Here is a 250,601-nt window from a genome sequence, read left to right on the forward strand (position 1 = left end):
TGAATAATTCAACAGAAACTGCGTAAGTACTTCAGAAAATAAGGCATAATCAATAGGGACTGTCATGAGTTCATCTAGAAATATTTGTGCCTGGCCAGCCAGATTTTCTTCGTGGGGACAGTAAACATTTTAGAAAACTGCCAGGAACTTTTTATTTCTGCAAGGCATTGAACAAGAGCTAATATATTATGTTTGTTGACAATGTCTTGCATGTAAGTGGTACCTAATAAAAGGAGATTGGGCCAATGCTTTCTAGGGGTATTGAGGAGTTCTTTCCATCAAATCCCAGGCAACATGGCAGCTGGAGATCATCGATCACTTTTCCCTCAGAAAATACTCAGGTTAAGGGAAGCAATGAAGTAGATGCTAGAGGGTCAAGATGGATTGACAGCTTTGTCTTTTCCTGGATTTTTCTTTCAGAATCAAACCAAAATTGTATTCCCATTACCCTTTTACTACCCTGGTTATCTACATAAAAAGGATATTAATAGGATAAGTTTATTATACTTACATATAGAGGATTGAATGCTGTATCACCATGGAATTTTTCACCATGGGACTTTTAAAGGAAGATGACAGAGGTCAATTGTTTACGTGTAGTAACTGACAAAGGCATAGACAACAATATGCATTCACAAAACTCAAGCACACTTCCTCCTGCTCTGATACACATGGATGCTCTGGAAACAAGTCTATACCAACATGTGCCTGTGTGCACACACACACACCACTCACACTGCTAAAGTTAATGAATTCCTTCTCCACTGGGTATATGTTTTTGAATAGAAAAACATGCTAAAGGAAGTTAGGAGGCTTGAGTTCTTGTTTTCTATCTTCTAACTAGCCAAATTGTGTACCCTGAGCAACTCACTTGCCTCCCTAAACTCTTGTAAATGGAAAGGTATTTAGTACAGTACCTCTAGTCTGTATAAAGCTGTTAGAAGGGCTGAAGAAGTGGGCTCTTAGGCCAGTCTGTTGAAATGTCTCCAGAACAACACAGAACATTCTGCCTAAGGCCACCAGTAAGTCACGCTGCAACTTCTAAGGCCACCAATAGCATCATGCAGGCTTGTGTCTGGAGCTGTCCACTCACCACTCACTACACTGCAGTCTATCAGTATTGCCACACAGGAGAACAGGCACCCAGATCACCAATGCCGAGATTAGAGTCAGGTCAAGAAGTGGTCCCTATGGTTAACTATGGACAGCCAGAAGACTGGCAAGTGAATACCGGAATATGGGGGGGGGAAAAGCACATCTTGGTTGGCTATCTTACAACCAGGAGCCACAGTTAAGAGGTCTCACCCTCAAGTGAGACCTTCAAGTTTCTATCCCTTCAAGTTTCATGCAAATACACCTTATCAGTAAGATTTAAGTCCAGATCCTTAACTGTAAGTAAATTTGGGGAATACGATTTTTACCTTTCTAGTTTCTGTGAGACAAATGAGCACATAGAGACCAAGACTGAATGTGGAAGGTGGAGCAAGAATATCCAGCACTGTTACGTTCTGAAAAGGCAAGAAGGTGTTTCAGAAGCCAGTGAGTTCCTACTACTGGAGGTGTACAAACAGGAACCAGATGAACGTTTGCTAGGAATGCCATAAAGATGGATTTTGACCAATAAATTTGCACATCTTGCTACCTATTTTAATCCACTGGCCCCATTTCCAAATATCCAGGCTCAGTGGGGTCTATGGTTGATCCCAGGGTTTGTTTTGTTTTGTTTTGTTTTGGGGGGGGGGAGGTTTTTTTTTTACTTCCTCCCAAGTGATTGTGGGGCATGACTGGATTTACAAGCCACTTGACTACAACATTCAAGACCATTTGCAGTCCTGTATACTTTCACATCCTTGAATCTAGACCTTTAGGTTTTTAGGTCTAGACCTTTAGACCTCACATATACCATCCATTTTTAGTACAAGTCAAATGTTACCTTCAGGGATTTGAATACAGATCTTTGAGAAACCAGAGGCTGTCAACTGGGATATTACTCTATTTGGTATGTGATTTGAAGGGATCTGCTTATCAACTGTTTTGTTGTAATAAAAATGAGTCCCAAGGACACACTAACTTAAGGCATTCTTTCACACAAAGAATACGTTACTATAGAACAGGGAGAAGAACGCTGAGCTGTTGCTCTGTCAACAGCATTTGAAGCTGGGGAGACACACACACACACAGACTAGCAGCCCACATTGGCAGCTGGGGATTTATCCTCTGCACAAATACCAAACCCAGTGCTTTTGTATACTTGGCCTTGAAGGGTTAGGAAATGTTTGAGCAGAAGCACAAATACAAACCAGTTTTACCACTAGTATTATAATCAGTGACTCAAAAATGATTATTCCATCCAATATGCAGTTGAAATCCAGACTTGTCACAGTCAGTAAGCACCAGGAATTTTGCTGCGACTGCAGGTCCTGGTGTAGAGGACGCATGTACCTTGTAAGGCCTGGGGTACTTTCTGTCCACCAGCGAGATTGCTCTAAAACTTTTAAAAAAACCTGTTGTTTGGCCCCATGCTACAAGGACATGAGCTAGGAGGTCAGAGCCACCCAGACATAGAACAGTTGGCATTGACCCCCCAACAGCATTCATACTGAACTTGGACACAGAAGGGAAACAGGCATGCAGCTGCACTTTTGTAGCTCAGCTCACTGTGCTGGTCTTCATCGTTAATGTGCCTGAACCAAAAATCCGTGCTCCCAAAATAAAAATCCACTACAACCAAAGAAAGCCTCGGTGCATTGTTTGATACTGGTGAATATCAAGTTCTACACACTGAAATTTATGAGCACACCTGAGTCTACTCATCAGGCTACCGACTTTTTTATGCTAAGAAGGTATTCTAATAATGACTACCTCATTACCCTACCTGTTCTTTTACAATTTTTTTGTAGTCTATAAACTCAGTACTCCTTTTCATGCCCATTTTTAGGTGGTAATTACCAAAATATTAAGAAAATAAGTTAGAAGGAAAAGAGTTTTTCCAATGTGGTGAGAAGAACAGCCCCCAAATATGCCCACACACTTGTCCCTGAAACCTTAGAAGGGTCTCATGATATAATTAAGGGTGTGGGCCTGAGATGGGGAAATAAATGATCCTGAATAATCTGATGGGCCCATGTCTTCACAGGAGTCCTGAAAATACCCAACTTCTCCCCCAGCTGAACTGATCAGCACAAAGTTCTAGGAGTTCTTCAACTGGCCCCTGCTAGCCAGGGAGGAAAGGCCCCAAGTCAACAATGCAGACCACCCTTTAATAAACTGTGAAGGCGAGGATGGGGGAGTCTTCCTTAGAGCTTTCAGAAAGGCAGGCAGCCTAGCCAGCATCTTGATTTTAGTTGAGGGAGATCTGTGTTGGATTTCTGTCCTGCAGAACAGTGTGATCATGACTTTATTTAGGTCACCAAGGCCATTCAATTTGTTATAGCTACAGTAGCAAACTACAACATCCTGTATGTTTCCTGTAGATTGTTCCCATCTCATCACAAAAGGGCAGAGGCTGATAATTTCCCAGTAATAGTCAACATAGTTTGGAATTGAAGGCAGGTCTCAACCAACAATGTGACCCTGAGAAAAATGTCAATCTTTCTGACATCTAATATTATCTTTTATATACAGAGAATTATAATCCTTGCTTTTGGTGGTTTTTTTTTGAAGAGTTGAAAATAGATTTAAAAAGGGACATGTGTGTGCCTGGGTGGCTCAGTCAATTACGTGTCCAACACTTGATATCGGCTCAGGTCATAATCTCACAGTTTGGGAGTTCAAGCCCCAAATGGGGCTTTGCACTGACAGTGCAGACCCTGCGTGGAATTCTCTCTGCCCCTCCTGTGCATTCTCAAGATTACAAACTTTTTTGTATCATACTCTGTCAAGAACCATACTAATTTCTTTTCCTCCAAGGAGAAATACATTTGTATTATAGCATTTGTCAAACTTACAGCAAAAGTAGTTGTCTCCTAAATATCCATTCCTCTTTTCTGCTCTTGTAAAACCATCTCCTCAATTCTAGTTGGGAATATGGCCATTGATCCCTTGCCGCCAGGCATGGATGTTTGACTATGTTCTCAACAATGGGGCATGAGTGACAACTTAAGTATGCAAATCCTAGATGATCCTTAAAGAAAACAAGGATGTTTCCCTGTCTTGTGTTCCCATAGACTGACATCACTGGAGTAACAGAGATTCCCAAGTAAGAGCATTATGCTGGAGCAGGGTGGTCAACAATTAGAACATGCCTATTCATTCATAGATCATAGCAACAGCAAAGGTGAGGAATTCCAATTTAAAAAAAGAAAAACAAACGTGACCTTAAAGGTATTTATCATGAGCCCTTTACAGATACCTAGGGCAGGGGCCAGTAAACTGTATAAGTTCAGCAATATAGATAGAAACTGGGTCTTGGAACAACCTCCCAGAGCAGAGATGCTCTTAGCCCTCTGACTGCCTACCAGCTTGGAGGTTTAGGCTAGCCGAAAATAAACCTATGTTGTCGAATCCACTATTGTTTTATCAGTATATTTTATTAGTCATAAACTAGACCTAGTAATAGCAAACAATGATGAAGCTAAGAGGGTTGTGAACACATATGGTGCTTCCTACGTTCTAGGACCCTTCCAGATATGTTATACATATGCACACATTTAATGCTTATGTAGTATTTTCTATTCCTCCTTGACAGTTGGGGAAACTGAGGGCCAGCAGTTCAGCAACTTCAAGATCATACCAGAAAACTGACAGAATCAGGTTTTGGACTCCAGTCACTGGACACCAGCATCTCTGCTCTTAACCATACATTAAGTTGCCTCTTAGTAGGTCCCCGCTATTTCATTCTGACAGAGCAAGCCTTCTAGTCCAACCTCCTGAAATTAATTTTAACAAGAGACCTATTAGAAACAGCTTAATCAAAAACTGATATATTTATCTCAAGTGGGGAGTTAGGGCTGGGAATACAAACAGCAATTTATTTTCTTTTAAGTAAAATGTCCTTATTATATATCCCATCTTCAGACTCAGAGATAGCCTAAATTAAAGATTTTTAATTAAGTTTAGCAATCTTGTTTGAATTGGGTAATCTCTTTGGAAATAAGGTAAAAGTTCAGAGGCAGAAAATAAAGGAGGGTAAGAGAGGGAAAATAAGTGAGCAAACAAATCCTGATGTCCTTACCAGGCACTAAGAAACAAGGCAGAATACTTGACTTCCTAACTGCCTACAGGAGTTTATATTGAAAACAGATTCAGGAAAATTGAGCTAGTTGCTCAAGGTCACAGAAATAGTCAATGAACCCCAGATCTTTGTTACCACAAGCCAAGCTTCTTTATGCTACAGTGTCTTTAAAAAAAAAAACAAAAACAAAAAAAAACCCACCGATTTCAGGAAAGAAAAAGTTGTATGAGACTGGTGCTTATTTCGAGCTTTTACGAATGATCAGACAGGGATTTCAGAAGGCCATGAAGCACAGGACTGACCCAAGGTTGATCAGTGTCTATAGGGAAAAAGAAAATTCCCCAGTGCTGATGTAAGGAACAAAGTAAAGTCAGTTAAAGGTCAGAGCCACCCTCCCCCCACCTTGTAACAAGTACCAGGTCATGAAAAAGAGGTTCCATCTGTGAGGAAATTGAGCATTAAAGATATGTGGCTGGCCTATTTTCACTTCCATAGAGGAGATTAGTTACTGATAAGCTATTTATTATTGATTTCTCTGAGCCTTGAAGTTCCCCTAAAGATGGAGGCTATGATTAGGAGGAGCTCCATTACAACTGCGAGGTTAAATTCAAGGCATTGTGGTTGCCTCAATCGATTCATTAGAAAGAAAGGACCTGTAGAATTAACTCACTGTGTAATATTATCCCTCCGTTCCATACTGCCTAGAATTGAGAAATGAAACCTTTCTCAAAATGAATTTGAATCATGGACTCAGAGTTGCAAAGTCCTTTTGGAAATTATTCATTTTATAGGTGAGAAACCAAAATTTTCAGCAAAGACATAGGTCACATTGTGCTTTTTTGGTCCTAAAGCATGAAATCATCTGCTGCCAAACACATCCAAAACTTGTGAATGCTACCGTGTTCTGTCTGGAGCTGTAACAAAAACCAATCACAAAAATGATCTTTGCCTAAGTGAACAGAGATATCTGCCTGGTATGGTCAAAACCGGGAATTGATGTAGAGGATGTGGGGCAAGATGTGGCTGGAAAGATCAGCTATGACCCAGCTGCTTTGTAGACCACAATTGGAAGGTTGGGTTTTTTTTTGCTGTTTGGGTTTTTTGAAGCGCAATTTGGGTTATTAGATGTGTTTTGGCAAGAACAGGACATGGCTATTTTTGACCACTCATCTGCTTCTTCCTTTTATAATCAAGATAGTTCTGGGCTCTGGGAAACCAGTAAGATGTTGATACATTCTGCCCACAAGATTCTTAGTCTACTGGAAAAGACAGGGCTGTAAAATAGAATACAAGGTAACAACAAGGGAGCAACAAAGAATAGAGACTGAGGCAGGCGACAGTCTGAGACAGAAATGGTTCGGTATGTTCTCTAGCCAAACAATGAAGTCTTTAGTTGTCAATTTCATATAGGGACTCACTTGATCCTTACAGTAGAACTGGGCTATACAGGTCTATCCTCACCATTTAGGAGACAGATACTCAAGGAAGCTGCTAGACTGCGGGAGACCATACCTCAAGGATGACAGAGTCTAGGGTCAAACCTAGACTTACAGCCACTTCTGGTTACATATGGAGAATTGTATTATGCATTATGGAAACCCGGTAGGAAAGAATTTAGTAGTTTATTAGGATGTCTAGAACAGAATGATGGCACATTTCTACTTTTTACTACCAAGGAGAAAAAGAACACCAAGGACTGACTTCTGGTTAGAACACCTCCACAGAGCATTCAGAGCTCCATCAACTACTTCGAATTTTCATGATCTTTTCAGAAATAAACACGATTTTACCTTCTATTTGAATGGCAGATCATGGCAGCACTTCAATTCAGCTTCTGAATCAAGAAATGTCCTTTGTCACTACTATTCTTTCTTGCTTTAGTATTTATTTTGATTTCGCTTCTGAAGATTCATAAACAATTAACTGAATTAGCGATAAAACTGTCTCATGGCATTGTACTAAGGAGTAAGCAAGAAAACACTCTCCCGTATCTTAGGGAGGTGGAGTTGGTGGATTCTGGGAATTCTGGCCACTTGGAGAGTCCTATTTTTCCCAGGGTAACTCCAATGACTTGCTTGTCCTGAGGCAGCCAGCTGGAGTGGGAATGGAGTACGGCTTGCAGGAGATGAGCAAGGTCTAGGACCCAGACAGACCTGTATGCATCTCTTCCACCTGTGCGCTGCAGGAGAGCCTGAAGAGATACCTGGGGTAATTGTCAGGAGCTTCCTGAAAAAAACGTGTCCTACTAACTCCAAGGACTCTACAGAGAAAGGGCAGAGCTGGCCCACTTTGACATTCTGTGAGGAAATCTGGTGTTGGCAGCCCTTCAAAGCACACAGGAGATCAATCCTTGAATCTCTTAGATCCATACCACTGGGAGATTTCAGGCCTTCACAGCTGATGAGAAGGAAAGGAAAGGAGCATATAATGTATGCCCTGTGGGGAGATAGAACAGAACGCTTGCTAGTATGGCTGGGATCTTCTAAGCAGGCAGTCAGGCCCGAGGTGCAGATTCTTCAGGGCTTAGGAAGCATCATTAATTAGTGTGACTGACAGAACTGTTTTCACCTGAGCTTCAAATGGGTGACACAAAAAAGTGATCCAACTCAGGATCCCCACTTGAGAGTAGAAAAGAGACCATTTAGAACTCCTTGAAAAATACAGCTACTCATATGGGTAACAGCTAGTTAAAACAAATTTGAGGACAATCACAGCATGAACACCTTTTGAACTTACAGGATTTTTCATTATCAAAGTTTCATAGAGGAAACTGAAGAACGAGTTTATAGTATTTTCAGATAGTGATAAAACCAGCATTTCCCCATGTATGTAAAATTGTGGGTGTATGTACCCAAGAAAAAAAAAGTTCTCATCAACATGTTAATGGTAATTATCTCAAGGTGATTCACAAAGATTTTATGCTTCCTTTAGATTTGTGTACCATACAAGTTGTATCAAGCAATAATCAGAAAAGCTATGTAATCAAAGATTTTAGTTTTTTGTAATGTTTAGTGGGAGAGTGGCAGAGAGAGAGGGAGACACAGCTAGCACAGAGCCCGACATGGGGCCTGAACCCACAAACCGAGACATGACCTGAGCTTAAGTCTGATGCCTGACTGAGCTACCAAGGCCCCCAGATCCTATTTTTAACGAGAAGACCAGTATTATTAAATTACAAGCATTCTGTAGCCCACAGGATAAAAGACCTGAACAGATAAGCAGTAAGATAGTTGGGCTTCACTGGGAAATTAATCTTATCTCAAGGATTGGATCTTCTATCACTCACTGATGAGCAGCTGAACACGAAGGCTAGGGAAGCAACAGGTAAGGTAGCATCACTGATAGGATCCCCCCCTAGTGTGAGCAACAGGTCTCAACCCTCCACTGCAACATGAGCATGTCCTCACTGTCACAGGTATTGTGGACACATTCTTCAGTCATCTTAAAAGAGAAGCCGCTGTCTTTCTAAATTAAGAATCACTGCATAGATCGTTAGAGGAATTTTCTTTTTTAGTAAACGTTTTTAAAACATACCACTTGTTAATGTGTATCACTGAATTCTGGACTAGGAAGGAGTAGGACCAATCAAACTAGCAATGCCCTCACTTTGCACAGCTCATACACGGGGAGCCTTGTTTACAATGCTCAGAATTGGGAGACTCAAGTCTGGTGGTACTTAACAAGGCACTTTATAAGCAACAGAAATCAAGTGAAAAAGTGAATTTCCAGTAATTACTGTGACTAATACTAATTAAAAATATCCCTAAATGGAGACATGACAAGGACAGAAAATTTGAAGATTATGCAAAAAGCCAACCCAGTGAAGTTGAGAAGATCACAGTTGCCTCGGGTCACTTGTTGGCCAAGAGGCCACTGGTCCTCTGACTGCAGAGGGGTCCCTCCTCTGCCTTCAATCAACCACCTGAGAAACCTGGGCAGCCCGCATGCTGCACCCCTCCCCCCCAAGTAGAGAGAGAAGAAGGGCCAGTCCCAATCATTGTGGGCTGTTTGTTCTGCCAAGCACTGTAGAGGAGAGATACCCTTCTCAGCTTCAATGCAGAGACATACTTAGGGAGCTCAACATTGCTGAAAATATTAATGAAGATATAGGTATTTATAATTTGAACTTTAATTACAGACCCAGGTGCCAAACTGAGTATTTAAGAGCCTAGATATGAAGGCTATACCAGCACAGAACATCATCAGACATGAAGAATTGTGTAGGTTTACAGATGCCCGTGTTTTTGATCTAGCACGACTTTCTACCTCCTCATCCTAAGAGATTTCCACTTGGGTGTGGGAAACCCTTGCCCCGTGGTTTGGGTAGGGGTGATTTTGCCTGCCACCTTTCCACAGTAATGCTCATTAGCCCCAGCTTGGCCAAGAAAAGCACTTCACAGATCTGACCAGTGATTGGATCGCTGGGGCCCAGTCAGATCATCTCTAAGGCTTGAGAGGTAAGTGAAGAAGAGCACAGTCTTATTCTAGAGTCAAGAGCACAAAGTACCATCTGCGCCTTGAGTTTGGGTCACTAGCATTCCTGCCACGAAGGGAAAAAGAGCTCATGAAAACCAAGTCCTTTTTGAGGGTAAGAGTAAAGATATGAAGGGGGAGGAGAGAGAGAGATGAAGGCAGACACGTGGAGGAAGAGCAGAAGAATTGTTGGGACAACCTTATCCGACCACTCTGATCCAGCGATGCCTGAGTGTGGTTTATTCACGTACTTCCCAGGTGCGTGAAAATTTGAGAATTTAGTTTAAGATCTATTATTTGAGATGGAAACGAACTGATCTGAATTACACAGCAGTATCTGAATAGCAACAGGGGGGAAAGTACTATTCACATCAGGAAAGTTCATTTGCCCGGGGATTTTACCTATTGTTTACATTAATGTAAATTATCACTCAGCATTTTACCCTTTACAACAAGAGACCTGAAGTCAGTCTAGAACTATTTATAGTCATGCTTTTTTATATAATTATAGCTAATAGAACTGTATAGAATGCTAGATAAAGCCCCGTAGCTCTTCTCATAGATTGAATTTCTAATCTTACAGGAATCCTCAATTTGCTTGTAATACAAAAGCATCAAATGTACAGTGGCTATTCAAGACAGGGGTGGATGAAACATCACAAGTGACTTCAACCCCCACAAAACCTCTAGTTGCTAGACATGTTGTGCTTATAAGCTAGGCTCTCCCCAAATGCAAGAAATTCCTGCTATTCCACTACCATCTTTTACTCAGCTCTAACAAAATAGACACCCAAACTCCAAGTATCTACATATTGTTTCCGAGAATTATACCAGGCTCCCTTTGTTCTGAATTCAGCATCCTCAAGCTATGCCCTCGTCTGAACCCAGAAATTGGAATCCTCCTCCAAATGTCCATGATTAATATCTCTGCCTTCAGATTTCCAGCATTCTGGAAAGCTCATTCACCCCCACCTCTATTCATGTCTTGACTGATTTAATACCCTTTTAATACAGAGTTTGGTCCAAAGGTGAAAGTCACAAATCAATTTCCCCAATGTTTTAAATCCAAAATGCAGGTTTCCATCACTCTAAATCAATTTTCTATGCCTGTATTTTGAAGTCTCAAATTAGAGAATTGCTTCAGATATTTTTAAAGGTGGAAATTTGAGTTGGACATACTTCAAGTCATAGTTTCAATTAAGTTTTTGGTTCCCAAAAAAGCCAGACTATTTTGAAAACACTCCGTATAAATACGGTCTTTAATGCAATTGTCAAGAGGTGTCATAACCACAAAATAGAGTTATAGATTTGTAAATTTGGTATGAAAGCAGATGAAAAGGATTTATTTGGCTTGCTTGGAGAAATTAAGTTACCAGAATCTTTATCCTTGAAATGTTTATTGAATGTTTATAAACACTTTTATGTAGGTATTATCCTTACATTCATCTTCTAGATAAGAATGTTCCAAGCCATTTTAGAATCTATTTCCTCATACCAACACCTAGAAATCTTGGACAAGATACAAGAATGTAAGAAGTGAAAACAAGATTGACAGGGTGCCTGGGGCATCTGCTGAAAAAACTATTTGGTTTTAACAGTGGAAGAATCATCTTAGACCCTCACAAGTTGGAGAATTAGATGGCAACTTCTGCAGATGTCCAGGACTAGCTGAGGAGGAGATGCAAAATTAATCCCAACCTCTGCTTGGGCTTGATGGGCAGCAGGGTGGGGTGAGTCTCCCAGATAATTTGTAATCACAAACTACCTGTCTTGGTTTATTGCTTCACAATTTCCATTTATTTTGTGGCTTAACACAAATTTCTTCTCCTAGCACTCTGGAAGTTTGAAGTACCAAATGGGTTTCAGGAGACTAAAACCAAAGTAAGAGTAGGGATGGGTTTCTTCCGGAGGCTCCAGGGGACAACCCACTCTTTGCTACTTCTAGCTTCCAGATGCTGGTCATGTCCACTCCCTCCACCTTTCAGGACAGCTTCAAAGCATCTTTTCTCTATGGCCACCTGCCTCACTCTTTTGAGATTTCTGATTTACAGCTGACAACCAGATAATCCAGGATTCTCTCCCCAACTCAAGATCCATAATCACATGTGCCTGATCAAATTTGCCATCTAAGGAGCATACTCCCAAGTTCTAGGCACTGGGATGTGGACATATTTGGAGGCCATTATGCAACCAGCATAGTAGCCCTAACTTGAATCTGGGGCTTGAATTTAGACTGGCCCAGGGAACACGGGCCAAGTGACACAAATTCTCTGGAAGAACCCACCTTCAGCTTAAGTCCCTTGATACACAGAGTAAGCTTTAGTATCAGGTAAACATGAGCTCACCATCGGGGTGCCTGGGTGGCTCAGTCGGTTAAATGTCTGGCTTCGACTCAGGTCATGATCTCATGGTCCATGAGTTCGAGCCCCACGTCGGGCTCTGGGCTGATGGCTCAGAGCCTGGAGCCTGCTTCCGATTCTGTGTCTCTCTCTCTCTCTCTGCCCCTCCACCGTTCATGCTCTGTCTCAAAAATACGTAAAACATTAAAAAAAAATTAAAAAAAAACAAAACATGAGCTCACCATCAAGTTTACCCCTTCCAAGAGAAAACAAGAAATCAGTAGCAGTGAGCTGGAGTAACAATGAAACCTCTAAGAACTTCAACTAATGAAATTATTGGGTACAGCACAACAAAGTAGTAATTGTTGAAATATTCAGAGAAAATAAAGGAACTAAGAATCTGGAGTCTATAATCACCAGATAAATTTGATAAAGATCATGTAAATATTCCAATTAGAAGCTCAATCGGTAGAAATAACTTGCAGTTGACCAGGGTGGTCTGTGTAAACAAAACTGTTGTGTATACTTTTAAAAACCATTAAAGGGATTAGCAGCTGCTAACAGATTGGGACAAAGGAGTAAACATTCTGGAAAAGGGACAGATGAGTGCCAACATCATTTTTATTGAGGTTATTGATGGTATTGTACATACTATGTAAAACTGGCTAAGCTTAGTACAAGGCAAACAGGAAGAGCTTTCAGCAGTTTGAAGGTCCCTGGAGACAGAACTCCTGCTTCAGGTACAGCTGATTTTGCCCTCCAGACGTCTGTCCAATTCTTAAGATGGGGAAGGGAAGTTTTCACCAGAAGAAGCCCCTAGCATCAACACCATTTCAGGATTTGAAAACACTGGATTATTATACCCCAAGGATGGGAGATGAAACAAACAGACTGATCCTGTCAAAACTCCAATCCAGGGTCAACTCAATCCAGACTTTGATAGTACTGAGGTACTCTGTCACCATTCTAACTAAACACAGAGTGAACTCTTTACAGAGCTTACCCAAAGAAAGCTTTACCCAAGAAAATTATCCCACAGGGAAACCTGCATATGTATCAAAGTATGAAAAGCAACAGTATCAATGAGTTAACAACTTAGTACAGTCCTTACATAATCTCTTGTGTGGTTTAAATAGAATTAGAGCAATTACAATACACCAACACAAGAATTCAGAAGAGGGGGGAGATAATTCTGTTTACTCATAATAAAGGACTTTGAAAATGCGTAGAAAAGAATATACAAATACAGTGTTAGATTTCAACACCTTTGTCTAATATAGAAAGTAAGGACATAGATTTGGTAACAATTTGACCCAAATGACAATTCTACAACACTTAGTCTTTTTTTTTTTTCCCCAGTTATATCTGGCACATTTACCAAGATATACCACCAAAAAAAAAAAAAAAAAAAAAAAAAAAACACAAAACCACTCTGGATTAACTTTAAGAGATTTAAGTCATAGACAGTGTTTTATATACCTATAACTCATTAAGTTAGCTAACATACAGTGTATACAGTGTGTTCTTGGTTTTGGGGGTAGATTCCCATGATCTGTCACTTACATACAACACACAGTGCTTATCCCCAACAAGTGCCCTCCTCAATACCCATCATCCATTTCCCCCATCCCCCACGCCATACATCAACCCTCAGTTTCTTCTCTATGGAGTCTTAGAGGGAGGCAAACCCTATGTTTGAAACTGTATTTCCCCTTTCCTTCCCCCATGGTCTTCTGTTAAGTTTCTCAAGTTCCACGAGTGAAAACCTATGATGTCTTTTCTCTGACTTATTTCACTTAGCATAATACCCTCCAGTTCCATCCATGTTGTTGCAAATGGCAGGATTTATTTCTTTGATTGCCAAGTAGTATTCCATTGTATATATAAACCACATCTTTTTCCATTAAATCAGTTGATGGACATTTGGTCTCTTCCCATAATTTAGCTGTTTAAAGAGAGGCTATAAACACAAGAGTACATGTGCCCCTATGCATCATCAGCACTCCTGTATCCTTTGGATAAATTCCTAGTAGGGCTATTACTAGGTCATAGGGCAGTCCTATTTTTGATTGAGGAACCTCCATACTGTTTTCCAGAGAGGCTGCACCAGTTTGCATTCCCACCAGCAGAGCAAAAGAAATCCCCTTTCTCCACATCCTCGCCAGTATCTGTTGTTTCCTGAGTTGCTAACATTAGCCACTCTGACCAGTGTTAGGTAGTAGCTCAATGTGGTTTTGATTTCCCTGATGAGTGATGTTGAGCATCTTTTTATGTGTCTGTTGGCCATCTGAATGTCTTCTTTGGAAAAGTGTATATTCCTGTCTTCTGCCCCTTTCTTCACATTTGCCACAATGAAACAAGATTTGAAATAGGTAACTGAAAGGTATCTGGAAAAGTTACAAGTATTGGGAATTTGGGACAGTTTAATAACCCGTAAGCCAAAGAATTAAAAAGGGAACTCGGAAGTCACATCAGGCAGTGGAATTGGAATTTCCCATGATTGTGTCCCCTCCCAGACCTATCAGTTTGAACACCTGTCTGCACACAAAGAGGTCTTCTCAAGAAGGATTCCAAGTGAGGGATGACAGCGCCTGGGTGGAGCACAGAAATCAGACACATTGAAGACCGTAGGAAAGACAGTTCACATTACCCTGTCACACCTCCCCCAAATCCAGGCAGCCCAGTGCAGAGAGACACCCTCCTCATGGAGGGGAGACACGGAATGAGCACAGACTTTCCCCTCAAACCCAGGCACATACCAGCCCAAGGGACTCCAAGAGCTCCAGGCTCCCAGGTCACACCAGTACTAGCTGGTTCCCGTGGTCCCCGACTCCCAGCTGACTCCAGTTAACTGAGACTTCAGGTGGACTCCCACAAACCCAAGCCCCCTAACTCCAGCCTCCCAGGCTCCTGAACCACCCAATGCCATACTGGCTCCTATAATCCCTGGCCCATACCTGCCCCAATAACCCTAAGATCCCAGCCTGCTCTAGTGCCAGGCCAGTCTCCAGGAACCTACACTCCAAACAGGCCCTCATGGGCCCAGAATCTGGTTCTGCCCCAGCACCAGACTGGCAATGTTACAACTCCCTTTTAGATTGGATTCTTCAGACATAGGCTCCTGGCTTGCCACAGTGCCAGGCCAATCCCAGTCAGTAGTGCCAGCCTCCAGACCAGCTCCCATGGACTCAGGCTCCCAATCTTCCCCAAGACTGGGCCAGTAACCAATGGGTCCAGATTCCAAGCCCACCCCAATGGTCCCTAGAGCCTGGTTAGCCCACTCAGACCCATGTTCCAGGCCCCATCCAGCAGACCCAAGCACCAGGTTGGCCCTGATGAGCCCAAACCACAGGTCTGTGTACCTTATCATTTAAGTACCAGACCCATCTGCCCAAGGACTTCAGCAGCAAGTCTACCTAGGGACACCACCAGAGAGCCCACCTAGAATCTCTGCACTGGAGGACTAGTGAAGGGCTCTCATGACCAAGCAAAGCTAAGAGGTGCCTACTTCCTCGAAGGGTACAGACACCAATGCAAGGGACAACCTGCAGTATATATACACAGGCAAAGGGAAGGGAATGAAAGTATACCACTAGGCAAAAATCAGTAATTCATAGAAGCAAGCACCAGGAGACCTAGAAAGGAACAAGGAACTACCAAACAGCCAGAAAACTGGTAAGATGGCATTAGGAAGTCATTATCAATAATTACTTTTATATATAAATGGATTATAAGTGGATTAAGTATAAATGGATTAAGTTCTTCAATCAAAGGTATAGGTCGGCTAAATGGATTTAAAACAATAAATACTCCATGTGACCTACAGAAGACTCACTTTAGCTTTGGGGACACATGTTGGCTCAAAGGGAATTAGAAATGGATGGAAACATATTCCATGTGAATGGAAGATCAAAGAAAATAGAGTTTACACAAAATAGACATCAAGTGAAAGTCCTGACAAGAAAGAGTCATTTAATGATAAAATGTTACAATGTTTTGTAACATTACATTTTACTGGCATAAAAATGGAAAAGAATCAAGAGCCCAGAAATAAACCCATACATCTATGGTCAGTTAGCAGGCAAAGGATAGTCACTTCAATCAATGCTGGGTAAACTAGTTTTGTTCTTTTAAAAGTTTATTCTGAGAGAGACAGAGGGACACAGAGAAAACAGGAACAGGGTAGAGGCAGAGAGAGGGAGAGAGAATCCCAAGCAGGCTCCACACTGATAGCACAGAGCCCGAAATGGGCTTGAACTCACAAACCAGGAGATAGATCATGGCCTTAGCCAAAACCATGATTTCACACTTAACTGAGCCTCCCAGGCTTCTCGGGGAAAAATAATGTTCATATGCAAAATGAAAAGTCTTACACCATACATACAAATTAGCTAAAGTTAAAGATTTAAATTTAAGACCTGAAACTGTAAAACTCCTTGAACATAGAAAAAGCTTTAGGACATTGATCTTGGCAATAATTTTTTGGATAGGACACAAAGCCCAAGAAAAAAGCAATACTTGAGGCTCAAACTAAAAAGCTTCTATAGAGCAAAGGAAGTCAAAATTAAAATGCAGCCTTTTTTATTTGGAGAATGGCTAAGAAATATTTGTGAGCCAAGTTCAGTAAGGGGTTAATATCCAAAATATATAGAGGATCTCCTACAAATCAAGAGCAAAAACAAAAACCCAAAATGTCTGATTAGTAAGTGGGCAGAGAACCTGAGCAACATTTTTCCAAAAACCAAAGTGATCAATAAGTACATTAAAAGATACTAAACACCACTAACCAGAGATATGCAAATCAAAACCACACTAAGGTATCACTCAATACCCTGGTAGGATGGCCCTTATTTAAAAAAAAAAAAAAAAAAAAAAAAAAAAAGTTACTGGTTTGCAACCAGCCTCTGTACACAGAGGGCAAGGAGAAAGCAAATACTCCAGATTGATAGGTGGTGGTTTTAAAAGGGAACTTACAAACAAGGCTGGTCTTGGGTGGCTGAAAGACATCCTGCCAGAATCTTGAAAGATTTTAGCTGCCTTGAGTCTAGTCACACATTAGTCCAGATGGTCTCCACAACACCTTACTCTAAAGGCTATGCCCTCGAGACATCTCCCAGCATGGGAATGGTAGATGGAATGTACATTCCAATGATAGTGAAGGGGTACAGTGCTCTACCTGGGTGCAGCTCTTCAGTCAACTGGCAGTCATATCCTCTACAGGACCTCTTCCAACACTCCACACCTCCTAACTTGCTCTTACGATCTTACGCAGCCCCCTCTTCAGCAACATGCCCCGAATGGATACCAATGGGTTTTGTTAGCATGAAGAGAGCTTGTTTGGCAAATAGCTGCCTGCACTACAGGCAGATATCACAGTAGCAAGACAAGTACATGCAAGAGAAAACACCTGAGGATAATGATACCCCCAAAAAGCATTTTTTTCATCCCATCAAGAGCCCCATGATCCAAACCATTGATTTACTAAGATCCCTAGGGTTGTGGTCAGATCAGTAAGGTGTTCACCATGCCTTCATGTGATTTCATAAGGAGAACATGTTAAGCAGGTTCATCAGGTATAAATACAACATTCTGTTTGGATAGTGGCATAGGTACTTCCTTGCAGGGCAGCAATAACATCCGAGGGTATTCTATTTTGGACAATAGTATCTCTCCTTAGAGACTTTTAATTTTTTTTTTTTATTTAATTTTTTTTTTTTTAAATTTTTTTTTTCAACGTTTTTTATTTATTTTTGGGACAGAGAGAGACAGAGCATGAACGGGGGAGGGGCAGAGAGAGAGGGAGACACAGAATCGGAAACAGGCTCCAGGCTCCGAGCCATCAGCCCAGAGCCTGACGCGGGGCTCGAACTCACGGACCGCGAGATCGTGACCTGGCTGGAGTCAGACGCTTAACCGACTGCGCCACCCAGGCGCCCCGAGACTTTTAATTTTTATTGTTAAGCAAGAACATGCAAGCAGGAGAGGGTCCGAGAGAGTGAGCACATGCGAAAGAGAATCTGAAGGGGGCTCTGGGCTCCAAGCTGTCAGCACAGAGCCTAACACAGGGCTCTAACTCAGTAAATGTGAGATCATGACCCAAGCTCAAGTTGGATGCTTAACCGAGCCACCCAGGCACCCCTCTCATTAGAGACATTTTAGTGTTAAGTAAGGACGACAGACTTTGTTAGCTATCCCTTAAGCTTTGCTGGGTGAATGTAGTAAGGGCTCCTATGCAGGGTTTGTTTCTTAGACTAAGTTTTTTAATGAAAGGACAAAAGACAAAGAATAGCTCTTTTTAGTATTTTTGAAGGAGGGAGACAAAGCATCAGTGGAGGAGGGGCAGAGATGGAGGGAGGGAGGGAGGGAGACAGAATCCAAAGCAGTGTCCAGGCTCAGAGCTGTCAGCACAAGAGCCCAATATGGGACTTGAACTCAGCAGCTGTGAGATCATGACCTGAGCTGAAGTTGGACGTTTAACCAACTGAGCCACTGAGGCACCCCAAAACAATGGTTTGTTTTTTTTTTAATTTTTTTTTTTAACGTTTATTTATTTTGGGGACAGAAAGAGACAGAGCATGAACAGGGGAGGGGCAGAGAGAGAGGGAGACACAGAATCAGAAGCAGGATCCAGGCTCTGAGCCATCAGCCCAGAGCCCGACACGGGGCTCGAACTCACGGACCGCGAGATCGTGACCTGAGCCGAAGCCGGAGGCTTAACCGACTGAGCCACCCAGGCACCCCCACAATGGTTTTTTAAGAACAACGTGAACATTGCTTAAAAGTTGTAGCAATTAAGAAAAAAATTAATGTGACAGTAAGAAGCTCTTGAAGCATGTATACAAAGTTTGTAACAAATCTAACATTTCAGGTCACTGGTAAATAGAAAACTAGTGTGCACTTGATTAGAATTATCACCTCGATGCACAGAAATCAGTTCCAGATGTATTGAATAATTGTATATAGCCGATTAACACTTAGGAAAAATCTAGGAGAGTCTTTATAGCCTGGAGTTGAAGGATTTCTAGATCAAGATTCAAATAACCAACATTGAGAAATATGGATTTATCTATTTGGCAGATTCTATTTACCAAAGATAGCCACAGCAATATTCCCCATTCCACGTGCTCTGCTTCTAATAGGTTGAGTGTCAAAGTCACACAAGGAGTGGGCTTTTGTGACTGTTTTGCCCAAAAAATACAACAGAATTGACACTACAAAATTCCAAGGCTATAAGTCCTTACAGGCTATGCAGCTTCCATCTTGCTTGTGAAACACACACACTGGTGTCTTCAACTTCCAAGTAAGTGGCTCAACTACCCCATGTGGCCATGCTGTGAAGGAAGTCAAGTAAGACCTTTCAGAGACATCATACAGCAAAGTTCTGACAGTACATGAACAGAGAGAAATGCCCAGTCAGCTTTCCACTGTTCCAGTTCCAACCACCATCCTACTGGACCCACCCGGGAGACCCTGAGTCAGAAGCATTCCACTGAGCCCTTCCCCAATTCTGACCCAAATAAACCATGGCATAAAATAATTTAACGGTTATTGTTACAAGCCACTAAGTTACAGGTTGCTCTTTACACAGCACTTAACACTGGATCTGGCCACATTAACACCAGAACACTTCTATTCAAAAATACCACGAAGAATGGAAAGATTACCCACAGATAACAATAGAATACTTGCAACCATACAACAAATGAAGCCTATGCAGTGCATGCAAAGAACTTCTCCAGTCAATAAGATGACCAACAACCAAATAGGATAAGCAAACAGAAGCAGCCAATTCCAACACCACTTCGATAGCCAATAGTCTAAAAAGTTGCCTAAGGTAGCCAAGGAATGGGAAAATCTATCTAAAAATAAAAATGGTATAATTTCATTTCATCCTAACAGAAACTTGAGTCCAACGACCACAAACAATGTTAGACTATGGAGACTGGGGAACTTTCCTACATTGCTGATAGCTGGGTAAATTGATGTGATTGGTTTAAAAAAAGTTAGTTACAGACACACAGAAATTCTACTCCTACATGTAAATCCTAGAAAATTTCACCCACCTTTACAGTATGACAGGTGTATGCAAATTTTCATAGCAATATTTATAAAAGGGAAAAAAAACATTAACAGCATGTCCAACACAGGCAAGTTACTAAGGAAGTAACAATAAAGGAATTGTTACCCAACAGGTGAACTGGAATTACATGCTTCAACACAGATGAATCCCAGAAATACGTTGAATATATACAAAGCTTTTCGTGTGAAATACAAAACTGTTCAAAGCAACACAATGCATTGGTCCGTTATGTAAATATGCATTCAGTATTAATGTATGAGAAAACAAGAACCCAAATTCAGGATAACAGTTACCACTGGGTAGCACGCCCATAGGAGGATCAGACAGGGCTATGTAAGGGGAATTTTAAGTTGTTACTATCTTATTTTTAAGGAATAGTAGATATGCTAGTGTTAGCCATATTTTAGACTTTGGTGTGTCTTAAATATTGTACCATCCTTTTGATATTTTCAAGACGTAAGCAGGACATAACAGAGGGAGAAAAGTTAGCATTCAGAAGGATGCTCTGGCACAGAAGCATGTCTGCCTGGAAGCTTTATCCACAGCTTGTATCCACCAAGACTACAGGGTTTGAGGAGACTGCCAGTCAATGGGCAAAATCAAATGACTGTTTCCTCATAGTCTTACATGGATCCCCTTCCAAGCTGCCATTATCTAAGCAACAGTTGCAACAACATGGGCTCTCACTCTCTTTGGAGGGCAAGTTTTTGTCAAATGTTCACCCCTATCTGCTGCTTCCCATCCTCTGCCAGTTAAAAGTCTCACCCACAAGATTCCAGAAAGGTGATCATGTGTCTCATTCTTATACAAAGATTGACAAGATCACCAAGTCTGAAGTACTTTTCATATGCTCTCACTTCTCTCATAAGGAAAACAAAAAGCAAACCCTGACATCCAAGCACTGGTCTGAAGTTTGCAGACAGAGTGTTCTATGAAGTTGGCCTGGCACTTCTGAGAGGCCGGGTTATTCTCTTGTTGGACATAAACATTCTCACAGAATAGCAGATGTACTTACTCTGGGCCCATGATAATGGGCAGCAAACAAGGCTACTCCCTAACTTTGTGTAAACATAAAAAGAAAAAAAAAAAAAAAATCACCATTTAACCCACAGAAGACCTAACATGCCCCTCTCCTGGCTACTATGAGTGACTGCTCTTTACCAATTACAGAATTAGCCTTGCTCGGTTCTGCCCTTAAAAGTAGATACACCCAATCATCGAATTGTTCTGCTTTAGACAGCACCAGATACACAGCAAATCTTTACTTACTTAGACCGGCCTAAAAACCACCTCACCAAAGCCCATATCTTTTAAGTTTGAACACCCGTCTTACTGTGAAATCCCACCATTCCCTATGTGTGCTCACTCTCACTGTCATGTGTAGTAAACCCAACTTCAAGTACAGACAGGCTCCTGATGATATTTGGCTGGGGGGCATGGACATTTGCTATCCCGTGTCTACAAGGAACACCAATTATAATTGACCTGTTGGACTGAAATTACATTGCTCAAGTAGTTCAAATAGTTGTGCCAGCCACTTTACAGTATGGAAATATTGATTGGAATGCAAAATACTCCATACTAACTCACATCAAAACTAATGATCTCCAATGTCCCACAATTTTCTCTTCCATGACTGTGTACATGTGTAATCATCTACTTGATTTTTTTTTTCACCTGAGCATAACTCAAGAATTTTTCACGTGGTCAACAGGTAGGAACAGTTCAACTAGAAGACAGCCCATGTGAAAACATGAAGAGACTATATCCCTAGGCTCTTGTCATGACAAGTGTTTAAGTGTGGCTCAAGAGTAAGCTTGGTGGAAACGGGGCTCCTGGGTGGGTAAGCATCTCACCTTTGGCTCAGGTCATGTTCTCACAATTTGTGAGTTAGAGCCCTGCATGGGGCTCTTTGCCAACAGCTCAGAGCCTGGAGCCTGCTTCAGATTGGGTCTCCCTCTCTCTGCCTCTCCCCTGCTTGTGTTCTTTCTGAAAAATATACAAAGATTTTAAAAACAGAAAAGAAAAAAAGGTTGACGGAGAGATTTCACAGTGAGGGCATATGTGAAAGAAATGGTTTGGGAAGTTTAGGCAAGGTCACACGTAGTAACTTTGGATTCTATTTTGTAGTTGGCATTTTAAGCCATGGGTGGAGGCAAAGTTGTATGAGGACCAGGACTAGGTTTTTAAGCATTAGCTGAACAGAGCAAAAGATGGAATCAAAAGGAGAAAGAATTGGCAGCCAACAAAGCCCATTTTATCAAACCGGTCTCAACATTACCAAATATAGATTGTTCTCCATTTAAGTATCTCCACATCCAGGTGGGACAGCTTTGCTATTATTTCAACACCCATGGGTTTTAAACAACTGCAGCAAGCATTTCATGGAACTCAGAGAACATTAATGCCATTCATAAATTATGAGTTCTAATTAGGGTTTCATTAGAAATAGAAAGCAGCTTAGTTAGAATGTGGCCTCCTATAGGTAGCTACACAGTTTCATTTCCATCTCTGGTATGAATTTTTAAGATTCTATGTGCTATGTTAACGAAGATGGTGATTATGACTGTATTCTGCAAAAATCGTGGGTTCCATGAATCACTACTAGGGAATATTGGAAAGAATGTCAGAGTGCCCCCAAATTCATATTCATGCTTCTCAAGCCCTGTTTAAAACCTTCACCCAAAAGACCAAGGTGATGAGTAACAGAATTTCATCTTGATTGAACACTGATCAAATGACAGGAAGAATGGGACTCTGAGTGAGTCTCGACTCAACAGTACTGGTGAAGATGCTCATAGAGGAGCTCCAAGAGGCTGAGTGACTGAACCCCTGGAAATGGTCTCTCCAAGCAGAAAACACAGCAATCAGAACAGGGGTGCAACTTAGCCTTGCATACACTTCCCACAGTATCTTAAAATTGTTTTCTGTACTTCCTTATAGATCTCCCCACCGCAGTGTGTCAGAAGCATCTACATTGCCTCTCAAAGAATTAAATTCCTCAGAGCAATAAAAGGGAAACAGTATGGGTTTTTACTTTTAAAAAAATTTAAGCTATTAACAGAAGCCATCATTCTGAAAGCCACAAGTTTTGAATTGCAGGAGATGGACTTTGGTAAATGATGAAGAGGCTCTTGAGAATCAAAGGGAAAAAAAGAGATTGGGACTCAGTAGATTGGAAGGCCAGGAGAAGATATACAATCACCCAGAGCAAGGGAGGGTGACATGGGCTGAAAGAGGGGAGTGTAGAAGAGATTGGTTGGGGCAACAAAGACAGTGGCCTCTTGGAGAGGAGCAAATGTAGCAGCCCATTGGCTTGGCAAGAAATGTCAATTGCCCAAGAGTAATTGTCCTATTAATATATGCATAAAATTTAGTCCTCAAAAAGTTCATGTTGATTTCCATTGTTTATGTGTTTGAAAACATGTTGCACACTATGTAAAATTTAAATGTACGTAGACCATGTTTTAGAGTATGCCAGAATCACAATGATAGAGGAAGACACAAAAGAGGTAAGGCAGAAGGGTCTGTTCTGAATTCTGTCTTAACAGCCACCTGAGCAACCAACGCAGCTGATGATTAACCATGTAAGCAGAGATTCACAGCACCCCTCCAGCTTGCCCTTCCCATCCCCACTTACATGGCATCTGCACTCCTATTATGAGTTTTGGGGAGGAACATAATAGGGGAGTAAAATCCTAAGGGAGGAAGATTAGCTGGTCAGAGAGAAGCCCCAAGACTGTGTGCCAACATCATTCTGGACACAGTTGCCTGTCATTACTCCCTCTGGCATGGTCACAAAATGAGTATGTATGAATTCACGGCATTCCTGGTCTGCCTACTGGCTCCACTGCTTAAAAAGAAAATCTAGAGCTTAGGTCATACTTCATAGTTATCATCATTACAATGATTTTTTCAAAAACATTTCTGCATACCACAAGGTAATTCTTTAAAACTTAGTTTTATTAAAAGCTTACTATACATGTATTCGACTGATTTTCTACCTTTGGCCTCTAAGGAAAATGTGGTCCTCTATTTTGTGCAAAGGTGTTTTGGGGACTACCTTCAAGATACAACTATAGTAAAGTGAGGAAGGCAAGACTGAGCAGATGAAGTGGACTATGAAGGCTGTTGCAACTGAACTTTTTTCAATCCTACAAGGAGCTCTGAGCCTCAAACGGCCTCGGAGTTATCCCAAAATGATCCTTGGAGCTGAGACTTGCTGTCTTGTCTCAGTTATAGACCATAAACTATCTCCTCTAGGAGGGGTCACCATGGATTGGGAAGTTCATTGAAGCTGAGGGCAACATTAGTGAAGGGTGTAGCTGTGATCCACTGGAAAACAGTATTTCCTAAGTGGGTCAGCCCTGACAAGACAGCAAAGAATCTCAACATTCATACAAGTTTCCACATGAAACATGATCAGCCTAAGTATTATCAGAAACTATCATTTAATTCTTCCATCCTCCCCCTTTGCAAAGACTCAAACACAGGCAAAGTGTCCCATTACCATTCCAGTAGCCTACCAGCTTTCACTTGTCACCTGTAGTCCTCGACTATTAACTACTGGAGAAATATGGAATTTAGGTCTGCCTGAAAAGTGATGACTGACCACATTTCTTGGATACCAGCAAATCTTGAGACCAAGGGTTTTGGGGGGGGTGGGGGAGCAAAAGATTATAGAAATGCCATTTTTTCTTTTCCTCTAGGATTTTACATGCAATTAAAGATCAAGCCACTCTGATGTATTGTAAGTCAGCCTTGACAACTGTCACATGTGGCATGAACACTAAGGGGCTGCCTGGTGTCCCTGTGAATCAAAGCAGCAGGAATGTTGGAACCCAGCAGTGCTGGTGCATGCTGATGGGCACTTCCTTCCCATTTTGCATTCTTTTCACAGTCAATATAAATCAATCTGTTGGCCTCCAGTGACTTTCCTCAGTGCAACTCCAAACTTAGTGGGATAGACACACAAGGATAGAAAAAGCTACCAAAGAAAAAAAAGAATTTGAGTAAGGTTAAATATATAGGTTTTAAATGCTTTTTAAAATCTAGGATATCTAGGGGCTCCTGGGTGGCTCAGTCAGTTAAGCATCTGACTTTGGCTCAGGTCATGATCCAGTTTGTGGGCTCAAGGCCCACATTGGGTTCTGTGCTAACAGCTCAGAATCTGGAGCCTGCTTGGATTCTGCCTCCCTCTCTGCCCCTCCCTCCACTCATGCTCTTTGTCTCTGAAAAATGAACATTAAGAAAATTTTTCAATCTGAAACATCTAGATGTGTACTCATGCGTGCATGTATATATTTGACTCATTGTGTAGTTTGATTTTTTTTTTGCTTTAAAGTGAAGTCTCCCTCACTCAAACTCACAACCCCAAGATCCCGAGTCACAGAGTCTACCAACTCAACCAGTCAGGGACCTATCTATCTGTTCTTTAACCTGAACAGGATCCTTTCAGGAAGTCAGAGATCTTCTGATGACCTGTTAATGTTAAGTTTAGGATTTCCATTTTGCTTTCCCTCCTTTAGTTTACAAGGTAAATTCAGTGCTCTTAAGTAGTCTATATAAACTAATGCCACTTTTAAGTTGCTTTCTAGTCTTTGAGTTCAGAGAGACATCTTGAGAGATGTTCAATTTTTAAGGACATACTTCTGTTGGAATTTGTTTTTCCTTTCCCATTTTTTCTGTTTGCCTTTTTATTAAGCATGTATTTTTACACATCAGTAACCCAAATGGCTAATATTACAATTTAAGAAAAAGCATAGAGCTTCAAACCTTATTTCAGTAGAAACAGATCATCTCCTTATTCCCGTTTAAGCACTTCAACCTCAAGGTGAAGTGAAAACCACACTCAGAGGGGCCCCTGTCTTGAGAGTGAGAAAGGTCTGAAGCATGGTATCAGGAAGGAGGCTGCTGTTTAATTCCACTTAATTTGTGGATTTCCTCAAAAATCAGCCTCTTGGATGGAAAAGGGAGTAAGGAGAGGAAGACAACCTGAATCAAATGAGCCCCCTACTGGGGTCACACATGAAGTTTCAGATTAAGTAGAGCAAATGAGGAAGTTTTAATGAATAGGTAAGGGTCAACTTCTTTCATGTTTCTCGCTCTTTTTGGAGGAGTTCTGTCTTTACAAAGAATTAAACAAGGCAACATTTTACGGACAGGAGAACATACATACAAGGAAGAGTAAAGATCATTTGTAATTTCATTTCCCAACAGCAGCCACCATTAACATTTTAATTACAGGGTTTCTCTTAGGCATTCTGGTTGGCCCTGGAGCTCAAAGTAAGAGAAGACCAATATAAGCATTTCTACCTAACAGGATACTGGAAAGTTTCTTATAAACTTTTATATTATGCAAATACATCATCCTTATAGGAGACATTAGAAAACATGTATAAAAATCATCCTACCACCTAAATAGAAGAATTTTTGTTACACCAACTGCCCAAAATTTTTATAGGTTAAAATTAAGATCTTCTGGATAGTTTCTCTTACATAGATGATAGGTCATAAACATTCTAGGTGCCTCTAATTTTTTGCTATTAAACAACTAAGATTCAGATGTTTTAAGGTATATCCTATTTTACACTTGTCCAATTTTCTAAGAAAAGTCTAGAGATGAAGTTGCTGAGGCAAATGGTAGCATTTGTAACATTATTTCTAAGACTTTGGAAGGTTGTGCTAATGTGTAGTTTTACCAGAAGGGTCTATGAATGTACATTTCCTATTTTGGATATTACAAGTTTAGCCTTCTAATCCAATAGAAAAAACAAACCATTTTTAAAGATTTTAATATTTGATAGAGCATGAGCAGTGTAGGAGTGCAAAGGGGGAGCCAGCATCTGAAGCAGGCCCCAGGCTCTGAGTTGTAAGAGTCTGAAGCAGGGCTCACACGCACAAACCACAAGATCATGACCTGAGCCAAAGTTTAACACTTAGCCAACTGAGCCACCCAGGTGCCCCGAAAACAAGTCCTCTTAATTTGTGTTCTTTGGAATTAGTATCAAGAGTAAGAAATTTCATAAGATTACTAGGGTCTTCTATTTTTAGACTTTCCTCATCTTTTAATTGACCTGTTTTTCTGCTCTTCGTGTTTTTTTTAGTTACAATATTAACACCTTTATCACCTGTTCAATATGTTCATAAGTTTTCTTAGATGATTAAGATGGCTACAATTAGAGTGAAGTTAAATACCTGATAACAGAACCTTTGTTATCTTGGTTTTGAGAATAAATCTGGTCTTCCAAAACATTAAGCTTATCTGTTCATTTGAGATTGACACCGGAAGATTTTTCTAATGCTAATGTACTCAACTTTTTTTTTTTGGCTAGAGCACAAGTGGGGAAGGTGCAGAGAGGAGGACAAAGGATCTGTGCTGACAGCAGAGAGCCTGACATGGAGCTCAAAAGTCAGGAACTACAAGATCATGATCTGAGCCAAAGTCAGACGCTTAACCAAGTGAGCCACCCAAGTGCCCTCAACTTATGTTGAAAAGAATGTTTCTAATTTCATCACATGCATTTTAGCACCAATATCTTTTTTTTTTTTTTAATCTGATAAGGGATATCTCATTTTTTCTAATGGTGAACTTTGCATTCTTAGAATTCATTCTCCTTGGCATTCAACATTTGGATCTGTTCCATCCATTCTCGTTTTCAACAATACCAGTTATGTATTAGACCTCCTTTATTGACTTTAAAAAGGAATAAAGTCATTCTGTAAGTCTTACTACTGTTATAGATTTTTTTGCAAGCCATCCACCCAATCTTTGCTCGAATTTTCGTTACTTTGTTTCTACTTTATTATTTTCATTATGTTGAGGTTTCATTTCCATTTCTGAGCTTTTCCAACATTTTTTCGCTAATCTTGAGATTTTTACAAGTATTACCTGGAGTTTTTGTGAGAATATAGGGAAGTATTGAACTGAGCCCTTCCTAGGTCCCTCTACACAGTTCCTTTTATGATGTATGACGTTCATTTTAAGACTTTTCCTTATCTTTGAAGGATTCAGCTGTCAGATTCTAGATGAACATTCTATAGGGGAAGGGGGGCATGAGCTGGTCATCTGCAGCCTCCTCTTTATCATCTCCTTTACCTTCTCACTAAATCTTTTAGGGTCCCAGAAACAATGGGGGGACTGGCAGAAGCCCAGAGGATCATAGCTAAACACAGGCTCTGAAGTCACCTACTTGTTCTTCCAATGCTGCTACTTACTAGTTCAAGGTCAGACAACTAGCATTTTTTAGTATATATAATTAGGGTAGTAATAATTCCTGTGTGCATGTTAAGTATTTAATCTTGAACATTTCCTGCAATATATTAATTCCAGCATGCAGGTAATATTTGCCCTGTGTCCTTTGTTGCCATCTGCAACTGCTACCTTCCTTTTCCTTCTGTCACTCTACCTCAAGTATCTACCTCAATTATGAGAGCTGGTTAGAGACAAGACAGAGGACAGAACACAAGGTATACCATTCAGTTATAGTTCCTGGACTTCCTGTGGTTTTGAAGAATCCATAGGGACATCCCCTATGTCCCATGATGATCCCCCTTCCTCTAGCTCAAAGCACAATTCCAGTGGATCTCCCCCCAACCCTTTTAGTACTACATCACTAAAGTGCACAGACATCTGGATCTTGCAGAAGGTCAAGAGCACCTCTCAGCAAAAGCACTTTTCAGTAGAAAACCTGTATTTGGCCAGTGCTTTATAGTTTCAGGTTGCACTAGACATCGTTTTTTATCATTGCAGACAATGGTTTACTCTTTCCTACCATTTCTGGTAGATTTTAAGTAGGTGTGGAAGTATGCCTTGGACCTTTCTACCAGAAATCTGGAATGGTTTCAATAGCTTAATAGTGTGATAGAACTCACCTGTAAAGTACTCCAGGCTAAAGTTCATTAATGGTGAATCCTTGATAAATTATGAAATTAAACATGGCCAGGGGCACCTGGATGGTTCAGTCAGCTGAACACCCAATTCTTGATTTTTGGCTTAGGTTGCGATCTTGCAGTTGTTGAGATTGAGCCCTTGTGTGGGGCTCTGCACAACCTTAAGCCTGCTTGGAATTTTCTCTCCTCTCTCTGCCCCTCCCCCTGCCTTGTTCTCTCAAAAAGTAAACCTAAGAAAAAAATCCAGCCGTCATTACTTACATTTCCTACTTCTGAAGATTTGTTATTAGTTGATGTTTTCCCATTTTTACTAATATTTCCTGTTTTTCTCATTTTTTTAAATAGCTTTAATGTTTCTAATTACAACATCTTTCTCACTTCAGATACTACATGTCTTCTCTTCCATTCCCAGGAATTTGTCCATTTCTTGGTCTCTCCCAAAAAACCATTTATCATTTTATTTTTGTTTTTATCCTTTGATTTCATCTTCTATTTTCCTCAGCTTAGTATTGTTTTTGTTTTGTTTTTTGTTTTGTTTTTTTGTTTTTTTTTACACATTTTGAGAGCACACATGCTGGAGAGCAAGTGCATAAAGGTCAAGCAGAGAAAAGCCCAAGCAGGCTCCACACTGCCAGCACAGAGGCCACTGTGGAACTTGATCCCACCCACCACGACATTGCAACCTGAGCCAAACTCAAGAGTCTGGTGCTCAACCCAGGCGACCCTCCTTAGTTTTTAACTTTAAGATTCTTTAATAGAATGCATCATTTTATTCTTTGTTAATAAATTATTTGTAGTGAATTATTTTGCTCTGAATATATCAGTGATGCTTCAGTGTAATTTTTGTTTGCACAAAGATTTTTATGATCATGCAATAGTCTATGGTCAAAGACTACAACCATATTCAGCTACTCATCTTCTGCTTGTTCAATTGTGTGGGTAATTAACAGTTCTGTAAAATTTTGTTAAAACTACTTTTTCTGCATATAATACAGGTTACAAAAATGAAAGCTCAAAAGCTGCAACAAGGCTTTCCAGACTTCTGTGGAGTTAAACCTACTACACTGTTCTGAAAATCATTTATCAACTGCCAAAGAAAAACATCACCACCTGCTTATGTAGATGACTGACATTGTCCATCAGGGGCTAATGTTAATACTTTTGTTTATTGCCCCGAGACTGTCTTGGGTTTCCTTTGGCAGCAAGAGTGTCTTCTGTCATCTTTTCAAATCATGTTCGTTTCACTGGTAGGTTAGGCAAAGATGTACTTGACACTATGTATCATTGTAAGCAAAGAATTCAACCATGTTCTCCATAAAACTGGGGGAGGGAGAAATGGTGAAATGGTAGGGAGAAGGTTCTGACAAAGAACAAGTAGTCACTGGAAATACCCAGTGTCAACAGAGGGTGTGGTAAGGAATCAAGGCCTTCCACGCAGAGTGCTAGGCACTTGATCGCTGAGTGATAGAAGTAATGGAGTTTTAAGAAATACTGAAGGATATGGAGAATGGAAGGTGAGTGTTCAACGTACGTCTATAACAATTCCTATAACATTTGAATTAAGAGCAATTTCTAAGGAGGCAATGGCTGTAAAGTTTCCACAATTTAAGCACTTGAAATATGACTGAATAAGCAGAAGTCCTGAGCCAAGTATCTTCTACCTCTGGAAATAGCAGAATATCCGATACTAAAAACAAAGGTTTTTAAGTCACAGGAAGAGATTACCCAGAAAGAGGGGGGGGAAAAAAACTGATAGCACAGTTCTAAGTAACAGAATAGAGATCAGAAATAAGTGGAAACTGAGGCACAGCCGTCACATATACTCCATAATGAGTGGTTACCAGTGGTGGTACAGTCACCTTGACTAAGGTGGTCTCACTCTAAAAGCTCACATTCAACACTACAGTGCCCCTTCTTGGACAATATGCTGGACCATTTCTCATTAGAACTTTTGAACAAAGAACCTATTTCTCTCAATTCAGTAACAAATTGAGACAAGAACCATATGTGCCTTTGAATATGAAACCGATTTTTTTTAACGTTATTTTTGAGACAGAGAGCATGAACAGGGGAGGAGCAGAGAGAGAGGGAGGCACAGAATCTGAGCTCCAGGCTCTGAGGTGTCAGCACAGAGCCTGACGCAGGGCTCGAACTCAGACCGTGAGATCATGACCTGAGCCCAAGTCAGACGTTTAACTGACTGAGCCACCCAGGCACCCCGAATATGGAATCTATTTAACTAGTAATTATGTTTATAAAAATTGAGGGTTTGGAAGACTCATCCTAAGTGGTAGTATGGGTTGTAGATTTCTACACCGAGTCCTTTTTTTTTTTTTTTTTTTTTAAACACATGCCTGAAGGTGAAATGCTCTCAACAAGGTCATCCAAAATGGAAACTGGGGGGAGTTTTAATGGATAAAAATATTTCCAATTTTTAATTAGGCATGCCATATGTAATAATGGAGAAACTTTAATCAACAGATCTCTATTTCCCCCATCATCCTTAAAGCATATGACCTTGAATATAAGTGAGCTGGGCAACATATCTTTAGTGAATGTTACACATGTATTAGGATTTTCAGTAATAGAAATTATTTAAGATTGATTTACTTTCATAGCTTAACTAGTTCTGAAAATATTCCCAAATTGAGGGGCCAAAGAGGATCGAAGTAGATGACCTTCCATAGCGAATACTTTAAAGGACAATGTTTTTAGCATATATACACATTAATTCACAGCTCAAGAAGTGTGAAAGACATTGAATTCTTGAAGTATTTCTACATTTCCCTGTTCAACCAATGTTTCAGGATTGCACAGTACAAAGGAAAAATGTTCATTTACCAGGCAAGTCCCAGAAAATTGCTATTCTGAAATTACCAACACTTTATTTCCTTTATTGACAAAAGCTATTAAATTATGGACCACAGAACAAAGGACTGGGGTAGGCTCAATAGTCTAGTATTAAAGAAGTTATTTTCATGTAATACTGCAAACTCACTTTCTAATAAATAACAGGCCTACTGGAAGGTGAGTAGTATAGCTGGAGCTCAGAAAATTTGATTTAAATCCTTATCTTCTAACCTTGGAAAAGTTACTCTTCTTTCAATGTGGATGAAAGAATACTTTCAGGCTTTCAGTGAAGATTAAACAACATAGGTATAAAATAGGGACTCTACAACTGGGAGTCATCTTTATCTCCAATTAAATTGTGCCAGTATACGGCAGGAGGAGCTGTCTGGGAACTCCTGGGTTCTGGCCCTATGATAAAAGACAGTCACACATACCTGATATGTGTGGTACCTGGGTACCCCTAGAAAGGCAATCTCAAGAGTCAATTCTGATCCCAAATTCCCCAGTCCCACCCTACAGTCAATGGAGACTACCACAAAGACCCAAACCTTCATAGCAGAGATCCAGCATATCCAGTGTTCATGGCAATTCCTGCCAGGTCATTAGATATTACTCAACAAAGTCACTTGAAACAAAAGGCACAAGTGTCATAGGAATGGATTGGGATGGGGAGCAGGAGTTAATCTGTTCTACTCCATTTCATAACTTGTTGATGGGACAGCACTTCCCCAACAAGGGGCCCAATGTCAGCTCAGTAGCCTTTGATATTTCCATGCTACTCCAAAGGAGGTTCAACCTTTGGCACATGCCTAGTAGGCTAGTCACTTGGGCTCTATCAAGAACACACCCAAAACAAACCCTGACCTCTTCCAGGTAGCACAGTCCCAGCTCTTACTGATCAGGAAACCAACTGGCCTGGGATGCCACCTTGGTCCCCTGTGCCAGTCATGAACTTCCTACAATAGACGTCTAGTCTCTAAGAGCATCCACCAAATTCAATGAGGTCATGAAGCATTCACCTAATAGTCCTGAGTGCTGTGCATTCAGCAGCAGTGCTAAATACTCTAAGCATATTCTTATTTAAGATCCCCAACAACTTCATAACCTACATAGGTTTCCCATTTCATTTCTAAAGCAACTAAGGCACAGAAGTTAACCTGACCAAGATTCTATTTGAAGCATGGTCTGGCTTATGACCATTCTAAGCCTGAAAGGGCCCGGTGGGGGGTGTAGGAGGAGTAATCAATGCTCTGTCCTCTAGGAACTTAGAATCCAGTAGGGTCAACACATGCACAACTCAACAAGATTAGCGGACAAGTGCTCTAAAGTCCATGCAAACAGTTTTCTAAAGAGTCTCTCAAAGCAATGTCAGCTATGGACACTTGATACAGCAACAGATTCATAATCCACATGAAACATATCAAACAAGTCTGCAGTAATTCTGCAGCAGTAGCTCTCCACCTTGACCACCTTCAGAAACTGAAGCCTTTTGTTAGGACGTTTGTACCCGCCTTACTAAAGGAATGCCTGATCACGATGAAGACCACCACCAAGTTCTGCAGTAGCCTGGGTACTTCAGTCGGTTAAGCATCTAACTCTTGGTTTCAGCTTAGGTTATCTCAGTTTGAGATCGAGCCCCAAGTTGGGGTCTGTGCAGACAGCACAGAGCCTGCTTAGGATCCTCTCTCTGACCCTCCCCCGCTCTGTGAAAGTAACTGAATTTTTTAAGGACACACTCACAGAATTTACCTCAGTCTGAGAGGAGGAATACAGGAAATGCTCTTCCCTTGCAGGTCGGAAATCTCTAAGGCAGCCTACAGAGCAAGGTTAATAAAACCTTCTGTGGGCCCCAAGCTTCACGGTTAGGGGATATCACAAGTCTCACGGTAACAAGTCTTAACAGAGTCTCTTGCTGCCCTGGCTTTGATAGGCAACAAATAACAACCCGGAGGCCTGAAGATTATGGCCACAGATCAAGAGAAACAGCCTTGGGTCTACATCCTAATTTAGCATGCAGTCTTTGTCAGAGATAAACTTCCTCTCCCCCTGCCTCTACAACTCAAAGATTACGCATTTATGCAATACATAAAAGGAGCCATAAAGGGAGTCAATAGCCAAAGGGAGAAAAGAGCAAGAAATCAGGAAATGGACCTTGAACAGACATCAACATTAAGTTGGAGAGTCTCCTTTAAAGGTGACATTCCTTGCCAGTTCCCCTATCGATCCAGGACTTTTGGTTCTCATCTCTAAGAAACGAACACTCCAAGCTCTGTTCCCCTAATGCATTTCTTAACCCTTTAGAGCCTTTCTTTCACCTTCCTCTGGTCACATGTCTTCTCCCATTGGATTAAGAGCTCCATGAGTGCAGTAAACATTTGACATGTATCTTAGTAATCTCAGCTTCCCACATACAGGACACAGCAATGCGTAAGAGCAGACACAGATTCCCAGTTACACCCACCTAGAGAGGACACCCCTCAATGAAACGATCAAATAGACCAGAATGAAGGAAGAAGGTACAGAATGCGTGTACACAGGTTTACACCTCTTGACCATTCCCAGGGTCATGGCCAACTCCAAGCACACAGATGAGAGTGCTGGCTCAGTGAGAATGAGTGACCAGACCCAGAGAACCCCTCAACATCAAATTCACAAGCACTACTTCTAGTCTACCTTCAAAACAGGTGTAATTTATCCACTCCTCACCACTCAAGTCCACCAACATGCTTCACCTGGTTTTCTGTGGCAGCCTCCTAGTAAAGAGTCTACCTCCATGGCCTCCACCCCATAGTCTTATCAGTACAGCTGACAGAGCCTTAAAAAAAAAAAAAAAAAAAAAAAAAAAAAAAAAAAAAAAAAAAAAAAAAAAAAACAGTACATCACATCCCAGTTCAAAACCATTCAATAGATTCCCACCACACTTAAAATCCCAAGCTTCTACTGAGTTCCAAATGCCTTATAGGGTTGTGTCTACTTCTCCCACATACCATTCCCATCTTGATTGTATTCCCCCCTCACCCACCCCAACACTTGCTATTATGTGAGCACCTCTAGTATGTTTATACCTCAGGGCCTTTGCACTGCCCATTTCCTCTGGCAGTTTCATTCTTCATATCCTTGAGATTCACTGCTCATATTATTCACATTTAACCTCACATGCAACCTTTTGAGAGATCTCTCCTAGCCTCTCCATCTAACCTAGAATCCCCATTATCAGTGATTCTCATTTTCTGCTTTATGCTAGCAGAATTATCACAGAGATGTTACTTCATTAGAACACAGACTTGGTCTTTGTTTACTGCTCAATCCACAGTACAATGCTTGAATAGATATGCAGTAAGATTGTTATTAAAGGACTTGTTAGAAGAATACCATTAAATGGGCCAGGGAACTGCAGCCTCCAGGAGCAGACAGTCTCAAGGGCACCTTATAGTCCAATGGTCAGTGAACAAGCCCTTAGAAGAGAACTTGGGTAGTAGCTCCAGAGCCCCCCCATTCTTGTCATGCCATGTACAACCCAAACCCGAAGACCAATCATTCAGGTTTCCACCCCCCCCCCCCCCCCCCACCTTCCCACCCTGTTCTGAGCTCCATCACACAGGGGCCATTTGGAAACGTACTCCACATATTCATTGGCACTAGCTGGCTGATCAGCAGAGTCTTTAACATTTTCATTAATACTCCTAAGGAGAATGCTCTATTTGGTTTCTTGAATGTTTCATAGTGGCTCCTCCTATGGGGCCTTTGTACCCATCTTCCCAGTGCTGGAACTCCCTCTTTGCCTCATTAATGCCTCCTAGAAGTACCACAGGTACTCTTATGATAGAGACCTTACAATTAGAGGACTGTTCACAAGCCAGAATTTTCTCATCTTCTAGATGAAGAGACTGGATTTCAGAAAGGTCAATGACTTGCTACATGTCACACCACTGAAGGACCAAGCTGGGCCCAAATGCTGAGTCTTCCATTTCAATTCCCAGCATTTTCCAAGACATCAATGAGCTTACCTAAAGGGCTAAAAAATGGCTTCAACCCAGTATGAGTAAGATCATTGTTGGCAGTTCATTTCCCTCAAGAGTAAAAGACCATCATTCTCAACAAGGTAAGTATGTGCACTGATTACTGAGGTGCTCTTCAAAATTTAAATTCGTTGTTACACCAACTCGACTTACTGCATTACATGAAGAATCCTAGCAAGAAACAGGAAGGGGTGGGATACAAGGAGAAACAAGGAATGATGAAGGAAAGTCAACAGCAAGACACGCCTCGCTCTGTTTAAAGAGGTTCCCCCCCCCCCCCCCATGACACAAGTGCCATCTAGGTGGCCAGAAGCTCCTGTAACCACAGGAGGGGAACAAAGGGCTGGTGCCACAGTGCCCAGTGTCTTATCACTTACAACATGTGATCTAACCTCTAAGGTTGAGCCTTGAGGTCTATAAGGATAGTAATCCTACTACATTGTATTTTATGGTACACTGAAGTTAGTTTTACATAGAGCCCTTAAAACACCATCTAAGTGATTTCAAATCCCCAAGTTAGTGACCTTTACTGTTATTCGTGCTAGATAGCAATCCTGTAGTGAGGATTCTTTCCCCTTTTATGCCTCATCTCTCTGACCTTAGGCAGGTCAGTCAACCTCATTGGAGCTCCAGGTTCCTCTTCTCTAGACAGAGTATCATAGCAGACCTACCCACTTCACTAAGTCCTTAAGAGAGTCAGATGGGAGAGAGTAGTTTAGAATATTCTGTCAATAGCTTTTGATCACCATCTTCATACTCTAGCCAGGTAACACATTAAAATGTGAACTGAACCACTGAAGACTTCAAGCAGGGAAATGGCGGAATCCTCTTTAGTCCAGATGGATAAAATAATGTTTATGTAAGGATAATACCCCACTCCCCCATCCTATCACTTATTCCTTCATTTCTGTACTTACAAGTACTTATGGATTACCTGATACATGCTTGTCCCTTGAATTGTGATGGCAATACAGCATGGACAAAGCAGGCGGACACTCTGCCCTAGCACTGCCCACTTGTAGCAGTTAGAAACCGTATGCAGGTAAGAGACTCAAATACAGAGAACAAACAGGATTACTGGAGGGGGTACGGGAGGGGGGTGGGCTGAATAGGTAAGAGGCATAAGGAATCTACTCCTGAAATCCTTGTTGCACTATATGCTATTTTGGATGTAGATTAAAAAGTTCTTCCATATTCTGAACCAAAACCTGCATCTCCCATAAATTGCACCCACTTCTAAAAGTGTGTGCAGAAAGGCAGGATTCACCACTGCAGGATTCAAGCTCATTTGGGGAGAAACAGGAAACTCATGTAATATTTGGGGATACAAATGAAATTAGTGAAGCCAAGGGGAGGGCATCCTAGAAGTGGGAAAATTGGTCCAAAGGCCCCAAAAGAACTAATATGAAACAGTGTGAAAGGGACCAAGAAAGTGAGGGGGATGAGAGCCAGTAAGGGGGGCAGGCACCCAGAGGTTTTTTTTGTTTTTTTTTTTTTTTTTTTTTTTTTAAGAACCACCACCACCACTACCCCCACTATTAAAATAAAAGTTAACATTTTGAGATCACACATCGGGAAGAATGAGTGGGAGGGACATGCACACTGCAGGAAAAGCAGGGAGAGGCAGGGCTACCGCAATGGTCCAGACAGGTTATCATGGCCATTAATGAGTACAACAGAGAAGACAGAAGTAGACAGGAAATACTGGTGAGCAGAGAGCCCCAGACATCACTGCCTGATCAGCTACAGGATCAGAGAGGGAGATGCCACGGTGGACCCCTCCATTTCTGCTAGGAGCAGTTAGGCAGACAATGGAGTTAGTCTGACACCAAGAAAGTGACAAGAATGTGTAGTCAACTCTGAGGCATCCAGCTGGAACTATCAAGCAAGCAGTAGGATGCAGAGAACACAGAGAACCTTGAAGCCCATCTAAGCTAGATCTACTTTAGGTTAAAATGTGTAGAACTCAGGGAAAGTGTTCCCTTCTGATGTAGAGCAAGGGATAACCAACAGGAAATGGGTTTCTCTCCGCTTCCAAAGTCAGACATGCCCAGGACAAGGTCACCACCATTCGTTAACCTTCTGCTCTGACAATGTTGCCCTTCATCTGGCAGCATCTGTTTTCATAAATGGGGTCTATGGAGCTTTCAGAGCTCTTTACAATAAGATTTCCTTATGCGGACAACAAGGATTGATATCTGACAGAGCAGGGAAAACAGCTAGAATTAAAGCACTGGGGCTTCCTCATTTGCTCTAGCATGTTTGGCTTTTTCTTACAAGCAAAGCTGGCTGACCCATCATGTCCTCAGAATCTGCAGCACTGGGATAGCCTGTGGACCATCTCACTTCCCCAGGACCTCTCCCGGCCTGGGCCAACCTGGGGTAACCACTGCCTTTCTCTCTTCCAGTCATTTCCTCTTGCCCAACCTCTTTGAGCCATGACCTAATGATACCAGGGGATCAGCTAATGTGCCAACGGGTAGCTCAGTAAAGCTTAAGAAACTTATGATCCAAGCTTTTCTTGTCCTTAGCACTTCAACAAAGCATTCATGTTTGATGTCTGGTTTTGCTATTTGCTAGTCTGTTTTGGGACAAGTAATCTTATCTCCTTCACTTGAGTTGCTTTAACTGTATAATGGGATACTGAGCCTTTCCTCCTAGGATCGTCAGGAGGAGGACACAAAATGGTCTGGATGAACAATGGATGCACAGAAAGATGCTACTTTAGAGAATTTTCAGAGGGTTGATGGGTTTATAGAAAACCCGATTCTAAGAACTCCCCCCACCCCATGAGATACACAGTCCCAAGGTGTATAGTCCAAGACCACATTCTACAGAGTCTTTTCTGCCTGCATGCTGGAAACACTGAGAAGTGTGAAGACTTTTGGTCCTAGATCAGGGTTTCTCTTCAACTTTACCTATTTCCTAATACCAATGTTCAAGTCCTTTACCCACACTAGTAAAATCAGAACCCCTGAGCATGGGGCCCAGGAATCAGTATTTCAAGTACCACCAGGTGATTCTGTACTGTAGCCAGAGAGAAGAACCACTGGTTTGTTTTGCTAAGCTACTAGGGAATTCTAGTATTCGATTAAAATTTCATTAGTATCTAGCTACCCATCTCCCTTCTTTCCCTAACAGTCAGCCTCCTTCCATCTTAGATGCTGGTGTTCTCTGGTACTAGTAACTTAACCTAGAAACATCTAGCCTCTCCTGGAAGAGACACATCCAGTATTTACCGGTTACCAGCACTGCCTTGTTAGCATTCCCTTGCTTAGAAAGGCAGCAGGGGCCAGGCCACTAGGAGGCAGGGCTGGAGACTGGAGTTGAGAAACAGTCTGAACCGCACAACCCCAGAAGACAGACTCTCCTCTCTGATGACCAAGCAGATGGATGGGATGGCCCTGAGGGGCAGCTGGGCATGTAAACAGAAGCTCATTACCTTAAGAGGAGCAGCTATAGCACAGGCTTCATTAGTGACCCAGTTTAGTATAGTCTATTAAACTGTTCACTTCCAATCTCCTGAAATAAAGTACACAAAAATAGTTCATTGCTAGGGGAGAAAAAGCTAAAATTTTAGACAGACCTCATTGGCATATGAAAGGCAGAAAAAGGGAGGTAGCTAACAACTTGAAATACAGAGACTTGAAAGTTCTATGGTTTTCTATTAAATGGCAACAGGGCGGGGCAGGTTGTTGGAGAGGCTGGGTGGGGACTAAGACTTTTAGCTTTAATATAAGTTTCTAGGCTTTTGGGAAGTAGGATTTATATGGATGGGGAAAGCAGAGACCTTCATGAACTTGGAGAAGCAGGCAGAAGAAGATGACAGGGACATCGAGAGTACCTAAGGAAGCATGAAGTGGATACTTTTGGAAGACCTATTTTATATGCTCACCTTAGCATTATCATACTGCAGCTTCGTTCATCTCTGATCAAAACAAAAACTAGTTCAGCAGTAAGTGTTCAGGAATCTGAAGAGGTATATAGTCCATGCATCTTAAGCACTTCCCTTAAGATCTGATACCTGATCTATAATCTTGCCTCCTGGCACCTGCCATCACTCTTCCTCCTTTGCAAGATGTTCTTGCTCACTGGGAGGTTTGCTTTTGACAACCACATGCCTCTTTTGTCCCTGCTTCAGGTACTAAAATATGTTGCAACTACAATTTTCTGTTTATGACAAACCTGGCCCAAGCTTTGTAGCCAACAGTCTGTCTAAAGAGTTTCTCATTTCCAACTATACGATAGTGCCCCACAAATTCCTCATGCAAGATCAATGGTTGGGGAATGGATACATTCACTTTGCCCAATAGGGCCTCACCTTCTGATGCATCTTGTGTGTGTTGTAAGGGTGGGTAACAGACCAAGTGGCAGAAGAGAGCATCCCAAGACAACGAAGACAAGTACAAGAACTAAAGTATCACCTTGGTTACAGTTTACATAGGTTTTTTTTTTTTAATCTTATACTAATAATCCCCTTTTCACTCATGAAAGGAAGTAGGAAAACCCAGCTCAGATGGGCTAAGAGGATGAAATTAAAAATATATCACATTGGGTTTTTTTAGAGGAAAAACCTAACAGGGAACTCTCTAGCCCTTTCAACAGCTGACAAACCAGAACATCCACTTCTTTCCTCGAGTCCCAAGGCAAAACCCTAGAGGAAGCCAACACTAAACAAGCAAATTGAGAAGACAGTTTTGGCGAAATTGGAATAGGACAAGAATGGTGACTTCCCTGAGGGCATGAACAATACTTTTCTGAATTTAACGTGCAATGTCTATAGACCCCTAAATGAAGCACAAGGATTCTAAAATAAGTTGTTTGAAAGGCACTTCATAAACATAGGTAGAGATGGGAATATTCTGATTAAGATTCACCAACCTGAATTCAGAAGGGCAGGGGGGACATGCACTGCTTTAGTACCTGCTGCAGTTTTTGAAGCAGTCTTTGTTCATTTGACCATCAGTGAGAGCAACATACTCCTGTTTTTCTAAAACCTTTTGACACAGTTCAGCTTGTGGAGATAATGACTAAAGCAAGTATCAAATAAAAGAAACCTAAGTCTTCTGTAGCAAAGTCCTCAGGCCAGGAGATTAAAGAAAGTCCCAGGCAACTCCAGGGCTCACCTAACATGTGTGGCCAAGTCTACTGTCCCCAGGGTCAGGAAAAAAACTCCCATTCAAGCCCTTTAAGAAACAAGTATTTCTGAAAAGATGCCAATCCCAACCAAACCATCTTCAAATGTATTCTCCTGGTCACAGAGGACAAGAAAGGATGAAAAGGGATACACAGGGCAATCTAAATCCACATCCTTGCTTAGACTAGTAAAGGAATCCAGGCCAGAAACTGCTACCAGTTCATAGTATAGTAATATATTCCAGGCAAATTAGAGGTTAAACCATACATGTTCTTACTGCAGAGAAGTAAAAGGGTACAAAGAAACTTTGAGGTGATAGGTTTACGGCCCAGTTTGCAACAATGATTCCATGGGTACATGCTTGTCTGTAAACTCAAAGTTGTAGATGTTAAGTGGGTTGTTTTTTGTTTTGTTTTTTTGTTTTTTTGGTTTTTTTTTTTTTTTTTTTTTTTTTTTTTGCATTTCAAGCATATCTCAATAAGGTTTAAAAACAAAAATAACCTGGGGGTGCCTGGGTGGCTCAGTCAGTTGAGCGTCCAACTTTGGCTCAGGTCATGATCTCAGTTCATGAGTTTGAGCCCAGTGTTGGGGTCTGTGCTGACATCTCAGGGCCTGGAGCCTGCTTTGGATTCTGTCTCCCCCTCTCTGACCCTCCCCTGCTCACACTTTGTCTCTCAAAAATAGATAAAAAAATAACCTCAATTCTTCAAGTTTTTCACCATCAGCCTTTTTCTAGTTTTTTACTCCTGGAAGTCTACCAAGGGAACAGTTAACTCTTATAAAAGCCAGTGATCACTGAGAACCTATGTTCAATTATCCATTTTTCTCTAGTCCCTCTCAGGTCCTGCTCCCTCTCCCCTGATCAAGTTTCCATCCACTGACTGAAAGGACAGCTTTAGAAGTAGATGCCCAGGCCTTGAGATCCTTACACTGCTCCCACTAGAAGCCCACCCAGAAGAACAGACTTTTAAGAGGGGTTTGTTATAGAAGCCAGATCTCAAATCCTTTGTAATTGGTCCAGTCATAGATGAAAGTTCTAGTGCCAGGCAGTCTCTGCTGTGGTTTGAATGATTAAGAACTATCCATCCATCACCATGGGACAGTCCTATTCTTCCACGTAGGCAAAGCAACAGAGAAAGCAGATGAGCAAACAATGAAAAAACCATGTACAAAGAAGGCTGAAGAGGAAACTGACCATTCAGGCCATTGCTGTTCAAATATCCCAGTTTTGGTTGGGTTTTTTTTTGTGATGTTTGCTACAACTGTGGTCCCCTTCTTGTAAGTCCCTTCCCTTGACTCCATGTGTTCCCCTTTTCCCCCCTTCCCTCACCATGGACCCTTTTATCTCCTATGCCCCCAAACTGCTAATTAGGCAGTATCCTATCATTGGCCCTAGAATGCGCTGGTATTTTGTCATTTAGAGACTGAAGGTGAAAGCGATCTATTGGTTTCCAAGTTCCTAGTGAGCCCTGAGGTATCTTAGTTCTTGGAGAGATGAACCGTAGCAAACATTTTTGAGGTGCCCTTAGGCAAAGTCACCTTATTTACCAGTCCTGCTCTACCTGAAAGGACCTAGAAGCTACAGAGAAGGTGCAGGCAGACAGGCAGTACTCAAATACTGAGGTCTTCCATAATCCATTACAGGTGTTCTAGGAAGTGTATAATCTGTTTTGGCCAAACACTCCAAAGTCCTACCTCCCTGGCAGTCTGCTGAATCCAGACATGGTTCGCAGAACGCTTCTAGACCCCCCCACCCCAGGAAGAAAGGTAGGGACAGGTCGATTCTAGAATACTAGAAAACTTTACAGATGTCCAGGCTATGTGTCATGTATACAGATCCCTGTAAAAATAAGTTAGGATTTTATTAGTAGATACCACAGAAGAGACCAAGGATTCTGTTTTCCCCAGCAGAAAGTGTTTCACCTGAGCTTAGCCCCTCATGGAGCTAGGAGCTTCCCTCCCAGAAGAGCCTACTGTCATCTCCCCAGGGCTAAGAGGTCCTCAGAAACTGATCACCGGGGTCTCCCAGCAAACTCCTTTAAATAGCTGGCACCCCAACCCAAATTGCCCAGTGGAAAAATGATCTGATTATTCCCCCCCCTAAAGAACTGCTCTCAATTTCGCCCTCTTAAAAAGGGGAAGTGTTATCAATTTGTGTCCCAAGATTTCTATTAGCCCCCTCAACCCATGAGATTAGGAGATTGGGCTTAAGGTAGTTAAGATTAGATGAGGTCATGAAAGGGACAAATGTCATTACAGGAGTCATGAGAAAGCTTGCCTCCTCTCCATTCTTCACCATGTGAGGGCAACAGGAAGTCAGTAGTCCACAAGGTAGGCAGGGACTCTGACAAGAACTGGACTATGCTGGTGTCCTGAGGTCAGATTCCTGGTCTCCAGAATTCTAAGAAGTTTGTTGTTTGTAAGCCACTCAAGTCTAGGATATTGTAGGGGCAGGAAAAAGCTCCCCTCAACCTTCCTAGGGTCCCAGATGGGGCCTCAAAATTAAGCTGATCAAGAGGTTAACATGAAAATATTAAGGTAAATACACCCGTGGCTAGTGTTTTTGAGAGCAAGAGCACCAGCACAAGCCACTTCCCCAAGTGGGGGACCACAGAAACAGAGGGAGACAACCTGAAGCAGGCTCCAAGCTCTGAGCTGCCAGCACAGAGCCTGATAGGGGACTCAAACTCATAAACTGTGAGGTCATGACCTGAGCCCAAGTTGGATGCTCAACTAAGCCACCCCAGTACCCCAACTGTAAGTTTTAGGACACAAGGGGCACCTGGGTGGCTCAGTTGAGCATCCAACTTAGGCCCAGGTCATGATCTCACGATTTGTGAGTTTGAGCCCCCCATCCAGTTCTGTGCTCACAGCTCAGAGCCTGGAGCCTGCTTCAGGTTCTGTCCCTCTCCTCTCTGCCCCTCCCCCACTTGCAATCTGCCCCAGTCTCTTAAATGTAAAAATAAAGTTTCTTGAGACACAGGAGCCTTCTTAAGGAAATAAAGATCAAGAAATGGTTAAGCTCGGTTTTCTATGTTAGGTTTGATTAGTAGACAGTTATGGAGAAATACAATAGGGCAAAACAAAAGGGAAGTTTGGTAAACTAAGGAAAACTTAGTACGGCCTATTTATCTTCAGAATCCCTTTTCTTTGGAGGTCAGGTTTCTTTCAGAGGAAAGCAGTCTTCACATAAGGGTTTTAGGACCTACCTCAGGGAAGAGGGGGCAGGTGTGGGGAGTGGGGGGGGGGGGGGGGAAGAGGGGAGACAGGGAGAGCAACTGTCCTGCTTCTGCCATTTTCTCAAACTTCTTCAGCTTAAGGTATTTGCCAAGATGTCCTATCCTGGGGTACTGTGTCCTTAACTGCATCAATACTTTGTTACATATTGCTCAGCCTTCATTAGCGTGGGCTGCTGGAATTGCAAAGAGCTCCTCTCCTGAAGCATAGACCTGTGTGTTTAGCAGTCCCCTGGCTCGACCACACTTGGTATAATGACTTAGGCTTTCTCTCACTATACCCTGGTCTTGGTTTTCCCTTCTCCCTAATAAGGCTTGTTTCTTAATCCAGGCTGTAGGACATAACTCTTTCCAACACTGGTGCCCACCCTATGAAGGCTTGGAAGGGACCCACCGTGAGGTCAGTTGGTGATTGGTCAGCCCCATACAAGGGGAGAGAAAAATATAAACGACCAATTGATAGGTACTATTGAGGTGGTATAGAGGATCCCATGATATAATAAACGTGGAGACCAACTTAGGGAAAGTTTTAAGGGAAGGCATAACTAAGGAGGGAAAGAAGAAGCGACTCTTGATCAGTGAAAGGGCCAGCCAGCCACATGAGGAGCTGAGGGCAGCATGCTCCAGATAGAGGGCAGGGTGCAGGGCATGTCCCTGGGCAAAGAGAGAACTTGTGGACTGAAGCAGCAAGAGGAGCTAGATCAAAGATGCTCAAGTAACAACATGGTTCAAGACACAGCTGAGGAGGAAGCACTAACCAGAGCCCAACCCCGATCCCAAGTGCACATACTGCTCTGGTTTGGCCCCTGGAAGGGAGAATAACGATCCTTCTGAGCCATTTCAACATTACTCCAAGGCAGTGCTACCAGAATTCCCCAGCTTCCTAGTCCAAGAGGTACTTTCATGGAGCAGTCTCCCAAGTTGGAAGCACCCCCTCCTCTATATACTTCCTAGGACACAAAGCATGGATTCAAGAAAACCCTTTTCTCACCATGATCTTGTTGGCATGCCAGACTCACATCCAGAGAGTGGTGGTAATAGCCAACCTCCGTTGTATCTATGAAACACCAAGATCTAGGGGAAATCTTCTACAGATACAGGATTTCATCCTCAAGCATGTATACTTGTCAGAGCCAGGGGTCTTAAGAGAAGATCTGGGAGAGACCGGTCATGAAATGGTCTTTCCAGACCATTTGTCAGTGGCAGGATAAACTGGGTGCCAAAACAGGTTTAGGTTACAGAATCATTGCTTTCAGAAACAGGGATGTTTAGGCAGGTCCTTGAATTCAGCTTGGGAACACAATTCACAAAGCTAACAGGCTACCTTCCAGCATGCACCAAGTAAGAACCTTAGAGTATGGCAGCTGATAGAAATTGTCTAATAAAGTAGCTAGGGCTCTCTTAAAGGGAAGCTCTTAGGGTCCTTAAGTCTGGAAGGCAGAGGAAAAAGCAGTTGCATTTTCTTCCCTGCAAGGATTATGTAGGAGGGAGGTCCACTTTAGATACTTACACAGTCTTGTGCTCATCCCATCTATTTTCTGTGCTGCAGTCAGGGGATTTTTTCAGTTTTTAAATTTTTCTTCATTTCTTTGAAGATATGAGCCTTCACTGGCTTTATTCTCAGGCATTTTTAATTTGTTGTCAAATTCGTTTCCATACCAACACCCAGTGCTCATCCCAACAAGTGCCCTCCTCCCTGCCATCACCCACTTTTCCCCTCTCCCTCACCCCCCCCCCCCCATCTACCCTTAGTTTGTTCTCAGTACTTCAGAGTCTCTTGCTTGCACCCCCCCACCATCGTCTTTTACGTTTCTCAAGATCCACCTATGAGTGAGAAGATATCGTATCGGTCTTTCATCTGCCTGGTTTATTTCACTTAGCATAATACCCTCCAGTTCCATCCCTATTGCTGCCAACAGCCGGACTGAATTCTTTACACCCAAGCCTTAGATTTAGACAGTGCAATTTCAATCCACTAGAGACAGATCTTCTGGAAGCATCCCCGGTGCCTGCACAGACCCTCAGAACTTACATGTCTTTAGGCAGAGTTCCCTCAGAATTACCCTTTATGATTATCAGTACTGCTAATAGTTGGGCAAGTTTACTCTTAACTTGCACACTGGCCCCCTGTACTTTTGCTCTAACCTCATTTTCTTCCCCTTCCCATCTCACACCTTGTTGTCCATTTTCCAAGTATAGTGGGCATCGGCCAAAGACCTTTTTCCTTAGATGTTCTGATGTCAGTCTATTCTTCATTAGGGCTGCCAGAAGAATCCTAGGTCCCTAAAGACCATGATCAGCCTAGACTAGGTGTGGGACTCTGAACACATCACTCAGACCACGGGAATGTAGGGTCATGATTGGGGAGACCTGTGTCATGGTGTATAACACCCACAAAGTCCTGGCCACAAGGCTCAATTCCCACAAAATATCAAGTAGCCTATTCATCAGAACAACCCAGATCCCTGTAGAGTTTAAATTCCAGTGTGTTTTTTATTTAAGGTCTCTAAAGAAACAGTGTAGAGAGACCTTCCTCAGCTACGGTCCACGAACCCCAGCCAGATGGAGTGGTCATCTCCGTTTGTTGACCTACCTGTTGCTTTTCAACGTTGTCATTTGTTCATGCACACAGGGAAGTGTCCCACCACAGACAGCACAACTTTTCTCACTTCTTGTTAGCTCTTCATTACTCTGGGCAGGAGTGCAATCTACTTGCAACAGAAAAGGCCTGTTGCCTCAATCACTGAGCACAAAAACTAATGCTAACTTTCTGTTCTGGTCAATCTTCAGGTCTTGGAAGGATAGAGCCTATGGTCTGGGCAAAAATTTAACACGCAGAAGGCAATACAAAGGACCCAAAGCAATCTCACTTCTAACTATGTATTTCATTACAAGTAACTTTTAAGGATTTTCCATCTAGGAAGTAACTCCCCATTTTCCACTACTTCAATAATTGGCTTTGTTTTTCAATAAGCAGTCCTGTAGGTCATAAGATCAGGGTTTACCCCTGGATAAACTTCTAGATCATGTGGCTCAAAACCGGGTCTTTGAAGAGCTCAGGTAGCATGGTTCACCAAGCACCCTCTGCTTCCTAGAAGCACATTTAACTGCACAGGATTCAAATATATGGCCTGTGTAGTACACATGAAGTTTCTGCAGCTGATATCTTACCCCTGGGAACATGCTCCCCAGTTTTCCAGCTGTCAAAATACAGCATTAGACAAGGATGAGAAATAGATTTCTTAGAATAACGCTGAGTACAGAGCCCTGGACTCCAACTCAAGACTGGTTTAAGTCAAAAACAAACAGGAAAGCAAAAGGTGTTAAGACTATTAGTTTTATTTTTTTAAGAAAAAACATCCAAGGCAAACCACCAGGGGCCTTTTCCTCATCGAAAGGGAAAAAGTTCATCAGTAGATAACATTGTTTACCCTAAGGAGGCAGGCATCACAATGGGAAAGAAAGCCTGGCTCCACTTACCAACTCAGACTTCCAGTAAGTGACTTAATCCTCTTGACTTTTTTTTTTTTTTATGAGGGGAATGCAGAACCTCAGGATACAGAAAGGTTTGAGTAAACAAAATATACAGCTTGGGTGGGGGTTTGGGAAAGGCTGCCAATAACCAGTTTAAAAAGTACCATGCCAAACAAGAAGGTACTGATCAGGATTTAGCCACTTTGCCACAGAACTATCCTTTGGGAATTGGAGAAGCTGCCTACCTAGATCGAGATTTGCAATCCAGTTGTTTTACTAACATGTTCTTTTGATGTTCCTCGAATCCTAAGAAACTCCAGTTCAGATCAGCCTCCATACCTACTTGTCTCCAACCTTGTATTGTCCCTCATTTCTCACCACTTCCTCTCCCTTTCAGTTCACCATATCCCGTCGTCCCCCTCAGGAGCTCTGGTCTCAAGAGACATGGCTATAGTGGAAGAAATACTCTCAGGTCAAGTCCTAGCTTAAAAAAAACACAACCACCTTTTCTCTAACTCAGATTTCAGTTGTATTATTTCTATTAAACAGGATTTGGTAAAAACGCCAAAATAAGATAGGGGATGCTACGACAATTAAGGGAGTTAATCCATGGAAAGCATGTAAGTATTTGCAACTTATATGCAGGATTTGAGTACTGTGTCCCATTCCTAAGTTTACGTTTTGCTAGAATTAAAGACTATTCATTAAATTGTGTATTCCTGAGAAATAGTTAACTTACAAGGAAACCGAAGTCATTTTGATCACAATCCCATTCTGGTTAATAGCTGGGGAGACCTTAAACCATCAACTCACTTACCCAAAGCAGTCTGTCCAGTTCTCTGGTCCTTTCACAGATCCTCATTGAGATGCTCCTATTCCAGGCTGGGGACTAGCCATTTACAGAACACACATGGATCAGGTTGATCTAGGTTCAAAAACTGATCCTACTTTTTGTTACCTATAAAAAACACCTTCTGTTCCTTCAACTCTTTAAACACGAGGTCAGATAGGAGGTTACCGGCATTCAAACCTCAGCTTCCCCTTTTAACTTTATCCTTTGCTGGTTATGTAACTACTCAGATATTGACTTTTTTCCATCCAAAATGGAGACAGTACCTATTTCAAAATGCTACCAGGGCATCAGGGAGACTCCACATAAACACCTCAGTGTCTGGCACATGGGAAATAGGAAATTGTAGTTGGGACAAATCACTAACAATGCATAAATGCCTGGACATATATGCCTCAGTTACAGAGAGTCAGATAACATTACTTTATCATTGCCCCACTGCCACCACTCCATTTTTGCCTTTGGCTCCCCCCCCCCCCCTTGAAGTTCACTTTCTCTGGGGTACAAATTCCTATTGCTCTTCCAAGAGCACCTTAGAGATAAAACCCTTTAAGAAAAGTCTCCCAAACTACTTATAAGACTTTCTTGTACACTACTGTAGTTTTTTTGGTATAGCTTTTATAAAATCTTGTGTCCCCAGTGGGTAAGCTTCCAGAAAATAGAAAAGCCCATTTTACTTCTCCACATCCAATACAGTACCAGAAATTGTATTCATGCTAACAGACAAGCCGAGTCCGATTTCCAAAAATAGCCTCCATTGGCACATTGCATTTGCCTTCTCTCAGAACTCCTTAAAGGGAGGTAGGGTAATGTTAGATGAATGGATTTGGGGGCCGGTCATTCAACTAGAGGTTTTACATCTGTCTATCTAGCAGATAAAATTCATGAGGTGATCATCACCATTCCCGATATAAGAGCAGACATTTGGGTTTATGGAATCCACTTCAGAAGCTCTAACAATGTGCTGGAATCAGACCAAACTCAGACTCAGGTATGTAATTCTAACTGAAGGTTCTTCCACCGTATTTTATTGCCTCCTGAAACAAAGCAAACTCCAGCTCCATTTGCCCACTCTACTTTCCAGCTTGGGTGAAGAGAGGGGATCTTGCCCAATTTCCCTTCCTTGGCTTCGGAGATACTCGCTTTAACACTACAGAGCCTGCAATCAATCCAGTCCCACTCTTTGTCCTGTTTCTCTGACAGTTTAACAGGCTGTCTAAAGTCAGAAAGCAGACATACATCTCAACACCTAGCTTTCATCAGAGGAACAAGGCTGTTTATGAAGCATACTTTTTAGTATTTATGTCAAAGCATTCTGTATCAACATATTGCAGAATTAAGAATGTTAACTCAGGGCACCTGGGTGGCTCAGTCGGTTGAGCGTCCGACTTCAGCTCAGGTCATGATCTCACAGCTTGTGAGTTCGAGTCCCACATTGGGCTCTGTGCTGACAGCTCAGCCTGGAGCCTGCTTCGGATTCTGTGTCTCCTTCTCACTATCTCCCCCAACCTACTCACGTTCTCTCTCAAAAATAAGTAAACATTAAAAAATTAAAAAACAAGTATAGTAACTCATGTTTTATACATGATAAACTACCATTTTCCAATGTAGGAATTAGGACTCTGGTCATGAGTGTAACAAGTTTAAAGGCCTTGTTCTGTTAAATTTTCTGAAGGCCTACAAAGAAAAGTCAATTGTTGGACAACATAGGGTAATATTCCCATCTAGTAAGGGGACTAGGCTAGTCTCTACACTGGCCAGACCGACCACATGTGAGGTGTCAGTTTGGGGAACCATGCTTTAGAAGAGACTGTAAAGCTGAGAAGATTCTAGAGTGGAGCACTGAAGATGCTGGATGCTTTATAACTGCCCTATTACTAACAGATGACACAGGAACTTAGAGGCCTTAGAAGGAACAGATTCCTTGTCCCTAGATACCAGATGGTCAGGAGAAACCAGGCACACTTCTTGAGCTCTACCTTGTAGAGTAACAAGGCAACAATTCTCTGAAGATCTGGAAGGATCTTAAAGTAAGAATTCTGTAGTTCATGGGAGAATTCTAACCATCAAGCCCAAACCCAAACCACTGAGGTACCAGTCACTGCTCACACCCTCTAGAATTTTGAGCTCATGGTCCTGAGGTCCCTTCCAGCTGGGTATGCTCGAATGACTGGTCCAACCATGCTTACAGCCCTTTACCCCACTTGGCCTTTAAGTTGGTCACAAAAGCAAAGAGGCAGCTGATCTAGAGAAGGAGGCCCAGCTGAGGCAGAGCCTCAAAGCACCCTGTAGTGGGTCTTGAGAGAAGTTCCCCAAGCCTTTGTCATTTCCAAATGCTGTTATCAAGGCAACTTCTTGCTCAGGACTCCACGAGTAGACAGCTCCTATGTGAAATTATGGCCACTTTGTTCTAAGAACAAAATGATTTGAATGATCAGAGCTCAGAGCTTTTTATGTAAAAGGAGATGCCAGTTAAGGGTTTCCTCCCACAGGGGGAGGCAAGAGTGGGTTTATCATTCCTCCAGCTTGGAGCTCCACCATTAGAAATGTATTCCATAGGGCAATGGAAACATTAGGCATAGACCACTGGCAAAGACAAGAAGTTACAAACACCAATGGGACTGAGTTGATCACCCCTTTTCTAAGAAAAAATAAATAAATAAAAAGGTTAACAGGTGTGTGGACTTTCTAGTAAGATTCCATTTTAAATCTGGGCTTTGCCACTTATTAGCTGTGAGCCCTTCCTTACCTTCAGGTTATTGAACCTCTCCATCAGATTCATTATAAAGATAATACCCACCTCTGAGTTGCTGGATAAGGGATTTACAACACAAAGTACTCAGAACAGTCTTAGCATATGGTAAGCTATTGTTGTAATGGTGGAAGTGATACTGATAAGGAGTAGGACCAGGGAGTAGTAGAGGTGGGTTGCCAGAACCCTGAGGATTTTTGCCTGCATAGGAAAGGGAGTCAAAGAGCAAGGAATTAAGGGCATATGGGTTGCTCAATTGGTTAAGCATAGGACTCTTGGTTTCAGCTCAGATTAGGATCTCAGTTTCTTGAGTTCAAGCCCCATGATGGGTTCCACACTGACAGTGCAGAGCCTGCTTGGGATTCTGTTTGCCTTACTTTGTACCCCTACCCCCCTTGTGCCAGCTCTCAAAATAAACCTAAGGAGAAAAGGAATGGCCATTTCCTAAGTACTTATGTGCCCAGTAATAAGCCTTTAGAGCCTCGATTTCCTAGAGGAGGCAAGTTTGTTTTGAGGACAAAAATCTTGCAAAGTGTTCTGAACCTCATGACTTCTACCAATACATAAAGGATCAAAGGCATATACAACCTAGCTCCAAAAATGGAGGTTATTCAGGCTGCTCAACAAGACACACAGAACCACGTTCTCCTAGAACTAGGTTTTACTATTCCTGTTCAGTTGTACCTTCCAATTTATCAAGCCCATATAATGATGGGAGGAGGGTGGGGACATCAGCCTCCTGGATACACTACCCTCCGTTTTTCTCCTTTATAGGTACTGATCTGGTACTGGCAAAGAATCTGGGCTAAGTATCTTGGTGCATGCAACATATCCAACCAGACCAATAGAACCAAGGATATATTCTGACCTGCAGGTAGAAACTGTATCAGCCATGAGAGTCCTATCTCATGACTATTTGAAGAAAAAGAAAATGCAGGAGACAGATGCTTGGGTGGCTCAGTCAGTTGAGCACCCCAAGAGTCACCCCAGTGACTCTTGATTTCAGCTCAGGTCATAGGGAACCTTGCATCAGGCTCCCCTCTCTCCACCTTCCCCACCTCTGCTCTAGAGTTCTCAAAAATAAACGTTAAAGGGAAAAATAAAAAGCATGAGAAGAGCTATTGCACTACTTTGGTCCTAGAGCAACTTGGATTTCCAAATTCAGTGGCTGAACAAAGATGCCCTCAGATTCTCGGGCTTCTTAGAAGTTCTCCACTCCCCTCAAGTAACATCCAGACTCAAGGCCACCAGGTTTCCCCATGTTGGTCACCTCCTCAGCCCTCCCCAAACTGGAAGACAAATATGGTGTCTTATACCAACAAGACAGAGTCCCCATCTGTCCCAACCCAAACTACATAGAAGACCAACCTATCAAGCATGCTAGTCTCCAATGGTTCCCTCCACAGTAGGGCACCTGAGTGGCTGCTTCCCCAGGTCACGTAAGGGAGTAGGAACAAAGAACACGGACATGGAGATTTTACTCTGCACAATGAAGGTCCCCTGAAGTCAAGGTAAAGTAACTCCTCCCTTCCTTCACCTGCATAGAAACCTGTATATAGGCCTTACCTATGAACTTTTTAAACCTGTTTTACTTTTTAAAGGAGTATTTCTCTGAGAATGTGAGCCTTTGGGGAAAAGGCAGGTTTTATTCAGTATTTACCTCCCTGTTTAACACCTAGTACATCCTCAATAAGTTTGGTTTTTAGATTAGGTTAATTCCAGCAAAGACTGATAAGATGTAGTCCTCACTAGTTAGAAGACAGATACAAGATGAGTTTTCCTCATGAAGAAAGGGGTCAAGGTTTTCCCAAGAACCAGTAGTATTATTTAGGAGATTAGAAGACATCTATTCAGGCTGACCAGTCTCCAGACCAGCCAAGCCAATGTTTTAATCACAGTTTGAATGCCCCCCCATGCCTGAGCCCCAGGAAGTACTAATGTTTCAGGTTGAATCCAGATGTAGAAAAAGCTTACATCCTAGTTCAAGAATTCCCTTACTGAATGTTCAAGGTGGGTTCAGCCTTGTGTTCTCTTCAGACCTTAACCTGATTTCCGTGAGTGGCCCCCACCTAAATCCCTTTACTCAGTCCACTGATTTAAGTTTATTTTGATAGGGATAGGGAGGGAGGTGGGGGGAGGAAGAGAGCAGAAGAGAGAATCCCAAGCAGGCTCTGTATGGTCAGACATGGGGCTCAAACTCAACCATGGGAGAGTGGAACCAAAACCAACGGTTAGATGCTTAACCAACTGAGCCACCCTGCCCCCCCCCCCCAAAATCCATCCGTAATGTATGTTCAACTCACCCCAGGAGTGCCAGAAGCCAAGCTATCCAACCAGCCTGATGGCAGGGCCCAGGTTGTGGACAGATCGGGACTGCAGGGCAGCCCACAGACAGGGAACCTTCTTGAATTGCTGCTTTTATGTAATTTGGCCTTAATAGAAGAACCTGGGGAATCATCTGTTGGGCAATTGCCCTCGACAGGCCCCCTGGGAAAAGCACCATTCGTGAAAGAAAGAAGGCTCCGCAAGGGAATTGTGTGGCCCTACATTTAGCCCTTGCCACCCCCTTTAAAGACTCCTCTACCTAAAAGAATGGCCTCCTATTTCCCAGCCAAGGAAGGAACGAATGGATTTGAAAGCCCCACTCCAGTGACTAAGGACTATATCTATGGGCACAAGTTACTCCAACCCCTAGGCCCACTTGGCCCCCAGGAGGCATTCCAGATGACTGAACCTAGTCAGTTAAGGTACAGAATGGTTCATTAGCACCTAGGTGCATGGTCTCTCCAAAAATGTATAAGGCATGGGTTTCCTAAGGCCCTCTTGGCCCCCTCCTGGAACCTCGACTGAGGCAAACACTTTTGTTCTTCAAACCACCAATGGTTCAGGGAAACAAGAGGTCATGTCCCTGTAACTGTTCCACTTGAGGTGTGGAGATAAAGCAACTTTCATGAAAGCACAAGAGCATCCTCAACCAAAATGACCTTTAACCAACTATGTTGGCACCCTCGGCCCAGCCAAAAGGACACTTAATCTTCTTACATGAAAGTCCAAATTGAAGAATTCTAAGCAGTAGGGATATTCCACCACCTAGCCCAAGTTGAATAAATCTAGGAGCCGTACAGATATTCTACCACCAAGTATCCACTCCATGCCAGGAATTCTAGGGTTCTCCCCCTTCCAGGTCTCAGCCCTCCCAAGGTCAAACATGGCTCCCTGAGAGGGTGGGGACACCTGGGGGGTAGCACAGGGGAGCCAGGCCTGCACACGAAGAACCTAGAAACGACCAGAATGAAAATGCTCCAGTCCAACCACCACGCAGGCCTCAAAACTTGGGTGTTATTTTCTAGACATGACTGCCAGTGAGAAATACTTCCCCTCTTAGGAAAAAAAAAAAATGAAGGCTCACTTCTTTTAAAGATCACCTCGGCAGCTTAAAGAAATACTTATGTCTGAGCCATAGTTAGATTACAACATCTGGAGGTGGAGCCAAGACAGTCTTTCAAAGCTCCCCCAATGATTCTGATGTGTAGCCAGGGTGGAGAATAACTGATTTATACAATCCTGCTCTCCACATTACAGGTTAGGCTTGTGATCCTGGTTACCCAGCTGCTCACCTGTCTGCACTGCTCTATTACTAAGCCTTCTTGCTGTGGCAAGAGAACACGAAGGAGGAGAAACATTTGTTGGTGAATACCTGGTTCTATTAAGATGTCCAATTGGTCAGTGAATAATCTGCCCAGCACCGCCATGGACTAGCTGTGGTTTAGAGTCAGTAGCTCGTGCATTAGCCTCTTGCTGGAACCATTCCCTCTTGACCAGGTCCTTCCTTGGTCTGGAGGCGGCTGCTGGGTTCCCTTCCACCCCACAAGAAAGCCAAATCCCCACATCTAATTGCCTGTTGCTTTCACCTGAGCATCAATTTTCCAAATAGGTAACACGCCCCTTACTTATACTGCAGTAACATCGCAGACCCCTCACGGTAAAAAGCAATAGGTTTTCTGCTTGTGGTCAGGTGAAAACAGGTACAAAAGGCTGATTTATGCCTAACAGGTTACCACAAAAACACGGGGATGGAGTACCTAGAACTTTCCTGACCCCTATGGGGACAGACTCTAGTACACGTGCTGCTTCAAGTGCCAGGAAAAGGCTTTACAGAGGAGGACAGCCACACACAAAGCCTTCCCCTCTTCTTGGCTCCTACAACGAAGGAGTTCACTTCTGAGGGTCTCAAGACTTGCAAAGGTAGGGTAGCTGAGGTTAGGAAAACAGGCAAGGCAAAAAACCTGGGTTTGAATTTTGACTGGTCACTTACCACTTGTATGACTTTGGGCAAGTTATTTAACCTTAGATTTGTTTTCCTCCTAGGAAAGGATCTCTTAAGAGTACTTACTTGTTCAGGGGCACCTGGGTGGCGCAGTCAGTTAAGCGTCCGGCTTCAGCCGGGTCACGATCTCGCAGTCCATGAGTTCGAGCCCCACATCAGGCTCTGGGCTGATGGCTCAGAGCCTGGAGCCTGCTTCCGATTCTGTGTCTCCCTCTCTCTCTGACCCTCCCCTGTTCATGCTCTGTCTCTCTGTCCCAAAAATAAAGACTACTTACCTGTTCAATTGTTGTAGGACATAAAGCAAAGAGGGCTAACACCATGCAGTGCTAAAGTAAGCGTCATTTTTAATGTAAATGTACCTCCTAGAAATCTATGCATTTTAAAGCTATACCAGTCACTGAAGAATTCTCAGGTCCCAGCAGAGTCTAGCTGCCTGTCACGGGTACTTGTTAGATTAGTCACACCACACTCTGGACAAGGGCCAAGTCTACTGGTGACCCGAGTTTTCTCCTGAGGTGGTTCCTAATAGAAGATACTGTGGAAATTAAGCAGTGATCCCCGGTGAACAGAAAGCTTAATTCCATCCAACACTGTAAGTACTCACACACAGTACGGGATTTTTGTCTGCGTTGACAGCTTCCTAGTCATTTGATTCTTTAATAAAAACTAAGGCACAATGTGATCTTCTGCTTGGGGATTAATACAATCCTAAAAATTACCTCCCACACAGAGCATATCACACAGGTTTTGTCACATGCAAAACAGAGCCGGATACACATTTCACTCCTGGGAAAATAGGGTGTTTCCAAATAAGTGTTCTTACAGAATCCTTTCCTTCCAACCTCAAGATTATGCTTTCCACCTGGTTGATGGGTTACCAGGGATTTCTTATTTTCTCAATCCTCTAAGCCTACCCAGAACAGATCAGGCCTGGCCCAAACATGAGCAAAACCAAACACTGGTGTACCATATTCAAGTCCATTGCAGTTTTAACCAGCCAGTCAGTGGATGGTATTTATCGAGTAGGTAGCAGTTACTATGTAGTAGAAACCATAGTAAGCATTTCACATGTATTGTTTTATATGGTCTTTATAACATCCCTGCACTCCCTATTTTACATAGATGCAATTCAAAGCTTCGCCAAGTTGATACCTAAAGATACGAACTGCACAGAGGCAGAGCCAGGATTCAAACGTACGGATTTCTAACGCTCAGAAGTAAAAGGTTAACCACAAAGCAGACCGAGGAAGACGTACCCATAACGAGGGCAACAAAAGCCAGAAAAATGAAGTACAATTCCCTTACAGCCTACAGCCCAATGATAACAGACCTGCAGCGTGTAACGCTCCTTAAAATGTTTACGGCTGCCGTAGCGTTTACACTTCCTTAAAACTTACAGCAATCTTACCTTGACAACAGCTAAATCTTCAGGGTCCTTCCCGTGAGGCACTGCTTCCGGCATCCAGAAATTCCTTGGTGAGTCACGTTACCTATACCCCCCCCCCCCCCAGCTGGTAAGTATATAACCAGCCACTCCTCACAACCCCAATGCAGCTTTTCCTGCCCACCCGTCCTGTCCACGTGCTTTAATGAAAACCACCTGGTTGCACCCAAGACATCTCAATTCTTTTTAGCCGTTTGCTCCCCAACCTCCTGTCAAATTTCATCACCCATGCAGCGTTCCGTGCCAGATGGGGGTGGGACCCAGCCAACTCCTACGAAGTCCAAGTTTACTCCTAGCCTTTACAGGTTGGTTATTTCATTCTAAACACTCACCAGATTGATAACGCCACCAGGCAAGATAATAGATAAGACAAGGCAAAAGTGAAAACGCACAGTATTTATTTTTAGGGAAAACTCGCGGAGCACCCGCAATATAACCTTTTCATACTAAAAACGCAATTAGGTAAAATTTGAAAGTGACTAGCGCAATATCTACGTAACCGCAGTTTTCTTGTTGCTGCTCCAAAAAATTAAGTGGGAGCCCCCTCCCCCTCAAGAAATGGGGGTAAAAACACTAAGACCAGGGAAGGCAACCCAGGTATGTGCGCGTGCCCGACGTGGCTGACGACTCTGGCACACAGACGGCCCTTTCAGACTGGAGGTTGCGGGACAGGAGAGATAAAGAGACAAGAAATTGTGGAAAAGGCAACCTCCCCACGCCGCTATCTCTGGGCCTCAGCCTTTCGGGTCTTAGCCCCCAGAATGCACGCTAGCCACGCATAAAGCTGCTTCCTGGGAGGAAAAGCCTCCACGTCCCGACCCGGCGCTACCGTACCACAACCTTAGCGGGTTAAAACGACACAAACTCGTTCTCTTACGGTTCTGGAGGGAAGAGATCCAAAATCAGTCTCTCTGGGCTAAAATCACGATGCTGGCACGGCTGGTTCCTCCTAGAAGCTCTCCGGAAGGACGTTTCTTCGACTTTTCGGCTTCTAAAGGTCTCCCGTGTTCCGCGGCTCGAGGCGGCTTCCTCGCAAAGCTCCAACCCACGCACCGGCTTCCGGCTTCCTGCTCCCACTCTTATAAGGATCCTTGTGATTACATTAGGCCCACCTGGATAACCCAAAACCATCTTCCCAGCTCAAGACCCTTAACTTAATTTCACAGGTAAAGTCGTGTGTGTGTGTGTGTGTGTGTGTGTGTGTGTGTGTGTGTGTGTGTGTGGCCAAATAAAGTAATGTATGCACTGGTTCTGGGGGTTAGGACATGAACATCCCTGGGGGCCGTACCGGTTACCAACATGTACATTTTCTTGAGTAAGACAAAATTTTAAAATTAATTAGGAAGCATGCGAACCTCTTTGTAAACACCTGTGTCCAATTTCCAATTAATTTGTTGTTTTCAGGTGCTGACTTCCAGGGCTAAGTAATGATGTTTTTTTGTTTTTTTTGTTTTTTCTTTTGGATGGAAACTTTCTAGAGCACGTGGGTGTGGTGACTGTGGTATTGTCTGGGTTACTGAGCAGCTTGGATGAGCATCTGTGTAGGAATCGCTGTGGTAGGTTATATTTAAAAACTGTTTCTTCCAAATGTTCAAAACAGGACCAGGTCTCTACTAAGAAGCGGCATTAAATCTGTACAGGAAACAAAAGGTAGAGATTATAAAACGCAGAGGGTGGTTAAATCACTTTGTTTAATATTAGCAGCTCACTCATAACCGGTGAGGAAGCAAAGAGGATTAGAGGAGAGGGGAAAAACCTGCAGCTTCTTGACTGATCATTGAACCAGTTAATCACATTCTGATTAGAAGAGGGTGGAGAAAGAAAAACACGGGCACCATATTCTTATGAGTTTTCTCTTCCAGGCATATGGAAAAGAGGAAGCATAGTGCTAAGATGCCCTTGGACTGGGGCTGGAGACCAAAAAAACAAACAAACAACAAAGACAAAAACAAAAGACCTCAGTAAAATCTGGGTAGGGTGAGCCCATGCTGAAATGTACTTGCTTTAATTTTGTTTCTTCTTTGAACTGGTAGTTGCAGAACATCCGCCCCCCCTTAATGCCCCGAGGAGAGTTGTACAGTCTTCTGATCTCCCAGTCTGATGAGAAAAGCCCCCTATAACCGGTTGCTACACAGAGCTCTGGGTTTGGAAAGTTCGAGTTGCCGCTTCTAAAAGAATCAAGTGAAATGGAAAGCACATTTGTAAAGAGATTAACACAGCTCTTATAGGAGGAAGCTCGATCTTTACCTAAATGGTCCCCCTTTTTTCTGGCTTGCTTCTCATAACATTGCAATGTGTATTTTTGTCTCCTGGGAGGGCATTAACTAATACATAATGTTACTTTATGAAAAAATTATTGATGAGGGGCGCCTGGGTGGCTCAGTCGGTTAAGCGTCCGACTTCAGCTCAGGTCACGATCTCACGGTCAGAGAGTTCGAGCCCCGCGTCAGGCTCTGGGGCTGAAGGCTCAGAGCCTGGAGCCTGCTTCCGATTCTGTGTCCTCCCTCTCTCTCTGCCCCTCCCCCATTCATGCTCTGTCTCTCTCTGTCTCAAAAATAAATAAAAAACATTAGAAAAAATAAAAAGAAAAATTGTTGATGAGGGAGCATAAGGCAAGCTGACAGGACGCAACTCCCCCCAGCCCCACCAGGTGGGATATGCGTGATATTCCTTGGCACTCCTGGCTGCCCAAGAACAAAGAAAAAGGAAAAACAAATGGTTAACTGATAGAGATCATAGTCCTGCAGGACCTAAGTCTCCATCACCCCTCCATACTGATGTGGGAAACAAAGGCAGGAGGAAATGGTGGATAGAACTAAATTTCCTCATAATCTGCAGCCCACTGACAAATCCTTGACTCTGTCAGAGTAAACCGTTTCTCCAGGAACTCCTTGTCTTAATGCTTTGCTAGAGGGAAAAACCACCTTAGCTTGACAATAGCAAGGCCTCCACTATCCTGGGAGTCTTTTTTAGCATATGAAAATCTCACTGGAAACTTCCCCTGGGCTTTAGCTCCCCCAACCCCACAGTATATAACCAGTCGCTCCTCATGGTCCCAGGGCAGCTCTTCCTGCCCACGGGTCCTGTCCCTGTGCTTTAATAAAACCACATTTTTGCACTAAAGACGTCTGCAAGAATTCTTTCTTGGTTGTCTGCTCTAGACCCCACAAACCCCATGATCCCCCCAAAACCTCATCAATTATAACTTATTTTTTTAAACAATCAAATGTAAAAATATAAGATGCTTTAAAATAACTACCTATATCTAACAAAATATTCTCATTATCCTATTTAGAGTTCCCTTCATATCAGTGAGGAGTGAGAGTGAACTTTTAGGCTAGTAGTTCCTAAAATTTGCTGCAATACTTCCCGGTCTTTAATGTGCACACAAAACACCTAAGGATGTAGTTAAAATGCAAATTCTGACTCAGTGGGGGGAGGGGAGAAGAAGAGGGTCATGGATTCTCTATTTTTTACAGCCTCTGAAGTGATATGGTTGTTATTCTTCCCCCTTTGAGTAGTGATGTCATAGAGAACTCAATAACATTACAGATTCCCAAGTACCCCCAAGACGTCCCCACAGATCTGTAATTTTCACCAGCCCCTCTGATTGTTCCTGTACCACCAGCCTTACACTGGTTCACTGAGTGGAAATGGCACAGCACTTACAACTCAAATGCTTGCTAGGGGTATGTGGTTACCTAAAGGCTCAGATTGCATTTATTTTAAAGTCGGTGACAAGCTGGCTGCTTTGGGACTAAACCTCAGACCAGCCTTCATCACAGGCCTCTTCACATGCTCTGCAGCCACAATGCAATGACAAGCAAATCCACAAGCCAACTGTTTGTAACTTCTGAGCCGCGAGTTGGCAGTCTGAGTGTTTTGAAGGCCATGACTCCTGTGAGAATTTGATATCAATTATGGGACATCCACCCCCGAAAAAATCCACAAACACATGCACACATTTCATAAACAATTCAGGAAGTTGCATATTTCCTAGTTTATCCATAGATTCCTCAGGAGTTCATGACCTTGGACCAAGAATCCCTAGTGGGGCCACTATAGCTTGCAAGCACCATCTGTCTCAGCAACAGACAAGGTACCAGTTCTAAATCTCATCTTGTTATCGTTTTGACTTCTCTAGGCCAGCCCCAGAACCTTCCCCCCAACCAATCCACTGCACCTGCCTTAGGGCTTCTCCCTCTGAATCCCCAGGTGCTCTCCATGATCCTGGCCTCAGAACTTGACTTCAGGCTGCACTGTCTGTCTCTGTTTCCCATCCTGTTTCGGTTTGCTTCCTGACTGAGCCGTTTGCAATTATCCCTTTCGAGACCAAGCGTCTGTTTTATAGGTCCTCTTTGCCAATCTCCCCACTTTGAGGCTGCTACCTATAATCAGGAGTTATTACTTAAAAGACATCACTTAGTATTTTACCTTCTTCCAAGAATCCTCTTTACCATGCCAGGAAAGGTCTTAACGTTTCTTCCCTTGTAGTTTTAGCAATCTTAAAAGCCCTCTGCTTAAAGGGACTTTCTTTCTCACTCTTTTGGGGGGGGGGGGGGAAGCTTTTAAAATGCAAATATATTTTGAACAGAACACAATTGTACTTCAGAAGATGTGCAAATATAAGGATTTTAGCATTAACATGAAGAAATGAAATCTTCCTTTTGGATCTGGATTGCTAATGCACCTCTGCACACACAAACACGTTACAGAGCTTTGGCATTGTGTGGTTATTCAGTTTAATTATTTTATCATTTATTCCTGTAAATTTTCTTATGAATTTATGTTTCATACTATTTCTTATACTCCATGAAGCATACCTAGTGAGTTGTAATATATAACATTACACACTGGAAGTTTTTGTTGTCATTTTTCCTCACTTAAAGATGTTGCAAGTAATTATAAAGGCAAAACTAAGAAATATCAGCAAAGTTTAGTTTTTCTCTTGCTGTGAAATTTATTACATTGTAACAACAAAAAATTAGAGGGTAGGGGGTGATCTAAAGATTTATCCAAATAAACATTTACTGCTGCCTTATCCTCCATGATCATCGGGCAGCTGTTAGGTAAGTTTTCTGTTTTACATGATCGAGGAGTGATATTATAATTCAAGAAGTGATTTGTTTGGAGATGAACCTCTTTCCTGATAAGTAGACTTGGTGTTTAGAGTCCAGGATGAGGCTCTGACATATCACTTGGTAATAATGGGAATTAGTTTGATCTCTGAGAATGAAATCGATCCAAGTATGCAAAAATCAAGCCTACAAAATAGAGTTGGTCTCATAAAAATGCAGCATATCTGAGGCCTACATGAATGTAATAAATATCCACAGTAAGATTGTGACAATTATGAATGAATAGGTCAGTCAACATAGCATTTAAAAGACTTTAGAAAGTCAGGGGCACCTGGGTGGCCCACTTGGTTAAGTGTCCAACTGTTGATCTGAGCTCAGGTCTTGATCTCAGGGTCATCAAATCATAGTGCACACCCACACCTCATGAAGTTCTGTTCACTAGACTTTATTCATTCCTATTGTTATGTGGAGAAATCAAACCATTTTAGGCTAATTCCATTAACTACTTGACTCCTCTGACCCTTTTTCTTGATCCCATGTGTACTGGTTTTCTATCACTGATATAACAAATTTCCACAAACTAAGTAATTTACAACAACACAAGTTTATTCTCTTATAATTCTGGAGCTCAGAGGTCTGAAATGAAGCTAAAATCAAAGCATCAGCTGGGCTAGTTTCTTCTGGAGCCTCCCAGCAGGGGAGTCCCTACTTTTCCTCTTCCAGCTTCTGATGGGTGTCAGATGCCTTGGCTTGTGACCACACCACTCTGGTCTTTGTTTCTATTGTCACAATACCTTCTTCTACCCAATCTCCTGCCTCCATTTTATAAGGACCCATGGAATTACATCAGGCCCACCTGGATCATTTATGCCTGCAAACCTCTCCATCTCGAGATCTTTAATGTAGCCACATCTGAAAGTCCCTTTTGCCATATAAAGTAATATAGGTTTAGGAATTAGAACTTTGGCACATTAGGGGCTATTATTCAGCCTCTCCTATAATAATTACTAAGCAACCTTCCAATTATGACTTGGTTTCCCCTGTGCACTTTCTGGTTAAGAAATAAAGAGCTATCCATGTAGGTTTTAGTATTTCAGTACTTACCTATTATATTTTCAAAATAAATTAATGAAATGACAGTCTGGTCTTATACATCAGCCTTATGAGTTTGTAAGTCTGACCTAAGCAATGGATCCATGTTCAGTGTATGCTTACTGTCAGATTTTTGAAGTCTGAGGGAGGAAAATCCAGACCCCACTAAGGTGAATTCTTCAAATCCATGAACAGTATCTTTCCAGAAGATGCCCTGCATTAATTAATAATTTCATGATCTCAGTGGCTTGCAACAATTAGCACTAATTACAGTTGTGGGTCAACTATGGCTTTGTTCCTCTTCTGCTCTTTTTGGTATTAGGCTTAAGGAGTAGACTATATTTGAGACATGTGGTTCTTGGGGCAAGGAAAAAGAGAGTAGTCAGGCAAAAAAACAGAAAAACAAAAACAAACAAAAAAAACCCCTAAAACCTAAACTAACTAAAATCACTTACCTAAGTACCTTAAAAAGTAAACAAAAGAAGGTAAATTGTGGACAGGAGCCCAAACTGGAAGAAGTGACCTATGCAAAGGTGAATTTTCCTTTTTTTCCTTTTCTTTCATGGCTGTTCACTCAAGACAGAATGAAATCACTAAACTGCTTTGTACATGAGTGGCATTGGTGGAAAAATCTCTGATAGAAATTCTGTCCTTTCTAGCCACCAGAAATAGGAATGTAGTAGGCTGGAGAGGGTGGGGTAGTCCTGGAGAGGAGAGAGCTAACAGGAGATTCCCTAACTCTGCAGTATGAACCTGTCCCAAACTTGGACTCAACCATAAATTATGCATTCGTAGGGCAGATCAAAGCAGCATAGCAAAGGCTTTGAGAACTGAAATTAGAAACACATCCCACAGAAGGAAAGACACTTCTGGTCTGAACCCAAACGGTTCCAAAATTACTGACTAACTAAAGGACAATACAAAATGTGACTAATTCTCATTGGAAGATTCTCAGTAAATGCCAACCACAAGATGGCCCAGATGTTAGAATCACCAAAGATGTAAAACCAGCTATTATAACTAGCAGAAATGTGTGGAAATGACTGAAAAGATAACAGTTTTCAAAAAGCAAAGAAATAGAAACTATAAAAAAAAAAACCCACAGGAGAATTTTAGAAGTGGAAACTATATCTGAAACTAAAAATTCACTAGATCATCCAATAGCTGAATGGAGATGAAAGACAAAAAAAGTCAGTGAGCCTGAATATAGAGAAATAGAAATTATGGAATCTGAACAACAGAGAAAAAAGATTTAAAAAATTAACAGAACAGATTTAAAAAATTTTATGGCACAATATCTTCGGGTCTGACACATATATCACTGGAGTCCTAGAGAGAGAGGAAAAAAGATCCAGGTAGAAAAAATATTTTAATAACTAATGTCCCCAAACATGCCAAATTTGGTGAAAGGAATAAATTCACAGATTAAAAAAGTTCATTGAACCCCATGTAGAATAAACTCAAAGAAAATTGCAATTGAACACATCAAAATTAAACAGCAGAACACCATACACACGAAAATCTTATAATAGCTAGCAAAAGAGCAATCCACTATAGGTGGAAGGGCCATTTGAATGACTACAGAACTCTTATCAGAGGCCAGAAGACAGTAGAAGTCACCTTTGAAGTGCTGAAAGAAAAGAGCTCAGTCCAGAATTTTCTATCTAGTGAAAATACCATTCAGGAAGGAAGGCGAAACTAAATGTTATCAGATGGAGGGAAACACAGAATATTTGTCGCCAACAGACCCACTCTGAAATAATTGCTAGAGGATGATCAGGTTGAAGGGAAATGATGCCAAAGGAAGGACAAGTTAAACCTTCAGGAATGAAGGAAGAGCAAGAGAATATAAATATCTGTGCATATGTAAAAACCTACTTTACCTCTTAAGCTCTTTAAAATATGTATAACCAATGAAAGCAAAAATTATAACATTATCTCAAGAGATGTCAATAATTGTAGGGGCGCCTAGGTGGCTTAGTCGGTTAAGTGTCTGACTTGGGCTCAGGTCATGCTCTCACCCTTGGTGGGTTCGAGCCCTGTATCAAGCTCTGTGCTGACAGCTCAGAGCCTGGAGCCTGCTTTGGATTCTGTCTCTCTCTCTCTCTGCCCCTCCCCTGCTGGTGCTCTGTCTGTCTCTCTCAAAAATAAGTAAACATTAAACAATTAAAAAAAAAAAGAGAGATGTCAATAATTGTAAAAGAAATTCATATGACACCTCTAACATAAAGGGTAATGAGAGGAAGCACATTTACATGTACAGTTGCAAGAATTCTACATTTTACCTGAAGTGGTATGGTATTAAATCTAAACAGACAGTGAGAAATTGGATCTGTATAGTGTAATCTTTAGAGCAACCACTACAAAGAATATAGCCAAACAGGCAATAGGTAAATTAAAATGGAATGCTAAAAAATATCCAAAAATCTAAAAAAGGCAGGAAAGAAAGAAAAAAGGAACAAAAACCAAAGTTAAACAGAAGTTAAATAAAATGGTAGTCTTAAATCTAACCATATCAATAATTACATTAAATGTTATAGGCCTAAAGAAAACACTCTAATTAAAAGGCAAAAATTAATAGTGTAGATTTTTAAAAAGCAAGACCCAACCATAGGCTGCCTTAAAGTGATAAATTTTACATATAAAGGCAAAGATAGTTTCAAAGGAAATGGGAGGGAAAGAGGACAAAGATATACCATGCAAACAAGAAGCATTAGAATGAATTCCAGAAGCACTGGAATGACTATCATTTAATATTTTTATATCAGAAGAAAAGGTTTCGATTATAAAAATTAATGAACTTTAAGACAAAAAGGACATTTCGTAATGATGAACAGTGAGATGGACAATCATAATGATGAAGAGATCATTTCATCAAGAAGACATAATAACTTAAAGTGTATATTTACCTGGGCCACCTGGGTGGCTCAGTAGATTAAGCATCTGACTTCAGCTCAGGCCATGATCTCAGGGCTCCTGAGTGCAAGCCCCACATTAGGCTCTGCACTCTCAACACCGAGCCTGCTTTGGATCCTCTGTCTCCCTCTCTCTCTGCCCCCCCCCCCCCCCACTGCTCTCTCTCTCTCTTTCTCTCTCTCTCTCTCAAAAATAAATAAACATTTAGAAATAAAATAAAATAATAAAATAAAATGTATATTCACCTAATGATGGCACCTCAAACTATAAGAATCAAAAGTTGAAGAATTAAAGGAAGAGAGAGACCTCTGTATGATTAGAGTAGAAGATTTTAACATCCATTTTTCAATAACTGCTAGACCAGCTAGCCTTAAAATGTTAGCAGGGGCATAGAGACCTGAACAATACCTTTAAACACTTCAGTTTAATTGACATTCATAGAACATGACACCCAACAAGTGTGGAATATATATTTTTTCAAGTTCACATGGTACTTTCACCAAGAGAGACCACACACTGAGTCATCAAGCAAGTCACAATCATTTTATAGTACTGAAATCATACAAAGGGTATCCTCTGATCACAATAGAATTTGATTTAAAAATCAATAAAATAATATATCTAGGAAAACTCTACATAGAGTTTAACCAATATATTTCTTTTTTTTTCCCCTGGGGCCAATATATTTCTAAGTAATTTGTGAGTGAAAGACGAAATCACAGGGAAATTTTAAAGTATGTTGTAGGGCAGGCCAACAGGTTAGAGATTCGAGGTAAGAGTTGACGTTGCAGTCTTTTGAGTCTGAAATCTGCAAGCAGGGCAGCCAGCTAGAAATTCAGTCAGGGTAGTCTTCAGGAAGAATTCCTTCTTTGAGAAACCTCGGCTTTTGCTGTGAAGGCTTTCCACTAACTGGGTGAAACCCACTCAAAAGGTAATTTGCTTTCCTTAAGTCTGCTGATTACAAATGTTAACTATATCCATCTACAAATACCTTCACAGTAACAACTAGTCTAGCATTTGACCAAACAACTGTACTCTGAAGTCAAGCCAAGCTGATATGTAAAATTAGCCATCACATACAATACATCAAAATGTGAAAGATGAAGTTAGAGTGGTGCTTACAGGGCAATTTATAGCTCTAAGCGCCTGAATTTGAAAAGACAAAATATCTAAATACCATGACATAATGTTCTACCTTAAAAATAAGCTAGAAAAAGAGCAAAGTAATCCCAAAGTAAGTAGAAGAAAGGAGAAAATCAAGCAGAATTTAATGAAAAAAAAATGGATAGCTAACAGAAAACATTTACAAGTCAAAGGTTGCCTTTTTGAAAATATCAGTAATATGGAGAAACCCCTAACTAGACTGATCAAGAAATAAAAGAGAGAACAGAGGGGCACCTGGATAGCTCAGTCATTTAAGTGTCCAACTCTTGATTTCAGCTCAGGTCATGATCTCAAGGATAGTGGGTTCGAGCCCCAGGTCTGGCTCTGCACTGATGACATGGAGCCTGCTTAGGATTCTCTCTCCCTCTCCCTTTCAATCTCTCTCTCTCTCCCTCTCTCTCTCTCTCTCTATTCCTCTTCCTCTTGAGCTTGCCATCTCTCTCTCTCAAAATAAATAAATAAATAAACTTAAAAAAAAAAAAACAGAGAACAGAAATCACCCATAGTGGGAACAAAAAGAAGGTTATTACCTAAATTTGCCATTTGTTAAAATGTTACATGTATACCTACCATAATATCCAACCATTCCACTTCCAGGAATTGATCCAAGAAAAGCATATGTATGTATGTTCCTATATAGGCTTGCACAGAACATATTCATCATAGCTTAATTATAATAGCCAAAACCTGGAAACAACCCAAAAGTTTGTCAACAAATGAATGGGAAAACAAATCATGATGATTCATATACAATGGAATATTAAAAGGAAAGAATTACTGATAGATGCAACAATTTGGATGAACCTCAGAATCATTATGTTGAAGAAAAGGAACTAGGTGATAAAAAATCTGTATTATTCCATCATTTAAAGCAGAAAAACTGACAAAACCAATTGTGCTGTTAGAAAACAATATGGTGGTACTTTTGAGGAGCGGTAGTGCCTAGGAGGGGATGAGAGAGGCTTCAGTGGTCCTTGTAATACTTTTCATTTCTTGATGTAAGTACTAATTGTGTAATTGTGTTCATGCAAAGAAACTTTATCAAACTGAATATTAATGATCTATGCACATTCTGTGTATGTACTGTAATTAAAAGAACACGATTACAGACTCTGCATTTTCTACTTCTTTGAGCAATTAATGGAACTATTCATATTTGTATTTGTCATGCCCTCTGCAATCTGTCACATGGCATCAGGGGGTCACACTCTATTCTTGAACTCGAAAGCTAGTAGCCCCCTCATCATCATCATTGACTAACACCAGAACCTGTACTATCGGCAATGGTAGCCACATGAACATCACAGACCTCTTGGCTGACATCTGATGAGAAGAAGCCACTGTTCTGGTTAGAGAACATTTTCAGGACATTCTAAATTTATTTTTCACACATACCACCACCACCACCTCTACCATGGCTAAACAAAGGACAAAAATTATATCGTAGTATTGAAAGTAGTATTCTATACCATATGTTTGCCTATGTTCCCCTCTTCTGAAGATCATGAGGGAGAATAATGATCAGTCTGTCATTATTTTGGGCAATAATTGCCTTTTTATACAATCGTAACTGACAAATGCATTTGCAAATTTAGGCCATGTGCAGATGGTCATGATTCTATGAATAAAGAGGAGGACTTTTATTCCAAATCTGAAACAAATATTTGCCTCTCCAGGTCAAGTTCTGACAGGACTCTCTGATAGAAACTTTGTCTCAACCCCAGGAATTCTGCTTGGGGGGAAAATTGACTGAGGGAAACCTGGTGGCCTACATGTGTCAGTCACCATCATACTGCTGGAAACCCTGAATTCTCTCCCAGGGAAGACAAAAATATTGTCTGTAGGACACATCAGAGCCCGCTGACAGATACTAAGACATCTGAAGTTATGAAAAGTTGATTTAAAAAATAGTCCCAATTATATTCCTTATTGTACCCATGCTTTTTGAAAATGCAACTTTGAAGCTCATCCTATCAAAATGATGAACCTCTTTTTTCACCCCCTTGAATCTGGGCCAGTCCCGTGACTTGCTTGGGCTAATAGAATATGGAGAAAGTGACGTTGTGCTAGTCCTGAGACTGAGTCTCAAGAGGTATGTGTGCCTTCCCCTCTCTTTCCTGGAACCCTGCCACCACCAGATTAACGAACCGTAGCTAAGGAGAGTTCAGTTGTACTAGCCAAGACTGTCCTAGACATGCCTACAACCAGCAGATCCACACACATGTTAAAAGCCTGTTCAAGATCAGCAGAGATGCTTGTCCATCCCACAGCTCATCATACACACGAAATGAGCCCATAGGAGTCCAGACCTGCCTTGCTGACCCGCAGACTCCCAAACTAGATCTATTTGTATTTTTAAGCCACTAAGATTTGGGATGGTTTGCTATCCAAATATTAAGGCAACAACAAACTGAAACGGAAATTTGAGGCTATCTATATTGCCATGATTAGAGATGTAGATCTTTGAGGAGAATCTTTGGTCTAATTTTCTCACTTTATGAATATATGTAAAGGTAAACATAAAGGACATGAACTAAGGGTCAGAAGTACCAACCCTCTTCTTTACTATATTTAGCTAATATTACAAAATTTCTTTGAACAGCTTCATTATAATAGCCGTATTAATAGAGAGCACTTAGGCACTTGATGTAGACAGAAGTATGCTAAACGTTTTACGTCAATTTTTTCCCTATAATCTGAGGACATAAAGGATTGCTCAGAATCCTAGTATATGAATGTAAATCTTTCTGACACCAGAGCCCATGTCCTGAAGCTTTTCATATTCAACTGCCTCCACTGTGGTAAGGCGTGGAACTGCACCTTACATGGGGCTGAAATTCTTAAGTCAGTACATTAAGCAAATAATAGCTACAGTCCAAATTATTCTTGAAAATGTCTTTGTCTATAAATTGTAACACCAGCTGTCAGGAAGTCCACCAGAGTCAGTTTTATCCACCAATATTGTACAGACAGCTACAGTTAGGGAGGGAGAGAAGTCAGTCTAAATAGGTGGACTGTGTTTCAGAGTCCATGTGGAATAAAAAAAGACATACATACATGGCCATGTATTTTATACATGGTTAGATGCTCACACTATGGGAGATGCATGGGACATGAAACCTACTGAATGATCATCATACTCACCCATCTCATTTCTCGTTTGGCCCATAATCCAGACTGACAGATGGAACCACTTGAGATATTGAAATTTGCTCTTTCTCTATTCCTGTCTCCTCTCTTTGCCAAGTGTTCAAACACTTAAATTCACAAAAGTTAAATGCGTATCTGGTGCAACTCCACTCCACTGTTTTGGGAAAGGATAACATGGCATCAGTTCCAGAGTAATCAAGTAGGTAAGAGCTATGTGGAGAACTGGAAAGGGTGCTACCCCAAGAGTCAGGAAGCCCTGGGCTTGATCCCTGATCTGGCACTAACTTGCTCTGTGACCTCGTAAGTGTCAACATTCATTTGACATCCCTGAAGCTCTGTTTCCTTGCCTGTACATTTTTTTTTTTTTTTTTTTTTTTAACAATGTTTCTGTAAAACAAGGCTGAACCTTTTCAGGTAAAATTTGACTGCTTCCAGGAAATCAAAGAGGGTGGGGGAGGGGCAGGATTGATGTTAAGCTGTTCCTTGCAGAGCATCTGGCTTCCCTGCAACTCTCCTGGATGCTTCTGGAGACCCAGCTTCCAGTGCCTTCCGTGGGCTGCACCCTGCACTCATGGACCCTACAATGTCACAGATTCAGGATCTGACAATCCTGAGCCCCAACCTTAGCTCTTTCCCTTATTACCAGCATAAACCTTGACGGTGTACCTAAGTTCTAATTTTAATTTCTTTATGCATGCAACAGAACTAATAATGTAACCTAACCTACATATATAATAATAGATAGTGTTTTGTTAAATATATAAGACAATGTATATTAGGCCCATTTATTTTGTGTTCCTTGGTATCATTTAAATATCCCATAAGCAATAAAAACAGAAAACTAACTTAAGCAAAAAATAAAAAATAAAAAAAATAATACATTGGAATGATACTGAGTGAGCTCAAAAAACTAAAGAGACAAAACCAAAACCAAAGCCTTGGCCCAGGGCAGATTTGGGTACTTCCACAGTAGAGTGAGCATTCTTACCTGGGTCTCTGTGTTCCGGATGTAAATTGCTGGGAGAGATACCCCAATTGGCCTCATTTAGATCATCTGACTACATCTGATCAAAGGCAAAGAGCCCTGTGGTGGAAAACCCCATTCGGGCCACATGAAGTGAGAAGGGTGAGCTCCCTAAAGGAGGGAAACACTACTTCTAGAACAACGGAAGGGATGGTAGGCAGACAGAAAATAAGCTCCATGCCCAGTCCTGAGAGTTATCAGGACTTTGTCACACAAAGTTTAGATCCCAAAGTCATTGTTGTTGTTGTCATTGTTTCAAATCTCTTTAAAGTTTATTTATTTATTTCGTGTGAGAGAAAGAGTGCAAGTGCATGAGCCAGGGAGGGGCAGAGAGAGAGGAAGACAGAGGATCCAAAGCAGGCTCTGTGTTGACAGCAGCGAGCCCAGTGGGGCTTGAACTCACAAACTGTGAGATCATGACCTCAGCTGAGATCAAGAGTTGGACGCTTAATCGACTGAGTCCCTCAGGTGCCCCTGTTTTTGTTGTTTTTAAATGGCCTATCCAATGATATTATCCCCTAGCTATGTCCTTGCCATGACCTTTCCGGCTACCTTACCTCCCTTCCTATTGGCCCTTCTGGGTTCCAGACAGTTTCCAGTTGAGAGCCTTGCTGAGTTTAATTACCTTAAGGGACAAAGCTCTTTATGCTGTTGAACTAGGCCTAAAACAGCATCAATACAATGAGCAGGCCTAGGTTCCCCCTAACACAAGACATTTTTTTTTCACTTATAAAACTGTACAAACCCCACATAATTGATGAATCAGTAAATTTAAAATCTTTGATCTTCACCCAGAGACAACACAAACTCGGCAACCAGAGTAGGAACATAGTGTATCCTTCATGAAAGAACTCCTCCCTCTGTGAACTCACTCATGCTATTTCAACAGCTGTCATAGGCTTGGTCTGATCTCCTGAGCCCTCCATGACTTTGGGTCAGACAGTAACATCTACACTATGTTTATCCATGAGGAAATTAGGAGATGAGGGAAATCAAGGTCAAAAACAGACCAATGAATACTGCAAGCTGTTCTTTGTAATTTTTCTTAGCAAAACAAGGAGATGCTTGGTCTATATATTTAGGCTCAAGAGCTCCAGATCCTAATGTGAACTTTCTGGCTAGTGTCTTGTGATTCATTTAATCTGTCTGCAGCCTTTTCAGAAAGAGCTCAAAATACCTGGATGGAAATTCACACCTGCAATCCATAGGTGGGGAACTATAATTCAGTCTAATTTAGTTTTCAGTGTGGTAGAATCACTAGAAGTCAGGATACTTGGGCTCTTATTGAACTGCCAACCACTTCCTAACTTAAGGGGAATTGCTTCCCTTTGGTGGGTCTTGGTTTTCTCCTCCTTCATGTGAGGATACTGAGCAACTTGTTTCTAAGTTGCCTTCCTTCCTGTGTTGATGTTTAGTGAAGCTAGGGTCAGAGGGATTCCTAAGAATAAGTGCTTCCAAACTTCTCCTAGGGAGGAAAATTAAGAGCCCCACTTGCTCACCTTGACTTAGCTGGGAGTGAAGAGCTGAAAAGGGCACCAGCTGACGTTATTCAAGAACTCCAGAATATCATTCTTTGTGGGCACTGGTTCTATAATATTTGGGACGACAATAAAAGTTGGAGGCAGCAAACATTTTCTGTAAAATGTCAGATAATAAATATTTTAGACCAGCCTAGGCTCTGTTGCAACCACTCAACTCCACCATTGTAGTGTGAAAGCAGACACAGATAATCCCAAAACACAGGAGCAGATTGTGTTCCATTACAAAACAGGCAGTGGGGACTTAACCCATGGGCTACAGTTGGCTGACCCCAGATTGAAATGACAGCCTTTGGAAGATCACTGAAATAGGAGCCACAAGATGTAGGTCAAAGCCAAAGTCCACCATTTAACAAACTGGCAAATTGTTTAGCTTCCGCAAATCTAAGTTCCTTCATTTTAGAATGAAAAAAAGAAAGAAAAGGAAATGGTATTCACTGTGCCTCAAAGGAATAAGAATACTAATAGTTAATATTTGAATCTTATAAACATTTTTTAATAATTTTTTAATGTGTATTTATTTATTTTGAGAGCAAGTGAACAGGGGAGGGGCAGAGAGAGGGAGAGAGAGGGATCCCAAGCAGGCTCCATGTTGTCAGCGCAGAGCCTGAAACAGGGCCCCATCTCACCATCCATGAGATCATGACCTGAGCTGAGCGCCCTGAATATTACAAAATTTAAAATACTCCTTTCACATTTATCATCACCTTTAATTCTAAAAAACAAAAATCCTTATTATGTACCTAAACCAGTAGTTGTTATCTAACTCCCAACATTCCAACGTAGGTATCATTAATCCCATTTTATGCAAGACACTGAAAGTTATGTGAGGAGGAAAAGCGAGGTGAAAACTGTATGGTGCTACATTAGCACAAGCTGCCATAATTATTCAAGATGAGGAAAATAAGGTCTCCCAATTCTTCCCTTCAAAAAGAAGGAATCTACTTAAAGTAGTGGATTTTCATCCTAGCATTTAAAATCCAATTGAACATACATGTTCTAACACCCACGGTTGTGTGTAATCAACTTCTGCCCTCAAGGAGTTCCTGATCCCCATGGAGAGCCCTAATGTACCCCTAAGGAGAGCCTGGAGAATCCCTCCTATGTCTTTGTCCTCCCTCAGAGCATATCCGGGAAAAGAGAGTTGCTGCTATGTGCATGGACATGGTAGTTACATGGTGACAGAGGTGTGTTTCCTACCTGTGCCAATAAGATGTATGGAGGAATGCGGAGGGGGCAATGCTTGGAGAAATCAGGCATCTTCCAAGGGCCTACAGCCCAGCAGGTGCAAAGGCTGCGAGGGTTATCCTTTGCCTGAGGCTATGTAAAGGCAAGGGTGATAGGTACAGAGTGGCCCCTATCTCAGGCTTGAAGCAGGAGGATCAGGACTAAAAGACACACGTTGCAGATCATCACTTTCAAGGGTTGGAAATCATCCCAGACACAACCTTTCAACATTTTACAATTTCAAAGAGCAAAGATCACAATTGTTGAATTCCATTTGTAGATCACCTGACACAGTATAATTTGACAAGTACATGACTTTTTTTGGCTATTTATGACACATTTTTCTGCTACTAAAGGAAGCACTGTCCTATATAGAAAACTAGGAAACCATAGAAAAAAAATAATTGATGAAGTAAGAGTAATCCGTAATTCCATAAGGCAAAATAGCTGTTAACGTGACAGATTGTTTTCAAAGCTGGACATAGCCCTCCCTCCCTTTGTGCATGCCCTTTTGCAATTGACTTTGCCACTCCCTTCATCTAGAAGTGGAGTTTGATTTTGCCTTCCACTGAGTTAAGGCAGACACTGCAGGTGGTTTTCCCAATAGAATGTTGCAGAGTAACATAGTGCAAATAATGATGCTAGGCTTTTTTTTAATGTTTACTTATTTTTGAAAGAGCGAGTGAGAGAGAGAGGGAAACAGAATCGCAAGCAGGCTCCACGCTGTCAACACAGAGCCCAATGTGGGCTTGAACTCACAAACTGTGAGATCATGACCTGAGCCGAAAACAAAAGTTGGACACTCAACTGACTGAGCCACCCAAGTGCCCCTAATGGTGTTAGGCTTTAAGAGGACTTACAGCTTTTGTTTTTCCCTGCTTGGAGCCCTGAGGCTCCATATTAAAAAAACAAAACAAAAACAAAACAAAACAAAACAAAAACCTTCTAAAAACGAACTATTTAAATAAGATCCAGGGGTGCCTGGGTGGCTCAGTCAGTTAAGCATCCAACTCTTAATTTTGGCTCAGATCATGATCTCAGGGTCATGAGATCGAGCTCTTCTCAGGCTCCATGCTGGAGGTGGAACCTACTTAAGATGCTCTCCCTCTTCCTCTCCCTCTGTCCCTCCTCTGTTTGTGCACATAAATACATACATACATATATGCATAAATAAGTAAATAAATAAGCAAGTAAATATCCAGTCTTATAACACTACACAAGTCCAAATTTCAACGGAAAATCAGTCCGTTGAACAGAGAAGATCTCAAATCAAACAAGAAAAGAAAAACAACACGTTCCAATGCCAAAATGACACAAATGTTGGAATTATCTGCCAAGGACTTTAAAGCACCCATCATAAAAGTGCTTCAATGAGCCTAGGAACATGCTTGAAGCAAATGAAAATATAGGAAGTAACAGAAAAGAAACAGAAGGTCTAAAGAAGAACCAAATGAAAATTTTAGAACTCAAACACATCCTAAATAAAATAAAAAACTCAGCGGATGGGCTTAATAGCAGAATAGAGAGGACAGAGGAAGAATCGGGAAAGTTGAAAATGAAACAATAGAAATTACCCAATCTGAAGTGACAGAGAAAATAGAAAAAAAAATGATTAGAGCCTCTGTGACATGAAAGACTGTAGCAAAAGATTAACATTCATGTCTCTGAAGTCTAGAAAAAGAGGAGAAAGAGAGCAGGCTGAAAAAGTACTTCAAGAAATCATGGCTGAACATTTCCCAAATTTGGCAAGACATAAGCCTACAGATACAAGAAGCTGAGAGAAACCCAAACAGTATGAACCCAAAGAAATCTATGTGAAGGCATACCACGGTTACACTTCTGAAATCCAAAGACAAAGAAAAAAGTCTTGAAAGTAGCCTGTTTTTGCTTGTAGGGAAAAAAACAATTCAAAGGAGTCAGACTTCTCATCAGAATCCATGAAGGCCAGAAGGAAGCGGCACCACATTTTTCAAATGCTGAATGACTATAAGAGTCAATCCAGAAATTTGTCATTAGCAAAAACAACCTTCATGAATGAAGGAGAAATGAAGATATTCTCAGAGGTAGAGCAACTATCTGTGTTTCCAGCAAAGCAACTATATAAAAATGACTAAAGGAGACTCTCTAACCAGAAAGAAAATAAGGGAAGGAATCTTTGAAAATCCGGATGAAGGAAAGAATGCAGGAAAATAAAAATTATGGGCAAATACAGTAATATTTCCTTCTTAAATTTTCTAGATTATGTTTGAGGGTTGAAGCAAAAATTATTACAATGTGTGCTATGGTTCTCAATGTATATAAAGGAATTTAAGACAAGTGTAGTGGGAGAGAGTAAAGGGAGGTAAGGCTTCTACGCTTCAGTCAAACTGGTGAATGTTGACACCAACAGACTGTGGTGTCTTTTATACTAAGTTCCCTGAATGTTGGATAGCTTGGACAATAGCTAGAGCGATCACTATAAAAACTGTACGAAAGGAAGCACTCAAAAACACTATCTATGAATCAAAATTGAATTTAAGTAATTCACAAGAAGGCAAGAAAAAAAAAGACAGAAAAATGAAAACAAAAACAAAAAAACAGAATACAAAATTCTTCAAAAACACAATTATAGGGGCCTCCAAGCATTCAGGTGCAAAGCAGTGAAAGCTGGTCCCAAGATGGCCTGGGGGGCTAAAATCCTGGCTCCATCCTATGGGATGAATTTCCTAAACCACCCATGCCTCAGGCACGAAATCTGTAAACTGGTGATAATAATATCCACTTTACAGGATTTTGTTGAGGTTTAAACAAGCTAATATTTTTTACAACTATGTCTGATGAATGGTAAATATGATACACCTATTTTCCAATTAAATAAAAAAATTAAATTGATTTCCCAACATTCAATTGTTCCTCTTTTTTTACCCTCATAAATTAACCGTCTGAAAAACATCCTTATACTTTAATCTTATTCCATGTTTCTGACTATTTTTAAGATACAGTAGTCCTCTGAAATGTTTAGATGTTCATGTGCAGCCCCACTCCTTTTTCCCGACAGGAGAGACTTCACAAACTTCTAGAAGAACTTGAATAACTAGAGCAGCTGCAGTTTTCACCAAATTTGTTTTGCCAGCACACAAAATAGAGTGGAGGAGGTCTTTATGGAAGATGATTTAAGGAAATCCTCAAAGTTTATGATTTTATGCCAATAAATGTGCTAAGGCAGCCTAGTATCTTGGTTAAGAGCATGGGCTCTGAAGTTTGATTGCCTGGCTTCAAATTCCAGCTCTATCATTTATTAGCTGTGCAGCCTCAGGCACATTGCTTAACCTGTCTGTGCCTCAGTTTCTTCATCTATAAAAAGGGGGAAATAATAGTATCACAGCGATGTTACGAGGATGAAAAGAGTTAATACACCTGAAGTGTTCAGAGTAGTGCCTGCCATTAAGCCAAAAAGAAAAGTGAAGTGAAGCCCCCTTCCTGATGGCCTAAAACCATCCTGCAAGCAGGCAGATAAGAAAATGATCATGAACATCCAGGTGAAATGGTGAGGAAGACAGGGAAAATACCTTCCTGGTCATTATTTAGCAATGTTAGCTACCAAGAGTGGTGTGACAGAGCTACTGGTTATGGGGCCCCATACCATAGCCTACAGAATATCGCCTCCCCAATCAATCATCTCTAAAGGATGAGTGAAACAAGTAATTTCCATAATATTTTTTCATCTGCGCCGATTCTGGCTGCCTGCACATGTGGGAGCTTAGCACATTAATTTGATGACAAACAGATTGGCCTGTTTCATAGGGATATCTGAAAGGCTCATTGCATGGTTTGAAATCTTTGTAATTCTTGGTCTAAAGGAATTCTGTGACTTAGAATATTCTTAGATTTCTTATGGCTATAAATCAAAGTACAAGATCATGCTTTGGGAGATGCTGTTTATTGTGTTTTTAAATGGAGTTAAAAATAAACTGTTAATATCTCTCTTAAACTCTGGGCTCAGAGTAGATTCTATTCTGAGGTATTATTACTCAGTATATAAACAAACTCTACAAAGATAAATTGTACAAACTACCGTAATTCCTTGCTACCAAAGAATAACAGCTGGTTGCTAAAAAAAAAAATTCAGCTTCCTATCTTTACTTTCTCCTTTCCTCATTTTTAACGGCTAATTTCACTCTGAAATACAGACAAGGGACAGACTATAGAAGCATTAATCCATCCATTTTATTCAGCCTTGAAGCAGGATATTCCAGACCCAAAGGAATTACTCTCAGATTTTATGCATCATAGAAAATAGAGATGCTTGAGGCTCATCCATATGTCCTCAACTCATACCTAACTAGAATGTTGGCCATAGATCCTGATTTCCTATCACAGTTCCAGTGTTAAATACTCTGGCCTATTCTTAGCAGAAATTATAAAATTATCCCAAAATTCCAATATCTAGGAACTTTCTTATTACATCTCCTCTATGACCCTGAGGAGCCATGTGTCCTATTTTAAGGACCATGAGCCCAGGCAGTTCTTCCTATTCATAACAGCTGAGTACCCTCTGCCCATTTCCAAGGTATGGTGTTGGGGTCTGGACTCCATAACTTGGGGAACTTGATCAGTGCTCCCAAGAAAGCTTCAAAAGAGAGGCCTCTTACGATTTCTTAAGAATTTCTGTGCAGACCTCACAGATTTAAAGGAAAATTTGGTATAAACAAGGAGATGCTGCTGGAGGATTGCCAGCTGGGGACTATTTGCATATTGAACCCTGTAGTCCTAGGGGATCAGTTCAACACAGCAAGGCCAAGGTAACTGGAACAGAAGCCAAAGAGGCACTCCAGCCTCTTATTGCCTTAAGAGTGTGCATTCTGGAATCAAACACCATGGATCTGAATCTGGTCTCCACCACGTATTACCAGTGTGACCCTAGATGAGCTAAACAAATTCTCTTTGGTGATAATAGTGTCATCCTGACAGGATCGTGTGATGACGACTTGAGCTAAAACACATTGAACAGTGCTTCTAAGACCACATTGCCTATTTCAGTGTTCTTATTGTTGAAGTTACTAGCATTGTTACACTCATACTGAGAGAGATTTACGGTGGTTGCTTAGAAAATCAGAACCAATAAAATGTATTAAGCAACTACCATTTTTACTCAGTCCTGAGCTGAGCACTCAGCATTCATGATATAAGAACAGTTGGGCAAATGGGGGAGAAGAGACAAATCTGCCGTGCAGAAGCGTTCCAAATAGATCCTCAGCAGAACCTCCTCCTCGAGTGTGGGTTGCACACGGCAACTCTTCCCGAAGAGCGTAGTATGGAAAGGGCTGGAAGGCTGGCAACTTTACAGTGAAGAAACCTGACAAACACTAACTCCGCCAAATAATCAAGCTCTCCGTAACAGTGATAAATCGTGTTGATTATATGCACCCTGACACCAGTCAACTCATGAGAAAAACCTGAAACAAATCACAACTGAGGGACGTTCAACAAAATACCTGACCAGTACTCCTCAAAACTGCCCAGGTCATCAGAAACAAGGGACGTCTGAGAAACCGTCACAGCCAAGAGGAGCCTAAGGAGACAACGAGTAATGTGGTTGGTCCTAGAGCAAACAAAAGGACATTAGGTAAAAACCAAAGAAATCTTAATATATGGATCTAGTTAAGAGTGTATCATGGTGGTTCAACCATTATAATGAGTGTACTTTACCTAATGTAAGATGTTAGCAAAAGGAGAAAACAGCTGCTGGGGATATATGGGAAGTCTCTGTACTGTCTTTGCAATTTTTCTGTAAACCCAAAACTGTTGTAAAAATTAAAGTTTATTTAAAATAAAAAAGATAAAGGCATCTGGGCATCTCAATCCGTTAAGCTTCCAACTTCAGCTCAGGTCATGATCTCACACAGTTCATGGGTTCGAGCCCCGCATCAGGCTCTGTGCTGACAGCCTGGAGCCTGCTTCAGATTCTGTGTCTCCCCCTCTCCCCTCTCCTCTGCCCCTCTCCTGCTCACACTCTGTCTCTCTCTCTCTCTCAAAAATAAATAAAAAACACTAAAAAAATAAAAAATTAAATTAAATTTAAAAAAAACCATATGGGTTTGGTTCATAAGGAAGTCCCAGAGTAAAGGGAGACATGTGATTAAATCATAAATTATAAGGCAGTGTGGTACATGTGACAATGGAAGCATATAAAATGTGCTGCACATAGCACAGAGAGATCAACTCCAATGTTGAGGGTGGTTAAGCAAGGTGTTAGGAGGGAGGCATTGTCTGAGCTGCAGTTTTCAGGAATGAATCAGAAGGTCAGCAGGGCAGGCTTCCTAAGCAGAGGGAATGCCTGAGTAAAGACTTGGAAACTATTGAGGCTCTTGGTGTCGTCAAGGCATCATGAGTGAAAGCGAGGAGTCACAAAACGGGAAAGCCACAAGGAAAGAGGCAAATCAGAAAGAACCTGGCAGTTAGACTAAGGACTGGACCTCACTGGCCAAAGGGGGACCAGCCCAACAAAACCATTCCAAAAGTGGATGGTCGGAAAAGAAAAGCAGCAGGAAACACTGCTGAGAGGCAGTGTGAATACAATCTCTTTAAATTAAAATGGCCATCGTCCCTCCACTGCCAGAAATCACAGCTGCAAAATACTGGACCTGATCTATGTTAATTCCATTTGTCATTGGGTTCAATTTATTGATGGCTAAAAAGCTCTTTCTAGAAAAAGATTCATGACTTGAGAGAAAGAACTTACCGTTATGAGTCAGAAGACTTCTCCTGGAATGGACAGAATAAATAGCCAATAAAGCTTGGCCTGGATGACAAGTTTGGCTGTCTCCAGCCTGTGTAGTGGTCCATGTGAACAAGCACCAAGGCAGTGTGGGCAGGAAGGTGGCAGACACTGGGCTGGGGGTGGAGGTCGGGGTGAGAGTGGAAATGCCCTTATAAATTGAAGGAAATCCCCTAAGGATTAGACTCCAACCTGAACACAGACTAGCAGCCTAGAAAGGCTGTTAAAATAAGAATACAGTTCTTCATCACTTTTTGCAGAAGTACAAGCATACTACCACGTTATTAGGAACAGCATTGTGGGTTATGGGTTCAAGGGTGCAGATTAAATTTCTAACTGATGAAATCCACGAAGAGCAGAATTCATCCACTCAGCAGTTTTGGTTGTGCTGATGATGGGAAGCCACAAAAATTCTAGCTGTCTCACAACATTTGGGACAAACAACTGTCCTCCATTCCATGTGCTTTATACATGTCACTCCAGAGAGCCATGAGGAACAAAACCTATGTATAATTATCAGAGCCAAGAACATAACCGTGCGATACATATAAACACAAAGTATCTTTTGCAAGGTACTAAGTTTGCAGAAACCCAACCACCATATAAATCAAAGAAAGGGTTTCCATTGTTTGAAACTTTCAAGAGTTGTTCATCATTTTGGACAGTACCATGACTTACAGCAGCACAAATGGTAGTACTAGCCTCTGTGCGCCTGTTTTTCACAGTCTCAGCATTCACAGCGGTTCCAAATACAAATGCAAGTAGGTCTTCTACTGTGGCTATGGTTGAAAATTTTCATATTGAAACACACCTCATTTTAGAAATTTCTTTCTTTTTATTTTTCCTTTATATTATTGCTAAGATATTAATGTTTTAAAAAGTTTTAATGTTTATTTATTTTTTGAGAGAGAGGGACAGAACATGAGCGAGGGAAGGGCAGACAGAGAGGGACACACAAGAATCTGAAGCAGGCTCCAGGCTCCAAGCTGTCAGCACAGAGCCCGACTTGGGGCTCGAACTCACGACCTGCGAGATCATGCCCTGAGGTAGAAGTCAGATGCTTAACCGACTGAGCCACCCAGATGCCCCTCTATTAACGTTTTAATTGTGTGAATAGGTATTTCATTTTAGGATAGTAAAGAGATTACAAAATATTTGCTATAATTAGGTGTCGGATCTGATAGAGTTAAGATTCACAGTATTAGATACAAGGGGGCTAAGAAACAGGGAGAAAGTTCCCAGCAGTTGCCCCTTCATTATCTCTAACAGGAGGAAGTTAAATGGCTCTGGTGGGCTCTCAGGGAGCTCCTGGACTGAAACCACAAGGGACTTTGTTACGGAAACTCCTGGGGGCAGAAGCAAAAGTGAGTTCCAGGAGTGGCTCGGGAGTTTGGAGCTACTCTGAGACCCAATTAAATGCAATTAAATTACACTCTGAAAATGCTGCAGAAATGTCAGGGGAAGTCGAGTCTTCTTACATTCTGAGATCAAGCCATGAATGGGTTCTGATTTAAAAAAAATTTTTTTAATCTTCATTTACTTTTGAGAAAGAGACAGAGTGCAAGCGGGGGAGGAACAGAGAGAGAGGAAGACACAAAATTCGATGCAGGCTCCAGACTGTCAGCACAGGGCCCATTGCAGGGCTCAAACCCATGAACCATGAGATCATGACCTGAGCTAATGTCAGTGGCTTAACCAACTGAGCCACCCAGGTGCCCCTGGGTTCTGCTTTTTAAAAGAATAATATCTCACACACAGAGACAGAAGGAAGCCCCGTTAAACTGTTTTCTATGAGAGGGCAGGGTGACCACTTACCAGCTTCTCTTCCATTGGGCACCAGCATTAGCTGAAATCATTAACTTGATTTCCTTCAGTCCAACAAGGTTTTGTATTGTTTTGTTTTCACCTGTGGGAGGATTTGGTGAAGATGATGATGATGGTAAAGACAAATGTGCTTGCTATGAGGTAAGTTGGCATACAGTGGAAAGAAAGACCCTTTGGGTTCTGATGTCAGTCTCCAGTTCCCCATCACCAGGCAACACAGAGACAGCCTTTAACCAGCGTAGCCAGGGCACTTGTTCTGACCCAGCCATGCTCCTTTGCACATCCCATATTATTCTTGATCCCACCCCTTACTGGGGTCTCTGTTCTGAACAGACATTCACATCAACGGTGTCTACCACAGTGCCCCACCAGAGACGCATGAACAAGCTTCCTCAGTGTGCAGTGCCTATTTTGGAAGGTTCTAGACATTAACGCTGGATGGGAATTGGAGCCCTAAATAGCACTTCTCAGGGTACTCATGATGTTACTAAGTTGCCAGCAACAATAGTATCCTTTCTCATCTCCCAGGGGTTTATCTGACTCAAATCCTGTTGTCTCCACTTCCCTTGGTGAAAATATCAAAAGGTCAGTGCTTGACCTAGCTGAGGAAAATCGTGTTGTACCCAAAGAGTAGCATACTAAACCCAATCTGAGGGAGAACTTTTAATTGAAGTGCTTCTACCGAACCCATATGGCTTATACTATCAGCACCAAAAGTCATTTACAGAAAGCTGTAGGTCAGGTGTTGATCCCTTTAAGAATTTGGAACTTTTGTGGCAGTTTTGGAGGAATTTTCCTCTGAAGGCATTACAAGTAATAGCAAAAATAACAAAAACACCAACACCAATAAAATGGTATTTATTGGGCCCTAACCACACTTCAGGCGTCATGCTAATGGCAGGTGGCCTCCACCATTTCATTCCTCACAACTACTCCATGATAGAAGTATTATCATCTCCAATTTCTAGACCAGCAAACTGAAGTCTGTGTATGCTAATTAGCTTTTCCAAGCAGCTTGGAAGTAGATTTGAGTCCAGGACTGAATCCAATGCCCTTGTTTTCACCACTGCCCCATGAGAGGTAGCATGGACCATGGACAGAGTATGAACTCCAGCGTAAAACATGTTCCTGCTCACTGGCTGTGGGACCTGGAATAAAAATCTCAACACTGGGCTTCCGTTTCTCCAAAATTCCACAGGCTGTATAAGCTGATCGGTCAGAGGAGACCATAGATGGGTGCAGACAGTTGCCTGAGGTTGGGCTGGCTTGTTTATTCTCTGGATTGGCCCCAGGAGACAGCTGAAAGGTCATGCAGAGGATGCTCCCAGGTGCACACTGACTGCAAGAGCATGAGATGCACATTTGAAGCAGAATGGTTGCAACTGATTTATAGATTTACATTTGTAAGGCCAGCGCTCTTGAAGCTGTTAATTTGCTGGCCGGTCCCTTTGTGCAAGGTGATTTGTGGAGACAGCTGTCCTCAGTTTTCTGCTGTCTTGAGTGTTTTTTTTTTTAAACGTTTTTATTCATTTTTGAGACAGAGAGAGACAGAGCATGAATGGAGGAGGGGCAGAGAGAGAGGGAGACACAGAATCGGAAGCAGGCTCCAGGCTCCGAGCCATCAGCCCAGAGCCTGACGCGGGGCTCGAACTCACAGACCGTGAGATCGCGACCTAAGCCGAAGTCGGACGCTCAACCGACTGAGCCACCCAGGCGCCCCTGTCTTGAGTGTTTTTAATCATTGCTATCTGAATACAGCTGAGATTTCCTCACCCTTCTGGATTTTGCTGCTATTGGGTGTTAGAGACTGCTGAGAACCAAATCTAAAGAAAAAAAATATATAGTTATATAATATATTATGTTCTATAATATAGTCTTACATATTATACAACATATATATTATATAACTAATAATAAATAATATATATCTGATATTATATGTGTGTATATATATATCAGAGCCCAATTACCAGCTGCATGTACACAAAAGTTAAAACTATTTATATATCAAATCAAATATGCCGTACCATGACTGAATTAATCCATAAAATGGTTATAAAACTCTCCAAAGCATAAATTGAAAAGGAATATAGATTTTATCTAATCACAGTTCTTGAGAGGAGATACGGTAACAAGAACTAGGTCCTTCTCCATCTCTGCTGCTAGCTAGCTCTGTGAACTCTGTAAGACACAGTGAGGTCTATAACAGCATGCGGGTCAGACAATTTAACTTATGGTGTGGCAAGGCATTGATTTGCACAGTACAACAATACAATTCAGATGTGGAATAATGACAAAACAAACAAAAGTCCTGTTTGTCCCTCACCTACACACATCGTCGTGAGGCTCTCATTTCCATGGCGGAAATACCTTAGGGGAAAATGAAATACTTAAATTCCACAAGTCAAAGGGATTTAGTCTCGAGTTTTGTGAAAAAGTCTCCTTCAGTGCAATAATTTCATTTGAACAAATAGTTAATTCAAACTCCCTTTCTCTTTAGTGTCAACATTCTCCTTTTTCTTCCCTCTTCACAGTATAGTATCTGAGTAGAGGAGACGTCTATTACCTATCTGCTGCTTGGCAGGATGAGCCATCTGGTCTACCTGCTTTCCTTCCCTCACTGCTCTATAGCGTCCATGTCATTGGTGCAGAAAGGCTCCTAGGCACCTTCTACCAGTGTCTGTGGAGACACAGCTAAGCCTGGTTAATTTAGGGTATTGTGCTGGCCCCTGCTCCTTAACCTACTGATTCTAGTGGTCAAAACAAATCAAGAAGTAAATGTCTGAGAAAGTATGGGAGAGACGATTTTATTCCAACTACACCCACGACATCAATAATCATCTACAGTAGATGACTCAACACGTTTTATCTCCAGTCCTATTCCTTGAGCAGCTGACATATGTAGCCAACTACCACTTCCTATCTCCATCTGGTGTCTGAAAGACACCTTAACTTGAAAATCTTCGACCAAATTCATCATCTGTAATCCCCCACATCTGGCCTTATTTCAGTTTTCCTTAAAACAGAAAGTACATCTACCATCTAGGAGCTATTCAAGCTAGAAGTTTAGAGTTCATTCTTCAAAGCCTCTACCTCAGCCTCTATATATAACCCATTATCAGGTCCTGTTGCTTTGCGTTCTGATTACCTCACAGATCTTTCCCCTTCTCTCTGTCTTCACTGCCACCTGCTACTCAAAGCCACCATTGTCTTTCAACGGGACTTTTTCAAGGGCCTCCGTCCGACTTCTTTACCTGTATCCACTCTGGCCTTCTAATCTACTTTCCACCTCAAGCAGAGTAATGTTTGCTAAGTAAACACAGTGCCGTCAGCACATGCATACACACACACACACACACACACACACACTTCTTAAAACTCTAGCTGGCATTCTATTATTCTAAGATAAAGACCAAAATATATTTTTTAATTTTTTTTAACATTTATTTATTTTTGAGAGACAGAGAGAGACAGAGTATGAGCAGGGGAGGGGCAGAGAGAGAAGGAGACACATAATTCGAAGCAGGCTGCAGGCTCCCAGCTGTCAGCACAGAGCCCCACGCGGGGCTCGAACTCACAAACTGCAAGATCATGACCTGAGCCAACGTCGGACGCTTAACCGACCGAGCCACCCAGGCGCCCCAAGACCAAAATATTTAACATGTCTCTCAGAATCCTGCATCATTTGGTCCCCACTTTTCTCTGCAGCTCCCCTCACACATTTTCCTTCAGTCTCTGAGTTCCAATGACACTGGTCTGATTTCAATCTTTCACTCTGAAAGGCTTCTTCCTGACACAGGGCCTTTGTCTCTGCCTTTCCCTCTGTCTCAAAGGCTCCTCTCCCCACTTAGCCCTTCTTTGCCTGACTAACAGAAACTCTTCCTTCTGACCTCACCTTATCATTGTTTCCCCAGGAAGCCTTTCTAACCTTCCTAACAACATAAAATCCCCTTGTCAATTGTACTTTTTCTCAGCTCTCAGTTTACACATATGTATATGATTCTTTGATTAATGGACATCTCTCTCACTAGATTGAAAGCTTCCTGAGAGCAGGAAATATATCTGCTTTTGCTCACCATTTTATCCTCGGCACTCAGAAGCACGCATGGCACATAGTAAGGTGCGTGTATGTATTTTTTTTTATTTCTACTCATTGAATACATAACTAACTGAATAAAATCCATCCAGAAACTGTTTGATTACATTTTTTAAAAATATAGTTCTTGATATTTGTGGTATTGACGGTCAACAGGAGAAAAGTTTTTAGCTCGGAGATTTTGACAGCAGCCTATGCTACCTATTAGTTCTGTAAAGTTTGCAAAATCATTTAACTCAGCAGCTGTTAAAATAATAATACCTGCTTTCAATCACAGAGCTACAGATAAACTGTCAAGTATTATACAGATAGAAGGCATTATGATTTTATTAGCAAAGTTTTAAAAGTTTTCTATGCAAAAGTCACAAAAAAGCATAAGAACATATAAGTAATGTTGAAAAAAAGCCTTAAATTCCCCCCCCCACACAGACTTTAACTTTATATTATTTAATATGGATATTTAGTCAAATATTTATGGAATATTCTTTAGGTTCCTAGTACCTTGCAAAAAATATCTATTTATTTCCTATCATGTAATTATTAGTATAGTTCAGTTAAGTGGGGGGTAGCAGGTTCTTTACCACAGATAAGGAAACTAAGTTTTAAGCAAGTAATTGCCTTGTCCGAGGTCATGAGCTGGTAAGGGGTGAGTGAGGATTCCAACACCTGGTCTCTGTGACTTCAAAACCTATCCACCCTTCTTGAAATTTGTGTTAATTTAAAGGACAAATTTTATCAAACAAAAGTACAATGTTACTTTTCTTCGGGGGGGGGGGCAAGGAAGATCATTATTGTAAACCCCAAATTAGTAGTCTAGAAAATGGCCAGCAAGAAATAGATCAAAGACCTGAGAAAAAAGAATATATAGAAATCATGAAGGAAAAGCTTAGAGATTTAAAGCTTGTATTTCCAGAAGACCTAACAAATTAATAATAAATATTTTAGAAGTTTAAAGGGAGACAGATAATAGGAGGTAGTAGTTAGACACATAAACAGAGAAAATGTTCCTGAGATAATAACAAAAAACTTAAATCTGCACGATTGAAAGGGCTCTCTGATTTCAAGCCTGGAAGATTCTTAGGCATGCCTTAATAAAATTTCTGATCTCTTAAGGATAAAGAGAAAAAATCTGACACACCACCAAGAGAAAAAAAAAAGCTGCCTACACAGGAAGAAAAAAAAAATCAGACTGGCACCTACAACCTTGGAAGTTAAGCAGTAAGGTTAAATCCACAGCTATGAGCAAAGGCTGAAGCTGAATTCTGTACCCTGTGAAGATATGATCACCCTTCCATGGAGGATGTCTAAGACTTCAGAGAGTGAATTATGCATATAGTCTGTCTTAGGACAGTACTCAGCAATATGAATTAAATAATAAGTGAAACCAAAAAGAAATCACAAGATGAAAAAAGAGAAAAATTAAAAATCAGTGAAAAGTAAATCTGATTGATTTGTATATAAATATGGGTGCAGACACACATAAAGCTGAAGATATGAAAATGATGATAAACTATCTGATTTTGCTCAAACAGAGGGTTAAAGAAGGACGCTTGAAATAGCAGAGGAGGAAAACACTAATAGAGACTGACTCCCAGCAAAATCTAGGAATTGAGAGTGAGGAAGAATGAAAGCATTCCAAAAGTTTAATGGTACAAAGAGGAGAAAGAAAGGAAAAGTATTTTAAAGTTTGTTTATTTATTTATTTATTTATTTATTTAGAGAGAGGGAGAGCAGGGAGGGGCAGAGAGAGAGGGAGAGAGAGAGAATCCCAAGCAGGCTCCACGCTGTCAGCACAGAGCCCTAGGTGGGGTTTGAGCTTACAAACCATGAGATCATGACCTGAGCAGAAGTCAGATGCTTAAGCAGCTGAGTCACCCAGGTGCCCCAAGTATTTTAATAGTTTCACCCTCTAGGGCAGGGGGAACTCGAGAAATAGAACACCAAACATTGAAAGCACCCCAAATGAGGGAAATAGTCAGTTTAGTCATCTTCTGGAAGACAGTCATTAAGAAAAGGGAAAAATACACTACCACTTCCAAATTAACAAGGGGACAGACATAGAATGAACATCAACTTAAACCAGCTAGGTTAAGAAAAGGGAAACAAAGCAAGTAATGAAATGCAGAGACTGAAGAAATACAGTCATTATATCAAATTTGAATATGCTGAGGTATCCTATTAAAATACAAAGACTGTCAGACTAAATTTTATATAGATATAGATATAGATATAGATATAGATATAGATATATAGATATATAGATATACATATATATATCTGTTTGCAGAAAACACATTTCAGTAATAAAGAATGATGGAAAATGAAAAGATAAGCAAGGAGATACCAGACAAATGCAAACAAAAAGAAAACAGATGTGGCAATATTAATACCAGATAAGGTGAAATTTAAAGTTAAAATGGTATATAGGATTGAAAGAATCATTATGTACTCATAAAAAGCACAGTTTAGGAATTTAGCTAAATCATTATAAACTATATATACTAAAAAAAAAAAACAAAAAACACGGGAGTTAAATATATGGAACAAAAACTACTATGTATACAAGGAAAACTTGAAGAAAATGAGATTGTATTAGGAGCCTTTAATCCAGTTGTCTCCGAACCTAGTCCTCAAAGGTAAATAATGATAGGGGCGCCTAAGTGGCTCAGTCAGTTAGGCAACTGACTCTTGATTTTGGCTCAGGTTTGTGAGATAGAGCACCCGGTAGGGCTTTGCACTGACAGCCTCATGTAGGTCTCCATGCTGACAGCGTGAAGTCTGCTTGGGATTCTTTCTGTCTCCCTCTCCTTCTGCCCCTCCCGCTCCCCCATGCGTGCACACACATGCACTCTCTGTCTCTCTCTCTCTCTCGAAATAAATAAACTTAAAAAAAAAAAAAGGTGAGTAAGAATAGAAGAATTTAATAATACTGTCAATAAACTTGATTTAATAGTATATGTAGTGGGGCACAGAAGTTGGTTTGTACCAGCTTTGGAGAGTCAATTGTGAGTATCTCTACCCATTTCCATATTGAGTGATGTCGTGTTGGTAGCTAGAAACAGGCCATGGTGGTCATATATACACCATGGAAATGGCAAATGCCACAGATGCTACAAATCATCATATCCAGAGAGTTTGCTGTTACCAGCACACCACTGGGTCTGCACATGAAAATTTACACTTAAATAGAGAATACAGTTTTTCTCATATACACAGGGAGCATTTTGAAAAATTAATCATGCACTTGATCCAAAACTTTAACAGATTCTAAAACTGGAGGTTTTTACAAACTATATTTTTTTGATCACATATGCCAATGAAAGTTGAAATAAGTAATAAAAAAGCGCCGTGAATTACTACCGAAAATTTAGAAACACGTTTCTAATAAGTATTAGATCAAAAAGCACAATGAAAGGACTCAGAATCATCTAGAAAGCAAGGAAAGGGAGAACCATTCATTCAGAGTCTATGGGACAAAGCTCTACTCCAAAGAAATTTTATAGCCTTAAATGCATTGATTATTAAAGAAAGAGTAAGAAAGAGTTGCACGAAGAGCAGAAGAACTCATCTTAAGAAATTAGAAAGAATCACAAAAGGAACCAAATAGCAATGAAAAGAGAACTAATAACAATAAAAATGAAACTAATAAAATAGAAAACACAGAACATAAAAGATTAAAAAAAAAAATTTAAATGGACTCTTTGAAGGGAAAAAATAAGGTTTTCATCAGGATCTTGAATTAAAAAAAACAAGACAGCAAAAATAGAACAATATTAGAATTAAGAAAAGAAATATAGCCACAGATGTGGGAGAAATTAAGATAATCTATAACACAATGAAACTAAGGAAACATATTTGAAAATGCTTTTCTTGTAAAACACTTATTCTTTAAACTGATCTAAGAAGAAAAGGAAAATTCGAATATTCCAATCACCCTCAAATTGGAAAAGAGATGAAAATTCCACCATTTAAAAAAGTACAAGACCATCTGGGTTTATAACTATGTTTTAGCCACCTTTTAAAGAATAGATACATATTTATTTAATATATTCCATTCCTGGGAAGAACATGAAAATGTCTCCAGTTAACTTTTGGAAGATAAAATTATTCTAATACCAAACCTGATAACTAAAATTTTAAAAAAAGAAGAGAGGAATAGAAAGAAAACTTTTTTCTAGATGTTAGCTCCATAAGGACAGAGATGTTTACACTTAAATACTGTAACCTCACCACCCAGACTAACGCATGACATAAAGCAGGTGTTCACTAAACATCTTTTGAATGAATAATAGACCAGTTTTCCTCACAGATAAAGATGCCCAAACTAAAAACAAGTGTTAGCAAACAGACTCTGACAACAAATCAAAATATTTATAGCATACTAACAGATGCTGAAAAGACATTTGATACCCTAATGTCATAAAGCATTTTAATTAAAATCAGACATTACAGAAGAAATGATATATAATACCAAGATTCTTAATTATTATCATGAAAGCTCTAGCCAATTCAGCAAGTAAAAAAAGTAAAATAAGTATTGAAAAAGAAAAACAGAATAATATATTACTGTTGATGCATGCACCTATACCTAGAAAACCTAATGATCGTAGAGAAATTTCCATAGGCATCACTGAGTGAAAAAATCAAAATGTACTAACGTGGAAATAATATCTCATTTTTCTAAAACAAAAGCAAAAAAAATATTCAAAAAGGAGAGAGATAGTTAAACATGGAAAGATATATAGAATATTATTTTGGATTATCATGTATCAAAGAACTGAGTCAAGGAAGAAGAGCAGGAAGGAAAAGCCAGGTAACATTCAAATGCAAAAAAATTTTCATATGTATACACATATACACACTTATGCAAAATTATGTGTGTATATGAATGTCTGCAAAATTATATATACGTGCATATATAAAACATACATAAAGAAATTAAACTTTCAATTTTATTAGCAGAATAGTTTTTAAACAACTCACTTTTTTAGTTTTAAGCAATTGTGCTGCTTCCAAGGAAGGTACAGAATGAAATAATTAAGAGGTTATCCTTCCCAACTGCAACTCAAGGGGGTGAGAGGCAGATTGAGAGCACAGAGCGTGAACTCCCAACACCATCTCCTTCTAGGGCCCTAGCACCCCCCCCCCCCCCCCACACACACACCTGCTTTGAGGCACCGTCTTTCCAACTTGCCATAGGGAATGCCCTCCCACTGCCTGGTGATTTATTAGCCACAAGAGAAAATTAGCTAACCACAAATGTGCTGGATACAGTTTCTCCACCAATGGGCCCCGTTAGAGGGTTGGTTCCACTGCTTTATGTTCCTGTTCAGTCAAATAACTGCATGGTTAAAATTTCTAATTGTCTCTTTTCCCGAAGCTTCTAATCCCTCTGTTTCACACTTATAAAACCAGGAGTAGGTGAGACCATCTTGAAGAGCCTTCATTCTAAAGCAGCAACCTTCCATCCCATTCATTTGACCCCGGCTTTCTGAAAAGGGTAGCTCAACAAACATTCAGATGGGTACCCATGATGTGTACTCCATACTTGAATGAATGGTTCAAATGTATTCAGCAATGCTAGAAAGGCTCAGTATATTTTACCTTATAAAGTAACAAAAATATGAGAGAACTTAAATCAACTTAATTAATTAAGATCAAAATAATATATTTAATCTTACATTTTTCTTACAAACTCTTGATATAAAATATGTTCATACAAGAAGTGAATTTTGTAGTCTTTATTACCTATCCTCTGATATTAGGTATATTTTGGATTCCACTGCAGTACCAAGATTATTCCTACATTTGTTTTCACCGTGGCATTATTTAAAAATCCCTGTTCACACAAGTCCATGGCAACAAAAGATAGAAGCACATCCATTTTATGTCTTGAGATATTTGGATATTCCTAAGTTGGACTAATTGAAAAGTATTAATTGTTTCATTATGAACAATCTTCTTTTTAGAGAAACTAAGGGCTTCAATTGTTCATCTCCAAGTTTGCAATAGTTCTTTGTCTTTTTAAAATTAATACATAACTTTGAAAACCACAAAATTATGCCCTTTTGATTAAAACTCTTTAAGCTATACTGGATTGATGACAGACTAATTTGTTTAGTAAAAATATTTAATTAACAATTAACATTCCATAGCACAATAACATCTGTCACCCTTAAGCAGCCTCCTGGAATCAAGAGAGGCCTATATGTAGATTACTGAGAAACTGAGTAGATCTGGAACCATTTGTTGGTAGTTAGCACATTACAGCAAAATAAAACTTACCACTGGCAGGCAAAATGTCTTTCTAGAGACAAATATAGCTGTATACTTACTTTTTAAGTTTAATTTCTCCTATTAATCTGAATCTGGCCCAATTCCTTGCAAAATAATATCCAAGTTGTTTCACAATAAAGATACATTTGTCCTTCCTCATATTAACAACCATCTAGTTGCACACTGAAATCACTCTTTCTAGTCCTCAAATTTCCTCTTTATCCCCCAAAGGGGAAACAGACATCTCAGTCCATCCTGACACAACACATTATTGTTAATATTTGATGAATACCCAGCTTTCCCCCGCTAGAGTATAAACTCTATGAAGTCAGAATCCTTGTAGGATCACCAATGTCATTGTTTCTTGAGCTTTGTATTGTTCCTGGAACATGGTAGGAAGTCAGCATTTGTGGGAACAAGAAGAGGGAGAATGGGAAGGGGAAGGAAGGAAAGAAGGAAGTCAGGAAGCAAGCAGGCATATAATAATAAATGATAGTTTATTGTTCAATAAGTGGTCATGATTATGATTGCTGTCACTATTCATATTTTATAGATGGAGTTGTAAGTCCATTTGCTTGCATTTACGAAGACTTCATTAGTCCTTCAGACATTTTGTTGGGGCTTAGCTACAATATAATCATATTTCCAGGCTAACATCTCTGAAAGAAATTTACTGTGGCTTTTGTTTTATTTCTAAGCTAAGTATAGGGTATTGACATTTTAAAACAAAGCAACAACAAAAAAGTCTTCCTGAAGATATTTGCACCAAGAACAGCAAGTTATAGTTTCATGAGGAAATGGATTTTCTATGAAATGCCAAATTCCATTAAATGGCTATTTCATAGAGTTCAGCAAAATAGTGTTTTTTTTTTAAGTTTACATGTTTAAATTTAGATCACTGAAAGTCCATTTCAAGAATGTTTTCTGAACACAGAAAGAGCATCTTCACTCAGTTGTGAAGAAGGCCAATTTTCTTCTACTTTACACTTTCACTCACCATTTTGCTCTTCTGAGCTAGAAAAGCAAACGATGACACTCTGTTAGCCTCTAAAGTCTCTATTAGTGTCCACATAATCATCCCTAGAGTACTATTTTAGCACTTTCCAGAGAAGTTATCAGATTCAAAAAACATGGCTATTTGTCAGTTTCCTCTTTTCTCTGTATCAAGTTGAATTTCCCCCTCCCCTGTCTTTCTCACCTGGAATGTGTTCTCAGTGTTTGAAATCATTTTAAACTAAAAAAGTAATTCTCCATCTTTGTTAGTTCTATCCGAAAAAAAGGAAACGAGGTGTCATTAACGTCCACACTGTCCTATCCCTCACCCATGGCAGACATCAATAATTGATTACAGCAAACCCAGAGCCTAGATTTGAACACAGAGTTCATATCAACATGGGCTTCCAGGCAGTCACCCGCAATTAATTAGACGATTTATGTGAGAAAAAGCTTGTTCTGCCGTCACTGGTCTAGAAACTACCTGAAAGCAGTTAGGGCAATTAGATACCCTGACATCCATTTCAGTTCTATTATTCATTCTCACCTACAAATCATTTTACCCCCCAAATTTAGGAGAGACAACACAAGCAATCTTTCATACTCTAGAACAGTAAAATTTCAACATTTGCCATTCTGTTTGTCAACAATCAAGTAAGAGAGTAGCAACTAGGTGTAAGTTTAAGTTGTAGTAGTTGTGTGTCCTAGGGAAAGACACCCCCATGTATCCTCTGTAAAGTTGAAATCAAACTCCATGATTGAATTACACTATCATTCCCCAACTGGCCTTTTAGTGGTCAAGATTGCAGTGGTCTCTATAGATCTATAAATCAAGAAAAAGTAAGTACATGAGAAGTCTGTAAGATGGATGTTATTGGAAATGTGGAGTAAAGTTGGTCTTGGGTGAAAAGGAATAGAAAGGAGATCTCAGGAAGAGAGGGAGAGAATATGGAACTAACCCTGCCCATTCAGGTTGACAAAACGTGAGACAAGAAAGGTATTAATGCTCTTGCAGAATGGAAGTCCCAGACTGTGAAAGAAGGTATGGCCACAGTCATCTAGTCAGAACCCACCATATTTTACCTCAAAAAGTGTGGTGTCTGTGGAACTTGGCATCTGGGTATTTTGTGCTATAGTCCATCTGAGTCACCCAAATTTTCATTTAATGGTACAGCATGTTTTTATAATTGAAGCTATGGAAGAGGGATATGTCCTGATTATGAAGTAAACTGGAGGAGGGATTGGGTAATTATCCGGGTCGATAATCTTCAGAGCCCAAACTCAAGAAATAATCACACATTGCCACCATTTTCCATGTGGAAGTGGCAAGAATGTACCTTTGGTTAATAGGTTAATATTTTTCATCAGGCAAAATGTTACCAAGTTAATATGTTTAAAATGATTACGTGCTCTTTAAAAAAATGATCTTTATACAATAGAATATTTGGGTAGCAGAAACTAACTTCTATGTACATCTTTCTTTTATTCAATCCCCCCCCCCCGCCCAAAATCCATGATCAAAGCTGTTCTAAGAGTTGTAATACTAAAGTAAGGCATTGTTTTTCTTGTACAGGGGGATGGTCTTCCCAACCCAGTATCTATAGAAGGCATTATGTGAGTACTTTCCACAGCAATGGGAATAAGTCTGTCCACACCACTCACCTGGACCCCATTACAAGTATACCTGTTAGGTAGTATAATTTGAGGTCCCAGTCTTGTTTTTTTTTTTTTTTTGCAAAACTGGGAATTAAACATGTGAACTTGGTCTCAAATAAATGTCATTTGTTGGAATTCAATTGAGATACACTGTCTCTCCTATCCCTGTGGAAATAATAATCCAGCTTCCAGCTACTTTAATATTATGTAAAGTCCTAGTTAAATAACAAAAACAAAAACAAACAAACAAACAACAACAAAAACCACCTGCCCTGAGATCCACCCTGACTCCTCTCATGCAGGACCCTAGCTAATGCTAAAAGCGTAATATGATTTTTATGAAGAGGGGGATGTTCCTTGACATGAAATAAAACACGCTGTTATTAGAAGGAAACCAGAGGAGCTTATGAAGGTTCAAAATCTTCCCCATATTTTTCTGGTTTGCTAAATAGAGAACTGATGAATCACATGAATGGGTGTGCTCATGTTCCTCTCCCCAGCTCCAAGCTCCTCTCCTTTTGGGAGGGGGCGGCTTGAAATGTAGAGCACTCTCTCAGCCTGCTTTCAACCCTCTGGTCTCCCTTCAAAGCAGTAGAAGTCTAGAAACTGTTACGAATTTTCCCCTGATCTGACTGGAGACACAGTTTCAGGAGAGAAGAATCAAACAGCCTACATCAGTCAGAATTCCCCAGAGAAGAAGAATCACATATATGTAGGGATATATATACAGATAAGAGATAAGAGAGAGACAATAGGGTATATTTTATTTTTGTAAAATATAATATGTATTTAAATATTATATATTTAAATATTATATATTTTTAAATATATTTCCATATATATATTTTATAAATAAAGACATTTGTTTCAAGAAATTGGCTCATGCAATTGTGGGAGCTGGTAAGCCCAAAACTCCTAAGGCAGGCCAGTATGCTAGAAATTCAGGCAAGAGTTGCAGTCTTGAGTCCAAAATCTATAGGGAAGACGAGCAGGCTGGAAAGCACAGGCAGGATTTTTATGTTACAGTCTCAAGGCAAAATTCTTTCTTCTCCCCCACACCTTAGTTTCTATACTTAAGATCTTCAACTGATTATGTGAGTACCACTCACATTATCAAGGGCTATCGCTTTCATCTCAAGTCAACTGTAATTGTAAATGTTAATAACATCTACAAAATACCTTCCTGACAATATCTAGACCAGTGTTTGATCCAACAACTAGGCACAATAGCCTAGCCACGTTGACAATTGAAATTAAGCATCATGCATCAGTCCTACTGGTGTGTCAAATTGTTGATCTTCCAGAAATTAATTCTTTACATATCATTCTACCAGGTTAATAAATATGTGATTTTTCTTGTTCTAAAATAAATTCAAGAAACGTCAAAATGATTGCTTCATAAATAGCACAGACCCTTTAGAGGAGAAAATTGTGTTGCAAGCTTCAGAGTTGTTTAAAGATAAAAGAAAATCTCTAAAGCATTGCAAGGTCCTTAAATATAGGAATAAATTATAGGACTAAATGTAGAAATAAATTGGAATTTGAAAACATTCTAAGGGTAGATGTCTGATACTGTTATCACTGCAGAAGTATACGACTTCTGGAATTGAAGCAACACAGCTAAAGCCAACACACACACAAGACATGCTATACCAGCAGGTTTTTCCCTTTTACAGGAAAGAGAAGTACAACCTTTTAAAGAAGTTTACATTCTCTGTGATTGCTTTGGCTTCAGTAAATAAGATCGAGAAGAAAATGAAGGTGTTTCATAGTCGCCAAAAATTCAACAATAGACAAAATGTGGAACTGATTTATTTTATGACACCATAAATTCAACATCCTATTGTTCTAAAAGTGCCTTTCATTTGTTCGTGAGTGTTGTTATTCAACATGATCACATGCCTGCTATGTCCCAGGTTCTCTGCTGGTTACTGGCGATGCAGTGTTTCCAGCATCGTGGCAGTGATACACAGAAGGAATTGCTTGTGTTTATAAAATACATGTGAGGCAGAGAGATAATATTTTTTTTTGTGCATAAATACATAAACATTGCCTGAATGGCTATACCATCACCTTCCAGATAGGTGCGTTGGCCAAGCTGGGTCAACAACATTTGTGTATGCTTAGTAACGTCCCTCTTTGAAGTATGTCTACCTCCCAACACACCCACCATGCTCCCGGATCCATCATTTTTCTTTCTTTCCTGGTCGCTTTGAGTTTTTCCTCAAAGTAGCACAGATCATCCCTTATTTGTTTGTATCTGTTTCTTGTTCATCATTATATCCCCTGTTCTTGGCACAATGCCTAGAAAAGGAAAGGAGATGAATAGTTATTTGTTGAGTGAATGAACGAATGATAATTCACAGTTGTATGAAATCCAAAACCTGCCCTGAGTCAGGGGATGAGGAAAATATACCTTACTCCCTGACCAAACAGTCATCCCCAACCATAGGCTATCTACATTACTATCTTTGAAAAAGATACATCTTTGAGAGTAGAAAACCCATAAATGGACCCAAAACTATATAGTCAACTAATTTTTGACAAAGCAGGAAAGCATATCCAATGGAAAAAAAAGTCTCTTCAACAAATGGTGCTGGGAAAACTGGACAACAACATGCAAAAGAATGAAACTGGAACACTTTCTTACACCATACACAAAAACAAATTCAGAATGGATTAAAGACCTACATGTGAGACAGGAAACCATCAAAATCCTAGAGGAGAACACAGGCAGCAACCTCTTTGACACCAGCCATAGCAACTTCTTACTAGACATGTCTCTGGAGGCAAGGGAAACAAAAGCAAAAATAAACTATTGGAACTTCATCAAGATAAAAAGCTTCTGCACAGTGAAGGAAACAACTAAAAGGAAGCCTTAGGAATGACAGAAGATATTTGCAAATGACATATCTGATAAAGAGTTAGTATCCAAAATCTATAAAGACCTTATCAAACTTGACACCCAAGAAATAAATAATCCAGTTAAAAAATGGGCAAAAGACATGAATAGACACTTTTCCAAAGAAGACATCCAGATGGCCAACAGACATATGAAAAGATGCTCAACATCATTCATTATCAGGGAAATACAAATCAAAACCACAATGAGATACCACCTCACACCAGTCAGAATAGCTAAAATTACCAACCCAGGAAACAATAGATTTTGGCAAGGATGAAGAGAAAGGGGAACCCTCTTACACTACTGGTGGGAATGCAAACTGGTGCAGCTACTCTGGAAAACAATATGAAGTTTTCTCAAAAAGTTAAAAATAGAACTACCCTCTAATCCAGCAATTGCACTACTAGGTATTTTCCCAAAGGATACACAAATACTGTATCAAAGGGGCACATGCACCCCAAGGTTTATAGCAGCACTATCAACAATGGAAAATTATGTTAAGAGCCCAAATGTCCATTGACTGCTGAATGGATAAAGAAGATGTGGTATATATACACAATGGAATATTACTGAGCCACAAAAAAGAATGAAATCTTGCCATTTGCAATGATGTGGATGGAGCAAGACTAAGTGAAGGAGGTCAGAGAAAGACAAATACCATATGATTTCACTCATATGTGGAATTTAATAAACAAAACAGTTGAACATAGGGGAAAGAAAGAGAGAGAGAGAGAGAGGCAAACCATAAGAGAGACTCTTAACTATAGAGAACAAATGGAGGTTTGCTGGGGGGGGAGGAACGTGGAGGGGGTGATGGGCTAAATGGGTGATATGTATTAAGGAAGGCATTTGTTGTGATGTGCACTGGGTGCTATGAATCACTAAATCCGACTCCCGAAACTAATATTACACTATATGTCAACTAACTAGAATTCAAATAAAAACTTGAAATACTAAAAAAAAAAAAAAAAAGAGAGACATCCACGAAGTACAAGAACAATGGGGACCCTCTCTTCACCTGAGAGAATTAAGCTCTAATGGCCTGAAGCATCTACTATGTCAGAAATTAACTTCTCTCTTATGCATCTAGAATGTTCTATGTCATCTTTAGGAAAACTGTGAAAATAGTCACCCAAATCATTTTCTGTGGTCAGTTGGGAAAGGCTGAGTGGAGGTATCCCCATGCCTGAGCGGCAAGCCTTCTATGCTGTGTAATTGCAATTATGCTGAGTCACTATAGATAATTACTCTTCATTATTGGCTAATTTCTTCTATTTCCTGGTATTCTGTTTAACCCTGCCCAGCTTAATTCTATATTGGTGGCAGGAACCTATACTTTAAGCCTGCCGTTTTAACTCCTCGCTATTAGGGAACACTTCCTTTCTCAAGTCCTCTTTGTCCGTTTCAGTACTGCATACTATGGGGAGCTAGGCATGGGGGGTTCCATGCTTCTGGTCCGGGTCATCATGCAGTTTCTGATATTTCTCGGTAGGCCACAGAACACAGTCAGTGCCAAGAATTTCAGGAGATTGGGGCGGGGAGCCTAGAACCCCACGGTGAAGTCTGTTGCAGAGCATACAGCACTAGGAGCTAATCCAGGGACAGCCAGAACACCAGGTGGAGGAGGGAGCGAGCAGGACTGAGCGTTCCCGTGCAGTGGAGGCCTGCTGGCCGGCTGACTCACCATCATTCTCCTGAGAAAAACAGGACTCCCTCTCCCTCTGCTTTGCTGCTCTTGGGAGGAGCCCAAACCCCAAGGCAGCTGGGACAAGAAGGTGAAAACAAGGCTTTTTGATCACTTTATATGAAGCCTTGATATAAGGAGACGAGAGCCTATTTCCTTCTATTTCCCTCAAACAAAATATGGCTCAGCAGTTTGCTTAATCAGAATACATCCTGGCTATTTTCTCGGCTATTTTACCACTTTAAGTCCGCCAACCACTCTTTTAAGACAGATGTGACAGGAACAGTACAACCTGTATGTCTCTTCAGGAACAATAAGTACGGAATTATTATAGATACAGGAGATGCACGCCTTTCATATATCCTTATTTTGCTGCTGAATTTCTAAAGTTCAGATCCTTATCTAAAATTTCCAGTAGTATATATAACAGCCTAGGGGCACCTGAGTCGCTCTGTTGGTTAAGCGTCTGCCTCTTGATTTCAGCTCAGGTCACTATCAATCTCATGGTCATGAGATCGAGCCCACCAGGGGGCCCCATGCACAGAACCTGTTTGGGGTTCTCTCCCTCTGCCCCTCCCTGACTCATGTGCGCTCTCTCTCTCTCTCTCTCAAAATAAAGAAATAAACATTTAAAAAATAAAATAAAATAAAGCAAAATTGTTCTCTAATACCACTTGGGGGCTAAGTGATACTGGTAAATAAAATAAGTCATTCAATTAGGTTTTTCTTTGTGTCTGAAAGATGTTTGCTATCATTTAATAGGTTTAGAAATAAAAGATCAGCCCTACACAGACTGCTCCCCTCCTCAGAGATCTAAGTCAGCTGTGGATGTGTTGACCAAACCAAGAAGGTCCCCATTTGGGGTAAGTCACTGAGGAAAATGAGATGAAGCATACTTCCATGCTTCTTGATGGTTTTTTCTCTTCAGAGAAACTGTTGGAATAATAGTCTATGTGGTCATCCAAACACTGTACTTATGAAACATGAATATATAACAGCAATAAAAGCAAATACAGTTGATCTTTGAACAGCATGGGTTTGAACTGCACAGACCCACTTAAGTGTGGATTCTTTGACTAAAAATGGATTTCTCTTCCAAATGGTTTCCTTAATAACGATTTCTTTTCTCTAGATTACTTTATTGTAATAATATAGTATAGAATACCTTCAACCTACAAAATATGTGTTTGTTGACTGTTGATATTATCAGTAAGGCTTCCTGTCACAGTAGGCTATTAGTAGTTACGTTTTGGGGGAGTTAAGGTTATACATGAATTTCTGGCTGCATGGGGCTCCGAACGCTCATGTTGTTCAAGGGTCAGTCTACCAGACCACTTACTGTGAGCAAGCAGGTACCATAAACCTTTTACATATATCATATCATGGAGTTCTGATAAAAACCCCATGGAAGGGATGCCCCTATTCATCTCATTTCACATATTAGGAAACTAAGGCACTGAGAGATAAGTAAGCTTCAGTCACACAATAAGTACGTTGGAAAGATATTGGAATAAAAAGAGTTGGGAGAGAATACTACCTATGGTCACCAAATTTTGTTTCCATCACCACTTAATTAAAATTTGGCTCAGGAAAGTGTTCATATTCTCAACAAAAGAAGAAAACCAAAAACCTCCTTGCCTTAGGCCAGGCCTGCCCTCCTAGCTATTAGCAGCTTGCATGTTACAATAGACATGCATCCTCCTGCTGACAAAGTTAAACTGAGGTTCGTTCTCACTAAATATTCATGCTGTGGGTAAAGAGAACTGCTCTCTGTGTATGTGGACTGTGTTATCAGGGGCGATTTCATATTCTTTCTCTTTCTGCATCAGAAGCAGAATAATGGAGACTTCTAAAATCCCCAAGTCCCCAGAATGGTCATTCTAGCCATTATCATCTCCCTGCCCAAAAACTTAGTAAGAGACCAGGTCTCTGGTTTATTCAAACAACCAGAGAGTTCCTTGGTATAGCGCTTCATGCTCTGGCTACCCTGTGCTTAGAAAGGATGCTTCCTTACTGGGACCTCGTCCCTATACATTTAAAAAGGACAACTTATTATTCCTTTTTTAATGTTTATTTTATTTTTCAGAGACAGAGAGAGAGAACAAGCAGGGGAGGGGCAAAGAGAGAGGGAGACAGAGGATCCGAAGCAGGCTCTGCGCTGACTGCAGAGAACCTGATGCAGGGTTCAAACTCGTGAACCCTGAGATCATGACCTGAGTCAAAGTTGGTCGCTTAACTGACTGAGCAACCCAGGCACCCCTAAGAAGGGCAATTTATTTTTTGTTTTTTAAATAGTTCTTTTTTTTAACATTTATTTATTTTTGAGACAGAGAGAGACAGAGCATGAACAGGGGAGGGGCAGAGAGAGAGGGAGACACAGAATCTGAAACAGGCTCCGGGCACTGAGCTGTCAGCACAGAGCTCGACGCGGGGCTCGAACTCACGGACCGTGAGATCATGACCTGAGCCGAAGTCGGACGCTCAACCAACTGAGCCACCCAGGCGCCCCAAGAAGAGCAATTTAGAAAGAGCAGTAGTTTTATTTTTATTTAAAAAAATTTTTTTAATGTTCTTTTTGAGAGAAAGAGACAGAGCGTGAGGGATAGGGACAGAGAGAGAGGGAGACACAGAATCAGAAGCAGGCTCCAGGCTCTGAGCCGTCAGCACAGAGCCCAATGTGGGGCTCAAACTCACGAACCTTGAGATCATGACCTGAGCTGCAGTTGAATGCTCAACTGACTGAGCCACCCAGGCGCCCCTAGAAAAAGCAGTAGTTTTATTTTATTTTATTTTATTTTATTTTATTTTATTTTATTTTATTTTTTTAATTTTTTTAACGTTTATTTATTTTTGAGACAGAGAGAGAGCATGAACGGGGGAGGGTCAGAGAGAGAGGGAGACACAGAATCTGAAACAGGCTCCAGGCTCTGAGCTGTCAGCACAGAGCCCGACGCGGGGCTCAAACTCACGGACTGCGAGATCATGACCTGAGCTGAAGTCGGCCACCTAACCGACTGAGCCACCCAGGCGCCCCAAAAGCAGTTTTAAAATATAGTTACTGCTGCCCTCACTAGTACTTGTGCATCTATCTTGTACATTTTAAGTGAGCCTTTTTTAACCTAAACCAATTATACAGACCATGGTCTCCAAAATAATATTTGCCACATTTGGGACGCCTAGATGGCTCAATTGGTTAAGCAACTCGCTGTCGAGAGTTTGAGCCCTGCATCCAGCTCTGTTCTGACAGCCCAGAGCCTGGAGCCTGCTTTGGATCCTGTGTCTCCCTCTCTTTCTGGCCCTCCCCTACTCACGCTCTCTCTCTCTCTCTTTCTCTCAAAAATGAAATAAACATAAAAAAATTTTAAATTCAAAATATTTGCCATATTTTAAATACTAGGCAAATTCAAGGTAACAAATGGCCTCAGGTTCCACTAGGTACAACAAGGAAATTTTATAGCTCCTTAGCTTGTGTTTTAGTTCCTGATGTTGCTCCCCAAATGATGAAGCTAATTTAATTAAGGATCTGTTAAAGTAACGACCCATTTAGTGCTGGAAATGGGAAACAACACACATCATTTCTCCCCCTCCCCCCATCCCTATCTGCCCTTGAACCTAGGGGATATGACCATCTCATAGACAATGCCCTGTGGGCTTAAGAAATAGAACAGGTCAGAGAATTCTCAGACTAATCTTAAGTACATGGTTTATTATAGGGACCCACAGGTATAAGTCTGAGTGGACACATTACAGAGAAAAGTCAGGATGATTAGAGGCTTCACAATGCAATAAAACCTATAATCAATGACAGCTAACTTTGAATACTCATCTTGTGCCAGGCTCCTTTCTAAATGCTGTGTATGTTTTTGTTCATTTAGTCTTCATAGGCAAATGATGGAATTGGTACTATTCTTATCATCCACATTTTACATATGAGAACACTGACGGACAGAAAAGTTAAGTAACTTTCCAAGGTCACACAGCTAGTTGGAGGCAGAGTCAAACATTTGGATCCAAGCATTCCAGCCTCAGGATCCCTGAACTTAGCCACTATATTTCAACTTCTTGTCAGAATAGAAGTTTAACGTTGACTGTCCTCTTCTTTGTGACCTCAGAGATGTAAAGAAAGGAATGATCAAATCACCTGAGGGTTCATCGAGAGGGTGAATTTCAGAAAACCCTGTGTTTGAGTTTTCATTTGTTTTTGAAGGGAGACATCATTTTTTGATACTGGAAAAAAAGACTCCTTATCATAATTATCATAATGTTTGCCTAGCAGAGAACCTGTAGACACATATATGTGACCTCCCAGGGCAGGAGTAAACAACGGTTAAGGCCCCATTTGTACTTATAGCTATGACAATTGAAGAAGCCAGTGAACTCCAAAAGCACCAACATAGGTCACAAATGATAGAAGCAGAGCAGCATACCTGGAGGGTGATGGGTTTCTGAGTCCATTTTATGCCACTACATCCAATCGGTATGGATTTGTTGATAGAACCATTCAGTTCCAACCTTTCAGTATTCCTGACATTTACTTAGACCCAAGGAGCAAAGAGGAAATTTCACTGTAGTCTACAAAGGCAATCAAGTCATTGGACCATCTCCATTGCAGAGTTTCAAACTAGCACATGCCATTTTTCTTTGGAGAGCTAGGATGATTCTGGAACTTTTAGAGCCTAGAATATAAACCGGAATATAAGGAGAGACTGAGCCTTATTTATCTTGCTCACTTACGTGTCACAGGTGCCTAGAAGCACGCCCAGCAGATAGCCGGCACTGAATGCACTGAGTGAAAGTTGGTCAGTGAATGAGTTGGGACAACAGACTTCTCTGAGTCTGGTTCCATTCCTGGTTTAAGGGAAATGGGTAGCACCCTTACACAAATTTATTCTAGAATTCCTTCTGTAGGATTTGCAACTTGAAAACATGACAGAGAAGGGAAGTCTTTGCTCAAATGTATATACCCCTAAGACTATTTCAGCAGTCCCAGGATTGTAGAGTATAATACTGACATTTGATCACTGGTTGAAAGTAAAGACATCCACCCATCTTATATGAGAAAACATATGGGAGAGGTTAGCAGAGTGCCTGACTATAAGGAAGTGCCTAATAAATGGTTAGAAAGGGTCCAGTGGAAACATGCTGAATACTCCTTCATTCTGAGGTTCATTCTCATGTAATATTTCTACCATTAAAAGCACATGGACTAGTTGATTACCAATTTTTCTCTTAAACAGTCTGTTTGTGTCCCCTGCAGGTCATTGAAACTCTCAGAAAAGAATTCTGATATCTTCTAGCAACGTGCCAAGGGAGCCCTGGCAAGACTAGGACACATCACCACAGCACTGGGAGGTCGGTTGTGTTATGCTCATAAGGAGAATATGTTTCACTAAATGAAAGAATGTATGTGGTTTCCAGAAATACTTAGCTTGTTTCTAAGCCAGGGGTCCTCATTTCTGTTATTCTCAGGCTGCCTTTCCAAACAACTCTAATGAAAAGAGCTCTTGACTTTTCCATACCATGAGGATTCTGATCTAACGTGTTACTCTAATATCAACACATTCAGGAGCCTCTTGGTCTCTCCATCCCACTCAGGAATTTTGTTTCCTGTACTGAGAGAATCTGACTTAGTCACAGAAAATATCTGTGCTTATTTGGTGATTTGAGTCATAAAATATAAAAGACATGTGTTACAGATAAAAACATTTAATTAGCTTAAAACGATTATTGCGCACACTAGCAATGTGATCCTAGGAGGTAGACTGTTGGATTTCAGGAGTAAAGGAAGGGAAATGAGGCAAATATTTTTAAATTAATACAATGTACCAGAAGCTAGGTGCACTTCACTACTGGCTTTTGCTGAGCTTAACAGGTGCCAAGCTCTATGCTACACCTTTATGCCCATGCTCTCTCATATAATCATCACACCTATTCTTTGATGTTGGTTAAATAGATCCCTCTTTTCCAAGTGGGGAAACCACAGTAGGAAAGGGATAACTTGCCCAAGGTTCCTTATCTAAGAAGTGGTGAATTCAGAACTTAAACCCTAAGATCTGGGTCCGAAATCTAAGATTTCCCATGCTACAATTTCACGTGCCCTACTATTGACTTAAGCAGATGGTAAAATCTTGACCCTTATAATTGGAAAGAGTAGGGGTAGAGGATACAAGTTTTACAACAACAGATACTATCACATAGGAGGACAACCGCATGGCCTCTCTCTACCCCTGAGATGGAAGACGCAGCCCCAATTCTCTGTCAAATGAGAAATAAGCTAGATCTTGACCTTGCTTGAACCAGAGATCAACAGGTTCTAACAGAACTCTGAAATCCCAGAGTCCCCGCTGACAATGATTTTGTTGTGTTTGTATCATGGTCCAATTTCAGCTCAACGGGTCACATAAAGCAAGTTTTCCTCACTCACTCACCATCTTCTCCTAGCTCGTGGCTTTTCCTCCAAAACCTTCTCTGGGTATTTTCATAAATAGGTTTCATAATCAGAAATATAAGGAGAATCACAGCAATGCCAATTCCACCCCCAGGACTGGTTCCTGAAGGCATGCTTTAGACCCTTCACTTGTTTTTCACAAGAGTAGAAATAACTGGGCTGTGCTAGGTCTATTTTTATGAAATTATTCTGAAGAACAGTCATTATGTTGGGAAGATTCTACCTTCTCCATCTCCATGGACTGTGGCTAAATGAGGACAGCGGTTTGTGAAAAAGCAGTCGTAAGCCTTTAGAACCACCGCATCGCATACAGTAGTTGGTTTCTTAACATGTTTCAGCGGGCATGGCCTGGAAGCCCAAACTAAAAAGAAAAATATCCATTGTTAGCTCTAATTTAATAACAATTCTTCTCTATAATTTCCGGGACTATGTGACGTGCTAAGGGAAAAAAAAAATTCTTATAAACATAAATTTGCATCACAAAAGCAAATGTCATGATTATTAAAGATGGGATAGTCTGCCAGTTGCTGGAATTTTTTTAAGTTTATTTATTTATTTTGAGAGGGGGGTGGAGAAGGTAGAGAGAGAGGGAGGGAGAGGGAAAGGGAGAGGGAGAGAGAGAGAGACAGAGAGACAGAGAGACAGAGAGAATCCTCAGCAGGTTCCATGCTGTCAGTGCAGAGCCTGACACGGGGCTCAGACTCACAAACTGTCAGATCATGACCTGAGTCGAGATCAAGAGTCAGACGCTTAACCGACTGAGCCACTCAGGCTCTGCGGGATATTTGTTTATATGATGGGTCCCAGAGCACAGGGAGTGGGGGCTGCGGGGGGTCGGGGGTGGACTTGTGCGGTGCATGGTTTCCCCATTGAGATCTTCTGTCTAATCCTGCTCCTGCTGGTAGAATTCACTTCGTTTACATAAATGTCATCTCCAAACTGTGTGGATGAGACCAAGTGGTTTGTAAGGTTCTCCAGGAGCCTCAAACTCCAGAGGCTCCTTCTAATCCCTCTACCCCATTCACACCCAGGCTTCTTCACCTCTTCCCCTTCCCACTGCAAACACCACCGGAAGCAGCAGTGATTGTGTGAACTGGTCTGGTCGTCTGACTCCAGGATGCTGATGGGGCCACTTACACCACAGGGCAGGGTCATCATGCAGGGGAATGCACACTCAGGAGCAGAATGCACTTGGAAGTGGCTTTCCTTTCCTGCTCTCAGGCTTGCAGCTGGAGGGGGAAGAGGACCCAGGGCTTGCTCTCTGCACTGCTCCGCCCCCTCTTCTCTGTCAACAGCCAAGCCGGAACCCACGCCTCCAGATGAAGCTTAGGCCATCTCAGGCACTGGGTTGGAAACAATCGCATTTTTTCCCGTAGTCTCTCTCTCTTCTCTCTCTCCACTGTGTTCGATTCCCCTGCAGCTGGCAGGTGAAGGATTGGGTAACTAGCTGGGGGAAAATGAAACATTGCGCTCATACGGTCCAGTTGGCTTTACTAGAGTTCCGTGGACTGAGACCTCAAGCTCAAAACCAACTGCCAAACATGTGGTTTTGGCCATTTACTTTCCATGTGTTCCATTTGGGGTGTGCCTTCCCAGAGAATATTCTAGGGAGGACAGGACATGGGCTGGATAGGTGGGAGGCAGATGTTCTGAATTCCTTGGCTCTAACACTACTGTCACCAAGAATGGTGCAATTACCAATAAGATGATTTGGAGAAGACTCTTTAATTTGAGAAGCAGATATAAGCAATTTTATCAAAAGTTAGCCTACACCCTAATTAACAGAGTTTGCATAAAATGTAAGCTCTTTTTATTTTTATGTTTTTCATGTTTATTTTTTTGAGAGAGAGAGAGAGAGAGAGAGAGAATGAGTGGGGGAAGGGTAGGGAGAGAGGGAGACACAGAATCTGAAGCAGGCTTCAGGCTCTGAGCTGTCAGCACAGAGCCCAACATGGGAACATGGGACTCAAACTCACGAACCATGAGATCATGACCTGAGCTGAAGTCGGAGGCCTAACCGACTGAGCCACCCAGGTGTCCCTATAAGCTCTTACGTGACAAATATATGACAACAATTCATTTGTCTGAATTAGTTCACGTATAGCCTAAACCTCTCTCTTTCTCAAAGTATCTCTAGCTCTATCACTTTCTTTCCCCATCTGTCTCTCTCTCTGTCTCTCTCTCTCTGTCTCTCACCCACACACACACACACACGCACACACACGCATGTGCATGCACACACATATATACTCTACCACGTGACCATGCAGGTACATCACAGCATCACACTGAGAGGGACTGAGAGTCTACTCCTCCTGAACAAGCCATCTGAAGCAGGAAGCCTCCAGAACCAGAGCCCGAAGAAGAAATGATATAATTGGTCTCAGTTTTTCCTGTCTGAAGCCCACATACATGCCCACACTGCAACACACAGCCTCTGGCTTACACACCTGACATTTCCCTACCCACTGGGAGCTCCGTACCTCAAATAAGTCACTGTAACTATGGAGAGTGACTTCTCAGGCATATATCCCAGACTGAAAAAAATGTGTAGGCCAGAGGCAGCTACCCTCTCTGCCCAGGGAGCTCAGAGCGCCCCCCTCACCAGCAAAGTCAAACAACTGCCAACCAGCTTTTCCTGGAGGGCACTGACTTATCCATAATGAAACTTTCCAGGTCCTTAGCCTCCCATCCTGTCATGAGAATCCTGTCATTTCCACACCATTGACTGGAGCTTAAATGCTGCTTTGGGTATAGAAGAAAAGGAAGTAAAGCTGGAAGAATATTCAGCAGCCATCTCCTCAGGCAGTTATGAACACTCAGCTATAAGGATGCTGTCTGGCTTCCCAGAGAAGAAAGGGGAAAGAGGAAAGACAAAAACATTCAAGACTTGTCAAACTCCAGAGTTCCTTCAGTAAGAACTTTCTTTCCACAGTGACAACAAATGCAGGCTACATCAAAGACTTTTCATTTTTCCTAATATGCCCTGAGCAGTTCTCAAGCTGTTGCCATTGAGCGACTCAAATGTTTTCTAATGCACAAGCACATTTATAGTAATTAGACGTGGGGTAGTTCTTTCCGTTCCAGAACCTTCATGCTGGAGCCTAGTAGATGAAGTCTGGCAGAGTCTTCTCAGTTACAATGGCTACTCTCTTGTGCCATCTCTTTTTTCAAGAGGGAGGTAAGATGGGGGTACAGTGACAGGCTAGTACCAAACCCAGGGTGGGGGCCCTCTGAAGCCCAGAGAGGGAGAGCGGTGCCAGGGACCACCCTCTGCTCAGCACCACAGCAGGGCAGAGCTGCAGAAAGGGAAAGGGAAAGAGAAGAGGAAAGATGGACAGAAGGTTCCTTGGAGACTTTCCTGTTTCACCTCAGGGTTGCCCAAAGGTGATCTGCCACACCGGATTCCTTAGCAAGGCAAGAGGTAGAGAAGCCGTTTGTGAAGTGATCACATGTGCTCCTAACCCCATGTGGCTTCCTCAACCTTGAGGCAAACACAGATACCTACACCTCCTATATATAATTTGCTGTCCTAGCCAAGACTATTCCCAAAGATTAAATTTGACATATATCATAAAAATAGTACATATTCAGAGTAAAATCTTCAATTATGCAGAATGGTACACGGTGAAAAGTAAAATCCCTCTCCCTATTCCTCAGTGAATGTGGCCACAGGCAACCACACTCCATGGTTTACTTTATATCCTTCAAGAAATAATTTCTGCACATACATGTGGGGCACCCGGGTGGCTCAGTCTGTTACGCCAAATGGGGTCAAGACTGAGTCTTGATTTTGGCTCACAGTTGGTGAATTTGAGCCCCATGTCGGGCTCTGCACTGACAGTGCAGCTTGGGATTCTCTCTCTCCCTCTCTCTCTGCCCCTCCCCTGCTTGCACACACTCTCTCTGTCAATAAATAAATAAATAAATAAATAAAAATAGAAAGAAAGAAAGAAAGAAAGAAAGAAAGAAAGAAAGAAAGAAAGAAAAAGAGAGAGAGAGAAAGAAAGAAAGAAAGAAAGAGAAAAAGAAAAGAAATGAATGGGGTGCCTAGGTGGCTCAGTCCAGTTGGTTAAGTCTGACTTCAGGTCAGGTCATGATCTCATAGTTAGTGAGTTCGGGCCCGCACCTGGCTCTGTGCTGACAGCTCAGAGCCTGGAGCCTGCTTCAGATTCTGTGTCTCCCTCCTTCTCTGCCCCTCCTCCACCCGCACTCTGTCTCTCTCTCTCTCTCTCTCTCTCTCTCTCTCTCTCTTTCTCTCTCTCTCAAAAATAAATAAACATTAAAAAAAGAAATGATTTATATCCATGTAATTGAATTGTATATAATACTTTTTTAAATATTCAAATGGGAATCACACAAAGCATACTGTTCCATCGCTTGCTTTTTAAACTCAATATACGTGGACATTTTTCCATGTCAGTATACTCGGATCTAATTCATTCTTCTTAAGAACTGAATATTGTTTGAGCAGACTATAATTTAATGAGCCCTCTCATTCGTTGCCATTAGGTAACTTCCAGTCGTTTGTTATTACAAGCCATGTTGAGGTTAAATTATTTGTACCTATATCTTTGTGTACCTGTGGCAGCATATCTTTAGAAGTGGAATCTTTGGCTCAAAAAGGATGCACATTGCAAATTTAGATAGATGAAGTCATATTGCTCTCAACAATAATAATTGAAAGCAAAATGTTGGCTTTTCCACGTCCTTGCCAGCATGCAGTATTTGCCAGTAGGTGAAAATTGTATTTTTTTACTTTTCATTTCTTTAATTATGAATGAAATTAAGAACACCCCCACTCACAAATCCTAAGTGTGCATTTATAACGCCCTGGTTGTACGCACACAGATACATACCCAGAAACACATTTCCTTCATGAACTACCTATTTGTATCTTTTCCTCATTTTCTCTTGGATTGCTCATTACTCTTCTTGTAAGAATATACACATGTATTTATGAAATTACTCTATCTTTATCATATACATTCACAATTTTTCCTACTTCAGCCTTTGAACTGTTTGTACTTTTTTGCAGTATTGTTACAACACTGAAGTTTTCACATCCTTAAAAACATAACCCAATTTATTAACCTTGTGCTTTATAACTTCTGGGTTTCATATCAGACCCCAAGAGGTTCCCCACTCCAAATTATTTTTTAAATTATGGGTATTTTCTTCCAGCACTATTATTACTCAATTCTTTAAAAAAAATTTTTAATGTTTATTTATTTTTGAGAGAGAGAGCAAGAGTGAGAGAAAGAGAGTGAAAGCAGGAAGGGGCAGAGAGAGAGGAAGACACAGAATCTGAAGCAGGCTCCAGGCTCTGAACTGTCAGCACAGAGCCCGATGCAGGGCTCAAACCCATGGACCGTGAGATTATGACCTGAGCTAAAGTTGGATGCCATCCAGGCGCCCCATTACTCAATTCTTTAAGTGTGTTTTAATCATTTGCAATTTACACTGGTGTAGGACATAAAGTAAGGAACCAACTGTATACTGTTCTTAAATTTGCAGTTGTTCAAATGTAATTTATTATAAAATCTAATTTTGGCTTATTAATTCCAAATACTATCCTACATGTCAAATTCAAAACATATGCAGGTTATTTCTAGACTCAGTAATCTGTTTCATTGATTTGCTACTTGTACATTGATTATAAGCTGATTTAATTACTCCAACTTTATTGTGCCTTTCAATATCTGGTAGGGCTAGTCTTTCTTCATAACTCTTCTTTCGTATGTTTTATTTTCAAGCTGGAAAAGTTGCAAGCAGACTGGCTCTTCAAGGGCGGTGGGTTGGGTTTGCTTTGCGGGGTGAGCGCTCTTCTCTTCCATGAAAAGCCACCTGAGTAGGTCCTAAGGTTATGCAGTACCCACCCGTAGCCCTAAACATGTACCTAAACACCTAAAATGCAAACGCAGATGTACTCTGTTCCATCGCAAGCCAAAAGCTCTGTTTAGAAATGTCAAGTGGGCAGATTTTTAAAAAACAGATGTAGCTTTCTACAGTTTATATAGCCAACAGAGAAATGTTTCTTCTCTGAGTGTGGAATTTTAATGTCCTATTCGTACACACGAGTGCATGTGGTACATGAATGCATGTGGCCAAGTAATGTGTCTCTCTCGGCTGCAGAGATGGGATGGAAGAGCCAGCATCCAAGAGAGGTCTGTCTGGAGTCCTGATGCTCTCCTCACCCTACAGCGCCACCAAGAATGTCAAAAAAAGAACAGGCTGGGACTGGTGCAGCCCATCCCGGGCCTCGGCTCTTTATCTCATAATTGGCGTCATGGACAATGAAACACCCTGAATTAGGAAAATGTATCATTGTTAAGCTTCAGAGTTCTGATTCATTCCAGAGCTTTCTGAGAAAACTGTAGAGGCTGCTTTTAGGCAACACGCTTGAGCAACGGAAACTTGAGCAATGCAAAAAGGCCCATGGCGACCACCGACCACTGAACTGAACGCAAACGGTCTCGTTAAGTGGCCACCTGGAAACAACCATAGGCCCTAAGAGACCAGTTACAACCAGGCACAGTTCCTAAGATTACCAAAAAGGGAAAATTCTATCCCCATCCTCCCTCCCTCCATCCTATAACTGTGGCCCCTCACCACTCCCTCATGGCAGACAGTCTCTCCTTTGCTGTCCTGCCTGTGGCTCCCTGGTGGTGTACTCATTCAGTCAACTTCTGTCTCTTTTGTTCTGCCTTGGGTGAATTCTTTCACTGCCAGTACCTCCAGCTTCCACCCAATCGGGTCACCCCACCTTTGGGGGCCCCATCTGATTAGGAAAGATGGCACAAAAACCTTATTCCTGTGGCCTCTTCCCTTCAGTGAATGAATATTGCCAGTCATCCTTGAAAGGCGTGGGGAAACATGGATGCTTGGGGACCTTTAGTGTTTGGGGGCCTAGACTCCAGTTAAGAGAGATGTGCTAGAGGGCACTGCCCTGGGGGTGGCTAAGCAGCAGGCTGGGGGCTACACTGGAGGGGGAGTTGGGGAAAGAGGTACACCTTGTATTTGACCTCATGAAGGGGCTTTGAAGGCCGCCGTAACTAACATTCTTTTTGTATCCTCTTTGCTGTTATTTTCTTCTGAAACCTTCATAAAACCTTCAAGTCTTAAAGCCTTACAAGCCTTCATAAAGCTTTGGACCATCTAATAGGTGATTATGGGGGATTAAGGGACCTGACTGTGCCCACCTGGGGGAAAATAGTCAAGAGGCATCCAGCTAGAGGGGATGAGATCTATGGAAGCAGTGGGTTCAGATGAGTTGGCAGAAAATACACTGACAGAGGACAGAGAGCAGCAACTAGATGGTTGAAGTGGCAAAAACTGTGTCCAGTTTCTGCCCTATAAGCATCTTGCAGGGAATCCCAGATATACCTACATAGGGAACCGTGGAATACACTGGAATTTCTACAGACAAATTTGGTTACTAAGGGAGACCTATCACCTCACATCTATTAAAGAAGGGCCAATTTCTACAATGAATGTTTAACTTTTTGTAAACTCTGGTTTTCATGCTTAAGGTGGAGGCATCCTTTTACCCATTAAACTAAATTTTTCACATAGGCCAGCTTGTGTCTAGGCCTCACCCAACTGACACAGTTTTCAAATAGTCCAGTACATCCTATCAAGGCAGGAAGATTCTTTATCCTAAACAAACAAAAATTGAAATCCAGCTTATCAAGGTAGTTACCCCAATCCTACTCTTAGCAGATTGAGGACTCTTGGTAGCAACCTTGGCTGGTGAGCAGGGAGAGGCCCCAGTGATGGACAGCTCTGGCATTTCCTCGTGGATACATATGGCCTGTGGAGAAGGACTTGGCTCTTCCAGATGTTGCTAAGTAAAAATAATCACAGAATTGAGGTTCCTATGAGCTCACATTATCCTCTCCCTCTAATTCCCACAACCTAGTTCAGTAGGTCTAACCTCCGAGCCATCCATGCTGCCCTTAGACCGGTTCTTGAGTCCTTGTTTTAATACAAGCTTCCTTTGATAGTCCTTCGAAATCAATTTAAACCGGATATAAATTTGGATTTTTTTTAATGTTTATTTATTTGAGATGGAGGTGGGGGGAGGGACAGAGAGAGAGACACACACACACAGAATCCAAAGTTGGCTCCAGGCTCCAAGCTGTCAGCACAAAGCCCGACACAAGGCTTGGACTCAAGAACCATGAGATTATGACCTGAGCCAAAGTCAGGCGCTCAACCAACTGAGTTACCCAGGTATCCCGTGAAAAACCATCTTTTGACTCAGGTGTCTCTAATCCCATGAGTTCACTGATCCATTTAATACACATTTAGTGAGCATGTGTCTAGTGTATTCACAACTCTATACCACAGCTAATAGAGATAATGATACTATTAGCTCTCGTTTTAATAAAATTTTTATTTTTTAAATAATTTCCAAATGCATTACTCATCTAATCCTAAGTAGAAGAAATGCCTGTGCCTTAAAAGAAATGTGGACACCTGGGGAAACTATATATTCCATGTCAATGTAAAAATACAGTAAATTTTATAATTTCCGTTATGTTTTATAAAATAAGAAAATCAACATGAGGTCAGCTTAACCTCAGATTCTTAGAGGGGCCTAACTCAGAGTAGTTCTTTTGTTTTTTTTTTTTTTAATCTTGGGATAAACCTGACTGAATTTTTTAAAAGTTTTTTTTTTCATAGAATCACAGTATGGAAATTTTGGAAGATGAAAAATAAAACACCCCTGTTCTAACCGATATTATTAGCACACATAAGAAAAAAAAATAATGAAATGGAATATATACTGGAGTGTTTCCTTCCATTAATTTTTTAAGATATGCCATATATATATATATATAAAACAATACATATAGTTTTAACTATATATATATATAACCATACAAAGCTATATCTATAGTTTTTTTTAATATTTTTAATGTTTATTTAATTTTTTAATGTTTATTTATTTTAGAGACAGAGAGACAGAGCACAAGTGGGGGAGGGGCAGAGAGAGCTGAAGACAGAATCTGAAGCAGGCTGCAGGCTCTGAGCTGTCAGCACAGAGCCCGACGCGGGGCTCGAACCCACAAACCATGACATCATGATCTGAGCTGAAGTCAGACACTCAACCGACTGAGCCACCCAGGTGCCCCTGTTTATTTATTTTTGAGAGAGAGAAAGAGTGACAGCAGGGGAGGAGCAGAGAGAGAGGGAGACACAGAGAGAAGCCGGTTCCAGGCTCTGAGCTGTCAGCTGTCAGCACAGAGCCTGACACAGGGCTCGAACTCACAAATTGGGAGATCATGACCTGAGCCGAAGTTAGATGCTTAACCAACTGAGTCACCCAGGCACCTTTATAGTTTTAACTAACGTTAGGGCATAAATATTTATATGCTGCTACAGAGTGTTTATAACCATCATTTTAATATTTTTATCCCGTTACAGTGGGTGGATATATGACAATGTATCATATAACCGCTGCTCTGTTACTAGACATACAAAGTTTTCTAACTTTTCAACTATTCTGAGCAAAGTAGTCTTCCCATATTATTGTTTCTTTAAGGTAGTTCTCTATAGGAAACTTATTTAATTTTTTTAATATGAAATTTATTGTCAAATTGGTTTCCATACAACACCCAGTGCTCATCCCAACAGGTGCCCTCCTCAGTGTCCATCACCCACTTTCCCCTCCCTTCTACCCCCCATCAACCCTCAGTTTATTCTTAGTTCTTAAGAGTCTCTTATGGTTTGGCTCTCACCCTCTCTTTTTTTTTCCTTCCCCTCCCCCATGGTCTTCTGTTAAGTTTCTCAGGATCCACATAAGAGTGAAAACATACGGTATCTGTCTTTCTCTGTAGGACTTATTTCAGTTAGCATATCACTCTCCAGTTCCATCCACATTGCTACAAAAGGCCATACTTCATTCTTTCTCATTGCCAAGTAGTATTCCACTGTGTATATAAACCACAATTTCTTTATCCATTCATCAGTTGATGGACATTTAGGCTCTTTCCATAATTTGGCTATTGTTGAGAGTGCTGCTATAAACATTGGGGTACAAGTGCCCCTATGCGTCAGCACTCCTGTATCCCTTGGGTAAATTACTAGCAGTGCTATTGCTGGGTCATAGGGTAGATCTATTTTTAATTTTTTGAGGAACCTCCACACTGTTTTCCAGAGCGGCTGTATCAGTTTGCATTCCCAACAGTGCAAGAGGGTTCCGGTTTCTCCACATCCTCTCCAGCATCTATAGTCTCCTGATTTGTTCGTTTTAGCCACCCTGACTGGCATGAGGTGGTATCTGAGTGTGGTTTTGATTTGTATTTCCCTGATGAGGAGCAACGTTGAGCATCTTTACATGTGCCTATTGGCCATCTGGATGTCTTCTTTAGAGACGTGTCTATTCATGTCTTCTGCCCATTTCTTCACTGGATTATTTGTTTTTTGGGTGTAGGAAACTTATTTTAAATTATCTATCTTCTCTTAAGTTTGGGCTTTCTTGCTGAAACTATGGTATATTCTTGCCAATTAAGATGATTAAAATCTTAAAGACTTTTGTTGCAACTATTACTTAAATCTACATTCTTTCTTGAGTGACTGACACTTCTCTACAATTTTTTCTGACTGCTTTGTTCCTCTCAAGGTAAACAACATATTTTTCTGTCAATTTTTGTTACACAAATGTGGAACCATGAACATCACTGAGACACTCGAAAATAAAAGTTGTACTTTCTTTAAGAATTAAACATTAAAAAAATGGATCAGTAGTGATACCAGTGTTTTCTCTGGGCTTGAATGAAAGAACAAAACATATTGGACCTGTGGAATCACTTCAGCCCTGTGAAGACAGATTTAGGAACACATTTTCTTAAGTAATAAAGTGGATTTGCTTCAGCTTCTATTTGTTTCGTCTGCCCCCACCTCCCAGCCTCAAGCCTGTTTGCATGAAAACAAGAAATGTTTCTGATTTCCCATGTGCCTTACACCATTCTGCTATTCTTTTCATTAATCAGTCCTCTTGAAGTTACCTTGTCCATTCCTCCCACATTGTTCTAATTCTATCCACAGATCCCGTAGTTGAGCTCTTCACAGTGCTTGCTAGCATCCCATTGGTGGTAGATTTTACAAGAGAAAGCAAATCGAGGCTTCTGTCACATTTATGTAATCTCTTCACCCAGCATGTGGCTTGAACTCACAGCCCCAAGACCAAGAGTCCAATGCTCCATGGACAGAGCCAACCAGGCGCTCCTACCTACTTCCGTTACAGGTAAAGTTTCATTTTATGCTTCCTGTGGGTTCTCTGCAGTAACTCCTAGACACTTTCTTCTTGCAGGGAATTTTGGTGCAGATCATTTGAAAAGTGGTAACATGTGCAATTATGGCAGAAACAAAAGCTGCAGGACCAAATCCCTCTAGCCAAAAAGAAGAAAAGGTCCACAGGATGTATACATTTTAAAATGCCTCAGTATACATTGAGGAGGGCACTTGTTGGGATGAGCACTGCGTGTTGTATGTAAGCGATGAACCACAGGAATCTACCCCCAAACCAAGAGCACACTCGACACGCTGTATGTTAGCCAACTTGACAATAAATTATATTTTGAAAAAAATTAATAAAAAAATGCCTCAGTATAAATTTCAGCATGTCAAATATAACCAGGAGTACTTCATAAGACTGGTTAGCTATTTAAGCTCTATATACAAAGAATGTTGGAAAAATTACAAATATGTTAAGGTCTTTTGTGTTCGATGTTGTTACAAAAGAAATACATGTTCACACACAAAAAATTCAAAATTCACAGAAAAGCACAAAGAAAAAAAATAAAATCCACCAGTAATAATTTAATCCTTTTTGTCAAGAGAACCACACTGTTCAAATGATAGGTATTTAAATAAAACTGGAATAATGCTCCACATCATGATCTCCAATCATGCTTTTTTCAATTAACAGTATCCTGGGAATAATTTTCTGTGTTATTGTATTCTAAAACATGACTTTGGTCTTATTCTATATATGAATATACCACAGGTTAGCTAATTCCTGTTTTTTAGCAGTTGTGGGTTTTTTTTTCTATTATAAGTAACTGTAATTGTGACTTTACATAATTTTTTGCACATTTGTTATTATTTCCTCAGGAGACATTTTTGAAAAAACTCCTATTTTCACTAACCAGAATATAAAAATAATTTTAGGGCCACCCAAGTGGCTCAGTTGGTTGGGCGTCCAACTTCGGCTCAAGTCACGATCTCCCGGTTCATGAGTTCAAGCCCTGCGTTCGGCTCTGTGCTGACAGTTCGGAGCCTGGAGACTGCTTTGGATTCTGTGTCTCCCTCTCTCTCTGCCCTGCTCCTGCTCATACTCTGTCTCAAAATTAAATAAAACATTAAAAAATGTTTTTAAATAATTTTAGAGATTTTTAAATCTCTAATGTAAATGTTAGGAAATATTGCTGAGTTGCCCATAGAGGACTTTTCCTTCTTTTATTAAAAAAAAATTTTTTTTAACATTTATTTATTTTTGAGACAGAGAGAGACAGAGCACGAACGGGGGGAGAGTCAGAGAGAGAGGGAGACACAGAATCGGAAGCAGGCTCCAGGCTCTGAGCTGTCAGCACAGAGCCCGATGTAGGGCTTGAACTCGTGAACCACCAGATCATGACCTGAGCCGAAGTCGGACACTTAACTGACTGAGCCACCCAGGCGCCCCGGACTTTTCCTTCTTTTAATCTGTGAAAATGCACTACATATATTCCTTCCTACATTTAAATTTTTTAAAATTCAAGTGTGATATTGTTTACCAATTTCTAAAATGATCTAAGTGTGCCTATGTATCCATCCGTCAGTCCCTTTACACATTTAATCTTCTTATTTCTGTAAAAGTTTTTACTAGAAAGATGGCATTTCGTCCCAACATGCTAACACGTGGAAGATGGCCACAGTTCATGTCAATCTTAATCCTTAACCCCTTCACTCAAAGCTCTCCCAGAAAGGCACTCTTAGATTACAATGGAAAATTACTACTTCTGATTGAAAAAAATAATCATAAAGACTTTTAGACTCTATGGTGGTCACCTAATAGTTTAGCTGCCCAGCATCCCGTCCTCTCTTGCTCTATTTAATATTTTTGGTGGGGGGCAGGGCTAACAACACCTCCCTCATTTCATCTGATGATAGTGCAGCTGCCAGTCAGCATCCTGTTCCTGTCACAGTGATTCATTTGTCCCTTCAGCAATTATTAAGCACCTACTTTGTGCCATGTACTATTCTAGGCTCTTAAAACTCAGCAGTGAGCAAAAGTAAAAATGTTCCTGCTTTCTTAGAGCTTAGATCTGTTCCAGGGAGAAGCTTAGCATGTCTGACTCCATATTGTTTCTATCTCCCTGGGTGCTGTGACCTACAGCTTAGAAACTTCTGATGGGCCCTCCACATAGGCATGTTAATCACTGAAGGAATTTTGCTTACAGCTAAGATTTGTGAAAACTGCTTCCCTCCCCCCACACCCCGAAACCTACCTCTCTTGGGGAAATAAGGAAGTACATGCAGAAATGACTATGCTATGTCTACGATTTACAGGAACAACATGACCAGATGTCTGTACACAAAGATCAATTGACCAAGGACAAAGAAGTTACATGACTTTCCTCAGATGTCTACAGATATTAATCACCCATTGACTCAACCCTCTCCCGCTTCCCCCTTTTGGTGACATAAAAGAAGGTTAAATTTCATTGTTAGAGGACATGGTTGTTTGGGACAGTAGTCTGCCATTTCCTTGGTATGCTGGCTTTCCACATAAAGTTGCTTTCCTTGCCCCAACATCTTGCCTCTTGACTTACTGGTCTGTCATATGGCGAGCAGAGGAGCTTGGACTGGTTAGAGACCGTAGTTGGAAGAGTTGGCCAAGTTAGACCAAATGGAGTTACTTTCCAGCATTTTATATGCAGACAGTGAGAAAAATGTTCTTTCCAACTGAGAGCTATAAAGGTACTATTTACTTACTGACTTACTCACTTATTTTAAGCTCTACACCCAACATGGGGCTTGAACTCACAACCCCAGGATCAAGAGTCACATGTTTGACTGACTGAGCCAGCCAGGTACCCCTAAAGATACTATTTTAGAGCTCGCAGCAGCTATGTCCTCTCTGCCATGTGAGGGCACCAGAAGAATGAAGCCAAGAAGTACCGTAGAAGCAGAGAACAAACTGCTGGAGAGCCAGGGTCCTTGAGCTGTTTTGCATCCCCAGACCCAAGCCTGTGTTTCTCGGTTACAAGACACAGTTTGGTGCCCCTTGCCTTTTTGTCCTTAACCTATTTATCTAACACAGACTCTGGTCACACGTCTCAGAATGTGGGATCTGGGAGTGCTAAGAAGCCGGCAGCAGGAGAGGAGATGCTAAGCTTATGTTTACATTTTTCTTCTTTCTTTGCTCTGGCAGTACTTTACTTCAGTATTTTACCTCCCCACACATTTGATTCATCCAACAAACATTTATTCAGCAATTGCTGTGCATCAGATAGTCTTCAAGGTGCTAAGGACACAGCACATAAACAAAACACATAAAAATCCCTATCCTTAGAGAGCTCAATTTCTAGCTAAACAAATCGAACTAACAGAGTGGTGATACAAAAAAACAAGCAGGAAATGAGACTAGGATGTTGAGAAAGGGGAGATAAGGGATTGTTAGGTTATGAAGAAGAGCCTGGGAAGGCCTTATTTTTAAGGAGTAGAGGGTTAAGTGGGAATAAACCTTGGGAAAGTTGAGGGACTGTGATTAGGAAATAGAGGGGAACAGTCCAGGAACACTGTGACACTGCACAGATAAGTCAGCTCTTAGTGTCCAGTCCCTGGAAAGATTTAATTTTAAATAAGAAGGAAAGTGAGGGAAAAGGAAAAAGGTGTTAAAGGCTATCACAGACTTAGTTTACCCTGTTCTTTTAATACAGAGATAAAATGTTATAAGAGTGGAACGTCAAAAATTATCTTTTTAGCATACTTAATAAGGGATTCCCATCTAAGTCTCCATTGGTTTCCAATCCACCTTCCCCACCAGTGTCCTTACCTGACGAGTCACTGAGGGATCAGAGAGAGTCCAGATTCCATTGGATTGAAATCTAAAGTGAGGTGTCCTCCACTGAGATGCCAGGAGACACTAATGCCATAAAATCAGGAAACATCCACAACTTCAGGGACAGACAGACACTGTTAGCATATATATACATATACATATACATATACATATACATATACATATACATACACATACACATATACATATAATATACATATAACATACACCTAGTATACATATATATACATACATATACTACACACATACACACACACACACACACACACACACACACACACACACACTCATTATCACTAAGACGCAGGCTAAACTGAAATGAAGCTCCTTCTCTGCCAAGGAGAAATGATTCCACTATTACTAAAACCCTAACCTCCTCTCTTCAAAAGAAGTAAGCCATGACTGTGGCCAGGAATGCTGCCCTTCAAAATCAAAGGCCCTCCCCTTCTCATAGATATCTCTACATCTCCTGTTGTGAAACAAACAGGAGATCAAATGAAAGTGCTCAGAAAGCTGTTAGGAGATCACCTGGATTTAAAACCCCAGAGAATCTTACAATCAGCCTGTCCGGTGATGTGTCAGTATCTTAGGGGCCTATGGACCCCATGGAGGCAAGCCTGGGAGGCTGGTTAATCAGAGAATCATAAATGCCTTGAAATGTAACCCATTTTCTTTCTTCCTATCCAGAGCCCCCTGGATTCATACGTACCCAGTATACTCTTATTGTAGCCTCTCATGTTTGGCCTTCATTTCCTCACTTGAAAATTATAAAAGTTATTTCAGATTTTCATTACGGTCCTCTCCGGGTAAATTCATCCAGCCTTTGGTGTTATCGAACCAAATGATCACCCCTGCAAGGAAAAACCACACCACTAAGACTCACTAAGACACGTGCTCAGTGTTGATCCCAAGGGGACAAGATGAGTAGTATCAAATCCTGCCCCTAAGGGGCTCCCTCTAGTCTATAAATAGTGCTTTCAAGAACGTTTTCTACTTAATTTGAAAGTTTTATATAGTTAGAAGAAAACAGTCCAGTCTCCTTAAAACAAAACAAAACCTTTAGTTAGAAGAAAGAGGAACCGTGGAACCATTTTTTTCACAGTGTTGGGAAATTCTGTAGAAGGTTATAAAACCTGTGCCAAGGATTAAGATGCCACTCCCTTCTGTTATGCACTTTGTGGACAAAATGCCAGGAAATCGAGGGACAAGCTACAAATAGCCCAAACCACAGAGGCTTGGAAAGTGGCCAACAACTGTTCCCCATACTGTGACTAACTGGGACTGGCTCTGAGTGAAAGTCCAAGAGCCATGCATGACAGCGGGGCCCTGTGGTAGACGGAGAATTGATGAACCCTGAGTGCACATCGCCCCCACACATTTGTCTGTTATTCCTCTTATATCCACTGATGGCAGTTACTGTTTCTAAGTAGAGGGTAGATTTCAAGAGCCTAATTCTGTTCTTTTTAAAAATAAATAACATTTTTAAAGAAGTTTTTATTTATTTATGCATCTTGAGAAAGACAGAGACAGTGAGACCGAGAATCCCAAGTAGGCTCCACACTGTCAGCACAAAGCCCAACACAGGGCTTGAACTCACGAGACCGTGAGATCATCAACTAAGCCGAAAACAAGAGTTGGACGCTTAACTAACTGAGCCACCCAGGGGCCCCAGAAATAAGTAACATTTTATATAAGAAGCATATATAAGGCAGCAGATTACATCCCTGCCCCTCTCAAATATTTAGCTTTCATACAAGCCTAACTGGCAGACCTAGGTTACCCAACAGACACAAATCCCCTGAGAAAGGAACTATCTTCACTCTAATGAGCTTAGCCTTTCATCTCTGTCCTGCATCTGAATGCCCCAGGGGATGGCATAAGATGCAGACTCCCAAGTCCACAGAGACCTAGTAACTCTAGGGCTCTAGAAGGCAGGGCCCAGGAATCTACACCACAGCCATTATGCCAGGCCATCCTACACACGTAGAACTGAGAATGACCTCTTTAACCGGCAGCAGAATCACGGCATAGGAAGCATCAGAACTGAAGGCCAAGACCCCCGGGTTCCAGCCCACTGTGTGGTCTTAGGGAAACAACTTTTTTTTTTCTTTTTCTTTTTTTTCTTTTGAAAGAAAGAGAGAGAGCGAGCAGGGAAGGGGCAGAGAGAGAGGGAGAGAATCCCAAGCAGGCTCCATGCCATCAGCGCAGAGCCCAGTGTGGGACTCAAACCCACAGAACTGTGAGATCATTACCTGAGCTGAAATCAAGAGTCGAACGCTTACCTGACTGAGCCACCCAGGTGCCCCTAGGGAAATAACTTTTTCAAAGAAGCCTCTGCATCAGTTTTCTTTTCTTTTTTGTTTTTAATTTTTTTTTAATGTTTATTTATTTTTGAGAGAGAGACAGACAGAGCACAAGTGGGGGAGGGGCAGAGAGAGGGAGACACAGAATCCAAACCAGGCTCCAGGCTCTGAGCTGTCCACATGAAGCCCGATGTGGGGCTTGAACTCACAAGCTGTGAGTTCATGACCTGAGCCACAGTCGGACGCTCAACCAACTGAGCCACCCAGGTGCCCCTGGTTCAGTTTTCGAAAGAATGGATTTAAACATCGTTATGACCACTTACACTTTCGTTGTATTTGACATTGGAAGCCAAAATCTTAATGGGACAAGGACTATCACCGGGAAATATTGTATTTGCAGCACAGTTGCAGGCATGTAGAGAAGGAGAAGAGGGAAGCTGCTTGTCCCTGAATCCTATCACATGGGCAGCCGCTCTGCACAAGCAGGCAGGAGCTGAGCCAGCTGTCAGGCCGGCACTGCCGCATCATCCTTGACTTTCCAAACCTTCTGGAATCAGTGCAGCACCTGGGTGTGCAGTAGGGTTATCCCTGACAGAGGATTAAAGTAACTTCTCTGGGATACCATGGTACCTTCAGACAATGGCATGTGGTTTCTTTTGGCTACACAAAGGGTACTTGAGTGAAAAACATGGCTATAGAGGAGGGAAGAGTCAACATCTAGAAAGTGTTCTGAGCTAAACTAGTTAAAATTATAAGACAACAGCGCAAGAGTCAAAATAAGGAGCATCATGATTAGAATCATCTTTTATAACAATCCCACTCAGATAGCACCATGAAGAGTAAGTGTGGGTGGGGACCAAAATGGAGGCAGAGAGACCAGTAAGAAAGTTGATGGACTGATGTATTTGAGAAGTGCACAAGCCTGGACGAGGCAACGATAGTGGGATCACAGAGAGAGAAAGGGAGACACATGATGAAATGGTGGGCCATACAGGGCTTCTGACAGGTTGGATATGGCAGTTGAAAAAGAAAAGCCCCACTTGTACCCCAATGTTTATAGCAGCACTCTCAACAATAGCTAAATTATGGAAAGAGCCTAAATGTCCATCAACTGATGAATGGATAAAGAAATTGTGGTTTATATACACAATGGAGTACTACATGGCAATGAGAAAGAACGAAATATGGCCCTTTGTAGCAACATGGATGGAACTGGAGAGTGTGATGCTAAGTGAAATAAGCCATACAGAGAAAGACAGATACCATATGGTTTCACTCTTATGTGGATTCTGAGAAACTTAACAGAAACCCATGGAGGAGGGGAAGGAAAAAAAAAAAAAAAAGAGGTTAGAGTGGGAGAGAGCCAAAGCATAAGAGACTCTTAAAAATTGAGAACAAACTGAGGGTTGATGGGGGGTGGGAGGGAGGGGAGGGTGGGTGATGGGTATTGAGGAGGGCACCTTTTGGGATGAGCACTGGGTGTTGTATGGAAACCAATTTGACAATAAATTTCATATATTGAAAAAAAAAAAAAAAAAAGAAAAGCCCCCAAATACAACAATAAAATTCAGTGAAACTAGAAACTTTAGGTCCAAACATGCTAAATCAACAGTCTGACGAATCTCAGAATGCTGTCTTCTATTGCCATTCTGAATCTCTCTACTGGACAATTTCTAAGTTAATATTTCAGGAAGCTGGTCTACACTTGGACAGGAGCCTGCATGTCAAAACTGGGAGAGTGCTTAGAAAAGTAGCTTATAGTCTTCATACAAGTGAAAGAAAAGCTCTCAAACACTCACATCACTCTGCTGAGGTTTCTTCAAGAAATGCTCTTTGTCACTTCATGGCGCTCTGGTATATTGACCACCTCCATCCACTGTCAATCAAAAATGGGATAAAAAAAGGAGACATGAAACATGAGGAATTTTCCAGCAAACTCTGTACCTTGAGAAGCAAGGAAACAAGATTAACTTGATTAATAACAGGAAAAGACAAAGATAAAACTCTCAAAGCATCACACTTCTCACTTTTCCAATCCCTCCCTTTATTGTACTCACCAAATGCTTTCTGATAAAAGTTTTTTTATGTGGTTGATTTTATTTTGTTTTATTCCAAAATAATTGATGCTTACAATATTGGTTGAGAACACAGAGGTCATCACAGAAGAGTCCTCAGGAAACTCATAACATGAGAGTGTCAGGGAATCATGTCCCAGAACATGTCAAGGGCATGTGGACAGGATCCATCCTCTGTTTTGTTTGGACTCTTCTCCCGCAGCAACAAGAGTCCTGCCAAATGACCAGATTGGAATGGGGACAGGTCACTCTGCGGAGAATCAAGACATTTGAAATTCAGTCTCAGCTGTGCCGTGCAATCTCTCTAAGCCTTGGTTTCCTTGTTTGTGACAGGAGGAAATTATAATCATGGCCTCGTCAACCTCAAGGGGCTCGTGGGAGAATCTGAATAAGGTAAATAAAAACCTCTTTGTAAATTATAAAACACTACAGCAACATCAGCTTGTTGAATTATTATTCCTCTTATTATTGTCATCAGATGAGGTGTTGGGCTAGCTCAACTGGTGGGGTGTAGGTATTATGGACCAAATCTATCTTTATTCCTGAAGTCAATCCCCAAACCCTAACCACCCTCTTCAGGTGAATTATTGTTGTGTGTCATTTTCACATAAGGTTATTTGTGGACACCAACGAGAGCTTAGAACAATAACAAATTGTTTCTAGTGCTCATTGTGCCTTGTTGACTTCAGAGAGACATTACGGAACATGTTTCAATTTGATTTCAACTTGTAGAACAATGGAACAATAAATGCAATGGCCCCTCTACTGTAAACTTGGCACATCTCTTTATTTAGAAACTGTCTGAAGAAAATTCGAGGAAGAAGCTTGGTTTATTCATAAGAACTAATATGTTTGCTTCTATTTTTCTCCTAGTTTGTGGTACTTCTCAATACATTGGTAAATCATCTGATTAAAACTCCTTGTGGGTAAAATGGGATTAATAAATTATAACCGAAATGGCTCAGTGAACTCCCTAACAATTGTAAATTACTCTTTGGTTTCCAAGTTTTTTCCTAATGCTCCAAAATAAACATTTCAGTAGTGTATCAGTGTAACTGGTGGTACTAATGCCTTCTGCTAGGTCATCCCATCCTCAAGAGAATATGCCAAGAAGGGAATTGATTATAATCAGAATTATATGCCACCACAGCTTAACTGTACTCTTATACTAACCTCTAGTTCTAAAATAATGCCTCCTATTTTTAAAATGCAGTTGGTATTTTTAAACAAAAGATAGAGCAGCAGTGAGAGGACAAGATGAGCCAAAACCAAAATGGATGAGTTATTTTTAAATCTAAAACAAAAGTGGCAAGTCAGGACATAAAAACCGTTGTGTCTAAACAACATGGCACATCTAAATGATGACGTATCTAATAATTATCTAAATGTTTGATGTTAATAATGTACTGAAATTCCAGATTAATGGCTGAATTTCCCCTTCTTTTACTCAAAATCTAGTGGACTCGTGTAGACCTAGGTACATGCAGATAGGGAACGGCTGGTGTGTAACAAATGTAATCATAATATAATAGTCACTAATCAAGTCATCTTAGAATCACAAATTATAGAATGACAAGGGGGAGACTTCTGCCAGCAACATGGCGGACTAGACTTTTATAGAAACTGCTCCTGTAACAGCCCTAAAACTTAAAATTCTGCATGAAATCTTTTTAAATTCTTTTTAATTCACGGCTGAGTTGGTAGGGAAAGAACTGTGTAAGAGCCAAAAGCAGACATTAGCCTACCATTACTCCAGGAGGTGTAGAGCCTAGGATTTCACAGGCCTAAGGAAGACTGGAAACAAATCTGTGAAAACAAGGTAAGATGGAAGAGACTCGAATTTAATCTGAAACTCCTCCCCCTACCAAGGATTTTCACCCTTGGGAAATAGGAATACATGACTCTCTTGACCTTGGCTGTGGAAGATGTTGGGAAAAAGGGTCCCTTAGAATTCCAAGATATAGAAGCAATCAAAGTGTCCATCAATAGATGAATGGATAAAGATGTGGTGTGTGTGCGTGTGTGTGTGTATGTATATATATATATATATATATATATAATGGAACATTATGTATGTATGTGTGTATATATATATATATATATATATATATATATATAATGGAACATTATTCAGCCATAAGAAAGAATGAGATCTTGCCATTTATGACGACATGGATGAACCTAGAGGGTATTATACTAAGTGAAATAAGCCAGACAGAGAAAGACAAATACCATATGATTTTACTTACATGTGGACTCTAAAAACTAGACAGGCCACCTGGGTGGGTCAGTCAGTTAAGCTTCTGACTCTGGGTTTCCGCTCAGGTCATGATCTCACGGTTTCGTGGGTTTGGGCCCCAAATCGCGCTCTGAGCTGGCAGCACAGAGTCTGCAGGATTCTCCGTCTCCCTTTCTCTCTGCCCCTCCCCACTCACACTGTCTCTGCGTCTCTCAAAATAAATAAATAAATTTAAATAAATAAATAAACAAACAAACAAACAAACAAAACAGAAACAGACCCATAACCGGGTGGAACAAGAGAACAAACTAATGGCTGCAAGAGGGCAGGGGTGTGAGAGGATGGACCAAATGTTCAAAGGGGAGTGGGAGGTAAGGCTTCTGGTCATGGAATGTAAGATACAGCCTAGGGATTACAGTCAACGGTATAGTGTTGTAAGGTGCCACATTGTAGCTACACTTGTGCCGAACACAGCATCATGCATAAACTTGTCTAATCACTTGTTGTACACCTGAAACTAATGTATCATTATGTGTCAACTATACTTCAATGAACAAAAAATGGCATGTCAAAACTCATAGAACACAACTGGAGACAGATTTGTAACTTCAGAGTAAGTATCAGAAAAGAAGACTATAAATCAGTGAGATAAACATCCATCTCAAGAAAGTATAAAAACATAGCGAATAAAAATAAAGCAGAAGGGCACCTGGGTGGCTTTGTCGGTTAAGCAACTGACTCTTGATTTTGGCTCAGGTCATGATCTCATGGTTCGTGAGCTCAAGCCCTGCCCCATCAGGCTCTGTGCTGACAGTGTAGAGCCTGCTTGAGATTTTCTCTCTCCTTCTCTCTCTCTCTCTCTCTCTCTGCCCCACCCCTGCTCACACTTGCTCTCTCTCCCTCTCAAAACAAACTTTAAAAATAAATAAAATAAAGCAGAAAATGTAAGATAATGAAAAGAAGAAATTAACATACCAGAAATAATACTTACAGTAGAAAATATTAACTAAGCCAAAACTTGTGTGCTGAAAAAAAGCTAATAAAACTTATCAATTCCTAGAGATATTAGCCAAAGAAAAAAGAAGAGATGAAATAGATAAATTCCTAGAAAAATAAATCTTATAAAAACTGATATAGAAGAAATAATAAATCTGAACAGTCTACAACAATTTGAAAGTCTGAGTCTGTAATTAAAAACCTATACCAAAAAAAAATCATAGTTTCAAGAAAGTTGACTTTACAGGACAATATTACCAAAGGATATACTAAGAGTGAACACTATCCAACATGGTTTATGACCATGTTGTTATGTTATGACCATATTACCAACGTAATAACTTTGTTATCAAAGCTTGATAAAAACATTGCAAGAAAAGAAAGTTACAAGAACCTCACTCATGAACATAAATGCAAGAAACTTTACACAATGTATTAGCGAAACAAATCTAGTAATTTATTTGAAAAGGCGGGGGGCGGGGTGGGAGTTACAAAAGAAACAAGGGAAAAGATTTTATTAATAAAGGTTAAAAACTACATTAGATTGCGCACAATAAGAAAACAAACAACACAATTAAAAAATGGGCCAAAGACCTTAACAGACACCTTGTCGAAGAAGACATACAAATGACAAACAAGCATATGAAATGATGCCCCACATCATATGTCATTAGGGAAAAACAAATTAAAACAACAATGAGGTATCACTACACACCTGTTAGAGTGGCCAAAATCCAGAACACTGACAACACCAAATGCTGGCAAGGATGTGGGGCAACAGGTACTCTCATTCATTGCTAGTGGTAATGCAAAATGATGCAGTCACTTTGGAAGACAATTTAGCTGTTTCTTACAAAACTAAAAACATCCCTATAAATGATTCAGCAATTGCACACTTTGGTATTTACCCAAAGGAATGGAAAACTTTTGTGTGGTTCTGTTCACACAAAAACTTGCACATGGATGTTTATAGCAGCTTTATTCATAACTGCTCAAACCTAGAAGCAACCAAGATGTCCTTCCATAGGTGAAAGGATAAACTGTGGTCCATCCAGACAGTGGAATATTATTCAGTGCTAAAAATAAATGAGCTATCAAGCCCTGTAAAGACATGGAAGATCCTTACGTGCATGTTGTTAAGTGAAAAAAGCCAGTCTCAAAGGCTGCATACTGCATGATTCCAGCTATATGACATTCTGGTGAAGGCAAAACGATGGAGACAGCAAAGTGATCAGTGGCTTCCCGGGGCCTGGGGAGGGAGGGGTGAACAGGTGGAGCACTGAGAATTTTTAGAGCAGCGAAACTATTCTGTAGGACACTGAATTGGTGGATACATGTCATTACACATTTGTCAAACCCATAGAATGTATAACACATAGAGTGAACTCTCATGTAAACTATGGACTTGGGTTAATAATAATTTATCAATTTCGGTTCAGATGTAACAAATGTACCGCTCTAATGAGAGATGTAGTCATCTATAGTCACGTGACAAGAAAGATCTGATGAACCTGAAAAAAGTCCTCTGAATTGGTCAAGGTCTGATGCAATGGGACATGGCAGCCTGCATCCTGGGAGCTGAGAGGAAGTCTGGGCTTTATTATCTAAGAAGCAGCCTTTGACTTGCTCCTGCCCACTTCTAGGTACATGGCCTTGGGCAGTTATGCAATTACTCCCAGCCTCCACCATCTTCAGCAAAAGAAAAGATTCCTTAGAATAACATCTTATGAGTATTTAAATTATAACACAAGATCCCCTCTGTCAATGGGAATCACAAATCTGAGACCAAATGAACCAATAAAAATGTTGTTCACGGTTCTTTTTCTGAGATCTGTATAGCATATCTAATGACACTTTCGTAGGGAGACTTCTCTGAAATCAACTGAGGAAATGAGCTAGAAACAGATTGCCAATAACATTCAATTGGTAAAATACTTCAATTAGTTGAATTTTCATGTTTTTATCCTTATCTTTTTATCTCTTAAAGTAACTATTTCTAAATTGATGGTACTATAGACACCATGAAGTTATTCATCTTCAGAGTTTCTGTCTGGCAATTTGATACAGTGTCAAGACCATTTCAGTTTCTTAATTTCCTTCGTATAGCAATCACTTAAATAATTGAAACAAATTTTAAAAGTCATATCCTTCCCTATTTATTCATAATTATCCAATCAATTGAAGTACTTTCCTGTAACTTCAACCATAATATAATAAGTGCTATAATCAGATAAGTTTAAAGTTTAATCAACCCAGACTTCTATGTCTATGGAAATGTTTTAGTAATCTAAATTAAAATCACCTACGATAATTCACTCGCTCCTCTCAATGGTATTTGGTGGTTCAAGGAGGCGTACATGTCATGGGGTTAGCATTCAATGGCTTTGTATTGTATTAGGCAAAGTCACTTTCTTTAAGCATAATGTAAATTGCATTTTAATGCCTCTATAGATTTCTACACTGGCAAGAGGAAAGCATAGCAAAATTTCTACATAAATTTGAACAGAACTGTTCAGTGCTATTCATCGTTACATCTCCATATTTTAAGGATATGAATTTGCTTACTTAAAAGCCATCTGATGAAATTCTAGTGCTTGTAGTTTGAAGGGCAAATAAGCTTGATCTCATTAGAGTCCATGGTGACATAGTCAAAGAAAGCATATGCACGCGAATTGTTTGTGCTTTGGGAATACTCCACTCTTGTAAAAATCCAATTAGATTTTATACATATATTTATATATATATACATAAATATATATATAAAATATAAAATATATATATTTATATAAATATTTATATTATATTATTATATATGTATATATATAAAATATATATGTAATGTATTATATACATATATATGTATATAATACATTATATTATATACATTACATATATAATACATTATATATATATATGCACGCGAAAGCATATGCATGCGAATTGTTTGTGCTTTGGGAATACTCCACTCTTGTAAAAATCCAATTAGATATATATATATATATATATATATATATATATATATATAATATAATGTATCATATACATATATATGTATGTATGATACATTATATATATATACATTACATATATGATACATTATATATAATCTAATTGGATATAGAATGCATTATATATATAATATATATTATATAATATATTATAATTGTTATAATTAATAATATAATATAATATAATATAATATAATATAATATATATAATACACAATAGATTACAGACACACACACTGAGAGATATATTATTCAGGTCTATAGAGCTACTGGAGGCCAAAGTCTACTAAATCAGGAAGCCACTTCTGTATCTCAGTACACAGTCGTATCAAATACTGTGAATTGATTGCTGCTTTTTTCCACTTATATGTTTTATGAACATTTGGAAAACATAGGCAATGATAAGGAGAGAACAACAATAATTTGTAAACCCATTTACTATTAAAATATACTTATCTTTAACATTTTGAACATACAGAAGAGTATAAAAAAAGGCAACAAGAATCGCCTGTAATAATATCCAGAGATAATCACTTTTAACAGTTTGATATAAACACATATATATGTACATACACATATGTATGCAAGGACTTACGTATATCAGTTTTTTAAATTGGGATTTTATTACTATATATGCAGCTTCTTACCTGGAGTTTTCCACTCAAAATTATACCATGAGTTTTCTTGTCACATTATTAAATTTATTTCCAAAACATGTTTGTTGCTGATGGCTATAAAATATTTCTATTAGACTATAAACTTCATGAACAAAGGGACTATATCTTGTTCATACAGCCAGTACCACATATGCCATAATTTATTTAACCATTTTCCAATTGTTTCATGTTTAGGTCATTTCCAAATTTTCACTGCCATAAGTATTACATTGTTAATGCATGAATTTTCCCACTATTTCCCCTTTGCTGACAGCTTTTTTAGTCTCTATCTCCCACCCTCAGAGGGAGTCCGGCTTTGCCTAATGATGCTTGGAGATTTTGTGATGTAGATTTGGAAGGAAAGAGGTGAAGTTGAAGTTGAAGAGTAAGAGGTGTGTGGTCTAGGACCGGAAGAAGAATCTTCTGAGAATTTGAGGATAAGATGTGGGAGTAGCTGTGGAAGAGGAACAGATGGGAGACAAGAGGAACCACAGTGGTCTCCATAATGTCCTCCCTGTGCTTTTCAAATGCCAAGTGTGAAAACTGAAGTGGAATCAGTTTTTTGTATTCTTTTGTTCCTTTTGCCTGCCCAGCATTCATTTTAGTCTTAATCTGTTAATCTTTAAAAAAAATTTTCTAATGTTTATTTATTTTTGAGAGAGAGAGAAAGGAAGGGCCAGAGAGAGAGGGAGACACAGAATCCGAAGCAGGCTCCAGGCTCCGAGCTGCCAGCACGGAGCCCGATGCGGGGCTCGAACTCATGAACCGCGAGATCATGACGTGAGCCGAAGTCAGGCATTTAACCAACTGAGCCACCCAGGCGCCCCTTAATCTGCTTAATCTTCAGCATCTAACTTCAGCTCAGGTCATGATCTTGTGGTTCATGGATTTGAGCCCTACACTGGGCTCTGCTGTCAGCACAGAGCCCACTTGAGATTCTCTGTCCCTCTCTCTCTCTCTCTGCCTCTCCCCTGCTTGTGCTCTCTCTTCATCAAAAATAAATAAACATTAAAAATTTTTTTTAAAATAATTTCCCTAAGGAGGAAAAGTTTTTTTTGAGCCTGGCATACATAGGGCAATTCTTAGACAATAATATTCAACTGTGACATTAGAGTAACTGTCATCGGTTAAAATTTAACTCAGGTATGGCCAACTCAGCCAAATATTTGTTGTTGTTGTTGTTGTTGTTGCGAGACTTGTTGAGCTGCTTGAAAAATACATTCTTTACCAAAATATTCATAAAATATTTAATTAGTATTTAACCCAAAATATGATATCTATTTCAAGAAGAACAAGCACAAAATTAACTATAGATAGAACTTTTTAACAGGTAATACAAAAGTGTGACCAAACACTTTTAATAACATTAAATTGGAAAGTCCTTCTTACCTTGAAACCGAAGTCAGAAGAAAATGAAAAAGCTTTTTTTTTTTTTTTTTTAAGTCACCTGGTATAATCATGTGAGCAAATCTTTAAAAACTAGATGGAATAAACTTCTCTACTGAGCCCTGAAACAGTTTAAAGAAAAAAGATACATTCCAAATACGTGTTAGAAGCAACATGGCATTATTGTCAAACCTTAACAAGAAGAAAGCTACTAACCAAACTCACTTGTGTTGATCAAAGCCATCCTAGACAAAACATTAGGAGATAGAACTGAATGAAATACTGAAAGGATAACAGATCATGAAGTAAGTGCAATTCATTCTAGACTGCAAGAGCCATTTGACATTACTAAATAAACTCCCATATTATTCTTGCTTAGCTACCCAAAACATGTCAGATTCCAAATCTATTTAAGATTTTTTTGAAAAGCTGGATGTAGGATTAAATGGATATTGACTGAATGTTAAAAAAAACAATACAGCCTGGGGCGCCTGGGTGGCTCAGTCAGTTGAATGTCCGACTTTGGCTCAGGTCACGATCTCACAGTTCGTGGGTTCCAGCCCCGCATCGGGCTCTGTGCTGACAGCTAGAAGTCTGGAGCCTGTTTCGGATTCTGTGTCTCCCTCTCTCTCTGCCCCTCCCCTGCTCACACTCTGTCTCTGTCTCTGTCTCTCTCTCTCTCTCTCAAAAATAAACATTTAAAAAACAAACAAACAAAAAACCCAATACACAATGTAACTCTAAAGCCAGCGTTATGCTTAGTGGCTAAATAATGGGAAGTATTTCCTTTAAAGTCAGAAATAAGGTAAGAATATCTTAGATCAGTACAATTATTTAATACTGTTCTCAACATCGAAGAAAATGCAATTAATCAAGCAAATGAAGTGAAGCATGCATATCTGAAGGGAGAATGCAAAAGTATTAGTATTTTATACGTGTGACTCCTGGAAAACAAATTGCAAAATTTTTGGAACTGTTAAGAGAATCAGGAAGATAGCTAGTTTCAAAATAAAGATACAAAGATGCAATTGCTCTTTTCACATACCAACCATAACAAGTGAGAAAACTACCACATTTAAAATAGCAGCTCACAACAAAAACTCAAATTGAAAAAAATTAAGGAGATATATGCATGCCCATTGTATTCAGCAGTAATAGTAGTAACCGCCACAAGAACAACATGGATGGTCCTGATATAGGAAAAGACACACTGCCAAGGAGCAGGACAGAAAATTCCAGAAACACTCAAGTATTATGAGAATTCAGAGTAAAATAAATGTGGCATTTCAAGTCACAAGGGAAAGATTTGTTATTCACTAAATAATTTGGGACAACTGGCCAGCCACTTTAAGGAAAAGTCAAATTTCACACATTAAATTCCAGTTAGATAAAATGCATTCATAAATGTAAAAAATGTAAAAAAAAATTATGAGAAAACACTTCTGATATAAGGGTGGAACATGACTTTCTTAACTTGACACCAAAGCCAGAAACTATAGGAAAAAAATTTACATCGAAGTTAAATATTTCCTGGCAGCAAAAACAAAAACAAAATACCACAATTATGGAAGTTTGAGAGAGTTAGGAAAAACTATTTAGTAACACACATGATGGACAAAGAATTACTACCACTGTATGAAGAGCTCTTACAAATCAATTATAAAAATAAAAATGGTCAAAGACTATAAAATAGTCAACTTACAAAAAAATAAGTTAGACTGGGCCAAAAAAAAGACCTGTTCAGTTTCATTATTTTCTAAAATGCAAATAAAAACAAGAAACACATTTTTATGGTAAGCTCCCCCTCCCATTTCTTTTATTGAGGTATAACTGACATACAACATTACATTAGTTTCAGGTATACAACTTGGTGATTTGATATTTGTATATACTGTGAAATGAGCGCCACAATAAGTCCAGTTGACATCCTTCACCGTACATAGTTACAGAATTCTTTTTTCTTATGATGAGACCTTTTAAGATTTACTCACTTAGCAACTTTCAAATATGCAATACAGTATTATTAACCATAGTTACCATGCTATACATTACATCTCAATGACTTATTCATTTATAAGTGAAAGTTTGTACCTTTTGCCTTCACCTATTTCACTCACAATGAAACACCCACCCTGGAAACCACCAAGCTTTTCTCCGCATCTGTGAGCTTCTTTTTTGTTTATTTGTTTGCTTGTTTTTTGGTTTTTTTTTTTGTATTTATATTGTGCATATAAGTAGATTATATAGTATTTGTCTTTCTCTCTCTGACCTAATTCACTTAGCCTAATGCCCTCAAGGTCCACCCATGTTGTTGCAAATGGCAAGATTTCGTTCCTTTTCATGGCAGAATAATATTCCGTTGTGTATATATTCCACATTTTCTTTATTCATTCATCTGTCAGTGAATGTTTAGGTTGTTTCCATATCTTGTCTATTGCAAATAATGTTACAATAAACATGGGGTGCGTATAACTTTTTGAGTAAGTATTTTTGTTTCTTGCAGATAAATACCTAGAAATGGGATTGCTGGATCACATGATAATTCTATTTTTAATTTCTTAAGGAACTCTGTACTATGTTCCACAAAAACTGTTATCAATTTACATTCTCACTTAATAGTACACAAAGGTTCCCTTTCCTCCGCATCCTTGCCAATACGCATTGTTTCTTACCTTTTTTGACAATAGCCATTCTAATAGGTGTGAGGTGATAACTCATTGTGGTTTTTGATTTGCATTTCCCTGACAATGAGTAATCATCGTTTTTTCACATATCTTTGGTCATCTATATGTCTTCTTTGTAAAAATGTCTTCAGATCTTCTGCTTATTTTTAAATCATATTTTTTCTATTGAGTTGTGTGAGTTCTTTATATATTTTGGATACTAACCCCTTACCATACACATGATTTGCAAATACTTTCTCCCATTCAATAGTTGGCCTTTACATTTTGTTGATGGTTTCCTTTTCTACTTGGGTTTGTTTGTGTTTTTTGTTTGTTTTGTTTTTGTTTTGCTTTTGTTGCTTTTAATTTTGGTGTCAAATTCAAAATCATCTCCAAGACTTATGTCAAGGAGCTTATCGCCTATACTTTCTTCTAGGAGTTTTATAGTTTCATGTCTTACCTTCAAGTCTTTAGTCCATTTTGAGTTAATTTTTGTGTATTTTTGTCCCATTTCCTTTCGTGTTTGTGGCTGTCCAGTTTTCCCAACACCATTTATTTAAGAAATTGTCCTTTCCCCACTGTATATTCTTGACTCCTTTGTCATAAATTAATCACATGGGTTTATTTCTGGGCACTCTATCGTACTCCATTGATCTATGTGTATTTTTATGCCAAAACCATGCTGTTTTGGTTATGATAGCTTTGTGATATAGTTTGAAATTTGGGAAAGCAATGCCTTCAGCTTTATTCTTGTTTCTCAAGATTGCTTTTGCTATTATGGGTCTTTTGTGGTTCTCTACAAATTTTAGTATTGTTTTCTCTATCTCTGTGAAAAATGCCATTGGAATTTTGACAGGGATTGCACTGAATCTGAAGATTACTTTGGGTAGTATATAATTTTAACGATATTAATTCTTCCAATCCATGAGCACAGAATATCTCTCCACTTATTTGTATCTTCTTCAATTTTTTTCATTAATGTCTTATAATTTTCAGTATACGGGTCTCTCACTTCCTCGGTTAAATTTATTCCTAGGCATTTTGTTCTTTTGGATTCAACTATAAATGGGATTGGTTTCTTAATTTCCGTTCATGACAGTTCATTATTAATGTAGAGAAACACAATGGATTTTTGTACTTGATTTTGTATCCTGCAATTTTTTTAAAAGAAATCTTTAAAAACCATAATATTGGCATTAGATGAATGACTAAAACCAGATGTTGGTGTAGAGGAGGCAAATTTTTACCACCCCTCTTAGGGTTTCTCAGCTGACAGAAGACAGATTAACAGGAGAAACACACACACATTTATATTATTTTACATGACAGAAGAGTCCTCATAGGGATTGAGACCAAAAGAACTGGTAAAGTTCCTCTGAACTTTACCAAAAGAACTGATAAAGAACCTCTATAGTAGGTTGAACAATAAGAGGCAATTGTAGCAAAGTAACTATATGGAGCGGCCAAAGGAAGATAAGATGTATTTGAACAAGGTCTGCTGGAACAGATTTCTTTCTGCTTCAGTTCCTTGTCACTGGTGATAAAAATGTTCTCCTTTCTCCCGGTACAGGGTGGACACCTTTCACATGGGAGGTTTATCTCCTGCCTTCAGAAATAAAAAGGAGGGTCAGAATGCCCTCTTGTATCTGCCATTTCTCAAGTGCCTTTAATTCAAAATAATCAACATACCAAAGCAGCACACTTTGGGGTGATATGTTCTCCATTCCTTTGGCAAAGGAGACAGAAAATAGGCATTTTCAAAAGCTGTTGCTAGAAGTCTGAATGGATACAACTTTTCTGGGAGGCATTTTTATCAGTCCATACCACAGTTCTATTTGGGGAAATCTATTCAATCCAATAATCTTGTATCTAGAAATTCTCCACAAAGAGGTAGTTATACAATAGGAAAAACATATGTGCATAAATACGCCTGATGTTTTAATAATCATAAAAGCAAAACCAAAATGATAAAGCTAAACAAAATGTCCCATCATTTAAATGACTGGCTAAGTAAATAAGATATTCTGCTATCATTAAAAAATTAGGTAGTGTTTTATCTGCTGAGGTACAAACATGAAACCAACATGTTTTCAACTGAGGGGAAAAAAAAGGCTGCAACGTAGGATGAACTTATTTATAAAGCATGCATATGCCCACATTTCTATACGTGTTGTCTATGTACATTTAGAAATCTGGAAGTTTATCTCTGGATGATGACATTTTGGTGATTTTATTGGTTTTTTTTTTTTGCAATTTATGTTTTATTTTATTTTTATGTTTTTGATAATGTGCATGTATCATCTTAATGACCAAATATTAAGCTTTTTCAAAATAAGTCACCTTACCTACCAGTTCCTTAACTCTTTTTGTTGTCTTTGTCCCTCCTTTGCACCAATTTGACCACATTTTTTTCAATGCTAAATTGCATACGTTTTTTTCCTACTGCCATGCATCTCAAAATAGATGGCATTTCACAATTGCTGTTGGCCAGGGGACCAACATGACATGGGTGTCATTGCCTGTGTATGTGCAAACTTGGTCATGGTTATTCATATTGCCATGACTTCCAGTACAACCTCTGTTGAGTTTAATTGACATTTAAAATTGATTTGGTTAACACTGCTGTTTAACTCATCACCTCAGAACTCGGAGGCTTAAAACAACAACAATCCCTTTATTATTTCTCACAGTTTCTGTGGGCCATGAATTCAGGAAGGGCTTGGCTGGGTGGTTTTGGTTAAGCAATCACTCATGAGATTGCAGCCCTTTAGAAGCCGTAACCAAAAGAGCAGAGGTTGGGGAAGCAGGATCAGCTGGCAACTGGCAAAGCATCTTTCTCTCTTCATGTAGTCTCCGGGATTTTCCACGTGATCCCTCTGGAGGCGGGGGGGTTTGGGCTTCCTCACAGCATGGCAGCCACAGACCACTGAGGCTGTTAACACGGAGGCTCTGGGCTCCAGAGCAAATATTCCAGCCAGCCAAGTGGCATCCGTATCACCTTTTCAGACCTAGCTTCAGAAGTCATGCAGAACTGGTGCTTTCTATGGGTTACAGGCAAGTCACAAACTAGCTTAGATACAAGCAGGAAGAAATTAGGCTTTCCCTCTTGATGTGGAAGTAGTTAAGGTTCTAGAAGCACATGTGGGACAAGAACTATTATCGTGGCCCCTGGGAAAAAAAATATCTGGTACAAAACGTTTTCAAAGAATTACACTATTATTTAGCATTGAAGCATAAAGTTTTTATTTATTTATTTATTTATTTATTTATTTATTTATTTATTTATGTATTTATTTATTTATATTTTTGAGAGAAAGAGAGAGTGGGAGGGGGGTGGGTAGAGGGAGGGAGGGAGAGAGAATCCCAAGTAGTCTCCATGCTCAGCAGGGAGCCTGACATGGGACTTGATCCCAAGACCCTGGGATATGACCGGAGCAAAAATCAAGAGTTGGATGCTTAACCGACTAAGTCACCCAGGCGCCCCAGAATAATGCTACATCTTACAACTAATGGCATATTAGAACAGATTATGTAATGAAGCACAGCTTTAGAACTGATTTTCCTTTACTTTACATGTCAGCAAGATGAACGAAGTCTAGCCTGTCCAAGGCCTTCCCACCGTGGGGAGGGGCTGGTGGAGCTGGGAGCTAAAATATGACATCAGGAATATTCCATGTTGTAGACGGGCATGGGCGCTGGACTGTGGGGGCAGTGACCCACTGTCATATTTTCTATGTCGTAATTCTCTTGTGCTATAGACATACATTCAATGTTTGCTCCTTGTAACAGCCTGATCTTATCTCTGAAATAAGCAAGGCCCAAACCTACCTGTGTCGTGTAGCAGAAATAGAAGAGCAGTGAGAGGGAGAAAATGGTTACCAAACAGCAAGAAGTGACCTAAGAAGGGTGGACAGTTGATGGAAGTGATGAGGAACGTTCTACACGGGGTAAGGAGGGGCACGGGTGATTTCTTACTTTGGGCACACTGAAGACCTATTGGCCACCTACAGTTTTTTGCACATGTACTCCATAAAGTAACTACGCAGCCACTCGAAGATTTCTCAGATACCTAGGGAGGGAAAGATAATGAGGACAGGACTTCCTGCTGCCACATGTGACTCAGGGTGTCAAAGGAAAGGACAGATCCCTGAAGACTGGGGACACCTGGGCTTCATATAGTTTTGAACCTAATTAGGTGAACCTATTTCTTGAACACTTTTATGTAGGAGTCCAATCTTAGCACTTCCCTGAATGCTAGTGGTGGGAATCTTAGCACATCCCAGCATGCCAGTGATGGGAAGCAAGCCAAACTTCCCAAATCATCTTGGAATCTGCTTAACAATTTTAGCAACTTCAATTCTGCCAGATATACCACAGGTACATTGCACTGAAAACCAGGCATATTCTTTTCAAGTAGGAATGGTTAAGGGACACGTTTGTGCTTTTGTCTGATCAGTTACGGATTCTTCTGAAAGTTACCAAAAAGGAGTGTGCAGACTCTAGTTGGTTGTGGAAAGCCACTTTATAAAAATTCAGTAAAACCTTTTTGGAACAAAAATATTATTTCAAAAGATGACCACCAAGTGAATTTCAATAAAAATAAATCCTATTTTTTCCAATAATTCTAATTATTGAAATGTGTCAAGAAGGGGAAAAAAGGAGATTATATTACCAAAAATAAAAGTGATTAAAAAGGATCTCAAGGAGAGTCAGAGCTTTGCACTCCCTGTACTGTTTATACTGGCAAATCTCTTGCAATTCTCTCCTCTCTCTACCTCCCATCCTTTTCTCCAGATTATAACAACTGCTCTACATGCAAAGATCTCTGTTTCCAGGACTGTAGTAGTTGTTACTTAACTCTCTTTCACCTGAGTATCTGTCATGTCTCCTACAGACTGGCCGGGATGTTGCATTTTGTCAAAGGTGCCCACCTCCCTCAAACACACACTTCTCCAGATAATTCTTTAATATTCCAAAGTTACAAATAAGATGTATTTAAAATGAGAATTATCTGGAAAATAACCCCATTCTGAGGGTTTTTTGCTTTCATTTGTTAATGGATTAATCAACATTGTTAGGGCAAATAGGAACATAGGCTCATCTGTATATTATTTGCATCCCCCACCGAGCCTAACATCATTCAAATCTAACAAACTCCACCTACCTGCAACAGCAACCGTGGACAAATATTCCCAGGAATTCCAGTCGTCCATATATGAAACATCTGATGCACACATTTCATATTGTAACTAGTAGGGGTACAGAAGCATAAAGTGCTTTCCCCAAAACAAGCTGCAAAAGTCAACATGTAAAAACAAGTTCCCTGCATCACAAATACGTACCTTAACAATTGGCAAACAGGCTAAGATATGAGGGAGACAACCCGCAGAAGAGGAAACGACAGCTGGTCAAACCGTGCATGAAAAAGAAGTTCAATCCCACCAATAATCGAGACAGTGTAAACCTAAAAGTACAAAGTGATAGCATTTTACACCCTTCAGTCGGGCAAACCCTTAAAAGTTGACAATGTTAAGTGTTTGAGAAAATGTAAAAGTAGGAGAACTCTCAGATACCATTGGGGGAGTGTAAAATGGGGCAACGACTCAGAATTTGGCAAAATCTAGTTAAGGATATACCTGCCTCCTATGCAGCAGTCAGGCACACGGTAGGGCTATCGCATTCCTGCGTTTTTTTTAAGCGTGTACTCCATAAGATAATTGTGAAAAACTGTGCAGCCACTTGCAAATTTTAGACATGTAAATTTTCAAATCATAAATGTAAATAGTTGCAGAAGATATAATTTGGCAACTGTTATAAATACTGACATTAAAAAAAATAAAGCGGTGATGTCATTCTTTTACATCTATTCAAAAGTGGTGTCAGATAACAAATACTATTTTTAAAACTACACAGGGCCGCCTGGGTGGCTCAGTCGTTTAAGTGCCTGGCTCAAGTGATGATCTTACAGCTTGTGGGTTTGAGGCCCCACATCAACCTGGAGCCTGCTTCGGATCTGTGTCTCCTCTCTCTCTGCCCCTCCCAAGCTTGCACTCTGTCTCTCTGTCTCTCAAAAATAAACATAAAAAAAAAAAAAAAAAAAAAAAAAACCCTACACAAACTGCTCTTGTTTAACATTTGGAAATTTTATCTTTTTTTTTTAACTTGTATTTCCATTCCACATTACACTGAAGTTTATTTTAACGTAACATGTTATTATGTTTGAACATCTTTTTTTGATCAACCTATCACCTGTTACGCAAATGTGTATATAATGATAAATTGCAAAAAAAAAAGTGCATTTAAGACTCTGAAGTCTAAACATTTTTTTCTTGATTTAAAAAATTATCACTAAATAACTATTTTAGGTGGTAATTTACATTACTAATTCTTATTAAATCTCATCACTATTAAATGAACTACTAAATTACTATTGGCCAAAACCAAAATGTATTGCACATACTGATAAGTATTAACTGTAAAAATGTAAGTTTTGGTTGGAAATGCTTTTAATGAAATGAAGGGAGAGGTTTTTTTTCATCTAGTTCATGTATCCAGATATGAATATTGCTTATTGCTAAAATGAAAACAGGTACTTATTGCTTATTGCTAAAATGAAAACAAAATAAAAGGAATGAAGCCACCAGCAGTATGAATTTACCAACAGTATATTCATGATTAAGTGGATTTTCTTACAATAAATTCTACTAAATATACCTAAGTTATATAAATATAATAAGTACATGGCCAAAATGAACAAATGAGCTGAGAATTGGTTGATGGGCAACACTGAGCAGGAAATTTAAGTCCAAAGGAAGAGTGTATATGGATTTATAATGTCCGATAATCTTTTTACAAAGGTAATGCAAATATTTCTTCTACAAATCTGATGAAGTGTTTGAGAAAATATAAAACACTAACTTACTTGGAACGTGAGTTTCTTTTACTCAAAGGTGTAATGTCGACCTCTAGGAGATACACACAAAAGTGTTTACCTCCTCCTTCCTTAAATCATGCAAACAATGCAGGTGAGTCAAGACCAAGCCCTGTGAGTAATCAGTCTCTAAACTTTCTCCCTTTTAAGAATGAGAAATGGAAGGGTGCCTGGATTGCTGAGTCGGTTTAGCATCTGACTGTTGATTTCGACTCAGGTCATGATCTCACAGTTCATGAGATTGAGCCCCACATCGGGCTCTGTGCTAACAGCACAGAGCCTGCTTGGGATTCTCTCTCTCTCCCTCTCTAAATAAATAAACAAACAAACAAACATTTTTTAAAAAAGAATGAGAACTACAGGCCGCGCTTCTCATAGACTGGTGTTTTCCCAGCATTCTTTTTACAACTCCTGAATATTCTTAGTTTAACACAGATGGATAAAGACCAAGGAGTTGCCATGAGTTCAGTGTCCCAGTGAAAGAAGACACAAAATTCTCTAATTTCTTACCTGTTTTGCTCACACAACTCCTCTTCGGGAGCGATGTGTTCTTTGACAATCAGGAGAAAGAACAGGAGAAATCATTAAACAAAAAATGTCCTGACACCCGCTTGACATTATATCTGAATCCAGATCATCCCATGGATGAAAGTACCAACTCTAACTCCACTAGGGTTGCCAAATTTAGCAAACTTTCTATCTGCCTCTCTCTCTCTCTCATGCATACACACATAGGATGCCCAGTTAAATTTGAATTTCAGTAAACAACAATTTTTTAATATAAATGTTCCCACAGCTCATATTGAGACATACTAGATCAGGATATATTTATACTAAAGTAATACAAAACTACCTGTGGTTTACCTGAAATTCAAATTTAACTAGACATCCTGTATTTTATCTGAATTTTAAATTCTACCCAAGTTTTTGCCTTTAACAGAATATGTGCAAGGAAAGTCAGGAGGCCCTATAGCAGATTTATAGGCCCTCAATTAAAGAAGACCATGTGGATCCCAGTATTTTGAATTGTCCCTTTGAGACATTATATTAAGATCTTAGGTGGGTAAGAGACCTTTCTTTTAGAAAATGGGAGAAAAAGATAGTGAATGATGAGGTGGAAACTGCATGTGGCCCTCAGGCAGGTCAAGTTTAGGATGTGGAAATCAACTACTTTAGCAACCATCCATATTGGGAAAACGTGTGTGTGTGCGTAAATATATATACGCACACACGCACAAGTGCGCGCGTCTATGTGTGTGTAGGCAGTGGAGTGGGGATGGAAATTGGTGCAGTGCATATACCCTAATTTGAAGACCAGTATTCTGGGCAGAGTTTCCCAACAGGTCTGCACTAAACAGGTCAGTGGGCAGTGGTCATGACACAAGATGCTGACCTCTTCAGCTCTCGGGGCAGCCTTGGATTAGAGGCACAGTGACATCTGGCAGAGTGACCCAAGTGAAAAGGGCTGGGAAACCCCATATATTACAAATGCTCCCTAATATGTGTAGGGTGACACATCCATAAATGCTCACAACAGCATTTTTTTCTAGTTACAAAAATCTAGATGAAAGCTAAATGTCCATAAGAGCAAAAACGGAGGAATGAGTCACTGTATATTCAGCTAACCAAGTATTATAGTCCAATTAAAATGGAAAAACATGACCTATAACTCTCAATATGAAAAGATGTCAAAAACCTAGCACTGAGAAAAAAGCAGGCCACAGAAGGATGGTACACACACTATGACAATACGTGTAAAATTTACATAGTTAGGGAAACTAAAAAAAATACAACTGTCATGTATTAAAAGCAAACAAGCACTGATTAGAAGGAGGTACCATAACTTCAAGGAAAATGCCTGCTTCTGGCAGAAGAATGGGATTGAGGACAATCTCATACGAAGTCACACTAGCCATCATCCCTCCGATCAGAACTACTAATAAATGGATCCTTCACACCAGCCACATCAATTACCATCCAAGAACACATATGAATAGTTTTCCCCACATGGCCCTCAGCCATGATATGGTTCATGTCAACATTAGCAGAAACCAATCAAGCTCCCTTTGACCTAACAGAAGGAGAATCAGAACTCGTTTCTGGATTCAACATTGAATACACAGCAGGTCCCCTCACCCTATTTTTCCTAGCAGAATATGCCAATATTATCATACTAAATATCCTCACTACAATCTTATTCTTTGGAGCATTCCACAGCCCATATATACCAGAACTCTATACAGTCAACTTCACTGTCAAAACCTTACTCTTAACAAAATTACCTTTCTAGGAATTCGAGCATCTTACCCACAGGTAGGATTGCATAAGAGCTATCACAGAGGACGCCATTTGGGCATCAGTGGGTCAGGCTCTGTTCTTCATTCTTTACACTGTTATTCATTGTACACACTGTCAACAACCCCATGAGGTGCTGGATAGTGTTATCCCCATTTTACAGATGAAGTGACTGATGTACAGAAACACAGAGATTAGGGGATTTGCCCAAGGTCACACACCTCTATAAAGGATACAAAGGGTCCTTAAGTGTATATTAAATCTTCTTTTATTAAAAAGGACTTGAAATATGACAAAATGACAATATAATAGATGAATGGCTATTTATGATACCTCATTCTTTTTCTTGCTTTTTTGAAATATCAAATTTAAAAGTTCTGTTTTATTCTTTCAGAAGCTCAAACTTGCCTAATAAGATCATTCTAAAACTCTGGTTATGAGTTTTTTTTCATGAAAACATGGATTTTTATCTCAACTGCCCTCACCAACAGTAGATAAATTACATAAATGAGTGTTCTTTTTATTTTTGTGTGATGAGATAGAAGTGGAGACATTTTATCTCAGTCTGTATTACACAAGTATGGCCGTAAACTTCCGTGCCCCACTACAATTTATGGTATAATATTTAGGGATGGTTTTCATCCATAAAATCTATGCTCTGCATGATCCAAATGGATGAATGGGAATTGGGCCCCATCTTCCCTCAATTGATTTAATTAACTAAATCTTTTATTTTTTATTTATTCATTTTTTTTTTTGTAGATAAGTTAAAAGCCAATATTTAAAAGCTTGCTGCAATTAAATTTCTAAGAGCCAGGAGAATAAGCAGTATAAAGAGTAGTCTTTGATTCATGCATCCAGAATAGTTTCAGGTCTTCATTTTATCTCCACTTCCAAAATCTATTCTAACATTTCATCCCAAGCCGTTGATGAGGAAGTTGATGGAATAATGGAGAGGACAGTCAACATTCTTCACCGGGATTGCTCTCTTACGCCGGAAGGGCAGCCGAAACTGTCTCACAGAAGCACGTCTCCACAGAGACTAGGATGCCGGCAACTGGCCAAACCTCCCTGACAAATCTCACTTGTTACTGACTCACCCTCACTCGTTTTTGCTTTCGAAAGCTAGTTGTTGGCTCCATCGTGAGCAGGAGAAAGATCCGGCCCAAGTCACACAGATGGGTCTGGATAACAGCACGCTTTCAGCTGCACAGGCCCCTGGGAGTCTGTAAGTAACTAAACGGCTGTAGGATTCGCAGAATCCTAGACGATGAGGGAAACACACGGGTATGATTTGAACTGCTCTGGCCACCACCAACTTGTCACACTGTCTGAAATTCCTATCAACACTTTCTCAGGTTCAGACCTTGATCTAAGGGATTGCTGGTCTCAGTGTAACTATGTGCCTTGTAGGAAGGGGATATTGCCCCTGAATAATGGATTAGTGTATGTGATTAATTGGCTGCCAGTTTAGAGACAGCAGAAGATAAGAAAGTGGGACACAGAAGATATAAGTTTTAATGAGGAGAATCTAAAAAAGCACACATTATAACGCAATAGCAATGAGGGCAGTGTGTGTGTGTGTGTGTGTGTGTGTGTGTGTACACCAATATTCTATTGATAGAGTTATATATATATATCCTTGAAATCTATATAGAAAATTTTATATACAGAGAGATTCATTAAAGAATTGCTCATGTGATTATGGAGGCTGAGAAGTCCCACAATGTGCTGTCTGCAAGCTGGAGACCCAAGCTGGAGACCCTGCAAGCTGGTGGTATAGTTCAGTCCAAGTCCAAAGGTCTGGGAACCAGAAGGTTGGTGGTCCCAGGCCAAGGGCAGGAGAAAACCAATGTTCCAGCTCAGCCAGTCAGGCAGAGTTAATTCTCCCACTCTCCAATTTTTGTTCTATTCAGACCCTCAAGGGATTGGATAGATTCCACCCACACTGGGGAGAGGATCTGCTTTACTTAGTCTATGGATTCAAATGCTAATTTCATCCAGAAACACCCTCACAAATTCACCTAGAAATAATGTGGAGCCTAATCTCTGGGCACACTGTGATCCAGTCAAATTAACACATAAAATTAACCATTACAGGCAGGCTGCAATAGAAATGCAAACCAGGAGAAAACACTGAGGTGCTAAGTGCGCAGATCTGGAGGAATCCAAGAGTAGGATTAGGGACTAGGAATCACAACCTTTGCCCCCTTCACATTATCTGGGCTTTAACCTTGAACAAGCATTTTGAGGAATTCAGTGACCCAAGAGTCCTCTCAGGGTTCAGACGCATATTTCCAGGCCCACAAAACCAGTCGGTACCACTGAGATGCATTTTGTGGAATGGAACGGAGGATGTAAGAGAAAGTACAAATCAGCTGGAGGGCTGTTCTGCTATTTACAAGTTAATGTCCTTGAGTTCTATAAATGTCAGGTCCCTCATAAAATGGAGACAACACCCCCCCCCTTTTAGGGTTGTTTTACTAACAGAATGACTAACGAGTGATAAACATTCAACCTATGTGAGCTGTTTTAATCACTGCCATAATACACACACACACACACACACACACACACACACACACACGTAAAAGCATGGACCTTGGCCAAAGTCAACATCTCATTCTCATTGGCTAATATTCAGTACCTATGTTCAAAGATCTAGTCTTTGCTTTGTTGACAAACATTTGATCAGCTGCTTAGCATGGGGACAGAAAGGTGATGCATTGATTCTCAGCTGACCTTGTGCTAGCACCAATATGAATTAGTTAATGCCAGGAGTTACTCAGTAATGTAGGAATTAACCAGGACTGCACTTAAAACCAAACTCCATGTGTCTTTAAATAAAGTTGAGGGGCGCCTGGGTGGCTCAGTCGGTTAAGCGTCCGACTTCGGCTCAGGTCATGATCTCACGGTCCGTGAGTTCGAGCCCCGCGTCGGGCTCTGTGCTGATGGCTCAGAGCCTGGAGCCCGTTTCAGATTCTGTGTCTCCCTCTCTCTCTGACCCTCCCCTGCTCATGCTCTCTCTCTGTCTCAAAAATAAATAAACGTTAAAAAAATTAAATAAAGTTGAAAACAACCTAAGGTGATCTGTGGATTATGTTCTTCCACAAATTGCTGGATTTTTTTGGTGCCAACAGCAGGTACTGAATATTTAAGGGTATGTAAGAGAACCTGTGAGCATTTTGTGTATTTCTCTAACAATTGCCGTAACTATATACAAATGATTTAGATGTTATTATTTCATATTAGTTGTGCTTTTCCACACAAACTGCACACAGTATCAGCCACATGATTCAGTTTGCCAACATGTTTGGGAATAGTAACTCTCAACTCGTGGCACCCAGCTCAGCTGGAGCAGAATCACCTGGTAGGTTGGCTAAAGACATTCTTCACCCTGTGCTACACCCCACAACATAATGAATCAGAATTTCTGAAAATGGGGCCCAGGAGTTTTCATGTTTAACAAGCTCCTTAGGGGCGCCCGGCTGGCTCCATCAGTAAAGTATGCGATGCTTGATTCTGGCTTGTGACTTCAAGCCCCATGTTGGGCATAGAGCTTACCTTAACCTAACCAAAAAAACAAGCTCCCTAGATAATTCTTACTCAGAGTGAAGTTTAGAACATATTGAGTGTAAGGCAGAAGGCAGAGTGGTCACTTGATATTACCCTTAGCCTCTCCTTTACCACAATCTTTTGCCTTTAAACTATTATTGACCCTGTCAAAATTTAGTCTCTTTCTTTGCCCTATTTAAGAACAATGTGGGGGGCACCTGGGTGGCTCATTTGGTTGAGTGTTCGACTTCAGCTCAGGTCATGATCTCACAGTTTGTGGGTTGGAGCCCCGCCTCGGGCTCTGTGCTGACAGCTCAGAGCCTGGATGGAGCCTGTTTCGATCCTGTGTCTCCCTCTCTCTCTGCCCCACCCCTGCTTGTGCTCTCTCAAAAATGAATAAACATTAAAAAATTTTTTTTCAAAAAAGAACCATTTGATTAATATAATCATTCTAAAAATTAAATACCTTTCAGTGCCTTCAGGTCAGCATTCTGGATTCAATTTAATTGTAGATAATGAAAGAGGAGAAACACAGGGGAAAAGTTGAGTCATTTGAGTTGAGTTACTGGAAGGCTCTGATTCGCGAGCGGAGGTCACTTCTCTGCATTACTCCTACCCCAAGCGTAGTTCTTAGAAGGAAGCTGCTCCGTGTAGTCCCCCCACCCACACCCCCTACAGCCTCCCTGCACCACGCTCACCACCACATGCTGTGGACAGGCCTTGCACACAGTGTCCTGCACACGTCATGATTATGCTCGTCGTTTCTCAGTCCGGGAACCGTCCGGCTGTCCCTAACCGTACGCTTTCGGGGGACGACGGCCAGGGTTGACTTTTTTTTCTTGTTCTCCATGTTATGTTTGTTCTGACCGTATTTCCTGAGCTGCACTTTTAGGTCTACTGATCCTAATATGAAAAAAACTGAACTTATATTTTATATTTTCTTCTCACTTTTCTTGTAATTCATTTTTATTGTAGTTTGCAAACGCACAGCTGTGCAACACATTTTTTTAAATAATGCTTCCCGAAAGATAGCTTGCAAAGCACTGCCGTCCACCATGTTCCTTTAAACAAATTCAGACAAAACACAGCTCTACTCCAGCATGTTCTCACCTGCTAAACAGTAGGGGGTTGTCCTAGGTCACCCATGAGCTTCCTCTAGCTCTGCAGTTCTCTGTGGATACAGTTATATCTCATTTTCCTACAGGTGACAAACTTTTATGTTCCAAGTGGACTTCCTGCTGTCCGGTCGCTCCTCTACACCATCTCTCCCACTGTGAGACTGTGTGGGTTTAAGGAATAAAGAGCATTTTAATAATAGCGCAATCAAAATGTAATTAACAAAGGTAATTTGGCACCCAAAATATTATGTAATACACATCAAAGATAAAAATCTAGATATTTTTACCATCTGCTACTTTGGATTCTCACTTCTCTCCTCCACTGAGATTTAAATGTTCGTATCCATATATTGAAGTATGCATTTCTTTCTGGATCTCCTTGTATTTGCCTCATCATCACATGTCTCGCACTGGATTTTAATCATTTGTGTCACATGAGGCTTCCTTGCTAGATTTTTAGCTTCACAAGAATGGAGATCATCTTTGTCTTAACCACTAGGTCCTAGGGTTCGGTCTCTGACATATTAATAAGAATGTATGGGGGCGCCTGAGTGGCTCAGTCAGTTAAGTGTCCGACTTCAACTTAGGTCATGATCTCGTGGTTCGTGGGTTTGGGACCCGTGTCGGGTTCTGTGCTGCCAGCTCAGGGCCAGGAGCCTGCTTCGGATTCTGTGTCTCTCTCTCTCCCAAAAAATGAATAAATATTAAAAAAATTAAAATAACTAAATAAATATGTATTGGAATAAGGGAGTGAATGGAAGAATGAATGAATTTCTTAGTGGTAGAACCATGGATTAGGCTTTCATTTCTTTATAGTCTTTATATTTCTTGCCCATTACTTTTTTTTTTTTTGGTTCTATAATCTCTGAGCATAAATTTTATAGTTTGAATAGAATCTAAGATTTCAGGTGTGTTCAGAGAGCCACGGTTACAATACCTCTTAATTCCCTCAACTCAGCATTTTTTTAATGCCGAATCCCCAATACAATTGTCTGCAAGTCCTATTCTGATGGCTGTCAACCTCTCACTTCCTGCTTCATATTAGCTCCGTGAATTTTCCTTTTACATTTTTTATTGATGGTTGTATCACATCCCTGCCGCTTGTACTGCATAAGCATTTTTTTAAAAAAATTTTTATTTAGCCAGCAGGGGCTTAAAAAGCAAAGTATCTTAAGAAATTATTTTCTGCTCCAGAGAAAATGTGGACAAAGTAAGTCTAAAGAGAGATCCAGTTACGTCAACTTCTGTCTCTGAGAATTGGATCCCCGGAATTGGTTCTCCAGGTCTCCCTGCTTCACACTGAATGTCTGACCAGGTTTTCCTTTTTGGATCTATACCACTTGGATTAAGTGAGGGATGACCTCACAACATGTATTTCTTCCAGTGCTTCCTCAGCACGCTGACCCCCTGAAAGTTGTGGAATGTCTTCTTTGTGTGCTGGTAGGGACCATCTGGCTAGCTGTACATAAACAAGTTTCAACATATGGGCCATAACACATACGTGGCTCTGCACTACTCGTGCAGAAAATTAAGAAAAGGTTGCTCTCTTGACACGAGAAGTTCATGTAAAAGAAGCAGCACCGTGCAGTGGAGCGCCTGCCCTACGCTGCACACGGGAGACCTTACTTCCAGCCCCTTCTGTCCCACTCACGGAGCATGTCACTTGATCGCACCAACTTTCCTTGACTGTCTCCTCCGAAAATTAAAAAGGAAGCCAAGGGAACTCTGGCCTTCCACTCTCCCTGTCCTTTCTCTCCCTCCTTTCTGTCCTTCTTTCCTTCCTATTAAGAACATTTATTACACGCCTCCTATATATGTTGCAAGCACAATGCTAAGTGCTGGGCATATTGGTGAGGAAAACAGACACGGTCCCTGCCCTTGAAGAATTACTAAACCATGATGGAGACATACATTAAATAAATCTTTGAAAACAGAAGTATTCTGAGTAGAGGGGGAAAGCGTGTGTGAAGGTCCTGGGATGGGAAGCCTAGACTGTTTAAAAACTGCAGGATTTACGGGGTGCCTGGGTGGCTGATTCGGTTAGGCATTCCACTCTTGGCTTTGGCTCAGGTCATGATCTCCCAGCTCGTGAGTTCGCGCTCCAGGTCGGGCTCTGTGCTGACAGTAAGGAGCCTGCTGGGGAGTCTCTCTCTCTCTTCTTCTCTCTCTGTCCCTCCCCTGTTCACGTGCTCTCTCTGTCTCCCTCTCAAAATAAAAAAATAAACTTGAAACATAAATAAGTATAAATAAATAATGCAGGATTTGTAAACATTTCTATCCATTAAGTCGAGGACTCAGTTGACAGTCAAAATGCCGCAAGGAAAATTCCTACCACGGCCAGATGGGAATTCAAACAATCATTACATTAGCATAAACTATCTATAAAATGGCCTGAATTTTCTATTCATATTGTTGATATCATGCCTGTAATCAATGAATCTAATAAAACTCCATGAAAATATGATCATCGAAAACATACACACGCATCTCAAGCACATGAAACTGTGGTAAAGGCTTTAAGAATTATGAAACAGTTTCCAGAAAACCTAGGAACTCTATGAGTACCCCTGTTTAATATTTACATAACTAAACTAAACACGAGGTAAGAGACATTCAGTGACAGCTTTCGAGCACTCTCCTTCCCGAGCACCATTTTGCAATACCCGGCCTTGCAGGGTGACAGCTGACACTCTTGAGTGAGTCGAGAGATAAGTCCTAACAGTCATTCTCGCTGAACAGTCATAAAATATGTGTACAGTGCTTATCTCAGTGATTCTCCCAATTCTTGGTTAAAACAAAAGCTGTGCCTTTGGCACAAACGTTGTCCTGTGTGGAATAGTATAAATTGTTTGATATTTCTGTCATTCTCTCTCGGCTTCTACCTTTCCCTTTCAATTGGCCGCCATGCGTGCAAAAGCACGTGTGGCCAGAGAGTTCAATCACCAGGCATTCAAGTCAGGCATGATAAAGAGCCAATGTGAATGTCAGAATTTCAAAAATTAAACCCATTTGAGAACCTGAATCAATCCAGTTAACCATAATGCCTTGTCTTGTGCTACAGGAAGGAAACCGGTCCTTCCTTCCAAACTGCCATGGCCCTCCCTAAATGATATGGTGACCATCTGGGGAACGTCTCCCTTCAACCTGATGGCACACTCCTTAAAAGTAAGGACTTGCACTATCCATCTTTGATCCCTCTATGTCCACAACGCTGAATGTCGCAGGGGCCCAATAAATGTCCATTAATCAAATCAAGGACCCAACAGTCATTCGTAAAAAAAAAAAAAAGTGACAAGTGACATGAATTACAGACTGTCTTAACTACCTGTTAGGATTTCAGCAGAACCTACAAAGCTTGCCCTTTTGCGAGTCTACAGACAGCAATATTTATGACAGCAGACCTTCAATTAAAAATCATTACTTAAGTTGCTTTATTACAGCTACAAATAAACTTTATTTGATGTAATGTAATAAAACATTTTCAAATTTAACAACATTTATCTGACCAGAATTAATAATTTAAATTATGAATGTAAGTATATACAGTCACTTTAGCAAATCTGCGGTTCAGGAATTTGTACAAGCTTTGTCTGAAGCCCACCTCCCCTTCCAGACCCTTCTTTGTGTCTGGTGAGAGGCAACGTCAGTGAGAGCGGAAGAAATCCATAATCCACGTTACCCACGTTGCCCACAATCCAAATCCATAATTCCACATTTTCCAGTGAGAGAACGGCCACATTTCTTGTAGGAAAATAATTTTCTCTGTCAGTTCTCTTTTATCAAATGAAGGTTTGTGTTCGCTCTTTCCCCTCGGAGGTACCCTTCTGGTCAGCCATCTTCCTGTCTCATTACGTATTACATAGTACCGTTAAAAAAAAAAAAAAAATACCATCCACAAAGGGCCTCTTCTGTTTCCTGACCTGCCCTTAACATCTACCACCTTGGGGAGAGAGAGGAAAGAAGAACAGAATTGGCCAGGCACACATTTGTTTTAGGATACAGAGAACACAAAAAACAAATCCTCCTGAAGGAACGGAATGGTATTCGGAGTGTTTCCCAGCAGCGGCCCCAGCGACGTCCAACTCGCACCACTCACTTTAATACAGCGCTGCCCGAGAAGAATTAACATACTGATGCTCTGTCTCTGAAAGCATCAGAACCTTTCATGGAAACCCCATTATTCCCACACTTCCTCCCCAGAAGAACACAGTTATGGACCAGCCCGGGAGCCCACTGCATCGGTGAGAACCCGAGGGCCAAAAGTTCTGTGCCAGTAACCGTGCTTGTATACAGTACAGTTAGGTAGCACTCCCTCTTCGTCCAGGTACACATCCTTCCTCTCAGAAGGAATCCCCTTCATCTCTTAGGACCCTTCAGAAGAAGTGTGAGTGCAAGAAAAAGCTTTATTCAGGTTTTAGGATTCTCTCCATCCTGAGATCTGTTCCTGAGTTAAACCGTGACAATCAATGAGTTAACAAAGAAAAGTACATTGGTGGAGAAGTGACGAACCCTGCAAAAAAAGCGAAAACTATTTGACAGAAGCTTTAAACCAGACACTGCTCTGGGAAATCATTTATATTAGCTGATGACGGGATTCTGTTTTCTAACACAGACATGCAACATATTCAACACTACGCTTACCACAGTTTGCTTGGAAATACACCCTTCTGTCCTACCACAAAATACATTCTGTCTCGTGAGTGATTCCTGAATATTCACCACAATGCCTAGACTCGGAAGCATGGGAAGTGAGCATTGGAACTTTCTTCTGTTTGTATGGACTTGGACACACGCACAGCACCAGAAACTGTTTCCTTTCTGAGACTCAACTCTGTTTGTATGCTTTAGTGCTGAGCCGATCTGGCTGTCTTGAACTGAGCACTATTTTCATTGGCACACAAGAGCACTGATCCACAGAAAAAGAGGAGAGGTCACCATCTCCCTCCTAATATGCTTTGTACAACAGATCACCCTGCTTGTCACGTGTCAGCCATCCCAGGAAAGGACAAAGCCACGCTCCATTCCGCAGTCTCAGCAAAGGATTGCATTGTTTCCACCTCTGTCTTGCCTGGTTTATTTCGTCTCCGCTATTCCGCTTTTGATCATGAATCATGACTTTTTTTTCTACAGTAGTCAGAGTTTTGTCTATAAAGAGAAAGAGACAGAGAGAGAGAGAGAGAAGACAAGAAAATGATTTAGCAGAACCGTAAATGTGAGGTTTCGTTTTGTGGTGGGTGGATTCACTTTTTACAGCATTCAGTAATTTGAATCAGTTATGGCTTTTAAGGGGTTATAGGAGCTTTTCTAAAAGGGAAGAAAGGGTGCTGTGGCTCTTTTCATAAATTTTATAACTTCTATAAGTTGCCGGGGCCTTAATATATTTGCAAATCAGCCCCGGATAACCCATTTAGAAATTCACTTTGATAATACAGCTGTAGGCAAAGATGCCTCCACTCTCGAAAATCCCTGCAAAATACTATTGTACGTGCCCCGCGTGAAAAGGATAATGATGACCGCTTATGAGAAGTGTTCCTCCCTTCGAGCCTAGGGGGGTGCTTCATAGAAAGACAAGTGTACAAAGGCCAGGAAACCCCATCTCCCTCACCTCCTTCCTCCCGGATTCACGGAACTGGCATGAGTCACGGAGGAGTCTTGGCCAACAGCTGAGGACAAGACTCTTTCTCCTTGGTGTAGAGCCACATTCCCTCCAGGTCCACACTCCCCTAACTCTTTACCTTCAAAGGACTCAACTTACTGAACACCACATGTGAGCTTGAGACCTAAGTCTATCGGGGTTGTGGGGACCGGCCCTGCACCCCTGGGCTTTGCCTCCCCATCTCATCGACAGTGCTACTCTCACTTGGTTCTCAAAACTGGGCAGATGGGTTTGCCTGGTGACAGGCTCAGTTTCTCCAGAAGACACCGTCTCTTGCTTTGTCCGTCACCTCACGGAATGGTGCCTAAAGAGAAGCGCCACACTTCAGCTCAAACCCGCAGCCCTAGGCTCCTGGGTTTGTGGGGACAGGCACCGGAGACAGGCCGTGTCCCTGATGATGCTCTACGCCTATTCTTGGCCTGGGGCCTCGGCTGGTTCTCCGCACAGAGGGCAGACTGCACTTCTTTGCAGCTCAGCGCAGCTCGGCTCACATCGGTTCGGGAAACGGACCGAATCCCTCCAGTCCTCAAGCCGTAGCACCATCTCCCAGGCCCCCCTTCCCTTGCCACCCGCCTACCAGCCAACTACCAAATGTTCAGACATCCTTGGCCTCTTTCCTGTGTCAATACCCCCCTTCTCATGTAGGCCCTTGTGGCAGGAGACCTCACGTTCATATTGGTCTCTTAACCCATCTCCCGTCCCCTATTGTGAAGCCCCATCTACACTGCAGTCCTGCTCTCACTCCTGTTCAAAAGCCTTCATCTCACCTCCTACCCGCCTGGACCTCCGTGCTGACTCTACCCAGCTTCCAGGTAGTGCTGAAGACCTGCCCCAGTTTCCTTATCTACCTCCCTCCACATCTGTGCCCCTGTGTCTACACTGTCCCGTCTGCTATGAGTAGACTCAGCCCTACTTCCACCCCTGCCATTCCTTCTTGTTAAATTCCTGCTCTTTATTCAAGGCCCACTCCAACTACCACCTCTTTCAGGATTTCTCTCTAAAACATTCCCCCAAGGCTTATTTTTCTTGTATACCCATCTGTACCGTTTGATGTTATTTGGTGCAGTATGTATCTACTCAGAAAACAAAACAGTATGTTAGAAAAAGCATGAGAGGCCAATTGCCCGCCTTTCCTATTTTAATTTTTTTTAAATGCTTGTTTCTTTTTTGAGAGAGAGAGAGAAAGACCGAGCACGAGCGGGGGAGGGGCAGAGAGAGGGAGACACAGAATTTGAAGCAGGCTCCAGGCTCTGCGCTGTCAGCACAGAGCCCAAAGCGGGACTCGAACCCACAGACCTGAGCCGAGATCATGGCCTGAGCCGGAGTCGGATGCTTAACCGACTAAGCCACCCAGGCACCCCATTGCCTTTCCTATTTTAAAGAGATATTGCAAAGTTAAAATGCAGGTAGCTGCCAAAGCATGACACAAACAAACTGTTATTATTACTAACTGATGATTTAATAAAGAGCCAAATTATAGTTAGTTAATGATGAGGAAACTACTACCATGGGGGTGGGGAGGGAATCCCCGAAACAGCAAACTTTTTGTTCATTTCTGCCATTAAGGCAACGTCCCACCACAGAAACCCAGAATTTCAGGGCCTTCTAGTTTCCACTAGGATCCATTTTGTTGTTTTGTTGTTGTTTGGTTTTTGTTTTTGTTTTTATCACTGGTTTCCATAAAGAAAAAGCAGAATCACCCTGAACTCCAAAGCCACAGCGCTAAGCGTGGGGCAGCAGAGACAGAATTCGTAACAGGAACCCAAGATTATTCTGCTATCGCTCACCGCTGAAATCAACAGGATTATAAAAGTCTGTTTTGAAGAGAAAGACACTCTGATCACCAAGGAGAAGAAGGGAGAGGGGAAGGAAGAGCTACGTCAGCACAACTCCGTGAAATTCCTTTATATGGAAGTATTTCATACATTGCTTTTCCATATAGTTCACCATAATGGTGTCCAAGAACCAAAGCTGTCACAACGTGACACGTAAAAATAATCGATGGTGATTCAAAGCAAATCCATAGATAAGGTTGTCAAATTAAAAAGAAAAACAAAAGGATCCCTGCTTGTGTCACAGTATCACACTTGGTTTTGTATAACCAGATTCGAACACTTGTGAAAAGGGGACAAAGGTTATAATTTAGAAGTGAATTAAAATTACCAGTGAGACACACAGAGCTTTTCTCTCTATCCACTCCCTCCATCAAGGAAGATTCCTTACTGCCTGTTGGACTCCTGAGTCTTTCGTTACACTGATCAAGAAAACGGGAAGAAATGGGTAGATATCTGGAAAGAACAATACACAATCTAGTAGACTGTTTACACCGAGAAGGAAGAAAACTATTATGTAGGGGGAAAAAAAAGAGCCAAGAAGGCAGAGTTAGAACGAGAGTAGAACCCAAGCAGCCAGAGAAGGAGGAAAGGGCTGGAGAGACTGGAGGGAGGACCCTTGAGTCTACAGGCTGGCCAACAAGTGTAGGTGCTGAATAGAAAGGCAGGGGGTGGAGACAGGATCCTGAGAAGGTTTGCTGTGAGCTATGGATTTGACACTAATCATTGTTCCAGAAACTCCAGGAGAGTTATGAGTTGTTTGGGTCATCCAGCTAGTGTGTGCCTGAGCGCAAGCATGCAGTGTGGACTGCACGCGTTACTGGTCTCTTACTGGTTACTAGTTACTAGTCTCTGGTTACTAGTCTCTTACTAAACACCACCGCCACATCTCCTGCCACCCTGGCCCACCGGACTATGAGCTTCCAGAAGCAAGGCCCGCTCACTTCCTCATCTTTCCATCCCCCGACGTGCCTGGCGTCATGCCTTGCACAGAACAGGCCTCAAATGTTTCTGGAGAAAACCAGCCACTGGAGAGACTTTACTTCCAGCCTCCACCTTCTGACTCATCTCACCTTGTGTCCCTGGATCAGTCTGTCACTTTGATGATTCCCATTCTCCTATTTACAGAGATTCAGTCAAGAGCTCACGGCTGTCCACACTAGGGCTTTGCAACGTCAGCATTACAGAATCGACGGTGGGGTAATTCTTTGCTGAGGGAGGCTGCCCTTGCATTCCAGGATGTTTAGCAGCATCCCACTAGAGGCCGGTAGGCCCTCCTCTCCCCCAACTGTGACAACCAAAAATGTCTCTAGACACTGTCAAGTGTCCCTTGGGGGCAAAACCAACTCTGGTTGAGAACCACTTGTCTACACTAAGACCCCAAATTCCTGGGGCCAGAATGGAAGAGGCTTCATAATTTCATCTCATGCTACCTTTGAGTTGTCATCTCCAAATCTTGCCCCACCCCAGTGCTCAGCATCAGCCAGACTGTCCTTTGCATAAGGTCCCACACTGCTGCCTTTACATTTCTACTCTCCTTTAGCTATAAATGCTTGATTACTTTCAGAGACATACATGAGACCACATCCTCCAAGGTCTTCCCTGGTCAGGGTTAGGGTGAGCTCTGAGTTATGTTCCTCTGCTTTGAATCCCATAGCTTTTCCTGTTGCCACCTTTCTTTCATTCTTACTACGAACAGGATGAGTGTGCATATGTGTATGTTTATGTTTGGTCTGTCCAATAGAAATATACGCAGGATGGGAAAGATCATGCACTTTCTACATCCTTCTCAATGTATGGCAGAGTTGTAAGCAAGAACTTAAAAAGGAGCCTTCACACATTGGGTGGACTAGAAAGCTGCCTGGTATAGATTCTTTCAATCAGCAGCTATTCCAACTCTCTTATTAGACATTTCCTGAAGTTGGGGCACCTGGGTGACTCGGTCAGTTGAGTGTCCAACACTTGATTTTGGGTCAGGTCACGATCTCATAGTTAGTGAGATCGAGCCCCACATCGGGCTGAGCACTGATAGTGCGGGGCCTGCTTGGGATTCTCTCTCTCCCTCTCTCTCTCTGCCCCACTTCCCTCTCAAAATAAATAAATAAACTTAAAAAAGAAAAAAGTCCTGAAGTTAACGGATATTTAGGCCAATTATTCCAAATGATTTTCAGATTCTATAATTATAAATAAAATCAATAACACCAAATCAAACAGAGAGAGATGTAATGAGAGGATAGTGATTTTTCTTAGACCAGGGGACAGCAAACTATGACCTGTGGGCCAAATTCACCTGGCTGCCTGTTTTTGTAAATAAAGTTTTACTGGTACAGGACCGTGCTCATTTGGTTACTTATGTCTATGACTGCTCTCTCACAACAAAGGCAGAGATGAGTAGTTTCAAGAGACCTACAGCTGGCAAAGCCTGACCTACTTACCATCTTTTTCACAGTAAAAGTTCACTGACCCCTGTCTTAGACTAACAGGAAAATAATATCCAAGCCTCCATAAAAAGCTATGGACCCAGAGGCAAGTATGTTCTGTTGGTGAAGTCAGAGAACAGTGGAGCTCCTAGAAGTTTTTAGTCATTGGTGGTGGAGTTGGCGGTAGGTGGCGGGGGGCAGTGTGGGGCGGGGGTGTATGCTAGGTTTGGAGCCTCTGGCACTTTGGTGTCCTCCTGGAGCGGGGCTGCTCCCCTGAGACAGCTGGGAGCAGGAAGGTATCCTTTGCCATGGTTGTTACACATGCTCATATGTGTATATGTTGTCACACGTATTACATAAAGGAATGTAATATATGAAGAGTTAATGGAAGTCAGATTAAGATGATGCACTAGCTCACTGGGGGGCCACCTTAGTCTCCAGCTCTGTTACCTCGTCTGCCAAATGAAGGGCGTGGACAAGATGGCCACGGCGGCCCACGGTTCTCTGGCTGCTCCCTCCCTCCAGGTCGGGTGAAAAGTAGCACCTCCTACTCTCCTGTCCAACACTGCTCTGCTCTCTCTCTCTCACCAGCACCTTCCGTCCTCTCATCCCAATTTCTTCGCCCCCCCAAACAGCTTTCCCACAGGAGGACGTGGCCACTGCCTCAAATTTAAAGCAAAATCGGGTGTGGCCAGCTGAGCGCCCTAAAGAACTCTCCTGTCTCCTTCCTGCTTTACGATGCCAAACCCACCAGGTGCGGGCTGCACAGGGAACACCCACCTCCTTGTCACCGCTGGCCCTGTGCAAATCCCCTTTCAGATCCCAGCACCTACTGCAATCGCTCCTGGGAAGGTCACCGAGGCCTCCTAGACAGACTCAGCAACATTATGGGTTCTCTCCTCCCCCGAAAGGTGGGCAACGCTTCCTAAAAGCTCTTCAGGCTTTCAAGACTCGGCCTCATCCTGGCACGTCCCCATGCTGACCGCTCTCCTTTGTCCCGGGCTGCTTCCTTTTAGCCTGTATGAATTTGCTCCCTTTCTCAAACGACTTTATCAGCCAAGGATGAGGTCATCAAAACAGCTTTACTGGATGGAAGAGGAACAGCAGTGAAAGCAATAGTGTTTCAAGGATGGGAGATCCGGGACACGATCTGGATGTCGTTGATGGGAAAAGGATGGGACACAGCACCTTCCTTGTCCCATCACACCGCCTGCAATTCGTCAACAGATCAGTCCTGTCCTCCAGTCCCGCAAAGTACCCGACTTTGGCTTTGGGGATTGGGAATTCTGTTGGGCGGAGGACTGGAGTTCACGGCATTCGCAATCCTGACCCGATCTGCTTGGTAGAACATCAGCTAGCCCTCTGGGATACGCTTCAAGAAGTTCCATGAAAGGGGTTGGGGGGGTGGGGGGGGGGGGTGGGGGGGGAGAAAAGGAAAACAGTGATAAACGACCTTACAGCACAAACTCGGGTCTCTCCGGCCTCTCGGCGAGCTTCAGGGCCTCATGCATGCCTGCGGCCGAGAGCTTGCGGTTGATATTCCGGTACTGGCACTGGAGCAGGCTGCGGTAGGTGGTCCTCAGGTCCCGGTTGAAGAAGGCATATATAAAAGGGTTAATGAGGGAGTTTGCATAGCCCAGCCACAGAAATGTCCTCTCCACCCACAGCGGGATGCAGCTGCAGGCGGTGCCGCAGATGAAGGGTCTGGCCGTCGAGAGGAGGAAAAAGGGCAGCCAGCACACGGTGAAAGCCCCGACGATGATCCCCAAGGTGGTGGCCGCTTTCTGCTCCCTCTTAAAGATGGAGATGTTTTTCCTCTCGTGTTTGAGGAGTCTCGAAAGGTTGGCACACTCCTCCACCTCCTTCTGGAGCTTCACCATGCCGTTCAGGGAGATGATGCTGTCGGGCTCCTCGGGGCGAGGGAAGCCGGGGAACTTGTGCTTGGCGGCGCTCTTGCGGGCGGCCTTGTAAATCCGGTAGTACATGAACAGCATGACCGACATGGGGATATAAAATGCCACTGCCGTGGAGTAGATGGTGTAGCCGAAGTCCTGGCTGATCAAGCACACCTTGTCATCGTTGACGTTCTTAGCCCATCCGAAGAGCGGCGGTAACGTGATGGAGGCAGAAAGAAGCCAGACGGAGAGAATCATTTTGGCCATGCACTTCCCATTCTGCCTCACCGGGTACGTGAGCGGCCTCGTGATCCCAAGGTACCTAGGTGAGAAATGGAAAGCGGACATGTGACCCTGGGATCCCACCTGAGCAGCGAGAAGCACGACTGGCCAGGTGTTAGGCTTTACACCCGGCAGTCCATTCCTCGGGACAGCCCTTCGAGGCAGGCACCATTATTCCCATTTTACAGAGAGGCAAACTAAGGCTCCGAGATGTTACCTACTTCTTTCCAGGTCACAATTAGCCCGAGGTACTGCCAGGGGTCAGCGTGGGAGCCCTCTATGATGCCAGGCCATGCTCTCCTTATCCTTTGCAGCCTACTCCACACAGTCAATGAACTAAAGATTAAACATCTGCCCTCCCCCCGCCCCACCGCCACCAAAATCAGCTGGGAACAAAATGTCAAGTCTGACGTGGGATGTTGTGACACATCCTCACAAATTAACCAAGGTCTACCACACTCTGATAGTATACACCCACTGATCTCCTGGGTTGTCTTAATTCACACAGGCTTTTAATTCATTTTAAGTTCCCCTTTGCACTGTAGCAAAAGCATTTCCTAAGGATCACAGAGATTTGTGAGATATTAAGGAAATCCTAGGGTTTTGGAATGCAAAGCAGCAACTGATCATTTTTTATGCCCAGAAAATTCTCACACAAGAGTAATTTCAGAAGAACAATCTATAAAATAAAAACAGCCTACCTCGTCTCTCCTCTCCTGAGAAGGATCACAAAAAAGGGGCACAATTCTGAAAAATATGAGGTAAAGCCAACGTTTTTTCTGTGCTTAGTTCTAGATAGAGAATAAATATTTCTCCGTCTCCGTTATCAAGGATTTCCAATGCAAAAGAGACTCAGCAAACAGAAAACATACACAGCAAGATGTTTTACCAAATGTTTAATGGTTTTCAGCTTTCCAAATTCGTTTTCTTCTCTGTATTTAATGGTCTTAGCTTCTATTTGGAGGAGGATGCCAAGAGCCCGTAAGAAGCCAAGACAGGTAAAAGCTGATCATTTTGTTGGTTTTTTATTTCATGGATGTATGTTAAAGATGCACTCTTCACACATGAAAAGGAAGGGTACAGAGTCCCCCAACTTACCAACAGGTTATTTTCTGAAAGTCTCTCAGTTGGTAGGTTGAAATTTTAAAAATAATTGTTTTGTGCTAGACATAGCCTCATGTGTTTTGCTTACATTACCCCACAAAAGTCGAAATCATGCTTTCCCAATGAAAATTAGCATCACTGCAGCACTTATAACAAGTTAAAACGGAAACATCAGTAAAGAGGAATCGGCCATATTTGCTTATTTGTCGAGAGTATTTATTCACTCCTTCCACAAATATCAATCGAGCTCTTTCCATATGCCAGGTGCTGTCTTCAAAGTTGGGGATACGGCAGTGAATAAAAGAGACAAAAATCTTGAATGCACTTGGGGAAATAATGTTGGGTTGAACAGGAGGACTGAGCTTCATGGTAATATTGAAGGGACCTCCTGATTCTTTCCAAGGATTCGGGTGTTACTGGCATGGCTTCTTCATTTCACAACCTCTAGGTCCCTTTCCCTGATAAAGCTAACCCACAAGCAGTATCCCTAGGCTTATCAGGCAATGTTAGGACTAAGTTTTGGCTCTCAAACAGAATGAAGGACGAGAAAGATGGAGGTTTTCCTGAGAATGCAAGAATTAGAGCTGCAAAGGAGGGAAAGAGAAAATGAGGCAGGAAGTAGGCAGCAAGGGAGGAAGAGGGGAAAGAGAGAGCAAGGAAGGGAAATGTGGAGTAGACTGTGCCATTTTGGAATTATCTGAAATTATCTGAGTTTTAAGCTGTGGAGAAAAACTTTAAGACGATAAAAAATAAAAATAAAAAAAGGTAGATGAGGAAACCCCTGAAGAAAGGTGTTGGAACCAATTTCTCTGGTTCAGGTTTTTCCTGCTGCAACTGCTTTGCAGACCTCTGTTTTCATATCTCATATTTGCTCTCTAACAACTCCTGTGGATGTAGCCTTTTGGCTTCTTCCTGGTTTCCCCACTGCCCCGGCAAGCCTTTGCCAGGACTTGGATTTTGATTTGATTATCTTCTCTCTTTGCCTGTAGCCACAGGCAGAAGCTGCTTGTTTCCAAGCCTGGATCTAGCCAACCCAGGCAGGAGGTGCAACAGGAGACCAGTTCCTACAGTTCCCCAGGTGGCCACCAGATGGCACTGTCAGACCATCTTACACCTACTTATGGGGGGGGAGGGGAGGGGGTTGGGATGTGGGTAGTTAGGGCAGGTAGGTGTCTACCAGAAGGAGGAAGTAGGATCACTCTCAACAAGAAAAGTTATATTTTATTTGTGGGGTCATATAAAATATTAGCAAGCCTGGAATTCACAGCCTCGTAGACTCCTATTCTTGAAGAAGTTGGTTCAGTTTTCCCTTCCATTCTTCCCATAGTCCTTACTTAAACAGGGAATTCTATCTTCAGGCTTAATTAAATCCACCCTTTCTTCTGCTCACATAAATAATATGGAATTCACAAAGATTATACCTGAGAGATTGAGTACCAAGGACATCTCACAATATTAAATAATCTCATAAGCACAGCATGCTTATTCATTCTAATACACTTAGTTTGACTTATACTGCATTTCCATGATGGGGGTCAGCCCACATTTGGTCCTTCCTGGAGGTACAAATTATATTGCATAAATTCCTATTTTAGAGTCCATTCTCAAGTCATGTCCTACACTAAGGCAATTATATTTACTTTTTGAGTCTCCTGGGTACCACCTGGTGAGACTTTTGAAGGCTAAAATCCACCAAAAGATGATTTAAAAATATGTATGAGTGCTCATTAAAGTGTCTGGAAATAAAATAAATAAACAAAAGTCAGTACTTTTTAAAAAATCAATTAATAATTAGAAATATTATGAGAGGAAATAACTCTATTCAAGACAACAGTCAACTAAAATATCTAGTTAAATGTTTTAAATGCCAGAGCCTATATGAAGAACACATAAAATGCTACTGAAAGACCTAACTAAAACTAAAATTCAGTATTATAAAACTAAAAACTAAAACTCAGTATTATAAAAGTGCCAATATTCCCTCAATTCTACAACTATATATAATTTTACAAAAATATGTTTACAAAGAGTATACACACACACACACACACACACACAAATACGATTATACATTAATATTGGACCACCCTACTTGAAATTTCCAGCAGGGCTTTTCTTAATTTGACCAAATGATTTTTAAGTTCATCAAGTAAACATGGAAAAAACAAAATCTGAAAAAGAAGAAAACTGAAGGGATACTTATTCCATAAAAAAAAAAAAAAAAAAAAAAAAAAAGTATAAAGCCGGGGCACCTGGGTGGCTCAGTCTGCCTTTGGCTCAGGTCATGATCTCAGGGTTTGTGGGTTAGAGCCCTACAATGGGCTCACTGCTGTCAGCACAGAGCCCACTTTGCATCCTCTGTCCTTCTCTCACTCTGCCCCTCCACCGTTCATGCTCTCTCTCAAAAATAAATAAAATAAGAAAGAAAATAGTGTAAAGCCACAGAAACAAAACACAGTAATAGTTATTCAGAAATAGGTCAACTGAATAGAACAGAGCCGAGAAATAGATTCAAATATATAAGGGAATAATATAAGAAAATGAGTCACTTTAAATCAGCAGTAAATTGGGTATGTATTCTTGAAGTCTGACAACTGACTAGCAATTGGGGGTAAGTAAAAATAAAACTGGCTTATCTTTCTCCTTACTCAAAAATAAATCCCAGATGGATCAAAGATTATCATGTAAAAAAATTAAACTCTAAGGCTACTATGAGGAAATATGGGTATTTCTGCAATCCTGGAAGGAAAATCATCATTCTTAACTACGATACCAAAGCTTAAAACTACTAAGTGACACAGTAATAAATTTTGGACAAAAATTTTATATACAGAATAAGAACAAATAAGTGACATTTAGTTTAAATTAAAAATCACTGTGTGCGGAGTTAAAAGTCAAACGACAAACTTGGAGTCCAAATAAGAAAAACTCAATATTCACAGATCTCTTACAGGTCAATGAGAAACAGGCAAAACTATCCCAATAAAAATACTGAAGGGGTTTAAACAAAGAAGAAATAGGGATATCCAACAAGCACTTGGAAATATGTACAATTTCATTCAGAATCAAAGAGATGCACATTTTGAAACGATGACAGAATTTTTGGCCATTTGTCAATTTTTAAGAAAGACAAAATCCAATATTGAGAAAGTGTGAAAAAAAACCACGCACTCTATCATTTTTCTAGGAGGAGTTGCGACTGAGATAACCATTCTGGAGGGCTGTCTGGGAATTGACATACATCGGCATTTACCTCTCGGCTCAGCAATCAGGCTTCCAGGAATTTAAGAATATAACTGTACAAGTGCAAAGTGATAAATGTGCAAGAATGTGAACTAAACACATAACAGAGAGGGAGAAGCTGCAGTATAAATGTCTATCAATAGGAGGTTAAATTAGGGAGTATATGCATGTATATATAGATACATGGATATATATGGATACATATATATGGATAGATATGGATAGATATGGATATATAATGTAACCACTAAAAATTATCAGGTACTATTGACTGACATGAAAGCACACAAAAGTGGATAGAAAACAATGTCTAGCCCTAAAAGACAAGTAACAAGTATTAATTTTTTTATGTAAAACTAGATGTGTGTATGAGTGAGTGTGTGTCAGTATGTGTGTGTATACTGAGATGCCTAGAAGAAAATCTACCAACTATAAATGGCACTTTTATCTGAGTTATAGAAATTTGAGTAGTTTTAAATTTTTTCTTTTTCCTTTTTTTTTTTTTTTTGGAAAGAGAGAGAGTGTGTGCACATGTGAGCAGGAGAGGGGCAGGGAGGGGGAGAGAGAGAGGAAGAGAATCTCAAGCAGGCTCCACACCCAGCACAGAGACCAAAACAGGGTTCGATCCCACCACTGTGAGATCATGGCCTGAGCAGAAATCAAGAGCAGCTGAGCCACCCAGGCGCCCCTCTTTGTACATTTCTATGCTAAATGTTTGTTAACCGTATGTAAAAGAAAGGAAGGAAGGAAGGAAGGAAGGAAGGAAGGAAGGAAGGAAGGAAAGAAAGAAAAAAAGAAAGAAAGAAAGAAAGAAAGAAAAGAAGGAAAGAAAGAAAAGAAAGGAAGAAGAAAGAAAGAAAGAAAGAAAGAAAGAAAGAAAGAAAGAAAAGGAAAGAAAGAAAGAAAGAAAGAAAGAAAGAAAGAAAGAAAGAAAGAAGAAAAACCATTTTGATTCTGAGAATACAACAAAACATTAAGGAGGATTCTGTGATTCCTAAGTCACCTAAGTGATTTTGACAATACAGATGACCTGGTTCATAAAATCTTTAAAAAGCTGATAATTAAATCTTAGATTGTGTTATTTGATTAACTTTCCACAAGTGTTTTATTACATTCATAAATTCACACAAAGGAAACAGAACTCACCAGCATTCGAAATCCCATAATTAGTATATAAAGTAATACTGGCATTCAAGGAAGTGTTTGTCCAAATTATACATTCATTCTCCCAAATCTTGTATAGTGTAAGTCTTACTTTTGGGATGGGGGGGGGGGGGGGGCGGTGAATGAGGCAATCTAGATTGATTCTGAATATTCCCTAATATGCATAGTTAATATCTGTCATACTACCTTTTATGAACATTTATGCTCACTGTTAATTAGAAAGCAGGGTGCTTATAAAGCCTTCAGAATTTAACTTTAAAATGCATACAAATGTGAAAATACATTAAATCTCAGAGACAAAGTCACCAAAATATTATATAATTGAGAAATGCATGCAACTCACAATAGGGGCTCTACTAAAGAAGGGGTTTGTAGAAAAAGAGGGTTAGGGAGTTCTAATCTAGGGAGGGGGATTAGAAAGCAAATTAACTCTGCTGCCTGTCTTCCATTCTAACTGTATAGAAATTATAGATAATGGTTCTTCAATTAAACGGCTTCTGAGTTTTGCTGCTATAGAATAATAATTTAGGGGGTAAAAGAAACAGGATAGAATTACACGTCAGGGAATGTTAGGCTTAAAAAAGTTTTGCACATTGAGGACACCATTTGCATGAGAACTCTCCTCCTTACAGGTGAAATCCATAGCCTGTCTCAGTGGTTCCCAAAGTTGTCAGGATATCAGAATCACTGAGAAGTTTTTGAAACATACAGATTCCCAGATCGCCATCCATAAACTCTTTGTTTTTAATTTTTTAAAAGTTTATTTATTTTTTTGGCAGGGGGAGGGGCAGGGAGATAGAGGAAAACACAGAATCTGAAACAGGCTCCAGACTCTGAGCTGTCAGCACAGAGCCTGACCTGGGGCTCAGACTCTGAAAGGGGAGATCATGACCTGAGCGGAAGTCAAACACTTAACCGACTGAGCCACCCAGGTGCCCAACACAGATTCTCTTTCAAGAAGGTCTGGAGGCCCAAGGCTTTTTTGTATTTAGGGCTGTTCTGTTCTTTATCCCCCCTACTGCTCTCAGAGTAGCCTACCCTTGTTCAAGTACAGACTTCACTCTTGTATGAAGGACTTTACTTTCGCTTTACATATTTCACCTTAATGGTTTGCTTCCAGTTTGGCCCAGCAAGACATCATGGATCACATCTCCATTATCCCAGCTGTTACTTCTGTCTCCCAGTTGTGTGCTACATGCAAGTGAGATAAGCATGGTTTTTATGTCTTAATGAACTTGTAGATTTTTTCAAATGCACAGTATATAGCAGGGTTTTGTAAACCTTTCTGACAATAAGAAATAAGAACAAATATTTCTTATAAGAAATATATTTTCCACAGTCACTCAGTACACAGAGACTTATGTATACAAATAAGAAATTGAGGCATACATATGTATACATACGTAGGTATGCAGACATAGACCTGCATATGTTTGTATATGAAATTTGAAACAAAAATTTCACAATAGCAACTTACCATTATAATTTGCAATTCACTCTCTTCCATGCTATTCTACTTCAGATTTTTCCAATGTTGGTCTTAATGCACTCAACTGATTTCATGACCCAATAATAGATTAATGACCCAAAGTTTAGTAATTACTGGCCTTTGATAGACATACGGAAAGGCGTTAAATATCACAAGTCATCAGGGGAAATGGAAATTAAAACTCACTGAGATACCACCAGCACCCATCAGAATGGTGACAATTAAAAATGATGATGACAATGATGGTAAAAATTGCAGCGCTAAGAGTTTTGTGAAGACAGGAAGCAACTGTCATTCTCCTACATTGCTGGTGGGCATATAAATTGATGCAGTAACTTTGGGAAGCTATTTTTTTAACATGTATTAAAGCTGATTTTAATCAAACATAAATATATATATATATATATACACGCTATATACACATATATATGTATATACAGGTTATACATAAAGCTTATATATATATATATATATGTGTGTGTGATATATATAATCTCCAGCAATTCTTCTAAGTATACTATGAACATTCATCAAAACACCAAAATACCTGCATAAGAATGTTCATAGCAGCACTAATGATAAGAGCCCCAAATGAAACCAACCCATTCCACAGGAATAAAATAAGTACAATTCTACAATAGTACAATGGGTATGTAAATTGTGGTATATTTATGCAATAAATTCTATAAAACAACAAGAGTGAACCAACCAACTACTGCTTAATGCACCAACATGAATGCTTCTCACAAACATAATATAGAGCTAAAACAGCGAGAAAAAAAAAAAAGAACACACATTTCAAAAAAAAGGCAAAACTCACATATAGTACTAGACACGAGAATAGTGGTTACCTTGAGGGGACAGGGGATGTTAATGAGTAAAAGGGAGCCTAAGGAAAATTTAGAGTTCTGGAAATGTTCTACTTCTTTATCTGGGTGTGTTACGTAAATACATCCACTCTGTAGAAATTAAGTGAGCTGTGTATCATGATTCTGCAGTGTTGGGAATATAAATAAATAAGGTTAACATTAAAAATTAAAAGTAAAATTTTAAGATCACATCAAACTTACCATTTGCCATTAACCTACATGTTGACCTGTTTTCTAAACTGCTGTTATAATGGGGTTCCACTACACTTTTAAACCATTTTCATCAGTGTTTCCAGGCTGTAATTACAGTCAGGACCAGTAAACATTCTAGATCCTAGATTCCCCATTGTGGCCTCAGTATTGAGGAAGAAAACTGGGCGGAGGGGGCGGGGAGTGGGGGGAGGAAAAAATACCAAAAACACCAATAAAATTTGGAAACAGAATAACAAAAGCTTTTTCTTTGAAAAAGTAAATTATAAGAAATGATAGTTCCCTGTAGGGAGAAAATTAGGCTTAATTAAAGCAAATCACTTAAAGCTAAAAGTACTTTTTAAAAATTCATCTATTGTATTGGTTTGCTGTCGTTACATAATTCATTACCACAAGTGAGTGGCTTAAAATAACACCAAATCAGCAGGTGTTCTCATAATTCTGTAGGTCAAAAGACTGGACACAGCTCCACTGGGTTCTCTACTCAGGGTCTCATGAGGCTGAACTCAAGGTGTCGGCTGGGGCTGAGGTGTCACGTGAAGAGAACTCTTGCAAGCGTTCATGGTCGGCAGAATTCACTTCCTGGATGCTGCAGAACGCATAAAGGTTGCATCTTCAAGGCCAGCAGGAGAGCACCTGCTACATGTCTCAGTCTCTCTGATCTTTAAATCCTCTTTGCAAAGGGCTCACCTGATTAGGTCAGACCCGCTGATATTGAAGGGGAAGGAATTATACAGGGCATACACACAAGGAAAAGAGAATCTCGGGGCCATGTTACAATTCTGCCCCCCACCGATACTCACTGATAACAGAAGCTAAGGATACAGAAAAATTTCCACCCAGTGAGCTCAACAGAGATCTATTTACTCCTTACTCAAGCTGACACAAACCTTCCACTGAGACTAATCTTGTCTGTACTCTATTGTAAGGCAATTGTTTCCTGCTGAATTTTCCATCATTCAATGCAAAACAAAAAACAAAAAAAAAAAACAAAAAAAACACCCCAAACATAAGTTTTCTCTTACCATCAACTCAATTTTTAGCTACCTAATATGTAACACTCTTTGTCTATCAAAAACTACCTAACGATTTTTTTATAATTACATAAAGTCATGAAAATAAATAACGCAAGAGATTAATAGTGACCCCTGAATTATGCTTGGTGTTTAATCACTTCAGTTGTGTCTGAACTTACACTAAAGTCTGAATTTTCCCACTGAAGAATCTTATTCCTCAGAAAAAGAGAGAAATGGAAAGGTAAAGAGTGAGCCAAAATGTTACCAACAACAATAAAACAAAGGAATGGCAAAAAACTTTAGTTAAAACTTCAAAACAGTACAGGCAGGGAAAAAATATGTATTTTGTTTTATGATAGTACTTAGTGGCTTCTAAGTGCACACTGCCCCACAGAAGCAGTATTGAAGAAAAAGGGTAAGTGAATAAAATCCTTAAATGTCTGACCAGGATTTATTTGAAGTAAATTGAGGTGACGAGGAGCCACTGTAAGGTAAAGCCATGAAAAATCATCAACAAGGGGAGCCCCGACATATCGTTTTAGCAAAGGTGAGAAGGGGCACAAAAATTTGTTATCTTTCAAGGCACTGAGGTTGAAATGGGAAATACACCAAGGTCCATAAGGCGGGTAAATCCTTAGCAGGCATAGTGGAATGTGCTCTGATCGGGACCTTTAATGAGGATGCAGAATAAAGAACAGTCCTCCACTGAGGCCTTTCCACTCAGCTGCAGTGAAGTCCAGTCCCTCTCCCTCCCCCAACCCTACACCCTCAGGCTACAGAAAAGTAGATACGATGAATAGCTTAAAGCTTAAAGCGAGGAAAATAACTGCTATTGAATGAGACAGAACATCAAGGTGAATTCAACTACATGATGTCAGAACAAACATTAAGATTTAAATAACTCACATTAAGAATGAGCCAAATGGGGAAAAAAATGTTACAGCATCTATACAAACATACTACAATAATAGCAGTGAAAGAAGAAAGCAAGAGAACACACAAAACTGTTGAAAAGCCAAATGAAAAAGAGAGCATACCCTTATATTAGAAGCAGTCTTCTTACAAACACTTTTCATTGTAAAGGACCTCAGTACAGCTGACCAAGTACAGCTGACCTTCGAACAATTCAGGGGGTAGGGGTGCTGTCCCTCCATGCCATCGAAAAGCCATATTAACTTTTGACTCTCCCAAAACTTAATTACTAATAGCCTACTGTTGACCGGAAGGCTTCCGGATAACGTAAAGAGTTGATCAGCACATATTTTTTTACGTAATATGTATTATATACTGTACTCTTATAAAGTAAGCTAGAGAAAATAAAATGTTAGGAGAATCTCATAAGACAGAGAAAATACATTTACAGTATGTACTGTCTTAATTTTTAAAAACCCATGTATAAGCGGACCCATGCAGTTCAAACCAGTGTTGGTCACATATATACGTAATCACTAAAGCAGAGGCTCAAAGATGAGAGGTTGAAAACAGCAGAATGAGACAGAAAAAGAGACTGTCATTAAGGAAATAAGTTGAGGTCAAAACACCACCAGTTCAGGTCTAACAGATAAATCAGAAGCAGCTAGGAATAGAATAAACACACTTGAAAAGCATATCACTGGCATGAAATGAAGGCTGAAGGTAAAATAAAACAATGCAGAGGGAAAAATGTATTCATGGAATTAGAGGGAAGGTGATAGACAAGGAGGACACACAAAGATAATACAACAGAAGGATAACTGGTGCTCCCAAAAAACAAAAGAACCCAACAAACAAAATGACAACAACAAAATATAAGTAGAGGTGCAAAATGTAAAAAGTACACAGGGATACAGCATAGGATATTTTCCTTAAATCCATGAAAGAGGTTAACGTCATGATCAGAGGGAGACACAACACAGCTGGAAAAAAATGGCATAGAATTATCATCAACAAGACCTAGCCAGGTAAAGTTATTGAACTTCAAGACACGGAAAGATGTGGGGCGCCTAAATGGCCCCCCAGTTAAGGGGTGGACTCTCGATTTCAGCTCAGGTCACGATTTCGCGGTTTGTGAGATGGAGCCCCACTTCAGGATCCACGCTGACAGGGCACAGAGCCTGCTTGGGAGTCTCTCTCTCCCTCTCTCTCTCTCTCTCTGCGCCTCCCCCGCTCACATTTGCACTCTCTCAAAATAAATAAATAAACTTAAAAAATAATAAAAATAGGGGCGGTTGGGTGGCTCAGTCAGCTGGGCATCCGACTTCGGCTCAGGTCATGATCTCGCGGTCAATGAGTTCGAGCCCCACGTCAGGCTCTGTGCTGACAGCTCAGAGCCTGGAACATGCTTTGGATTCTGCCTCCCCCTCCGTCTGCCCCTCTCTCACTCGCACTCTGTTCTGTCTCTCAAAAATGAGTAAACGTTTAAAAAATTTTTTTTAATAAATAAAAATAAAAATAAATAAATAAACACATGGAAAGTCGTATGCAGGCATCTACAATGTAAAAAGAAATTAAGAATTGTCTGAAGGGAAAACAATCGGGCAGATTCAAACATCATCATTCCATAATGGAACATAACACAAAGATGTCTAGAAAGCTGTGAGTGTGCAATAACGTTATACCTGTTATTTAATGTTATAAAGTCAACAAGTAGACATTCTCAAACATGAAAGAATTTGGGGAATATGGTACCCATAAATTCATTTCGGGGGGACGGGGGATAGGACGAAATTCATCAACCAAAGGATGAGTCAAAATGAAGAGAACCAAAGGAACCATGATTATCACTGAACCTGTTTAAATGTAGAACGAACACCTGTGGGAATTATATTAGGAAAACAGAATGTGTATCTTACAAAGTCAAAATAGCAGAAGCCACAAGAATCAGGAACTGAGGAGAGTGGTGTAGGATACAGTGTTAGAAGACTGATCGCTTCAACTTTCATAGTAGGGAACAACTAACACTGTCTATAAAATTTTAACATATAGTTTATATAAATCCAACTTCTTGATGGTTGCATATTTTTGCCATTATCTTCATGTAATCTTTGAGGAACTAACAGATCTAAAATTATAGCCCTTACTTCAGGTTTTTACTTCCTTCATTTTAATTTTATTTTTCTTTTAAATTCAAGTAAACTGTGTTTTAATATTTTGTTAGAATAACAGGCATAATATGATCTCCTTCTTATAATTTTTCCCTCTGTCAACTTTCTGCCTCTCTGTCTGCTGAGTCAGTCAACAAGAGAGTCAGCAATCCTTCTAAGTGAATGGAACTATAAAGAGACCTCAAAACGATACTCACAAAGTGTTAGCACTTTTTTTTTTTCCTTCATCTGCACAGGGAGAGTTTAGATGATTTGCTCCTTCCTTGTGTTTTTTACAAATGCTTGAAATCTTTATGCTGAGCATATATAATTTGTACAAAATTAAATTATTTCTCTAAAATAATGAAAGTCCTTTTTAAAAAAAAATTATGGTTTCAGCCGGTAATTTCATTCACCTGCCAGTTGGTCCTTCTTTACAGATCTCTCTATAAACTTGGCAAGTTTGGGATTAGCTGCTGATTTAGCCATACTCAATTTCTCAGAAAATTGTGCAAATTATCTTTGCACTGTAAGTTCTCATTAACTTCTTGAAATGTCAAGTACATCTTGGGAGGAAGCCAGTTCTGGGCATCTTAACAGTCTAATCTCCTAACGAGCTGTGGTGGACTACAGGGGGCTACATATTCTTTGCCACTCTGTCTTTGAGAGGTAAACTCTTCCCCTTTACTTTATTCTGGGCTAGGCTTGTGACTCATCTTTTCCAGCAGAGAGTGGGGCAAGTGACGTGTGACTTCCGAAGCTGTGCCTTACGAGATCTGTGGCTTCTGCCTTCACAGCTTGGAAACCTCCCTTTTGGAAGCCCACCACGCTGCTAGGGAAGCCCAAGCTAAGCATGTTAAGAAGGAGAGCACCGTGGAGAGGAGCACAGAGGAGGCAGACACGTGAGGAAAGCTTTCTTGGATCTTCCAGTCTGGCCCAGACAGCAGTTGGGTCCAACCAAGTAAATAAGCCCTTATGATGCCATTTTGTGTCAATGAACCACCCACATGAACTCCCGACCACAGAATTAGGAACAGTAATCAATAAAATAAAGTTACAGGGTGGTTTCTCATTCAACAACAAATAACTGAGACAGAACACCAATGCCATATTCTAATTAGCACGTGATCTCAGAAATTGTATTTGCTGACAAGCACTTCACCTCACTCTTGGCATCTGCAGCCCCTAAAAGTGAGCCACAAACACTCACTGGTGTTTGAAGCAACTCCAAAATTCATTCTACGCCTTCCTTCACTTGGACTCCAGCTTAACTGATTCATTTGTTCAATCAAAGAATGTATCCTGGGTACCTACGATACGGTAGGTACTGTTTAAGGACTGGGAATACAGTAGTGAACAAAAGAGACAAAAATCCACGAAGCTTGAATCTAAAAAACCAAACAAGTGAACAAACAAAAACAGAAACCCAAGGATAAATAGAACTGGTGGTTGCCAGAGGTGGGGGGCGGGGGGGGGGGGGGCGCACGCTGGAGGGATAGGCAAAATAGGTAAAGGGAATAAAGAGGTACACATTCTGTAACTTTTCAGATCCAAAATAAGTAAGCCACGGGGGTGAAAAGCACAGCACGAGGAAGAAAGGCAATAATATCGCAAGATCGCTGTGCAGGGACACGTGGTGAGCACACTCATGGTGGTGAGCGTCGCCTCATGTTCCAAATTGTCCAATCGCTATGCTGTGTGCCTGAAAATAATGGGACTTGGTGTGCCAACTATACATCAATATAAACAAACAAACAAATAAATAAGTGGAATTTTAAAAAATCTCTGAAGCTTACAACCTGGGGTGGGGCAGAGAGATCATAAATCAGTAGTCAGAATATACAATAGGTCAGAAATGGTGTAAGTGCAATGGGGAAAAACGAAGCTGGGGAGGGGAACAGAGAGTGGAGGATGGGCTGGGGGCAAGCTGCAGTCCAGGTGTGCACTGTGATCCCTGAAATGCGGTGGCAGACTGCCCAGCCTTCCTTGAAAGGCTCTCCGCTCTTCACTTGCGTGGCACCGCGGTCACCGGTTTCTCTACCTCAGGCTGCGTGGAGAAGCACCGTCCCCACATAGCAGCTAGATGACATTCAACGTCTGGATAAAAGGAAAACAGTTTACTTATTTCTGGTTTTTAAATGTTTATTTTTTATTTTTTTTTTTTTATTTAAAAAAAAATTTTTTTTGACGTTTATTTATTTTTGAGACAGAGAGAGAGACAGAGCATGAACAGGGGAGGAGCAGAGAGAGAGGGAGACACAGAATTTGAAACAGGCTCCAGGCTCTGAGCTGTCAGCACAGAGCCCGACGCGGGGCTTGAACTCACGGACCGTGAGATCATGACCTGAGCCGAAGTCGGACGCTTAACCGACCAAGCCACCCAGGCGCCCCTTAAATGTTTATTTTTAAGAGAGAAGGACGCGTGCGCACGCAAGTCAGGTAGGGACAGAGAGAATCCCAAGCAGGCTTCACGTTGTCAGCACAGAGCCTGATGTGAGGCTTGAACCCATGAACCGTGAGATCACGACCCGAGCCAGAATCAAGAGTCGGACGCTCAACCAACTGAGCCACTCAGGTGCCCCTAAAATGAAAACAGTTTAAACCCTGCATCAGGCAGATCTGATTTGAATTCTGGCTCTGTCCTTTTTACTAGCTAGAGTACTCTGAAAAGGATACTCAGCCATCCCAAGCTTCTGCTGCCTCACATGTGACAAAGGGGGAAAGAATGGAGTCACTTTGACGGTTAATGAGAAGGTGCATGTGAAGTTTTCACACCACCCACTATCTAACAGACGCTCAAAAAATAGAGCTGACTTCCTTCCCTCAGAACCCCATTTTAAAGAAAGGAACTGGCAAATAAGCCGGCAACAGGAGTTGATCCCAAAGGAGAGGAAGAGGACTATAATACAAAGCATCTGGGAAAGGAAGAGCAGAGGGTGGTTATGCCCCACATACGAGAGCTTGGCAGGGCAGGACAGGGGTCTGTGGGACTTGTTGGTATGAGGGCTAACTGGACTCGAAGTGGGCAAGTGGCAGTATGAATAGAGAAAAGAAGACAGAAGCAGAAGGTACTATTGAAACAGAGTAGATAGCACTTAGAAAATGATTTAGCAAGGACTGGGCGGAAAACCGAACTAAGGGAAAGGAGGAGTTGAAGAAGCTCATCAGTTTTCAAGCCAGGCAGACTGGGAAGAGGGTGGGGCCATTATCTGAAATAAGCCATTCTCAGCCTACAGCGACCCACCTCCCAGCACAAGAGGTCTCTGAGACAGAAATCGAGGGGATTATTCATGACCTCTTCAGACCCAGGGGACATTGCTCTATCCGCATCATACTCAACAGCTATGCGGCCCTTAGCATGTATTCACTGGCTGCTTCTTGGAACTTCCCTTGGCTCAGTACTGACCCACTCTCCCAGCTCTCTGGCCCACTCTTGCCCAGTCTTCTTGGCTGCCTTGTCCTCTACTCTGGGGCCCTTAGGTTTTAGAATTCTTCCAGGCTGGGTCCCAACCCCACTTTCCTTCCAACTCTGTATTCCCTAGTTGTGCTCATCCATTGCCAGTGCTTTAAAACCCTCTATTGGCTGATGATCCCAGCCCAGACTTCCCCATGGAGCTCCAGACTCACAAGTCCAGCTGCCTCCTTCACATCTCTACTTTGATTATTTCTAAACCATCTTATGCACGACTTCAACAGACTTTTTTAAACACCTTCATGGGTCTAGCACCATCTCAACAGGTCTAGTCATCACTTCCACAACCTGAGCCTCCTTCTATTTTCCCAACTTAGTGAATCCACCTAAGGTTATGGTTCAGGAACCCTGGGAGTCATCCTGGACTCCTTCTCATTCGTCATTTCCCCTGCATATTGGCCCAGTCCCGCCTATTTCACCTCCTCAGTAGCTCTAAAACCTACCTACTTCTGTCTCCACTGCCACCATTCTGGAATCATTATCTTGCCATGGATTATGGCAATGGCCTCTAAATTGGCCTCTCATACCTATTCTTCTCCTTCCTAATCCAATCTCCTCCTACATCCAACATGATCTTTTCTTTTTTTAATTTTAATGTTGAATATGTAACATCTTCACATACTTAAAAAATTAAAATAAGAGTGTATACTGAGAAGTCCCTTGCTTCAAATCTTGCCCCATCCTCCTCACCCCCTATACCCTGTATGTATCATTTTTATTAGAATCTTTCGTACACTTCTACCTTTTCTTTGTACAAATGCCAGCAAATAAGAATATGATTCTTCTCTTCAACTTTCTTATATATAGAACAGCATACTGGATATACTGTTTTGTTCATTGCTTTTTTCACTTAAAAATATATCCTCGAGATACTTTTACACTGGTGCATCAAGAGCTCCCTTGTGCTTTTTTTAGAGCTGAATAGCATTCTATTGTGGGACTTTGCCATCATTTATTTATCCAGTTATAAATAAATAATGGTATAAATAAATTCTAATGGTATCCACAACATTCATACTCGCCTGTCCACCAATCAGAGCCAAAAAGAAATCCACACTTGAGATGCAAACACCCAGGCAGAAAAAACACAAAACAACACCAGTGTCTTCCTTGTGATGTCAATTCTCAAACTTAGTGGCCACCTGTCCTTTGGTCGGCCTTTGAAGAAAAGGGAGGACGTTGTTGGCCAAGTCTGGTATTCAGCTACTGACGATCCCACTGACAGAGCAAAGAGCTGATGTTTCTTTCTACAAGCCAAGAATACTCCCATTAACTGGAGTCTGGAGCCTAGTTTGCAAAAATCCTGCAATGGCTCAGGGTGTGTGTCCCTGAGCCATCCTTGCAGAAAAGACAAGAAGACAGATTTCTTCAATGTAGCTCAAGTTGCTGCACTATTTGAATGTGAGCATTATTTTCCTCCTACTTCATGAATATCATACTCGATAGTCTAAACTCAACAATGTTCGAGTTTTTAAAAAGCACATAAAAATATGGCACCTAGACCTCTGGGGAAGACGTTTATTTCTGTATTTAATACTTTGATAACACCATTTTCCTTTCTGAAATGAATTGTATGGAAAGTTATATATTAAATTTACTCTGTGTTCTCTTTCTGATTTATTACCATTGATAATTAATTTGCCCATTTCCATTTATCTTCCTCCAAAGCAATCAACTAGCAAATATATTTTAATCTTGAAATGCATATTATATATGCATAATTTCAATGTTTTCTTTCTGAACTAGATTGCTTATCTGCTCTAGGCCTATCACAAATGTTCACATATTTCCACTGAAATAGAATATAAACCGGCACATAATTATCAAAATGTATTTTCTGGTTTAAGTTTTAGCATAATAAGCTTTGGACCTTATAAGTACCTATACAAAATATATACTTGAAAATAATTATGAGAATGAATGAACAAAAGAATTTTTAGAATTAGAAAATCAATTATATAATATATTCCAACCTAGAAACATAATTTTAAAAATTAGATTCTAAAAACTAAAGGAAAAATAAAACAGTAACAACAGAAATTGTTGGCAAAATAACAAACACCAAGAGTGAGTTTGTTGAACAAAATGAATAAAATTGAAAAGACCCTTTGTAGACTATTAAATGAGAAAGGGATGAAAAGAGAAAAGAAATGAAAGAGAAAGAATATCGCATTTAAAAAGATCAACAGCTTTCAAAGTAAACTAAAGCCTAAAACAAAGATTTTTTTTTTAAAAAGAACCTTTTGGTAAGAATGATAAATCACTGCTTGTATAAAAACAGTATTTAGGAAGATAATTGAAAACTGCTTACAAAATTACCATAAAATAATTCAAAAACTCCTAAATTTAGACAGAATTAGAGCAAAGTTCTAAAAACAAAACTGCACATTGTAACAGCATAATTTTTGTTCTGATCTGCTTAATAATCTTAATATCTACTTATCCACCTTAAAAAAAAAAGCATACAGGCATCAGGTATTTTGGTTGGTTACTTATTCTCTTCTTTAATATTAATCCTTTATTCTCATAGCCTTTCAGTATTTTTTCCTTAAAATGATATTACTCTACTGGGTTGAAATGGTATTCAGTACTAGCCGCTGACATAAGCCAACATAGTCTAACCACTTATATGTCTTCCTCTTAGAAACACAAGATTTTTCTCCTCTTCTTCCTTCCCCTTTTAGCACACTTAACCATTAAAAAACCACCACAACTTTAATCCAGATACCCTTCTTCCCCTTAGCCCCTTTTTCCATGACGTATTTTACATGAAGGCAAAACTCTTCCAGAATAAAAAATTAAAAAAAAAAAATCACAGCTGATAAGCTTATTTTCTACTCGTATGGGGAAAAATTTAGGTTTCTTTTATACACGTGTCTACCCAGAAACCCAACCCGCTTTGTGTGAGTTTAATGAAATATGGCATATACTTTTCCTTTTATCCCCAGAATGATTATGCTAAAAGACTAAGAAGAGAAAAAATAATTCTGCCTCATATTTTCCTAGCATTTGAATACTACTAGCTAACATTTACCGAGCACGCAAAACGCCAAGCTGTGTTATAAATGCATACTTACGGCTTTGGATTCGGTCCTTGCAGCCCTATATGGTAGGGATTAGCCACATTTCACAAATGGGGAAAATGAGGCTCTGAGAGGTTAACTTACTCTCCCAATGATTTCACACGGCTAATAAAGCTCAAAACTGGATTTCAAACAGCTTTTTTTCTGACTCCAGAGCCTCCTCCTAACTAATACATATTTTCTACTTAATCATTTACAAGTCACATCTGTCTACGTGCCCTCGTATAATCCCTCTTTTTCCATTTATGTTGGAGAATCATTGCAAGTCTAGTTGGAAAGAGCTTAGAAGCCCGAACTGACTCAATTCAGAAATTCCCATTTAGAACATCCCAAGCTTTTGGTTAAACTCATACATTGCTGGAAAAGTCATAGCAGCTTAAAGCAAACAGCTATGCTGTTGGATAGTCACATGTGTTTAAAAGTTCTACATTAGGTATAGGACGAATGTGCCTTTCGATGGTTCCCCTCTGTGGGTGCCATTCTTTTAGAGCAACTGAGAATAATTGTCAACCTTTTTTATATGACAGCTATTCAGATGGCTTCAGACATTTATGATCCCTTTTCACTCTTCTGTTCAGTTAGGTCTTTTCTATGGAGATGACAGAACCCTGAGCTCAAACAGGAGTAAAAAAGAAGGCAAATATAATGGCTTATGAATAAAGAAAGTTAAGATTATGTTTCATGCATGTCTTGATCCAGGGCTCAAATGATGCACTAGAATCTGGGTTCCCTGCAATTCTCATCTCTACACTCAACCACATGGCTCCATTCTCAAACTCAGCATATGGCAATATGGCTGCCAGCAGCCACAGAGTTATATTTTGTAAGGTTCAGCCTGATTCAAAAGTGTACTCTCTCCCAGAAAACCCAGAAAAGTCTTTTTTTGTTTGTTTTTTTCATTTTATTGTCTCTGATTCATTCACATGCCCATCCCTGAGCCAATCATACAGGTCCGGAAAACCACACCCTTCCCACCCAATGGCCAAGTTGGGGTAGCATCCACTCCCCCTAAAACACACAGAGTAAGAACAGGGTGGGGTAGTTTCCCACTAAAATAATAGTTGTTACACACACCTTCCTTCTTTTCAGTAGAATTTGTCAGCAACCTTACAGCATGACTACAGAAGTGAACTCAGGACTCCAAATGTGTCTGAATCATCGCAGATGACATAAAAAGAGGAATCGTTTTTTTTTTTTCTTCTTCACATTTTTGTTTTATATTTATAATTCAAGTTTATATAATTATATTGATAATTCAAAGCATTTCTTCTTTGGGGAGCTTAGGTGGCTCGGTTGGTTAAGTGTTCGACTTTGGCTCAGGTTATGATCTTGCATTCGTGAGTTCAAGCCCTGCATTGGGCTCTATGCTGACAGCTCGGAGCCTGGAGCCTGCTCTGGATTCTGTCTCCCTCTCTCTCTGCCCCTCCCCCACTTGCACTCGGTCTCTTCCTGTCTCAAAAATAAACAAACATTAAAATAAAAAAGAATTCAATGTATTTCTTCTTTTTTGGAGTTGTTCTTAAGTTCTGAGCCAACTATGTCCCTAGCCTATTCCTTAGGGAGACACTATTATACAACAGTATCTCTTATTATGACTTCTGCACTTTTGTCTGACAAGTTTATAATTTGGACGCTGCTTCACCTGAATTTTGTTACAGTGTCGCATCAGTTACATTTGGCTGGGAAAAACATTTTCAGAAAACCCAGCTCCAAATGACCTAACCAATGAAAATGATTTATGATAGCCCCAAACAAGAAGTCACAAAGTAGGACATCCCTGAGACAGTTAATTTGTCAGCCCGACAACATCATCAGGGACTGGGTTTCCTTCCAGCTTTTGAATCTGCCATTCTCAGTGTTCAGACGCAGCAGCTCCAGGGACCTAATATGGCTACTGCCATGCCAAGCATCACACACAAACCAAGACCAGTAGCGCTGTGGCAGACCAACATACCAGTCCTTCATAAGCATTCTTTTAAGTTTATTTATTTATTTTTGAGAGAGAGAGAGCAAGCACAAGTGTGGGAGGGACAAAGAGAAGGAGAGACAGAATCCCATGCAGAATCCACGCCATCAATGCAGAGCCCAACGTGGGGCTTGAACTCATGAATTGTGAGATCATGACCGGAGCCAAAACCAAGAGTCGGACACTCAACCAGCTGTGTCACCCAGGTGCCCTGTAAGCATCTCTTTTTAAGTGTCATCTTTCCCAAGTGGCCTCCTTCTCAGAAGCCCTCTGCCCACAGCTCACCAGCAAGAATAGGTATATCACATACCTATTCTCAAACCAACTGCGGACAGAAATGTAAGACTGCCCTGAATGGTCTGGTGAAACAAGGCAATGGGTAGAAGAGGGAAGGCCTGGACAAAATAGGTTCTTTTAACCAGGTGCTTGGGTAGGTAGCAGAAAAAAAAGAAAATCATCCATCACTGAGAAATAGATCTTATTAACATATTGGTGTTTTTCCATCCAAACTGTTATTGTTTCTTCCCCTTTTCTGGTTGCTTCCTTTAAAACTGTTTTATTCATTTGTCTGACAAGTATTTATTGGGGACCTACTATGTTCCACTACTGTTTAAGGCAGTGGAGATTTGGTAGTGATAAAGGCAAAGAAACAAATAATTTACATGTTCTTTTCAGGCAGTGTTAGGTGCTTTGCGGATGAATTTTAAAGGGTAAAGGGGGGTACAGTGGGATGGAATGAGATAGTGAGTTGAGAAGAGGCCTGAGCAGAGTCCTGAAAGAAGCGAGTGTGTGAGTCACCTGTGGGTCCAAAGAAAGCAGATCCTACATGCAGAGGCCCTGGGAGCAGCACTAGGCCATGCTCACAAAGGCAAAAGGACCCGAGCAGCACGAAATGCTAGCAAGAAAGGAGATAGAAGCCACTGATTGGCAAAGTGGTCAGCAACCAAACCTTACGGGCCTGGCGGCCATTATGGAGCCTTGGGTTTTAGTCCAGGTAAAGTGAGAAGTTACCAAAGAGCTGAGCAGGGCAGACAGGGCCTGCATTACATTTTTAATGGTCAACTGGAACTGCTCTGTGGACAAGAGACCTATGTGGAGACAAGATTCTAGGAAGCAGATTTTTCAAGATTCTCTGACAGCTTTTTAAGTTCATTTTTTCCTCATTTACAAGAACAATGCTTCTTATTCACCAGCTTTCTCCTGTAACTCTGGGCGTCTGTTTCAATTACTTGTTTTAGACCAGCACCATCCAAGAGTAATATAATGTGAGCCACCAACGTGAGCCCCGTATCTTTTAAATTTTCTAGTAAAAAAAAGACTAAAAAAGAAACAGGTGAACTTAAATTTAATAACATACTGTATTTAACCCATATATCCTAAATATTATCATTTCTACACATAATTTTTAATGACAGATTTTACAGTCTTTCCTTTTATAAAGTCTTTGAAATCTAATGTCTATTTCACACATACACAGCACATCACAATTCTTGCTAACCGCCTGTCAAGCTTTCAGAAACCACATATGGCTTCTGGCTACCATACTGGACGTGCAAGTTTGGGACAATAGTTTCCACCTGTTCTTTATTCCTTCTAATGTGTCCCTTATGCTGTTTCATGCCTTTAATATGTGATGACTTAATTTCATAAATATTTTCATTATAAAAGGTCTGACCCACTTTAATTTCCAGTATCACTCAGATCTGTTGGATGGACGTTGTCTCTCATTCTACTGCCTCTTTAGAGGCACTTTTTAGGGTCGCCTGGGTGGCTCAGTCAGCTAAGCATCTGACTTCAGCTCAGGTCGTGGTCTCACGGCTCATAGGTTCGAGCCCCACTTCAGGCTCTGTGTTGACAGCTCAGAGCCTGGAACCTGCTTTGGATTCTGTGTCTGTCTCTCTCTGCATCCCTCCCCTGCTTGGGCTTTGTTTCTCTCTCTCTCTCTCTCTCTCTCTCTCTCTCTCTCTCTCTCTCTCTCAAAAATAAATGAACATTAAAAAAAATAGATTCACTTTTTATTTTCAAATACTTTAATTCAAATACATACATATATGTATGCTAGCCAGCTTCAGTTCAGGAAAAACAAAATGTTGGAAATCTTTATAGCTTCAACTAACTAGATAAATTCTATTAACCTTAGAAAAGATGTGAAACTTAAGTATTTTTTCTTTCTCTTAAATTTGTGACCTAAATTTGATGTAATCATATACGTAATTTCATAAACTTCATACCTCGCACATCACATAGCAGTTTTCACATAGGTTGAAAGCACACAACTTCTGAAAAAATTTTAATCGACATTTAAGCAGAGTAAAATTAAATTATCAGTTATAAAATGCTGATTAGCTAGAACACTTAGGGACTAAGACGATTTTGTTAATTGAATTCTAAAGTTAATGTTTGCTCCTTATTGTGAAAAATCTTTCTAAAATATATTAGGCAGATTTCCATTAATGAAGTATAGTCTGCTGCCTATAACAGATTTTTCTTTGATGACTCCAGAAGTTATGTAGTCTCAGCATTATTATTCTGAATAATAGCCATCTAGGTACAGAGATACAAAGGAAAGAAAATCCAATTATTTAAAGTCTTAGTTTAGTTGAGGTCTAGCCAGAACTCCCTATAGCATGGCAAAAGGGAACAATTATTATTATTTTTTAAAGTTTATTTGTTTATTAATTTTGAGGTAGATGAGAGAGAACGTGCATGAGCAGGGGAGGGGCTGGGGGGGGGTGTGTGGAGAAAGAGAGAATCCCAAACAGGTTCCATGCTGACGGTATGGGGCTGGAACCCACAAACCGTGAGATCATGACCTGAGCTGAAATCAAGAGTCAGATGCTTAACGGATCGAGCCACCCAGGTGCCCCGAGAACAGTTATTCTTGTACAGAATAAGTGAGGGTAACTAGCTAAGAATGCTTTTGGCTAAATATAATAACCTCTCCAAAGTGGGATGTGTTTTCCTCTGGAGGAGTCCTGAATAGCTATGGTGTCTCTACCATGCCATCAGGAACCCATTCTTCTAAATTCCCAGTTGTAACAAACTTATCTTGGAGCCTTATGATGGCACCTATCAAAAAACAGCATGCCATCCATGTTCTAGGCTAGAAGGCAGGATAAAGGCCAAAAGGCAAAAAAGATAAAGCTAACCAAGTCTTCCCGTATTTGAGCACTTCTCCTGGAGCCACCCCCAAGAACTTGATAAGTCTCAGTCCTACTGGCCAGGACTGTGTAAACTGACCACCACAGCACCAAGAGAGGCTGGAAGAGAAGTATTTCAAATGGAAGCATTGCCATTCTAAGCAAAACCAGAGCCCTGGTGATCAAGGAAAACAACACAATGGGTTTGGCAAAAGTAACCAGCAGTTGCACACAAGGGAATTACGGCATAATTGTGGAGGAAGGGGAAATGGCTTCCAAATTCCCTACGTCTCATGGGAGTGGGTCGGGAAGTGAGCAGAGAGCATCAGTACAAGAGAACACAATTTGTGTTGACAAGTAACCGTGCCGCTTCCTGACCCTCCATCCCAAACCACATGTGTCTCTTGGTCTCTTCCCCCTCAGATAATGTTAGGCTCCATGGACACTTCCCAGTATACAATTCCATACTGTTCTTTCCTCCTCCGTTGCCCCTGAAGTGGATTCTAACTAGGCAAGCCATGGACCCCAGGGGACAAGGACGAGGGCACGTCTGTCTGCACCAGCCATTTCGGTTAGCAGGGCAGACTACTGGACATGCTGAGTAGTAATGCACTGAAAGCAAAGTCTCACCATTTGGGCCGCTCAAAAAGGACTCCTTTAAATAAACTGGGGCCCCACAGAAACACAAACTGGATACGTGCCCTCTACCTCTATAATTAACCCAGGCCACCTCCACTTGCCTACACCCACTGCCTCTCACACTGGGCTTTCCTGTTTCTTCCAGCATCCAAATGTGGCTCCATACCTGGACAGCCGTTGTCTACGTGATTCGGGTCATGACACTGGTGAAGGGCCTTTGGGGGGGGGGGAGGATATTAAACATGCCACTTGATGGTGGTGCTGCCCTGCACAGCCCTTAGGAGCAGTCCCTGAGGAAGTGTGTATGCTTCTTGAAGATGTTTAAAAAGAATTCCAGCAAAGGTAAGCTCTCTTCTTCCATTGCCCCTCTTTGGAGCAGAGCATGCTGGACCAGAGACATTAGGACAGACAGACAGAAGAGGGACCAACACCATCAGGAATAACAAAATCAAACGCTCTCCATTTCTAAATCTGCTGAGAAATAGAATCGGATGTGATTGCAGGAAGTGGTCAGTGTCTTATCCCAGGAAGAAGACAGCAAGACATGGACAAGGTTCTCCGCGCTCTAACCCCCTGCCATTTGCTCCAGCCTCATTGTAGGGCACTCCTTTCCTATACCTGTTTTTTTGTATTGGCTCAAAGAAGCTAGCTTCTGTTGTCATAAAAAAACAAAACAAAACACTCCGAAGTCCCAACGAATTTTTTTCACTCATGTCACATCTTCCATGAGTCCAGGTAACTCCTCAGGCCAGCTCTCCTCCATAGCGATGGCTAAGCAGTACCTCTCTGTGTCAAGCCACGCTTCCAGGATCCCGTGGCAGGGAAACAGTATCTGGAGACTCCACACCCACAGCTGAATACTTAACCATTTCCACTCACATCCCATTGGCTAAAATGTATTATATGGCGGTGACTAACCCCGGCGTGGTGAGGAAGTCGGTCCACAAGTGCAGAAGAACAGATGGAAATACTGCTGAGCCACACGAATAACCTGCCACTCCTTCCATATTATCGTTTCACCTCCACCCTTTAGCTCCTCAAAGTGGCTTCTCTCCATTAGATGCTCCACCCCCACCCTTTCCCTGGTTAACTCGTATTCCTATCAGTTTTTCCTCACCCTCTAGGCCTGCACCCAGGCTATCAGAACTCTCTGCTCTCATTACACTTGCCACATTATTTGCTTATCTTGACTCACAAAATTACACACTTGTAGAGGCCTATTACTTGTGTTCTGAAAATACAAGTATGGACCTCAGTGTGTGGCACATGGTGAGGGATTCCAGAATGTGTGGTAAATGATTAAATGAATAAACACATAGCAACCTAGGAAGAGCCAAGGACAGCAAGAGCACAATGTCACAGGGGAGTGGAACGGACAGACCCACATCCAGTATGAAGGTCAGCCATCATCAAGAAGGACAAAATCAAACTTTCCACATTTGTGAATCTGTAAAAGTAAAATCCAATGAATTATGGGATGTGATTTTGTTTTTGTTTTTGTTTGGGGGGGGGGGGTTGGTTTGGTTTGGTTTTGTCCCAGCAAGAGAATGACAGAGCCCAATGCCTAGAACATTATTTCAGGCTTCTATCCTTCATAAGAACACCATTGGTTTGAGGAAGAAAACACAGAAAAACAAAACTCCCTCACAAGAAATAAATGTTCTACAATGTATGTGGCTTGAATTTAAAGTTTTTTTTTAAATTGAAGTATGACTAACATACAGTGCTATATTAGTTTGAGGGAAGCAATACAATGATTCAACAATTCTACACATTACTCAGTGGTCATCACGGTAAAGGTACTCTTAACCCCCTTCACCTGGGGCGCCTGGGTGGCTCAGTCGGTTAAGCGGCCAACTTCGGCTCAGGTCATGATCTCACGGTCCGTGAGTTCGAGCCCCAAGTCGGGCTCTGTGCTGACAGCTCAGAGCCTGGAGCCTGTTTCAGATTCTGTGTCTCCCTCTCTCTCTGACCCTCCACCGTTCATGCTCTGTCTCTCCCTGTCTCAAAAATAAATAAAACGTTAAAAAAAAAAAAATCCCCTTCACCTATTTCATCCTTCCCCCACCCACCTCTCCCCTTGCAACCATCAGTTTGTTCTCTATATTTAAGAGTCTGGGTTTTTTGTTTGTTTGTCTTTTGTCTTTGTTCATTTGTTTTGTTTCTTAAATTCGACATGAACGAAATCATATATTTGTCTTTGTCTCACTGACTTATTTCACTTAGCGTTATACGTTCTAGCTCCATCCATGTTGCTGCAAATGGCAGATTTCATTCTTTTTTTTTTAATGGCTGAAAAACATTCCATTGTGTATATATTCCACTTCTTCATCCATTCATCTATCAATGGACACTTGGGTTGCTTCCATATCTTTTTTTTACAATGTTTTACATTTATTTAGTTTTGAGAGAGAGAGAGAGCGAGAGAGCACGACAGGTGTAGGGGCAGAAAATGAGGAGAGAGAGAGAATCTCAAGCAGGTTCCACACTAGCAGTGCAGAGCCTGACGTGGGCCTCAAACCCACAAACTATGAGATCATGACCTGAGCCAAAATCAAGAGTCAGAAGCTTAACTGACTGAGCCACCCAGGTACCCCAAGTTACTTCCATACCTTGGCTATTGCAAATAATGCTGCAATAAAATAGGGGCGCATATATCTTTTTGAGTTACAGTTTTTGTATTATTTGGGTGAATTTGGGTGGTGGAATTACTGGACCATATGATAATTCCATTTTTAATTTTTTGAGAAAACCTCCATACTGTTTTCCACAGTGGCTGCACCAGTTTGCATTCCCACCAACAGTGCAAGAGGGTTCCTTTTTCTCCACATCTTCACCAACACTTGTTTCTTATGTTTTTATTTTAGCCATTCAGAAAGGTATGAGGCGGTATCTCATCATGGTTTTGATTTGCATTTCCCTGATTATAAGTGATGTTGAGCATCTCTTCACATGTCTGTTAGACATCTGTATGTGTTCTTGGAAAAAATGTCTATTCAGGCTCTCTGCCATTTTTAATGGAATTATTTGTATAGCATTGAGTTGTATAAGTTCTTTATATATTTTGGATATTAACTCCTTATCAGATATGTCATTTGCAAATATCTTCTTCCATTCAGTAGGTTGTCTTTTTTTGTTGTTGGTATTTTCCTTACTGTGCAAAGGAAACACAAAGAAAGTGCTTATATCTATGACGTGTGGCTTGAAATTTCAAAGTTTTTAAATTTTTCTCATTTTTTTTATTAGAAAGTAATATGGGACCCAAAGCAAAAATTTAAAATAATACAAAATGACCTGAATTTAAAAGTGGGAGCCTCCCCATTTCCACCCTAGATCCCTAATACCACTCTCAGAAGTAATCACTGTTAACAGTGTATTCTTCCAGAAATCTCTATGCATATTATATTCCTACATGTTGCTATATAATCTTTTCAAATAAACAAGATCATATTCTACATATTCCACAATTTGTTCTTTTTGCTATACATTTGGACACCTCTGAATCAGTACATATAAACACACCTCATTGATCTTAAAGCTAAGAGTGAGAATAAAGAATTTGAGCCAAACCCCTAGCAAAGAGGCCACGACTTTTTGGAGTTTTAAATATATCTTTCAAATAGAAAGTCTTCAAGGCATTGTCCTCAACAAACAATGAGAAAACATATTCCACAGAAAATCCATAAGACATCAGAAGGGTAATAATAAATGGTCAACATTATTGTAACTATTCATCTTTAAAGTGAAGATAAGAATCTGAGAAAGTAAATGTTTTACTTTCCATAGAAAATACTCTGTGTGTGATTCTATTAGAAGAAGAAATCTGATATCAAATGTCCTTATTTCAAACATTTTGTCTTATTATGTAACAAGGACTCTTCTTGTTGTTTTTTTCCTCACAAGAAAGAGAATCTGAATTAAAAGCCTTCCCCCATCAACTTAAATATTCATGTGTCAGATTTTCTGGATCAAAATCAGGACGTAGCTGGGAAATAATTTACTATTTTTTGACCACAATAATGTTCCTGGCACAAGCTGCCACAGTGAGTACGGGCAGCAGGCAAGTCCCAATCTGCACCTTACTCAAGCATTACTCCCACGGCCCTGCTCTTTGCTCTGGGCACATCTTCCTTTGGCTCCAGGCCTTGGGTCTCTCATGCCTCTGCCTAGGTTGCATCAGGCTGGACTCCAGGACCAAGGAGTGACCTCTCGTTGTGCTCTGGTTCCCCCCTGGGAGGCCAATTCCTGCCATTAATGGACATCACAAAAATAGGGAAGAGTGCTCCATCCCACACCCTGGAGAAGCTCCTAGATACTAGCTTGGCTGGGTCCATGGCACCTCCAATTCCACAGTCACAGGCAAGAGACAGTGCACCCAATACCCCAGACCCTTCAGGATATCACGCAGAGTGCTCTGCTTCTCCAAGAGGGCGCTCATCAGTCTCCAGAAGTGCCAAAGTGTGGGAATGTCAGCTCAGAAGTCAGGCTAACTGGGTTCACACCCAACTTCTAACTTCATAAGCTTGAGTGGGCCATTTTCCTAAGACTTCATGACCTCATTTGTAACACGGTTATTAATAACACTTATATAATAAGATTAAACAAAGTATAACCTTACTTAATAAGATTAAACAATCCATGTCGTGTGGCCATCGCAATGCAGAAAGCACAGCTGGTACTTAATAAACGTTCATGGAGATGACGACGATGGCAATGGTGACAACACTGACCTCTCCAAAAAGTGTGTGTAGTTCCTGACTTCCTTGAGCAATGGACCCCCTCGAATCAGGCCCCGTCACCTTTCCTATGCTTCAAGGAACGAGATGGCCCAGATCCTTCCAGGGGAAAAGGTACTCTGAAAAAGCCACGATGGCGCCCTTAACTGGCCAACTAGACTTAACCAGGATCCTCTGAGACAAGGTAAACCCTCGCCCATGCCATGCTCCTGGGGCTCCTCCAGAGTGCATCTGAGGCTTGTACAATCATCTAACACCCATCCTAAGAAAGGTTTCTCTTAGAGGGAATCTGACCATTTTTGCGCTTTTTTGTTCCTCGTTCTCACTTCTGGTTCAATTTTTTTAAGCACAGTAAACATGGGCATCTTGTGTTCAACATTTGATGATTACATCTAAAGTCTGCAGGTCCAGTTGTGCTGTGTGCAGTTTTTGCCAGTAGTGACTGGTTTCCTGAGGAGTTTTATGATTTGGTGAATATGAGCCCCTTCCTCCTGGAACTTTAACGGTGGGAATTCTCAGGGGCTTACATCGAAGGTGTACTTCTCCAGACTATTTGCATCTATTTCTGCCCGGTGAGGCAGCACAGCCAATCCAGGGCCCCTTTAAACCTAAGTCTAGTTTGGAGGTTTTGCTTGTTTGATTTTCCTGGACCTCAGGAGTAGTATAAAGGTGACCCCAAACGCTGTGAGTGCCTGCTTATGGTTACAGATTCTCAAGAGAGACTTCTCACCCCCAATGCCAGGGTTAATTAAGAAAGGCAAATCTCCCTGTGAAAGTCCCATGCAAGTCTTCCCCCCTTAGGTCAGCCTTTCAAAAGCCACCCTCTCAAAGACTTGGGTAGCAGCTTCAATCTCACTCCCTTTGCTGTGCAAGGAACTTTGCAAAACCCCTGGGCTTATTCTTGCCTCTGGAATGCAAGAAGCCTTTATGTTTATGGCTTTAGGTCACCAGAAATCAGCAGCTAGCCCCAAGGGAGGCCACCAGCTTCCAAACTGGCTCACCTCTCTGTTTGCTGCCTCTCCATTTTAGGCCTCTGAGGATTCTTCTTAGTTTCTTGCCAGCTCAGCCATGCAATTAAAATGACATGTATTTTTAAATTTTTATCCAGCATTTTCAGAGTTTTGCATTAGATGAGCTTTACAGAATATCTAGTCCGTCCATAATACTACCACAAACAGCCTGGATTTTAATTTGATGTTAAAATCTACTCGGTATTTTCTTCACCCTATTATTTGAGTGGTTTATGTTTGTCTCTCCTTGTCATCTTGCTTCAATAAACATGATGTTCCTTCTCTCCTTTGGAGCCCCCACTAACTCCCCTCTGAGTTTTCTCTTATATTCTCCTCTCATCTGCCATTAAGCTGTGGCACTTTATCACGAAGTTTTCCAACTAGGTCTGTCCATAGGAGAAAGGTTAGTATATAATTATCATTTTTATACCGTGATTTCAAGCAAGATTTCTAAAAAATTTAGGTACAATACAATTACACAAAGAAAGGTGGAGATTAATTACCTTCTTGCTAAGACAAGTCCCATTAAATAGATGATGTGGAATAGTATAGCATTTTATACATTATCTGTCACAAAATACACGACATACAAAAATGCCTAATCATGTTGCCAACCACCTCAGGAAATATAACCATCTACCCACTATAAACCTTTCATTGTTTTAAAATTAACCACAAAGGACTCTGGAAAGATCTATTAATAACCCTTGCATCGCATACTAAATACCTCCATGTGGTCTCTTTTCTGAAGCTCAAACATTGGGGTTCCATGCCCAGACTTTGGGACAGCCTGAGTTTGAATCCCTGCTCTAATCCTTACCAGGTGAGACGGCACGAGCAGGTCACTTCATCTCCCAGAGCCTCTGGTCCTCATCTGCACAATGGGAATAACTGCTCCTCCCTCACGTGACCGTATCAGGGTTGAAATAAGAATGTTTGTAAAACCCTTGGTACAGGGCCTGACACACAGACTGTCTGCAGTAATTGCCAGCTTTAAGAATAATCTATTAATGTCTAATTAAAAAAATATATTCATCTAGCATTATCCCCACCAGAATAGCGACCAGAACTGAGCCAGTATCAGAGATTAGGAAACCAAGAGGTTTGTTTAAGGAGTGGGGATTAGTATGTGCTAACCTACCCACCTCTTCTTCTTGGCCCTCTGTGGAGTCAACCCGCAGTCCAAGATGGTCAGTCAGGATGAAGTCAATGGTTCCTGCCTTGGTTCAGGAAGTGTAACAGCTGACCATGTGACTCGGCATCATTAGCAATTCTTGGAGTATAGTACTCGCAATTCTGCATTATTGCCCAGTTCATTCATCAGCCATGACCACTCTGGGGAAGACTTAAGCTCCTGGCCATTGCACAGGCTGCTCCTGTGTCTGGAACAGTCCATAGTCTTCTTCAGGCTAAGTCCTACTCATTCAGTAGAGATCAGCTTGGATGCCATTTCCTCCAGACAGACTCACGTCTCACTGGAGTGCCCCACTCAGAATTCCAGGGGCATTGCCTCATCACATCAGCAACTACCCTGGACCATGGTCATCCGCTTGTCTGTTTGGATCCTCAGTAATGGAAGATGCGTTAGGACAGGAACCATGTTTTTCCTTGTTTAGCACTAAATCCCAATCCTAGTACAATGGCTGATGTGACAGGCATTAAATAAATATTGATTGGATGAATGAATGAAACATGCAGAGAACTGTAGTAAAATACTTATTATTTGCCCTATTAGACATCACTTAGAGACATGAGAAATATTAGAAGTGTTTGGTCATTCAGACAGACCTAAATATCTAATTGAGATGATCGAATTAAAGAAGTGACAGAACATACATTTCAACATTGTCTTCTCTGTGAAAGCCAAGTAGAATCTAGGGGATTTTTAAGTCCTAGATGCAAATTCCTTTGCTACCTGTGTAATGTCCTCCTTCAGTCTGTCTGTTCCTCTCCTACCAATACTCACTACACACACACTTGTCCATATAGTACATGGCTCAGTACCTTACACATAAGCACCAAATAAATGTTACCTAACTGAATGGCACCCCTGCCATTTTCCCCCATCAAATCCTAACACTTTGCCTATGGCAATAGATACTTTGGCCAAGAACCAGTAACCGAACTCCCGCAATCCACTTTGAGCCTCCATTTTGTGATGTATTTTTTTTTAAGTTTCTTTATTTATTTTGAGAGTGAGAATGAATGGGGGAGGAGCAGGGGGAGAGAGAGAGAGAGAGAAGAGAGGGAAAGAATTCCAAGCAGGCTCCACACTGTCAGCGTAGAGACCAATGTGGAGCTCGAACTCACGAACCGCGAGATTATGACCCGAGCAGAAACCAAGAGTTGAGGCCTTAACAGACTGAGACACCTGGGTACCCCATGATATATTTTATTTAAAAAATTTTTTTTAATGTTTATTCATTTTTGAGAGACAGAGAGTGAGCAGGGGAAGGGCAGAGAGCAAGGGAGACACAGAATCCTTAGCAGGCTCCAGGCTCTGAGCTGTCAGCACAGAGCATGGCATGGGGCTTGAACCCATGAACGGTGAGATCATGACCTGAGCCGAAGTTGGATGCTTAGCCCCTTTTCTTTTTCTTTTTTTCTCCCCCTGTGATCTATTTTAAGTAACACTATGGTGTATTCTTATTCTTTGGTCCTTGAAGTTGTGTTTATCTTTTCCCCAACATTTTTTACTGTTCCTCAAGCTGTACCACAATGCCCGATGACAAGGACTCAGCCCAGAATGCAGTGATGCACGAGGTCCTACGGCTGCTGCTCAGGAGAGCCCAGGAAGCAGTCACCAGGCTCCCTGGGAGCAGCCCAGCATCGGAATGTGTCTGCCCCTGGAGTGTGCTTCCTCACCCAAATTCATGTGACCCCTAGATTCTGGCCTTTCTGCAAGGTGCTTCCACACCACCTGGCTTCTATCTTAAAGACTACTCACTCCAGGCATTTCTGCTGTGGGAACTTTCACAGCACATTATGCCCAGGTTATGTCTGACCTGAACCAACCTGTGTTTTCATTAAAAACACAGATTTTACAAGAGCAGGCAGGTTAACACCCGATCTTTGCTCAGCATTTGCCCATATGTCCAACAAGCAGGCTACCCACCATGGGGGCATTAGCACTCTGTGGAGGCCAAGTGGCCAAGGGCAGGCCTCGCCTTGGGATGCTTCATCCACTTCATCAGCAGGAAAATGCCTGGTCATACTTGCCTGCTTCTAGGTATTTGGTTCATGTTTCGCTATGCAGGTCAGCGATTTTTATTTATTTGTTTATTTATATATTTCCCACACAGGTTCTCCCGGGAACTCTGAAGCTTATGAGGTGGCTAGATATGGTGCCTGGTTAACATTTCCACGTGTGCTTGCTCCTGATATTGGGGCACACGACAGAGGAACGCACTAAGAAATGCTCAAATTAAGAAAAAAAAAAGCGATGAGATAAGCAAAGAGCAAGAAAACCTGACAGAGTTTAACTTCCCTTATTCTCGGTTATTACCTGAACTTTTATTTTTAAACTACAAAGCCTTGAAATTCATGAATAATACAGGAAATCTGTAAAACGCCACTTTTCTGGAATAAGCAGGACATTAAAATGCAAATTGCAGTTCCACACACAGCTGTACTCAATGTGACAAATTAAGCTCTTCTTATTCCTAGTCTTGACATCTGCCTTCAAGATGTTTGTTCAACGTAGAGAGAAAGAGCAAGAGAGAAGCGGACAAGAGGAATGGCTACCACAGTGCGCAGGAGGTTAGCCCTCCATAAGAGGTCCCTAGGAAACGAAAGGTCACCCTAGGAGCTCCCCTCCTCCCGCAGAACATGGGGAAAACCATCCTCCTCTGCATTACTGCATTTTCCCAGGAAGACCTCCCCATAGAAACAGCATTCTTGAATAATAAACGTACCTCTTTAGAACAAGCCAGACAGAAATCGAAAACAAACTGAATAAAGCAGTAAGTTGGAGCCCCTTTCAGACCTACAGTTCCACACTTCACTCACTCAGCTAAGCCCACAAAGCCCATCCTCAAACCTTCCCATATAGTATGACATATTTACGCAGGAGAACCGCCCACTCTGCTTGGTACACTTATAGGACCCACCAGTAAATAAAGCAGACAAAGTTCACTGTCTTCATTGGGCTTACCTGTCACAGCTGGGGGTAGGGAATGAATAGCCAACAATTATATAAGCTGTGGTGCTGAATACTTTACAAATTTAGCTTAGATAATGTCCATAGCAGCCCTGTGAGGGAGGTACTAATATTATTATTCACATTTTACAAATGAGGACACTGAGAGGTTAAGTAATTTAGCTGGCACACTAGTAAGTGGATGAACTGGGATGCGAACCCAGGCACTCTGGCCCCAGAACCTGCATGCTTCATCCCTTCATGAAATTGCCTCCCTTTTATGCCCTCTTTCACCTCCTACCTTGCTATCTGTGTACAACAATGAGCGTATCCTCCCAAGGGTAGGATCTGCACCCTAGTTATCTTTGGAACCCACCAATCACAACCCCTACAGAGTGTGGTTCGTGGGTAATTAACTGATAACTTCTACCGAATAAATGATTCACCTATATTACTAAATTACCCTGGGCTGGAGCCACAACAGCAAATATTAGCGCCATCTAGTGGCGAGAAGCCCGGCACAGGAAAGACCACTGTTCTGAGTAGGTGACAGCACAAAGGCTGCTGGAGATTAAAGCCATCACCTGGATAATTCAGGTAAACGTCTTCTTGCAGGTACCTCGCCATCATTCTACAGACCTCTCACACTTGATTTGATAGCCAAAAGCTACTCAACTAGTATATAAAGTTAACAATATCCCAAGCAGATCAAGCTTTGGTATTCTTTTTTTTTTTTTTTTCTTCAAGCTTTGGTATTCTTAAGGGATCAACAGAGCAGAAGGAACTCTTCCAGAAAGGTCATGATCATGGTCACAATACAACAGGGAAGACCTCAAACTCTTACAGAAGAGACCTTCATATATGTATCTACAAATAACTGCACTAATCTTGTTAATACAGATAAAACCAGTCATTTGGAGACCAAGAATTAGATTGGGTCCAGATATAAAGCCTAAAAGACAATGATTGTTCCTGATCTCTGCTTCTACAGGAACTCAACTCTCTCTGCCCATTCTTTTAATAAATATTAGCTCATTGTAATATCAACGTATCAGTATCAGAAAAAGGCTCTATCTATACTTCGTTTAAGGTAAGACAAACCAAACCGATTGAATATACTTTTTTTTTTAAAGACCTTTCCTCGAAACAAACAGGAAAAATAAATGAGTACTTTATTTCAATTAGTCATTTTAAGTTGCTTTCTCCCTTTGACATAAAGGTGAAGAGAAAGAAAGGAGAGAAGAGGTATATGAAAAATGCAGGGAAACACAGTTATAGGCCAAAGTGGGAAAACGTGGAAGAATCTGTATGCTACTTTTTTTTTTTTAATTTTTTTAACGTTTATTTATTTTTGAGACAGAGAGAGACAGAGCATGACCGGGGGGGGGGGGGGGGGGTGGTCAGAGAGAGGGAGACACAGAATCTGAAACAGGCTCCAGGCTCTGAGCTGTCAGCACAGAGCCCTATGTGGGGCTCGAACTCACGGACCGCGAGAGCAAGACCTGAGCCAAAGTTGGCCGCTTAACCGACTGACCCACCCAGGCACCCCTATGCTTTTTTTTTTTTTTTTACATACATACATACATACATTTATTTATTTATTGAGAGAGAGAGAGAGAGAGAGAGAGAGAGAGAGAGAATCCCAAGCAGGCTCTGTGCTCTCAGCACAGAGCCCAAAACGGGGCTCGAATTCACTAACGGTGAGATCATGACCTGAGCAGAAATCCAGTGTGACGCTTAACTGACTGAGCCACTCAGGCACCTATATGGTTCTAATCCCCAGTTCATAACTTGGCAAACTCCTATTCATCCTCCAAGACCGTGCTCAAGGTCACTCCACTGTGAAGTTTTTCCTATCTGTGTCCCTCCTCCAGCTGTTTACTCTCACCATTGAGACCCCAGGTTGACATGTACATGATGATATAATATCATAATTAGGCACTGACTTGTCCCTGTCCTCTAGGGACTATGAGGCTTTTCTTCTGAAGTTTCTCAGCACATCTGCCAGCTAAGTGACTACTGAAACCAGAAGTAAATAACGATCATTTGAAACAAATGCCACTTCCTTCTTCCCAAGCTTTACTTTGTATTGTTATACAACAGAAAGCACTTGAAAGTAGCTTAAAGACCCAGCAATTCTCAAGGCCTTTGCTTTGACTCTTCCTTTTGTGATTTTGTGTGTGTGTGTGTGTGCATCGTCTTCAAAACGAGTCCTCCCAAGTTACAAAATCGACAATCATTGAAATGTAAAGCAGAAAAAATAACCAAGGGCTTTAGTTTCCAGTGCTATTTTTGTCTCTTCTGCCTACGATAAAACTCTGTCAGGAGGGACACCGCACACACATCAGTGCATCCGCCTGAACTGAAAAGAATGTGGAAAGGCTCACTGGGAGCATCAAACCCACTTTATAAATCCAAGTGCCTGGACACGATCTGTTTATTTAAATGCTGTTGGCAAATGTACTGCCGAAGGTTAACAGACAATTAAGAATCGCTGTCGCTCCATGAAAATGAGAAATAAAACACAAGGATCGAATTGCATAGTTACATAAAATCAGCTACAATTAAACAAAAACAAATCACCAGGAAAAGCACTGTACTTGGTTAAATGTATCTTGCTGGTATAGTGTAATGGTTAAAAATATTTGGATTGGGGCACATCACAGAGCCAGAATTCAAATCCTTGTTTGGCCGCGCATAAACTGGGCGGCCTAAAACATGTTACTTAATCTTTTTATGCCTCAGTTTTCTCATCTGTAAAATGGGAGTGATAATGGCACAATCCTGGTTTGTTATGAGCACTTAGCAGAGCTTCTGGCATATAGTAAACACTCAATAAATATTAACTATTATTCTTTGTCTTTTCTCATTTATTCAGTACTTCAAGAAAATAAGTATTGACTGCACACCCTGGATATTATGCTGAAGACTGTCACACGTACCACCGCAGCTCCTATCTGGAAAAATGAAAGGATCAGACACGATGAAATTTTCCCATGCCAATGTCTTTTATCCTAGCCATGTGAATAGTCTAATGGTGTTCCCAGAGTTCTGCAAACGTTTGATTCAAATTTCACAGTTAAAATATATGAATCGTTTTAAAAACTGTAATGTGAAACATCAGCCACACTCATTTACGTTCTCTATCATATTTTAACTCAAAGGAGACCCCAAAGAACTTAATAGGTGCTGCCTCTGCTTTACTCCAGAGACCTCATGATAAAGCTTTTCTGTGGATGTATTTGAACTTCCTGGGAATATGACACTGATTACGAAGACTGCAGGTCTTTTGTTTCCCTCTGTTTTGTTTGGTTACAATTCACCTGCACGTGCTTACTTACATACAATCATACAAGCAAATACAATCCTACAACATATGTGTGCTCCGCTCAGTTAAATGACAAGATATATTCACATGGTATTTTCTGACAGATGCTGACAAATTAAAATGGCTGAGGAACCCATTAATTGATCCTTTAAGCTGGATACTTAATTAATAACCGCATACACTTGTCACTCGCTGTGATTTTAATTTGAGACGAGTATTTCCTACTCTTGTGAATTACTGTATCCATTAAATCGAAAAGAAAGCTACTTTTGAAAATACTGTTATTCACAACTACTCATCAGCGTGAGTCCACATTTTCCTGACACCATGCAAAAAAAGTATGTGTAGGTACGAGAGAGAAAGAGAGTGAAAGGGAAAATTAAATTGGATGCTTAGAATTGATGTGACTGGAACTGTCTTCCATAAACACAAATTTCACTGAAAGTTTAAGTCAGCCTCCTCGCTCTTTTGGATGACTTTCTAATAATCGATTGTCACAAATGTGAAGTCACAAATTTACACTAATAAAATGTCCCCTTAATCCCTTCTACATATTTGAATTACACATGATATTTAAAAGGGAGGTTCAGAAAACTTTGTTCCAAGCTATTCTCTTTAGTGAGCAATTATCATAGGCTAGTAACTATAATGGTTCCTAAATGAGACACACAAAGTACCTGTCCACAAGAAGGCTTAAGTCTAGAGAAGACAGACATGCACATATTTAGACTACGGCAATATGTGCAAAGGGCCTTCAAAGTGTGTATGTAGATTATACATCTAATACCTAAAGGATCGAGGAGGTAGATTGTAGGATGATGAATTTCAACTAGGAAGTTAGAGGAAACTTTCATAAATCACATAAAAAAAATCAGTATTTATGTAGCACATTGAATACTGAACAGAATTTAATAGGAGAATTAACGGAAACTGCCAAGGAAAGATTAAGAGGTAGAAGATTCAGGAAATACTCAAGAAAGAGAAGTGGTCCAAGTGCACATGTATACATTTGGGTTCACGTTCACTGAAGGGGGAAGTGGCAGAGAGAATACAACATGAGATAATAAAGGCTAGCCTAAAGTGAAACATGTTGTGCTCCTAAAATTGTAGCTAGAATAAATATGTCCATTTTCTATTTATCCTAGGTCTAATGAGCCCAAAGGGAAAAATGTTTAAAGTGAACTCTGCTGATATTCCCTTTCAGTTTTTTTCTTTCATTCAAGATACCATTATAATTTCCAGTAAATTGAAGCTTGATAATCCGCTTGTTTCTTGATCTTTCCCAACAATGTCTCACAAACATGAAAATACTACAATATGTGACAGGAGTTCAGGTTTTTCAAATGTCAAATACCTGGTCATAGCTGCTCCCTATAGTTCTTTGTTATTTACTTGGGAAATCTCCAAATCTGTTTTCAGGAGATTTTATAAAAAGACAGAATGAAACTAAAGGGGCACCTGGCTGGCTCAGTTGGTAGAGCGTGCAACTCTTGATCTCAGGGTTGTGAGTTTGAGCCCCACGTTGGCGTAGAGATTACTTAAAAATAAAATCTTTAGGGGTGCCAGGGTGACTCAGTCAGTTGAGCTCCCAACTCTTGATTTCGGCTCACGTCACGATCTCACAGTCGTGAGGCTGAGTCCCACACTGGGCTCTGCACTAGGTAAATCTGCTTAAGATTCTTTTTTCCCCTCGCTCTCTGCCCCTCACCCACTTGTGTGTGCGTGCTCTCTCTCTCTCTTTCTCTCACTCTTTCTCAAAAAGAGGAAAGAAAGAAGAAAATAATAAAGCCTTTAAAAAAAAAAAAGGACAATGAAATTAAAAAATTTTGAAGAGGAAAGGAACCGTACAATCGTGCAACTCCAACTCCTCGTTTCCATGGCGTCTATGACCCATACAGCTTGGGATGATTCTGATGAAAGGATGAAATGAAACAGAACACGAAACCATTTTTTAACTCAAACGTACTTAAAAATTCTTCAAGTGTCACACAAGTTCATCCCACAAGGTCTGAGTGCTAGGAACATAACCACGATATCACGATCCAAAGTGCCAGGTCTCTTGACTTCCAGCCCAAGCTTATCTTCATGCAGGGTGCAGTGGAGAATCAAAATAAGACACAAAGTCCTGGGTTCTAAGACTTCAGTGTCTAATTGGGGAGATAAAAGATAGGGTCTATAAATAACAGGAGGTGTTTTGGTTGTTCTTTGTGGGTTCTTGTTTTGTTTTTGTTTTTGTTTTGTTTTGTTTTTACTACAGCCATACCAGATGGAAATTAATCATAATTCTTGGTTTATAACATATTGTCAACATTGTTCCAGGCATGGCCCTCTTTTTATTTATCTTTAAAAATAATACAATGATCACCATGAATGTGCTATCCGTTCCAAGAACCAGAATGTACACAACCTGATCTATACACGGGCACCTCCCTTGTCCCTTTCTCTGCCTTCCCTCACACAGGAGTGAAGTCCCCTCATGCTGTGATATGGGAAGACTCAATGGAGCGGGTCAGATTTCAGTCAAAGATGATCAGTATCATTTGGATGGATGGAAAAGAATATCCAAACACGGACAAAAGCTTGAACAAAGTTCAAACCTAAGAAAGTCCAAGGCAGGTTTGAGGCGGGACTAGGGAGAACACGAAGATGAATTCAACTGGAATAACAATCTGTGTAAGGGTTTAATGAGGGTTAAGAGAAGATACACCTATGGGCAGAGAACTCTATGTGCCACTTAAATTATCTTCAGCATATTCTGAAGACAGTAGGGAGAATTTCAATGAGGAAATGAATGATCAAAGGAGTGTTTTAGGACATCCTGCTGCTGATTTTGTCTACAGACAAAATAGACCGAAGGGAGGGAAGCCAAAATCGGGAAGTTCAGTTCGGAGTTGCACAAGAAAATATCACCGAAATGGCATCTGGTCAACATTCTAGTAGTAGCCACTCCCTGTAAAATATATACCCCTCAAGAGAAACAAAGACATAAAACTTATAAAACATAAAACTTACAAAAATCACTTAAGTGAATAGCCTATTAACAAGTATCCTCAAATGATCTTCAAAAACATTCAACAAGATAAAACTTAAAATACACACATCTATTAAAAAACACAGAGTTGAAGGATAAACAGATTCATCAGGCAAACAATTTTTAAAGAGCACAGATGGTCATAATAATTTCTGGTAAAGGGGCGCCTGGGTGGCTCGGTCGGTTAAGCGTCCGACTTCGGCTCAGGTCATGATCTCACGGTCCGTGGGCTCGAGCCCCGCGTCAGGCTCCGTGCTGACAGCTCAGAGCCTGGAGCCTGTTTCGGATTCTGTGTCTCCCTCTCTCTCTGACCCTCCCCCGTACATGCTCTGTCTCTCTCTGTCTCAAAAATAAATAAACGTTAAAAAAAAAAAATTTTTTTTTTTAAATAATTTCTGGTAAAGTAGGGTATATAATTCAGCTGACTTGAAATGTGTATAGGAAAATATAAATTTCCGAAGTTGAGAACAAGAGAAACAGACAATGTAAACAGTCCAATAATAATGAAGGAAACTGGAAGATTAAAGGAAAAAAAAAGGCTCCAGAACCAGATGTGCTACTATAGACAGAAAGGTGCAAATCCACTAATTCTATGAATCTAATATAATTCTAATACCTGAAAAAACTAGCACCAAATACGAACTACTGAAATTAACTACAGACCAGTCCCACGTCTTTAATTTCAAGAGGGATTATATACAGCCTGTTATCTACCCTGCACTACGCTAAAATACAAGAAAAAAAAAAAATATATGGTCTCTGTCTTCCTGGTACTTGTAGTTTAGCCATTAAACAAGTGATTATAAATGTGATGGGGGTAGATATGCACTATGTGAAAATCACAACAAAATACTGACAACAGAATTTTTAAATAAACTAAAATAATTGTTCATAATAAACATGAAGGAAGTAATCCCAGGAATGCAAGCATAGTTTAATGTTAGGAAATTTATTTATATAATACAGTAGTATATCAACATATATATATACACACACACACACACACACACACACACATATATATATATGCTAACATTTCTTTAAAGTTTATTTATTTTGAGAGAGAGAGAGAGAGAGAGAGAGGGCACACACATGCACAAGCAGAAGAGGGGAAGAGAAAAAGGGAGAGAGAAAATCCCAGGCAGGCTCTGCACTGTCAGCCAGAGCTCCACATGGGACTCGATCTCACCAACCATGAGATCATGACCTGAGCTAATTTCAAGAGTCAGATGCTTAACCAACTGAGTCACCCAGGTGCCCCTGCTGACCATTTTGAATATACATATTCAGTAATATATAGGTAATGAAAAAAATTATATTTAAAAAGAATTTTTTTAATGTTTATTTATTTTTGAGAGAGAGAGAGGGGGGGGGGCACAGCGTGAGTGGGGGAGGGGCAGACAGAGAGGGAGACACAGAATCGGAAGCAGGCTCCAGGCTCTGAGCTGTCAGCACAGAGCCTGATGCAGGGCTCAAACTCACAAACCGTGAGATCATGATCTGAGCCAAAGCCGGACGCCTAACCTACTGAGCCACCCAGGCGCCCCGTATTTAAAAAGAATTTTTAAAAAACTCTTAAACAAAAAAATAAGATCAGCTCAACAGAGCAGTGTATACTGCAGCTTCAACTCTTATACTCCAATTCCTTAATGTACAAAGAGAGTTTTTTTAAAAATCCATAATAGTATTGGAAAGCAAGAAGAGGTGCCTTTGATGAACCAAAAATCATATGGAACCCCTTAAAGACAGAAAGTAGATTGGATTAAATGAAAAGAGGAACTGCAGTCCAAAATGCTCAAAGAAAATGACTACTGAAAAATGTGGGCGAGCCTCTGAAGGTGCTATGAAGTTGGATGGATATGGAAGAAAGATCCAGAACAACCAACAGTGTGATCTGAGTGGAGATGGTTATCCCAGTAGGAACAGACACATAAGCCTATCACTCTCCACTCCCGCCCCATGCTTACAACACTACCTAGTAGAACATATTGCCTGGAAAGGCAAGATGAGCCCACGACCAAAAGCCACAAACCATCTGGGGACAACCCAAATCACCAAAATGAAGCCCTAAACTCAACCAAAACACTTGACACCAGAGGGGGAAAAAAATTGTTACAGCAAACAGGTAGAGACTTTAAAATAGTATCATTTTTTGAGGGCGCCTGGCAGGCTCAGTTGGAAGAACATGTGACTCTTGATCTTGGGGTTATGAGTTTGAGTCCCACACTGAGTGTACAGATTATAAATAAATAAATAAACAAACATTTTGAAAGCATAATTAATATCCTCAGAAGGATCAGGCTACATATTGAATCCATTAAAAAGTAAAAGTTGGCATAGAAAATTGTATCCTAGAAATACAATAGGATAGGGGCACCTGGGTGGCTCAGTCAGTTAAGCATCTGACTTCAGCTCAGGTCACACATGATCTCATGGTTCAGGAGTTCGAGCAGTGCCATCAGGCTGTCTGCTGTCAGTGCAGTCCGCTTTAGATCCTCTGCCCCCTTTCTCTGCCTCTCTTCCCACTCTCAAAAATAAAAATAAACATTAAAAAAAAAAAAAAGAAATACGTAGGATGTTTGTTTTCTTAGAATGAGTCAAGTGATTCTAAAGCTCATCTAGAAGAATCTTTAGATGATATCAGCCAAGAAATTTTGAAAAGGAAACAGTCCTATTAGATAATAAATTAAAACAGCAAAGTACTGGTATAACAATTGATCACTGGGGCGCCTGGGTGGCTCAGCTGGTTAAGTGTCCAACTTCGGCTCAGGTCATGATCTCACAGTTCGTGGGTTCGAGCCCCGTATTGGGCTCTGCACTAACAGTGCCAAGCCTGGAGCCTGCTTCAGATTCTGTGTCTCCTTCTCTCTCTCTGCACCTCTCCCCCTTGTGCTCTCTCTCTCTCTCAAAAATAAAATAAACATGAAAAAATATTTTTAGGGGCACCTGAGTGGCTCAGTTGGTTGAGCATCCAACTTCAGGTCAGGTCACGATCTCCTGGTTTAGGAGTTCGAGCCCCATGTCGGGCTCTAGGCTGACATCTCAGAGCCTGGAACCTACTTAGGATTCTGTGGCTCCCTCTCTCTCTGCCCCTCCCCTGCTCATATTCCATCTCTCTGTCTCTCAAAAATGAATAAACGTTAAAAAATTTTTTTCAGTATTTTTTAAAAAATTGATAATTAACCAGATAGAATTATAGCCCAGAAACAGACCTTGGTACCGCAACGTACTTAGAGAAAAGGACAACAAACTTCATTACAATGATGAAAATCACTAAAGAACTCAATGTAAAAAAAAAAAAAAAAAAAAAAAAAAAAAAATCCAGGAATCATCTAAAATAAATCACAAATATTTCAATTTTCAAAAGATAAACAAAAATATCATAAGAAAAAAGCAATCTAAAAAATAAAAGGTAGCTTTGACTATATTAAAAAGCAAATGATAATCCAGAAAAGTATATCTATAACATGTATGACAAAAGAGGAATATCTTCAAATATGAAGAGCTCCAAAAAGCTAATTTTTAATTAATACAGACACTGAGATACAAACAAAAAATATTATTTGAATATTCACCATTTTAATGGTATCTATCATTAAGTGGTTAACATAAGAATTTTCTTTCTTTTATATTTTTTGTACACCCCAAATTTTCTGCAATGAACCTAGTATTTTTACAATCAGAAATAAAAGTTATTTCTCTATCAGTAAAATGAAGATCAACACACAAAGACAATTCATAAAAGAAGAAATAGAAGGCCAGTCAATATATGATAAAAGTTGGACACCTGTAATCAAAATACAAACCAAAATGGGATGCCATGTTTGTTTCCTCAATCGCCAAAGTTAAAAAAAAAAAAAAGTTTAAAAAAAAAATTTTTTTTTAGCGTTTATTTATTTTTGAGACAGAGAGAGACAGAGCATGAACAGGGGAGGATCAGAGAGAGGGAGACACAGAATCTGAAACAGGCTCCAGGCTCTGAGCTGTCAGCACTGAGCCTGACGCGGGGCTCGAACTCAGGGACCGCGAGATCATGACCTGAGCTGAAGTCGGCCGCTTAACCGACTGAGCCCCCCAGGCGCCCCCCAAAAAAGTTGTTTTAATGATACTACCCAGTGTTGGCAAGAATGCAGTGAAACAGACACTTTTGCATACTCTTCTTGGTGGTGGAACCTGAAGTGGCACAATTTTTCTGAAGAATGTAACAATATATGCCATAAATATTAAAAACACACAAACTCTTACTATTTCCACTTATAAGAAATTATCCTGAGGAAATAATCAGTGCAGCAAAGAAGTATTTTCATTAATATTCTCTCTAATAGCCCAAAACTAGAAACAACCTGAATATCAAAATACAGGAAAATGACCAAATAAATTCTGGTAGATAATTACGCAGACACCAGAAGTTGTAATTTTGAAAAAAGACTTGAGGTTGTGACAACCGTTCTCAACATAATTTTGAGTGAAAAACAGCAAGACTTAAAACTCTGTCTACAGTGGGAATGTAAAATGGTGCAGCTGTTGTGGAAAACAGTATATGGTGGTTCCTCAAAATAATTAAAAACAGAATTAGCATATGACCCAACAGTTCCACTTCTGAGTATATACCTCGAAGAGTTAGAAAGCAGGGTCTTAAAGACATATTTGTACACCCATGATCCATGTTCCTACACCCTCGCTCGTGCAGCTTTATTCCAAACAGCCAAAAGGCGGAAGGAACCCAAGGGTCCATGGCCACATGAATGGATAAGCAAGATGTGATCTAGCCATACAAAGTAATATTATTCCACCTTTAAAAGGAGAGGAATTCTGATACATGCTGCAACGTGGATGCACCTTGAGGTCAGCGTGCTAAGTGAAAAAAGACAAAAGTGTGGTATCATTTCTACTTCTGTGAGGTACCTAGAGCAGTCAAATTCACAGAGATAGAAAGTATTATGGTGGTTGCAGGGAGTGGAGAGAAGGGGAAGTGGGGAGTTCTTTAATGTTTCTAATTTCAGTTTTGCAGGATGAGAAGGGTTCTGAAGATTGGTTGCACGCATATGTGAATGTCCTTAACAGCACTGGACCATACTTAAAAGTGGCTAACTTCCGTAAATGTTATGTGTATTGTACCACAATTTTTTAAATGGGGAAAAAAAACTAGGTATGAAACCATTTGAAAGACATTCATAAAAAATGATCACGTCCTTCTACCACCTCCACCACCGCTAACTTCTAAGGAGAACCTAGATATGAGCCCAAAGGTTTCTTTATTTTATTTTATTTTATTTTATTTTATTTTATTTTATTTTATTTTTTATTTTTTTGATGTTCATTTATTTTTGAAGGAGACACAGGCAGAGCACGAGTGGGGGAGGGGCAGAGAGAGGGAGACACAGAATCTGAAGCAGTCTCCAGGCTCTGAGCTGTCAGCACAGAGCCCCACGTGGGTCTTGAACCCATGAACTGTGAGATCATGACCTTAGCCCAAGTCGGATGCTTAACCGACTGAGCCACCCAGGTGCCCCAAGTTTTCTTTATTTTTTAATGTTTTATTTGTTTTTGAGAAAGAGAGAGCGTGGGTGTATGCAAGTGGGGGAGGGGCCGAGAGAGAGGGAGACACAGGATCCAAAGCAGGCTCCGTGCTGACGGTAGTGAGCCCATGTGGGGCTCTAACTCATGAACCCCGAGATCATGACCTGAGCCAAAATCGGACCTTCAACTGACTGACTGAGCCACCCAGGCGCATGAGCACAAAGGTTTAAAGGCTCTCTGAATAATAAACAATACAGCCAGAAGATACTAGAAGTCTCTAGGAAATAACTAAGAGAAAGAAGGCAAAAATGGCAGTCCACAAAAGGGAGAAGGAGAGTAAAAGAGAAACCCAAAACTCTGTCACCAAAGGAAATTTACAATATACTATAAATTTCTTACAAGTACGTTTATGCGAGTGGATTCCTCCAGGGAAACGCAGAGGAGGCTGGTGACAGCTGACAACTGGGTTATACATGAAATATCTAAGCAAAAAGACTGGAAAGATGGTTATTTTCTAGATAGTGGGATTCCTGATGGCCTTTTTTCTCCCTTTTGGGTGTATTCCTTTATGCGTTTTCTACAACAAGCATGCAGGCATTTATTTTTTAGTGGTCGTCTTGGGTAGCGGTGATGGCAATGAGAGAAAGGTACGCAACAGGCGTTTCCTTGTGGAAGATGAATCTACATTACTTAGCAACAGGACCGAGGGACTTGATTCTTCTGCAGTTCATTCACTCAGCAATTCACATTTATTGAGGCACAAAGGCTACCAAAATGAAGAAAACCCTGTTCTTGCCCTCAAGGAGCCATCGGTCTACAGACTCATTAGCAGCCAACCACAAAACCATTTGCACAAGAAGGCTCTGTACTAAAGATACACTATAAGAAGAATTTCACATCTAGTAGAAGTACTAACTGGGATCTAGGATGGAAAAATGCTGTGAATTAGCGTAAAACAACAGATGGATGCAAGACACTGTCACAACTATCTGTATTATTCTATCAAGGAACAAAAACTCCATAGAACAATGAGGAATGTGTCAAGGAAGACATCCCACGAAGGAAAATTCCCAAACGGTGCATCTTTAAGTAGCATTTTGATAAGCATTATTGAATGAAATCTGCCGAAAATAACTGTGTGCTTTTTTTGCATTCTGAAACAGCATCTACAGAACAAAATCTAATGTTTTCCCGATGACTCAGTGTCATCATCAAAAGCATCAAGCACTGTGCTGTCTATGACACAGTTATGCCCTCAGGAGCTACCAAGTTCTCTGGGAGACTATATCCCCCCACACTGGTCCAGATTTCTAGGTTTTTTTTCACTCTTGTGTGCTTTTCTATAGCTTTTTATAGCTTTTATCTTAAACACATGGAGTTTTAAAGCTGGAAGTGACCTCAGAGATTAACTAATACAACCTACTCATCTCACAGAGGAGCAAACTATTCCTCCTCCACTCTGAGGCTCTGGCTTCAACATTTTGCTGTATCAGTGCCTACTGTGAGCAGCGCCTCTCCGGTTTCTAATGTTCTGCTTCTAATCTGACAACTGGGAAACCAGATAAGCAACCTTATTAGAATTATACCAAAAATAACCACGATCTAAATGAAAAACTATTCTTAGAACACAAAGTAGGAGTCTTAATGTTGTTCTCTTGGGTCATACATTGTAGGAATGTGGAGGCCTCTTCTCCATCCCTCAGGTTGGGGGACTGTGTTTACAATACAGTACTAAAGGCTTCTGTGACTGTCATATAGAGAACGCTAATCCTCTGAGAAGGAGGACCCCTTCCCCTCGTGAACTTGTGGTCTTGAGTAAACCATAATCATTCTGAGCCTCGGTGCGCTCACATGTACAATGGGAATGAAGTCTACCTGGGTGGGACAATAATCAATGGACTAAATGAGGTCATGTGCTTTAAAGAGTGCTCAAAAATGGGAGTTGATATTGCAGTTTCTGTCCACATTCCCCCAAGCACCCTGAGAAGACATGTTTGCAAAAGTGAACATAGTATCTTCATTTATTTAGCTCCTTCAGAACGAGGTGCAATCTCACTCAAAACAAGAGTGGGAGTCCCACTTGCAGATACTCGGATTGAATTGGCCTGAGCTGGGACCTAGGCACAGAGGTCTTCAGATGATTCCCATAAGAGCCCAGGTTGCAAACTAATGCTCCAGAGAAATATCTTGCACCTTGCTGAGCCTCCATACCTGCCTGAATCAGATCAGGACCCCTAAAAGCCCTACTGTCCGCTGGTGAGACTCTAGGTTGATTTATTCTTGGTATTCACACTGATACCCTAGGCACCCTGCCCTGACTCAGGTCCTATTTCCCCCAAATTGCTTGACAATATCAGGTGTAAGTCTCATCTCATATTGGGTACATACATGGGTATGACTGTAACAGTTGTTAAAATATTATAATATTTCTATTCTAGTTGGGATACAGCTGCTGCCCCAAGCTCTGGAAAACAATATGAAGGTTCCTCAAAAAGTTAAAAATACAACTACCCTCCAATCCAGCAATTGCACTACTAGGTATTTACCCAAGGGATACAAAAATATTGATTTGAAGAGATACATGCACCCCGATGTTTATAGCAACATTATCATTAATAGCCAGATTATAGAAAGCGCCCAAATGTCCATCGACTGATAAATGGATAAAGAAGTTGTGGTATATTACACATATATAATACATATATAATACATATATGTATAATACATATACACATATATGGTATTATGCATATTCCATAATGTATATTATGGAATATAACTTAGCTATAAAAGAGAATTGGGGCGCCTGGGTGGCTCAGTCAGTTGGGCGTCCGACTTCAGCTCAGGTCATGATCTCGCAGTTCGTGAGTTCTAGCCCCGCATCGGGCTCTGTGCTGACAGCTCGGAGCCTGGAGCCTGTTTTGGATTCCGTGTCTCCCTCTCTCTCTGCCCCTCCCCTGTCCATGCTCTGTCTCTCTCTGTCTCAAAAATAAATAAAACGTTAAAAAAATTTTTAAAAAAAGAGAGAATTAAATCTTACCATTTGCAATGACATGAATGGAGCTAGACTGCATTAGGCTAAGCTAAATAAGTCAGAGAAAGACAAATACCATATGATTTCACTCATATGTGGAATTTAAGAAATGGAACAGATGTGCATGGGGAGAAAAAGAGAGAGGCAAACCATAAAATAGACTATTAACTACAGAGAACAAACACAGTTGCTGGAGAGGAGGTGGGCAGGGCGATGGTTTAAATGGGTGATGAGGATTAAGGAAGACATTTGTTGTGATGAGCAGTGGGTGTTGCATGTAAATGATGAATCACTAAATTCTACCCCTGAAACTAATGATTATACTATACGGTAACTAATAAAAACTTGAAACTACAAAAAATAAAAAATAAAAAAATAAAGCTTATGGGTGAGCCCATTTGCATACACAGCACACAACTGGCCTCCTAACTTTATCACATCTTTTTGTTCAAATGTCCTCATATCAGAGAATGTCCCACATCACTCCATCTAAAACAGCACTTCTCTGCCTAATGTTACCATGTTTTAATTTGTTGCACAGTACAAATTACTTCCTATTGTGTTTTTTGTTGTTGTTGTTGTTGTTTTGTCTTAATTTATGTGTTGACGTCCTCCACCAGATCCAAGGTTCTGTGAGAGCGAGGACGGGTCTGGTTTGTGTGCTAATTCCCAATGTGTTGAACAGTATCCATTCCAAAGTAAGTGCTAATAAATATTTGTTAAAAATAAATGATTAACATAATTCAAATACTACTAAAAAGACTATGAATGGGAGAATAAATCTGCAAATCTTAAATGTGATAAAGGACATGTATCCAGAACACGGAACTCCAATTAACAATAAAACCATAAACAACCCAATTAAAAAGTAGGGGGACGTTTTGAACAGACACCTCACCAAATAAAATATCCAATTGGCTAATAAGGTGCTCAACATCATTAGTCAGTAGGAAAACACAAATTTAATGACAACAAAACTCCCCTACACGCCCACTAGAGTAGCTATAACAAAAAAGACTAGCATGAACGTGAAGAAACTGGACTCCCATAAATTGCTTTTGGGAATGTATAACCACTTTGGAAAACAGCTTGATAGTTTCTTAGAAAATTAAACATATTCTTTTTAAAATTTTTTTTCAACGTTTTTTATTTATTTTTGGGACAGAGAGAGACAGAGCATGAACGGGGGAGGGGCAGAGAGAGAGGGAGACACAGAATCGGAAACAGGCTCCAGGCTCCGAGCCATCAGCCCAGAGCCTGACGCGGGGCTCGAACTCACGGACCGCGAGATCGTGACCTGGCTGAAGTCAGACGCTTAACCGACTGCGCCACCCAGGCGCCCCGAAAATTAAACATATTCTTACTAGCAGTTCCATTCACAGTTATCTACCCGAAAGAAATAAAAATAATGTCCACACAAAGACTTGTCTATAAATGTTCATAACAGAACTATTTATAATACCCAAAAAGTGGAATATCCTAGATGTCCTTCAGCTGATGAGTAGATGGAACAAAATGTGGTATATCCATACAATAGCATGCTGTACTGCAAGATACACATACATACACATATACATACATACATACAGTAAAACCTTGGATTGTGAGTAACTGACTGCGTGTGTTCTGCAAGACAAGCAAACATTTCTAATAAATTGTAACTTGATAAACAAGCGATGTCTTGCAATGTTAGTGATATGTGATGCTGAACATCACGTGATCACAACTGAGCCAATGGTTCTTCTCTCTCTCTCTGCGTGATGGTGGGTGATCGTCTCCCATGCTTGGATGCTTGGTCTCAGGCCGTGGTATGTGGAAGAAATCAGTGATTTTTAGAACATCGGAAGGTGCCCACAACTGGCACTAGTGTATTTTTTGTCACTTTCAAGCACCTATGGACAGGTCTTTGCTTTTCCATACAAGAGTAAGCTTAGGAATACTTTGCTTCATTCTAGATCAGGCAGCCTGCAGATACAGACCGTTTCCTCTGCTGCCTTATTGCCAGTTACATTAAATACAGTATATGACAAGAGTTTATTAATACTGTACTGTAGACAATACCTGTGCGAGCGTATACAGTGGCCCCCATGCAGAAAACTGATTCCATTGAACCAAGAGAGAGCAGTGATTCTGTTAGTGAAAGTCATCCTACACAATACCCCTCCTCTCTAGTCTCCCTCACAACAGCCAGGAAGGTTTTCAAAGGTAAGTGCGGGTTAATTTATTTTTCTTTATAGTTTGGATTTTTTTTTAATGTTTATTTATTTCTGAGAGAGAGAGACAGAGTGTGAGCAGGGGAGGGGCAGAGAGAAAGGGAGACACAGAACCCCAAGGCTCCTGCCTCCAAGCTGTCAGCGCAGAGCCCGATGCAGGGCTTGAACCCACAAATCATGAGATCATGACCTGAGCCAAAGTCAGATGCTTAACCGACTGAGCCACCCAGATGCCCCTACAGTTTGGATTTTTTTTATTATTTTGTATTACATTACAGTATTGTAATCATTTCTATATTAATATTTTGGGGTTGTGGAACGAATCATCTGAGTTTCTATTATTTCTTATGGGGAAATTCACTTTGATATACAAATGCTTTGGATTACAGGCATGTTTCCAGAACAAATTATGCTTGCAAACCAAGGTTTTACTGCATGTGTGTGTGTGTGTGTGTGTGTGTGTGTGTGTGTGGAAATATATATTTCCAGTATATATACTGGGGGGGGGGGTTACTGGAAATATTCCAGAACTGGATTGTGGTGATAAATACACATCTGACTCTTGATCTCATCTCAGGTGTTGATCTCAGGGTGGTGAGTTCATGTTGGGCTCTGCATGGTGTAAAGCCTACTTAAAAAATAATACACAACTCCATACATTCACTCAAAATCACCAATGTGTGTACTTACAATGAGCGAATTTTACGGTATGTAAATTATACCTCACTAAAGCTGTTAAACAACACCAAAGGAAAAAAAAAAAGAACTAAAAACCACTGTGGAAATCAAGTGTTCATTTGCATCTCTTCCCAGAAAAATCTCTCCTACACCCTTTTCACTAAAATACTGTCTCTTTATCCACTGTGACAAGCAGAGATGCCCCAGACTGGGGACTGAGGGTCAACAGGAACTGCCAGGTTTGGGACCTTGTGTTTGAACAACGTACCCTATCCCCCCTTCACATCTCCCACATATCCATTGATTTGTGGATAATTTAGAGTTATAATCCTAAATTTCATCATGAAGGCTGAACCTGGTATCTGGTTTCTACTTCTGGGGTCTATCCACTCCCAACTGCATCTCTTGGTTCCCAAGTTCAATTCTGTCCTGGACACTGGTTTTATTTCAGCCTTATTCCTCAATGCAGAAACCTGAAACAAAAACTCTATACACCATTCCAGACCCCAGGCCAAGAGTCTTATTTAGACTGGCATCAGCTAGCTTCTCCCTAGTTCTGGGGTGAAATAGAGTTCTGGCAGTATCTCATAAGCTAAAGGGTATATCCCAGGGATTCTCATCCTTCTTCAAAAATGAGGACCCCTTTTAAATGTCAAAATATTTTTCAAACCCACACTCAGTAGTAATTGTACTTTTAGTACCAGCTGACTAAAAAAGTACAGAATGACAAAACGCTATGCTAGCGTAAATGCTCTTAAGTAAATTTGCATTGTATTAATCATACTCACATCTACATTTACCAGGAAGGAAAATCTGCTATTTTTTAAAAGGGAGAAATACTTAACTCCAGCTGCTTCTGCATTTTGAGAAAGTGCAGAATTCATGTCGGGGGGGCGGGGAATTTTTTCCTCAAGATGATGCAGACTTAAGTTGTGAAAGGGAAGGCTCAAGATTAATCTGATGAGTGAGATAGAGATTGATGGGAAATAATTTGTTTTGCATCATAAAATAATAAAGATCTCTCAAGTAGTTCTCAGGAAGCTTAAGGGAGTGGTAGCTTTTAGATATTGTTTTGTTATTGGGGGGGTGGGCAAAAGAGAGGAAGAACTCCAATATACTGAAAGAAGTGTTGAGGGGGAAAGCTTCAATGGGAAGAGAGTTGAGCACGAATTCAGATCATTACTTCTTGGAGCAAGGACCCGGATGCTGTCAGACAGGCACAGCCCACAGCATGGGAAATCCACTCCAGGAAACGTGCTTTCTGACCATTTCTTGAGTTGTCTCTTTAGAATCATAAGAATTACAAGCGAGCTTCACAGATACTGGGAGATTCCAAGCATCTGAACTAGTAAAACACACACGGATCAGAACGTCAACATAGGACCCATAGTCCCACTAAGTCTATCATTTCAAAGGCAGTTATAACATCCTAATACTACAGCTAAGCATCATTCTCCACTTACAAAAAAGTACCCTTGCACATACATTTTGATTTTTGCCACCAAAATATCCTATGAGAAAGGTATTATCAACCCAACTCTACAATGTGAAAATTGAGGCTCAAAGAAAGTGAAATGATATCTTACAGTTAGTAAGGAAGTGACAGAATGAGACCTCAAAGCAGGACCTTTGGATTCCAGATGTAACGTTTTCTACATCATCATTGGTATGCAAAATGAACAGAAAATAAAAAATAAAGAGAGTCAGGGCATCAGAATTCTAATTAATTTCATTAGGTTTCAATAGCCAACAGAGAACGCCTCAGAAGTCAAAGAATTAATGAGCAGTACTCTAGACAGAGTAGGTGCTACTGATAATTTTACTATTTCCTGCTCATCGACAATATGAATATTCATCATTAAATCATTCAACAAATGTTGACTGTTTATCTTGAGCCAGCACATTGGCAAAAGCCAAGTTTCAGTAATTCCAGCTTGAATACCATTCAATGATGCTACTGATAAATAGCGTGATGGTATTCTTCCCTTGACGGTAAGAACCTGATTCACTGCCACTGTGGTTTGTGGGCATTCCTGAGCTAATGAAAACCCCATGTTTCCTAAAGAACAAAAACCATGTGTCCTGAAAGATGTTAATTACAGTCACACACAAACCATCTGCCTACACTGCTTTTAAATATATAACCAGATAAACACAGAAGCCCATTCATGGCATTTTTCATTCTGGAGCGTCCAAGATTAAGGCCAAAGTCATTGCTAACAAGTTGCCCAATTACAGTTGAGCAATAACCTGGGCCAGAGTCATTACAGGAAAACGTGACTCAGTTAAGTTCTTGTTCTACAAGAAAAGGAAATAAAATAAGCAACTGTCTCAACTAATATAGTGGCATTCACTGGTCTTTCCTCACCTGGGCTTATGGGAGAATCACTGGATAAGATATTAGTCCGATGTGCCTTCCAAGTTCTGGTTCTGCCACTTAGCAGTCAGTTGCTTCAGGCAGGCACTTACTATCTCTGTGCTTCGGTTTTCTCTTTATAAAACATGAAGGCTGGACTACGTGATCTCTAGAAGTTTATATCAATCAAAATCTCAGCAAGAAATAAATTGCACCCTCAAATTAGGATAATTCAGGGAAACTACAGAGGTATGAGCAGGGGTAGGGGAGCTATAAAGGACAGTGCAGCAATAGAACAATCATCACCCCACACGCAAAGGGAGGAGGGCAGGAGGCAGCTACAGGACCCAGAAGGAAGGAGTCAGGGAGCAAGAGCCACCTTGAGGGGAACAGTGACTTCCAGTCAAGGAGCACAGTAAGTACAAGGTGACCCTCAGGAAGGGTAGGATCTCCCTTTGATATCATATCTTCCCTAACCTTGCCACCAGCTGAACCCAACTAGAAGCCACAGAGCATATCGGTTTCCCAGGGAAGAGAGCAGAGCAGAGCAAAGTAGAGAGTAGACTCGGAGATCTGAACTAGCGTAGGTCCCTTCCAGTTTTAATATTCTCTCATTCTGTTTGTCTGGTAATTTGGAGGGGACAACTTGACCCCACCTGGCCTCTGGCATGCCAAACCTGGAACTTCTGGACGATCAGGGGTAGGTAAGGACCAACACACACACCAAGGCCAACCCCTATCCTATCACTGTACAGAATATTTCAAGATGCTGATGTGGCCCTAGGTGAACCTCCAAGGTCTAGATACGTTATTTGATTTTTGTCTTTAAAAGAAGACACATGATCTACCAGGAACAGACCATACTTTCGATTCCCTTCTCTGTGAAGCATAAGAGTTAAGACATCAGCTCTGGAATCAGGCATACCCAAGTTTGATTCCAGATTCTGACCCTGAGTAACCTGATGAAATTATCTAAGCTTTTCCATATTTGTAAAATGGGAGTAACAGAACCTAGTGCACAAGACTGTTGGGACGAGTCAGTGAAATGATCAGCATGTAGCACAGAGTCCTACAGCTACAGGGTAATGTTTAATCCTTCACTGGGCACTTATCTAACAAAAATTTCTTAGCAACTGTTAATGACTTTTGCCTGCGTTACCTTTCTCTTCCTTCATTCTGACTCTGAGGATTCCTTTCACACAACTTTCTAGGGTTCCTAAAATGCCAACAATTGGGCAGGGATTTTTACTGAAGTTACAACCACGAAATGAATTTGTTTGAAGAGTCATCACCTTAGACAGAAGGAAATTAATAGCTTTCAGTGGAAAACTGTTCATTTTGAAAATGTAAATCTTACACAGCGAAAATCAAATCAAATCTAAATAAAATAAAAATCAATCATCACATAATGCCATTTGAAAAATATAATTATAAAAAGGAAACTTGGATTCTTTTCAAAAAGCTTCATTTTGGCTAGTGTCTTTTGTGACTACATAATCCCATTTTTTTAAAAAAAAATTTTTTTAACGTTTATTTATTTTTGAGACAGAGAGAGACAGAGCATGAATGTGGGAGGGTCAGAGAGAGAGGGAGACACAGAATCCGAAACAGGTTCCAGGCTCCGAGCTGTCAGCACAGAGCCCGACGCGGGGCCCGAACCCACGGACGTGAGATCATGACCTGGGCCGAAGCCGGACACTCAACCGACTGAGCCACCCAGGCGCCCCCATAATCCCATTTTTTAAAAACCTGGGGGACTTTGCTATTACCTATAGATACACTTAAGAAATTATAAGGATGGGTAAGAGACCACCATGACTATAAAAGAGAGTACGGAAATACAAAATGTTAAGAGTAGAGAGAACATCATGTTTTGGATACCTAGCTGGAGAGAGGGGAAGAAATTAGTAAAGAGGCTGTTGGTGCTGCAGAAGCCAAGATTCTAAGACATCGCAACTGAGCTGTGCACACATTCGTCCAGCCCGCCCATATTTCCAGAGTGCGTTCTTGGTCCTGGGCCCTGGGGAAGGCGTCAGGTGGGCAAATCCTACCAGCCCTCCAGACATTGCTTTTGCTCTTGGAGTATCCAAGGTCTACTGGGGGAGATAGACTCATAAACAATCATCCAGAGAACATGACGGACATTGTGCCGTAACATGAACACCAGCCATATATTCAGCCATATATTTAAACACCAGCCATATATTCAGCTTGCTATTCTGTAGGTCAGCTACACTGTTCTGGTCCCGGAAGATTCAGTTCATCCCAAGTGGGTTTTCTCGTGTCTGTGGTCAGTTGATAGCAGCTCATGAAAATCTCATCTGCCTGACTGGGGACTGGCAGCCAAGGAAATAGGGGGACTAAGCCATGAGTCTCTCTTCACCCAGCATAGGCTTCTTCACATGGTAGTAGTCACAGGGTCCCCCAAGGCAGCAAAGGTAGGCAAGTTCCAGCACACATGCTCTTTTCAAGTCTCCACCTCAGTCATGTTTGCTAAAGTCCCATTAGCCAAAGCAAGGTGTAAGGCCAAGCCTAGAGTCAATGTGACAAGGGCTGTAAAGTCTCACACGAAAGGCACGTGCATAAAAGAATGGGAAGAATTTGGGGGCATTTTTATCATAATTTACACATAAGTGACATTTGAGGGAAATCTAATAACAGTCTCTTAGGAATTTACCAGGATAGGAGCTATTCCCTGGAAGAAGAATCAAGACAGGAACCAATGTGGAAATGTAAAAATGCCTCTGACTCACCCAAGATAAAGCAATGAGAGGCTCTGGAGGCAAGGTTACATTTTATTATGTGATTTCCCCTTTTGTGCAAGTGTATTTGAATTATCCATAGCTGTAGTGGATCCCATTATACTATTTCCAGCATCTAGTCTTGCCTCTGGGACTCAGATGCTAACCCCATAAGGTTGCTGGGGACATTCATGTAATGCACCATGCAGTTAAAAACTCTGTTATGTTGGCCACCTTTACAAATAGACCTTAATGACAGAACATCCTGAAAATGGAATCCACAGTGACTTTATAAATCGTGTGAAGCAGAACTGTGCCTTCAAAGTCAGAAAAAAATGCTCCTGGCAGCTACGATGAGGTCCCCACTCAGGGAGAAAGGAAACAAGGCCTACCAGAGCAGAACTGAATCATAAATGGCATGGCTTCTATGTCCCTCATTTTCTCTGCCTACTTGTTTCATACCCAAGACCCAATCAAATAAGTCAATTTTTTACTTGCTTGCTTCATTCATTCATTTATTCACTCGCTTATGCATCACATATTTACTGAGCACCTTCCACATGCCAATAGAAGCTGGGAACAAACAGAGATGAATAAGATGCCCCTGTCCCCAAGGACCTCAGCACTTGGGGAAGAAATATAAACAGGTACATTTCAGCATGATGATAATAGAGAATGAATTTCAGGGTGCTAAGGGAGAGTGTGCGAAGAGAACCCAACTCAGACCTCGGTGTCAGGGATAGCTTCCTAGAGACCATGATGTGTTAGCTGAATCTTGAAGAATGTTTAGGAAATAGGAGGAAAGGAGAGAGCATTCCAGGCAGAGGAGACAACAGCTATTAGGATACAGAGGCAAGGGAGGATGTAGTATATTCAGGAAAAACGGAAACAGCCCCCATACTTTCTGTGACACTCAGGAAGTACACACAGAAAGAGCAAAAGCAGGAGACAGCTAGGATGTCATCTGATGGGGGATGATGTGCCACCAACCACCTTCTCCCCATTATCTACAACATTATGTAAGGTACCAGCTGTTTACCCTTCCTGACTGACCCACTGAACACACCCCAGCATGAAGAAATTCAAGTCCCTGACTTGCCTCAAGCAGTGTCTGAACTTAATCATGAAATTGACTTTAGCCCCTATTTCCGGCATCAATGGACAGGTAGGGTGGTTTGGGGGCAGGCTGGCATTCCCTGAAGCCTCATCAAGACCCCACACAGACTCTTCCTGCAGGCAGACTTGATTTACTTATCACTTTCAGAATGAAAGAAGACAGGAGAGTCAAGAAGGGCATCAGTAAGCCCTCCAATTCAAACAGCTCTAACCCCAGGATGATGTCCTGACTGGCTGGCAGAACTCAAGTCCCCACCACAGCCCAGAGTTGGACATGAATAATAGTAATAATAACAATGCTCTCAATCTGTGGGCATTTTATAAGAGGCAAGCCCTCAGCTGAACTCTTCTTGGATATAATCTTATTTATTCCTCATATTAACTCTATGGAGATATTTATATCATTATGAGGAATGAGGTTTAGAGATAAGGTATAGTGACTTATGTAAGGTCACAGGAATCACAGAGACAGAATCTGTATCCTGTCTCATTCTCTGGGACCTTTCCTAACCCAAACTGCCTTATTTTACTCCCAAGTTTACCAGATACATTTATTCATTGAGGAGTATGTTTGCATCCCACCTGGTCTACATGAGCCTGTAGATGATGAATTAGACACAGTCTTGAGCTAAAGCGTTTCTGCTCTAGTAGGATATCCATTAATTCATCCATCCATTCATTCAGCTAATGATTAAGCACCCACTGTGTGCTAGGAATGTTGTAGGTGCAGAAGAAGTAGAAGTAAAAAACAAAGTCAAAGTTCTCGCCCATTGTAATGGAACTTAACACGTGTACTTAAGGAATTATCACTAGGATACAACGCAGCAGCCGCAGAGCTCAAATGTACGTTGCCTGACTCCCAGGTTAAGTAGCTATCAGTGAAACTTCTTGAAAGATATTTTTCTAGTCACTGTCTCCACTTCTTTCCTCTCATCGTCTCTGCCTCACTCCATCTGGGCTTCCATTCCACTGCTCCATTGAAACTACTCTTCTCAGGATGACTAGGCCTCAAGATCACCAAATTGGCCATTTTTCTGGCCTGGCCTTGCAACACCATGTGACATAGTCGATATTCTGTCTTTTTCAAAATACATTTCCCTTAATTTCCACGATGGCACATTCTCCAGGTGTTCCTCATATTGCACTGACCATCCCTTTTTAAATGTGGCTAACCTCTCCTCTCCTCTTGACCTCTGAATGTTTTCTCTCCCTAAGGCTTGGTATCCAGGCCCCTGTTCCTATCTATTCTCTCCCATCCTATGCCTTTAAATATCACTTACGATGACATCCAAATTTGGATCTCTAGTCCTGAATTCTCTCTGGAACTCTAACCACTTACATCAAAATGTCCACCAAGACCAAACTTATCATCCAAAGTTGGACTCTTGATTTTTACCATCAGTCCTACTACTTTCACAGTCACTAAACCTCATTCCTGTTTACGGGCTGGGAAAGTCAGTAAACAGCATCTATGAAAGCTACTGGGTAGCTTGACCCCAAAGCACGTCACCCTTCATTCTTCTCTGTCCCTCACTCCCCACGTCCAACCCTGAGTCCTGCAGATGCACCATCAACACCCCTTGCATCCCTCCACTTTTCTCTATCTTCACCATTACCGATTATCTCTTCTCTTGACTACTGCAGAAGCCTTCCAGTTGGCCTCCCAGCTTGCAGTCTTACCCTTCTCCAATCCATTCTCCACAAGGTAACCATAGTGAACTATTAAAATTGTAAACGGGATCATGTTTACATGATCACCCTACACTCCAAACTCCGCAATGGATCCACTGCATGTGGCATAAAATCCAAACTCCGCCTGGCCCAAATCCCAACATAATTCGTGACCACTGCTCTACTTGTGTTTCCTTCCAGGCTTTCCCGTGATCCCCTACTCCAATCACCTGGTCCAAGGCCTTGACCGGCTGCTGCCTTTCCAGAGTGTTCTTCCTCCTGATCTTCACAGAGCCAGCTCCACCACGTTACTTACATCTAGTGCATATGTCACCTCTCCAGAAAGGTCTTCCATGAGTACCCACTCTAATCCATACGTTGCTCTGTTTTAATTCTCCATATGGCGCATATTACCAATGAATTAGTGTGCTTTTAAAAACATTTCTGTGTCCTATTTATTCTTGCTAGAATATAAGATCCAAGAGAGAGAGAGAGACCTTATTTGCCTTGTTTAGGATACAGAAGAGTAACTAACGAAGACTGAGTAATCAATCAATAAAGGTTGAAGAAGTGAATAGATGAATCCCCTATGACTCCCACAATAAGAAAAAACAATTGTGATATGTTAAGAAGTTGCTTTTAAAGGACTATTGCCTTTGTGACCCAGAAAGGAAGCCAGAGTGGCAGGGGCCAGCAGTATCCCCAAAACAATCAAGTATGAAAGCACAAGGCAATCTACTTATCACAATGGAAGAATTTTCAAAGACTTTTATTGAGAATATCAGAGACTTTTTCACACCAAACATACAGAACATGTATTCAGGCAACTGGACCAGATAGATTATAGCTGGAGTGGAGCACACCATTGAAGTCTCTCAGGTTTAAGCATTAATACTCGCAGTCCCTTGCGAGTGGGTGGTTCTGGTGGATGTTCCAGATGAAAGAACCATTTGGAAGGAAGAAAGCTATCCAGCTACCATTCTCTGAAAGAGCAGAAAATATTATCAGAATGCCCAGAAATATAGAATGTTCAGGAATGTGAATCATAACAGAACCCAGGATCAAAGTGAGAATGCAAACCGGCAAAATGGGCCAAAATAAAGCTCCCCACATAGATGCACTGGGAATGTGCCCCCCAGGTCCCCCAGCTGCTCTGTCCCCAGAGGCGGTCAACCTGTGCTTCACTACAACATCGGAAGAGTGAGCATTTAGGTCTGACCCGGGAGCCATCATTTTGCAGCAGTCCTCAGCAAGAATTCTTTAGGCACAGAAAGACTATTCAAAAAACAGACCAGAGTACCTGGGTTTTTATTGATGGAAGCACTCAAACCAATTGTTTGCAACCAGAAGCTAAATGACTCAAACTCTTCCAAAAAGGTCATCGCTCACAGGGATTGACTGCAAAGCAAAGGTATAAGCTACCTTTTTAAGGGTCCAAATTTTCTGATATGTGAATAATCTTAATTTATGCTCAACTCGACAACCTCTTGAAGATGGGGCCATGTATTTACCCACCTCTGTATCCCCCCCAGTACTTAAATATCTAGTAGACAAATAACAAGGGTTTGCCTACTAAAGAAATCTCAGCTCCACCATCTCCTCTAGCTTGCTCATGCATCCTCTCTCTCCTCTCTTCCTCTCTCTCTCTCTCTCTCTCCCTCACACACACACACACACACACACACACACACACACCTGGCTCTCTATTAGGACCTGCTGCTCAAGAGTCCATCTTAAACCTGTGAAGAAGCAGATCCTGATATTCCGTAATGACTTACCCTAACCCCAACCCAAAAGCTAACAGATGGCCTGGAGTGGAGACGTCCTGGATCAGCAACAGAGGAGAGGGTGCCAAAACACACCTGGCCCCTAGGATATTAGGTGAGAGGCTCTGCACTTGGGCTAACATAATTACTGTCATCGCTGTCCTCTGTGGAAGTCAGCAGAAACTATCTAGTGCTTGATGATATTCCAAAGGCAACACCCTTCGGGCCCAAAAGACCTAAGTCAGTCATTTTCCCAGCCAACTGTGATCCCACTACTTTCTTCTTGTGTGCTCTTGGGCAAGGTATTTAACCTCTATGAGCCTCCCTTTGCTCATCACACCGGTGGCCAGAATGAGAGTGCCCCCGGAGTGGTCATGGGGATGAGATGAGATGAATTACATGAAGCCCCCGGCAGCGGACCGGGCCCACAGTGTGCACTCAACAAATAATATCGCAACAGCCAGTTACTGTGCTCTGCTACTTGGGAAGCATCTTCCTGCCTGATACCTGTCGCTCTCCTTCTGGGATGTGTGAGCTTGGCTGCAAATGTGTCTTTCGGCTGAAAGAAAAAGGCTCTGGGATTTTCATTCAATTTTGCCTGCATTTCCGTCTGCTTCATGGCACAACAATGGTGATAATAAAGACACAATCCGTGGCTCGAAACTGGTAAGGATTCATATCACTAGGGCTTTGTTAAAGTCAGTGTTCTGCATATGTATGGAGAGCAGAGAGTGACTCACCAGCCTACTACACCCGGATAGGACAACCCATTGGGGCTATCCCACTGCCTCCGTACCACTTCCGTTCCAGCAATCTCCAGACCCTAACTTGGTTTCCCAAGGAAACTTCTACATTATCACCAAGAAGGTTTCACAGAATGCTGGAGAATAAGAAGTCAAGGTCTGCCGGACCTTTGAGAATATGAGATACCCAACCTTCTCAACTCAACCCACCATGATTAACTAAACACCTACCATGTGCTAAGTACTATGCTGGGGATGGGGACACAGTCTCCAACAGGACATCCTGCCATGCGGAGCGTATGGATGATTGATCCCACAAATCATGTATTCATTACAGTTAATTTCACAAACCATTCCTTACAAATTAAGGTGAGTGTTAGTAAGAAAAAATGCGGATAGTAAGAAAAAAAGACTGTTTAAGACAATCTGGAGATTCTAGGAAACTTGCATGGGACAGTAATATCTAATCAAGGACCTGTCTGGAAAGTGGTAAAAATTAGCCAGTCAAAGAGGTAGAACAGTGTGGGGGGAGGAGGCAGGGGGTACGATAAAAAGACCTGTGAAGGCCCTGAACATCAAAATGTCAAGGAATGGGAGGAAAAAACCAAAAAGGTTGCCTGAATATTCAGGACTTGGGGGAAATAGGTAGGTAGGTAGGTAGATAGATAGGGAGACAGACAGATGGGTAGAAAATGGAATGGAATCAAATCTCGGGCAAAAGTTGGCAGACTGCAGCAGGTCACATGTGGCCTGCCTGTTTTTGTATAGCAACCCCAGCTAAGAATGGTTTTTATATGTTAAAAAAGTTGAACAAATAAGAAGGAAGAATATTTAATGAGATGTGAAAATTACATGAAACTCAAATTTCAGTACCCATAAGTAAAGTTTTATTAGCACACAGCCACTCCCATTCATCTACAAATTGTCTATGTTCAAACTACAGTGGCAGAGTAGTTACAACGGGGACCACATGGCACACAAGCCTAAAATATTTATGGAAATATTTATCTAGCCTTTTACAGAAAAATGTTTATCAACCCCTAATCTAGTGAACTAAGGCAGAGGTCAAATTGTATAATCTTTTAGGTCACATTAAACATTCAGGACCTTATCTCAAGAGTAGGGGAACTCATTAACCCATTAAAGAAGCAGGAAAACACCATCATGGAGTAGTGCCCAAACCCGTCTGCACATTAGACTAGCCTGGAGCTTCCAAAATAGGGGTGCATGAGTCCTACCCCCTGAGACTGTGCATTAGTTGGGCTTATGATGCCCTGGGTGTGCGCTGTGGAATTTTCTGAAGATTCCTAGGTGATTCTAAAGTGCAGGTAAGCTCGGGAACCACAAATAAAATCACATTTGCTTTTTCATTTTTTTTTTTTTACTTTTTAGTTATTTCCCATTTATTTATTTTGAAAGACACAGAGAGAAAAGGAGAGGCAGATACGGAGAGAGAGGATCCCGAACAGGCCCCACACTGAGCATGGAGCCCAATGTGGGGCTTGATCTCAAGGCTGTGAGATCATGACCCAAACAGAAATCAAGAGTCAGATGCTCAACCGACTGCGCCACCCAGACCCCCCTACATTTGCCTTTTTAAATTTTTTTAATGTTTACTTATTTTTGAGAGAGAGAGAGAGAAAGACAGAGCATGAGAAGGGAAGGAACAGAGAAAGAGGGAGATGCAGAATCTGAAGCAGCACAAGCCTGAATGGGGCTAGAACTCATGGACCATGAGATCATGAGCTGAGCTGAAGTTGGACGCTCAACTGACTGAGCCACTCAGGTGCCCCCCTGCATTTGCCTTTTTAAAAGATCATCCTAACTCAGGGGTTCTCCATCTGGCTACACATGAGAATCACCTGGGTGGTATCTTCAAACATACTGCTGGCCAGGCCCACCCAGACCAATTAAATCAGGATCTCTCTCTCCAAGAATTGCTAGTTTTTTAATTGCCCAGGTGACTCTAATCTTTAGCTGGGGTTACACATGCTGCATTGGGGCAGTAGATACAGGGAGCCCCCTGGGAGGCTACACTGAGTGGTCCATATGAAAGATGATAGAGGCTTGGGTTGAGTTCCTGGAGATGCCAGTGGGGAGAAGGAAAGTGAAAGGATAATCAGCAGGACTTGGTGATTGGATGGTGAGAGTGGGGGGCTGAATGGGAAGTTTCAAAGATGGTACCCAAATGTCTAGCAAAGCAAATGGGTACAGACTGATGTCACCAATTGGGATGGGGGCACTGGAAGAAGAACAAGTTTGGGGGGTGAGAGCATTAGCTCTGTTCTGACATATTGAGAGGGAGGGGCCTATGATGGAGTTAGTCAGACTGAGGCTATAAGGGAGGCTAGAGTTAAATCATAAAGGGCCTTGACTGTTCTCCTCATGCAGCAAGAAATGGCTACAGTGATATAGGGGAACCCATGGGGTAGACACTGTTCCTCCCACACAGAAGGTGTGTGTTCCCTTAGCTTCCTCATCTACAGAATGGGATTAAAAATGCTCACACTCTCTCTTGTTCATCTTCGGCCAGCAGAGACATTCAGTGACAGACACTAAATAAATACGCTTACCGACACTCACTAAACACCCTTGCTGTGAAGATTAAATGAGATATTATATGTCAAGTCTCCAGGAATTTATGTAGCACAAAAGGCTCTCAAAAATGGTAGTTGTTATTCCTACAGGGTTTCCAAAAAAGAATGGTACTGTGATACCCTCAATGATGTTTTACGATGTATACATGTGGACATCCATGGGAAGGACAAGTGAGTGGGGTAAGAAACTGGCACCTTCAGCAGCTGTGAGAGACAACATAATGGTATCTGTTCACCCATTACTAAGAAGTCAGGATTCTAGCAACCCTGTGGAATCCACAGCCCTCCAGGGTCCAGGCTACCCTTCCAGCATGCTGTTCCTCCTTCCCCAGTGTGGCCCTCTGTTGACCAAGATGACAGCAAGACCTCCAGTCACCATACTTAAATTCCAGGAGACAAGATGGAAGCAAAGACAAACAAAAAGAGGAAGAAGGCCCACACCAAATGTCTTGAAAGAAGTTTCCAAGAAGCTGAAACACAATACTTCTACTAACATCTCTGTAGTCAAAATTTGGTAACATGGCCACACCTAGCTGCAGGGGAGACGAGAAAATGTAGACTTTATCATGGGCAGCCATATTCCCAGGTGAAAACAGGAATTCCTGTAACTGAGGAGGAAGGGGGTGACGGGCGTCAAGCAAAGGCAACCAGCAGCATCTGCCACAAGCAGACTTGGGCTTTTCCTCACGTGGATGCCTTCTGGCTCCCTCTCTGTAAGTTCACTCACAGACTGATTCACCGCCTCCAGCCTCTTGGCATCTGCTGTTCCCCTTGCCTGGAAACTCTCCTGCCCTTCGATCACCAGTGTAATTCAACATTTCTCCTGAGACCTCGGTCAGGATTTAAGTCCATCTCGGCCATACCTAAACTTCTATTCTTTTCCTTAAATATATTTACATGGGGCGCCTGGGTGATTCAACTGGTTAAGCGTCCAACTTCGGCTAAGTTGGTGAGTTCGAGCCCCACATTGGGCTTTCTGCCGTCAGCCCAGAGCCCCCTTTGGAACCTCTATTCTCTCTCTCTCTCTCTCTCTCTCTCTCTCTCTCTCTCTCTGCCCCTCCCCCACTTGTGTGTGCATGCGCATGCTCTCTCTCAATCAAAAATTAATGAACATTTTTTAAAAAGTAGTTTATGGGAATTGTCACTCACAAAAGAGAGGAAGACCTGCTTAATCTCCTCCCTCTCACCCTTTTGTAGCAAAGGAAGGATTCTATCAACTCAGAAAGTGTATCTACAAGCTGAAAATTAATTTAGAGATGAGCAAGGATGACTTCTTCAAAAAAAAAAAAAAAAAAAAAAAAAAAAGGCAATCCAGAGAAGCCAGAACGCACCCTGTGCTGCTGATCGTAGCAGAATTAAAGCCAAGAGCACAACTCACATCGTCAAAGTGAATGAGTCACAGTACCTGGCGAGGAAGCAAGACTCCAGCCAGACCCCAGTCAGAACTAAGGGTTATGGCTCCTGCAAATACAGATGAGTTCCTTTAACTGTTAACAGCCCAAAGATGACCCCTGCCCTCACACAAGAAGCTAAAAAAAGGAATGGTTGCTGACAGCACTGGAACAGTAACTGCACCGGCTCAGATTAACCATCCATCTGATGTAAATCCAGATACACCTCACAAGATGTCGTCAAATAAATCCTTTTGCCCTTTTGATTATAAAACAAAAGGTACATGCAGGAAATCACCTAGAACATACATGGATGCTTTTACAGTAATTTTAAAAATGAACACTCATGTAATTACCACTACGGTCAAGACATAAAACATGATAGCACTTCAGAAGCATGCCCAGAAGTAATCACTCTCCTAGTTCTCATGATATATAGTTCTTTCCTTTCCTTTATAAAATTTCCACTTACGTAGGTCTCTAAGCAGGGTTGTTTGTTTCAAATTTTTATCATAATGGAATTGCGTTATACGTGTTCTTTGGGACTCTGCGGCTTCTGCTCATCATTGTGTTTGTGACCCCAAAGTATTTATGGATGAAATGACATGACATTGAAAATTTGATTTAAAATACTGTGAAGATTGGAGGAGCTGCAAAGGATATGTTGAATAAATTGGCCATAAATTGATCACTGTTGAAGCCAGGCAATGGACACATTAGATTCTTCATACTATACCCTTCACTTTTAAATATGTTTCAAATTTTTATAACCAAATATTGTTTAAGTTACTTTGTGAGATTTGTTTTAACCAGTTTGTTCATTTTCATTACCATATGGTAATGGTTCTCTAAGGAGGGCCCCCAACACAGGAGCCTCAGAATCATCTGGGAATTTGCTTGAAATGCAAATTACTTGGCTCCCCCAGACTTACTGAATTAGAAACTCTTGGGGTAGGACCCAGCAGTCTGTGTTTTAATAAGCTCTCCAGATAGTTCTGATACATGCTCAAGTTGGATAACCACTATTGAATAGTATTCTATTGTGTAAATGTAGCACAATTTATTTATCCATTCTATTATTGATACACATATATATTATTTCAAGTTTTAGGATTCCAAGTTTGTGGATATTACAAATATTCCTGTACAAGACTTTTGGTGACAAGAATCTCTTTGATACATACCTCACGGTAAAATAGCAAAATCATAGGGTGCATGTATGTTCAACCACACACAATAATGCCAAACTATGTTTGAGATGATTTACCAATTCACCATCCTACTAGTAATGTACGGAAGTGCCCTTCGTTCTACATCCTTGTCAACACTTAGTATTTTTCAGAGATTTTAATGGTTGCCCTTCTGGAGCATTAAACGCTTTTAAGCTTCCCAACTTGGGATAAAAAAATACATATTAGGGAACAGATATATTAGGAACTAGAACTCCAGACATGAAATCATAGTTTTGCAAATATGTTAGTTGGTGGGTTTGCATGGAATGGGCCTGATGGAGAAACTGAAAGATCAGTGGGACTATACTTTGCAAAGCAACATGGACTCTGGTACAAACTGTCATTGATAAGTGAGGCAGAAACAAAGCAGAGACCTTATGGATGTGCTGAACACTTTCCATTTTATTCCCAGTGAAATGAAAAGCCAACGAAAGGTTTTCAGAAGAGCAATTCACATAATTGTACTCTGTATTTGTATATATTTAAAATATCTCAGGCACACATCCACTTCTAGCTATGATGAAGCTACTTGATGCTTCAGACCAATGCTTCTGCTGAAACAACTAAAAAAGCTTGATAAAGCACAAAGACACACACACACACACACACACACACACACACACACACACACACCCCTGCTTGTAGCCACCACAGAATTCTTGAGACAACCAGGAATTAAGGAAAACAAAATAATCCTGGAGAAAACAGAACCACAGAGCAGTGAGTCAAAATCCTGCAGGCACTCTTTCCCTCGAGACATTTGCCAAAACTAGGTGAGGGAAAGGGGCTGAGGATCCAGGCAAAAAACCTCAGCAGAGGTGCTTGTGAAGAGGCAACAATGTCAGAAGACATATTGGTAATCTCTTGAGGACAGAAAGACAAAATTAAAGACCTCAGAGGCCAACATCCCAGTAATAAGGAAGGGGCAGAAAACTAAGCCCAACACTTGGCTGGTATTCCCCTCAAGACATTGGTTGCATTCTGAAGTTGTATATGGCAGGAGGCTAAGAAGCCAAGGAAGAAGGCTTTCCTTTTCCCAAAAGGCTTTCAGTGGGAGTTTTAGCAATCTACAGTGCTGAGGACAGAATAGAGTACTGAACAAGCCAGGGGGAGAAGTCACTGGGAACACCCCCTGCTCTCAGCTGAAATCCCAAGAAGGCTACATCCCAGAAAGAGGCATCAGCCAGTGGCAGACAGAACTCTATCAACACTAACACACAGTCTATAGTAACACAAACCCTAATTGGATTACAATAATCATTCCACCAATATGCCTGCCTACGAGCTATTTTCTCTGGAGGAAAATAACATCATCTACAGCATCTATAATTCTTCATAAAAAATGTTGAGTGTATAATCAAATTACTAGGCATGCCAAGACATAGACCCAAAATCCAGAGTTAAAAAACTGAAACAGATCACACACAAAGCAACCACAAGTGATTCAGATACTGGAATTAGTATAAAAAGAGCCTATGTATACTCAAGAATGTAATAACAAGAAGGAGAAATTACATGAAAAGGCAGAGAATTCAAATCAACAAAAAAGATCAAATACAGAAAAAAAAAAAAAGAATCAAATGAAATTTCTAGGAGTGTGAAATTAATAACTGAATAAATAATGCTGACCAACAGATTAGACATACCTGAAGAGATGATTAATAAATTGGAAGGCAGGTCAAAACTTTTGTAAAAATGAAGCACAGAGGAAAATGGAAAATAGAGTGTAAGAGACATGTGTGATAAGAGTAAAAGTTCCAAATTATGTAAATTTGAGACACAGAAGAAGAGAGAAAGAATGAGACAGTAAAATTATTTAAAAAGATAATATCCAACTGATTGGAGATATCAATGCAGAAGTACAAAAATTACTAAGAACCTCACCCAGGGCTGACAGCAAATAAACAGCAAAAATTAATCAATAATGCCAGACCTGGGAACAGCACAGAAAAACTAATAAAAACTAAAGACAAAGAGAAAATCCTAAAACAGCCAGAAGAAAAAAAGACACACTATCTTCAAAGGAATAATAATAATGTTGGTTAATGGCTGATTTTTCAACAGAAATGATGGAAGCCTGAAGACAATGGAATGATGTTTTAAAGTGCTAAAAAAAACCCTCAAATATAGAATTACATACTCGGAGAAAATGTCATTCAAAAATGATGGCAAAATTAAGGCATTTTCAAATAAGTAAAATCTGAGAGGACTTATTACCAGCAAGCCGTCATTTAAAAAAATGCAAATGAGGGGTGCCTGGATGGCTCAGTCGGTTGGGCGACTGACTTTGGCTCAGGTCATGATCTCGCAGCTCCTGAGTTCGAGCCCCACGTTGGGTTCTGTGCTGACAGCTCGGAGCCTGGATCCTATTTCAGATTCTGTGTCTCCCTCTCTCTCTGCCCCTCCTCCACTCGTATTCTGTCTCTGTCTCTCTCAAAAATAAACAAACATTAAAAAATTAATTAATTAATTAATTTAAAAAATTCTAATGAAAGTTTAACTGGGCAGAAGAAAATGATCCCAGATAAAAACACGGTAATGTAGAGCAAAGCAAAGCTAAACATGTGGGTAAATAAGAGTGGCTATTAACTGTTTAAAATAACAAAAATAATAGATTAGATCTTTTAAATATGTAGATTAAAATGCATGACGACAATAACACAAAAGATGTAAGGGGATAAATAAAATACAATAAGGTACATTACTATACAGCATAATATTTATCCAAAAGAAATGTAAACATGTCCACAAAATGACATGCGTATAAATAAATGTTTATAGTGGCACTATTAGTAATAACCAGAAACTAGAAACAATTCAAATGTCTATCTACAGGTGAATTGATAAGCAAGATAACTGGGATACTACTCACCAAATAAATAAAATACTGACAGACTAAAATCTATGGATGAATCACACATATACTGAGCAAAAGAAGCCAGAATTAAGAGTATATTCTCTATATAGGGGCTCCTGGGTGGCTCAGTCGGTTAAGCATCTGACTTTAACTCAGGTCATGATCCCTCGCGGTTCATGAGTTCGAGCACCACGTCAGGCTCTGTGCTGACAGCTCAGAGCCTGGAGCCTGCTTCGGATTCTGTGTCTCCCTTTCTATCTGCCCCTCCCCTGCTTGCCCTCTGTCTCTGTCTCTATCTCTCAAAAATAAATAAACATTAAAAAAAACTTTTTTTAAGAGTACATACTCTACTATTCCCTTTATATGAGGTTCTAACCAAGTAAAACTCATTCATGATGCTAAAAAGTCAGGACAACAGTCATCCTCGGGAGCAGCAGAAACTGGAAAGGGGCAGAAGGCTGTAATATTCAATTTCTTGATCTAGTGGCAGACGACACTAAGGGGTTCACTTTGTAGAAACTCAGCACGCTCTATGCTTAGGCTTATTCATTTCCCATATGTATTTCCAAAAGACATTTAAAAATGTATTTCGGACATACAGAAAGTTATACAAAGAAAAACAAGACTGTATCAACCGTTAGAATTAGAAACAAAACATTACCAGTATAGTTCCGTGAGCTAGTCCCTCATGACACCTCCATCCACCCCACCAGAGATAACCACTCTCATGAATTTGGTGTTCTCCATTCCTCTGCACTATTTTTTCCTTTATTACTTAGATAAGCTCACCTAAACAACATATAGAACTGTTTTGCGGGGCGCCTGGGTGGCTCAGTCGGTTGAGCGCCGACTTCGGCTCAGGTCACGATCTCGCGGTCCGTGAGTTCGAGCCCCGCATCGGGCCCCTGTGCTGACAGCTCAGAGCCCGGAGCCTGTTTCAGATTCTGTGTCTCCCTCTCTCTGACCCTCCCCCATTCATGCTCTGTCTCTCTCTGTCTCAAAAATAAATAAACGTTAAAAAAAAAAAAGAACTGTTTTGCATGTTTTTGAACTATATATAAAATATAATGTGATTTCTATTTTTAAAAGATCATTCTAATAGGGGTACAAGGGAACTCTCTGAAATTATAAAAATATTCTACATCCTGGCTGGAGTGTTGGCTACATGGGTACAGACATTTGTCAAAACTCATCAGACTATGCATTTATTATCTTTGCATTTCACTACATGTAAATGTTATCTCACTTAGAATCAATTTTTTTAAAACAATTTTTTTAATAAAGAGATCATTCTAGCTTCTTTATGGGCAATGGATGCAGGGTGGACAGAAGTGAAGCTAGGAAGGCGAGTTAAAATATTCCAGTAGACCTGATAAGTGTCAAACTTACCTACCTGAGGAGGAAGGAAACAAAGACAGGTTGTGGGCACAGTTCTTTGAGCAGCTTAACTCCAGTTACTGGAGGGAGAAGTGAGGCCAAAAGAAAATAGAAGATCAAGCTTGGCCCATTGAGAGAAAACACTGAAGACAAGAGAGGAGGGATCAAGGAAGGAACAAAATCCTTGGGGTAAAAGGAGATGGGAAGATGTGAGGTGTAGGTGGTTTGGCCTTGGCCGGGACACAATATCATCTCATTTTTTAACTGGACAGAAATAAAAACAGGTACAGATATAACATGAAAGACTGTTTGGTAGTGGAAGGATTACAGCGTTCCCATCCAATGACTGTTACTTTTTCAACGATCATGAATCATTCATTATCTGAAGAGGATGGGGAAGGGAATGCGGCCACCTAAGAAGAATGGCATGAAATTGCATTGGAAAAGGCTAGAAAAGCATCCAGGTAAGGTGGGGTGTGGCTAAGAAAAATCAAAGGCTCCATTTTGGATAAGTGAAATGGTCAATAGATAGCCAAACTCTTGCAATACAGTAAGAGCTCAAAAGCAAGATTATTATTCATCTTTAATTATGCTGCACAAAGCACACTGTAACCTAACCTTGAACTCAAGATGGAATGAATAAATGAAGACTAAAATTTTTCATATTTTCTTAGCACATTTTTGTATCATTGGTCATATTCTACAATGGAACTGAAGAAAACAACCTCTTTAGAAAGAATTCACCTTAGGGGCACCTGTGTGGCTCAGTTGGTTAAGCATCCGACACTTTACTTGGACTCAGGTCATGATCTCACTGTTGTGGGATTGAGCCCCAAGCCAGGCTCTGTGCTGATAGCGTGGAGCCTGCTTAGGATTCTCTCTCTCTCTCTCTCTCTCTCTCTCTCTCTCTCTCTCTCTCTCCCCTTCTCTCTCTGTCCCTCCTCCACCCCTGCACTAGCTCTCTGTCTCTCTCAAAATAAATAAACTTTACAAAAGAAAAAAAGAAATAATTCACCTTAGACATCAAACACATTTTCTTTTTTCTCATTTTTTAAAATTTATTTTTTATTTCTTTTTTTTATTTTTTCTCATTTTTATTTCTGTGTGTTCTTGGAAGAAAAGCAATCTGTGTCTTCTTCCAGTGTTAAGTTATTCATTCATCTAAAAAAAAATGATATGTTCCTCCTCTGAAATAATTTTTAAGCAGAATTCACCAATGGGACACTTCTTATAGGAGGAAATAAGGAGACAGAATCTATATCCCTATGTAATATCACAATTTGTGACAATTGTAAGGATATACGTGACAAAGAAATTAGAAGCTCTTGCCAAGAAGGATTAACCTCTCTGTATCTGAGACATGCCTGCTGCTTGCTGGTAAGTCACATGTGCACACTGAGTGAAGAAAGCCTTTGAGTGAAGAAAGCCTCATATATAGGAACCTCAGGGTCATCCCAAGCCAAACCTGAACGTGCCCAGCAGAACAGAAGCACTGGCTGTGTTAGGACACGAGTTAGTATCAATTATGAAATGAAAAAATTATAAATGTACTTCTTGCACCATAAATTAATATTTGTTGCATTACACTAAATTCCATTTAAAAGGACTGCATTCATGCAAGACGCTCAGACAGGCTTAGCGGTCCAATTTTTATGCTTACAATTCATGTATATACTTACTATGTATATTGAGTGCACTCTCCTAGTTCCTGTTGCCACAGCCAGACTGTGAGTGCATATGTTTTTGTCATTCTTAACTACAGTAATTCAGAACTTCAGCTGTCAAGTTTAGAGCTAATATTCTTATATATGCTGTTCACGCACTACTCTAAAAACTAATTCCTTGTTTGCTGTCGGAGGCTCCAACCTAGCATGATATAGAAAATGGCAGGATCAATTTTTTAAAAATAACCTAGATCTTTAAACGCAGATACAATATATATTTTTTTCTTGAAAATATCCCCTTTCCTATCATTCCCTTTCTTCAGTAATTCTAAACCCTGGTCAAGCAGTAAAATAGGAGAACATGTTAAACATCAACAAACCACAAATAGCAGTGTTTACAGGGAGGAAAAGGAAGAAAACCTCAGTTTCGTGCTACACCATCCTTTGAGGCACTGTCATTTTAAATGTGGAGCCACCAATTATTTCTTCTGTGCTGAAAGGTTTACACATTTAAAGGTTCTGTAGGTCCACAAAGAAAATAAGCAATCATTTCTCTGTATCATTAAACACAACAGGATGCCAGCCCTGTGCTAGTTTTAAAACATCAGAATTATGTGGGTGAATATTAAGGTTTAATATTTCAGTTTCAAGAGAAACACAGTGTTATTGTGTGGCCAAAGAGCACTGGGACCATACTTCAAGCTGTCAGTTGCACTGTATTTCTAGGACCAAAGATGCTCCACTGCAGAATTCTGTAATCCTAGAGTCTGAAGAAACCCTGGGGTCTCCTAGCCCGATCCGACACCCAGGACAGGAATTTTTCCCCCAGCATCTCTGACAGATGGTCAGCCTCTGTTTCAATTACTCCACTGGGGAGTTCTCAAGAGAAGACTCCCAAGAGATATGATGAAGGGCTAGAACCAACCATTCAGATACGGAGTTAGGCTCCAGTCAGCACGCCTGCAGGATACAGACAGCGATGCCAAACACTAAAATCAGACTTCCAAAAGCATGAGATTCAGAATCAGCAATCATAGGAGTGCAACGTTCCGACATGTCGAACCCCCAATTCTGGAACCATCCTCAGTTCCTTCACTGGCCCTGGGGAGCAGCTCCCAAAATCAGGAAACAAGGAGGCTTTTCAACGACTGATTTCTTAAAGTAAGAAATGACACTTCCAGGCTCACAGCAAGGGTTTGTCAAGTTCAGAGAGGATCAAATCCCTTCCGTCTGAAAACCAAGCCAAGGGACCCCCTGGTGGAACTGCTAATGCTTAAAATACTTTAACTTTGGTCTTAAAATCCTCACTACAGTAAACTAGAACATTTTGGACTCTTCTTTTAAAGGTGTATATAGGCTATGCTGTAACTGAAGTTGCTCGGTTGGTGTAGGGTTGGTGTGTGGGGGTTGATATTTTAGGCGCAGCCCTTCATCCCTCCGAGGGGTCTGGCTTATCCTCCTAAGAAAGGCAAGCGCCGGGGGAAGGGGGGGAGCAGCCCGCACATCCCCAGGCGGACCCCGGGACCGGGCGGCCCGGCCCTTACCTTACCTGTCGATGCTGATCACGCACAGGGTCATGATCGAGGCCGTGCAGCACATGACGTCCATGGCGATGAAGACGTTGCAGAAGAAGTGGCCAAAGATCCACTTGCCCCCGATGAGGTCGGTGACGCTGACGAAGGGCATGACCGCCACGGCCACCGAGAGGTCGGCCAGCGCCAGGGACACGATCAGGTAGTTGGAGGGCTGGCGGAGCTTCTTGACGAAGCACACCGAGATCACCACCAGGCAGTTGCCGGCGATCGTCAGCAGCGTGATGAGCGTCAGGATGGAACCGATCACAACTTTCTCGGCTCTGCCGTAGTTGATCTGCTCCCAGCAGCCGGAGGCATTGTCCGGCGGCGCGTCCCAGGTGGGCACCGGGCTGGCGGTCACCTCTGGGACCCCACGCAGCAGGTGAGGCGCCCAGGAGCCCGCGACCGGGCCGGCGCCGTCGGGGCTCAGGTCCGGCAGCCCGCGCCCCACCTCCGGCAGGAGCAAAGAGCGGAGGTGCCCGTAGAGGTCCGGGCGGCCGCTGCTGTTAACGTCCATCATCGTGCCGCTGTGCGCTGCTGCCCATGGAGCCGGCGCCCCCGCCACGCGCTCCGGCCACCGGCCCGGGGGCTTCACCTCGCCGGTTCCGCTCCGCCCGGCGCAGCCATGGGGCCGGCGCCGGCCGCTGGGGGGCGCCTCGGCTCGGCCTCGCGGCCCCGCACGTCCGGGCCCCCAGCCGCTGCGGACCACGCGGGAGCGCGGCCGCGCCGAGTCTCCCTGCGGGAGGCGCCTCCGGCACCGACGGACGCCCGGGACGCGCGGCTCGCGGGCCGGTGGGCACGGCTCGGCTGGCCGCCCCGCAGCCCGCAGCCCGCAGCAGCCGCGCGCCTCGGCCGAGCGCGCCCGGGAGGCAGCGGCAGAAGTTGCGGAGTGCGCCCCGCCCCTCGCGCCCGCCGCCGCCGCCGCCGCCGCTCCCCTGCGGCAGCCGCGCCGCGTCCCCGCCGCCGCCGCCGCCGCCGCCGCCGCCCGCGCCCCTCGGGCTCCCGGGACGGGTTTCCCCGGCTGTGTCGGGCCGCCGCCTCTCCCGCGCCTCCCAGCTGGGCGGGGGGCGGTGCTCCACGCGCCTCCCGGGATCCCGAGCCGGTTCGCTCGCTCGCAGATCCTGCCGTGCGGCTGGAGGCGCAGACCCCCTCCGACAGACCCGAGCCTCCTCACTGTATGAACGACACTCGGATGGGGGAGGACTCGGGGGCCAGAGGACGTTCGGACTCATTGCGAAATGAAGAACCTGGAGAGGATTTTTTTTTCTTAATTAAAAAACCTTTTTTCGAGCACTACACCAAGCAACAAATAGATACTTCCGTTTCCTATTTTGACCACTTATGGGAAAAAGCGAAGATGGAAAAGGAGAAGCAGCCAAAAGGGTGGGGGGTGGGAGATCTGAAGAAAGAAAACAGGGAGAGGGTGAGATGCCTTCAGGTCTTGGTACCCGGGTGGAGCTGGGGGTTGGGGGCTGGGCTCTGGGGAAGGGACCTCCATGGGCTTCAACCCATTCTGACTAACCCCCCAGCGTCTAGAAGCAGGCCTCTCGGGCTCTGAAAATAATCCCTGGCTGCTTTTATATTCAGACTTCAAAGCCTAATATATTGAAATGAGGGTTAATTTATCCCATGGTATTCTGGAAATGTTGCACATACGCGAAGAAATGACCGGTTACAATGCCCTGCAGAAGAATCCTGGAGGTGTATGTTGACTTAATGCCTATTGCCTAAAATCCCCTTGGTATTCAAACCCTGTAAGAGTGGCTGATTTCTATCATTTGTGAGACTTACTCCACTCCATTTTGTTTAAAGGTTTTATTGGAAGCAAGCAGTGATTCCTTTAGTTTAAGACTCTGGAAACAATCCAATCTGTTTTCTTTTCTAGTTAGGCCCTAGCAGATTATAAATAGGAAGAAAAGGAACAGAAACCTCAAAATGTATTGATCTGAGAGCTAATGCTCTCCTTCTTCAAGGTGGGTAGTAGCCCTATTTTTCCAGATAAAGAAATACAGTTGCCTTCAGCTGGTAATAGGCTTCAAACCTAGGTTTACCTGATTACTATGTCCAATTTCTTCTCTCTACCCATTCAAAAACAGATTTTTTTTTTAAGTAAAAAAAAAAAAAAGTCCCTAAATGGTGGGCCAGTGTTGACCATGAAAAGGTCAGGGGCTCTCCTCTGCATGAGATAAGCAGGTCAATACCTTGAGTCAGAGGAAGAGTGGAAGAGACTGCATGTAGGCTACAAAGCAATACCATTTAATGGTTAAGGAAATGGATGAGGAAATTTCTTCAGTCTGATGTGAGTATCAAACATAATTTCAGACAAAAGGAAACTAGTTTGCAGCCGGAAGCCATCAAAGACACCATTTGTTTATCCTTCAAGACAGAGAGGGAAAGAGAGGTTGGGAGAAGTTTAATGACTTGTCCAAGATCACACATGACTACATTGAAATGGTTTAATTTTTTGGTTTTCAGTTTAGAATTGTGTCAAGGGCCTCTTAAACATTTCTTTAAGGTGGTAATTTCACAAGCTACTTCTGACTTTCCTCATTTTGATTTTTTAACTCACTTTAACTTTTTTTGACTTTCCTCGTATTTTTTTTTTTTTCCCTGAGTAATCAGAGCAACTTACATTCTGTCTTGGCTCTTTTAAGTAATATTCCACGTTACATAATTATACAAAGAATTTGTATAGTTTTATTATTTAAATCTACAGTCGATATAATTTGCCACCCACATTCCTGCCAGCTCTTACCCAGCCCGCTTACAATCCATAGCAGCTTCTGATGTTTTTTACGTTTGTTTTTTAAGTGTAGGACATATAAATGCACCAAATACTCAGTAAAATACTACTTTCAAATTTACTTCCTCTTCCATTTTCCATATAGCATCAGGTCCAAACTCCCCTTTTTATAGAGCAGTCACCTCTATTACATTATCCTTGGTGATGGCTGAGTGTATTTTCTTAGAGTGGCTAAGTTTTTAATTTATAAGCTGTCACAATGCATAAACATAGTTATTGAAAATCTCAGCTTCTGCAGCATTACCTTGCTTATGTTGAGTTTAAATTTCATCCATCACTATTCCAAAATCCTGACAGAACTATCTGGAATTCCTTGTTTCCCTCTAACCTTGACTAACAAATCATCCTCTCTTCATAAAAATGCTAAAAATCTCACGTATACGTTTCCATAATCTCCTCATAAAGAAAAGCTAAAGATACAGCTTCACAAAATATTCATAAAATACCTAAGCATCCACCTAAAAAAGGGTTTTGCCCCTTGTTTCCTCGCATTTTAAAATCCATCTCAAGGTGTTGCTTCCCTCCCCCTCCCCCTGCCTACCCACTCTTTGGCAGTTATACTCAAGACAGTAAGAGAAGCGTTGGCATTTAAATCAAATCATGTCTTTAGTCTTCATCCGTTTTATTTCTCTCATTTAAAAAATAACTCTGCTGCTTTAAAAAGTACCAAACCTTGTCTAGACTCTCATTTCCTATAACAGCAGTCTCATAAAATTGTCAACGAGGGCACTTGAGACTATAGCTTTCTGATGCTTCCAACTGGTAATCTCCTTCTTTCAGAACCGCTCAAGGGTAGCAGAGAAGAGCAGCTGAGTCCTACAACAGGCATTACCATCTTTTTATAAGCTCTTCTTCCCTCTAGGTACACATCTAGCTCATCTACATGCACATGCTTACTCATATCTACACAGACGCACACGTACCCAACCATAGTACATAAGCTTGGGAGAGTCTTTTGCCCTAAAACCCGCATACTCTGACAATGTAGATTTACTTTAAGAAACACAAGTAAGATAAACCTTTCTATGCCATAGGACCCATTGGCAACTCATTAATCGATTAAGCGTATTAACGTCATGCTGACTGGAGTTCCAGTAACGTCCAATGCCCGACACAGCTGACTTCCTACAGCTACTCTTTTACTTCCCCGAAGTTTTTCAGCTACTCACTTTTACACCCCATTGCCTCACTCAACTAAATGATTTTCCTGGGTGTCCCTTGATCCCAGAATTGGATGAGAAAAGACTAGGAAAACCAGAATGCTTGGGCAAATGTAGTGCTAAGATTAGTACATATAAATATCCAAATAATACCCTGTGGCTACCAGCTGGGCTGGTGAGCAGCGGCACAGAGAGAGAAGACAGAACACACATTCTCATTCAAGGACTCAAGTCTGTCAACAGACATCGGGGAGGCTCAGTTGGGATACAAGCAGCTAGTTCAGGACCAGAAATTCCCCTTTCTCTGTGACAACCCCCTTTACCATAGCTATAGTGTCATCCTTTCTAGACTCTTGAAGCATTTTTTTCCTATTTTTATTACAGCACCTACCTTTGCAGTATGCTTTATATTTTACATGACTATCTTCCCATTAGACTGCGAACTCCCCAAGGCAAGGGTATTTTATTTCTGCCACATGCTAGGTGTTCAATAAACATTTGTCAAATAAACTGGGGGTAGAATAATGCCTATAGCCAAGTCATTCATGATTTAAAATAATTCCTCAGCTTAAAAGTGAATTGTGGGCTTTGTTTTATTTTAGATACATGCGTCCTTCAATGATGCCACCTTTGTCTGTATTATCCCTTAATGCTGAATACTAAAATGAACTTTATTTCTTTGGTTCCTTCCATTTAGAAATTTTTCATTCTCTTCACAAAATAAATGTAACTTTAAAAAATTGTCGTAAAAAAAAAGATAAATAGGAAATCAAAGAACAGACAGATCCAAGAACACTTGTTTATTTTTAAATTGCTCAATTTTTTCATACTAGGACCATTTTGAAATATAAGCGGTACATGCCCACCCCCTAGTGGGAAATCTGTTCCTCAATACAAATTTCACAAAGAGAAAACCTCCATGGAAAGCTTCTGTCAGGGAACAAATTCAACAATGTTGTCTTTCACAGGCTGAACCTGAAGGACTAACTAAAAAATGGGAGCGCCTGGGTGGCTCAATCAGTTTAGCGTCCACTCTTGATTTCGGCTCGGGTCATGATCTCACAGTTGGTGAGATCGAGCCCCTCGTCAGGCTCTGTGCTGGCAGCATGGAAACTGCTTGGGATTCTCTCTCCCTCTCTCTACCCATCCCCAGCTCGTGCACACACACACACACACACACACACACACACACACACTCTCTCTCTCTCTCTCTCAAAATAAATATTGAAAAATATACAAAAGAAGAAAAATGAAGTTCTTTAATCTAAAGCAGTTTAAAGAAAAACCCATAAAAGCATCATTCACTCTGGTTGAGTCAACATTTATTAAGTGTCTAATACTCCAAGTTGTAGTGCTATATGAAAAGCCTCATAATATAGGTCTGAAATGAAGATGTGGGAGTCCATAGGAAATAGGCGCTGGATCTGACTGGGAAAACCAAAGAATTCACAGAGACAACATTGCAGTTCAAGTACAAATTTCATCAGTAGACTGGAGGAAAGGGGACAAGGTTCCACAAGTATGTGGGACACTTTTCTAATAATTATGTTTAGATTCTAATATATTTAAATTTAGAATTAAGATAACTAACTGAATATCATCAGCACTTCTAATGTACATGTAATATTTTTCACTTTACTTAAAATTTAGCCTTTAGGCTAAATATATAAACTTATTTAACACATATTAGATATTATATATAGGATGATGATATACATATATGTATGTATATAAGGGTACGTGTGGTAATATATGTAATATGTATATAAGTGAGTAACTATAAATGTAACTGCTATAAATGCAGAGTGATAGGGCCACCTGGGTGGCTCAGTCAGTTAAGCACCCGACTTTGGCTCAGGTCATAACCTCGTGGTTGGTGGGTTCAAGCCCCGCATTGGGCTCTGTGCTGACAGATCGGAGCCTGGAGTCTGCTTCAGATTCTGTGTCTCCCTCTCTCTCTCTGCCTCTCCCCTACTCGCATTCTGCCTCTCTCTCTCTCTCTCTCTCTCTCTCTCTCTCTCTCAAAAGTAAATAAACATTAAAAAATTAAAAAAAAAAGTGTGGAGTGATACAGGTGTGCTGCATTGTCAACCCAAATAACAAAAGCAGTGTTACTGCAATGACATGATTTTTTGAAATTAGTAACAGCTCTTATAGTTCTCTTGCAGTTCCAACAACTCCTAATTCCAAGCAAAGTAAAGTACAGTCTTCCCTCTGTTTACTCAATAGTTACATTCCTGGAATCTTCTGTGCATACAAAAATTGTGAAAAAAATTGCTGTGCATTTATATATAAAACCTATTTAGATTCTAGATGGAAAAAAAATGCTAAACAAGCTTTACCCATGCCAGGCGAGGAACAAGTATTCATAGTACGAGACTTTCTCATACACTGCAGGGTAGTTAGCGTCCCTGGACCCTTCCTGCTAAAGCTAGTATCAGCTATCCCATCTCTCAATTATTGTGACAATAATAAGCCTAAAAAAACACACACACACAAATTTTCAAGTGACCCCAGGTTTGGCTAGGAGATGGAAGAGAGGACATGAACCCTTGTGGAACACTGATTTCAAGAAGGGCTCATCAAACATTTTCTGTAAAATATCACATATGTATTTTAAGTTTTCTAGGCCAAGATGCCAGATTGAGGCTGTAATATGGGTCCTTAAATAGCAAAACTTCCTTGTGTAATTTTCATTCCTACTAATGATATTAATTGAAAAGGACAAGTTAAGTGGTATTATCATAAAGTTTAAATGTTTGCATCAGAGTACTTTTTTTGGATCATAGTCTCGATGCTACAGTATGAGGTTAGCCCATAATTTTCATACCAGGAAACCAGTTTCTATGCAGAAAATGACCTAGATTATTCCCAGCCAGATGAGTTTACCAAAAGCACAATTTTGCTATACGTGAAAAAATCAGTTTACATGCTTTTTAATTATTTTTTAAAAATTATTTATTTCTTTATTTTGAGAGGGGGAGGAGAGAGAGAAAAGGAGAGAGAGAATCCCAAGCAGGCTCCATGCTAACAGCATGGAGCCTGATGCAGGGCTCGATCTCATGAACCATGAGAACATGACATGAGCCAAAATCAAGAGTCAGATGCTTAACCTACTGAGTCACCGAGGTGCCCCTATATGCTTTTTTTAAAAGGAGAAGGGTGGGGGCAGGGAATCAGAATATTTAAAGGAGATAGAACTAAATCTGGTCCAGTCTTCACTGATGAGTCAGGAGAGATTTTCCTTGATAACATTAATAAGTAGATGTCTTTCTGCAATTCAAGATTTTCTCAGTGTCCACTACATCCATTTACAGCTATTTGGAGCACGAACTATGTGTGGGCCATGGTTAACTACCATAGCCATTATTTGTACAGTATTTAAGTTTAGAGCTCAAAATAGTTTCTAGTCAATGGTACAATAAATTGGCTAAAATTCTATGTCTTGAGAAAATCTTGTGACATTGTGCTTATGTTTCATAAGTCTGATGTTAAAAATGACCCCTGCAGGAATCCCATCTGTAGTCATGGTTACCAATTCTGACAAATCTACTTAAAAATTCTCAAAATTCTTCTCCAAACATAAAAATAAGCCACTTCCTAATGATGTGCCTTTTTTGGGGCACCATTTCCAGAAGATATTTAGTCATATCGAAATTTTCAACACACAAATAGCCTTTATATATCTACTTGATTATCAACTGCAATAGAAAATGCCCCAAATAACTTGATTTAACAATTTTTTTTAATGTTTATTTATTTTTGAGGAGAGGGAGAACAAGCAGGGGAGGGGCAGAGAGAGAGGGAGACACAATCCAAAGCAGGCTCCAGGCTCTGAACTGTCAGCACAGAGCTCGATGCAGGGCTTGAACTCAGGAACCGTGAGATCATGACCTGAGCCGACGTTGGACACTTAACTGACTGAGCCAACCAGGCACCCCCCAAATAACTTGATTTTTAAATGTAATTTATCCTGCAAGTTCCAAGCTGTATTTCCAACATACTGAGCAATAGAATTTATAGTTATTATGTTTGCAAATGCTAATTTCTGTTCAGGACCTGTTCTTTTGTTTTCAATAAATATTCTTTGTAAACTTGCCTTTGGTTAAAAAGTTGTTGCCAGGGAAATTTTTTTTTTCACTTAATATGCAACAATTTCAAGGCAGCATCACTGTGATGATTAATTTTATCTGTCAATTTGACTGGGCCACGGGATATGTGGGCAAACATTATTATGGGTATGTATGAGGGTTTTTTTTTTTTTTTTTCCTGAATGAGATTAGCATTTGAATCAGATGGCTGAGTAAAGCAGAATTAACCTTCTAACATAGAGGGGCTTCATCCTCTACTGGAGGCCTGAATAGAAAGTTCTGATCCTTCTTCATATAAGGGAGGATTCCTCCTGCCTGACTGCCTTCAAGCTGGGACAATGTTTTTGTTTGTTTGTTTGTTTGTTTGTTTGTTTGTTTTTCTGTCATTGGACTCAAGCTAAAATATCAGTTCTTTCTTGGCCTTGAGCTTGCCAGCCTTCAGACTGAACTACATCATCAGCTCTCCTGGGTCTCCAGCTTGCCACCCGCCACTGTGGGGACTTGTCAGCCTCCATAATCCCATGAGCCAATTCCTCATGTGATATGTGGATACACACACTTTTTTGGTTCTGTTTCTTTAGAGACCTTGACTAATACAATCACTTATTTTACTTGTATTAAAAAACCAATCCTGGGGCGCCTGGGTGGCTCAGTCGGTTGAGCGTCCGACTTTGGCTCAGGTCATGATCTCATGGTCCGTGGGTTCGAGCCCCGCGTCGGGCTCTGTGCTGACAGCTCAGAGCCCGGAGCCTGTTTCAGATTCTGTGTCTCCCTCTCTCTCTGACCCACCCCCGTTCATGCTCTGTCTCTCTCTGTCTCAAAAATAAATAAAAACATTAAAAAAAAATTAAAAAAAAAAACCAATCCTGTTGAAATTTCAAGTCCTTTTTCCATTCATTAAGTTTATCATTACACATCTTTTCCAAATACCAGTTCTTCCTTCACTTTCTTTCCTAATGTCTTCTTAAGTTGTATTTTTTTTTTTTGTCACAGGTATACATTGCATCTTAAAGACATAAGAATATTCTTTATTTTTCACAATGCTAATTTTTATAATATACCAGCCTTCTCCATCTGGTTTTCATTTCCAAACTTTTGATAGAAGTACATATATAAAAATTTTTTTTCTCTTTCATTTCACTTGCACATTAAAATAAATAAATAAAAAACTAACTAACATTGCAAACAGAGATAGACTACCCCAGCTCAGAAGATGGACCAATTCTGAAGATATCAGGTCAGTAATGGGGTTTTCTATGGGAAGACAAGAAGATGAGAGGGAATTATTGATACAGCCTTCCTGGATTGGTGATGTCTTATGGAGTCCCATTAGACTTCGAGGTTTAGCAATTACCTCCTCTAGTATGCCTTATCAAAATTTCTGTGAAAAGTTGGGCAGATTGCTCACTGCACAGACTTACCAGCCATGTGGTGAATGGGGGCAAATACAAGTCTACCTAGAGGAAGGACTGCATAGGAGCTCCTGTAAGTGCTCCATCATTGGGAACAAGAAAGGGGGTTCTTTGGGGGTTGCTGGTGTATCATACCAGTGCACTAGATGCACAGTTCAGTGAATTTCTGGCCACGTATTTAGATAACTGAATACATCCGACAGCTATGGCTGTAATGACGTGGGTATGAAGGAGAACAAGAGCTCATGGGTTCATTGATTAAATCTGCAAATTTTGACCGAGCACCGCCTACTTTGTGCCAGTTCTGGATATACCCCAGACCTCTGCATCTTGTTACTTCTCAATTCCATGTATCAAAATCGAAATCAAGCATTCCCTTCTCCAGGAAACTGTCCTTCATCTCCTCCAAATCCCCCAAACTCCCCCTTACCCTGCCAGATGCTCCTGATACACCTGTACAAATCATGTTATAGTACTGCTTTCTTCCCCTGCTGCCCACCTCAGCCATAAGCTGTCAGAGGACAGGGGCCCAGTGGAGTGTTTCTTGGCTCACCCAGGAAAGAGGAACAAATGAAAAGAGAGAGTCAAAGGCTAGTGAACACACTGACTTTTAGGGACCAGCTTGAGAAAGACAGGTCTTTGGAGAGACTGAGAAGGGCTCAAAAGTTGCTTTGGATGTCAAAAGCCATCCCCTCTTTTTAAACTCCCCAAAGAAAAGGAAATGACTTAAGAGCCATCCATCTCCAGATATAATAGCAATAACAATATCTCCCTCATTGGCTGGTTATGAGTATTAATCAGATAATGGATACAAAGTGGAAGTGGATAAAATTGGATAAGTCAGATAATGGACACAAAGTACATAAATTATGCAGTACTATTATTTTCCAGGCAGAAATTTTCAGGGTCTTCTTCAAATTCCAGATCCTTGCTGCCTCAGCTTCCCCTGCAGGCCAACGTCTGACCCTTCTTCCCTATTCTTCTCCCCTATCTTTGCCTCTTCCCACTCCTCCAGCTCCTCTTCCACCTCCTTCCTCCCCTTCCCTCTCACTCCCTACTTCCTCTTTCCTCTCCCCTCCGACCCACCTTTCTTTTCTTCCTTCCCCTTCTCTTCTCTCGCTCCCTCCTTCCCACCATCCAACTCTCCCCACTGCTTGCTCTGCCCAGCTGACTGTATGCGAAGTGAAAACTGAACCAAACTGCCCATATCTACATGTAGTTCTATCTATCACTATTACCTGAGCCATAGATTTCTCAGATGTAAAGTGCAGATGTTGCTAAAACAAAACAAAACAAAACAAAACAAAAAAACCAGTACTTAATTCACAGTTGCTTTGAAAATTGAATAAGATATATAAGTGAGACTTACCAAACTGGCTGGCCAAATTAGCTGGCCCTCTGTAAAGGGTTCAGTGATTGTTATCTATTCATTTTCTTTCTCCCCTCCCCTTCTGTTCCTCTTCACCTAGGCCCAGGATGAAGGTGAAAAAGTCTAAATGGTACAGTTCACAATAAGAACACCATGAGTTTCAAAGAAGCCCTCTTTAGCCTAATGCTGGCATCAAAGAATCTTATTTCTAACCAATCTAGATTTTGTGGTCATAGGTGAAGATGCCTGTATGATCTTGCAAAATTAACACTAGATTTTTTGATGAAAAACAGTTTGTATGACCTTGTTCTAGTTGCAGAAGTAAAAAATTCTTCTGTTCTGAGGAAATATCAAGTATGAGAAAAAGCAAAATATTTCTTCTTTATAAAATTTAAACAAAAGGAGAATTGCGTGCTACTACACGGAACAGATCCCTCTTAAAATTCCCTTCTGAAATCAGGAAAGAAATCATGTGAAAGAGGACTAATCAAGGTGTGATCCATTGATTCTACCTTGTTTTAAGTACTGAAATTGAAAATGTTTAGAAACGTTTACAGCACTTTAGTATTGTCTGGATACCCAAGCCCCCAATCAGTGGTGTCTTCTTACTCAGTCGAGTGTAGGGCAATTCGGTTGTTGTCAAATTAGTTTTCTGAGGCAGGAGCTCCTCACCGGTAATTCACAAGGCACCACGACTGGTCCGCGAAGAATTAGGACGTGGGGTAAGGTACCATAGGATGGGGTGGAAGTTAGACTGGCCCTTCCGCACGGTTTGAGAAGCACCGATGTAAACTATAGTTCCACAATTTTACGTTGTCGGATAATTGATTTATCAGTCTTCAAAAGTTCATTTATACGAGGTCCAAAAATGTGGAAACATCAAATGTGTGGGAATTACACCACCTTGTACACTTAGGAGATGGAAAACCGACCCATTTTAATTTTGCACCTCCCCTGTCGAACGTGTCTGGCTAAACCACTACTGGAGCTTACCGCTCGTCCCGGAGAGAGCCCTGCCATCTCGTGGCTGCAGATGTCGACCGCAAGACTAAGCAGCGTGCTGGGCACCACGCGTTCTGATTGGCAAAATGACGCTTTCTCCGAGGTCTTCTGGTCAGTTCTCCCTCTTCTCGGCAAGTCCATTTTAAACAACGGAATGGACTTCAGGAGGAGGGAAAAGGGTTTCTCACGAGTGTTTCGAAAGCGCTTCTAGCTCTTGGCAAAAGGGTCTGGTTCGTGGCAGGCGCTCAATAAACGTTGTAAGCGTGCATTTCGA

At 40.9% G+C, this 250,601-nt stretch overlaps 1 protein-coding gene and 2 long non-coding RNA genes across 4 annotated transcripts; 1 reads left to right on the forward strand and 2 right to left on the reverse strand.

Annotated features, from left to right (window-relative positions):
• Positions 1-97,631: 97,631 nt before the first annotated feature.
• Positions 97,632-127,399, reverse strand: LOC109264635 (uncharacterized). The gene is made up of 4 exons (XR_002078814.2): positions 126,311-127,399; positions 126,053-126,197; positions 122,660-122,801; positions 97,632-98,141 (listed from the first exon to the last, which is right to left on the reverse strand). It is a non-coding gene; the product is annotated as an uncharacterized LOC109264635 (long non-coding RNA).
• Positions 127,400-140,778: 13,379 nt separating this feature from the next.
• On the forward strand, positions 140,779-154,671 carry LOC109264634 (uncharacterized). Its single transcript, XR_002078813.2, has 2 exons — positions 140,779-141,223; positions 154,237-154,671. It is a non-coding gene; the product is annotated as an uncharacterized LOC109264634 (long non-coding RNA).
• On the reverse strand, positions 154,583-239,010 carry HTR7 (5-hydroxytryptamine receptor 7). 2 transcript variants are annotated; one of them, XM_019445051.2, is made up of 3 exons: positions 238,466-239,010; positions 162,542-163,300; positions 154,583-156,320 (listed from the first exon to the last, which is right to left on the reverse strand). In XM_019445051.2, the coding sequence occupies exons 1-3, from the start codon at positions 239,008-239,010 to the stop codon at positions 156,278-156,280; spliced, it is 1,347 nt and encodes a 448-aa protein (XP_019300596.1). In that variant the 3' UTR covers positions 154,583-156,277. The 2 variants fall into 2 exon arrangements, with proteins under 2 accessions (XP_019300596.1, XP_019300597.1); XM_019445052.2 differs by having other exon boundaries at positions 162,537-163,300.
• Between the last annotated feature and the right edge of the window lie 11,591 nt (positions 239,011-250,601).

Source organism: Panthera pardus, unplaced genomic scaffold (genome assembly GCF_024362965.1).
Source record: "Panthera pardus isolate Hobbes unplaced genomic scaffold, ASM2436296v1 HiC_scaffold_22, whole genome shotgun sequence".
NCBI classification, from domain to species: domain Eukaryota; kingdom Metazoa; phylum Chordata; class Mammalia; order Carnivora; family Felidae; genus Panthera; species Panthera pardus.

Bases quoted from the DNA above. Each gene is read 5' to 3' on its own strand.
- HTR7 (XM_019445051.2), bottom strand. From the start codon at position 239,010: ATGATGGACGTTAACAGCAGCGGCCGCCCGGACCTCTACGGGCACCTC. The intron at 163,301-238,465 runs GTAAGGTAAGGG...TTTCTCACCTAG, and splicing joins TGCGTGATCAGCATCGACAG to GTACCTTGGGATCACGAGGC. The intron at 156,321-162,541 runs GTAAGGTCGTTT...TTCTCTTTATAG, and splicing joins GAGAGACCCGAGTTTGTGCT to ACAAAACTCTGACTACTGTA.